This window comes from Ciconia boyciana, chromosome 5, assembly GCF_034638445.1.
Source record: "Ciconia boyciana chromosome 5, ASM3463844v1, whole genome shotgun sequence".
In the NCBI taxonomy this organism is placed as follows: Eukaryota; Metazoa; Chordata; class Aves; order Ciconiiformes; family Ciconiidae; genus Ciconia; species Ciconia boyciana.
Window position 1 is genome coordinate 26561787 of NC_132938.1, and position 288358 is coordinate 26850144.

Consider the following 288358-nt stretch of genomic DNA (forward strand, 5'->3'; position numbering starts at 1 on the left):
GGCAACCACACAATACTGGAGAGGAAGGTTCCTTCTGTCAAGCGGAGGCAGGAACACTGAACACTTCTATTTTCTTGCCTGTGGGTAAAGCCAAACAGCCTGCTGTTGCTAAAAGGATGGCAAGTGTACTTGGGGCAACTGTTGCAATTGGAAAGAGAGTCTCATAGTGATTGATTCTTGGAGAACCAAATTGGTACAATCCTAGAACTGGAAGGGCAGGACTAAGTGAGCTAGACAGGCAGTCTCAAGATGCCTTGTCAGAAATACTGTGAACCTGCAAAGAGTCTGTAAAGGAGAGGCAGGAGCTGATGGGGATGATGACTGAGTGATCTGCACGAAAGCAGTATGCAATGATGGCACTTACAGCTAAAGCTGTGACGTCTTCCTCTCTTACTTTGAATCAGATGCAGCCTCCTCAAAACTTGGCGCATCACATCTTTCTGGCTCATTTCTCACATTGCCCCATCCAGGAACTCGCATCATGTCTGGTAATCTCTTGAAATTGTCCCTTGACGAGGCGTGCAAGCAGCACTATCTGGCCGGCCAGCCAGCCAGCCCTCTGGGTGAGATGCAAGCACTCACACCAAGCAGCTCCCTCTCCCTACTCCTGTTTCTTCCCCCCATGTTGTTACTGCAAAGTTCTGCGTATCTCTAAATAGTTTTACATAACTTGTCTCAGTAAAAAGCTGAGCTTTTTTTCAGTATTGTATTCTGCATTATTTGTGCTGCCTTTTTGACGGCAAAATATTTTTCTGATTATTTTTCTTTGTTCAACGTATATGTTTCCATTGGCATTCTTGGAAATATGGGAAGCCAATGGGCCTAATGAAGGATGGATTCGTGAAAGGGTGATCCTCGTGGATGAAACTTCAGAGTATGAACTGTCAAGGAAGAGGGGCAGGCAATAGGAGCTACATAAAGTAGAGACCAGAAACAAGAGAAACAACACATAAGCTTATAGCTTTCAAATCAGCAAGTACATATATATATGCAGAAAGTAGCTAGGTATTTTGCATAAAACATTCTGCCAGAGCATCCCTCAGAATTTGGCCCTCCTTGTTCCCACGGGCAAATGAACAAGCCATAGCAGGCACTGATTCTATCTCAGCTTCCCACTCCCAGGCTTCAGCCATCTGCTCCCCCTTATACTCACAAATTTAGTGCACGATACAGCAGTAAAACGAGATCCTGATATGGAGGCTGTTTTCAGACTCACTCTATGAAGTCTCCATTCTGGCAGTCAAACTATGATGAAAACAGTGATGACTTAGGCTACTTTATGAACAAAGGCATGAGATGCATTCAATATCAGCTAGTAACAAGGACAGAATAGTAAATCCGTTGATTTTGGCACACTAAAAAGAATCGTGCTGCCCACTGCCAACTAAGACTATGAAAACAGCTCTGCTTGAAGGGCAGAAGATGGTAATGCTCCTTCCACCAATAACCCTGTACAATGGAGGAGGGTGGGAGTTGAGCAAAACTTACTATGACATTCTCTACATCCGTCATCTGAAAGTAGTGTGGATTGGGCACTTTGTAAAGCAACAGGCAGATGTCACATTCCACATCACAGTGCTAGCTTTCAACTTTTCTACCCTGATAGGCAATGGAAAAGCAGGAGTCACGTTTGTGATCTAACTTGCCAAAGAACGGATGAGCTTGTTTATAGATACCCAAGAACACTACTTTTCCCATTCTGAAGTTCTCTTTCTGCTGATGTTCTTCTCATCTTTGCTGCATAACTCATGCCACTAGGCATTGTATTGCTCGCATCCAGATACTTTGTGGAGTGGAAATTCTTCATCTGCAATTCATGCTGTTTCATCAGATCTGAAAAATTACCTAGAAATGGGGCAAATCCTCTTAATGTAATTCCTTTTCTGTCTGCTCCCTCTTTTCTTGTATGCAGTCCGTAATGAATAGATAATGCTATTCCCAGAAGGAATCTACATGAAATTCTACTGCAAATTTTGATACTGAAGAGCCACTTGGAAGACATCTGCAGCATGGTCTGAAAATGGCATCCAGGAAGTGGAAAGGAAAAGATTATAAAGTATCCTTGCAGTAGCAAGGTAGGAGTGGCCTTTTGGCAGCAACACTGGGTTTTTGGAAAGACGGATCTAATTTTGGAAAAAGAAGCCAAGTCCTTAGAAAAGTTGCTCACAGACATTCCTACAATTCAGCTGGGCTGGCATCTCACAAAGCACTGGAGGACTGCAAAGCACCTTGGGATACTAGGCAGCAAGCCTGTGAATTAGCTGGCACAAAGACTATATTGTGTATTTAGGTTAATTTAACAGAAATTTAGTCATGTGATCACCACTGAAGCAAATTTATACTGCCAGATTTTCTGTCAAGGTACAGATACAAGCTTAATGAACATCCAACCACAACCTAAGCTGTCAGGACTCACAGAAAAATATGGCTCAGTGGAAAGAAGAAACTCCACTGAAACTGTCAGAGCATCTATGGAGGGCTTTTGTGCTCCTGAAGGATCAACACACCAACACAGACTTTGAGACAAATTAGCCACAGTCCAGGGGAGATGATCACAAAGGATTGCTGCAATGCTGCCAGATCACAGCTTCCCAATGAAGTTTTCCAAACTAGGAAATGGAGGAAGGAAATCTGAAGTTGAGGGAATGACAAGGATTATTTTACACTTAACTAGAATATCAACTAGTAACTTACAGTAACTATGAAATGCAAGCAGGCCAACTGGGACACTTACAAGATCAGGCTTGCAAAAACCATTTAAAAATAGAGGATTAAGATCTGAACCACCAAATTGTTAATTATAACACTTGCTGATAAAGATATACTATCTGAACTAGGCTGAAATGGATCTGTAGAATTAGAATAGTAAGTTCTCAGTAACCACACAAGTTAATGAGACAAAGGTCCACTAAATTTCATTGTGATTGATAATTATGCAATCAGCATCAGGAACATATTTTCCAAATACTTTGGGAAATCCCCTCTAAAAATGTGGTCTAAGTGAACCAACATTGGTATAAACTGAAATTGTTTTTCCTCTGGGGTAGAAACCATAATAGCAGCTGCACGACTGTGGTGTCTTTCTTGCAAAGAAAAGATGAGAAACAGTGTGAACTGCTTCTTAAGCAACTGTAGTTCACAGCCATAAGCTATCTGCAGCCATAAACTTACCAGCAGCTAACATTGCTATATTCATCTGAAAATTGCTGCCACTTGGGAAGAACACATCTCACGTGACCCTCTCTCTATGTTCAGAGCCATTTTAGCATTCAGTCTGAAACTGCCTCTGAACATGAGTCAGAGCACTCAACTGTTACAGTTCTCACAGACTTTAAATAAAAATGAATCCCTGTTCATTTTCCAAGTGAACATCTAATAGAAGAAGCCATATCTAATAGACGAACCACAGGCACAAAATGCAAGCCAGTAGATTTGATGAATGTTAGTGCAGAAGAAAATGTGAGATAAGGAAAAGAAAATAAGATCCCAAAGGATTTTTTTGGAAACTACATCTAACTAACATTTACTACATCTAACTAAGAAGCAGCAAAGAGTCAAACTTTTCTGGTCAGGAACTGGGAATTACTCTGATCTGAAATGGATATATGCAGTTTTGCAGTTGGTATTAAGCACTCAGTATATGACTGAAATTTAAGAGTAACCATTCATTAAAAAGCCAAGGCATTATTTACCAAGAAAAAAGAGATAACAAAGAGAGAAGACATTTCACGCATCACTCAAGAGGTGTATCAAAAGGCATAACTCTGCCAGTCAGTCCTTGGAGATCAGTATTCTATCACATAAAACATGGCAGCATCTCTGTATGGACTACAGAGAACTAAATCAAACTGGTGGAAAAGAATCTGATCTGTTATCACTGTAAGTGATACTCTGGCTTCTGTAGCACATTCAACCATGCTTTTCATTTTGGATCTTAGAACATGAGTATCGACAAGTGAACTAGAAATGACTGCTTTCTCAGCTGGCCAAGATCTGTGTGAACATAATGCAAGGGTTTTAGCTTGTGCACATTTGCTGTTTGAGGATATGGTATGATGCAGCTGGATGTTTGCTGCGGAATGTCAAACCTGTTGAACAGGAGCTGTAAACCCTACAAGTGGTTTGGCATAAGAAAGAAAATTAGGATTTACAGAACTTGATAACACTGTCAGGTCAGGAAAAAAAAAGAATTCTGTAGTATTCAGCTCACACTTCACAGTTTACAAATTTTGCAAAAACACTGCAGACATTAAGGGAAACCATTTCAGTGTTCAAGAAAGTGAATTTACATTTTCAGTGTTTAAATGGGTTCTTGTGGTTACTTTGTGTCAAGCTACTAAGGTCAAAATTGGACATAGATGTTGTCTCTAAAACTGGAGATAATTACTGAAAAAAAAAGATGGAAAGATTTGCAGCCAGTGCCATATTATAGCAGAAGTCCAACTCCTCTGTAGAGAAACTACTGAGGGAGCCAGACTCTTCTCAGTGGTGCCCAGTGAGAGGGCAAGAGCACTGGGCACAATCTGAAACACATGACATTCCAGCTGAACATAAGAAAACATTTCTTTACTCTGATGGTGGTTGAACACTGGCAGGGTTTGCCCAGAAAGGCTGTGGTGTCTCCATCCCTAGAGATACTCAAAACCCAAACGGACATGGTCCTGCTGGGCAACCTGCTGTGGCTGACCCCGCTTTAACAGGGGGGGGTGGACTAGATGATCTTGAGAGGTCCCTTCCAACCTCAGCCATGCTGTAGTTCTGTGATACTGTGCCACTGAAGAGGGAACTCAGGAGTAAGTACATCTGCAGAGCACTTTTACCACAATTTCAGTGGGAGTAAAATTATTTAGGATGGATGATATTAAAATACAGGGATAGTAAGACATCTAGAAGTATCTGTGCAGGAAGACACTATATATATATACACTATTCAGTGTTAATATCTTTTATGTCTGCTCTATGTTTGGGGAAGGGACCAACAGCATAACATCACAACATTCCTAGGACTAAGAGTTAAGATCTGCAAAATCCTCAGAGACAATCATACAGCATGACTGAATATCTCCCAGCATGACTAACCTCTAACTGGGGAAAGAAAGATACAGTCTAGAATACTCCCTTTTAAAAGGTGGCAACTTCCAATTTACCATGTGATCTTTTTACACTCTGTCAGGAAGCTGGGAAAGCTGTAACAGGGAATTATATGAGATGGGTTATACTTCACTGAAACTGCTATAATTGCTACCCCTCATTTGAGAAAAATGTACAAGACAAGAAGCTCCTTACATCTAAACTAGATCTTCCACCTAAACAAAGGCATATGCTACTACTGAAAAGACACATAGAATAGTAGGGAATTTCTAGATACTCTTCTGTGAAAGATTATGTGCCTGACAGAGATCCAAAGATCAGAGAAATTGCTTACTTCTGCTGGGTTCAGGGGAATTGTACGTTACTCGATACATTAACAGAACACTATTTGAACCCTGTTTGTTTAGCCTGACTTTATCCTCAATTTTCTCCTCTAATAATTTGCTGGATCCTATGTTCTTGCTAGCCACATGGCCAAACTGGAGACAATCAGATTAGGCAAACAAAATCAACTTGTCTTAATTCGTATTCTTGAATTGGACCTTACCAGTTTCTATGACTTCAAATGCAGTTCAATTAACTTTCTACACAACTGCAGTCTAAACAGTGACTAGTGATTTAGACTTAATGATTTAGCCCTAAATTACTATTCTAATGTAGTAAGATTGATAGAAAAGTTTTTTTTTCCTGATACAAAATTGTTCTAGTCTTAAAAATGCATATATTTTAGGATGGTATCAACAGCAATACAGCTTGATAAATTACCCATCTGTCATGGTTGAGCTCTTTCTGGATGACAAACTTCACTATTTTGTAAATTTTTATTGTAGACACTTACAAAAGACTTCCATCAGTTGTGGATTTTGTGGATTTGCCCGTCATGACAGATTATACTGTAGTTTAGCAAGATGGCCATCATTAGAAATAAGTTCCAATTGTAGTTAGAATTTTCAAAAAGCCTCAGAATCCCAAAATTGCTAGATCAAGCAATAACAGCTGAACTCAAGATTTCCAGATTTATTTTTTTTTTAAAAGGAGTGATATTTTCCTACCTTTCAGGATTCCTAAAAAGTCTTGTGCTTTACAAAACAGAGAGACCATTGAAGGGATTCATAACAATTGACGATGCAAAGTATACTGGAGTATGTTCTCTCTGTGGTTTGGCTTCTAGTAAATTAGTGATTTTACTGCATATATTCTTGTATTATACTGTGGTTATGCATATATCTTTAATTCATATTCTTATAGTTGGAAACCTTTTTGAGTTGGGACCACATGTACTGTATAACACTATTGCCTGCAGGAGTTTGATCCCCATTTTGCATATACCTCTTTGCAGCCTGCATTGATGGCTCTATGTCTCAGGTTACATACATGAAGAGGAAAAGGTGTCCAGTCACATCCTTTTCTCCCAAGAAGACATGGCAGTGATGCAGGAGGACAGTTTGCAACATACACTCCCTGAATAAGTGTTGTCTGTCTCCTCAAAGGAAAAGGCAAGAAGCCAGGTGGAAGCATCCTGGAGACCCAAATTTGATCTACATGCTATCAGTTGCACCACTTTGTACACAATGAGCTTTCCAGCAGTTAGCTTATCTACACTTTCAGGAATATTAAAATATTTTGGCAATTAAAGACCACTACCAATGCTGTGCAATTAGGCTGTGACTGCATTTACTTTTCCTCTAACAGAAAGTGGTTTTATTTTTTATTTATTCTGGATTCCCATATTCATTCAATTGATGCTTCACAATAATTTCCTGTTCCAGTTCTATTTCTAAACTCAGCTCTCCTAATGAGACACCCTAACTCCACCCCCAAGCAATCATTCCAAAATATTAATGCTGTTTTATCTTCTCTGTTACTTACTCGCTGCATTTAGGTACTTTCCTGGCTACCACTGCACTGAACAACAAATTTAAGCTTCCAGCTTCAAGGTCCTATATACTTCAGTCCTGATGACATTTATGAAATGGAGGTTTTCTGAGCATCAGCCTGAATCTTATTTCAGCCCCTATAGTTGTTAAAATAGCAGGAATTGTTGTTCAGTCACAAATCCTAAGGACATGAGGAGAAGATGATGTCCAGCTCGCCAGGAAAAGCTGTCAGCTGCTCTTTTAAGGCAGCTTTAAATCCCTTTTGTACCTATCTATGAAAGGAAGACTGCCATATTTAATTAAATAAAGTTACATAGGTTTGATAATGTACTATAAGTTATTACATTAATAGATGGTAATACAAAATGCTTAAAATGGTACAAATACTTCACTCAGGGTAGAAAATGTTTCTGAATGGAAAACAATATACCAACAATGTAGCATGGTGACTATATGCTTTATATTATTGGCCAAATCCTCTCTAATAACTCTAATACTCATAAAACTAATAATAATAGCTATGTTAAGTTGTGAAATCTATTTCTGTATTCCCAGCTTGCTTTCATTTTGAAAGAACCCTCAAAAAGATTGCTATCTTCTTTTTGTAATAGGAAGAAAGCTTTACACCTTTTCCTTTGTAAGAAATACTTTTAGTTGCCTGTGGTCAACTTGTCAGTCTGCTGATGCCAAATTTCTCAAGGTAGATGCCTGCTCATTAAGAATACTAATAAACTTGGGACCTCCTGCAGAATTACAAGAACTGTCTCACAGCTGAACCTGCTTTTTTTTTTTTCTTCTTTTTTTTGCCTTTCATGAACCCACAAGAAACAGCCTCTAGATCACAAGGTGTATGTACCACCAGTTAAGAATCACTCCTTCACAAAGAAGCAGAAGTTTAAAAAAACAATAATTTTGCTAACAGACTTAAAAGCATTGGGGGTGTTCGTGTCTAGGTTTTCCTACCAAAACCAGCAGGCTCAGATGTAACATCAATTTAGAACATATTGCACCAAATTAATGAAAAGTCCAGGGTATCCTGTCAATTTCTAATATAAGCTCTTAACAAGTGAAGAACAATAGGGTGTTATTATTAAACTACCAAAAATTTCTGCACATGCATTATTTAATGAAAACTTTGCTAAATCTTGTTTAAGCCATGGATTGATTGATGTAAAATCAATAGCTGAATTAATTTCTGATCTAACTCCACTAAGTCAGATGAATTGCATCATATGAATTCAAACTGAATTACTTCAGATGACTCTGATGTTTAGTTAGTATACTTACTGCCTTTTTAAGCATATCTGTTTAAGCTGCTAATGACATGAAAAATATGATTTGGAAAGCGGGGACATCACGAGTGAATTCCGCCTCTCTCTACCAGAAACACCGAACAATTTCTGTTCTACTCTTTTAAGCATTTCTGCCTACAGAACTCCTACAAGTTCTTTCTCAACACCTTTACAGGAAAGACTGGACAAGGCAGTAGCAGTGCCATGGGCCCTTTGCAAGGCAAAGAGCTCTCCAACAGAGGGATCCGCCTCACACGAGCAAGCCCATCTGCCCGGTTCCACCCAGGAGAGGGCACTCTTACACCTGTCCACGCAACCGGACGTGGACATGTATAGGAGGAACAGGAAAGTTAAGATGACAGCTTAAAACTCGGTCAACTTGCACCACCAGTTAGTTATTCTCATGATAAAGCTAATCTTCGGAACGAGTTGAGTCATCCAGACGCTGCCACAACAGGAACACAATATGACAGACAATAAACGTGCAGGCTAAATATATTTTCATAGTCTCTGAAATGTGCTAAATGATATGCAGATAAAAAAGACAACTTCTGGCATGTAGGCCTCTGGTAAGAGCTGGGACGACAGAAAGAGAGCTGTAGGTGTAAGTTTGGTGGAAAATGAGGGTTAAATTTAAAAATAACCTAGTTTTATGAATATTATTTGTTGCTGATTTTTTTAAAATAAAGCATTATTATAAATGAACATATGAACATTTAAATGCAAAGCGCATACCATCTAATACTAATACAGCCTGTAAAGTTAATCCTCATATGGATGCCTCATTAAATAAAATAAGAATTAAAAATATGTTACAGGTTCAACCCCTGTTTCTAAAGTGTTTGAAATCAATATACAGATCTCTTGAGACAGCTCTCCTCTCCAATAAAAAATCCTCCAGCAACAACGAGAGAAGATCAAGTCTGACATTTCTGGTTTTTCTAAACTAAAGAGGCCAAGATGAGGAGGGGGGGAAGTCTTGTTATGCAAGGCACAAAGCGGCAAAAGAGGAACAGAATGTTGCATGCTGGAAAGTTGTAGTTTCAAAAATGGCATTTTCTTCTAATCACAGGGAACAATCTCAATAATTCCAAATTCTCTCTGAGTAACTCTAATAGAAAAATATCCTATTGATACGAACAGAATAAAATTAGGAAAATATGGAAATGAGAAAAAGATCACCAAGGATCTTAACTTGAAGAACAGAAATGTAATCATACTTAGTGCTGTCATAAGCATCTTGGAGTCCCTAGGCAGTATACTGGGGCTGGGGGGCATCCATAGTCTCAGACAGATGAACCATGCACATGGTGACTGTACTGTATATACAGCGAGTCCCACATGCGCAATTTGTGCATGAACAATAGCCGCTTTTCCATGAAAATGTGGGGAACTGTTTCCTATATATAGGTTGTAGGATAGATAATATTTCCCATATTACATGGGAAATTATATAGTGTTTAGGATGTTTGGTTATCCTAGTATCAGCTAATGAATATTGGCAGCCTTTCCATATTGAGAGCTTGGGCTGAGGTCTTATAACCACTGATCTTACTTTATAGGCACTGATCCTATAAACTTTCCTCCTGCAGTAATCTTACATAGTTTGAACTTCATGTAATACACCATATTTCCTGCTCCCACTTCCAGAAGTATTTCAAAGCAATATGCCGCACATACTAAACAATGCATGGATACCCAGAATTGTATCTCACACTCTATTAGTTATGATCAACACCAATGGGCAAAAGTATAGACCAACTTGCAGCCAGTTTGTGAAAGCTGCTATTGAAAGAACTGTTTGGTATAAGGCTAAATTGATGATGGTATCAATGAAAGAACTACCTCCTAAAATCAGATATACGACAAAATTTTGTAATTCAAAAAGTGAGCTGACTATGTTAAATGGACTACAGTTTTACATTTTGTGTATGGATTTTTCTAAGGGTGAAAGACTAATGAGAACTTAATTCAGCGGATAGACACAGGACTATATTATCAACATACTATAAAATATATTATGAAGTCAGACATGGAACTCACTGAAATCACACAAAGAGGCTACGTTCTCATTTTTTCCAAGCATTTTCTTATTTCACAGAAAAAAAACCCCAAACAAACCCTAAACCAAACCAAAACCAAAAAACCTATTCAAAGACTGCTTGTCTATGGTCCTGTTCTAGCCTAAAACTCTGTAGAGTCTTCTGTAAAATAGTAAACTATAGTAAAGCGTAAAACAGTATAGGAGGTATACAACGATAATCCCTGCATGCTGATTACATAAGGTGCTGATTTTTATGCAGTAAAACTCATCACTACCTGGCAAAACTCACCACTACTCTGTTCTACCCCCCAAAAAGCCTTTCTGTATCTATTTTTTACCAAAGAGAAAATTAGCACAGTATATGGCAAATATGAAAAAGCTGTGAGATAAGTGAAAGATGCCTGTTTAAGGATGAGGGAAAGGAGTGGGGTATACTAAGGAAAAGAGATGCAGTAATTCATATTAATTTGATTTGCTTTTTGCAGTAACAGATTCTGACATTTGTAATCCAAATGAGCACATGAAAATGAACCTAGATACAAACCAGGCAAAATCATTGCCCTTTACTGGGGCTGTTATTGGATGTCTACTACCTATAACATACAAGAACACTCACAGGAACACAAAGGATTCTGACACTTGATAAAGGTCATGTTTTCCACTCCATTCAGAGCAAAATCTGAATATTAGAAGCTCAGCTTCTTTCTATGAGCTGTCTGAAAAGACATGAGGCATTTAACCCAGCGATTTTATGTACTACCCTTATAACTTTGTCTGTAGTACTCAATAGGAGCTCAGCACACCATAAACCTAACTTTCATCTATGAGCTCTAAGAGGCAGAGAAAAGTTATTACCCTTATTTTACAGGTGAGAGCCTAAGGCACAGAGAAGCCACAGCCTACCTCCTCAAAAGGAACTTAAGACACATCAGTGGGACTTAGATGTCTAAATTATTCTGAAGATGAAGGCCCATGATCACACTAGAAGTCATGAAAAAGAAATCAGGCCTAATGCAAAATGGTCCTTCTCAAAAAGGTACTGAAAACCTCAGCTGAAAAACTGCATTGTGTATTGCATTAAAAGCAAGTTTTGGCCTGAAGAAGACCTAATTCGATAAAGAGATGCACATGGTACAACATTCTGTCAGGAGAATGGACTTCTTCCAGTCAAACCACAGGGGAAGAGTAAACATACACAGAAAAAGGACTATATGCATCTATATATAGTTGCCAGATTTTTATCAGTTGGGCCTATACTTTCTTTATTATGTATATAATAGTCAAAATGCTGTGTATGCTAATGGAGATAAATAAACAGCACTTGCAGATGACAGCCATACCAGAAGTAGACATTTATCTCATCAAATGTCTATGTTGTACATTGTCCTGCACTGCACCATTAAGAGGAGGCACTATAAAATCTTTCTATAGACCTTAATGTCTTGAAAGCCTCTAGTTCCTGAATAAACAACAGTTGTAAATGAAATCTCATGTTCCCTTCTGAAAACCAACGCTCTTCCATACCATACTGTATTTTGCGCACCTCAGGCTAGCAGGGATGGTTACTGGTATCCTATTTCAGTTTTCTAGACAGAGCAACCTCTGTGGCTTGCCGTGTTTGCTTCTGCAATAAAATATAACAGTCCATTAGACAGGACTGACGTTCACCTTTTACTCTAGTTTTAAAATCTTGTAGCAGAATCCATAAAAATGAACAGTTCCTTACACTGCCTCCTCAGAGTTGCCTGCTCCTGGCTCTGCCCGGCCGGCCCGTAAGTTCCCCCCTGCCCCGTGTGAGAAGGCAGCAGTGTCTCCAAGGGAAGGGCAAGGGTGGGAAAGAGAGCAAGGAGCTGGGCCAGGAGAGAGATGTGTAAGGAACTGCAGTTTTCTCCAGGGGAAAAAAAAAACAGATGGGAACTGCTGTATGGGCAGGTTGAGCAGATTCTCAAGGCTTGTGAAAAACCTCTGGTTATTTTTGCTCAGGGACTTCACCAGGAGACATGTCAGCTGCTCCTTGAGCCAGCTGTTTCCTCAGGGAGACCTCAGACTTCTCCCCTGCTACCTCGGCCCCCCCATCCCCCGGCCCAGCCCAGCTGCCGGCTCAGCCCTCCCAAGGGCACTCCTTCACCCCCTTCCTTCCCCGGCCCGGTGCCTCAGGGCTCCCCCTGCTACGCGTTGCGGGCACAAGGCCGGGCCGGGCAGGCCGGGAAGGCCGCGCTGCCCGCGGCGGGAGCCATGACAACACAACCGCCTTAACTCTGCCCCGGGGCCCGCCAGCGGCGCGGGGCGGCGGCAGGGCTCTGCCTGCAGACGTTTCTCCTCACGCTCTCGCCAGGCGCCGCCGGGAACCCGCCCGGCCCATGACACGGCGAGCGGCGGCAGGCAGGCAGCTGTCTCCCGGGGTGGGCGGCGAGCGGGGCGAAAGCCCCGCGCCTCCTCAGGAGGCGGCGGCATCCTTCCCTCGGGGGCAGCGAAGAGGAGGAGACCGAGAGCGCATGCCGCCGCCACCGCTGCCGCCGGCCAGCACTCGACCCCCACCGTCGGGGAGCCCCGGTGCCCGCTCCGCTCCGCTCCGCGCACACGGCGGCCCCTCCTGAGCGCGGCGGCAGAGCCGGCTGCCCTAGCGCGCATGCTCGGCGCGGGCGCCATTTTGGTGGGGCCGGGAGTTATCCAGCGAGAGCGGCGGCGGAGCTCGCTGGGCCCGGCTCGGAGGCAGCGGCGAGTGGGTACCCGCTGCAGAGATGGCTAACATCGCGGTGCAGAGGATCAAGCGGGAGTTCAAGGAGGTGCTGAAGAGCGAGGAGGTCAGAGCCTCTCCCCCTCCCCCTGGTGTGCTGCCGCCACCCCTCCCCGTGTGTGTGTGTCTGTGAGTGTGGGCAGCGGGGGAAGGCGCGGGCGCCCCGCCGGCCTGCGCGGGGACCCCACTTCCCCCTCGGCCCCACCTCCCCGCGCTGGGGGTGGGCCCGTCCCACGGCCTCGGGGAGGGGAATGGCGATTCCCGGGGAGACGGGACCCGCCAGCCGCCGGGAGGGGGGAGGAGGGGGCCGTGGAGCCCCTCCCCCAGCGGGCAGCGGGAGCCGCCGGCGGCCCGAGGGGGGAGCGGGGCCGGCGGGCCGGGCCCAGGAAGTGTGGCGGCGGTGGGGGGCGCGGCCCGAGGAGGCCGTGCAGGCGCGCCCCCGGTGAGGGTCCCCGCCGCCCGCGGCGGGCGGCCGATGCCCGGCAGCGCGCAGCCAGGCCGGAGGCTGCGGAGCGGGGCGGGGTGGGGCCTGCCCGGCGCGGGGTGCCCCGGCCCGCGCCCTCCCGCGTCCCTCCGCACGAGCGTGAGTGCCGCCGCCCGCGCGCGGCCAGGCCCACGCGCCTCTCTGCCGGGGTAGGCGTCTCCGTGGGGGCTGGGGGTTGATGAAGCGAATTGGTGAGGCTGAGATGGGGGGTACACGATCTCACACTCCTCTGGTCAGCCAGTGCCTGAGGCCGTGGAGTGTGGCTTTAATTTTTGTTTTTTAAAGGGTTGCAAGTAAATCCCTCTTTATTTAGGTTACTTTAATACAGAACTTCCTTTATCCCACTGCGGGCTTACTCACCTTCAGGTGGATGCTTTTAAAGGCTCACTCATTTCAATCACGTTACCTCGTTTCCTGAACAGTATGTTCTGAGGGATGTGGTGGTCAGGAAGAGAAGCTGACTACTTTCAGGGGGACATTAAAGAAGTTCTGATCAGTTTGGGGGAATATATAGCAGTGTTTGCAGGGTTGCATCTATACAGCTTTTGCTGTGTCTGTATCTGAGTTGGTGGATGTCAGCCAGATAGGTTTTAATGGTTGTGTCGTCATTGTCGTCCTACTTGGGATGATGTTGCAGGTTAGATGCTTGTGAAATATTGATGTGAATATGTAATTCTTAAAGCTGGTGTTTTAGAAATCTGGACATATTCACAGAGGAAAAATCGAGAGAATAATTTTTGAAAGATACTAATGACTTAAGGAAAATATGTTTAGGGTAGCAGTGGTTGATGTGCTTTTAAATTAAGTGTGTGCTAACAGCGTTGTTGCTATGCAGCTTGAACTAGCCCCTAGAAAAATGTAAGGGCCTTGTTTTACAGCTGCCTTCAGAGCCCAGGCTGATTTCACTAAGCTATTGCACAGTGAATACAGAATTGCATGTAAACTAAGAGAAATTTCTAGGTGGATACCTTTATACCAAAGCTAGAAAATCTAGACCTTGTACCCCATATAACTAGCTGATATTGTGGGAACAAAGAAGTCTTTATTTGAAAGTGCTGTCTGAAGACTTCAAGACCCTTTCCCTTTGCTTTGTGTAGGAAAAAAGAAACCTTAACTTACATAGATTTTGGGGAAGATTCATGCTAAATTTTCTTACTGTAAAGGTTGGATATAGTGAGCATATTTTTCACTATTCCTGTTTGTTTAATGTATGCATTGAATGGCTCAATACGGAATGTTGGAAATAAATAATATTATGAAATAGTCTTTAAGCTGCCTAAAGCTTCCCAGAAATAAGACCACAATTCTTATGAAACTAAAATTGTGGAATTTTAAAATTACAATACGGAAGAGTGTGATATTTCTTCTTTTTCCTGCCATTAGCAAGCTATATATGAGTGTTACACTGATATAGCAGTATGTATAAAATTGCTGTTTACAGAATACCCTAACTCCCCTGTCTCGAATGCAAAATTTTGGCATTACTCATTGGTTGTATAAGTTGCAAACAAAGTTTTTCTGTGAATGTACATTTGAAGGCGGTCAAACTATGGTGTCGGTACCACTGAACATGAAAACATATGGAGTGAGGTGGTGAATGGAGGACAAACTAAATACTACAAATCACAGAGGAGAGGAGAGGAGAAAAAAATGTTTTTTTTCCCTCTGTGATTTGTGGACTAAAATGATTATTAAACCTTGTTTCTTTAAAAAAAGGAAACTTTTTCATGAATGGTGATGCTAAATTTGTTATTTAGAAGTTTTAAGTCCCTCTCTGAAGGCAAAGTGGCTCACATTATCTGCACTTAAATTATTCTTGATTTGATGCTTAGAGCTACACCTGAACATGAAGAGCAGCCCCCCTGTTTCCTTGCAGATGAGCACAAATGCCTGGGGGAGGGGACAGGCACGCTTGGAAAAAGTACATAGGAAGTCTGTTCTCTGTCGTCTTCTAGTACTCACTTTTGGGCTGAATTAGAGTGGTGGAACCAGAAATGTTTTTAAAAGGCAGCAGCTGGATGGCAATTAATTCCTTCTGCATTTGAACTATGTATTGAAAGAACCAAATTTCACTTCTAAATATCAGTGAAGAAAGTGTTCTGAAAAGTGTGTTTATCCTTGCTATGATTAAGGATCTATGGATCCTTGGACAAGGATGCTATGGATCCTTGCTATTCATATGACTAAATATACTTTTTGTATTATTTGGTGCTTTTTGTTTCCTTGACTTAAATGGCATTTCTGGGAAATCACTAAAATGTGAATTTTAGATTATCTTTCTCTCTGGTTTACAGATAAGAGATGAAGGATTTTTAATTTTAAGTTGAATCTAGGGCTTCTTGTGTATTTTGAAAAAGCATTTAAAGTCTTTTCTTCACACTTGAGCAACAGAAGCATTTTTGCTCTGCTCGCTTTGTCATTTCTGGTTTTATTATAAGCCCTACACATTAACTTAAGAAGTGGGATATTCTGTATTTAAGAGAGATCCTTGTAACTTTGCATCTCTCTAATATTTGAATTAAATAGATAAAGCTAACAACAATTTATTTGTCAGGGGCGCTCTCCAAAGCATGATTTAAATAACTTCCTACTTTGTGGGAAAAGCTTTAAAATTCTAAGGTAGATGAGGTACTGCATCTTTAACAGAGATGAAGCTGTTAAGTTAGTCTAGGTAGTAACTTGACTGGTTAAATATGTGTTAAGGGTACTGTACTATGCTTGTATTAAAATTCTAAAATGAGTAAGCAGTACATTAAATCAGATCATACTCCAAATCCTAGTCTAGGCAAGGCATCAGTTGCTCAACTTTATATCTTTTCTTGTTCTGTCATTTCATTAATCTGGTATCTTGTTGGTTTTATGGGCTGAAATTCTAAAGCTGCAAAACATATTTTGAACAAAAGCATGAGGCTGCAGCATGATGGACAAACCAATAATAGGTGGAGGGAGAATAGTATCCCACTTTTGATAAGTGGGAGAAGGCTTTGGTGAAGGTTAGCTGGTATTATTTCAGTATAGAGTTACTGGAATGCTGCAGTGAGTAGCCAAATCCTTACCTGCTCTCTGTTTATAAGGAGCTATGTTATGAGAGGAAGAATCTGTCTGGCATTTAACAATTAATAGAAACACGTTGAAAAATCTTGCGGTCACTTAAAGATTGATGCTGAGAAGTGGTTGTAGTTCATCAAGTATGTTAAACAATGTGTGACTCGTTTTCATATTTTCATAGAGCATCAGTGTTACGCTTTAAAGAAATTATATTATGCTAGCATTAAAGGGTTCAGTGTTTAATTGGCCATCCAGTTCTTTTATCATGTAGAAATGTAAGGTGTTTTCTGGCCATCTCTAAGTCAGAGGCTGATAGGTACCTTGCAGTGAAACCACTACTCTGGTGCTGAAGGTAACACATTAGGAAACATAGCTTCCTCCTAGCAAGAAGAGAGTTGCTGTTTGTTTGCCTTTGTTTGTTTGTATTTGGCCAGTCTTGGGTGCTAGAAGTTGAATTCACTAAGATGGAAACTTTTAGTAGTAATTGTGCTTTAGTGTTATTAGAAGGGCCTGTTGGAAATTGTGGATGCTAGTTTTTCTTCCCATTTATCATGTAGAACCAATGCAGATATACAAGAATGAGATGTCTTCTTTTATGGCTCTCAAATCAGAAATGGATTTTTTTAAAGAGTGTCCACTTTCTGGTAATACATATGCTTAACTTTTGATTTGTAAGAATAGTCTCGCTGACGTCAGTAGAAGTTTAGTGAGTGCAGTGGGACTGGTTGTATGAATAAAACTAGAGCGTGCCTAGTTAATTAAAAGGCGTAAAGTTAAAAAAGGTGTAAAGATGAGAACTTTTAAACTGACATTATTACATTGGTACCAATCTATGTTCAGCCTCTCGGAAGGCTTGCGTATGATAAAAAAGTGGTGGGGGTGGGGGGTGTCAGTGCATTGGAACGCAGGGCTGCTATGCAAAGGGATCTTAGTAGGCTGGAGAAATTAATGGGCTGACAGGAACCTTTTGAAGTTCAGCAGAGGTAGGTACCAAGTCCTGCATCTGGGAGGAAATAATGCCATGCATCAGTACATACTGACTGGAAACAAAGCAGGCTAGCAGAAAAAGACCTGCATGACCTAGTGGAGAGCAAGTTGAACATGATTCAGCAGTGGTCTTGTGGCAAAGAAGCCCAACTACATACTGGGTTGCATTAGCAAGAATGTAGTCAGTGGGTTGCGACAAGTGATTCTTCACCTCTAGTCCATGCTTGTGAGACCATATCTGGTGTACTGTGTCCAGTTTTGGGCTTTCCAGTGTAGGAGTGACCTACTGGACTGAGCCCAGCGGAACACCATCAAGGTGGTTAAGGGGCTGGAGCACATGATGTGTGAGGAGAGGGTGAGCGAGCTGATGTTGTTGAGAGAACTGTTTAAAGGGACATCTTCCTGTCATCCACAAATACCTAATGAGAGGCTCTGGAGAAGAGCCAGACTTGTCTCAGAAGTGCACGGGGATAGGATGAGAGGCAACAGACACAAGCTGAAGCATGGGAAATTCTGACTAGACCCTGGGGGGGGGGGGAAATTACCATGATAGTAGTCAAACATTTAAACAGATTGACCAGTGAGATTGTGGAATCTCTGTCCTTGAAGATGTTCAAAACTCAACAAGTTCTTGAGCAACCTGCTCTCACTGGACCCACTTTGAGCAGGAGATAGGACTAGAGGCCACCCAGGTGTCTCTTCCTACCTGATTCTATATTTCTACTATAAGTTTGGTTTTGAATTACTGTGGGGTTTTTGTTTGTGAAAGAAAATGTACAAACGTACAAGCAACTCTGTTTCCACACCTAGTAAAACCTTCCCCTTAAACAAATTGAAGAATTTTGAAGTAGGCTTTTTAGTGCAGAAGTTTCCACTATTGTAAGACAATAATGAATCCTCTTCCTCTTCAAATCAGAGGCTCGGTTTTTCTGGTAGATGCAAAGCTGTCACGGTTTTTAGGTTGAACAAGTTCTGGGTCGGAACCCTGAAGGTAGAACAGATATGACATCCCTAATGCTTCTTTAAGCTGCATTTCTCTGAAACGTGAGGATCATCTTAACTTTAAAATAGTTGTTTGCGAGCTCCTTTGTACCTTGCCAAAAAGCGTTTTGTTTACTGTGGATTTCAAGCCATGCCTATGATTTTAGGCAAGACAAGGTTTAGACCTGTTTCCTATAATTATATAAAAAGGATACTGAAATGCCATTACTGTGCATCTTTGGCTTTCTTAATTCTGTCTGGTTATTTCTTCCAGTTTGTTCTGAAAAATAATGCAGAATGCCTCTGTCGATCTTTGCCTTCAGACGAGTTTTTCTGTAAGTCACTTTTTTGGTAACTTGTCCTGGTTTCGGCTGGGATAGAGTTAATTTTCTTTCCAGTAACTGGTATAGTGCTGTGTTTTGGATTTAGCATGAGAATAATGTGATAACACACTGATGTTTTAGTTGTTGCTAGGTAGTGCTTACACAAAGTCAAGGACTTTTCAGCTTCTCACACTGCCCCGCCAGCGAGTAGGCTGGGGGTGCACAAGAAGCTGGGAGGGGACACAGCCAGGACAAGCTGACTCAAACTGGCCAAAGGGATATTCTGTACCATATGATGTCATGCTGAACAAAAAACTGCGGAGTTGGCGGGGAGTGCGGGGCCACTGCTTGGGAACTGGCTGGGCATCAGTCAGTGGGTGGTGAGCAATTGAATTGTGCATCACTTGCTTTGTATATTCTTTTATCATGATTATTATTTTCCCTTCCTTTTCTGTCCTATTAAATTGTCTTTATCTCAACCCACGAGTATTACCTTTTTTTTTTTTCCAATTCTCTCCCCCATCCTGCTGGGAGGGAGTGAGCAAACAGCTGTGTGGTGCTTAGCTACCTGCTGGGTTAAACCACGATGTAGCTAAAGAATAGTTGTCTCAAAACAAAATGCATTTACTAGGAAGTCTTAAGAAAACTGCTTATTATTCTCACTTCTAAGGTGATCTTTCTGAATTATTAGTTTATTTATAGTTTTACGCCTGTTTATCTGAACCATGTAGCTGTTTTTCAAGTTCTGTGAATATAATACCATTACACTTTTAAGATCAGTATCATGTAGATACTAATAAGCACTAGTATTATGAATATTACTTAAATCTGTGATTCAAAATACATAACATATGTATTAGTGATCATTTGACCAGATCTATGAGTTGGCCGAGTATTGGTAGTGGGAATATTTGTGCAGGGAAGGCAGGATCTATTGCTCATTCCTGTGTTCAGTTAGTGGTGTTTTTTCATGTTAGCATGTATCCAGTTGAGTCCAGATTTCTAGTGACTGGTCTACATATCAGTTGGCAGAATCCTAAAGATTTTGGGAGTAAGTGGAAAACAGAAAAAAACTTGGTCTCCATTGGAGTCAGGCTCATTTGGTTGTCTTTGGTAATCTCTTAAAAACCAGAGGAAAGAGAGCAGTCACTGGTTACAGGACTGAGTTAGTCAGTTTAGGATTAGGGGTTAGGCTGCAGCTACCAGATGGTACTCTCTGACCACAAGTCTTCATGGACCTAAGGGATAGTAGGAATTAGCCAATCCTTTAACCTTCCCAGTCTCCCATTCATTCTTCTGTGCTTGTTTCCAGGAGTTTGGCTTTAATAGGAAAGAAGTGTACGAGTCCTCAGGTTAGTTCATTTTACTCAGTATGAAATTTAAATGAAGTTAATATTTTATCATAGTAAATTTGTGTAACTATAAACTGCAAGAAAGTGTTGGTTAAAAGTCCAGTCCTGAGTTGTCTAATGGTCTTTCAGTTGCATTAAACTTGTTAAACTAGTGCAAGTACTTAGTGTAGTTCTTAAATTATTTACCTGCTAAATGGTTTCTAGCTTGTTTCACATTCCTAGTAAGGATTGTTGTCATTACTGTACTTCATCACTTTTACACAAATGGTATTAAATTGAGAAAATGCTTTTGGTTAAACTTTATCATTAATATGCAGACTATCTTTTTGTCTCTGACAAACTAGGTAAAACTTTGCTGCAATTTAGATAAGAAAAATAAGCAATTTAGTTCTTTCATGGCAAAGAGTGTGAATTTTGAGTAGTGTTCTCTAAGGCACTCTAGGGATGTAGTCCACTTTTGCACTCCTGATTTACCTAGCATTTTCCCTTCAGATCGTATCAGTGTTAATACTTGTAATATTTGAATTGGGAGCACTCGAATATGCTTGCTATGAGTATTTCATAAAATAGCATCTGCATAATAAAGTACCTCTGTGAGCAGCAAAAATAATCTTGTTTGAGGACCAGATCTATGTCTGTTATTCTGGTATGTCATAACAGAATTATACTGAGGCTGTGGATTGCTCCTCTCTAGTCTTCAAAGTGTCTGCACAGGAAAGTGATGTTGTGAAGATCCCTGGCTACAGAAGAAGCTTCATTCAGCACTTATGCTTTATTGGACACCATAAAACTCGGTCATATGGTATAACTCCAATTTGGCTATGCTTATGTGTAAGAGAGCTGAGCTCATACTGTGTATTATTCTTCTGTTGGAATGCTAATAGGGGCTGTCCTGTCTACCTTTGTCTGTTGTCACAAGACACGAGGGGACTAATTTGTGTTCATTGTTTCATCATTTCTATTCATTATTAGCCAGTAAGATCAACAGTTCATTGGGAAAGGGAAGACTAATGATTGTATAAGTCTAGTTACTTTAGAAAATCAAGGTTTAAGGTGACATGCCTTCAGATTCTAAAATACATTTATACAGTGTTTTATGAAGGGGGGGACACACACCACACCCACAAATGCATTAGTCCATGTTTTACTTAAATAGGTAGTTTAGTTCAAGCCAAATATATATCACTGTTTATTTTTAGCTGAAAGTGAACTGTGAGAAAGTATTTTTAAGTTTTTGCTATGTTAGGATGTGTTTAAGTACAGGAGGCTATTGTGAAATAAGGTAGCATATACAAATGGAAATCATGGTAGCTGTGTTGTATTTGTTCCCTTTCTGGAAACTCTTAGAGCCTTCATGGTGTTTAGTTAAGCCCTTCCACTTTGAAATAAGGGTGTCCATATGGGAAGCTAGTACAGAAAAACTGTTCTGAGCTATTTCCGCAAGTCTTCAAGCTCTGGGACTGCAAGTGAATTAGCATAATCGATTTAAAATGAGCTGAATCCTGTGATTCCTTTATATGTAGAATTACTAGCAATCTAAGTGGGGTAGACTTACAGAATTGACTGCAGAATCTGTGTCAAATGGTTTTGTGTGTTTATAGAATGGCTAATTCAAAGTATGGTTCAAACTGATTCTTAAAGCATACTTTATCTGCAGGGTTTTTCAGTTGTTTTGCATCGAAGACAGAACTGTGCATACAAAGATAAGGAAAAGGTATCTTGCATTTCTGCAAAATTGCTTGTTCATTTAGGCTTTCCTCAATGGGGTTGTGCAGAACAGGAGTCCCTTGCACTGTGCCCATTCTGATGTAGAGTATCTCAGAGGCACTTGGATTAGGTTCAGGCAACTCCTGCCTGTGAATAATGCTCCTAGGTACTGTAAATATCTTGCATAGTTAAACATAGCCTATGACTGTGTAGGGGCCCTTACACCAGTACGGGAGCGTAAGTATGCTGTTATGTACACGGCTTTCACAGCATAGCTTTACCAGTTTAACCATGCTATCCCTTAGTGAGACAAGCAATGATTGTATAACTGCACTTAGGGCTTACGCCAGCATAGCTGTGTCAGTTACACCTCTGTGTGTCCGTGACTGACGCAATGATTTTGTCAGAAATAGTTTGGACAGACACTAGAGTTGAAGCTTCAAAATTCTTTTAAGTTGTCCTAAGGCATTGCCAAGAAGCAGTGTCACATTCTTTCTGCAGCCTGGTCTCCTCTTCCCACTTTTGTGCTCCTCCTCTTACTTGCAATGTTTGTGGTGAATCAAGTCAGGGAGTTGGGTTAAAATGAAAGACCTTTCTTATTGAGATAGTTTTAATTCAGATGTTTGCACAAAATCCTGCTCCCTCCTTTACGTTAGTTATACCAGGAGGACCTTGGCAGCTGTTAGACTGGCTTAAGTTGCTGTGGAAGTACAGTCTCTTATGTCCTTTAGTAGAGTGATGTTTTAACAGCTGAAGATTAGCAAGAATAGGTATTTAGATACCTTAAATAAAAAAAAATTTACTGAAACTTTTGATGCTCCAGGTCTAACTCTTGCAAAATGAGGATGTTTTTAATATTTGAGATGTTTTGTGTTCTGACAGGAAAAAAAAATCCCCCTCAGTATTGTTCTTGTGTGTAAACACATGTAATAATACAGAATTTTAAGGTTGGCACAGGTTTAGTCTCTTGTTAAGACATTTTATTAAAGAATCTTATCAAGATGCATTTAATCAGTAAAATGGTGATAAATATGAAAATTCTAGTCTGAGTCTATTACCAGTATTGCAGAATTCACAGTGTTCATATATGTAGCTCCTTAGATATATTAAAATACAAGTTATGTATTAGTAATATAGTATATTGATCACTAAATGAAAAAATTAGTATGCAAAAATAATCTCACATATTTTTATTTTAAAAAGCATAACTCTGGAAAATACATGTGAATACAGTGAGATGAAACAATGTGAAATGTGGAAGAACTTCAAGAATGAAATTGATAGTAGGGTCAAAGAACGTGGGAGTGTTTTAAGAAAATGCATTTGTTTGTATTGACCTTTTCTTATCTAGGAAAACTGTGCTTTAGACAGACTTGTTTCCTCTCTTCTCCTTCCCTGCCCCAAACATTTGATTGTTTCGCAGATGAGCATTGCTCTGTGCTTTGAAGGTCAGCAAGAGCTCTCTCTGAGAACGCAAATGTGATCTGCTGATCTCAACTGATAGTGCAGTGCGTATACTTCATAGCTGTGACTGTGGTAATTATGTGACATTTCTGCTTCTCTTCTTAATAACAAGCTCAGGCTCTGGAGATGCACTTGATTCCGGCTTTTAAGCTGGAATGAGTCTGAAGGAATACTTCCAAAGTATTGAACTATTCCCTCCTGCTTTGGTAGCTCTTTGTGACTGGGTGCAGGGGGAATCAACAATTTTACAGACCTCAATATTTTTGAAGTTGAATTTGCCATTTTGCTACAGGACAGTGTCCTGCACCTTGCTTCCTAGTAGAGCGATATATCCTGCCTTTTTTCTGTTTTCCCATTTCTTGCAAAAGAGTGAGCTAAGCAGATGCAATGTACTTATCCTGAGCTACTCTGGGGTAGCAAAGGGTTAAGAAGGTAGAGCGTTGGTTTGAAAAGAATTAAGGCCAGGGAGATGAGAGGAGAGGCTGGTAGTTGACTTAGACAGCAGCCTAAGAAGTGAGCTTTTGTTAGGATCCTTCCTTTCTGGCATACCAGTAAAGTGGAGAGAGCTGAATCATTTGGACTAAGTTGAGAGAGTTAATGGTATTGTAGCAAAAAGAGTATAAGAAAATAATGTGGCAATTTTGGCAAAACAAAATTACTTTGAATATTTATCCACAGCTTTGCAAGGGGTTGGTACATAGGATAAGAATGAACTTGGTTTTGTTTTTTAAGTTATTAATTTAAATAATTGTTTAATGGAGTAAACTGCTACTGAAAGGTTGGAGTTTTCTGCTCAACACTTCCATTGACTCAGAGTACTCATGGCCTTTTGCAAAAATAGTGTTACATGGATTTCATTATGATAGTCAATCAGATGATCTTTTTCTATAACTTTCTTGAGATATGTTCATGCCAGATTTTGGTGTAGAGTAGGACTGTTGTGGTAGAGTGTAAAATGGGGGGGAGGGTAAGAAGAGTTTTATGAGAGACTAGGAACTTTATAGTACCTTATGAGACACTAGTAACTTTATAGTACCATAGATTAATTTTGCTAGCATGGCTTCAGACTAGGGTGAATATTTCTTACTTAATTTGGCTTATTAAATATTGATCCTTATGGTGTCAGTATAAAATGTTTGGATGTTCAAAAGTACCTACTTCACATTTGTAAATCATAGCTGTATTAAGGAAGTAACTTAAATTTTGATTAGATTTTAGGTAGGTTAAAAAGTGTTTATTGTGGACCCTCATAGAGGAATAAAACAATAATTTAAAAATTCTGTCTGAAAGATAAATAAAAAATTTTTTTGTTGGTGTGATTGGGAAATAATTAGTGATAGAAAACATTTTGTTTTAAATGCACACCCTCCCTCGCAAGCTAGTGGACTTTGTCCTTGGTTGAGAAAGTTCTGGAGAAATTTTTCAAATTTATTCTTTAATCTTTGCTGAAATCTTGGCATGTATGTTCTTTAAAAGTTTTGTCACTTCTTAAAACTTTTCCTTAATGTGTAAGTTGCTAGTCTTAAAGCACTAAATAGTTATAGAATCTTAATAGTTAGCTGCTTTTATTGCAACTAGACTTGTTTATCTATACACATCATTTATAATTTATATGTGTGTCTTTTCAGGTTAGGGTTTTTCTGTTGGATTTTGTTTTGTTTTTATATATACACAGGTTTCTAGAGTTTTCTGTGAGTTATTTTCTGTAAAAACAAAGTAAATTAACAGAAAATAGTAGTACTTTATCTGGTATAGAGTATGTTCCCCTTAAGACAGAGGAAAATCATGTTACAGGACCTGTAAAATCACAGACTGCAGATAGTGAATTGCTGTATGGAATAGTGGGATTTTATGTTGTGGTATTGTTGGTTGGTGGTTTTTTTTTTTTAATGTACAGAGTTATTCAGAAGTAACCATTAGGTTTTTAATCCCAAATCTAATTCTGTTTAAAGTAGGGTGGGTTTTTGTTTGTGTGTGTTGTTTTTTGTTTTTATAAATCCTTGTTTACCGTCTCAGCATTTATATGCAAAGATATTTGATACGAATTTTGCACACGGTATCCGAATATGTAAAGTGAGACAGATACACTTAGAACATACAAGTAATAATTCATTTTGACACTACTTTATTCTTTTTAAGAAAGTAACGTGCTGAATTGAAGCTATTAATATTGCTAAAAAAATGTAATTTCTTTTCCTTTTTTGTTCTGACCACAGCAGTTTAAAACATAGTATGTATGCTAATGGATGCATAGCGGAGAATTTGGCCTGTTACATTTCTTTAGAGTAATTTTATTATGCAGGGATCAAAGGTCTAATGTTAAGATAATGCCGGGGGGGGGTGGGTAAGGAGACTTGGTTGGTTCTAGAATAACCTCACTCAAAATTTCTTTTTTGTATGCCATAATCATCCAGTATTAAGTTTAAAAAGTGTTTTGGAGCCATGGCTGACATTGAAGTGTGAGGGATTTTGGGGGGGTTGGGTTGTTTTTTTTTGTTTTGTTTTCCTTCCCCTTGAGAGGGTTCAACATAGATGTCAAAAAACTGCTGGCCATGTAATAAAAAAAAATAATTTAAAAACATCTTATTCCTGCATTTTTTGTAAACCTACCAGTATCTATGCATACATTGCCAGCTCTGATAATAGGCATTTTAATGCTGATTACTTGAGATTAACTTTTTTTCTGATAGCCTACTTATCAAAATAACTGTAGAATTTGGAGGCTTTTTGGAAAGCATAAAAAATTCTGATGCTCTTGTAATTCCTACTTCTAAAAAAAAAAAAAATTCATGTCATCTACCTTCAGTCTTCAGGAAGTAGACTTATCTCAAGATCTAACTTGGAATATATAATTTTTTTTTTGTAAATGTAGTAAATAGTATTTTGTATGTGGGAAAGAAATGTTTAGAAGAACAGTGCAATTTTTATCATCTTCTCTTAACATGCTCCTGTGATGTTGATATGTTACAGTTTTGTCTTGGCTCTCTTTTTGCTTTTAATCTTCTGTGATGGAAAACTTTGATTTTTAAGAGTGGAGGTACTGGACTAATGAAGAAGATAGTAGGCCATGAATAACACATAAATAAAAGAGTTTTTTAAAGGCAGATTGGAGAAGACAGGAGGAGATGGCATGGGAGGCTCAGGAGAAAGGGTGGATTAACTGCAGAAAGAAGGCAGGCCCCTCTAACGAGGGACTCCTTGTTAGGGCCTGAAGACTATGGTGAATAAAAAGAACAGAAGAGCTTGTTGTCTGCTGAGAGTAATATTTACAAGGTCCAGAGATGCTCTTTCAAAGGATTTTAGAAGTGAGGAAGACTTGAGATAAAGTCTTCACAGTGGCAGAACTTACTCTTCAAAGTTTCTGCTGGAGTGGATTGTATCTTCTATACAAGGAAGATACTCGGATACAAAACTAGACAGTGTAATTCTGGATTATTATTTTTTTTTTAAAGAAGAGGCAGGCAAAGACAAGTCAAAATATTATTGATAAATAGCTACTGTGATAAATGTGATTGAGTGCCCAATCTTTGGGAGATGCTCACAGAATGACTCTTCATGAAGGATTGATTCCTTTGGGTTTCTTTTTAGAGATAAGGCTTTTGTAATGGATGAAAGTGCCTTATGAATCTTCCCCAACTTTTCTGCCTCACACTTTTAATTTAATTTCTATGCTTGGGTTTAATCTCCACAAGGCAGAATAAAATTGGGTAAGCATGACTATAGCAATGCATAAAGAGTCTCAGTAGTTGGGATGGTCTAAAAGACAACAAATCTTTTGACTGAGCCCTAGTGTGAAGCAGGGGATGCATTTAGAAAGAAAAACAGGCTATGCATAATCTGACTAGAATATGAAGAAAAAAAGATGGGGGAGTGGTGTAATGCGTTGTATAATATGTTGCATTAACACTCCTTTCTCTTTTTTTCTTGTCAGTCTTGATCAAAATCATTTTCAGGTATGATGATAGGAAGTTCTGCTGGTATAGTGTTGGACTTGTAGATTCCTAGAAAAGGATTTTGGTGTCAGTGGAGTGTTTTCACGTTGGTGAGAAATGCTAGTGGGAATTTTATTGTTACAGAATTTAACTTCGTTGAGATTATGGAAGTAAATGCTGCTAGTGATGGCATGGCTCATATTTCAGGGATTGCTAGCCCAGTGATTTAGTCACCAGATTGTTGCTGAATCAACAGGAGGTGATGCTATTTTAGACTTGGTATGGAAGCGTAATGAGGTCTTTGTAGAACTGCTTCTGGAAAATCAACTTGTCTTGTGAGATCACAAGTCGATTCATAAATTCTGTGATAAGATCATTGGTGTCAGAGACGTGCTTTTGGAGAACTCTGCTGTTGGTAACATTTTAGAGTCAGCTTAGATTACGGTGGAGGCCAGGAATTTATTCTGTTAGAGCTGCTAAAATTAAGTAATTTTATCCTATGTGATCCTCATTAAGGGGAGATATTGTAGGGAAACACTCCAGATTTAATTGGATGAATAATCACTCCAGTACAGTTAAATATTAGTTATTGCTCCAGGGATGAAGGAAGAAGCAAGAATTGGCAAGGTCAGGCTGAGTTGCACCTTGAAAAGGCTATCAGAATAGCATGAAAAAGGTTCTTCAGCTATGTAAATAAAAAAATGCATTTGTTATGTGGAGGGCATGGTAGAATTCAAGCATGAACCTGAAATTAAATTAATCCTTACACTGAAACAGTGTAATATAGCCTGCCATTTTTCCTCAAGGTTCTGTACAAAGGAAATAAGGGTATGGAGATAGCTACAGCTGTAATAATAAAAGCAGTCATCTCAAATGGGAGAACCAGGATTGCTCACTCTTGAGAGAAACTGAGCTTAGCAATAGGGTTTTTGTTTGTTTTTTTTTTTACCAAATTTATGGAGTCAGGAAGGATTTGTTGTGAAAAATTAGTGTGGTACTAATTGACATTGAATATGAAGGTGAATATCCAGGCTGCTACAACAGTGTGCAGGGCACTGAAGAAAAGTGAAATGCTAAGTAAAAAATTAAGCAAGCTGCAGCATGGGTTAACCATTGATTGTATTATTGAAATTCGTCCCTTTTACTATTGCTTCAGTCCTCAAGATGGAAAGTTACGGGTTTACTTGCAAAGAACAAGAACTACTGCTGTCAACTTGGGGCTTACCAGGTGAAGTTGACAACTTACTAGTTGACAGAGGGGGAGCAGGAGAACCTGAATAGACTTTAGAATGACTGACTGCATTGCCTGAGCAGGTAGTGTTGGTGGCTCGTTAACGGTATTGGTTATTTAAAGCAATGTGCTGCTTCGTGAACTAAGAGGTAATGCACAGGGGCAGTACTTCTGAGAAAGCACAATGCAGTCACTGAAGAGGACAAAAACTTCCACAGGAAGCCTTGCTGGACTCTGTCACTTGCTCTGAGCCTCGTGTCGTGCTGCCACAGGAGAAGGCAAAATTGATCTTAGGTTATGCTGGTTGTGATGTATTTTCAGTGAGTGCAACAGAGTGTTTGTGGCACTGATTCTGAGACTTCAGCTAAATTCTTTTACGTAGGGCTAGTTAGGTGATCATGGGATGTAGAGTGGAGAAATTTAAAAAAAATCAGTATGGCGAGATTAAAATTTCAGCTTTTAAAGAGCAAAATTAAGGCTGAAAAGGGAAATCGGTATAAATACCATATATTTTGCGAGGGGAATAGATACTAGAGGTACAAAGAAACTTGTTGAAGCTGGGAAACAATGCTGTCACAGATGGGGTAAATAGAATATAACTTCACCTAAATTGTAGTTTACAAGGCTTTTAACAATTGTGAGGTTGTGGAATGAGCTGCCAGTTGGAACAGCGAGAGCAAAAAACTTAAAGGGAGGGTTGGAAGGCTTTCAAGTTTTTGTTGTTTCAATGTGTTGCCTATGATTGAGTTTGGATTCAGAGAGGGAGTTTCTTACAGTGCCTGGCTGTTGGGGAGGGCTGTCTCACTGGGACAGTCTGTTCTGCTGCTGCTCAGTATTATGGAAACAGAGCTTTGAAAGAAAACTGTTTTGGTTGCTCCCTGGTCCGGCAACTTACATGAACAGTAGCAGGAAAGAAAATAAATCTAAAATATGTTTAAAAACATAATTTTATCGGTTCTGTTAATAAGCTTCCTTTCTCTGATGTCTTAGCTAAGGTCATGAAAGACAATGCAAGATCTGATGCTGAGCTTAAAACAAAAAGGTAGTTTATAGATATAAACTAGTAAAACAGAACCATTACATTTAGTATTTAACTGGCTTTTGATTTTGGAGGTCCAAGGTGTGTTCTTAATTTGTAGCGTGGTTGAATCTTTGTTTTTTTGAAGTGCAGTACTTGGCCTCAACTATGCAGTTGCAGGTGCTGCCTTATTTGTGTAGGTTGAAGAGTTTTTACCCAAGTTTTAAAGACAAATGTATGTAACTATAGATCTGAAAAGCTCCCAAATCACCATTGGATTAATTTAGTGAAACTTTTAATTGGGGTCTTTTACATGGTGAAACTTTTACTTAAACTTTGATTTTTCTTTATACCTGTGAGCATCTCTGGTCAGAAGAGCACCCTCTTTGGTGGGGGGGACTGAATCTACAGAACATTTACCAGAAAGAAATAGAGGTAATCACCCAGCTGTTGTTCAGTGAATTCTCCATCCTTAATGGTTCACATCATTGGTAGATCGAAGAACCAGTTGATGGCAACCATTCAGCTTTATCTGACTTAACTCTTATAGCTGTCAGCAACCCGGTTTACTCTGAGGGAGAAGAGAAACACAGCTGCACAGGGCTTTTTGGCATAGACCTAGTTGGAACAGTTTTAAAGGATCTGGGAAGATGATATGAGTTCTTAAAAAAAAAAACAAAAAAAAACAAAAAAAAAAAAAAACCAAAACAAAACCACCACATAGGATTCAGGAAATCTGTATTGCAGTCAGTGAGCATGCTTTACAGAAGTAGCAGAATGGACAAACCTGTAATTACTTACCTCTAAAAACTTCATGGTATGTCTTTCTAAAAGGAGATTCTGCTTTGCATCCACCCCAAAAAGTTACTGTCTGGAAGATGTGTATGAATTTCACTGCTGTCTCGACTTGGAAGGCAAATTCAATGGAAGGAGTAGCTCTGGCTAAACACTTCTGAGAATCAGTTTCTGGAAAACATATGGTTTTTTCACTATCAAAATACAGTGGTTTTATTTTGTAGGCAAGTTGATATGGGGTGTGAAAATGTTGAGGAGGTGACAATGAAATTCAAGTGTATAAATAAATTGTACCTTACGCCTAAATATTAAAGATAAACATGATCTTAAGCAAGACTACAGGATTCTGTTTAGATCATTGTATTGTTTAAAAATAGTGAGCGCTGCATTTGGGGAAGTCTTTCTGTATTCCAGTGAAAGTGACATTCATGTCTTATTAACTAAATTGCTCTAAACAAGGAAAAAACCAATGTTTAACTTGGTCAGTTTAATTTTATAGTTTAAGATATGTAGAATTAATAGCTGATTTGAAAGATCACGGTCTTTTAAAAATGTAATCAACTTAAAAATATAACTTTAGATATTATATTGCTGGGTTGCTTTGCTTATTTTAGTAATAGTGTAAACTGTATTATTGAGATTTCTAATGCTTCACAAATAGTCTATTTTTAATGAAGTAAAATTCCAACTGGAAGATAGCTATTCACTTTAGCTTACTATATTTTAAATTTTTTTTTAAACTACTATTCTGAAAATTTAAAATACCATATTTTGGTGAAATCTGTATGTCAAATGCTTACTTATGATTCTTTGTTTCTCTGTTTATTTTTAAGACGAGCAAAAATCAAATTAAAGTAGATCTTGTAGATGAGAATTTTACAGAATTAAGAGGAGAAATAGCAGGACCTCCGGACACACCATATGAAGGCAAGTAATGTTTTTGTGTATACAATAACTGTACACTTCAATTCATGTGTCTTGATGCTTTGATTGTAAAATTAATTTACAGCATAAAAATGTAGAGCTATGTATTTTAAAATAGTCTGATTTTTTTAAAAAAACACAAACTTTAAACTTGAAAAATATTTCAATTCAACTTTTGTGTTGCTTGAAGACAGGTCTGTTCTACAGTAGGATAGACTATCCCATATCAAAGGTTAATTTACAGGTATAAGCTGTGCAGTGGGATTGGTATAATTCTGACTTTTAGTTTGCCTTGACAAACAGTCTTGACAGTTTAAGCTCCTTAGCCATGAAGCATCAAGAAGCTGAGCTTCAGAATCTAATGTAACTGTACATGTATTTCTGTGATCTAATGTGGTGATCATTTAAAAAGGTGTTGCATTTTTCTACCTCAAGGAGAGATGCCATTGCAAGTTAAATTTGGGATTAATCTCGGGCATCCATGGATCCCAATACTTTAATTTATACTGGAGTGGGGGACTCAGTAGTAGAACTTAATGTCTATAGCTCTCTTCAAAAATTACACCTATTGACTTTCTTGTTTATTAAAGCTGGTATCAGTAATCATGCATCTCTTCCGGCTGGAAAAAGCAAGATAACTTATTACATATAGAAGCTTTAACAGAAGCTAATATAGCATACTTCATCAGAAATACCAAATTACTCAATAGTGCTGGTACTTGTAAACTTTCTGTTTGTGTATAATACATATGGAGCTGGCAGACACACCTATTAAAGTTCCTTGATGATAAATGAGGATATTGTGGTGGGTTTGGGTTTTTTTTTTTAATTTTTTTGTTACTTTTAAATGGTGTTTTATTCAAATATTCCATGCCAGGTATCTACTTTGATTTGAATTTGAACTTCCAGTTAAAAAAAAATCTCAAAGAATGTTACAGGAAAATAAATTGTTTTGTTAGAAATTAACACAATTTTCCAAGTTTTCAGTTGCTCTAGTTGCTCTATGCCTTGGAGCTAAGAATGGGACTTGAGTATTGTCCAGAGACCAGACATGTGCCATTTGTCATTATTTTGAAAACTAAATTCTCATAAAGTGGGGAAAATATCTGAAAATTGTTGTGTAGGTATAGGTGTATATGCACTCAAATGCATTAGTGGCTACTGATGAAAATCTGGTGGTTGCATCTTCACTAAGGAGGACAACCCTTGTGATTGCTTCTCTGGGCTGGGAGTTGCTGGTCCAGCAGCATTGGACTTGAGAGCAGGGAGAGTCTCCCCAGTGCCCATCCCCACACACACCCCCTGCTGGGCCCCAGGGCAGATAAAGGATGAGGAAGCAGCCTAACAGACATTGACATTGGAGAATATTGGGCAGGGGTGGAAGGTGTCAGAAGCTGAGGAGAAAGGAAATGAGCCTGGAAGGGAGTGAGTAGAAAAGTAGAAGCATCTGTAATAGTAAGGGTGCTCCCCTCCAGAACCTGAGTCCCAGAGTTCCTCTGCTGTCTGTCTAGCAAATAATGGCCGTTTCCCCCCTCTCTCCCTTCCCCTATATGTCTCTATCCTCATCTCATCAGCCACTAGTGGTTAGTTAACAGAAGATAATGTCTGGAAAGAAGGTGATTTATTCTGGTTATAACATGTGTGTTCAATTTAAAGGGAGAACTGTGCTGTGGACCTGAAATACGTAGTTGTGCTGGTAACCTGTTTGGAAGTGGATCATTCTGTTTAGCGTAATAGTTCTTTTGCAAATATAGTTGGTCTTGTAAATCCATGTCTTATATACATATGTTAAGATGTTGCAAAATTAAGTAATTGGATACTAGGAAACATCTGAATGGTGGGGGGAGGGTGGTGTTTTGGGGGGGGGTGGTGTTTTTTTCCATTCAAACAGAATGAATCCTCCTCGGGTGAGTTGGTTTGTCACAGCTTGCCATTTTTTTCCCTCCAGGTCAGCATTGCCTCGGCTTATAAAATGGACCTTTTTTGGAGAATGTGTTGAGAGTTATTTGAAATAAAAGATGTATTAATGTGTCACAAAAGTTAAAAACTGTATAGCAGTTCACGAAGAGGGTAAAAAAAAATATTTGAATGTCTGTCTGCAGAACTGGGTTCTGTGTGATGCTGGATAGTTCTGCTCGGCCAAAATTTCAAAAGCTGAGCACTGTGTATTCACATATTCAGCATATCCTGCTAATGAAAATCAGCAATATGTGTTTAGTGTGGAATTTGATGTGAAATGCATGCATGCATAGTTACATACATATGAGTACATTTAATGATGAGGATATAGTAAATATCCCTTTTGGAGGGCTAAAACTATTATGTATTCTGATTATGGCAGGGATCTCATGGAAAAGTAATGTGTTTGTATGCTTACTTTAATCTAGAAGGCATATGCACCAAGGAGCAAAATGAAAGTTACCGGCAGCCCCATTTCTGGTGTTTCCTGACACTTGAGTAATTTGCTTTGGAATGTTAATATTTCTGTAACAGTTTTATGCATTTATTCCCTTATGTAATTGTGAAGGGTTTGCCAGTGTGTGTAGTTTACATTTTATGACTAATGCAGTGAGGCACACTGTGTAATTACTGACTGATGTCCTGTCATCTATAGTCTGAACAATGACATGGCAAGAAGTGCTTTATGAAGAAAAGCTAATTAAGGCAGTAGTTCAGGTCAGACCATTCCATGATACAGGAGGGAATTCTAGGACCATTGTGAAGTGAAAGAACAGTAATAATTTATTGTTGACCACAGTTGGTGAGGTATCTGAAAACAAACTGCTGCTGCAACATTCTTTTATAGGTGATTTCAGGACATTGGTTAATGACTGAGAGGAAGAATGCCATCTATTGTTGACAAATTTTACAGCTTTTATTTTTCTGTCAGTAGTGTCAACCCATATTGATCAATTATCAGACTATTGCAAGAGACAACTTCAATTGAAACATGTTTGCATCCCACATCCAAACATGTATGTTTGGAGAGAGGACCTTTGAAGTCTAGATTAATGGCTGCTGGGTTTTACTTGATTCAAGAGCTTTTCAATAGATAGGTTGGTTTTTTGTTGTTGGTTTTGTTTTTTGTTTTTTTTTAAACTCTGTGTAACCATGGTATTAATTTCAAGCCAAGTTTGCATGTGAGCCACGGTAACTGCAAAATTTATAATAGGGTATTTCTTCAAGGAAAATGGTTAAAACTTGCCTTAGCTCTATTGTGAGACACATGCTCCAGTAGGAGTACAGAAGGAATAATCTGCCATTACTGTTTAATTTGATCTCAAGTATTAAATAGCTATGAAAAAGCCATGCATATGCATAATCCTTTTAAAAAAAATTCCACAGAAATATTGGCATGCAGAAGTTAGTATGTTAGGCACTTGCGTTTTAAATGTAGTATTAAGGAAATTAATATCCACACTTATTCAGTTTAAGTCTTCAAGTCTATATTTTTTAACTGTAAACTTCAGTGCACGACAACAATACCATATAAATAATATTACCAACTCATTAGTCCCTGCAGTTTTAAAATCTTTTGGACTTGTACATTCCAGGTGGAAAAAAATTGGTGGCTGAATAGCCTGTTATGCAGAAGGCTGTAATAGTCTGTCTTTTAAAGGCAAGTTTTAATGGTAAGCAGAAGAAATGGTAATACCTAAGGATAGGTTTTATATTACATTACAAAATGGTGTGACAGTAAAATCTTACAGGGACTGATGAATTTTGAGTCCAGGAACAGTGTAATTGTTCTGTTTCTTAGGAAAAATTGCTGCTGAATTATGCTTCAATTCAGACAAAAGGAAAAGCAAACTTACTGAAGGTCTGTTGTTGATGTACATGTCTCCAAAAATATTTTGCCTGTGCTGTCCTGTAAGCAGACAAGCGATCAACTTAAATCCAAAATTATAATAGTTAATGTTTATTGGCCTTTCTTCTATTGTATTTTCTGTTAAATCTTCTCAAGTTACTGTAGTATTAAGTGAGAAAAACCAGCTGTAGAAAGTAGTGTAACATACCAAACTGATATTAACCAGTTTCAGGTGTACTGCATTAGACTGAATTACACTTTAAAAGTGAGAGGTGTTAGTAGCTGCTAAGGTGCATTTTGGCACTGATAAAAAGGTGCCATAGGTTATAACTGTTCAGACTATTCCTTTGAGGTTTCTTTTTCCTGCATGTGAATCTTGCTGCCTGTATTGAGACTACTTGAGAGCTGGTTTTGTATAGAGTGATTTGCAACAGAGTAAATCACTGTTCAAATCCCAAAGGAAATCAATTGCAGATACTTGAACTTTAATTCAAAGAAATTTATAAATTGTAACAAAGTACATTGAGGGAGGGAAAAAGTTTATTTCTGAAAGAACAGCGGTGGGATGAGGAAAAAAATTGCAAGTGATGAGAAATGTTTTCAGTTTCTATAAAAACTAAATGTCTAAATTGGTGTATATGTTTTGTTATACTCTTCTTTTTGCCATTAAACTGCTGTCTGGCAAATGATCTTCGGTGGGCAGGCAGAGATAGTTTGAGATTGCTCCAGAAGATATATGTATTGATAGTAAACTTGAATGTTAACAAAACTATAATTGAAATAGACATAGGTAGTGATACTGTAACAGGGAGAGAAAAATGAGAAATGTTTCGAAAAGGGTGGTAGAAGATGGTTGTCTGCCAAGCTCATACTATCCTTTATTGTGTGCTGTAATCCTGCAACCTGTATTAATAGTACTAGTGTGTCAAAGTGTTTGCAGAGTTGGAATAGAAGTAACTACTTCAGACAGTAATGTAGAACACAGTGGAAGTAACATTGGACCCTCCTTTATTTTTTTTTTTCCCCCAAAGTGTGGGAGCTTTTCTTAAATTACTTAGTTGAACATTCTTGAGTTCCAGAAAGTTTCAACTGAAATACAGTTAATTTCAATTGTGTAATTTGAAGAAAACTTATTGGCATGAGGTATCAGAAAAGAGTCAAAATAATGTAATATCCCATGTTCAGCCTGAACGTTCCTGTGGCCTATTGTTTCATCTGTTTGGGGGATATTTGGTTCATATTTTGGTATATTTTACTAAAGTAAAGCATGGAAATTATAATGTTGGAAACAAGAAACTATAGGAGAATGTACACATTAAATATACCTAAGAAATACAGATTCTGATTTGCATAAGCAAATATTACTTTATTAGATTGACTTTATATGCATTTATTTATAAAATGTATGAAATTTAGAAGTATCTTCTACCTAATACTTCTGAGTACATTTGAATTACTTGAAAACCTGTCCATTTAGAAACGTAAGCTTTATTGTCATGAAAGACTAAGCTTGAGTAATGTTCTTTTGTTTTAATTTCTAACTTGTTCTTGTCTTTTGCAGGTGGAAGGTATCAACTAGAGATAAAAATTCCAGAAACATATCCATTTAATCCTCCTAAGGTACTGTAAACACTTTTTTGATAAAATAATTTGGCTAACAAGTTGGTTTTGAGTATTCTTATTTATTTGCTTGTGTGTGTAGTCTCTTTGTAGTACCCATCTTCCTTTTTTTTTATTATCCTCTAGACAGGCATTGGAGCTGTCATCTTTAGGTAGAAAAAATGCAGGATGTGTAGCTGTATTCAATCAGAAGTACACACTGATTATTCCTTAAAGTACAAACTGGCAAATTCTGGGGAGGAGCTTGTGCCTTATTATTGACCCTCATGGAATTTATTTTTGGCAAGATAAATACAGTTTTCAGATAGTTTTACTTGTTGTAGAGAGTATGGCTATCTTCCCTCCCCCTCAGTATCACTGAAGAAATGCTGTAATAGGGAATTATTGATTCTTTTAATTTCTTGGGCTCTATAAGTTATACTTAGTAGAGTCTTGGGTCTAACCTGCCAAGTTCCTAGTAACAATTAAATAGGGAGGTGTACAGTTGTGTGACTTGAAAAACCAATAGAGAAATATAGTGGTCGTACTGCAGCTCTGTTGAAGGAATGCATAAAACGTGCACATGGATGAGAGACAAGAGAAATGGCTGTGGTAAAGTCACTCATACATTTTTTTACAACTTATTGCCCTTTCACCTTTACTGTATCTTTCTAGCACTTTAAATTTGTGATTCCACTTTCCTCCTAAATGGATCAATCTGAATAGTGTTCTCCCCAGCCATGTGCAGCTGCAACTGTATATTCCTGTGCCCTGATTTAGACCCTTCTTCAGTGGCTTCTGATGAATCAGTAGACTCCTGAGTTGTCTGACTCAGCTTCTTGATTGGTTTTCTGTTTGTCTGAAAGATCTCTTTGAACTAAGAATGTGTCCTACATCCTGATTATTTTCACCCTGGTATGTAATACTGGGAAGGAACTGGGGAAGAGGAGGAAGGGAGAGGTGCCAGTAGCTCCTTGGCTCTTGTCCTTTGAATGACTTCCTTGAGGCTGGAGTGAAAGACACAGAAGGTCTTAATGAAATGTCTGTTGGTTTCAGTTCTTTGGTCTGCATGTGTTCTGGCAGGAGTGAAAATAAGGAGAGCTGAAACAGGTCGTAGATGCTGAAAGACGGGTCTATGGACCATGGTTTAATTGCTGCTGTAGGGCTTGGTGGTTTTCATTTCCAAAGCTTATAGACAGCTGTTAGAAGCTCAGTGCACTGTAGCATAGTACTACTTGTTCTGGAGTCTGTAGTCTTGAACTGGAGGCCTTTTTGCTTGTGTCTAGCCCTGCCTTTGATCTGAATGATTTCTTTATCTTGTTCAGTATGTGCTTTGACAGCCATTGTTAGCCATCATTCACTGTGAGAAATTACCTAGTATTTACATGGCTTTTTACATTTTCAAAGTGATTTAGAGAGTTGAGCTAGTTAATAAGTGCCCCAGCTGACATGATCTCTTATATTCTGTCCTGGAAAGCGGTACTGTTATGGTCTTGCCTATTTATACACCATGATTGCACTGATTTTATTAGAGCCCTGTATGTACAATCTTTTGCTCTAGTGCCTGACAAATAACGTGTTCTCTGCATTGATTTGCTTGCAGATGAGGGGCAAAAGTAGAAAGATCTGCACTATACATAAAATGTTTGTCAGGAGTTTGGGATGAGGAGGTAGAGGTGAGAAACAGAGACAGGTCAAAGTCACTAGAAGACAGCGCAACCTGAAATAAGGGGTTTGAAGAAAATGAAGGAGAAATTTCTAAAGGCATGTATATATTTCTTTCAGAGGACAGCTTTGGGTTTTGAGACTTTTAAAAGAAAATGCTGCTTTTAACTTTCTCAGTGTCTTTAAAAAAACAAACCAAACAAAACTGATTTTATTCATGCTTTGTGAGCATGAATACACTTTATTTTAGTGTAAAAAATATGGACATGATCAATGAATGAATGTTGGGACTAGATCCTTTCAACAGTAAAGAAAAATAATTGTAATCTAGTTGGGTTTTGGTTTGTTGAAGAGCTTTCTGCATACAGGTAATGAGACGGGATGGTTGTGGAAGTAGTAGCATCCACCAAGGAAACCTGTATAATACTTCTGTAGCTACCAACAGTTTAGCTGAACAGTGAGATCCAATGCCTACATTAAGAGTTCAGGGACTTGTTTCACTTTATTAAAAGTGGACTTTCTAGCATTTACAATGTTGGAAGTTTTAAGTCTCTATTTGACCATCTGCTTATGTCAAAACGCTGGTACTGCTGGCAGATATTTCTAAATGGCTTTGTGTGATGCAGGGATGTGCGCACATGACAGTGTATGGGAAAGCAGTTAGAGATGAGTTTGGTGTCCTCAAATGGGTGGTAGTCTGTTTTTGAGTAAAGGAAGGCTCTGTCTAACAAATTGCCTTGCAAACTTGAAGCCTCCTGAAGTAAGTGTTATCACGTCTTAATTCTGTTTTTTAGCCTGATATTTCCTAAATTAGTATTTTTAAAATAATATTATTAGAAATGGTGCATTTAAAATGTTTACTTAATATACTGCATTTAATAACCATTTTTGTTTTTTAAAATTGTCTTGTTTTCTAGGTGCGGTTTATCACCAAAATATGGCATCCTAATATTAGCTCAGTCACTGGGGCCATTTGTTTGGATATTCTGAAAGATCAGTGGTAAGATTCCATATGGATTTAAATGTGCCAAATCAAATATACCAGTGCCCTGGATAGGAGGCAACAGTTCATGTTGCTTTTCACTTTGCATTTGTAATTTGACATGTCCTTAAAGCTTACAATATTTCTGTATAGTATTTTGAATTGAAAAGATGCAAATGAAATGATTGGGTGGTAATTTTGGAAAGTACTAAGTAGATATTATATGCATAGAGAGCTTTTCCAAAAATTTTTACACTAGGGTTAGGGTGAACATTTCATTGTTGTTGATGCTTTGGGTGTTTTTGCAGGAGTTAATTTTTTTATTTATTTCGTTCTTTTCCATTAACAAATGCTACCTATTGCATCCTGAATTTTGTCCTTTCAGCCTCCTGAGGTGTAAGCAGAAAAAACCCAAGTGCTTATCTTCATTCTGATTCTTGACTTCTACTTCCAAATAAAAATCAGTTCTGATAGAGCTAAAACAATGTATGAAGTGAGTCTGGGAGTCTAAAAGGTAACAGGTCAGCAGTAGGAAAGGGAGAAGAAGAGACTGACCATACTGATTCTGTCTCACAGTTATCACTGATAATATTTGTGTTGCACCTCTGTAAACCGTTTGCCTTTTAGTTGCTGGTCAGTTGCTGACTTTTGATTACTTAATGTTACTGAAAAAGTTTTAATAGCCAAAACCTGTGGAATAGACCTGTAAGTGTCCAAACTGGAGGGTGCGTTTAATGGGGATCACTTCACTGGTTTGAACTAGAGCACATAAACCTGCTCTCCTAGGTAGGCTTATTTCACTCACGACAAGGCTTAAGTAGAGAGGATATAGGAAAGCAAAAATTCTTTATTTCTAGCAGCAAAGGTGCTTAACATGGAACTGCATCCCAGTGTCATTAATACTCCCCTGGGAAGAATTTATCCAAAGTTTTTAAGCTCAGAGTGTGTTTTTTTTTCTTCAATCTTTTGGGACTCCTTTATGCACTGTCTAGTTGCTTTACTCATAGTGTCAAAGTCTGTGACTTTTAACAAGTATCTTCAAGGTTAATCTTTCCATACTGAAGCCCCTAAACATCATGTTTCTCAAATGACACTTATTTAGCATTTTCCCCTAGAAACTTTGAGGAAAGACAGTCCCTAGCAGAAGTCATGCTTATTTATCACATTCTGAATTAAAACCAAAGTAATTTAAAAGCTTTTTAAAAACATTTTCTTGTTATCTTCATATTACTTTAATATATTCCCTAATTAGTGTTTTCTGTGGAGAAGGATGGATGATCTTGCTTCTGTAGCAATGGACTGGGATTCAGGAGACCACATTTTGGTTTCCAGCCCTGGAACAGGTCTTCTATTGTCTTTGAGCATTGCCAAACATTGTGACTTGAAACAGTCTCGCAAAATTCAGTCTTATCCCAAAACTGCTGCTTTAAGAGTGAAGCAGTTAATAGCTTTAAGATGAAAGTTTCTGGCCTTTTCAGTGGCTGATCAAGCTAAAAAATATAAAATACCAAAAGGCAACAAAGACCTAAAGAAATCATGAGCTTCAACTTAATTTTCTTTTTTTTGTCAAAACCATTGAGAATTGGAAAGGAAGAACAGGAGAGATTGGACTTGTGCTCTTGTAATCTTTGAAAGTTAGGTCTTGCACAGATAACTTAATCTGTGTCTCAGTTCTGCTTGACAGAAAAAAAAAACCACATTAATACCTTCCTTTGCCAAGATGTATACAAAATAGGATTATTGGAACAAGAACTTGCCTTCTGCGTATTTAGACTAGCTGACACAGGGAGCATCGATATTATGCCACTTATACACTGTTAAACTCTTCCTATGAAACACTGTCTTCATTTGGAAGCACTAAGGAAAGAATTTCACAGAATTTCATGGTGACAGGAGGGAGGCTTCCTATATACTATAATCCCTTTTCAAATTATTCTTAATGTAGTGATCCCTTCATTTTTCCGGTGGTGCTCTTTGTAAGTTTTGTTTGTTTTTTAATCATAGAATGGCAAATGAAAATCACCTGGGCATTGTTGAAGTGCTTGTCAAAGCCTCTGGTCCTTTGGAGAAGAGGAAACTGTTGTGGCTACCTCCATCCTTTCTCTTTTGAAGGATTTCAGTATTGTGATAGATAAGACTTTTTTTCCGAGTAGCTTCCTAAAACTTCCTAAGCCATATGAATGGTTAATATTGTTTGAACAAGTTGTTTATTGTTCTTCGGCATATGCTGTTTTAGCTATTTTAAACTGAGAAATGCCCATGTCACCATGTTTAAGTTTTTTCTGCATGTGTAGGTTGAACAACGGTTTTAATAAAACAATAGCTTCATTAGAAAGCAAGCAAAACAAACCCAAGCAACACCCCCCAACCTTGATAATTTAATATTTAATGGATTTCACTAGGTATTCAAAGGTAAATGGGACAAATGCAGTTCTGAAATATTCTAACAGCTGTGTTCTAGAAAATATATTTAGTTCTGTAGTCTCTCTTGTCAAATCTTTTAGTAACGAGCTCTGTTCCTGAAGTGCCACTTCATTGACTTGTAATGCTCTTAACTGAATAATGCTGCTCTTGTTGCTGTGTTTAAATGTAAGTCTCAAATTCCAATGCATATCTGTGTTTTTCAGTGAGGTCAGTGGGAGTTGAAGGACAGAATTTGGGCCTTTAGGACTTAGCAGGGTTCCTTAAAGAGTTAATAAACTGATAAAATACTCATTTATATATGGTGACTACAGATACAAAGATTTTAATGTGTTTGTATAGTTAAAAAAAGTCTCTTCCCTACTCATCCCATGATAATGATTTTTCTATTCTAATGAGCATAGTTGAGATAGTTCTGCATATTGGCAGGAGGTTTTATCAGTTTGCAAAGTAATGTCTTTAAATGTTTTTTTTAATGAGTTTAATGAAATTCTTTCTCCACAGTATGTGCTTGATGCTGAAATTCTTTGCAGCTGTGGATTTTCATCATGTTTAGATTTGTAAATACCTGTTATGCCAGTTTGTTTGCAAAACAGCTACTGTTTGCTGGTAGAATTACAATAGGGATATGATTTTGTAGAAGGAATACTGTTTATGCTGATCTGATATGACTCTTGTTATGTGGTTTCACTTACTGTAGCCTATATTTGTCTTCCAGGTTAGTATTCTATCTCAAAATTTTATTTTTAACTATAAAATGTATCTAATATTGTTCAATGAAACCTGAGAACTAAATTACTTGAAAGCTGTTCTGCATAAATCCCTTGAGCAGTGATTATCAAGCAAATGTGTTGTGGCTGTGTGTATGGCTACAAAAACTCTTGGCTGTTGTGGTTTTGACAGTCAAAATAAAAATGAATAATAAGAATATTTTTTTCATAGTGGCTGTACTGGAGGATTCACACTTCAGTTTTAGTTGAGATGCAGAAATCATTATTATAAGAGATAATACAATTTTAATAGATACATAAGCAACAGCCAGCTCATAGTAATCGTCGTCTTGGGCATCTAAAACTGATGGGTTTTGTTCAGGGTGCTTGAGGAGCACTGAGCCTCTTTAAAGCTTTGAGAAGAACGCAGAGAATATTAACATTGTTTGAGGGACCTCTTCAGCAAGCAGGCTGTCTTCCCCCCCCCTGCACTATGTCAAAGCTATTCTATTATTCTCTTTTTTTTTTCTTTCCCTAATGGGTGCCCAGTCTTGTATTTCTCCTGTAAATAGTGACTATAGAACAGGCTTCCACTCAAAGGCCTTATTCATTTCCTCCCTCCTTCCAGATTCCATAAGCCGTTGGTACAAGTTCCCAGAGCTTTTCTCTTGGATTAACAAGCTTAGTTATTTCACAAATGGAATAAATATTGCAGACTATTTTTTAAAATAAATAAATTATTCCCGGTAGCCATGTTTGGTTGACAGAGTGGAGCGGCAATCTGCTGGCTGCAGCTGTTCCCATTGTTCTGCTGGGTTACCTCTCAGAATAACTAGAGAGATTGTGTCCAGAGAGGAATGTACAGAACATAAGTAAAAACTTCCTAAATGGAAAATTACTTAGCCTTTAAAAATGAAGAAGAAAAAGAAAAACTGGCAGTGTTTCATAATCCTCTTAGGACTCTTTCAGCTCATCGAAAGGTAAGAGGTTTCTTACCTCAGGCATGCTGGGCACAGCTGGCTTGCTGTGCTTTTTAATATTCTCACTATATTCACACAACCTAGGGGTGCTCTTTTTTTAATGGAAATGCCCCAAGATATTACCAAAAATAAAGTGTAAGTGAATAAAATATATATCAGCTTTCTTTGTTCTGATTCACTCCAGGTTTCCCTTGCTGTTTAACAAATGCAATGCCAATAGAAAGCCTGGGTTTTGGTTAGGATGTCCAGAGTGGACGCTTTTAGTTTGAAGTTCTCAGAGGGACAGTGCTTCCCTGTAGTGAGCTCTCTGCAGCTCACTGGTAGATGTTACTGGCCTTTCCTCCCATTTTATAGATGTCAAACTTGCAAGCCTGCATAGTGGCTAAGCAGTATTTTGGGATGGGGGTGGGAGTCAAGGGTTATTGTAAACTTTAGGAGAAAACAGGATTTTCTCCTAAAGAGATTAGCCATTAATGTCATGGGACAAAGGCACTGTAATGTCATGTGCAAGGTGAATAGGATGTTGGAATGTAGGAAGTTTTACCTGCAAAACTCATGATATAAGCCACCTACTTTTTATTTATGATTGGTCAGGCTTCCATTGGAGTAGTGTACCCACTTTGAGCGTTGTATTCCGAGAAAGATGGGAACCGTAGGAAAAATCCAGAGTAAAGTAACGAGAATGATGGTCTAAGCAAATACAACCTACAATGAAAGATTAGAAAGCCATTTTAGCAAGCAGAATATCAAGCATGATGAAGCATTGAAATAGATTTTCCAAGAAACTTGTGAGGCTCCAGTTAAGAACAGGTTAGACAGAAGTCTTTCAGGAGTGATACAAAACCTTGCCTTTGGCAAGGAGGAGATAAAAAACCTAAAATCCGAGCATGCAGCTAGCTTGAGTTACCAAAGGGAATTGCTTGAACTCCGTGAGATGTTGTGCATAAATCCACAGCTAGAAATAAACTTCAAATATAAGAAGAGTTGGAAATAGATTTTTTTCAGGATTCTATTCTGGAAAAATAAACCCTTGAGGAGCACTGGAAAATGCAGAGGACATGTATCTTTCCACTGGAAGTTCATTTTAAGGAAAACACAACTTTTTTGCAGTATATTCTTCGCTAGCTTGTGGGGATGTCGTGTGGGGTGTTTGTGGTGGGTTTTTAGTTTTGTGCCATTATCAGCATAGATTTTCCTCCAGAACTGATGATGAGAATTGTTTTTGCTCTTTGCTGATGAGGAGCAGGTCCTGCCTTACTAGTGTCTGTAAATGTAGTTCGGGATGGTCATCTCCATTCACTTTATTCTCCCAAAAGAAGGTAACGGGAAAGAAGAAGAGCTTTTTAAGGTACTTGGGTGAAATGAGAATCTATTTTTAGCTGTCCCTCCAGTTTCTTCTGGGAATCTTAATTTATGTCTGAAAAATTAAGACTAAGCTACGTAGAAAATAACAAGACTTTTTTACTTTCTTTGCTCAGGAAAGCTAATTGGTGTCCTAAAGGTAGAAAATGTTACATAGGTATACAATAGTTACATGAAATATGTCAGATTTTCTTTACCATTAATCACAATACAAACTTTAATTTCCTTTTTTTAATACAAACAGCAGCTGAAGCTGTAACAGCTTTTCTTTTGTGATTTAAGGATACTTCTTTAAACGTGTTTGTCCAATGAAGACTTGTCGTCTTATGCATGAGATGTGAAAGCCATTTTGAGAGATGAGACTTGAAAATAAGTTGTAAACTACATTTTTAAACCTTTTTACATATGTAGCTAAACTAGTCTTGTCTATAAACTTATTATTTTAGAGTTTGAGTTCTCTGAGCATATAGCCATCTGTATATCCAAATGCATGAGGTATTTATTTTTATTACTCATTTTGAAATTGGAACGTCAGAACAGAAGTTCAAGTCCCAGTATGCTTTATATAAAAATCTACAAATGTAACAGATGAACAGGGACTGAAAGGGCCTAGCAGTCTTGAAAGCCAGAGATGTCTGGAGCCAGCACAGAACTTGTGTTCTAGGCGTCCATGGCACCTTTGGTCCTAAGTAATGCCTCCTGCTCCCCAAGGTATATTTTCTACTCCTAGAAGGAACAGTGTAAATGGAAGTAAATTACATGTAAAAGTGGCACAAGTGGCCATGACCCCTTTTGTGTCTTCTCTACTTTTAATAATGGCAGTATTTTCAGATGTCTCTAAAGTAGAAGGATTTCTGTAAAGGGAAGTACAAAACAGCTTTATTTGGTGAAAGTAACTACAGTATCAGTTACAGTTGATAGATATTTCATGTTAAGTCTATCTTTAAAACTATACTAATAGCATAATAAAATTACTTAACTGGGAAAAAAGACTTCAGGTTTTATAGCGCATGTGGTGGATGTGGTAGTTCCTGAAATTCACTGCATAAAAATAAAAATTATTAAATCCATTCAAGCCTAGTAAGGCCTGAAAGACTTAGCATTCCGTGACACCTGAATGCCGGAATAGTAAACATGTTGCATTACATTAATTTAATACTAGCAGATACCACAGTGAATTATGTCATCAATGCATACCTTAAATAGATTAATTTCAAGACAGTATAAACCAGCAGAGATCACAAAGAATAGAAAACTATAAGAATAAAATAGCATAGGTACATGTAAAGCAAAAATATTTCTATGTTCTTTCACTGAGGCTTTTGTGTGTGTGATTTAGGTATGGAAAAACAAGATGCTTTGTACTCTTGAGTTTGCTATGTTAGCTAGGCTCTCATCACACAACTGAGGATACGTTTCAGTAACTAGGTGTTCTTTATCTGATTTAATATAATCTTACTAGTTAATCCCCAGCTTTGTTTGTAATTTAAAGACACATTCTTTGGCTTGGAAGAAGCACTCAGGTTGGAACTTGAAATACTTAAATTTAACTGGAAGATAATCTGAAATTCTGAAAAAAAATTAGTTACTCAGGAATGGGTTTGGAAAAGGAGAATTATATGTTGTGAAGGTTTTGTGATTTGTCAGAATTTGGATCTAAAAGCATGAGGGTGTTTTGAAGATTTAAGTCTGCAAAGTTCAGCTTGAGGTACTTCAAGCTGATGTGGCAGTTGGAATGAGACAATATGTGCTAATTAAAATCTCTGTCACTTGGGATGTTTCTCACTTGCGTTTTGATGTAGAACACTGCACTGTGAAAGCTCAGTGATGATTATCAAGCTACAAAAACAAGTAAGTTTCTAGGAAAAATCTTCTAGAATTAGAAACAATTAGAGAAGAATGGCATATTTGAATGGTTAGTGACATAGCAGGAAAACTGTAAATGTAAGCATCTAGAATATAATACTCGGGTGTCACAAACGTACCTCTGACGTTTTACCAGCATCTGTTATCTGTTCATCATTATACTCTGCTAGATTACCTCAATACAGTGCCTTGGTACTGGAAAATACATAAATTTCTGACATCTGAGACTGGAAATAGGTTTGCAGACTGTTTTGTTTGTATCTGGACCATCAGGTCACACTTTTCCCCACCCACTCTAACATACTCTCTGCACTTTCAGTCTTCTGAAAAGAAGAAACTTTTCTGTTGACTGAAAATTGAATGGTTTGTCTGTTAAAAAAAAAAAAGGGGGGGGGGGTGTGCACGTTTTTCACAACTTTCCTCTGGCATTTCATGTGCCATAACCATCTTGCTCAAATCTTAGATGTCACATTTTCCCCGGTTACCTTTCTACTAGTACTTAAGGAGAGTAAGCAGTTTTGTGTATTGGCTTGAACATCTGTCTGTGCCTTTGGCACAACAATTAAGAGTCTACTTATCAAATCAGCTGAAATACTGAACTTTCACAGGTTCTGTGGGGTCCTTATTTCGTTTCCAGTGTGTGTCAGCTGAAACGGTAGATCAGAGATGGTATTCATGATCAAAATCTAATTAAACTGTATATTTAAAATGTTACACTTTCCAGATTTACAGTGTGTAACAATTTCATACTTTTACTTTTCTGAGTGTTTTTTGACTTCTATGAACATACTTGGTGTTCCCTTACTAAATTATTGAAGTCTCTTATTTTAAATATACTTTGAGATCAAGATAAATGATGAGAACTTAGAACCTTAGAAGTTCTGACTCTAGAACTATGCTACCTTCAACAGGGTTCTTTCACAGGGACAAAAGTGACTTTATAGCACCATTATGACTACCGAATGTTTTCCTGCTTCTGACAGTCATGTCAGGTTGAAATGAAAGGAAGCTAAGATAGTATTTTCAATTGCACATTCTGTAATAGCCAAACCTTTTTATTATTATAGTAGTAATTCACTATGTAAACTGTTAAATTTTATTGAAACATGGCATATTAAAACTGATGCAGTGCAAAAGATATCTAATGTATAAAATTCCTTATCTGTTACGAGTATTTAAAATACAGGTCATTATTTCTGTATATGCTATTTCGCTATGAAGAGTGCCAGCAGAGGGAGCACACATGGGCTACTAGTTCAGTACCTGGACCTTACGCAAGGTGCTGTTACCAGTAGTAAGGAAGGATGACAAAAACTTCAAATTGGTGCTGGTTTTTTTCCCCCAGATGAAATGAATTCTGTTAAGGGGTCACAGTCAAATGTGTAGGTCAAGGACTGTTTTCCAAAAGCTTAAGAAAGCATTGTTAATAAGAAAGTCCACATTTACAACCCTATTTAAATATATGTATAGAATGGTATTCTAATACCTATAAGCTGCAGCAGTTTAAAATTACGATTCTTAGACTTACAATCTGTACATGTACTCATATATCTTCTATGACACTAATACAGCAGCAAAGGTGAGTTCAGGCATGGGATTTGGTAAAGTAATTTTCAAATTTTTAACTTTAGGGCAGCAGCAATGACTCTAAGAACAGTGTTGTTATCACTGCAAGCATTGTTGGCAGCTGCAGAACCAGATGATCCACAAGATGCAGTAGTGGCAAACCAGGTAAGATACTCAGTTGACTGTGAATTTGTAACACTTTTGTAACCTTTGCTAACTCAGATTAGGTCCCAAACCTTGGAGGAGATAAAGATTTTAAAGTATTGGAAAATTGCCTTTCAGTAAGTGTGAGTTACTATGGTGTTTTGTGCTCTTTACTCTTTGGATCCCAGAGTAAGTAGCAGTTATTTTACAGTGTCAGGAGGTTTATTTTCTTAGTTTTGTTCCTTATTTAGCTTGTCAGAAATGTTAGGAGGTAACAGCATAGCAAAATGAATTCCAGTATAACTTGCCTTTTAAAATCTAAGGCTTCTAGTATGAGAAAAGCAATGTTGTATTGGTTTAAAATGAGTTTTAACTTGATGGTGTTCATTGAATTTGGCTTGGTATGTAGCTCCTTTTCCAGATTAATAAGAATATTGTTTATTCTATTGTATTTGTTTAATGTCAAAATTTTATGAATAGTGACTTTAGATTAATTACTGTTGCATTTAATCCTGAGGAGCAACTTATCTGAATGAAGTGTCCTATGTATTTTACCTTTGCAAGTACTTGGGATAACTATTTTAGTCACTGGTTGAATTGGTATCAGTAGAATTCTATAATCAACGGAGTTTATTACTTTTCAGACAGCAGCAATAACTTATAAAAAGTGATAATAATAAAATGTCAATTGGATCTTACGCCATACCAGGACTGACATGGTTCCATTTAAAGTGTTGATGAAAGATATGAACAGTCATTCCGTAACTTAATAGTCTGACAGTTTTCAACAAAGTCCCAAGTATGTGCATGCTGTTTTCCTTTTTACTCTGGGGGGGGAGAGAGAGAGAGAAAGCCTGGCTTCCTCACTGACTGGTAGAAAGCGTTTGTTTCAGTAGCAAAAGAACAAACCAAGCAGAAGGTTCTTCCAGTATCAATCTCATCTATATCTCCTGTAAGTCAGGACCCTCGAGGATAGGGTGACAAAGGGTGCGTTCCTTCCCTTTCAAAATCTGTGTAGGATGATAGATTAGCAGTTTATCAAACCTGTCAGGATTTGAAGGGAAACATGGAGATCAGAGGTAGCCCATTGCATCAGTGGGTGGGGGAGAGCTGTGTGCTACTACTACACTCAGTAGTAAGTACAGAAGGCTTGCTTGTGGGATTCTGCAATACCGTAAGTCTGCTCTGAACAAATGTCCCCGAACAGTTCTGTCAGATTGAATTGCTCTATGCAGGGAGAATTATTGCAAAGGCCAGCAAGGCCACCAGGCATGTCCCTGCACCGGTTTTTCTTGCTGGATGCACGCCCTTGCTGTCACACTCTCTCTTTATTAAAACAAAACCACTTTTTCCTTTTTTACAAAGAACAAGAATAGTGTTTCCCATTCTGACCCCGATGGTAGAATTTTGTGTGGGAATCATGACAGTCTCGCAGAAGCACTTGAGCTGGAAAGAGTTTTTTCTCCGGCAAAAAACTTCATGGAACTTCCTAGATTCTGAAGAGCAATTTTGTAGGATGCCTCTCAGGTGCTTGTGGGGATGTGTCCAGTGGGACTGTGGCATGGCTGATGCAGGGAGGATTCAGTTTCTCCTGTTCCCTGCAAATACCTGCATGAAAACTATACTGGGGTCTGGCCTTGACTTACAAGCATGAGTATGTAAGTAGAAAGTGATTATAAAGTCTTTGAGAGATGTGGTGGCACACACCCAGTTCCTTCATGTGTTTTATTTGGTGGTGGGGTCTTTTTTTGTTTGGGGTGGGGGGGTCCAAAACAAAAATTCACAAGGAATTCTTTATCCTCCACACTCATTTTTCATTATGTTAATTTACTAAACTACGTGTTAAACTGCTAAGCTGTCCAGGTAAATGGCAGTGTCCTACAAGTTCTTGAGCTGAATCCCAGGGAGAACTCCTGTTTGAATAATGGCAGTATTTTCAGACACCAGCTGTCTGGTGTCAAAACTACCTCAGCTAGTTGCTGTTTTTTTAAGTACAGCAACATTAATTGCCTCAGATTCCTGATATAGAGACATCAGTAAAAGGTGCCTTTAGACTTTTCTCAATTCAGTGAGAAGCTAGATTATTTACGAATACCTAAGTAAAGGAATTTTATTTATAGAACTCCTATATGAAAGCTAGTTCTGAATAAAATGCAGTTATGCAGTTATGACTAATCCTTTACACTTCAGCTAGTTGCTTTCTAGGCTTGGCAGTGTTCTCAAAAATATAAAAAAATAAATGGGGGAAGATATCTTAAGAGCAGAAGAATATAGTACTTCAGGATGCTACTGATGCTTAACTTAATCCTTCCTCTTTTCTAGTCATTACAACCAAAGAAATTTATTGCAGACCACTGTATTTATAACACAGTGAGTTATTCCCAACAATAGCTTGTCTCCCATGTTTGTTTTAATGCCATTAATAATCACATAGTAAATATATAAATTACTTCATGTGGAGCAGAATTAGCGGGAGGTGTACAAAGCACACAGTGCAGTGTACTTGGTGTGTGTTGCTGTAGGAGAGGTAAAATGAAATGTACAGCAGTAAAAAGTATTATATTCACTTTGACAGTGCTTTATAGATTTAATGATTGTTTTCATGTATGAATAAAATGCTTAGAATGATAATCAGCCATGTTTCTGTCCTTAAAATGCATCTAAATATTTGAATAATATATTTCCCAATATCTTGTCTTATTACTTAGTGCTAAAATTTATTATATATCTAAAGATGGGAATACCTACATTTTTTCTAAACTGTAATGATTAAGGGAAAGAGGTTTTTTTAGATACAAAAAACCTCGAACTTGATATTACATGCAAAAGTTGCTAAAATAGGAAACTCATCTTGCTTTTCTGAGTACAGTTTGACAGATGACCCACTTTCTTGGCTTTTTAGTTCTTGGCGCAGGTTGAAAACTCTGTGATAAGGTCCATTCTGTTGTTTATTAGAAAACTTGTTAGTGACGAGACTGGCGCAAAATAAGCGTGATTTTTTTTTTCTGGTAAATAATAGCTTGCATGAAAAGAGTTGCAGTTTCCTAGCTTTTTGCACATGCTCACCCGTTTTTCAGCCCTTCTTTTGTCACATACGCTATCAATATCCTTACTCTCAGGAGGAAGCCTGGTAGTGAAATGTCAGCCCTGACTGAAAAACTGCAGACCTACTTGCAGTGTATAGAATCAGGCATATTTTTAAGTGATTAGAGAAATACATCAGAGTAGTATGCAGTATGTACACTCAGGAGATGTTAACGTAGGGATAATTTGTGCTCTGCCACACTGAATATAAATTTGCAGTAGCTGTGCTAAATATAGCTACTTTACTTTTGATCAGTGCAATTGAGAGCAGTACCTGATAGTACACATAAAATACCTATAGTGTGTAATTTAACCTAAAGGCAAATGCATTAAATGAAATGCTTGCATAGGTTTACTCTATGTGTAATCCTCACCTCCAAATTTAATTTCAACAATAGCGGTATGATCAGTGTGAAACACTGTTGAAGATACTGTAGAAAGAATGATGGATTGGAATCTGCCATATCATCTTGCTTTTTGGTTGGATTGCTGAGTTGATTTAACTCTCCCCTTCTCCCTCCTCTCTCTTTTGTGTAGTACAAACAAAATCCAGAAATGTTTAAACAGACAGCTCGACTTTGGGCACATGTGTATGCTGGAGCACCGGTTTCTAGTCCAGAATACACCAAAAAAATAGAAAACCTTTGTGCTATGGGCTTTGATAGGGTAAGTATACATAACTTAAATATTTTTCGGTAGGGGCAGGGCAAGTATATTTGTATAAATACAGGGACTCATGAGTATACTAAAGTAGACTCGCTACTTCCATGACCTTTTGTAGGTCTAATCATTCTGTTTTGCTAACTGTTTTTAAGAATCGGAGTTTTAAAATACGTTATTAGTAAATCTTGTGAGCTATCCCTGCATTTTTTGAAACAATTTTTCTATACATTATTAGTTAGGATTTAACAAATGGTAAACTAATGTGTTCTGATTAATCTGTGAACTTTTCATTCCACTTCTTAGAGCTGCAGATTCACACACTGAAAATATTATTGCTTTTGTTTTCTCATTGCAGAATGCAGTAATAGTGGCCTTGTCTTCAAAATCATGGGATGTAGAGACTGCAACAGAATTACTCCTGAGTAACTGAGCCATGTAGAGAGAGCTGCTTCAGTAGTCCAGCTTGCCCCTTCTGGAGGAGCATCACCATCTGTTATTTTTAGGATTCTATATAGATTCTCTTTTAAAACTGGCACTCTTGCCTGATGATGCTATCTAGGCACTATTGGAGACTGAAAAAACCGCTCTGTAAATAAAGCTAATTAAACGTCTGTGTAAATTTAAAAAGGGGAAATACTTTAATTTTTTTTCTTACTAAATATTGTAAAAATTCTTTGAGCTCAGCTAAAATAATGGGGGAAGAACATGCCTACTTTAGTGTTTAGCAGTGTGACGAGGACTAGCAGGAACTTGCTTCAGGATTTTGATTTAGTAATTCAGAAAGCAACATTTTTGAGTGTTAGTCATCAAAATTGTTGGTGCCACTCATCACAGCTATCTTACTGTTTTTAACATGGATCCTATGTGCCTGTGGATTGACCTATATTTGCATGCTTGTACTTAATAGACATATTAGGTAGGGTCGCTGAAGAGAGCACCATTGAAATACTCGAATGTTCTTGTAACTTTTTTCCTGAAAGACTTTCAAGACTCACCCAAAGTTCCAAATGGTGACCTATTCAGAAACGGGGAAACCTGATTCTCCTCTCCCTTACATCACACAGCTGAAAATCCTCACTAGATTATGTTTCATCATCTGTGGGTATTGTGTGCCATTTACAGTAGTCTAGGCTCCCCTTTAAAAATATATATTTTTGAATTATCAGTAATGATTTTCATCCCTCCTGTTTTCTACACAGTCTCTTAAGGAGTATGCCTCTATAGCACAAAAAGATGGAGCTGGTTTTCTTTCCTTTTTTTTGTTTGTCTTAAATAGATGTAAAATGTTCTTCAGTACCTTCTGGATAATATGATTTTACTTGGTTTGAAGGAGGAAAAAAGCTGATTCTCTAGCATACTGAGAATTAAAAGAATTTTTCTTTGAGTACTTGATATGATGCAATCAGCTGTTATTTTGCAGCGGTTTTCTAGCTTTATTTTGGGCTTCAATTTAAGGATTGCTTACCAGGTACTTTAAAATTCATCCTTGCTTGCATTTTTCTCTGGTTGACACATGGAGGCTGTGTTGGTGTGTTTACTGTACATACTTCAAATGCACATAGAAGTAGAAGTGTGTTCTCAATTTAGCTTTCTTTTGGATTGATGTTTCTGATAAACGAGAACTGAAATCTTATCTTGGCTTGTACATACGGTCAGTCTTTTTATTCGTATTAAAATGACATTTCATCTTGAGTGCAAAAGCTTGAAAATTATTAGTTTTCCAACTTCAAACACTAGTACATCTATTTAAAGAGAGCTGTAATGTCTTTGTGAATATGATGCTAACTTTTGAGAATATATCTGACAAGGAAGTTCAGAGAAATCCTGAGACTAGAGAGTGGGGATTGTGGATAATGGAGTACTGTATAAGTCATTTTTTCCATGACTGGTTCTTCTCCTAAACCATGGATTAATGGGATGGGGAAGTATATGTCTGTTTGGGTTTTTTCTGGAGCTATGAAGTACAAGTTGAAATAGTTTCACACTTCATAGACAGTCTGTTTCTAAATCATGCTAGAGGAAATGGGGAACATTGTTGTATCTGTTAAATATCTGGAGCATAGTGGTAGGGGAACAGAACCAGAAAATAGAGCTGTAGAGACCTAGCTAGTTCAGGGATGTTCCCTGTACTGCTGTGTCCGATGTGTCCAAACTTAAAATATTTCAGGGCACAGACAGTAAATACTTTGAACTCATATCAGTGCAATACTAAATGCATTTGCTTAGTCTTTATACTTAACTGCTTTTTAAGGTGTAGTCAGTGATCAGTTTTCTTGGGTTTTCTTGAGTTAGTATAAATCATTTGCAATGATGCCAAAGGAAATGAGTTATTTTGTCTTTCCTTCTATTTATTTATTTTTTTAACAAGAAACTGCTACTGTTCAGCTGGTTTGCTAGGTGAAAACCAGGGATGGTAGGAAACTATGGCAAAATGCCATTTGTGTTAATCTCAAGTTGCTGTCTTTTCTGTTACACAGGCTAAGAACTTCTTGATTACATCAACACTTTTTTTTTTTTACCCTGGTGGTAATTATAAATTGCTGACTACTTTCCCTTGTTCTTCGCTGCTATTTATCAAAAGAAAGAACTTGGAAATAATTGTCGGGGACATAAACTTCTCAGTTACGGGCTTCTGAACATGTCTTTTGATAAGCTTAGTCTCCTAAGAACAGCGGGTTTTTCCAACGGTATGCAAAGGCATAAGGGAAGCCAGGGAAAGGGGGAGGGGGAGAAAAGAGGAAACGGTTCTTAGGTGAGCGTGGTCACCTCTGAAACAGTGCCCTGTTAAGTTTTACTTCTCTCATGAAGTTACCTCATTTTCTTCTCTGCTGCAAAACACTTGTCTTCCCCTTTCCCCTTATGTATAGGTGTCGGATACTGGGTTTTGCCCTCCGTCCATGTGCTTGGTAGCAAATGATGCTAGCTTGCTATCTTGATGCTAGCTCAGGTGCTGGCAGGAGGAAGCTTCTTGAGAAGTGAGCTGGGAAGGAAACGTGACCCAGCATTAAGGAGACATCTGTGGTCTGAAGTCCCTCTGAATTTTGACGTGTGAGTCCTTTATAAGGAATGTTTTTGTATTCTTGGTAACTATCAGAGTTGAATATAGGGATAATGTTGTATGAGGTTAGTTTAACTGCAGCTGGGGCTGAGCCCTAGGAATTCTGCTGTTAGTGTTCAGTTTATCATTGTGAGTTTGTACATACAAAATAGTAGTTCTGTTTTCTGTATGACTGAACATCGCTATATTCAGGGCCCTGTGCATTCACAGATGTGGAGTTGCCATGCAGTCCACTTCAGCTGCGGACTCGGCTGCACATTTACCACTTTCCTACACCAAGAACATAAAGCATGGGTACGGTTGCTTTCTAAGTACAAATAAATCCTGCATTGTCTTCCTCTAGCGTGTAAGACGACGTCTTGAAACAGTAATTTTGAAGTCTAAAATGACCCCATTTTTCTAAACAAGGTATTGGTAATGACGCTAACTGCTTGCCAGACCATCAATCAGATTTCACTGCTGAACGTTTTAACATGCATCCAGCAAAGTGGTTTGTCCCTGGATTGTTTTGTTGGTGGGGAACAAGAAACTCCTATCTTGTCCAGGCTCTCAGAGTGAAGTACAGCTTTGTTCAAAGGTAGAGAAATGCCCTTTCCTGTTGCCAAAAGCCTCTGTTTTCCCATGAGTGCCAAAAGCCCTGACTGTATCCCACCCCCACTCGCCAAATTCACAGCTTCCTCCCGTTGCTTCTGTGAACAAGCTGTGTTCTCAGTATGACAAACTGGTACATTTCGGAGACAAAAACTTAGGAACATATCCTTCTGGAAAGATGCGGCACTTAGTGCTATTCATTCTGCATATTCCAAACTTCAATTTTATTTTTAAAAAAAAAAAAAGCTTGTCTCAGAGTACATGGGGCCTTGACTATAATTGGTTCGGTAGTATTTTTCCAAGCAATTGGGTACTAATGGTGTAGGAATATGTCTTGGGGTTTTTTTAATTATCATTATATTTAACTGTTTTCCAAGTAAATTAGTATTGGAACACTGACGTAAGGAATATAAGATCTTTTTGTTGTTGTTGTCTGAAAGGAGGAATTAAATAGCCAGAAAGAAGCTTACCTTGTAATGCCAAATCTGTGTTATGTGGTGTGGGTAACAGAAACATTTAAACTATGCAAATTTAAGCTTAACAGCTGTGAATCAGACTAGGCACTTCAGAGCATATGGATTGCTTATTTAATTGGGGAAGGGAGAAGGGGGGGGGGATCAAAACACAGTTTCAAGTGAGAGTTCTTGTTTACTGCATTGGTCATATACTGTGAAGGTGAAGTGTTCCATTTTCAGTGCAAGGGGAAACGTAACTGTGCGCGTGTCCCTCGTTTCCTTCCTAAATACCAACAAAAGCTAGCTTAGACTTGGAGGCTTGCCCAAAGGGGGAAATGTTAAATAATTTAGCAGTGAAAGGTAGTTTTACTTAATGGTCTGCTAATGAGCAGACACAACGAGAAGATGAGGTGTCCTCTCCTGCTATGTTTTGTTGGTAGAGTTGATGAGAAGCATCTCGATGAGCGTGGCCACTGATTTGTGATCAGGTGGTTGGTTTTGTATGGTTTCGATGAGCAATTGGCTCAACAATAGATAGCGAAAGCACATTTCATCATACCATCTGTTGCGTCGTGGAACTAAAGCATGAAAGTAAAGATGCTCGTTAGGTGCCTAAAGCTTTTGTTTTCACTGTTACCATCCTCATTTTCCAGGCACAGCTTTCTCCTATGGCTAGGTCAAAGGGGCAATTGCTTCTTTCTTGACAGTTTTCTGATCTATTCCAAACCCATTGGTAAATCATGTAGCTTGCTTTTCCCATTTGCAGTGTTAGTGTCATCAGCTGATTCATCATTAGACTCACAAGACCAACTGTTGTTAACACGTTTTGCTTCTTGCTTGGTTATTCCAGCTGCAGTGCTCTCTAGGTAGCAACTCGACTTCAGATTTGTTCTCACTGGACAAACTCTTGCAAATCATTTGCACTGTACTGTGATGTGATGTTCCTTCTCTGCTGTTACCTGCTTTGTAGGCATCAAAATAGCTAGCCGACCGCTTATGGTGCTGAGCCATTCATCGATAATGTAAGTTAAGATATATGACTCAACAGATGAGGAAATGTACTGTGAAAATGCTGTACTTGTCCATTTTACGATTTGCGGCAACTGCTGGTGCTCTGTTGTGGTGTCTGGAGGAGGCTGCCATCATACGAATGCTGATGTCAACTGTTGAAGAACCCTGCTTTACACTTACCTTTTCCATCCTAAATTCTGACTTTTCTAATTAAAAAAAAAAAATTACCAATAAAAAATATTGCAGGAGGTTGGTTCCTGAGCATCAGACTTCCTGTACAGGAGGAGCGGGTGGGCTGGAATGCAGCATCAGTGTTTTTTGTCTTGAAAATAAAAACTACACAAACACTTTTGTACACAAATGATTTTTTAAATAAACACACATTTTAAAAGATGTTGATTTTCACTGGGAATGCTTAACAATAAATGCATGTTTCCCTGAAAACAGTTTTCATTTTATTTCTGGTAATTCAAATTGTTCTGAAATTACTGGGCATACTGCCTCTGTGGCAGTAACGAGAGGGAAAGGGATGATAATTTCCATGATGCACGTTAAATTTTTGAAGAAGAAAATTGTGTAAATACAAGCTGTGTAATGAAAGTGTGTGTTATTTCAACTAGGACTGCCTCATGTGATAGCCGAAGAAATATATGTACATGTACACCACCTCGTGCCTCCTTTCAAAGGCTGTATCTGAAGAAACAAAGCTGGTAGCTCACAGAGGAAAAAGTTTTATTTGGGTTTTTCAGCACTGCTCACATTCATCTCGTCTTCGCATTTCGAACTATGTATACTTCATATAAGCTACAGTTGGCTCTTACATGGGGAGGCGACAGCCTGTGCACTGCCCTGTTTCTCAGCTGTAGAGGAATCTACTAGAGATGATTATGGGTTTGTTTGCTACCAATACCTACTATTTACTTTTTTGGCATTTGTCAGCATTTGTGGAGTGGAGTAAAGCAGTTTGAAAGATAGCATCTGCCCAGCCGAAGCCATGAGCAGTGAGTTTGCTGTGAAGCTGGCTGTAATACTCTTTCAGCTCTATGTCCCCCTGTCAGGTGGGTGTTTGTCCCTGGGCGGGTTTTGCAGGTTTCCGGGCAGGCTCTCCCAGTGTGACAGTGCTGCATGGTTTTACAGTGTTAAAACAGGGGTGTAAGGGGGATTGTTGTTGTTGTTGTGTAAATTTACTATCATTAGGAGCTATGTTGTATTGTGGTACTGCATTCATTAAGAGGGGTAAGGGAGAGGGAGCACTCCCCAGCTCCTCTGCTGTCGCTGGGGGCTGCTGCTTTTAGCCTGCCCATTAGTTTAGAAAAACTAAAAAAACCCAACCAAACAAAACATATTCCCTTGTTCTTGTACTTAGATGCTACTGTGACATGAGTAACTGAGAGCTGCTTTATACTGAAATACTTGCCAAGCTGTCCAACAGCCTTGCCACTTCTTCCAGCACCCCAAAACTGGAAGTGAGTGCATGGTTGAAATGGACTAACAGTGCTCACTAGCTCAACTCCTCCTGTACTTAATTTTCTGCTTCCATAGCTGTAATACTGACATGCTTAGCTCTCAGGCAGGTAACTGCTACTGCCAATACAGCAAATCCAGGATTTTAAATTGTTTTAAGGTCAAGTCTGGGTCTGGATCTGGAGCACCACTGCCTGGTATAATGTCAAATAAATTACATTGCTTCATTTAGTGGCTGTTTTGTGTTGAAATACGTGAGGTCTTTAGGTGGGTTTGTGACAGCCTGGCGTAAATTAAAGGGTAATCGGATGGTGAGGAAAAAATGAGTGCTGTTGCTGGGGGGAAGGTGGGAGAGAAAGTGTTTTGTGCTGATGTTATCTTGAGCCCCCAGACCCTTTAGCAGCCCCTATCCTCGGCATACTGCTGCCTTTGCTTGCAATGTTGTGCAGGGCAGGGGCTCGCGGCCCCCTGCCCTTACAGCAGGGGGGAAAAGGGACGGTGCACAGTGTGCGCCTTGCTTTCCCTGCCCTGGTCTCTTCCCTTCCTCCGTCTTTCCCAAAATGACTCTTCTCACAGCTGGCAGGTTAAGACCATGATAGACGGTGAGTAGTCAAGGCTCCTGCTGATCCTGTTGGGGAGGTTTGGGAAGTTCCCCGCAGCTGAGCCATGTTACTGGATTGTAGGAGCAGCCCTTGCCTGTCTCAGGGCAAAGCTGGCTGTCCCCATTTTAAACATTGACCCACTGCCTGGGTGCAGAGTCAGTCATGAGGGTGGTTTCCTTGAAGCAGGAACACCTCGCTGGTCACAGCCCAAAAAAAGATGAGCCAGTTATGCTCTGAGGTGGATTTTGGTTCAAACAGTAGACCTAGAACTGTCTCGTCCTGTTTGATGCTGCAGTCAGGGATAGCCTGGCAGATAAGCATTTTCTTTAACAAAGAGCGAGCACTGGAAATTGTGTCATTGCCACAGGTTTGAATTTCCCTGAACGCGAGGCTGAAGAACAACCTCCAGCCCTGGAGTGGGTCCCAGGTGTTCCTGGAAGTGGTGGCCAACATGTCTCCACACCACTGCAAGAAGCTGTGTTGGATGCGACTGGTTTATCTGTGTAGAAAGTGGTTTAAAGGCTCTGAAGCTGTCAGTTCAAATGGAATGAAAACCTCTCACATTTATGGCTTTTGCTGTTAAAGAGGCAACTGTGAGAAACGAATCCTGTGTGTGAACTTCCCAGAGGCGAATGACCTGCGGGGATGGGGGCAAGGGGGAGGGATGTTCTGGCTCTTTTGCTTGGCATGCACATTCCCCATTATAGCATCATTCCACATTCAAGTCCTTCAATGGGCTGAACCACATCAAAAATGCCAGGAGTGAACTGTCTCTAAGGCCATACTTGTCAGAAGAGAGAGCTATTTGGAAGCAGACATGTATGAACAAAGTAGTTACCAAAGGCTCACCGAGTCAGATGATGCTGGGGGGGGAGGGGGAGTTCTTAAGAACAGAGGGGGTAAGAGTTGTTCTTTGTATTGTTTGTGGGCTGTTCTCCTCACCTGTGAATGGTCCTCACCTGGGAGGAGTTCAGTGAGGGGAAGTGCAGAGTCCTGCACCTGGGGAGGAACAGCTCCAGGCACCAGTACCTGCTGGGGCAACTGGAAAGCAGCTGGGCAGAAAAGGACCTGGGGCTGGGGACCTGGACCAAGTTGAACATGAGCCACCAACCTGCCCTTGTGGCAAAGGCAGCAAACAGTGTCCGGGGCTGCGCGAGGGGGAGCGTCACCAGGAGGTGGAGGGAGGTGGTCCTGCCCCTCTGCTCGGTGCTGGTGAGGCCGCACACAGCCGGGGCGCAGGCTGGCCGCCCAGGCCATCGTGGACTCAGAGGGTCTGCGTCTGTCGATGTCTCTGCAAAAGAGGCAAATAAACAGGCAAAAGGGCCACCTCCTGTAGCTGTGAAATGACAAAGCCCTCTTGATGGCAGAAAGGTTAAAAAAAAGAAAAAAAAAAAAGATGTTTTGGCTTAAAGGTATAATGTTTTGGCAAGAAAGCAGCTCAATGATGTCGAGTCAAATGAAAGTCTGATATCATCTTGGCCAACTGCTTTGGGCAGCTTCCAAAACCATCCTCAGGAAAAACGTGTGCAAGGAGAAGCCGCAAGAGCAGGAACCCTCCCTCGGTCCCCTGGCAGAGGCAAGGAGTGTCCTGGGCGTGCGGTGCAGCTCCCTGGACAGAGGGTGGCGGGGGGAAGGGGCTTGGGCACAACAAGGTAAGTGGTCTTTTGGAGGAGGAACACATTATCAGGGCTGTTAAGGGATTTCAAGGCTGAAGAGTGACCAAATAACAGATACACTTGAGCTCTTGAGATCTGAATAAGATGGCAAGTCTGTCCTGCTAAATTTAATAGGACAGCGATTGTAGCTCTGGGGGAGGAGGTGCCCTCAAAATGGCCAAACTATCTAATACCTGATGGTTACATGGGAAAGGGTTGTCCAACATGCTTGGAGAAAGCATATAAGGAGATGGAGCGAGGTGGTGGGGACGAAGTGGTGCCACAGCACTGGTGGTGCCCATCCACCTCCCCGTGGGCACGTGAAAAGCCTCCGGGAGCGGCAGCCTGCAGCCAGCCCGGGGGGATGATGCGTCAAGCAGGTGGATGCAGCGATGAGTGTTTCTCTGTGGCCAGGTCACGTACAAGGGACATGATCTCAGGCTGGTGTTGGTCGGGAATAAGTTTGGCCTGGAAACAGGGAAGTTTTCCCGGGGCCCCTTCCAGCCCTCTGCTCCCACGGAAGGGGCATGTCTTCACATTTCTGCTGTGGGTCAGGTCAGGCTTCTGTCCCCAGCACCAGGTGGAGGTTTGGGACCAGGGTCTCAACCAGGCACCCGGCGATTCAGGTGGCCACAACGCTGAGTGCATGCTAAGAGGATCTGTGGCTTAGGGAATAAGCACTCGCCTCTTTAGGCTCTTAAAAACATGCAGAGGTGCAGGGTGGGAGTTAGGTGCTTCTCTGTCACTTGGGAAGGGGGCACGGGGCTCTTCCTCTGTGCAAGGTGATGAAGCGGGCCACAGGTCCCGTCCAGCACCGCGACCCTGGCCAGCCCCACACCAGGCACTGTGCCAGGCAGCGTTGGACTGTGGGCCCAGACAAGCCCTGAGACCCTGGCAGCCCAGACAGGGGGGCAAGTGCCCACCAAGATGCAGCCGCACGTAGGCTGAGCCTGGGACCTACGCACTATACATCCCTGCAGCGCCGCTCTTGCCGGTCCACAGCAGAGTCCCGCCATCTCCGCTCTGCTACTCCAAAAGCTTCTGCCGTGCACACAACCACTTGAACATGTAGGAAGCTGCTGCCAGCCTGAACTATAATAAAATAAATATATTTTAATTATCTTTTTTTAAGTAGGTCAAAGCTTCCTCCATTATCCTACTTAGAAGGATTTTGGTAACATCTGCTGCGTCAGTGCATTGGCAGGGTCGGTGCCTGAAGGTTGCAGGAGATTATACAAAAAAGCCTTGCGTTGTTACTGGATCTGAGCGCCACTGACATGTTGAACTTGGTGTTATGAACCACTGTTGTGGCAAAAAAACCCAGGATCGGTAGGAAGAGAAAATGAGAGGGGAAAGCTCCTACTGCGAGGTAAAGCTCCTGGCACAACTTCGTATATAGAAGACCAAGCTCTAATGCTCAATGGAAACAATCATCATCATTTTAGAGGACAGAGCCAAATATGCAAATGCATAAATCAACTGCCCATTTCTCTAGGGATGTACCTCCAAGCACAACTTTATGTGTGCTCACTGAGAAGAGCCTGGCTCCATTTGTTTCCCCTCTCCCATTTAGGTATTTATACACATTGATATGCTCTGATGGATGATCTTACCAGGAAGATGTCTTTGAAACTTGGAAAGCCAGAGAGATGACCATGTCTGCCTCATGGTCAACACAACAGGACTGTAAATGCCACCATGATCTGGTATGTACAGTCTGTGAGGGTTTGGTGTTTCATACACCTGTGGAAACCAGAAAGGATTAAAAATACACACTACCTTTGGGTGGGGGAATGCTGGATCACCTGTGATAACTTGTAATGGTCCAGATGACCAGAAAATTTCCCTAAAGCATATGGAGATTTGGCCAGTCAGTGCATGGTGACAGACTCTCAGGCAGCTCCTGAGATGACTATGTGTGGCTCATAGACCAGGTGACGTTACGGTAACATACAGGTTACCAGAGCCAGAATCTGCATGGTGGGTGTGCTGTGAGAAACAACTCCCCACTTGACGAAGGGAGCAAGTAACAGCAGCAACCTGTGCTGAATTAGGGAGGACACCTACTCTGAACTTGGAGAGTCCTTGTGGGAAAAGCAGAGTTTAAAATCTTGTTACTAAAGCAGAGCCTGATAAAGTGAATGCATCCCCCCAGAAGCACCAGAAATGAATCACGGCACGGAGTCCTCTTTCACCCCAAATCCTTTTATGGCAGAAGCTAAGCTCACGTAGAGGAAAGCGAGAAGGTAACGCAGAAGACGCAATGTGCAGGCATGGCTGGATACAGCAAAGAGGGCCTTGAAGAATAGCCAGGAAGCAGTGTACTGCAGCCGGAAGGTTGAGAAAAGGGGATGGGGAAGGGCGCTAAGGAAAGGTACAGAGCTATTGCGGTCACGTCCACTCCCAGGGGCTGAAGAGTGGCTTCCTCATCCATGTCCCAGCCTGAATCCTGTCCTGGTGTAATGGCATGAGGAAGGATTAACAGTGATTGTTGCTACCACCATCCAGAATCATTTATCCAGACTACAGATCGCTCTTGCCTTTCCTGGGAACACTCAGGGATGGAAGCAGCCAAGAGGTGATGGCATCAATTACTTGGGCAGTGACAACCTCTCCTAATTTCGCAGGAAGTGGAGAAGAGCTTATCCATGGGCAGCAGGGAGCAGTGCAGTGTCCATGCAGGGAACCCTGCATGCGCTCTGGAGACGGCACGTAAACCTCCTGAGCGGAGGAGAACGATGGCTCAGACCTCTACCACTAGCGTGAGCCCACCCCATTTCTGGTTTGGGGGCAGTACTGAGATGGATGATGCAGAGGCACCCAATATATAGCAAAGGAAATGGTATTTTGAGTTTTCACTCGTACTGCAGGGCAAAATATTCTGAGCATCCCAGCTTTCCTTGGGGTAGGGTGCCAGACTGTGTGCCTGCTGCCCAGCCAGACACTGGCTGTTGCAACTATGCCATGCCAAGGTAAGAAATCAGATTATCACCTGTGAAGTTCCTAGTGATAGCCGCAGTGATAACCCACCTGCTTTACAGCAATTGGACCCAACACCAAAGCAACTCAGCCATAATCACCCGCCATCTCTTGCTTCAGAAGCTTTGTTGCATCAGGGTCAACATACATCAATCTCCACTTCCAGGGCACTGAGAGGAGAATTAAACGCCTGAACTTAAGGAGCAAAACGTGTATTTCTTGTTCTGAAGCACGCCCGCCTTGCAGCGTTATGAACACACATCTGAGCTCTTGTGGCTGTTGAAATAACAGTCTTGTCGTGGGAGGAGGACGCTCAGTGTACGCAAAGTTATTTGGTTATGCTTCTTGCCTCAGCTGATGTGCTGCTGAGACTACACTGCTGCCAGCATGACTTCAGTGAGTTACGAACTAGCTTGGATAACCTCTGTGCTCCCACTGAAAAGCAGAGGTGTCTCCTGATGGCTGTCCTTCCTCATCGAGTAACACAGGACTCAACTGTGCTGCCCATCTGTGTTGCCCACGGATGTCTCTGCTCCACTGACCGTGGATCTAGCTGCACAGTTGGTGATGAATCCACCAGGTTCAAAGCTGAACAGCTTCTTAGAATCATAGAATCATTTCTTGCCAAAGCTAAAGGGGTCACCATGAGTCCTGACTCTTCCTCCTCTTGGCTTGCAACACCCAGCCGTTGCACAGTCAGACAGTTCCCTGATAAAAGTTTGTGATTACTTTTGCTAGGCAGAAACAGAGAGAAGATGCTCTGTTGCAGGTCAGAAAGGTCTTTCCATCAGGTTAGCAGGAGGACTTCTTCCAGGGCAATGGTACGATGACTGCACGCTGTTGCAGGCAGTAATTCCAGTAACTCTCCATGTGCCGTTTGTGTCAAGCACCCGTGAGTGACACCGAGGCTCCGAGGAACACGCTCACATCGTCTTTAGGCACGTGTGATGCTGGCTGAGTTCAGGTGAAACGCTGCTCCTACCACTGGAGTAAGCGTGGCTGCTCTTTGGCTTTTGTAGCCTGAGTGAGGGGGAGGTTATCTGAACTGGAAGAAGCCTGAACCGACCTTTTCCTGTGGTCCCACTCATTTCTTCACAAGCAGCTGCAAATGCCAGAAACTTGCTCATTTCCTTTCAGACTGCAGAAAGTAAGGCCGGGAACTTGCCTTGAGTGAGAGATGTTCCTACTCTGAATTTAAAGTATTCTAGTGAGTCAGATTTGTGAAAGCAGTCATCCTGTGGGTCACCACAGTGACTTGGTGCTAAGCGATCTCTGATGGGAGCCACGGGACTGGCCACCTTCAGTTAGAAACAGAAGATCACAGAGTGAGATCGAAGGGAGAAACTGGGTCGCTCACTCCCTTTGGTCTCCCATGTGGTAAAACTACAGGGATAAGAAATTTTGGATCCACTCTCCTGACCCAGGCTGTGCAGCAGGGAAGGCAGAGGCTGTCAGCCACTACCTCTGCTTCTGTTCCAGGACTTCAAAGTTCTGCTCCTGAGGAAGTCTGGTCTTGTTTGCTGCCTTCCAGGAACCAAGGCAAAGGGATCCGGGGAATTAAAAACTCTTTAAGGAATGGAAGCTGCTGTTGGTCTTTGAAGTTTAGGAGTACTTCATCTTACTATTTGAGCTTCCCTCTGACCATTTGAGTACCTGGGGTACTCATCAGCAGGATGATTCCCTCCTTGTCAGAAATTTAAGCAGGGGAAGGCTTCAAGGGACATTTCAAGTGCTGCTGTACAGAAGGACTTTGCTAATTGCTGTTCAGCACCTTGCTATTCCCTATGCAAACCTGTTCCTGCACCGAGATACAATTCCGTGGGCTGAGACCAGCTACTCTGTGACTAATGCTTGGTTATCAGCTATGCACACCTGCAGCCTAGCTAGCAAGTAGAATTCACAGTCCAGCTTCTTTAGTTTGGGCTATTTCCTTGAGCACCGATTTGGGACTTGATTTCCGTGCACAAACAAACCTATTACTGCTGCTGAATACAATAATGGAACACACATGCAAGCAAACTAGGATCCACATGGGCGATTTCTTAAAGAAGCAAATTTCCTGTGTATTGCAAATGTTTGGTGATCCCAAATCTTTTCGGATCTTTCGAGGAGACAGTTCAGCTGCGATAGCCCCATCAGTTAACCTGAAACTCAAGAGCCAGTCTGATGTTGAACTTGGTCCCACAACGTGTGCCAAGTATATTTTAGATAAGGATTTGTTATTTATCAGTTCTAAAACTTAAAGGCTTGTCAGCATGTGCAGAAAAGATTTGCAATGCATATTATTTTTCCTGTTTAAGATTGCTCTAGAAAACATTATTATTTTGTCTAAAACAACTATTCGGATTTGATTTTGTTGAGCAGTAGAGGTTTAATTTAGTACGTTACAAAGTATGTTCTCAGAACAGCCTTCCTGTCTTACTGTTATGAAAGCTGTGCAGTCCAGGCATCAGAGGACACAAAGAAACAGAAATAAATGTATGTGCGGTAAGAAACAAAGCCACACTTTTATGAAGATGGGAACTTAAAGATGATGAGAACTTAGCTCTATGTAACTGAACGTGAAACCTCAGCACCTTTAAATCCTACACTGGATAAAAGCCATAAAGACTGGGTTTTATCAGGCTTCCTTTTATTCTTTATCGCACATTAACAAGTGAAAACCTCTGAGCATCAGTTTTCTTATTACAATGAGAGAATCCCCATTCTTATGTAAAATATTTAAAAACTCATATATGGCCAAGTACAAAACCCCCACCTCTTTCTTTGGAATAATTTGCCTTCAATTCCACAGTTTTATACTGATTACTCTTTAGTAGATTTTATTTGCAAAGCATCAGAAGAAGTACTAGCAATGCATAAGTTATGTATGTATAAAAATTATGCCTGTACTTCCCCATATTTGTTATAGAGGCTGATGGTTCAGACTACTTGCTATCACAAGCGAGACTGCTGTAATGACCCCTGGCTGTAGGGGATACGTTTTTACAGAAAGATGTCCATCGCTGTGGCAACTCTGAACTGTACCATGGGTGCTCTCAGGACTTTGGCGAGGGAGTAGCGGGGGGCAGGCAGAAAAATTCTGTACATAGCCTTGCCTGAGGCAAGTTCTGAAAAGAAACCAGCGGGCCACCAGTAGACCTTTCCTACAGTTTGTATGTTGGATTTTTGATCAGCCAGTTAATGCCCAGTGTAATTTGCTGCATGAATGTACCAATTTTCTTTGGCTATACTGATAATCAACATACAGAAGTAACTCAAACATCCCCCTTAAAGAAAACAGAAGAAAGAAGCTCTACATAACTGTGCTTGTGAAAAGACAACTGAAAACCTTGCTCTGAGCCTCCTTCTAACCTAAATTATTCTATGATGATTCCTTGAGTAACTTGACATTTGAACTGATTAAAAACTGATCAAAAAAAAGAAAAACACCTCAACAATTATCCACTTCACAAAAATCAAAGCTTTTGGAAACAATTCTGAATATTTGCAAGATTTGTCAAGTCCAGACTTCAAATCATTGTTAGAGGCACACCACTAGGTACCAGAGCTCATTTCTAAAAGAGAGTTTCTTTTTTAGGTAGCACCTAAAAACTTCTATCAAAAACATTTTAAAATTGGTTTAAACCAAAATACTGTAACTTTTGCATGAGGGAAGTATTTGACCAGAGCGCTAAAAAGAAACTGCGTTATGATCAGTAAATCCATCTTGTGAAATTATTTCAGTTTTAGAAATCAAACCCCTCATGGAGGTGTAATTAAATGCTTTTAAAAATCTCCCTGTCTCCCTCTATCAAATGCATTTCAAATCCTTCAAGTCAAAGCATCGCAGATGGCTTTAGAAAAAGAGTTGCATATACTGCTTTGTGGAGAGAGTCTGATTTTCTCTGTTACCGAGGAAGAATAACTAACACCAGTTAAACACTCGATAAGAGAGACTTAGTCATTGTTTAACAGCACACAACCGCGCCCTATCCATTTTAGGAGAGCAATCTTAACTTAACTAATGTCAACAGTATCCAGCTCTTCTACAATGCATCAAGGGATTTGCAAACAATCTGCAGAAGAGAAATGGGGAACTGAGCCACAGGTAAACAAAGTGAACTGTTCACTGTCACTCTGCAGATCAACCCCCTTCTTCCCATACAACTTGACAAGATAAAGCACCATAACTTCACCTGAAAATCTATCTTTTTAACTATGTAACTGTCTGCATTACAACTTCTTTGCTCAATACGATATTTCTATGAACATCCAAGACCATGCACAGATAGAGCAAGTAGTTTTCTGTGAAAGAAAATTAAAAAAATTAAAAAAGGACTGCCACGTGACACCTAGAAGCGTTTATTTTATGCAACAAACTTAAATATGATCATGTGTACATAAAAGTGTACACTGTATCTATGCTGAACAATGCCAGGAAACATAATATTGATGCAACAATCGTCTAAAATAAACATTAAAAAATGAGCCTGGACAGGAAGACAAAATGCAAAACAGACTTACTTCCAATCAGCACAATGCTTAAAATTGAGAGCAATCCTAAACATTTCCAACTTTCCTTACAAAGCTGCCAAAGTCCAACTATTTTTAAAAATTGATTTTTTTTTTTCTTTACATCAATAATAAAAATCTGGTGACAAACATTATAAAATCAAATGCTGGACTGTCTTTACTCCTTTAAAATTTAGAATATTCCAACAGAACCGCAGGAGTAAAAACACTTAAAAGTGATATATGTTTTTATAAAACAAACATCAATATGTACATTTATTGCAAATTATATTAAACTAAAATGGAGGGAAAATTAAAAAATGAAATGTCTACTTGCGAATTAATAATAATTTTAAGTGATTACTTTCCCACTCTGATAAAAATCAGAAAGCAACATTTATAAAATTGCCACCACATGACTTTTCATAGCAGGGAACTGAAATCTGTACATCTTATTTTTGCAGAAAAGTAGGCAGGCAGAAAGAATTATACATAAAACAGTCTCCAAAAGTAAAGCAAAAAAATTTTTTTGTGGTTTTTTTTTTTCCTCTAGTCTTGTTTAAAATCCATTCAGTAGACTTCTACTTTTTCTGTGAAACATGGGAATACCTGGCTCTAGGATCATGAATTTTCAATGTCAGTGTAAGGACCTCCTCTGACTTTCTTTAAAAAAAAAAAAAAAATGCAGCATGAAAATTAATGGTGTAAATACACTTTTAAACTCCAGAATGCAGGAACTGGAACCAAGTGTTAAGCAATTTGCTTAATTATTGACTTTTCATAAAAAAAGTCTCTGGGGAAATAAGTACAGATGCTTTTAGCCTCTTTCTCGAGAGTTTCTGCTTTACATTTCCATTGAGAAGGATTAATTTCATGTGAAAGGGAAGCATAGTTTTCCTTCTGGTTTCAGAGCTGAAAGCTGTGTGTTTTGAAGTAATTTCAGTTCCTGTACAGGAAATTTCTGAATCCTAGTTTTTGCAGAAGCTTGGAGCATGCCTTTATTTGGCCTTCATTTCCTCCCTTTTCGAGCGAGTTTTCTTTTTACCTTTTTGGGGGGAGAAAAGGAAATAGAAGTTAATCGTAAGGACATGGAAATTACAATTGATTCTGAATCAAAATCCTACCTATATCATTTACATTTTAGCTTTTACACTCTTTATACTGTGATTCTTCCAAGTCCATCTTTTATCTTCTCAACAATTGCATAATTAATTGAATATAACTGAATTTCCTTATTGTATTGCACAACTTCCTGATAAACTTGGAAATACACAAGTTGAATAATAATAATTCCATAACTGAGTAATGTTTTTTCAGCATAAACAGAAATACATTTATCCATAGCTTTCACTGGAATCAGAGAATAAGAATGGTGACTTGTTCTAATTAACTGTATTTAATTACCCAGGTTTATAAAAATAACCTGTCTTACTTAAGAACAAGCACTACTTCAAATGTTTTTCAAATATTTACAGTAACATGTACATCTCTACTTGAAAGCAAAAACCCTATCAGACAGCTATTTTTACATACATTTTTTTAGAAGACAGAAAAATTTCTTTGATTCCCTATTGTATAAGCTACAATAAAAACACACAATTGTCCTATATAAGATGCCTGCTACACCTTAAGGAAGCCTCCCTCTGCTATCTCTGTATCCTCAGTATCTTCCTGGCTGCTCCCACAGGCCTTAAAAAGATCCATTGCATTTTGGGAATATTCTGGACTTGAGTCTATCTCCAACAGTGAATCTCCATCACTTCCAAGCACCTGGCTTCTGAAAAATGTTAACAATGTTTTGGTATTTCTTCCAAGAAACACTGAGGTGTTACATATTTCAAAGAAGCTATCTGATACAGGTGGCTTATTTAAGGCATGGATAGTGCAGTTTGTTATGAAGACTTAAAGAAATGTGATGTATAAAACAAGCATTGCAAGGCAGTACACAAATACTACTCTCTTGAAAGACTGAACAATTTACTAGTACACAAACCTTGCTGTGAGAGGAAAAGGTAATTCTTTTTGATCAAGGTTCTCTGCAAGATCTTCAATTTACAAAATCTCTAGAAAGAAACCATTCCAATGATTCTTTCTTCTTTTAGATTAAATTATGATTTCTTCCAACACACTGGTTTGCTGACCTTATCTTATTGCTCTGCAACTTTGGACACTTTTGCATTAAAATTATTATTGTATCAGATTCAGCTAAACACATTTCTCAGTGTTTATGTGCATTTGGGGTTTGCTTATATTGGAAATCAAATCACCACATTTAAACACTGGAGTATAGAAAAATAAATTATCATCCAAGAGCTGTTTTGTAGTTTACACAGTTCCAAATTCTGCTTTTGATTTACTTAAAATATATATTAAAAATTTGTTAATATTAACAGTAAACAAGCACAGACCCAAAATATCAACAAAGAATTACAGTTAGAATTACAACTTGTTCTGTTCATTAAAGATGGTCAATTTTCAAGCCTTTGTTATCAATGAACTGAAGCAGAGCAGAGCACCTGAATTCTCATGTACCTGGCATTACTGAATGCGTTTGAAATACCCTCAACTCGTAGTTCTTTTATATAGCAATGCTAGTAAGGGGAATCAGGATGCAAGAGACAAAAAATAGAATTTGGTGAAAACAGGTTAGATTATCCTGTTCTGACCAAACAAATTCAGTTCTCCAATTCCAGCTGCGCTGGTACTTAAATTTGAAAACCAGAACACAACCCAACATATATTGGGCCACGATGTTTTATAAATCATTGTGGTTTAGTTGTGCCCTTTAACATATGCCAGATCTGTTATAATTGCAATTCCAGGGTCTATCTTGAGACAGGAAAGGCCCACCCCACCCAGGCATGTTTTATTTATTTATTTATTTTTACCTTTGTAGATCAATTTGCCTCTGTGCTGCTGCTGGCTTTTTTGCTGTGTCTTGCTGTTTTGGTGCTTTGGCGTTACCTGCCTCTAAACTCCCTGGACTTTCTTGACTGACTGCTGCCCTTTTCCTTCCCCTGACAGGTGGCTTATTTGTTTCCTCATTTTTTGCAGTGGTACCCTGAGGTTCAGGTTTGGGTGGACGCCCTCTCCTGGTTTTTGCTGCGAGTGATGGTCCTGTTTCATCTACATTTTTTTCTTCCGGTTTTTGATGAATATTCTCAGTTCCAGATGCTGTTGCTGTTCTTTTTTTCCCACGTTCAGTGCTGTTTCCTTGTGTAGCCTGATCAGAATTAATCTCCTAGAAAATAAAAGTAATGAATGTGAAGAAAAAAAAAAGATTCCCAACAGCAAACTCAAATTGTTACCTCCCTCCGACAGAAACATGAGTTCATAAAACAGAAAGTAAGTGTTCTTATAAAAACACATCACATGGGCTTAGACCTAGTAAAAAGTTTTACTAAATGGGATTTCAGATAGTAACCTTGCAAAAAGATTTTCTACTCTATGTGTAATGTTAACATCTGCACCCAATGTATCTTTTAGTTGCTTGAAAGTGAGATTACAGTAAGACTAATAATCTCAGCTCCTCTCATGATGGTTCATCTGGACAAGCTCCTTTTACTGCCTCTTTGCCACTGACAGGAGAGAACTGAGGAGCAAGAGTAATGATTCCAGTACAGTACATGACATTTACTTCAATATATGCAAATTTTGAGACCAACCTTCAGTAAAAGTGCAGATTACTAAAACCCTAAATACCAGTAAAAGGAAAAAAACAAGGCTTGCAGGGAATAAAAGGGAGTAAGACCTAGTCACAAATGAAACTTGCAGTCTTTGTTAATTCTTTGTCACATCTGAATAGGTATGGCCTACATGCATGTTTTTCTCATTATGCTGAACAAGTTAATGGAAGTGATTAAATTTCATGAAGCAGTGTCCGTATACGTGAAACAGAAAGGGTGGTGGCAATGTAGGTCTCTACACAGAAAAGTATTCATATGGAAACAAAGAGGAAGCAACTGGAGGCTAGACCTTCATTTGAACACTGGCTTCCGAAACAGCCAGGAGGAGGGGCAGAGAAAAGGGTACTGAAGAAGTATGGCTGGGATGACTTAGCAATTTCAAACACACCAATTAAGGCCACTCACTATTATAAGTGCTGTGTCTGAACCAAGGACTTTTTTGTTAAATATTCTACCATTATTTCTTAAATGTATAAATAAGTCAGGCAGTCTCTAATCTTTATGACTGTTCTAGCAGCTTCATAGCAGACATTTACAACTTCTATTCATAAGAAGTTTACAGATAACCACTCTGAAAATGTCAACTAAAGTCAGGTTTCAAGAACCTAGAAAGCATTTTTGAAGATTTATTTCATAAATGCTTTGCCTAACTTCTCTAACTTTTCAGAAGAACCCTATTTTGGGGAAAAAGAAGAAAAAAAGGAACCATACTTTGAAATTTAGGAGATTTTTTCTTCTTCATTAGCTCACGGGTGTGAATATCACATGGATGTTACTTTAAAAGATTAAGAAAAAACTAACTTTTCTTTGTGATGATACAAATCCAAAACACCTGCTTATTACTCTGGTTTCATCTAATCAAAACCAACTGAGTAGATATATAACTTCTTAAAATGCATACAGCATGAACAATCTATGTATCCCTCCATTATTACAGAAGTCTATTTTGATTTTAGAATCACAGAATCATCTAGGTTAGAAGTGACCTCTGGAAATCATCTGGTCAAACCTTCTGTTGAAACCAGGGCCTCAGGGTTTATCCAAGGCCCTTGACAAGCCAAGCTGTGAACAGCAACATTCCACCACTTTTCTGGGCAACCTATTCCAGTGTTTAATTTTCCTCACAATGTAGGGTGGTTTGTTTTTTTTTTTGCTTATATCCAGATGGAATTTCCCTTGAAGCAACTTCTGCCTGTAGCCTTTTGTCCTGTCACCATGCAGCCTTGAGAAGAGAGTACTTCCATCTTCTCCATTGAAAGACTGATTAGATCCCCCCAAGGCTTCTCTCCCCTAGGCTGAACAAGCCCAACACTTTCAACCTTTCTTCATACGACCACTTCTCCAAGCCTTTATCATCTTGGTGGCCTTCTGCAAAGCGCTCTCCAGTTTTTCAATATCTGTGTTAAACTGGGGAGGGCAGAGTATTCTGGATACAGTATTCCAGGTGTGGCCTAATGAATGCCAAATAGGGGGGAATAATCACACCCCTCAGTCTGCTGGCTATACTCTCGATGATGCAGCCCAGGACCCAGCCTGCCCTCACTGCTGCCAAGGGATGGTGCCAACTCATGCTCCACTGGTTACCCACTGGGATGGTCCCCCAGGTCCTTCTCAGCCAACCTACATCCCAGCCAGGCAGACCCCAGTGTGTTGTACTACTGCTTGAGTTTAATCTATCCTAGGTGCAGAACTTCAGATTTACCTTTGTTAAACTGCATGCAACTGTATGTTTTATAAGTTAAAAAAAGTAATTATGATTTAGTCATGATCATCTCTCTCTAATGGAAGGGGGGAAAAGCATTAAAAATCCTCAAAGTACAAATAATATATTAGTTGTGACACAATCCAAAAGTTAGATGTTTATTTCATGCTAGAGGACCACTTGAAATTTTCCTGGCAATATCTTCAGTTAAAGCTACAGATATCAACCTTCACTCTGAATCACAGTCGCACTGTTATTTATACTGGAAAACACAGAATAAAGGTGGGAATCTTTTGGAATTTTAGAAAAAAGAAAGAAGTCCCTTCTGATTTGCCTGTGCTATTTTTGAGCACGTGAGCTCTATTAATTACTCTGGATAAAATAAATAGTAGTTTTGAAAATAAGGGGTCTTCTATTGGGCTAGGAAAGTGATAAAGTACATGAAATGAAGTCGGACATTACCAGTTCCTCAGAGATCACCTGCAGTGACATGTACTGAATAAACCCCCAATGCCAAGCTTATTATAGAGATACAGTCCATAAAATCCCCAGACATACCTTGTTTTTCACAGGTTCTGTCTTTGCTGGTGTGACTGAAATAATCCTCACGGGATTTTCATCATTTTCACTGACCCCAGTTTCTGATATATCTGAACTTTGTTCCCTGGTAGCATAATTGAAGGCAAAATAAACCCAAAATATCCAGAACAAAAGAAGAAAAATGTTTGCAATTATTTTAAAAAAAAAAAAAAATCAATGCAGGCAGGCTAAATTAGTTAAAAAATAGTCAGATTTGCCTGAGTCCACACTTACATTTTCCTTCCCAGAACTGGCAAAGGTCTGAAAGGGACTGGCTAGTCACTGAACCAAATCCCTTATCACAGACACAATGCCATATAATTCTTTTTGCAAACTTAAGACCAATGCTCTAAACAAGGCTGTGTTCTTTTTCCAGACAGAAAAAGCTGATACTGGCAAAGGTAGTGAAGAAAAATAGAGACCAGCAATGCTCAGACTTCAAGTTAATTTACACAAACATACAATAGTTTTAAAAACACAATAGTTAAAAAAAAATAAATCAAGATTATTACAGCATATATCATGCAAAATTATACAACAAATTCTGAACCGAGTTATACTTCCCTTTGGCCTTATGAAATGTAGCAACTAGAGTTGACTTTCTCTACTTTCTTTAACTCTCTATCTTAGACAGTTAATCAATTCCAAAACAAATTAAACACTCTTAGAATTTGAAAGTGTAAACTGTTTCTCCAGATTTATGATAAATTTAAAAACTCTGGATCCACATAAAAATAACACTTACTAGCAGAAAGAGTGAATATTACAATCATATGTTGAAGAGATCCTGGTCCTCTTCAGTAAGCTCTTTTAATTGTTCTTAATCTTAAATACGTCAGAATATTTCATCTACATCAAAAATGTTTCTTGTTACCAATCAGGTTTAATCCTAATTTATACATCAAAAAATATGTGAGTTGCAAAATCTGTTTAGTATTAATTATGGCTGGTCTCTTCAATTAATATATATTCTGATGTAAAAATATTATTAATATTAACCACCAAAATTTCAGACAGTATAGTGTCTCTTCTATTGTATTATATGTAGTTTCAGGCAGGCCACACCTAAACACTGTACTGAATTTTTGTCTACTAAAAAACACCAAAAACAAAAAGCAAAGATAGTGATTTTACCTATAGAGAACTATGACATTTTTTAAAAATGGACAAAATAAAGACACTCTTCAAACACACAGGCACACACACCAAATCATCTCCTGTCCTAAAACATGCAAGCACAGTGGAGAACATGAAGTAAACAGTTGATGAAAGAAATTTCAAACTCCTGTACCTTGATCTGTTTCCTGCAGAAGAGCTCAGCTCAGAGTTCACACTGATATTGCTTCCAGTCTCTGATCCTGTAGTTCTAATATACGGTCTCCTTCCAGTTGCAGATAATGGTTTGTTTACTGTACCTAATACACCAGTCGGTTTTGGCTAGAAGAAAATGTTTAAATCTTAAAAAATGGGAACTTCAGATACATATTTAATTTAAAAAATATTTTCTGGAGTATTTTAAAATACTTTTTCTGGATTAACAGTCTCAATCACAATGCCATCAGTTTAGAGCTACAGACCTCATCTTTACTTAAAAACCGCTGTCTATCCTACTTTTATTTCTTATAATTTAACAGCATTTCATCAAAATGCCTTGCTCTCTCTCATGCTTTGAAGGGATAGCAGCTGGAGAAGTCTCAACAAAAGCCAGAATGTTAGGCAGTATTAGAAGGAAATAATATTAATCTAATATTAAATTAGAATCAGTTGAGAGCCTCTGGGTAAGGATGAAGGGGAAAGCAAATAAAGCGGATGTTGTTGTGGGAGTCTACTATTGACCACCCAGCCAGGACGACAACACTGATGAATTATTCTACAAGGAATTAAGGGATATCTCTAGATGAACTGTCCTTGTCCTTTTGGGTAATTTTCACTTCCCAGACATCAACTGGGAATATCATACAGCAGAGACAAACAGGTCCAGGAAATTTCTGAAGCATGTTGAAGATAGCTTCTTGGTGCAGGTACTAAGGGAGCCAACTAGGAAAGGTTCCCTCCTAGATCTGTTGTTTGTAAACAGAGAGGGACTTGTGGGCGAAGTGGTGATTGGTGGCTGTCTTGGTCACAGTGACCATGAAGTAGCTGAGTTTCAAATTGTTGGCGATAGGAGAAAAACTGCCAGCAAAACTTTGACCTTGGATATGGGGAGAGAAGACTTCGGGCTGCTGAAGGAGCTACTTAGTAAGGTCCCCTGGGAACCTGCTTTTGAAGGTACTGGGGTCCAGGAATGCTGGTCACTTTTTAAGAGCCATCTCTTAAAAGCACAGGACCAGGCAATTCCAAAATGTCGGAAGTCAAGCAAGTGAGGGAGAAGGCTAGCTTGGCTGAGCAGTGATCTTCTTCTAGAACTTGTACGGAAGTGTACGGACTTTGGAAGCAACGACAGGCAACACGGGAGGACTACAGAGATGCCATTCACCACTACAGGGAGAAAATTTGTGTGGCCAAAGCTTGATTAGAGTTCAAGCTGGCCAGAACTGTGAAGGACAACAAAAAGGGCTTTTTCAAATATGTTAATAGCAAAAGGACGATCAGAGATAACATTGGGCCATTGCTTGACGAGGTTGGTCATCTCACAAATAGGGATATAGACAAAGCAGAGACATTTAATGCCTCCCTCGCCTCTCTTCAACACCCATGATGGGCCCTGGGACCCCCAGAGCCCTGTGTTGGAAGACCATGACTGGGGGGATGATAAACTCCCAGCCAACCCTGCACTCATTCAAGACTTGCTGCTCCAACTGGATGAGCATAAATCTATTGGGCCCAATGGAATTCATCCCAGGGTACTGAAAAGAGCTGGCCGATGTCATTGCAGGACCTCTCTCCATTGTTTTTCAATGGTCTTGGGAGTCTGAAGAGGTCCCAGTCAACTGGAAGCTGGCAAACGTTGTCCCAATTTTCAAGAAGGGTAAGAAGTCAAACTGTAGTAATTACAAGCCTGTCAGTCTCACTTCAGTGACTGGTAAAATTATGGAGAAGGTTATTCAGACTTATTGAAAAACACTTGAGAGAGAATGCAGTTATGGGTCACAGCCAGCACGGGTTCACAAGGGGAAAGTCCTGCTTAACCAACTTAATTTCTTTTTACAACAAGGTCACCCATCTAGCTGACCAAGGGAAGCCAGTAGATGTGGTGGGTTTAGATTTTAGCAAAGCTTTCAATATTGTCTCCCACAGTATCCTTCTGGATAAACTGTCCAGCACACAGCTAGACAAGTCCATAATACGTTGGGGGAGCAATTGGCTGATGGGTCGGGCTTGCAGAGTTATAGCAAATAGGGTTACATCAGGCTGGCAGCCAGTCACCAGTGAGGTTCCCCAAGGCTCAGTTTTAGGGCCAGTGCTCTTTAATGTCTTTATAAATGATCTAGACACAGGAGTTGAATGTACATTAAATAAATGTTGATGATACTAAACTAGGAGCAGCTGTGGACTCCCTCGAGGGTAGAGAGGCCTTACAGAGAGAGATCTGGAAAGATTAGAGAGCTGGACAATCACCAACTGTATTAAATTTAACAAGAGAAAGTGCCTGATTCTCCACCTGGGGTGGGGTAATCCTGGTTATACATACAAACTGGGGGACGAGAGGCTGGAGAGCAGCCCCGCCGAAAGAGATCTGGGGGTTTGGTTTGATGGCAAGTTGAATATGAGTCAAGTGTGCCCTGGTAGCCAAAAGGGCCAACTGTGTCCTGGGGTGCCTCAAGCACAGCACAGCTAGCTGGTCGAGGGAGGCAATTGTCACACTCTACACTGCACTGGTGCAGTCCCACCTTGAATACTGTGTGCAGTTTTGGGCGCCTCAATATAAGAAGGACATCAAACTATTAGTGTGTCCAGAGGAGGGCGACCAAGATGGTGTAAGGCCTCAAGGGCAAGACTTATGAGGAGCAGCTGAAGTCACTTGGTTTGTTCAGCTTGGAGAAGAGAAGGCTGAAGGGCGACCTCATCACAGCGTCTACAGCTTCCTCACGGGGGGCAGCGGAGGGGGAGGTGCTGATCTCCTCTCTCTGGTGACCAGCAATAGGACACGAGGAATGTTATGAAGCTGCGTCAGGGGAAGTTCAGACTGGACATTAGGAAAAGGTTCTTAACTTAGAGGGTGATTGCTCACTGGAACAGGCTCCCCAGGGAAGCGGTCATGGCACCAAGCTTGTCAGAGTTCAAGAAGCGTCTGGATGACGCTCTTAGTCATATGGTTTCATTTTAGGTAGTCCTGTGAGGAGCAGGGAGTTGGACTTGATGACCCTTATGAGTCCTTTCCAATTTGAGATATTCTACGATTCTAACATCCTGTATTTGCAAAGCAAGGCACCTCTGGGAAAGGCTTTCCAAAATGTAATGCAGAATTAGGTTCACTACAACAGTAAGAAATGTGTACACTTTTATTATACAGAAAACCAGTGTAAAAATACTTAACACCATCTATCTATTCTGGGGTTCTCCGATACAGTGATGGTATTTTAGATCTTGCTATGGCTGTGTCTGCTGACCGATTTGGTCAGGCTGGGTAGGCAGCAGGAAGGTTTTTATTTTGTCTCTGGAGAGGAGTCAAGGAAGTTTTCATAACTGGCATGTCACATTCTTCATGTAATTTTACATTTCCTCAGAGACAAGTTAATTTATTAAGACATTCCCACAAGAAAAAATAATTCCCGTGTGTGGAAGTTATGAGGGAGCAGGCAGGAGAGAGATACCACAGATGACGGAAAACATTTGGCTAGCAAAAAAAAGCAACAATCCCTGCAGAAATGGCCTGTTACTGAGCACATGTTCAATAGCTGCATCATCCTAGTGCTAATACTGCACAACATTTACTTAAACATACCATTCTTATAATATTTTATTTGCTCAATTTACTGAGTATTTTATAAAAAGTAGGAAGCATTTAGCACAGCTAATAGGAGAGAGAAAAATGTTTAAGAGAGAAAAGAAAGTGCTTCTGCAGAACCAGCAGGTTGCCGATTTCTGGCACCTACTGCCATAAGAGGTTGTGAAGGCAGAGCATCAGGAGGTTCAAAACCAGAGCAGATAAATTTGGGAACAAGTCCATAAGCAGATATCAAAACCAACAGGCACAGATGCAGAGTCTATCATCCCATTATAAAAATTATGAATGCTGGGGGAGTAAGAAGGGGAATATACTGCGGAAAGTGGCTAGACTTGCATGTTCTCCCTAATCATGTTGTATTGGTCCCTCTGGAAAAACAATACCAGGCCAAAAAGGACCATTGGTCTGAGTCAGTGGGGTATCCTTACACATCTGTGTTTCCTGAAATGGAAGTAGACAGAAAAAGAAGCACATGTTTGTGTATTGTATTACAGCATGGAATAAATGCTTGTTTTCCCAGAACACTGAAAATACCCTCAATAATACTAGCTTGGTATGGGACATCCCCCCCCCCCCCCAGTCTAACTCTGTTTTAACAGCATGCAGGAGAGAAGCCTGTCTTATACCAGTAAGATTTTTTTAGTTAAGACACAGCTTTAGTCTACATTGCTGAATGCCTTAAAAGATAAATGTAGTAAGTTTACACAGCCAACTAAACTTGCTTCAAATGCTTCATTCCTTATATTTGAATGTTGTCAAAGGTGAAACAATTACAGCAGTAGACAGATACCTTCTTCCGAGGATATTTAAAGCACCAGTCTGGTACTGGCTGCTGCTAAAGAAGGTGGTCTTCTGTCTGCTGCCTCCCTTCCTAACATAACTCCAGCCCAGCTCACTGAGTAGCATTCAGGCTGATGTCACAGGGTGAACATGAAGCAAGGAGAGGCAGGATTCTGCCAACTGAGCAAACCTCACCCACATGAACTGCTCTGATAGCGGAAACTTTTTGTATAAATGAAAAAATCAGTGTGAGAAGAAGCAATTTTAAATGATATGGCTATTTACGGAGTGATCATTTGTCTCTACTCTTACAATGAAAAATTACACAAAGTTCTGCTCTAACTGAAGACTTTAGAAACTAATGCAGTAACAGTTCATGGAATGCATAACATGAAAATTAATAAATGCACATGAAATTTATATTAAAACCATGATTTATACTGTTCTCAGGATTTTTATATTTTACGGGTCAGCCAGCATTCTTTCACTAAGCTCAAGGAAAAAAAAAAAAAAACACTGCTCATTTTTTGAGTTAGACTAAAAAGCATTCCAATGTAATTTACCTAGGAAGGACAGTTTCAGAATCCCAAGAAAGGACAGCTGATGGTAAAAGGTATCAAAATAGGTTCTGGTTTTTATGTTGTTTGTTTTTTTTTTTGTTGTGCATCCCCACCCCTGCCAAAAGACTTGGTCTTTTCTCTCCCCTGTAAAGGTATCAGCCAAATTATGTCTGAAATAAAATGAAATGTTCAAAAGGGTGTAGACATTTGCAGTTGAATTTAACAGCCTTAACAGCTATATTAAAAATATTAAGATTGAAAATTTAAGACCTCCAATGCTAGTGGTGTCACAATTCAGTATCTGCATCATAACTTTATGCCACGCTTATTTCAATAATGGAAAAACCTGTAGTTATGTGAAAAACTGTTAATCAAGAACCCTCAGTGCACAGGTAACAATCTTGGTGTTGTGTACTCACCAGGTAGTATGTTAAAGGCATTAATTATGCCATCAAATAAAAGAATCACAAATTATTGCACACAAACTCTTAATACAATTTTTAAACTACAGCAGTCTGGGACATTTAAAAAAATCATGAGTAATATTCAAAGAATTGTAACTTGTCAAAATACAGTACCTTTCCTGTCAAAAGAAGAACCCTTGTCTCTTCTGAAATGTAATTCCTGTCATTGCAGAAATCCTGTATAAAAAAATAAAATAAAAATCAGTTTGTGTTTGATCTCTCAATCTTGCTGTTGTTTTTTTATATATACACGATTGACTTCTCAAATTAGATGCTACTATCAAGTGCTACAGATATTTCACACCATGCCACTTGCTGACAAATGAATCAATCTAACAAAGATAGGTCAAACTAGTATTTTGGAGGAGATTTGTAGCAAGCATTACTGAATGACAGTATGCCATACCTGAAGTTGGGATTAACATTTTTTCTTCTTGAATGCCATGAATCATTTGAAGTGAAGCAAAAATTCCCTCCCTATTTTTTCACTTGCATCTTTTTAATGGGAAGTCCAGAGAGAGGAAAAGAGGTGCTGTTTTCTCTAAACAAGTTGAAAGTTGCTACCTTTGTCACTCTGAGTACAGTTTACACAGACCAAAACACTAAATCTGCATGCAGGTAGCTATCATAGACACCAGCTCCCTGTTACTATGGTATCTGCCATTTCACAATTAAATAAGCAAACTAAATTTTGCTTAAACAGACTCTGGAAAGGCTGTTAATTAACAGTCTAAGACACTTAAAAATGTGAAGTGTATTCTTCAGTACAACCAAAACATCAAATCTGGTCCAGAGAATTACTTTGGTTCCACTTATACTTTTTAGAAGTATGCCTCAAAGAACAGTAGTGCTGTTGCTGACAGTAGAGCTATACTCACCTATTACTGGGCAATAAGAGGACCAACTTGTATAGCAAGCAAAATAGCCAGACAGCTACTGACAGATAAAAATGTACCACGGAAAACATCAGAAGTGTTCCCTTTTTCTTTTTAGTCTGCTTTGCATTTTAATTCAGATATACAGTCAGAATATACATATATTCTCATATATTCAGATGCACTTTAGCCTGGAGAAAAGGAGACTCAGGGGAGACCTTATTGCTCTCTACAACTACCTGAAAGGAAGTTGTAGAGAGATGGGGATCAGTCTGTTCTCCCAGGTAACTAGTGATAGGACAAGAGGAAATGGCCTCAAGTTGCGCAAGGGGAGGTTTAGACTGGATATTAGGAAATTTTACTTCACTGAAAGGGTTATCAAGCATTGGAAAAGGCTGCCCAGGGAAGTGGTTGAGTCACCATCCCTGGAGGTATTTAAAAGACGTTTGGATGAGGTGCTTAGGGACATGCTGTAGTGGTGGACTTGGTAGTGTTAGGTTTACGGTTGGACTCGATGATCTTAAAGGTCTTTTCCAACCTATACGATTCTGTGATTCTGTGACTTGTAAAACACTAATGAAATTATCTAGCAATACATGCTAACATAATGATATTTATTCTAATTAGCTCTCACCTGGTTACAAACATTTCTGGCACACGTGCATAAAACATAGATAGCACAGCATACAGCTAATGTTAAAAAATGTAATTGCTGAGGATAAAATATATGTATTTTCCCACTCAGGATATTATGTTACGGAGATAACCAGCTCTCAGTTATAAAAATCAAAGTATTTCCCCTTATTACTTTGGAAATTAAATTAACAAATTTACCTTTTCAGGTTGTGTAAAAAATTTGGTTGGCAATACAGGGTCCTTCGGTGAATCTGCATTGCACAAAGCACTTTTGCTGTTGATTACACATAGTGCTACATCACATACTGTATAAAGTTTCTGAAGAAAAAAAGAAAAGTATGCTTTAGGAATTATTTACTGTTTTCTCGGTGTACAGAGAATGTAGTTCTTTAAAAAGTTTAATCTAGGTGTTAAAATAACCACCACACTAAGGACATATTTTGCAATTACATCATTAACCATACAGTTGGCTCTTCAAACACATACAGAAGTTCCCATTTTTCATATCCTATTTAACAAAAACTAGTAACACTTTACATGCCTATGCTGTACAATAGACGCTCTTGCTCAATCAAATCACCATAAATGGTTTCTCATCTCTGCTAGGAACTAACAGGTTTAACAGTAGCCATATAATACTGTATTTCCTCCCCCAACAGCAGAAGATACTTATGTCAAGAAACTAGGCAGCAGGAGTTAAAATAAGGCAGGCAGGCAGTAACAGGAATATTTAACAAATTTTGTTTATTAACTTCATTGTGTGCTGGATAAGGTCAGCAAGGTTCTGAAAGATTGGCAACATACAGACAATGCTCGCGATTAACGCTCTCTCTAAAAGACCATAAAAATGTCTGAGCTAGTGCTTTCAGATTTCCTGCAAATCCTGTTCATCAACTGCTTGTGAAACCCTCATCCCATCACCCAACACTTATCTGAATCGCATTTCTTACTTCATTGGCCTTTGGCTCATCAGGAGACTGAGCATCTCGGGTAAGCTTGATGTTTTCTGCCATCTTTTTCATGAAGGCATGGCTATTGTTCTCATTCTTTGTCATTAGAACTTCAAGCATGAACCACAGGCACCTAAAAAGCCATAAAACCACAAGCAATTACATTCCAGCTTTTATACTGCAGCTCCCACATATAGCAATGTCTTAAAAATTTTTGTCAGCTGTACTAGCTTTTTCTTAAGAAACCACAATCAAATTGAATATATCATAAATGGATAACATCATCTGAAGGTATAAATAGAGTCTAGACCTTTAACACAGAGTCTTAATTGTACTCCTCAGAATAAATCTGCCAAATTAGTGTGCTTCTCTATTGTATCTGTAAACACTGCCCAATCAATCAACTTTATCTCCCAGATATGAATAGAAGCAAGAATTCATCATGTAGATGAAATTCTGTAATCACTACCTTGGGCTATGTCTATGTTCCTATCAACAATGTACCATGACCACACTCAAAACAGGCTTAAACAAATCATACTGCTGCTAGATAGTTACCCACATTATGTGGTTTACTCCTGGAATTCAGACAGGAGAGGAGATCCAAAACTGAGCAGGTCAGATTCTTGCTGATGCTCCATATGGGAGGAAAAGAAATCCTTACAGATAGACATAATGGAACTAGCTTTCCCAGTTTTCTTTCTTTAGATCTAGTTTATTCATAGGGAGAACCCATTATATTTTGACTAAAAGTTTGTTTTAAGAATTTTTCAATTATGATATAAAGCACAACTGGTCCGTCCACACTATCATTTGCTATCAAGCTTCAGAGCTGCACGTGGCTAGAGGGTCAACAACAGTCATAATATGGTAAAATAATACTTAGTTGGGAAAGACATATGGGTGGGTCTGAGAAATGCAGAGTTTGCCAGTAGCTAATTTAATTCTGAAGCTCTGGAAGAGAGATTACCTTGTAGAAAGAGGCTAATAAAAAAGTAGAAAAACAGGATGACTGAACATTAGAATTCTGCATCCACAAAACCCCCAATCTTCTTAACTGATACAAATTAAAGATTGTAACACAAGAGATGAAGGAACATTTCTCGCAAAAACTCAAAACAAAAGAGGGTTGTGCTCCATCAAAACAGTTAAATAGTTATCTGGTGTTCAAATAAAATAAGACATCTATATTCTGACTTGCATCCAAGAGCTACAAAGGCTATAAGTAAATAAATGTGTTAGATACCTTTACATCCATCTATTCACTATTCTCAAGAACTTAAATGGGACAAATACAGGACCAATAACATACCACACTGACCCAGCTTCTCCAAAACCCTGTGTCGTCCAAAGATTACTATTGAGGACAAATTTTACGCTGGTAATTCCAGTTAACATGTCAACTTCAATAGCTTGATTTCCTCACTAAGTCAACAAATTAAATAAATCATTATCAACCCTGAACAAGACCTTTCCAGAACAACAGTGGGATTTCATATAGAAAAATATGACCTAGAAGAACACAGTCACATGAAGTAAGTTCATTCTCTGTATCCATTTCAGTATTTTTGGAATATGAATTCGGAAGAAAAAGACACTGTCTCAAGACAAAAAAGAAACCCAAACCCAAACACACCTCTGTAGGATAAGCTGAAAAAACTTCGTAAGAATAACTATCACGGATTATGGTTAAGGAACTTGTTAAGCATGTATTTACTTTATATGACTGTATTTAGGCCATGTAAAACCAAGACAAACAAGGGAGACAACTACAAAACACACTGCCAGTCTGCTTTTCCAAGTTTGCAAGCATCTATGTTAACACTTTAAAGTGAACAGTATGACTCTCAGAACTCTTGAAAGAAACACTGTATTACATTATATGAGAAAAATGTTTTGCATTTATCTCAGGAGACTCTTCAGAGAAGTATTCCTGCCAAAATTCCTGTACAGAGTATTTCTTTGTTTGGAGCAGTCCTCTCTGGCTAGTTCAGCCAGCCTGTGACAAACATGAGGGAGGAAATTTGACAACAAAGGAGTCTTGGGTGTCCAACAAGGGGTGTCCAGAAAAGCTCTGTGCACTAGAAAGCACTTCTCAGAGAAAGTATTAACTCAACAACTGTGAATCAGAACTTGTTCCATGCATTTTGGATAAAGTACATGCTGGAGAGTGCTTTCAGATGTTGCCAGGAACAGGGAGTCCTGGGACAAAACATAGACTTGATTATGAGGTAAGAAATCTTCACTGACTTCAGGTTCTGACCAGGTGTGAGTCAAGTAACTCAGAAATCAGAACAAATTAAGTTTTTCATGTAAAGAAAGAATCAGACTTGGACTCTCACAGGTGAAGGTGCAAAAAGAATTAAGATTTCAACTGGTCTATTCGTGCCAAGAATGAACTGCTTTTCTGACGATGTATATTGGACTATGTGGTTATACATGCCTTTGTAATACCAAAACGACACAGCTCACAGTTCCACCAAAAATAAATACAAGAAAAAAACAAAACAACAAAACCAAAGCTGGGGGGGGGGGGGCGCGGGCCTGGACAGGAGGTGGACACACACGACGACATGGACGGACACACGCTTTAACAATTTTTTAAAAGTGTTAAAATTTTTAACTATTTTTTAAAATTCATTGCAAGACACAAAGGAATACAAAAGTTATGCTTAAGGTATGAAAGATTATTCAAGGCATACAAGAAGGTCTCAAACTGGAAACGGTACAGAACAAGCTTCTGTATGACAGGCTTGTGTACAATAATCTGTGCTGAATACATTAAGAGGCAATAAGCTTGCACTGCAGATATACAGTGCAAGTGATAAGTCAGCAACAAACTTAGCATGAATTCTAGTGGGTTTGCATAGGAAAAAAGAAAAAAAAAGTTTCCAGTGAAGCAGGACTCTGACGACGCATCAGTGGCATTACATTTTCAAGTCTTGGAGAAGCTCTGTGTTTTATAAGTTCCAAAATATTTGAACTGACATTACTTGGCATCTCTTAAGTGTGTTGGGAAATTATACAGATATTCCTAGGCACAAATACAAGAATCTAAAACCTTTACTTCACTTTAAAAGAAGCCTAGACAACTCACTAATTTGGTACCCTTTGGTGTGACCTACAGGCTACCATTTGGGCTTTCAGAATATACTGCTAAGCAGTTGTTGATGCCTTCTTCCCTTGGTGAAAGTGTTACACATTTCCAAAATTACTGTTTTGCAAAATAAAACAAGAGTTCCTCTGTTTTTCCCAAGCACAGGAAAATTCTCAGCATAACAATTCTAGAATCACTTGACACTTACTCTTTGACATCACGAAGCTGATCAACATCCTGAGGTTTTGTGAAATCTGGGTCATGTGCCAGTAAGTGAATCATATATGGTACCACATATTCAGGCAGCAAGGATAGCAATTTTTCTACAGTAACAAAAAATCATAAATAACCTTGGTATTACACACACATATGTATCACAAGAAACACTTTTTCAAAGTATTAATTTTCAATTATGGAATGTAAAATTTGGACTTGCATTTTCTTCCTGCAAATTTTAATTTTAATGAAGCATTGAAAATAAATGAACGAGTTTTACTACTACAAAACTACTTGGTCTTACTTCAGGAAGAAGGTCATAAAGCCTAAAATATCAGAAAACAGAATTTTATTTTTTGAGCAAAACAACTACCACAATAACAGCATTGTATCTTACATGTATAATTCTCAGCAATGTACTGAGAAGTATTTTATGGTTTACGCTAATGTTAAACTAAGTAAATTTAGATTTGAATGTGTCCAATATAAAGATGATGAAACAAATTAAACTTATCCAGTGTTGCTTTACAAAAGCAATTTGCTTAAATTTTAATGATTACACCTTCCAGTTTAGTATTTGACTGTTGTATTCTTAACAATTTTACTGAAATACTAACCGTTAGCCATAGGATTCTGCTTAATATATTCTCTTCGTATACTGATGTTTTTGAGCAAGCACTGTCTGGCATGTGCTCTTCTCTCTTTCACAGGGTCTTTGGCACACAAAGCAAAGATTGCCATATATTCCAACGGGAGCAGTAATTTCACAAGTGCCTTATGCAGTTTCTGGGCAAATATCTGCCTCACTTGGTAGCACTCATCCTATAGCAACATAAAACATAAGAGTGCAACCATAAAAATTTTGGTCTTAAAAAAAAAGCAGTAAAGGTGGAATTATGAGACATTTTAAAAATATCAACAGGTGCAGCACAATAAAAAATAGAAGTTTCAAGAACCCTTTTGAAGCTGCAGTGAGGAATAGAAAATACTCAATGTAGCAGCAACAAAAGCTCAGATGTAAGCACTCTGAACTAAATTAATTAAGAATCACTTCAATTCAAATGCAGTTACTTACATTAATGACAAGTGCACAGAGCTGGAACTGTTCTGGGGTAATTATTTCATGGTAACAGGGTTCCTGTGCAAGCTTCATTATTGCACTACCAGCAGCTAATCGCAGTCGAGACATATCCGATTTACTATACAAACATGAGAGAAAAAAAACCAAAACACAACTCTCCACAACTATCCTTAAATTACTTGCATGTCACGATTTCTTCTTTTTACAAGATCAATGAGCAATTAAGGTTTTTCTCCGTCAGATCAGATCACATTCTATAGCTTCAGATCAAGCTAAATTAACCCAACCAAATTTGTGAAAATAAGGGGCTCTGCTTTCCCCACAAAAAACTTAATTCCAGTAAAATAGCTAAATGAGAAGAGTCAAGTTTCTTGTTTTCGTATCACTATCTAAATGAAAGCAACACTTTTGCCACAGATTTTCTCTTTCCTTCCTTCACCCTCAGAATGAAGATGAGGTGCCATCTTCACAAGTTACCTCACTGTTGGAATGAAGAAGCTCCACCCAAGAGCTCACCCAACTGTGTGTTTAACACCCCAAGTGTGTTAAATCTCATCACTCAATTATTTTCAAAGATACTCCTGCAGGTCTTTTACTCTCTAGAATATCTTTTACTAAAGATATCTACAGGGTTCTGAGTTAGATTATTAGTAAACTACAAGAAATTCTAAAAAAAGCTCCAAAAGAATTAATATTATTTTAAATTCTACAACAAAATTGATGGAAGCCTGAAAAGAACAAAATCTGACCTGATTCGCTTCTGTTCTGTCAAGTCTCCTTCACTGACGAGCATAGCTGATAATAACCGGAGTGTGGAATTTGCAGATTTCGACTGGTTGTTTTTCATACCCAACAGCCAGCGTACCAAAAGTTTAATTGCTTGCACCTATCAAACACGAACAAATAAACAATGAACTTACTTCCTAAAGCTGATAAGGCACTAAGACCTACTGCTGTCAAATTGAAATTTCCATAGACCCCTATTTATTAGAGCTGATACATTTTTAAAGGAACAGAATGAAGCAGTAAATATTTACAGAGTGAAGAAGGCAGTAGCAGTCTTTGTGACATCAGGACATTTCAACTACGGTTCAGTCTCTTCTCACAAATGCATCTAGAGGATGCAGGAGACTTGCTACATGATTAAAAATAAGAGCAACTGGATAAACATTTCTAGAAATGGCCATAATTAGATTCACAGTAAATAGCCTATAGAGATGAATAAGTAAAATTCATCGAGGTCTCAATTTATTTCAAATCTGTTTACAGTCAGTAAAGTCAAATTACCTTTCTTGTAAAGAAAAACTAAAACTTTTCAATCTCTTCATTTTCTCAACATTCAGCATAATTAATCAGTAAGTAAAGACACCAAAATGCACAGTTTCTACCTGTGTGTATAATCCACATAAACTAGAATGCTGCATATTCTAAGGAGACTAATACAAAAGTACTCAAAGGGATTTATTCTAATATTCTACATTGCACAACTTGGAAAAAGTAAATTTTTACTCTCAAATATACACATTATTCCTGACAGCAGATCATTCACCTTTGCTAGTACTTCTGGAGAAACTTCTTCATCTGGAGACCACAACTTTCCATTTTTCTCACCTGTTGACTACAGACATTCATGTAAGTTTAAGAACTGGTTCAATCCATACAGAAAACATAGAGGTTAAAATGGAAAAGTCGTCATGAACTAAGCTTTCTTTCACACAAAGATCTTTTATAATGCACTATCACTGTACTAGCCATTTATAGAGCATTCCTTTATTGACCCATTTAACAAAAAAAGCTCTATTCCCCACAGAGTTAATAACAGGCAAACAGAATAGTAAGGAGTTACCAAAAAAAGAAAATCTTACCCTGTCATTCATTAGGAGATCTTTCACAATGAAATTTGCAACAACAGATTTCATTGGAGAAGCAAACTGGTCTGGAGCCAACATAGAAATATGACCCAATGAGACTAATGGAGTTATAAGTTGTTCTGGTACATCAGCATTCAAACTTCTACTAAGAGGCTGAAAAAGGAAGAAAAAAAAAAAAAGAAAATTTCAAAATGCAACTACAGGTAAGTAAGCTAGTGTGCCTAAAAATCATTTATTTTACTGCTGGATTGCTGATGAGTTTCACAGTTTTTCCATAAGAATTAATAAAGTTAGCAAATCAAAATGGAGAAAGAATGTGATTTCCTAATTAACAAGAGTAACCAAAAATCTCACATGAGATAAGGGCAAAACAAATTTTGTATTCTCTTCCTGTTTTAATGGTGAAACACATTCAAACCTGGGAGATATGGGAAAAACTCTGACTCAATTCCATTCAGGAGTTGTGAAAACCTGAATCCTAACTGCAAATGGCAGAAAATAATAGGTAATAGCAGGTAAAAAAAACCTTGGAAACCACCAGGGACATTTTTATCAAGCAACCAGTATTTTCCTTCCAGGTTGCAGTCACCAGGATAATTCTGTGCTGCTGTATCACTGAGCACCCTCACGTTGTATCCTGGTATTAGCGAGGGAACACGCACTCTGACAGAAGTCCAAGCAGAGATCAAACTCTGTAAGCTTAATTCAAAGCTTTTCACACTTCTGAATTATGCATAGGGTCAAAGACAGTCAAGATTAAGAACCTAAGATATTTTACAAGTGCATATTAATAATGTTATTATTTAAGAGATTATAGTGAAAAGTAATAACCTCTCTGCTCTGTATAAGGTGACTTTTTGCTTTACAACTTGTCTAAGCAAGCAGTGAGCAGTAAGCTAATGTCTGAGCTTATAGTCAAGTAGTTATTCTTCACTAATGTCCTCAGTGAGAAAGTGCTATATGTGCAAAGACCTCAAAGCATGGTAATTTAATACAGTTTGAAAGTAGAGGATGTTATCTCTCATTTAGTATCTGCTAATGGGATTTAGTGTGGATCATTCCAGCATATTTAGGTTCTTTCCCCTAACTTTACTGTGTAGACAAAAAGGAGTACCTTATCTATCAGACATCAGAATATTACAAAATCATGACTGTAAGACACAAACATTAATAATTTACTATTGTAAAATTAATGACTTATCTCGACTACCATGCACCTGTAGGCTTCCCGACCTCATAAATTGTTATCTGTTAATAAACAGTATGAATTAAATTAATGGTAATTACTAGTGTCAACAAAGAAGAACAGAAACAAATCTTAAAAACAAAAAAGCAAGACATACCTCAAAGATCTGTGCAAGTTGCACTTCTTTATTTGAAAATATGGCATGTATACAGTGAACAGCTTGTTTTGCCTGATGAGGAGTGCCTCTTTTTGCTTTCTGATGCAAAATCGGAATTAGTGTTCTGTGAACGTTAAACAAAATACTTCAAAATGCAATTTGCAATCTATAAAAAATAAAGCTCTTCACCTATACAAATCTATCCTCACAATCTTATAAATCAAGCATTCCTTTGAAGTCTGTTCAGGAAAGATCATAATCATAAAGTGAAAAGCAGGATGGAATTGTATTTAGTAATACTTGTTGAACATCTGACTGTACACAGTTAAGCAGAAAAAAGCCCACAGGGAAAAATCAAACATGAAAGACAATAATGATCAAAATAAGGCTGTTTAGGAAGCCAAATATAAGGTGGGGGGAACCTGACAGGTTCAGCTAGGGTAAACTCCTGGGCTTGTTATCCAAGCTTGGAAGTGACAGAGCTGAAGAAAATTTATGAAATAACCATTAAACATTACTGTGCTTATAGGCCTTTACTACTTCAACTTTGGTCTTTAATTGCAATGTATACTGAAGTGAACAACTGCTTTGGTTCTGAGCTTTTGCATTTGAGTCCCCTGAAATCCATCTGCTGATCAGAGGCCACCGAAGGAAAGAACAGGGCAGCAGCCACTCCAGAGACCAGGTCAAGGTTGCTCAGGCTGTTTGGTTCCACTCCTGAGAGAGTGCTGGAAGGCAGGCCCATCCCCTGAAAGGTCATTGTCTGAGACACTAACTCATGAAGTTTACCATGCAACTCACCCAGCAACTGACACAAGAAAACAAAATTGCCTAGAAAGTGCCTGACACACAAACATCTAAAAAAATCCTGCTTTCTTGAAAGGCTCAGTAACAATACAGCATTCAGTACATGGATTATTTAGCCCCCAGCCTTCACTGACACATTCTACATAATCAAAATCAGCAACAAGAGGTGGAAGAAGAGCTTGCAGTGTTGAAAGAATGAAGTCTCAAACATTTTCCTCAAAAAACGCATTAAACCCAAAACTAAACAGAAGAGCCCTAGAAAAATGTTAACAGTATCCTGAAGTAGGAGAATGTCTCTTCTCAAACCTGCTAAGATTCCACAAGTTGGCTTAAATATGAACCAAAATAGCAGAGAATTCAGTAAAACCTACAGTTATAGTAAGCTTCAATGCCTAACCTACTGTTTTCATAGCGTAAGTACACGCACATTAAAGGGCCTTTGCCAAGCGTCCGTGCATCAGTTACAAACCATACCTCATCACACCCCAACTGACGTAAATCTGCAAAAGGTGAAAACTGACATGTTTACATGCACCTTTACATGTTCATATCTACAAGTTTACACGTGGTCCATAAGCTGTCTTTGAGCATGGCCAATGCTTCCATCAGACTTGAGAGTCACGTAGCAGTCCTTGCGCCCATGAACTGGTGCACAAACCTACTCATTTCCCATACGAGGAAGAACTTGGGCTACTGCTGAACGCTACATCAAAGGACAGCAGGCAGCCTCTTCACACAAGTGGTTTTAAAAAAAACAGGTCACTTGAAACAAACTATCTTGCTGATTGTATCAAACATTTATTTTATGATAAAGATTTCTGAATATATGAAATCTGGAACTACATGTCCTCAGACTTCTTTTTCTGTGTGTCAGTGTAAACACTGACCTGGTTTTGGCTTTCAGAATGTTAGCCCGACTTGCTTGCAAACCATGCCAACGGCTAGACCTCCATTTTGACTGTTATATTTTTAAGTTATTCGAGACTGCCCAGAGTATACTTCAGCAATACCCGGCTAAGGCATGAAGCCAAAAGAAATGTCAGCAATACCAGCTCCTTTGACAGAAGATTACATACGCCAGCAATGCACAGTCTTAACTAAATTCCAGTAGGGAACTATAGACAATTGGGACTATACTGGGAACTATGCTGACAACGGGGATGGCTGGGCTTTTCTTTCTCTTCATCCCTACAAATGTCTTAAAAGGTGTCTCATATGTGAACTTGTAACATTTTTCTTTTGCCCAAAATCTGATTCAAAATCCATAAGAATCACTGAGGTTACATCTTCAATTCACTGAGAATTTAAAGGTGCACATTGCTATGCGTTTTAGCATGGTAATACCCAAGATGCTCTTTCAATATATCAGAACTCAAAACCTGTGCTTTATAATCTGGATTAGTTAGTTACTAACAGGCTAATTTTAAGGTTTTAGATGTTACCCACAAGGTTTTAAATAGTCTGTGAATACCTAGTAGATTATGCAGCTTTAATCAGCAGTTAAAGCATAAATTGCATAATGACGACTTATAGACAGCCAATTATTCTTTGTTAGAAATTCATGCCTGCTTTTGGATCTTGTTTCCCAACTTGTTTCATAACAAAGAGAGCTGTTAACCATCAGAGATTACATTTTCGTTCCTTACAAAGATAGAAAAATTGTGTGAAGGACAGATATGAGTAGAAATGACGCCAAGGAATTACATCTGCGCCATATTTTTGCTGTTGCTTATTTTGTAACCTGGGAAACATGCTACATGCTGTTTTTAATGTGTCTATTACAAGAAGATTTTTAAGTACCACCTAACATCTTCAATAAATACACAAAAATTGCGAGAACACAGAATTTAAAAATGAAGAGACAGAGACAAAAAGGTAGTGAAGGAATACAAAATGATGAAAGAGAAGCTGTTCATATTTACAAGACTATAAAGTAATTTTAGGGGTAACATATTTAATAAACTGTCAAGAGGCAGGATTCCAGATATGAAAAGCAGCATGTAAAGAAATACACTCACGATCTTATCTGTGGCAGGTCTGTTTCTATTTTGTGTCCTGTGTTTCTAAAAATCTGTATGGCTGCCTCAGCTACCTTATCATCTTCCATCCTGAGGCACTGCAGCAGAGACTCATAGGTCTCTGCAGAGTGGAACGAGGTAGGATGTGTAAAGGACAGAACCTGTAGATACACATTAAAACAAAGGTATATTTATTCATGGTAAATGAATCATCAGAAGAACAAAATTATGGCTGTTTATGAGCATTACTATCAACATAAATAGCTATTACATGCTCATATGAGATTATTACATTCAATAACTGCATGTTGGAGAAGGTGATATAAGCATTTTCAAATAAATTCATCTATGCTTTCTTCTTCAGGTCCTCCCCTCCTCCAAATATTTTATAAGATACTACATTCTTTGAATATGTCAACATATTTATTAAAATTAACACTTATTGAAGAGTATTCATTTATATTCCAATCTACCTAAGAACACTTTTTTTCAACTTAACTGAACTGAAATCTTAATTTCTCCAGAATCTATAGTCCCTGGGCAGAAAAGAAATCAACAAGGTTAAGATATCTACAAACAAAACAGAGATTACTATCCTTTTAATCTAAAACTAATGAAATATAACACATTCTGTTAAATAGGAGAAACATCAAATAAGAAACTAAGCATGCAGACATTCAAGGCAGGACAAAAGAGAACAAAAGGTTATCCCAAAGCAAAACTATATTAAGTATAGTAAAGTTCAGACAACAGAAGGTAGGGAGAACAATGAAAAGCTGCATGTATTTTGTGTATCCTTTGGATTTATCTTATCTTGGTTTCTTTGATCAGAGTTGCCTACTTGCATGAGTATCAACGTGTGAAATAACATTCTCAAAGCATGAGAATAACATGTCACGGCAACAAAAATCTTCAACCATGGCACATTTCTCTTCTGAGCTACATTAGCAAGCAGACATTACTTTGTTGCATACTTCTGTATAACTATTTCTACCACAGTTGCCATTACCAAACTTGGTGTGATATGTCTCCATAAACTCCACTTCGTTCATTCACACTTCCGAAAAGTCTCACTTTAATTATATAACCTTCCCCTCCATTCCCTCCTAGATTTTATACCGTCCTTTGTAACATATTGAAAATACAGTCTCATTAGTGAACTGCCAAATCCACCACAGATGTTTTCCAGATATTTCAAATCCTTCTTTCTACCCCAGTCATTTCTCATCACCACTGAGAACACAAGTTCCCCCATTCCCTTTTTTCTCTCTACAGAACTTGGCTCTTGAGTTTATTGCTTGCTTTCCTTCCAGTATCATACAGGCCTCAAACACCGCGCCTCTCCTAATTTCCCCATTTCTCTTCCTCTCACGTTATCTCTGCACCTTCTTCTATATGACTTCCCTAAGCAGAAACCAATTTCTGCTTTAATGTGCGTATTTCAACTCTTGGCACCCTTTTCAAAACATATTTCTTCCAAAAAAACCCTTCTCTTTCATTATTCTTTTCTCAAGTTAGTATTAATAACCAAACACTTTCATACATTAAAAAAGTAATTATCTAAATAATAACTATTAAAAGCTAACATTAGCTACAAAGCTACAAGCTTTGTAGCTAACAAAGCTATTAGCTAACAAAGCTACAAGCTAACATTAATTCATTAGTCACACCAATTTTGTCCCTTCCATTTCAAACTACAGCTGCATTAACGTAGATTACCTTGAGAAGTTCAAGTCCTGCACGAATAGCAGTATCAGGACTTACACCCTCCTCTTCATCATCAGCTGTCCCCTCTATGGATTTATTCATTAGTTTTACTAGTGCACTGAAATAAGAGATACAAAAAGAAAAAGGCAAATGAATATGACAATGTACAATGTTAAAGTCTGGAGATATCAGCAAGATTACTTGTTTTTGACAAAAAATAAAGGGAAGGCAATAGTCCATTGCAGGGGAGGTGTTGTGGTGTTTGGTTTTTGTTTTTAGTTTTTGCTTGGGTTTTTTGTTGGTTTTTTTGTTTGTTTGTTTTTTAAATCAAACTATTCCATTATTCCTTTTCCTTCTGACTTTCTGCAAAATTAATTCTTTAGGAAAAAACAAAAAACCAAAACAAACAAGCACCCCCCCACCACCACCATGTTGGCAGCATTCAGATCAACACATAGTTGCATGAGTTTCAGAAAGTAACTAGGTTGCCAGACAAGTCTCAAAAGAAATCCAAACATTCTCTTATACAATCCCACAAAAGCTAATTAATTCAACTGCTATATGGAAGACTGTGTTGCAGTTAACTATGTGAAAATTATGATCATCATTTTCACCTTAAGCCCCACAAATAGCAGTTTCACTGGGAACAACTACTATATTTTTAAATCATTTGCAGACAGCACTGCAAAGAAGTACAAGAAAGAAAAAAAAGAAATCAAATTGCATTCTCTAGGCTGCTGGAAATGAAGACATCTACATAAAATGTTTTTTTAAAAAAAAGAATATTTACTGCTAGGACAGACTAATCTAAATCCCAAAACCACTTTTTTGTGTGTGTGTCATTTAAATCATCTTTATAATAATTCATGAGTTAGTATGATCTTTCAAACTTACCTAATGGCTTCTGAGTCAATATGTACAGGGGCAATTCTTTCCAAAAGAAATTTGACCATTTCCAGAAAAGGATTTGTTGGCTGCTTAGGATTTGCAAGTTTCCGGGCTATCTCTCTCTACAAGAATGTTAAATACAGGAAGAATTATACTCATTTTACTTACTTCTTAAGCATGTTGAATAAGCTAAATATAGCCACTTCTTTTAACCACAGAGACTGTCCGTATGATCAGTGAAACATATTTTAAGGGGAGCTGTTATGTCCAAATCTTTCTTTATCACATTATATTGAAAGCAGACATACTTTATCAAAATATTTAAATGTAAGATGCATTTAAGTTTCCAGTGAGAGTTCTTCAGAGTTTCTTAAGGAATTGCAGGCCAGATCCAAAACAGTATCAAGGGAGAGCTAAGTACAATGTAGACAGAATTTAAATACCTATGTTGACAAAAGTAGCCCTGTTGTATGTGTGAGATTTCATAAGCAGCAATGAAAAAAATCGCACTAAAAGCTACACTACTACAGATGTGCAGAAGCACTACACTACCTTGGCTACAACAGGCGTTCAGACCCTATGTACTTGCCTATGAATGTTTTGGATCCAAAAATCTGTTTTTCCCCTCTGAACGCCCCAAATGTCAAGAACATTAATTCAGCTGCAAACCCAGCAGAAGGTGGATATGAAGATGTTTTTTGTTTTGAACAGAAGTCTAAAAATCTCTCAAAGAAATGACTTCTTGACCTTCCTTCTCCTAAAGGGTTGGATGCTGCAGACCCTACAAACTAGGAAATTGTTCTAACTGTTATGCTAAAATATCTTCAGGAAGCAGGAAGAAACCTTCCTCTTGAAATTGCATCACTGCATTCCCAAAGTGCAAAATTTACTAGTTTAGAAGGAGACATACTCCGTTCCCTTCCCTGGACAATTTCAGAGCCATTAGACAAAACCTAAGAAGCCTATGTTTGTTTGTTGACGCTCTCTATTGTGATTTCTGTCAACAAAATGGCTTACTTTATTTTGGGACCATAATGGAAAAAAAAAAATCTGTGATTGTTGGCACAATCTGCAAACCCCTGGAAAAGTCCAATTTAATATTAAGCTGTATATTTTCATCAAAGAGGTTAAATAGATGACAGAGAGGGAAAGACTGATCTCAAAATAATGTTCTAGGAAGAAAAATAAATGAATAATATGCAGATGGTATAATATTTGGCTTGCTGGTACTCAAAATAAGTTTCATCAGTGTCAGAAGACAGTTTAGGAACCTTACCATAAAAGAGACACTTGAAATAAAAGATTAACAAAAATTAAACTTGTCTTTTAGTCTTTGTGCTTGGTGCTCATAATCCCAGGAAGGAATAAAGCTAATGTTTTCTTAGGAAGCAAGATGATGATCATAATTATATTTTCCATAATCTCTACAGGTTAACCAAAAACTTATTTTATGAAAATCGGAAATACGTTAAAATCATGTTAAGGTACCAAAGGAGACCATTAACTCCAAATAACTGTTTTAAGCACAAATATTTAAGGCATAAAAGTTTGCTTTTCCATTTCCTTACCACACAGACATCTGCCTGTTTACAAGAACATGTAGGGCTAATTAACAGTTCAAGCTGGGACCGAAGTTTCTCATCATCACCCAGAACCTGATTGAATTTCTTCACAAAATCTTGTGCTTTTCCAGGATCTGGAAGGTTTTCTGTACGATTAAACACAATTTAACGTAAGATAAGTTTGCCACGTCAGTATGCCAAGATTCACAGAAATACCATTTCCAGGAATGCTGTAATAACCATTTATAGAACTTATTAACACTTACTTGCTATGGTCATCAGCTTTCCAAACATGGCAGCACTGTTTGCTTCTGACTGAGGACAACAGCAAAAACAAACAAACAAATCAGCAATATCTCCTTTATAAAATATACCTTTAAGCTGATCTGTTAGTTCTTCTGCAGCACTTCATTGTACTCTGGAATCTTATGTTTTATGGTTTTGTTTTAAGAATAAATACTAGAATAGTATAACAATATCATTAACAGCTACTACACACAGAAAAAGGGCAAAAATCTTGCAATATCAAATAATTGCAAAAATTCACTAATTCACATAACAGATCAAAATCAATTGTTGGAAAAAGACCTCAAAAAACCCCCCAAACAAACAATTTCCTCAAGCCCACCCCCACACCAAAACCCCAAAGCAATGCCCTTCTATTTAATGTTTCTGCTAGTTTGAAGATCTGCTTGTAAGTAAAATTCAAATAAGAACACTTAAAAACTTTTGTTTTCAAACAAACAAATCATTGCTTTATGTTACAACATATTCCACTCTCAAAATATGTTATAAAATGAGAAACAAAAAAAGTATGTCAGATGCAAACAAAAAACTTGGAAAAATTTTTTTAACTTTTTCCAAAGTTATTGACCAGTAATATAAAATAATGGTAAACTTAAGGAGCCCATATACCTTTAAGCATTACTGAAAGTAACTTTACTTAATGAGAGTGGAACATTGTCTATAGATGGAAATCAACAGAATAATAAAGTAATACTGAACAAATAATATAGTATTTTAAAAACCCAGTAAATTAGTCTAACAAGTCCACTGGATAAAGTATTAATATTTTCAAAACCGTACAGTGGGCTGCTTATGCAAGTCTAGTAATTCTCGTACGTGACTCCTTAGCATGTTCTGGCACTTCCACATCTCATTCAGTGCTCTGCAAAAGTGCAAAAGCAGAAAAGAAAAGCTTACCAATTTGTTCATGACAAGAACGTGCTGGGTGTATTAGTAAACAAGATTGTTTGTTTATTTATTTATCTTACAAGTGCAACATCTGCTAGGTACAATCAAAACATACCAAGTATTAAAAATAAGCCTTCCAAACAAGGTGGAACTGATTTTCTCTTTTTATAGAACATTACCTCTCTTCTTATTCTACGTGGAACAATTTCACATATGCAGGACAGCCACAGTATGTCTTACAACTGCCCAGATTATCTTGAAAATAACATTTTCAACATAAAAAACAGGCCACTATCAACCAGAATTCAGTTATAGATATCTTCATCATGGACCCTAATATAGAGCAAATCTAGAAGTCATTACTTGCACATTTTTAACTTTGCATTGTCTTCACTGAATGAAAACGAATGTATAAAACCACTCTTCTCAAATATCAAGGTATCTTTTTGTCTAAAGGACACGTACAGTTCGTATGTAAAAGGGAATTGTTTTGAAATACTACTTGCAAATAATGCTAAGCATCAATTACTTATATTTTTATTTAAATCTTGATAATACAAGTAAGATTATATAGATGTAGGAAAAGCCTGAGAAAGCAAGTATTTGCTGAATACAAACTATACTCACTTGACAGCATTTGGATCCAAGCTAGCATACAAATAGTACAAGCACTTCATTCGCTCTTCTGTTTCCAAATTGTGTGGAACCAGATACTGAGCAAAGATTTTCTCTACCAGTAATCTGCGGGAAAAGAAGAGATAAAACCTGTACATTTCCAAAAGTGGTGATACCTTTCAGACAAGCTGAAAGAACAAGAAATATTGGAAGTCATTGAAACTAGATTTTTCAACAGAGAAGGAAAAAAAAGTGATGGTCTTTTTCTCATCTGTAAAGATCCCTTCCACTGTTGACAGAAAGATTAGCAAGAACTGCTTCTTGAGAGCTTTTCCATGCTCTTTCTTTTTCACCTCTAAGGGGGAGTAATTGCTTTATTTGTCACCACCTAAATTCTCCTTTTTCTTTAGGCTTTGAGAATCTCCCTTTGTTCATTCTCATACATAAGAGAAAGGGATACAGACAATAAAAAGCCCAAATAAAGGGGAAAGAATACAAGAATATAACTTGAGGGGGAGGAAAAGTAAAAATCTGAAGTATCCTCGAGGGAAAGGTTAAGATAAAACTGTAGTATTTGAAAAAAAGCAAAACATTTGAAACTACTTGTTATTCTAATATAGCAGCTAAAAATCAGCATTGAAAAGGTGGAGACAAAGGAACACCAAAAAATATATAACAAAAGGAGCAAAAGGGAAACTAAGTGAGAGCAAACAAAACCAGCAAAAACATTCTCCAATTATCTCTTTTTTTAAATAGAGTAATACATATTTAAGGTTTTACTTAAAATACAAAACTTGAACTACTAAATATGACTGTATAGTTCATCTAATTATAGTCCCCCAAATGAAAGAACATTCAGACATTAATTTAATCCATAGCAATGAGAGCTGTGCACAGTGTTCAGCTATACAATTTTATATTTATGGACAAATATTTTGTGTTTGAATTTACAAACTTTTTCACTATGATTCCTAGTAAGTATTCTGGAAGTGCCTTGTACAAAGAGCATAGAAGGCAGCACAGGTCAAACACACCTTATTTCTGCTCAAAGAAAATTCCAAGAGACGTGATGTCAAGGCAGAGGAATAAACGGATGATCATGAGTATGGATATAACTATCTCAAGGCATCCCATTAATATTAAAGAAAACTTGGCTTTCTCCCTTTAAACATACATTTTACTACCGATGACTCCAAGAACTAAGTTACTTGGGGAACAGGATCTTCAGATCTCAGGAGAGTCATCTCTGTTTAATGTACTAGGAGACTGGAGGCATCAGAATTATCTTACTAATTTATGAACATTGCTCTAGCCCATTTCTCTACAGATACATGTTCTAGAAAAGCTGTCAATACAAACGGTGAGACTGTATCATGCCTTCCCTGGTCCATGTTGGTTAGGGGAAAGATTTACAACTTTTCTACTGTGAAGAAACTCATTGGCTAGCATATCAAGAGCAGGTAACAGGGCAGTGTTTGAAATGTGGTTATTTTACTCCATTCCCTATGTATTTGCTGTAAAACAAAGACGCTCAGAGCACACAGGTGATAAGCAGTTCTTACGGTTGGAAGTTCTCAGTCTTGAGTAGACATGCACATCAACGGTCAAGTAACATCAAAAGCATTATCAAGTGACTGAGTCGAGGATGAGTGGAGAAAATTTGTTCTATTCCACTTCATGCCTGAATACTGTGTGATACTGCGCTATTATCTTTTGAAAGAACTAGTGTTATCCCATGCACACAATGGAAAATACTCCAAGGCTCAGGCAGCTGTTCACTGTTACTTTTTATCCTCCTCCCTCATTATGGAAGGAAAACAGGCCAGAGTTGGCTAATTTTGACCTATGCTTGTGTGTTTAAAAGGATTGGATGGACTCTGTCTTAAAGATCACAGCATTTCTACAGCTCTTCAGGAGCTAAAAGTACTAACTTTCTAATTCTGACAATGATAACATTGAAATGCGTTTATTCCTCCACTCTGAGATAGGGAAACCAACCCAATGGTGCCACTGAGCAAGAACTTCATTGTCAGCCTTAAAAACTAGTAGATTTTGGATTAAAATTCAGGGTACCAAACTGACCTAGAGGAACACTGAAAATCAAGCCACCAGTCTTTCAGTGTGGATACCCAGAAAACAAACAGCATTATGCCTATTCATGCAAAGACCAGTTTCAATGGCTTAATCAGACTTTCAGAAGAAATCATATCAAAGAAACTCAGCTTTGATGACACAGTCTTTCCTTAAAATTCCTTGCCTCGTTTCCCTGACAGTGTTCTGCATTTCCTGTGAGCAGGAATATTGAAAACATCTGCCCCATTCACTATGGAACTTTGATTCACTCCCTGCTCACTATCAAACCTGTGTACTGACAGTGAGACCTGAACATGCTAGAAAAAACATGAACGAACCTCTCAATGCAAATTAAAGCATATTTGATGCACATACACATGCGGAATTAGCTTTGTATAAACTATGTGGAGATTTCCTAATTTTTCCCTATTTGATACTTCTACCTCAGCAGACTTTCAGTGTAATTTCTGTGTGAACAGTCTTATAACCATATCTTTTCTTCTTTTTCAAAAAAAAGGCAACTAATCAAATACGTAACTCTGGTCCACTTATGATCAGCCAGATGAACAAAGTGAGAGCCTTCACCATTGCAGCAGTAAGAATTCAGTATGATAATAGGCAACTGAAGGAGGCTATTAGCCCATTCAGACTAGTCACTAAGATCATGAAACATACTGAGCTAACAGACTGTATAAGCAAGATGCTAAGAAACACTATAAAGAAATGGCTGATTTCCGAGTCTGCTGTATTAAAAATCTAGGCTGAAATTTTATCTTTGTGTGATCTCATAGTTTGGCTTTCCTTGTGAAAGACAAAGACTTAACAGTGAGAGTTGAAAACTATCTTCCAAAACCTTGGCCAAAATACTTTTCTCTAAGCCAAAATGGTATTTCAAAAATTAAAGGGACTGAGTGACAAAACAGGGAAGACTAGACAACAGGGAAGCACCCCTGATATTTCTTCAGCTTTTGTTCTACCTAAAAGGTTCATTTCTACATAGCATACCAAAAGGAGATGTCTGTGCACGTACTGTGGTGCGTACATGCATGATGCTCACAGATCATGGATTTTAACATGCTAGCCCCTGGAAAGTAGTAAGGCAAACAAGAACTGGGTATAGTAAATGCAAAATTTGACAATTTTTTTCTACGCAGTAGTTAATGACAATCTACTATCACCACAGATCTAGTTCCATCAGTAAATAGAATGAATACATGAACAGATAATGCAACCATTCTGAAGATCTTAGTACATGTCTTAATGGTTATTAATTAAACATATCATACTTAAAACCACAAATACAGAATGTGATATAACAGCTTTCTCAGGATAAGCACGTATTTTCAGAGTATCTCTTATCACTATACAATTAAAATTAGGAAGGCTTAGGTTGACTCACTTGTCATCAATGCTATTTTGATAATATATGTGCAAAAGTTTATCCTTTATCCAGCTCACTTTCTCTGCAGCATCTTTTCCAGCCTCGGCATGAAGACAATACTTCTTGTACAGCTGGGCAAGACCCATCATAGCTTCTTTTCTTACTCGCCACTTGAGGGGGAAGAAATGAAAAGGAGGTGGGGAAGTGGTTTTGGTAAATAAATATCAAACATATACAAAATACAGTAAAGATGTAGAATTGTGAAAGACAAAACGGCCACATTCTGACCTCCTACATTTATACACTTCGAAAGCTGAAAAATGCTGTTTAGAGCCTCTAAATGAGAATTTGTAAAGCCTACATAAGGGGTTTCTTCCCTGTACTATGCAGATTAAGTATTACCTCTACAGAGGAATCCAGTACTCCTCTGTGCTGAGCAAAGAAAATCTAGGAGCTAGTCAGTATAAAAAAGTTAAGTACAGCTTAACACGTATGCCTGAATAAGTGCCTTCTAGAGCCAGGATTTAGAAGACTTATCTATCTATTCAGAGACAGGCACCAATCAATCAGAGGTGGCAGCCTTCTTTCGCCCCACAGCCTTACACTGTGTTACAGCACATTTGTCTAGAAATGGGAGATCCAGAGCTTAGGCCTAGCTAAACTTCCTAGGGCTTGAACTCTTAGGCCACTTTTCAGGATAGTGGGAGGAGGCCCTTTTTGCTGAAGCCTCAAAGTAATCACTGTAACACTCCAGAAAAAGCCAGACTGCAGCATCCACAGATGGAGTTCCTGGGTTCTCATCCTTGCTTTTCATGGTCATTACATTATCCCCTCATGTAAACAGGAAACGTCCCGTTATTAAACACTTTAACAGATACGATCCGTAAGCTCTCCTATGCTGACTTGTGGAAGGAATCACACCAGAACAGACTGAGGATTAATTTAGAGAGAATAGTGTCTCCCACTGAATGATTTACACAGAAAGCCTCAGAAGAAACTTGTTTTCCCTCACCATTTAAAAGAAATGCATGAAATTCAGACTGAAAGAGATAATTTCTTCCAGAACACACTAGATATCAATTTTGGCCTTGAATTCCAAGGACTAACAATGCTCAAATCATTTCACCCTATGAAGCATAAATGTAGATACTATTATTCACACTGTGCATAACTTCTACAGTCTTGTTAAACTGAGAGCTTGTTTTAATAACACCAAGTGAGATATCGCACATTTAACTTCTTAATAGTTTTACTGAGTGAATTCCTTTTCTTGAAGGGCAAAACCTTGAAGATAATATGGCTTATGTCAGCACAACAGCCTTTGACATCACTCATTGTTGGAGTAAGTTATATCAAGAAGATGGAAAAATAAAATTGTATTTTGTTACATATTTCTTAAATATTAAAAACACAAGTAACAGGTCAAGATAGTAATGACTTTGACAGTATATAGTATAATACTTTGTTTTCACAAAAGAAAAAAATTTTAGATATAAATAGACATTGTTGTTTAACTTCTCTGCAGGAATTTGTTCACACACATTGTGATCTAAAGCACATTTTAAAGAAAATAAAGGTCTGAAAGAGAAACATTTTCAGAAAAGTATTAATACTTTTCTGCATTCAGATATACCCTTCCAACGCAAGTGATAGCTTCATCAGATCTCCTATATGAGACAGGAAGGACAGCAAAACTATTGTCAGAAGACAATGGAGAAAGATTGCAAGAAATTATTCCAGAAAATTTAAGCCTAAAATGAAAGCAGAGTACTTAATGAGGGGTTATAAGGAAAGGAAATTCGGATTGTCAATAGATTTCTGATCATTGAAATTGCTGTAGAGACTAGAAGAGCATGCAGAAAGGCAGTTTCAGGCAGAAGATGGGAGACACTGGACCGAATCTCTTAGAGAATGCTTTGAGACACCATGGAAGCAAGCCACCAAACCGGGGCGGGGGGGAAGAGTAAGGTGCTACTGAGAATTAAAGCTGAAACAGCATACAGTAGGGTAAAAGATGAAGGCAAATGAAAATAAAAAGGGGAACATAATAATCAAAGGATTTTGACAGTCTTAGCTTCCTTGGCTAACCAGCATAATTAAACTTCACTGAAGTCTGCTGGGCTGAGTTAAAAAAACCTGTTATTGAAAGTTCAAGACAATCCCCTACCTGCTGGAATAGCTAACCTATTCCCTCCATAGAGTTAAGAATATTAAAATCTTTAAAATCTTTCTCCTTCATCCAGAAAATGCCACAATGGTTTTTAGTATACACAGAGAAGGAGGAGTTAAAACTAAATACATGCAAAAAAATGCGTAAAGAGAAATAAAAAATGGGAGTCTGTTCCTATGGCTCCTCATTCTATAGCTTCTGACTTCAAGCTGATGATGTGAAAGTCTGTTCTCACAAAGGGACTAAGTCTCTAGACCACAAAGGCTGTTGGGAGAAATGGGAAGTCAGCTGTCAAAACTCTCCTCTAAAACTTTTCAGGTTCTTAAGGTTACTCCATTATAAAGGAAAAGTATCTGAACCATTTTTAGAAGCTTTAAAAAAAAAAGAAAAAAGAAAAGAAAAAGAAAAAGAAAAGAAAAAAGTCTCCTAAAACTAATTATTCTGAAAAGTGAAGACACTGGAAAGACCCTAGAGATGGTGCTCCAAGGGAAAATTCCTCAGAACAATTCTTACCAAAGACTGGATTCCAGTTTTTGGGAAGCATCTGTTCCCAGAGTTACTTTTCCAATTGGACTAATAAAAATTGATTTGAAAACTGGGGAGGGGGGGTGTGGGGTGTAGGGTTGTTTGGGGGATTTTTGTTGTTGTTTTTTAATAAGTGTAATAATTGTGCAAATGCCCATACAGATCGAGTTAGCTAAGGACTTTTTTAAAAAAATTAAGTATTGTCTTTTAGCCAAAACCTTTTACTCTTTTTTTACCTAAAGTCACTAGGCTATCTTTACTAATCCTGTGCCAATTAGAATATGGTCAGGAGAAAAAGCAGATCACACAAATGGCATAACAGCTAGCAAGCTTTAAATTTAAATTTTCTAGATTCCACATTGTTTTATAAAGAAAAAAGGCAGAATTGAAATGACAGATTAGTGTGTTTAAACAATCAGCATTTTACTTCAGCCTGTTGGACAAGTGTTCCTTCTATTTTAATATCTATACTCATTTGATAGATGATTGCAGGCCCAAAAAGAACTAGATGAAGTCAAATTGATGAATGATCACTTAGGAGTTTGCAGTAGATTTGTCCAACAGAAACCTGGGCACAAGGGGTAAATGCAGTCAGCAGATGATACTCAAGTTCTTTAAAGCAAAAGAATAAATAAAGTATAATTAAAGTATAATGCACTATGTCTGAAACTGAAAAAATCCTACACAGATAATATAAAGACAGTTACATGGACATATCAATGCCCCTCTCCCAAACTGGATAAAAATCCTTAAAAAAAAATGCTGAAAGTTTACAAGTCCTTAATATTCACTTTATAACACTAATTATATTTACGAAGACATGCTATATTGTTATGGTCTACTTCAAATGCTAAGTATTTGTTGTAGTAATTTCCAGTCAATCCTCAATTTTTATTTCTCCACAGGATGTATTTTCATTAAAGCTCTCTCCAGAGATTTTTAGAAGAGAAACATCATCTAGAGGTGAAGTTATTCTTCGCTGATGATTGCCTGAAAAGGCACCTAACCTTGAAATGTAATATATCATCAAACCCATGACTGGTGTGAAATCACCGAGTCAAACATATTAGGAACATTAAGTACCACTACACTGGGTTTAAGGCTATATGAACTGAAAACCCCTAGCTCCGTAGAAATGAGTATTACAGCTGTACAACTGACTGCCTCTTACTGATGGCAACATGCTAAAGGAGAACAGAGACACTATGTAGAAGACATAACAACAATCATCCCATTCTGACTGTGTGGAAGTCCCAGTGGAAAGTGGTGGTTACACTAGAAGTTTTTCAATCTCATAAATGAGTTTTTGGACATGATTGTTTAATGGCTGAAAAAGAAGGAAGGTGGTCGTAATCACTCCTGAGAAATGGGCAAGGTCAAGCTGCAGGTAACAACTAATTGAAGAGCTGCTTTATAATAGTGAACATACTCAAAATCAGTATTTCTCTTCATGCAAAGATGACATCCTTTTCTCAAAATCCACTACAGTAACATTTTCATTTAAAAAGGAGAACATAAAAAAAAGAGAAAATTATTTTTAAAGAATTAAAGTAACTAGCTAGAATGACATAGGTTATAGAAAGGACGCCCCTATCAAAAAGGAACAACAACAACAAAAAATCAACATGGCTACACAGCACATTGAACTCTGACATTAAGACATCATCCTCCAAAGAGCATAGAGCCACATCCTGTAAACAGGAAAGTGTGTACACTCTGGCAAGTTGAAGGTAAAACCTTGATGAAGCACAGCAAAAGTTTCAGAAACAAATTATGAAAAGCATACTAATTAAACATCTTCACCAAAGCCTCCAGAAGCAGGAAGCCTTCCAGACCCTTTTGTAGGGCTGCAAGACAAACAAGATTTATTCCAGGAGAGAGGTCTGAAGAGGTTTCTTAAGGTGTCATCAGAAGACATTTTAAAACAAATTAATAAAACGAGCAGTAACAAAATCATTAAGACCAGGTGGTATCCCTTCCATGACTTCTACAGGAATTTAGAAATTATACACCAAATATTCTGTTATTGCAATGTGTCAATGAACACACTGAACACAGCAAATGTGAAAGAAACCAAAGGGTCCCAAAAGAGGAACTGAGTGCCACTCACCAGAACATCTAATTTTGAATGAGCAAACAGGTTGAAACAAAACAGTAACAACAAAGACTAGACACTGCTGAAAAACGATGTTATGGGAATGAGTCATTAAACTTTACATAATGGGATGCTTTGTCTAAGGAAAAATAAATTTTAGCAGACCCACAAGTATATGAGTAAAATGCATTAGGATCCCAAAAAACTTCCAACAAAGTCTCACACCAGAGGATCTTAAAATAAAAATCCTGTTGTGAATTAATTATTAACTAAAACATAGGAGACAACGGGTGGAAATAAATGACTGCTTTTCACAATGAAGGGAACAAAGGGAAAGTATTGATGGGAGTCAGAAGGGAATCTGTGACACAACATATGAAAAATTATTAGAAGATGAACTGAACAATTTATATAAAATTTACTGAGGTAGTCAGATCTAACATTATAATGAAGAACTATGCAAAAATGTCACGCTCCTGAATGGTTACAATCTGAAATGAAAGAAATTCAGATTAAGGCCAGGTTTTCCCACCTGCATTAACTCTGCATGTATAGTATTAGGCAATGTATCATCCAAAATTATTCAGGAAAGATACTGAAGTCAACATGGATGTTTTCCAAAATTGTCAGCTCAGTGCTCAGAAATAGCGTAAAAGACAAACAGAATGTTAAAGAATAAGAAAAAAAAAATAATCATAAAGTATGTACACAACATGGTGCACACCCTGAATGCCACAGCCGAGTCTGGTCACCCTGGTTCCAATAGGATACAGAACAACCAAACAAGAATAACCAGACATATGCAATAATCAGTTTGTGTGGAAGTTAATCAGGTGATTCTTTACCTTGGAAAGTAAAGGAGTGGAGAAGATACGGTAAACATATTTATTAATCAGAAGTGGGTCAAAGAATATTTATTATTTTACATATTGCAAGAACTATGAGATAGCCAGTGAAATTATCAGACAAGTTTAAAACAAACAAGTGAAGCTACTTTTTCCATACATGCATTAAACTTGAATTTACTGATGCAGATGCCATGGGTGCTTATAAAGCACAAATAAGTTCAGGAAAGAACTTGATACATTCATGGAATAAAGTTCCACTGAAAGCTGTGATGAACATGATCAAGCAGATTTAAGAAATCCTTAAATCACAAATTGCTGGAAGCCAAAACTGACTACTATGAGAATTATACTGAGCTATAGGGACCTTTGGTCTAAACATATGTGGCAATTCTTACGTTCTTATAGTACGATTGTGTTCCGCACAAGTCAGTGATCTTATTTGCTTGACAGCACTTGATTGGTGCCTCCATAATATGGAATCTACATTAAGACGTTCTGGTAAGAAAATTAGTTTTTTCCTGTGGCATTCTAGTTAATAGCCAACTCTAAGATTCTCTGTTTCTGTGGCTTCGTTTTTTTCATTTTACTTTTACCAAATCATTATTAGAAGTAGATATTCCTGAAAGTAAAATATTAACACTTACCCGTTTATCGAGCGTTCTTTCCCTTACAAAGCCAAGCAGCTGGTCATTGACTAAAGAAAGATCTCTCTTGCCCGCAGTAATAATTGTAACAATAACATCATGTCGAATGGCTTCTTCTGGGTCATGTGATCTAACCTTCAAATATTCTGTTACAATCATAAACAATGAAAAGCTTGGCTTTTTTATGTAGATATGATATATATTCTGATTTATTAATAATGTTAAAACCATTAAATGTCAGTCAAATATCACAACCATATAATCTATTAAACATATAACTGCCTACAGGAAACATCTGTTCCAGTATTTTCTATGTTAAATATAAAACAATTATATAACTGTAAAGATCAGAAGAATATAAAAGTGAATAGCTTTTACAATAACCTCATTTGCAACAAGCAATGAAGTGAAATAAAGCCAATTAGAATATACTGAAAATAAAGGGAGGTGGGGGACTGAGAAGAAATAAAAAGAACAGAGACTCTCATTCCCAAAGAGCTAAGAAGGTAAATAATAAATGAAAAATACTGACAACTGATGTAGGTTAGCTTGCATCAAAAAAGAACAGTATTTTCAGTTAAGTCTGAAATTCTGCTCATACTTCAAATGATGGTGAAGTGAAGGAAGAAACAAGCTTCACAGTTTAGATCAGCACAATGGCATTTTCTAAACTCAGTGGAAGAGAGTACTGGGGAACATACTGACTGTTTCTGAAAGTAAATCAAGATGTTGCACCAATATTTGCTTTGACTTGCCAAAAGTTTCATTAGAATCTGAAATTACTTTAAAACTCATTCTGCAACAGGTAGCTTCTTAAAGAGTCATTCTGACAAAGTCCACACAATGTCACACACTCCTCTCCTTCTAATAACTAGTGCTTGTCTTCAGCAGAAAGCAATTACTCAGTAGTTAGCTCTTCCATCCAGCATCAAGCATTGGACTTGATACATTTTAGAACTATACTGCTATGTACAGAAATAATTACATTCTTCCTTGCTCATTTCTTAAATTATTCTAAACCCCTGTATGAGCATCTCACCAGTGAGGTCTTTTGCTAAGTCTGGATGGTTCATTAAACAATGACTGGCGAATTTCACACTCTCTAATCTCACAGGGACATGGATATCATTGAACCTAGAGGAATAGAAGATTATGAATGTTAATTTTTAATTAGCCTTGCAAATCAAGATTATTCTCTATGTAGTAACATGTGTTGATAGTATGTTTCATTAACTATTAGAATACTTTTATATGGCAAAATAATACAACAGAAATGTTTTGAATTTCTCTCCATAATGTACCTCACACAAATTTTTATGTTATTTCTTGTGAAATTAAGTCAGGACTAAAATTAAAGGATGAATACGCTATATGTGGATGAAATGTTGACCCAGTGGATTTTTTCCATTGACTTTTGAACATAATTCTCCGTACACTGTCAATTGTGTGTGTTCATAATGAAATGATAAAAATATAAATTGCCATATAACATGTACAATTTGAAAACATTCACTTTTTAAAAAATGATAACTTTCTACATTTACTTAAAAGGAAATATCTCTTCACTCAAAAAGGTAAATGCCAAATAGAACAGATATAGTTGCAGATATAGCTGAACAGTAAGAAATTTCAGACAATGCTGGCATATCTATTGTGTAATTTCTGCTATGTATGTAATGTACTATCTATTTAACCTATATTCCCATAGCTGACAGCAATATAGCAGCAGTCCTTCAGGCTTCTTCGTTCTAAAATATAACTGTATGCAATTCTCTGCTTCATAGAGTTAACAAAAGAACTTGTTCAAATACAAACAAACAATACAAAAAATTACATCCTCTAAAAACACAATGAAAAATGCAATACTATCAGAAAATCCAGAACAAAAAGAATAGAAATTCAGAATTCTATCCCTGTTTCTCTTACCGCCCAAGAAAGCACTGCCAAAGAGGACGATTTTGTGTGGCCAGATCAGAATCTTTGGAGCCAAAGAGTTTAGCCAGAAGTCGAACAACAGCCAAGCGTTCTTCTCCATCATTGCTCTAAAAATCAAAACATAAAAAAGGAACAGTAAATCAGTATCTGTAATATCTTAATAACAATTTCTGGCTTCCTTTTCTTTCTGCTTTTATAAGTTAGATTAAAAACTGAGTTTGAAATAATTTCTGATAAAACTCAGTCTCCCTAATTAGATTATTAGATGAATATGAGTAAAAGTATACAAATACGTATTAAGTGAACATATTACAGCCATTGAATAGGTGGCTGTGCTTTGAAAATTCCTTCTCTTTCAGAAATAAAGACCCATGCACAGTAGTTTGAATAATATATATCCCTAACAATTTCAACAATGAATGATCTTATTTTTGTTTTAAAACATACTTTAAGACTATTTTATGTGTGTGGAAAAGACATCAATTAAGATGTTATAAATAGATGTGCACTAATAAAAGATATATGTAATTTCACCAAATAGCTATTTCTTGGTTATTTTTCTTTGTTGCCACCATACCCCAATATGTACATGCACACACAAAATTATTTCTCTTGTCCACTTACAATCTTGTGGAAAAACAAACAGCTTTTTAATTAAAAAAACCTAAACCCCCAAATCAGGACAAATTAACTATTTCCAAGGATTCAAAAGAAGTCAGCTGACTTATTAGCTGATTCTGACATATCTGGGAAAATATTTGGAAATACTTCCTCTATTATTAAAACATTACTTCACAAAAGAAAATTCTGCAAATCAATACTGAAGCTGACACACTTGCATTTCATGAGATAAGCCAACCACAGCCTAATTACTTTATAAATCTCAGGTGAAATCCAAAGATTAAGTACATACAACTTCTGCATTAGATCATATGAATTTATCATTACAATGATTATATATTTTGTGTGCATAATACACATTTGCAGGCACAGAAAGCACACAATTGTATACAACTTTCCAGTGTCCTTCCTTTGATATTTATCACTTTAAAGTAAAGATAAATGTAATACAAAATTTGTCTCCCTCCAGTAGAACACTTACTAAATCTACAGCTCTGCACTCTTTAATATCCACACAAATTTTATTACTTGTGCAAAGCTACGTTGTAACCTACCTTCAGCTTGAATTCAAGCTGTGGCATGACAGACAGCAGTAAGTGAGGATCTATGGCAAAAAGCTCTTGTATCAAGTCAAACACATGTTCTGATAGGTCACTTACTGAAGACTTTCCCAGTACCAGAACCTGGTTAAAAAACTGGAATACAAACAATATTATTTATTTTCCTTCATTAATGGAAACACTATTCTTAGAAATTATTTTAACGTAGTATCATTAAGACTTTAATTCTAATGGAAGGTACTCGATGCACATTTTTTCCATGACATCAAACCAGTTCACCCTTACAGTTTTGGCTCAAACAAATTACAAATAAACAACCTTCATAATTCAGTTCTATTACTTCCATCAGGATCAATTAATTAACGGTAATTTGATAATTTAAAATATCAATAACTATCTCCCCAGCAAAATTAACAGGTAATAAAAGAATTGTTGATTTAAAATGCATATAAATGCATATTCATCCAGTAGAAGTTGAGAAAAAAAATTAGTATCTTATTTTTAATTTTCTTATAATTTAAAACCAATCCAAATTGAAGATGACCAAATGTTGAAAAAGAAGCTTCTCTACTTCTAATCTATTTTAAAGAATGTCAGATGACTTTACAGTATGTGATATTTGACAGTAATGTATCAAGGTTGTTAGTTATCTAACAGAAAAAACAAAGTAGCCTAAAATATGAATTATTTCTTTTGGATTTGTTAAATTTTAATATGCTCAATATACTTCCTATTAGATACTGTGGGTTAATATTAATATTATTTAAGCAGTGCAAATCCTACAAAGCTATGACACACTTGAATAAGAAAGTAAGAATAATATTAAATCAACTCAAAGGTCACTCTATGCACTGTCCTGTTTCCAGCTATGACTAATTACAAAAGCTTAAAGAAACAGGGGAATTGGAAAGTGCTACTTGTTAGTGAGACTCCTTGAGCTTTTAAATACTTCCTGATTAATCTTTTATGAATTTGCCTAATTCCCTTTTTAAACTACTCTGACTTTTAAGAATTCTATTGGCTTCAGCCCCAAGGAAAAGCAACAGAATGGACCAGACTACACACCCCACAAGACTGTAGTAGCTATTTTAATAGGTAGAACATACAACATTGACATTCAACAACAGGAATTATAGTAAAAGGAAGCCTTGTAAAAAATTCAATTCTTCTAGTCTTTATAGCTAAACCAAGTTTAGGATGGAAAAAAAAAAATCTAGTAAAGAGCTGGTAGTTTGAAATGCTTCATGCTAAAGCTTGGTATGAAATGAGGCTGTCTGGTTGCTGGACATATGAAGTACTAACAATTCCTTTTGTTGCAACAGGATTTTTTGGTGGTCACCTATGGTGGTCACAGCCTAGATTTAGGCTTAACTTTAGACTGAAATGGGTAAAATTAATTTCCTCTTCACTTATTTGAAACACATCACACAGTTCTTTAACAACCAAGCTAATACCCTATTTGGAAAATTGTATTCTTGTAGCTGCTACAAAATGTGACTTTTATAAACAATATTTTTAAACAAACAAACAAATCTCCAATAAATTCAGAGAATAACAAGAACACTTGTTACTTGTAGGTAACATGGATTAATTAATTTACATACATTGGCAATACATGGCTCAATGGTCTGGACGGTCCTTTTCAACAGGACTTTTGCAAGATCAAATGCTTGTTTATTAAGGTTCTGAAATAAAGAAAAAAATAATAAAATTTTAAAGAGACAAACTATTTCAGATGACTTTACTTTTCTCTCCCAACGTTAAAAGACCATGACTTTAGAAAGGTACGTTTTACCACCAATCTATTTATTTTCAAAGCTATCTAAGTTCAGTTATGTTAATTCCACAACTACAGACTTAGAAAAATCTTAAAACTAGTTTTTCACACACTTAAAAGAAATCTAACCCCAAACCATCACTTCCTGCACATTCCTCTAAGACTTTATCACTCCAGTTGCTACCTGTAGCATTGTATTCGTATCTATAAAAAGTTTTCACATGCAGTAGCATTAAAAATTTTGAAGAAACGTTACCACACCTCCATACTTTGATAAATAACATGCACCAAATTTTGCCACTGAAAAATGAACTACTCTAACTTACTATTTAAATGTGGTTTTGTTTCCCCCTCACATACTCATTAAAGGTACACCCTGTAGCAAAGTTCAGCCTTGTCCAGACAGTAACTGTGCACTGACTTCTCCATGGACTGTACTGTATGCTCCGAGATAGCCCACAGAAAGCACCTACGCCTGCGCAGTTAGCTGCAAACTTTCCAAGTAAACGTTTGATTGCAACGTAACAAATCTGAACATTGTTTTTATTACTCTTGAGCAAGATAAGGAACGTAACTGCACATCTGAAAAATGTGACTGTCCAAATCTGCACAAAATCCAATATGCAGTATCTCATCTCATCTAGGGATTAATGCAGCTGGGGGGGCGGGGCGGGGGGAGAAAGGTGGATTAGCTGATTGGCCTGAAAATTACAAATGACTGCAGAAAAATACAGGTAAAGCCTAAGGATGACTGATTCTTGAAAAGACAGTATTTGGCAAGTCTACATTCAGAATGACTTCCTCATGTTCTTTTAGCTGATGAGATGACAAACCGAAAGACAGTTGATCAACTGATAGTAAATGGCCAAAGGCTCAAACAAATACCTTCTCAGTCACCATAGCACTAAACTGATGTCTCATTATAGAAGACAGAGAGATATGTATAAACTCTTCTCAAATTCAAAACAAAACAGTTTCTCTCCAAACCAGACCATGATTAAAATCTTGTTGGCAGGTATGTCTGTATTAAACTAAAGGACTTGCAAACCTCATACAGAAAATATATTTTATTTGGATCTTCAATACAGCTTCAAAGATTTCTTGCAATAAAGTTGTGTTGGTTTGTTGGTTTTTTTTCCTCCAGACAGGCTCACCAGAGCTAAAAAGAAACCCCACAAAACAAACAAAAAACAAACCAACAACCACCCAAACACAAAAAAAAACCCCAAAATCCCCCAAAGAACCAAACACCAAAACAGCCTAGAAAAGAAATATATATTGATAAAATAAATAACTATTAATAAATAATAAATGAATAATCAATCTGTTAGGAAGAAAAAAAAACCCTTGAAGGTCTGGATTGGCCATGCTGTAGGGGATGCAGAAAAAAAAAATACTGATTTTAAATATATGAAATACATGTTTTTAAGGAATAATCTTGACAGTAGAAGTGTGAAGAAAAATATTCACTAAATAGCACTGGTTTTAAAGTTAATAAAAAGAACTACAGTTTGATGCCATAGGTGGTCTGAGCAAAATGTGACATACCGTACTGCTGTCGAAAACCTGGATTTACTAGAGGAGAGTCACATTAGCACACACAGAGAGAACAATGTACAGTAAAGCCACTTTACTGATCATGGAGCTACAAATAAATATAATTTAGATGCTAAGGTAGACTCTACTTCATATCTAGGTACTGATATATTTTTATTTTTTTACTGCAGTACTGTCTTACACAATCTAAGAAAGTTTTTTAAAAAAAACAAAACCAAAAAACAAAACAAAAAACCCCCAAACACACAAAAAAAACCCCCAAACGCCCGAAAAGGAATAAAATACATTATCCAAAACACATCTTTCAACTCCTTTACAAAGACGAACTTCCATTAAGCGTAACAGTCTAGCCACACTGATACTTTTATTATGTCATAGCAGAGAATGACTAGTATTCAATTGCTTTGCACAGATATAAAAGTATTGTTATTATATGTTCTCTACAAGAAAACAAACTGTGCTTTTCAAGGTATGGTGCTTCTGATTTACATACCTAAGGACAAACAATTAATATAATCACAGAATTTCCTAAGAGATCTGTTCATGAAAGGAGAACATAATTACTGCAGTCAAACGTTGCTAGGCAGAGCAGAGTAGACAAAAGAACTTTCTGTTTTTTTGTGGTGGTTTTTTGTTGGGGGTTTTTTTTGTTTGGTTTGGGTTTTAGGTTGTTTTTTTTTTTTAAACTACCATGGTATAGCAGTAGTTTATGTTCTGTTGTTACAGGAAACAAACAAGTTAAAATAGACCAAAATAGTGACCAAAGTATGATACTGAGCACTGACTACAGCATTTTATTTGCTCAGTCATGATGGCCAAGAGCCAGTAAGGACTGGCCACCAGTCCTCTAAGAGATACTAAATATGCAGTACAACCCAATATTTACACCAAGTTTACCTCCCTCTTTATCAGAGCCTTGCTCGAGAATTTCCTTCATTAGGCAAAATTATATGATTAAGCTAACAATGTTAATGCTAAAGGATCATATTCACTTTTACTTTGCCTACACCAACTAGTCACAACACGCTGTTCAGTTGTACAAGGTCTACCATCTTTGCATCCTCAGAGCAATGCCCACCATTGTTAACAGCATCACCCAGCACCTGACATGCACAACTCCACTCCTTTATTTCCACTCCTGATCTCTACTGCCTATAATTGATTAGAAACAACTTACAAAGAACAGCGTATTTTCAAAAGGACTCTTTTTCTACTGTTATGAATAAGAGGACTCCCTTCCTGTTACCAGTTTTAATAAGACATCATCTCGTTGCTGTCAATAAAAATCAGTTGATAGAATGATATTCCCATCTCATGGTCACGACAGAAGGAGTGCAAACCGACCTCAGATGATAGATACTTTTATATACCCATTGCTGAGATTTCACAGGTAAGTGACAATGGCCACAGCTTAGTCACTCCTGTGCTATACATTTCCATGAATTCTCCCTCTTTAGGTAACCAAAGGAATAATCCCTGCTTTTATGTGCTAATTTAACTTTAATTATGTAGTCATGGATGTAGCTGCCTTAATTTTGTCATTATTTTAAATTAATAAATGAACAAACAGAAACACATACTTGGTAATCAGAGTACAGTTCATTTACTGTAGCTCATAATTGAAACTTACTGTTCTCCATACAATTTTCAGTAAGAAGCACAAGTGTTTTAGCAAGGGAATTTTCTTGGTCAATGCAAGGCAACACCAGCCTGCATCTCACTTTCCCTGATTTCCTGGCTAAAGGAGTTGTGTTTATTCTCCTTTCAACTTTATTTAGCCATAGGTAAAGGTACTTCAAAAGCTCAACCGCACACCTAGTGACTAGATAATAAATCACAGAATGAAACCAGAACAGCAGCATCAGTGACAGTTCATGAAGCTGACTGTAAAGGGGGCATCTCTGAAAAACCTGTCGAAGAAGCTGTGTAGATGGGCTAAGACAACATCTGCATGACAGCAGCCATCTGCTAGGAGGGGCTCACATAAGACTCCTCTAGGAAGACAGGGGGTCACTTATAAGTGAGTTAAAGGGATGCTGAACTCTGGAAAGGGCAGAAAGATTATAGAACTCTTATAAAAGAATATGAAGCACTAAAAGCAACCAACCAACTAACTTAAAAAAAAAAAAGAGAGAGAGAGAGAAGTACTACTCTTCAGGTAACAATTAGGTTTTATTAAATGAAAAGTTTAAGGGGAAAAGACACTGGGGGGGGGGGGGGGGGGCGGGGGGGGAGGAACTAGGGAGGTGGAGGGGAGTCTGACTGGCAAGCAGAGGCAAGCAGCAAGTCACCACAGAAGTCTTGGGGAAGTCTTCCCCCCCAGCCTTCCTTTTTTTTTTTAATTAAAAAAAAAATTCTTCACATCTTTTCAATCAAAAAAACCCCAACAAGCCCGAAAACCAAAACAACCAACAACCCACAACCCTTAAGATATAATGTTTTCCTATTACATATTACATTTGCTTGAAAATACTGTATTTGTTTCAGTACAGAGTTCCTGAGGTGTCAAGCAGGCAGAATCTCTTGATACTGAATAATCTAGACGCAGCTAATGAACAGCACCAAATAATTCCCAAAGGAAATTTTCAATCCACTGTTACCAAGGCTGGGGGGAAAAAAAAAAAAAAAAAAAAGGCAGTCGTGATGGCTAAAGTGTGTGGAGAGATAAACAACAAGCAAAAGGCAATAAAAGTTATTATTATAATGGTATACTACTATAATATTTTACTTTGCAGACCTTGTGTGCAGGAATGAGGTTAATCAAAATGGAGTCCAACAGCTCCTGAGTTACTCCATCGCCTTCCATGATGATAGAACTCATCAAATCCAGCATATGCATTTGTACCTTCTGGTTGTGGCTATTACTAAGATGATAAAGAATATTATCAATACTAAATTTTCAGTTCCTGACAAATATTAACAGTACTGTTAAGAAACAATGTCTAACGCTGTCCAGTTTGCCCTCCCTTACATTCCCCACATCTCAAAACTCAAACTATTTTACGTGCCTTTCCTCTCTTACAGAAAGCTTCAAAAAGCTAGAACACCGTAGCTCTGCTTTAAGAAGTGAAACAAAATAAAAAAGAAAACAACAACCATGGAAATACAAACGTAGATAAATGAGTCAGAATGAAGTATACTGTTGTAACATGGACAAGAAATTTTAAAACATGTCTACTTTTAGACACACACCCCTCCATATTGTCAGTAATTCGCACTCATTTGCTTTCCCTGTATCTCCTCATTTGGAGGAATAAAGACTTGTTCTATTCAAATGTATTTATTTGTAGACTATGCAAGGATTCAGTCTACCCCCGAAACTGATATTTTGACAGTCTAGTATAACTGAAGCAATTCAACTTACTTGATAACTGAAAAAAGAGTCCTAAAAAGCTGAATAAAAATTTCATTGCAATCTTCCAACTCAAAGCAGATGTTGTAAGATTTAACCCAAGCTAAATTCTAAAACAAAAATAGGAAATGCAGGATATTACAACTTTCACATTAAGTCACATAAACATAATCATGTTAGTAACATTTTTTCTATTTAAGGAAAAATATCATATAATAGATTGCAAACCCTTTGGGGAAAGAGACTGGATATTTGCTTTGCATATAAAGAGCTCTTAACACAAAGGGGCTTTGCAATATACATCCAGAAAAAAATTAAATATAGAATAACCTGATTGCTTATGCATAAAAGAAGATTGACAGAAATTGTTAATAAGTCCATGTTTCTAGACTTTCTTCTTCATGCTATGAAACAATACAGTTGTAAACATTAATAAAAGGTTTACAAACAAGATACTGTTTTCTAAATGTACCCTGATAAAACCCCCACACTTCTTATCAAGAGTAGGTTTTTCTAATGTTTTTAAACCAAAATCTTATATTCCTCCTCCCATCATCAATATAAGCAGATTTGCATTTTAATCAACATTTGAAATTCTCTCTTGATGAGATAATATAACCTTAAGGGTGCATGATATGAAAAACAATGTATAGAATTGTAGGACAAAGGCTAAATGTTAATACATAACAATCGTTTTAACATGTCCTCAACTATAGGCTGCATGAACTTATTAAATGCAAACAGAATTACAACTGCTAAAAGAAGCAACTCATTGAACTTTAATGAGTCTGGTGCAATTTACAGAATAAAAGAAACTTCCCAGGCGTACTGGCACATCTGAGAAAGACTGATTACATTTCTTAGGCTTACAGAGCAAATACCATCTACTGAAAGTTACAATTATTGTGTTACCTCTAACAAGTAAAAGTATCTGTTAAATTGAGGGCTCTTCGTGTCCTCCAAGCCTTTTAATTGTCTTGTAATAAACAAGAATATGTCCTGTCGAAAAATGATAAAGTGTTTACAAACTTGATTCAGCAGAGTAAAAATACAACCCTTTAGTAGTGACATCTACCCACATTTACAAACTCATGATATGAGAACATTAAATTGTCTTTTTTAGGCACTGACAGAAAGCTATCACCAACACAGATACTGGTTATCTAGTGTTCCTTTACACATCTCTGGCCCTTGAAGTACTACACTGACTCACAGAACCAAAGCATCATCTCTTTAATAAAACTGAATATCAGTATAAATGCGAGTGAAAAGATTTTCTTACTTGGTTTTTTTGTTTGTTTGTGTTTGGGTTTTTTTTTGGGGGTGGTGGTGGTGGTTTTTTTTTCCTCAGCAAGAGAATGAGGTAGGAAGAAGGCCTTTATTTTATAAAGCATTTTTACCTTAAGTTTGTCATGGGAAGTGTATGGAGCTTCAGGAGCATAGATACGAAAGATATCAGCCAAGCAACATGCTACAAGGAGGCGCACATCTTTATTGGGATTCCTGAGGAAGAATTCAGATGCAAGGTGCAAGGCTAATGGGAGATACTGCTGCTTCTCATCCTCCGAGTCCTGGTCCATATCCATGAAGGTTTTTACCACCATCTGGAAAACACAGAAAAAAAAACCCCATTCGAGTGCTTTCTGCTTTTATTCGTAATTACTAAACAATACTTTCTAAAAGGATGCGATGCTATCAGTATGTGTCCCACTGCATAATCACAGTACTGCAATTTTTTTGTTAGGACAAACATCAGAAAAAGAGAAGTGTTAATCTGATACTTAAAGGCTTATTGAACTTGGTATTTTAAAGTAAGACACTGAAAAATGCCTTGCAGCTCTGCTTATTTTGCCAATGTTAACCTGAGGTGCAGCACAGAAACTGCTGCACACTGACGAGGTTGGAGATGGCAGCACCTCTTCATCAAAGCAGTCCCAGACCGCTTCAAAGTGAGGACTTGCCTCAGTATGGACAGTACGAGGGGCTGCAAGCCATCTGGCCTAACGCACAGGCCACAGTATAATGCAGCTGCTTTAAGAGCAATGCCACGACTTGAGAGGAGCCTAAGAGGCCAGTCTCACGCTCTGCCTGTATCAAAGCACAGAGCTCAAGAACTACTTTACATATGCACAATCCTTGCATATTCCTTCATGTAAAATACGGCTAATGCTGCAGATCTATTCTTTCTGCATATTCAAAACTGCATCTATAGCCTTATCTACATAATGAAAAAAATAAACTACATGGTTTCCTTGTTTCTTCTAGCATAGCTAAGAACTACTAATTCCTATGAAATGCCACCAAAATTGTTTGCTTTTAATTATTATACAACCCCATTTAATTGAAACGTCTCAACATAATAATTTGGCAAAACTGAAAGTGAAAATTTAGTTTGAAGAAATAAAAACTTGCAGGTTAAACTTTCAGAATAGGGTTTGTTAAAGGATAAGGATGACTTCTAGGATGTCAGCACAGAACCAGGAGATGTGCCACAGATTCTTAGTACGACCTTAGTCAAATCAGTCTTTGTGTCCCATTCCTCCATGTCACTTGAGCATCCTTTGAGTTAAAATTGTGAAGGACAGTCATACTGCATACCAGTAGGATTTAGTATACCCATTACACACACAATACACACATTAAAGAGATATAAGAGAAAACACAGAATGATAAATCTTGACAGGTCAAATTCACCTCTAGAATATTAACAGTAAAACACAAGAGACTGAGCTCACACAACTAACAAACACATCCCTTACTCTTACCACAATTCTTTTGTTATCATGTCATTCAAATTATACTGAGGTTGTTGCTCCATTACTAAGCATGCCCCTGCTTCCAACATGAAAACACTGTCTTTCAGCTTTACCTCCTCCTTGAGTTTTGGAACTCAGTTTTAAACTCAGTAGATCTTATAAATTAAAATAGATGTTTGACAGCAACCTTTCCTACCATATGTTACTTAAAACTCCTCAATTTCTATAAATGTACAAGTACATTCCTTCGTGAAGCAACTTATAGCAAAACCGAAAATCAAGAAAGAAACGGGGCGGGGGGGGAAACCCCAACAGAATAAAAGACAACTTTACAGCCACAGCCCATAAAAATCCAAATTCTACCTGCATTGCCCTGTTTCCCTAAAAATATTCAGCTAATGCTTCAAAATATAGCTTAAGAAAGGACAAAACCATCCTTCTATTAACAGTACAGGTCTGTCTGTTACAGCGTTACACATCACTGGTCCTTCCTAGATATTGGAGTTACAAAAATAGATAACAGTCTTCAAAACCTACCAGATTCTTTCAATAAGGAAGGTTTAAAAACAAAACAAAACACACAAACAAAAAAACCCACCACCAAACCAAAACCCAACACAACGCAAAGCCAAAAAAAACCGCAGCACACTCTCTGCTGGTGGCAGGACAAGGAATAATGGCCCTGACTTGTAGCATGGGATTCAGATAACTATTACTGAAGGCTTTAAGAACAGGGTAGAAAGGACTAAAAGATCTGTGGATCCTACCCTGGAGACTGATGATAAACTGTATCTGTACCATATAAACTTGTCCCACTAAAGTTCTTTACAGTCCTTTTACTAATTTTATAGATAACCTATGTAAGCGATCTTTTGATCTTTCTCATAAGCCCCATCTCCTTTCTCCCTATGTGTATCATAACCTTCATAACCAGAATACCCTCCTATACTCAGATCTTTCTTTGGGTTCTCATATTCATATGACAATATGCATAAATCTTGCATATAACCCTTCCCTGATATGTCAAAAACAGACAAGGTAAGGCAGCATGGTGCTGTGAAAACTCACACAACTTTCCCATTCGGTAACAAGACATTAGGATATTCTGGGATTAAAGTAACCAAACTAGGCTTTGGCACCGTCTTGCCTGTTTGAAAACACATCAGTCTTACAGATTTTCCTGCTTTGCTCTTGTATTCAGAAGAAACTGCCAGCAAATATCCATAAAACCTCTTTCTATTTCCCTGCAAAGCACTCCTTGATATTTCTTTTCTATTACAAAACAACACTTGGACAGTAATTGGGCCATTGGCAAGCTGCAACTGCTATTTAACGTACTGATCTATGTTTCCTCCACTGTTTCTTTATAGTCCCATATCTGCTTGTATTCGTGTGTTGTCTTTTGTGTTATAATAAAGTCTTCGGTGCATGATGTTCTGTTTATAGCACGCACAAAAAATGAACAGAATACGACCTTGGCCTTTATCTAGGATCCCAGATACCAAAGCAATATAAATAACAAATAACATGTATGGGGTACACAAAATATAGTATAACGCAAATAATGAAAGTAATTTATAAACAAACTACACAGGGCTATACCATGGTTAAAAGCATGATGTAAATGCTTGCTAGTGGCAGGACACATAAAAGATTTGGGGAAAAGTGAATTAATAAAGACTTGCAGTTAAGTACAATCCGTAAATGTGTTGGACTCTGCCATCATAGTTCAACAAAATAATTCCACACATTTGTTGAATATATGCAATTAACTATATCTAAAATCCTACACCCTGAGAGTAGTCTCTATAGCCAAGCAACTACTGGTACTGAGTAAGGTATCACACACAATAGAATTATTTCCAAATGCCTGCTAATCTACATATGAGATTAATTGTTAAAATAGTAAAAAAAGAAAAGAAAAAGTCCAGACATTAAATACAATATATGCTTGGCTCTTCACACTTGCTAGAAAGCCAAGAACTTGCTCAAAATTTCACCAGTTACAGGACTGGTACTCTTGCCCTCTAGCACAACTGAAAAATTAGTTATCAAGCAACAATCATGAGAGCAACTTAAGTCTTCAGAAGTACAAGATCTTTTATGTTTGATGAAACCACTTATTCGTAATAGAACCGCATATCCTCAAGTACAACACACTGATCAACAAGTGTTCCATGATTTCCTGGGATACTCCTGTCTCTCCCTCCACAGCCATCCATTGTCTTGTTTCCTCTAAGACAGGAACTACCTTCCCTTCCTTCCCTCATGTTTATACCATGTCTAATGCAAAGTCTTGGTCTAGGACTATAGTTCACAAATACATCCATAATACAAAGAAATGAAATGACAACATACTGCAAGCTCTTTTCTGTGTTAAGGTCTGACAAAGAAGTTACTTCTAATCACCTGGGATTGGTATTACTTGGGATAGAATCAACAGAAATATTAACATGTAAAGTTAAGCATACTTATCCACCGCTTCCCAAAAATCTTTCTTAAACTGTATTGTAGTCATAGTTCCCGCTCTTTGTACATTTCCTATAACTCCATTACATTTCCTGTTACAAATTATGTGCTCTCAGAGGAATGGGGGTGAGGGGGAAGCAGTATGCAAGTTGCATGATGCCTAATAAATATTGGTAACATCTTATGAAGAACTGCTCATAATTGGTTCAGAAAGATTTTCATAGTTAAAATTTTTTAGTCATACCACTGCAATACCAGTATTAATTGTGACAGCTAGAATCTGATCTATTAAAAGAATCTGCTACTAAAACTGAAAACCTGAAATAAACTCTACATATACAAAAGACTAAAGGTCCAAATAATTTGAAGCTTTAAATTATTTTTAAACCCAAATGGGAAACCACTTATGTAACTAGTGATACACATAAATGCAATGATGAGGGAATATGACAAAGCAAGTAAGCCCAACAAAATTCAAGGCTGTGGTTAATATTTCATTGAACCAGAGGGAAGAATAAATACGATTGCAGGGAGACGACATGAATTGCTACTCCCAGATGGATTTTAGTACAATTATTTTTTCCAAGAATCTGCACGTTAAGAAAATCTTCTTTACTAAAATTATTCATATTATAGGTACTCTATTGAAGCAAATTACATTCAAAGTGTCATCTGATCCATCCTAACTTCCCTTGCTTTAATTGCAAAAAAAGCCCAAAACAAACAAAACCCCACTCCAATTCCTCTTTGTATTAAGGTTTTCATTTCAGGCCTAAAAGGAGTCTCAATTTCCCAAAGTTTTGATTCAACCATTACATAAATATTTCTCTAGCAGAATGCAGGAGTTATTTCAGAGTTAGGTATTAACTATTATCATGGTAAGCCAGTTCTTCTTCCAGGAAAAAGTGATTAAACCGCAACAGTAACTCACTATTTTTTCAAATTACAGTACTATCATCTAACTGAAGTCTTGCTGTACAGGCAAAACAACCCTAGCTAGAGCACTAATATTCCATTATATAAAACTCTACAGACTTAGTAGCTTCCACCACAGAAAATTGTTACTGTCCTCTGCGCAAAAAGCCGGAGAAAGAACAGTATTACTTAAACATATTAATGTAACATCATTCATTCTTTTCCAAACAATTAAGCACTCAATTTAAACACTAATTGCTAGCAAATGTAAACAAAATACAGCTATTCACATTTACAATTAAATTAATTCTGCATCGCTTTTGATTTAATGCATCTCCATTAAGTTATCACATAGTGGTACTTTAGTTACCTTGCAAAAATAAAAGTATTAAAACTATTCTAGAAATGGTCATTATTGCCATTTTTACCATAGTACCTTGAAATTCTAATTATCAGACCAAGATTTTACTCTCCCAGGCTCTGCAAACATGTAAGTGGTATGCTCTGATTATAACACTGGAGATGGTACAGAAATGCAAATACCTTTGTTCAAACTAGTGAGAACAACAGTTAAATTAAGACTGCTAAGTCACTCTTAGCACATTACGAACGTATTGAAAATTAAAGAATTTAAAGCTTTCAGGGAGGTGTCCATCTGACTGCATAAAAACACGCATTGTGCAAGCCAGTCACTCTGGGCTGCCCTTTCATCTGTTGCAGAGAAATGCACAGACCAGGACTGAATTCAACCACAGATGCCTACGATGACAGGTACAGACATCAGGTCAGTTTTGCCCTGGAAGTGCCTAATTCTCTGCACTGACCATGAAAGCAGCTCAGTGTGACCAGATGCCTGAAATAAGGCGAGATGAACTCTACCTGCAGCTTCTTCTGAGACTGTCAGCCTTTCAATTGCATTTAAACATACACCAGAGGTTGCCAAAGTGTTGTTCACAGTCTGCCCACACCTCATATGCAGTTTACGTGCAGCCTGTTTTCAAAGACAGTAAATCAGCATAGTAACTTGCCCTTACGTGACTCAGCTGCACGTGAATCTTGTGCAAGACCTATGCCTTAGACGGGAATACTAACTTTTGCTGTTCGGATCCTGGTTTGTGTTTATTGACCGTGCAGATTTAGGTGCATGGTTTGTTGGATCAGGAAGCTCAGCTACTGCTGAAACATATTGATGATTCCAGCATTATAAGGAGGAGAGCTATATAAACACAAAGAGAGGACAGGGTAATCGGTGTAGATAGAGAAAAGACTCAAAATAGTGCTTGCAGAGAGGAAGAAGCAGGCACATGTAGGAAAGCCTTGCTGCAGTTGGCAGGACAAACACAAACCTCCAAGTTCGTCATAGCATGGGGGAAGGTGTGTGCAGGTTGCATTTGTTTTACTGTTCTTACAACAGCTTATTCATAGTATTTCAAAGAATTAACATTTAACCACCCTTGGCTTGAAAAAGGACCAAGGAAATATACTCATTATTTAAATATTCACCTTGCAATCATCAAAAGAAGAAATTTAACAACTGAGAGAATTTGATACCATTTACCTTTATAGGAATAACATTAGAAGTTAACTCCAGCATTAAGATTAAATACAAAAGATATCTGGAAATAAAACTTCCCCAAATTGACGTGAGCTCAGCTGACCCTTCCAGAGCTTGGACAGCTCAGGGAAAGATGTCAAGGCTGAAATCAAAGTACACCCAAATGATGCAATTTTCGACTGTGCCATCAGAGTGTCTTTACTTTTTTTTCCCCTCACATGGTTTAAGCAGTATTATGGGTGACCCTTGCCATTAGCTATTAACAATAAATTATGTTCTTTGACTAAGACCTAATTGTAAAACATCGCAAAATCCACAGACATGCGTATCTGGAAAACAATACTTCTAAATGGTGCACATTTAGAATGAGAAGTCTTGGTCTCCCTCAGATATAGTCCTGTCTATCAGCCAGAACCACCAAACAAACATGGAAAAATGGAAATTATTGTGTGGACAGAAACAAAAGTAAAAGATCTCAAAATATTCAAATCAGGAGGACCAGATGATTATTATTTCAGAATCTTTAAATACCTAACAAATGAAATCACAAAACTTAGCAACACAGGTTTTGTTCGCTTTTCTTTAAATAACAAAAGAAAATTAAAAAATCCCCCAAAACGCCCAACAACAAAAAAACCCACACAAAAACTAACACCCAAACAAGAAGGATACCAACTGGCCAGAAATTAGCAACTGTTAACCTAATAATCAAGAAAGAAGATCCTGCCAACACATCCAACAGGCTGACATCAACAGAATTTTATAATACAAACCTAATTTGGAAAGGCTAAACAAACACAGAAGTTAAGAAAAACAGGGTAACACATAAAAAGGGAATTACTTTGCTAACCCGATAAACTTCCTTTGATAAGATAATCAACTTTCTAGACAAGAAGAACAAGACAAGCAATTTGTCTGAGCATCAAGGACAGCATCACACTGAGCCACATGGAAATTGAGGACATTGGAAGAGACTAAGCTTAGCCCAACATTACCTCCTTAGCTCCTTCCTAAAGTGTTAAACTGAGAGGGCCTTTTGGACCCAAACGAATTTATTGGTGGAGAATGGTGTTATAATTGACCCTATTCGCTATTTCCATAAACAGCTGTGGTACAAGAACTAGGAATGGAGCGTAATGACAACAGTTAGGGACTGGCAGTAGAGGATAGGATATTATTATACAAGAAGAACAGAAATACAAAAAATTAATAATTGCTCAATAGTCATATGCTTAGTGCTTAAAACCAAGACTTGTGCTACTAAGAGCCTATCAGCTGGAAACAACAGGACAACAGCAAGATGGACATTTATTAAGAAACTGTAAAGGGATTATGAGCCAACAACAGGCTATGTGCATGAAAACAAGGAAAACGCAATTGCAGGGTATGACAGAAGTAGTATTTCCAGTCAACGAAAGGAAAAAACAGCAATACAAAATGGGAAAGGTACAGAAAGTGGCTACCAAAGAAGTCTCAAAAGCCTTTTCTTCTAAGGGGACATTACAAGACTGTGGTTTGCTTAATCTACCAAAACAACCATCGAAGGTGTCTCTCTTAATGTGCCTTCAATACAGGAGTGCCAGATATGAACTGGAAAAAGACTGCAAGTAGAAGTGGGTAGAAATGGGCCAGCAGCATCTCCAGCCTGAGAACAGTGCTGCTTTCTGAATGCAGAAGCATGTGCTCTGGAGCACCATCCTCTCGCAGGGTTTCACTACATGGCAAACAATTCCTTTCCAGGGTCCACATTTATCAGAGTCATAGCTAGACAGAAGTAGATGCACAAATTAAGCAAGGGGCATATGTGAATCATAGAAACAATGAACTGGAAAGGAGCCGATGGATTTTTGCAAAGTTTTGCTGTTGTCACTCGTAAAACAAAAAGTAGCACTCCCTTCCTGGTACTGTTAGTAACTGCTGGAAAATAAATTTTATTGCCTGATTTCCACTATAAATTCTATCTCTAATCTATACTCTCTGACAGGACACTTAACTGGCTCTGAGTAACTCAGAAAAAACCAAAAAGTTGAACAAAAGATTATACAAAGCATATCATACGCTCTTCGGGGCAAAGACTATTTGCTTCCTTCTTTATACTCTGCTCACCAAGCGCAGCCAATGATCAGGGTTTCTAGATGTGACTGCAGATGTATCATAAGAGATGTAAAGCTTATACAGGAACAGCAATGGCAGCCTATACGGTAATATCCTTGTGACTAGGCAAACAGTTTAACTGGCTATCCTTCCCCTGGGGACTAACCTACACTGGGCTTTTCTTTGGAGGTTTGGCCAACTGCCAGATCACGAGCAAAGAAGTCTTAGACTTGTAATTTACCACTATCTTCACATTGGTAAAACAACATATTCTGTATTATTTTACTTACATCGAGCAACTCTGAGAATATTTTCCAGGAGCCCAGATGTTAAATTAATCTGACATATGAAAAAGCAGAGAGACTGACTACTACTTATAATAAAAACAGTATACTGAGTAGTTAATGAATTATTTGAAGTAGCTTTCTTAATACACGCGTTTTTAAGTAACTACATAATGAATATAAACATCACACACATACAGCATCATAAGCAAAACACGACAAGTATTGTTACCAATTTGGGAGAGAGGTTGTACAATTACCCACATGTTGTATCTCCATAATTAACACACAGCAGAATTCCAGTTCTGCTATAAATCTGGAAGATTCCTCAAGTAACATAAATGCAACAGACGGGGAGAAAAAGACAAATAAAATGAGAAAAATCAGATACTTTAATATAAAATGTCTTTCACAGCACAAATTAGAATATGCTATTTAAATAGTGGTGGAATATTTTGCCCTGCAAAATCAGTCATGTAACATTGACATCTTGATTACAATTAACTTGTACGGACTGCTGTTGCAAAAAAAGTATGCTTCCCAAGATTACAACAGCACAAAAGGAAGTAAAACAGTGTCCTTCCTGCTCAGCAGAAGATAATCCTAATACTGTTATCACTGCGTGTAATAAATCTTGTACTCTTTGGCCATAAACAAGCCCATGGGAAAAACCAGATTCATGATGTGCAAAGAAAATACTACAAGCCTGTCCTTATCACTCAAATGTTTGCAAAATACAACATCTTATTCAGAACTGAGTATTTTAGACAGTATCATTGACTTCAAATTTTTATTGTAGTAAGATCTGGAAGATTCAAAACCATTTTTATACAACCCCAGTTCCTTCACTACTATATGTAATAGTGAGGTCCTTTTTCCTCCAAGCCAAATGATACTTTACAGCGAAGTCCATTTCTTTTGTCTTTAAGCAGGTACCACTATGCTTCATGTAAGAACATCCTGTAAGTTCATTTATATCCACTGTTGTAATATGAGATCTTTCTGTCCTCTCCTTTGAAATGGGGACTATTTTAAGCTGTTAAAATAAAATAAAAAAAAAAAACAAACAACCAACAAAACACTCCCATCAAAACAGGCTGTGCTTTTGTTTGTTCTGAAGACATTAAAATTTGTCATTAAGGAGAAAGTAGATCATAATCAGCTTTAATGGCCAGGAATTTAACAGAACTTCCCTTGTAACTGCCTGGCTAGAGTACTATCTTTCTTACAGTTCCATACACACCGACAGGGTGAAAAATACCAAAGGAAGATGAAGCATAGACAGAAATTCAGACCTTTTTATCAACCAGGAGTCACAACAATACACAGTTCAAACTCCCCTCCCAGTAGCTATGGTTTTGGTTCCATGTGACATTGAGATCCAGTTTAACCACTTGCTGCCACCATCTCCTTCCTTTCCCATTACTCACCCTGTCCTGCTTCTGGCCTTGCAGTGCCACCGCATATTTTGCACTGGCCCCAACACTTGTTGGATAACTCTATGAGTCAATTTAACTTACTACTCGGGCTGAAAACCTCCTCAGAAAAAGTCCCAGATAGTTTTCTGACAGGCATAGTTAGCTCATGGACAGATCTGATATGTTCCAGAGCCAGCAGAAGGGAAGGCAGATAGAATTCAACAGCCAAGACCAGGGAGGGAAGAAGAATTTAATCTTCTGGTACATAAACTCTTGACATCCAACCTAATAGTGGCACAAATTCTTAACCTTAATAGCGGCAAGCACATGAAGCCTGAAATAGGCAGCTATATCCAAATCCTACCTAGTCCCCCAGAAAATTTACCTTTGCCTCTATTCTGTAGAAACTGGCATAAGCATAAGATGTGATCACTGACAATTTTAAATTCAAGGTCTCAGAAACATGTTACAGTAATTTCCAAAACTTGTATCCAATATATCAATTCATTTATTCATTCTAATTTATTTATGTATTTCCTGGTTTTGTATCACGACCTGAGACAGCAGAGGTTCCCCATTTACCTTTGTAGACCATCACTTTTATTTTACCTTCCAGGTTCTTCTTATTCTCATCACATCTTCATCTCGTAACTTTGGAGGCAAAGGTTCACTAGAACTGCAGTATGCACAGAGCACATTCACACAGTATTCAAACGAGCACACATGCCTAATTTATGTAAGGGAAGCATAATATCCATAGTGGTTACCATTTGGCTCTTTACCCAGTGTTAAGTTCTATTAGATTTTTGGACAGAAGCTGTTCAGTGAAAGGTTTCACTGAGTGTCCTAGACTGATGCATCAGCCTTCCCTGACTTAGTCCTTTACAACTTCATGAAGTCAGCAAATAGTTTTGCGTTCTCTCACTAGTCCTCACCTTGCTTTTGACATTAAGCCTAAAAGCTTCCACTGGATTCACACCACTCACTTAAATTATTTGACTTAATAGGAATCCTGTGATATCCTCCTTGGTGTGATCAACCAAACCAACTCACCTCATCATGTTTCCTGTTTCCCAAACAGCTAAAAGGTTTTCAAGCTTGCAAAGTACTATCTAACTGAGGTCACTGTATGGTTCATCATTAACAAAAATTATTTATTTAAATCTACTTTTTGTTTACAGTCAGCTTTTGATGCACGACAATACTTGGCTACTCAACCCAAGACCTTTCAAAAGTAATTTTAATGTAAGAAATGTTGAGAAATATTGCTAGTTTGGCCTTACCATATTGAAATACTTTAAGTATTTTGTTATCCTAGTTTTAAACTGTTTCACACAATTTTCTATGACACAAGCTATAATACCGTGGATCAAATCACACATTTTGACAATGTATGTATATCTCTTCTCAAATAATAAGAAGTAAGAAGAGGCAGTGCACATATTTATCAGCACATTATCTCTTCATACTCATGCTACTCACCACCTCCTACAAATCCATGATTTGAGTGTGGTGCCACAGCACCAATTTTTATTTTATTTTTTTAAAGCAATCCAGCCTTCGGCAGTATCTAGTCTTTATTACTGGAAAGATTTGCAACAGGATTCTTTCCAATTTTCCTGCCAAAGTCTAACAATTGTTTAAGTACTCTAAAGAAGGTTCATAAATTAAAACACTGAAAGTCTTCTAAGTTCTCAGAAACTTTGCTTCCACATATATAGACACATAACAAAAGAGTATTTGCAGAGGGACTAAAAAGAGCCTATTCTTTAAACATTCTAATGATAATTCAAGACATCATCAGTTAGAAGCATTTCATTAAATAGTCCTTTTCCCCTAGGTATACTAGCAAGTGTTATATATGTCTGGGGCAAACCCAAAAAATTCTTAAAAGCATATTCCCCACGGTGAAGGAGTTTTATTTCCATATGAAGTTTCCCCAAGTACTTTGATAATAGCCTCCAGATGTGAGAGAGAGGATTCTTTATAACCAGCTCACTGCTGTGTGATAATTCATTTCCTCTTCCAAAGAGAAGGTGGTGCTGGACAAGAACAACAATGGCATTTTCATTTCTACTGTGAATTGACTATAAGGATTAATTTTGAAGTGAATATTTAGGCTCAGTTCTCAGAACAAAATCACATGTTAGAGTTTCACATTAAAACACAACTAGAGGGCTACGCTTCCAGTAATACTGATGTTTTAAAGACTATATCCATGTCTATTTCTACACCATGGTGCAGGTGCATCCCATGGTACATCATACAGTCTTCCTGACCCAGTCATCCAGAAGGGAGGTGTGTATAAAGCCCATCATCCTCTCTTTCCTGCTTGTGTTCCAACACAACCAATAAATGAGACCCAAAAAAGGTATTTTTTTCTAAGATAATACAGTTTTTCTATTTCAGCAATCCTGTAAATTGTGGTGAGTTGAAAACTTGCTATACCTACTGAAGCAGAAAATTATGCAAAATGTTTGTACCTTGATCTTTAGCTCTGATTGCACAGTCTGTGACAGTAAGAGAAGAAAGAAATTAAAATTTATTTCATGGAACTCGTTCAATGACTGGCAATTACACATAATACCATTGTACTCAGTAGCACAAGAAGGTATCAAGGTGAACAAGAAAATACTCTTCAGCCATGGCATTCATTTTCTGGTTTCTTTAGGAGCCAGATTCCACTGAGCCTTAGGACTGAACATTAGGAGGCAAATCATGTGAAACCCTAGTGCAAACCCATATCTAGTGATAAAACTGCACTGAAGAATTTTGTCTGTGTGCCTGTCATCTACTGGAGACTTAATACAGGACTGTCCTATTAACGATGATTATCTAGAATGCAGAAGACATGGGTTTCCATTCCCACATGAAAGGCTGGACAAAAATCAGAACTGTCAAACTGTAAAAAGTTTTGATATTTTACAATCAAAACTAATACTACCAGCCAGCAACAACAACAAAACCCCCCTAACCAACAGCACATCAAACCAGAACCCGCTCCCCAGAAGCCACTGGCTGACATGGACATTCCTGTTCATCTCACTGCAGAAAACTTCAGCCAGCAGCTGGTGGCGTACCAGCTACTGCACCTACCAAATCAGACACACTTCTGCAAAGAATTTCTATTCAGACAAATTAGCTTTCTCCAGTGAAGCACTATTTTACCAGAAAATTTTGCTTCCTGTTGAGCACTATTATCTATATTATTAACAAAAAAGTTTTCTCCTTAGGCAGCTACCAAGCTCAAAGATAGGGCACTCTAGAATGGACTGAAGGCAAAATGCAGAAATTTGCTTACTCTGTGTGTGGCTGGTGGTTTCATTTTAAGTAAGCCCATTAAAAACAGAGTTTCTGGAAATTCTTAAAGCACAGGAAAAAACTGGTGCAGTGGTTTCCTGGCTATAAGTCTTATTTAATTCTTTAATAAGGAGGAAGAAAATTATGTATAATTAGTGCATGGAAAGTATTGTATTGGTAGAATTAATTTCATAAGTTTAAATTATTTTACTCTGAATAATGACAAGTATTCCTAGTAATGAAGACTGATTTCTGATACATGTTAAAATAATAAAAAAATATTTTAAAGAAATTTTACATTTTTAAAATTTTCTTTAAAATGGAGTGGGAGACCAATGGAAAAATAAAAGGCACCAATATTGCTGATATAAGGATATGAAAGTAAAATCCACAGTGCTCAGCAATAGGATGATGCTAAAGACATGATGATTATACGTAGGATACTCAGTTTCTGAGAAATAAGCCTGGAAAATTAATATGACAAGCCTATGTATTTTATTATAATGTAGGTAGCAAAGAATAATATGAGAAGTCTTCAATAAATTTAACTTGCAATATTACTATCATAATTGCCAATATTTAATATTAAAAGTGTGGAAATATTTCAAATTTAATATATTATTTACCGAAAGCATTTTGGAGGACTTTACGTGACAGTATTTAAAATGTTATTTTTAATGATTTTACTGTTCATTTTATGACACAGTATTTCACACAAGAATGTAGACTTTTCCATTTCGGGTATGGGAGTGAGGTGCCTTTGTATGTCCAAGGAAAAAGTAAAAATGAAAAAGGAAAAGGCAAAGGCAGGAGACTGAGGAAAAGAAAGGAAGATAGAAAAAAAACCAGAGTTTTTCCCATTCATGTCTCTAACTCATATCTGTTTTTATTTGTTGGATCTTGATGTTTATGCCAAATCACCAGTCACAGAACTATGTTTTCCCTTGGTTCTAACTTTGCTAAACATTTTAATATTTTCAAGCCATATAGCTACGTTGAGCTCATTGAAAATTATCCCACATCCAAAATATGTATTCTATTTCCAAAACCAAGACTTTTTTTTTTGCCTAATTAAAGAAAGAAAATAAAATTACTGCTTTTACAGAGCTCTACTACACCTTTCTAGATTAGCAATACTATTTTAGAGAATAATATGCCACCTCCCAGAGTTGTGGTGGTTTTGTTGACTTTCTGCAGTGATTTTAATTTTAAGCTAATAAAGTCTTGTCTGGGAATTCTTCTCTAATGTTTTGAGAACTTCAAGTAACTCCTGATTTCCTCCACAAGAGTTCTGCAACTATTTTGCCTATCAGTTCCATCAAATTCTTGCCTTGTGGATAGCTAGAATATGCCCCGTAACTGCTGTACCTGTCCCTCAGCATTCCTCATATGTAATCACACAGTTTTATAGCTACTGATTTTGCTAAGATAAGAAGCAGGCAATATATCAGATATAAAGTGTTATTGCAAAGATGATTTTTTTTTTTTTTTAAGAATGTTTCCAAACATGTCTGACTTTTTTAAGAAGTTCCAATAAGGAGTCTTCTTGTACTAAAATTTTCTTAGTGAAATACATAAAGATCACCGATGTCCCAAAAATCACAGACAGAACTGAAATTTCCTTTCTTTGCTAAAAACAGACTTCAGATGAAGACTTCATGGTATAACCATTCCCACTGCAGACGTCAAGCACCCACCATTAGACAGATTCCCCAGACCATTCTTGGGGAATCTACTGACATGACCTGCATTGTGCACCATTTTCCCATTTTAACCTCTACATTCACTTCTGCTTTATTTTGAAGCTCTCCAATTAGTAGAACAATTTCATTATCTAAGAAAAAAATAAAAATATTATATAACTATGCAAGGAAGAACACAAATCAGGCAGACTTCTCAAAGTTAAAGGCTGAAAAGTCATTGTATACAAGTTTTATTTAAAAATACACTATTTATATATTTAATATATTTAATTTATATATTTAAATACACTATTTAAGTTCAGTGTCAGAATTAACCATGCTGAATTTAGATTAAAGTAAAATTTCACTAAACTACGTTGCTGAAATCGCCAACCTGCAAGTACTAAATATCACATTTAAATAGCTGCCAGCAACATTCTCATAAAGAATGCCTAAAACAGGAATCAGAAAATTTTTAAAGGTCTGACATACTTAAAAAAGCACTTGAGGCATAGTAGTTCTGTATTTGCAAAACACTTTGTCATGTTCACCCAGAAAAATCATTTCTCTCTCCATGACAAAATTTGAGAAATTTCAACCCCAAAAGGACAAAACAACGTAAGAGTCAATCCACTTCTTGAGGTTATGCCCCTAAAATTACTTTATTTCTAACAAAGTATTAAACTAGGTGTTGAAGTATTTTGTTTCCTACTAAATTTTACAGTTTCTAAGAGTCTCATAGTACAGTTATTTAAACTTACTCAATAAATTCTACCAGTACAACAGTACCACTGTCTCAAGACAGTGCATACACTGCAGCAGTGAATAACTTTTGCCTTCACTTAAAATAGCTGGAAGATGCGGCTGATTCCCTTTATAAGATCAGACACCTGAAACAATACTAACCTGCACCCCAAGCATGAACATAAATTTGGTACCCATTGGCAGAGGATTTGGTAATTTCACAAATGTCTGCATCTGTGACAAAGAGACAGTGCCAAAGAGAAATCTGAGAAGCTCACAGAGAAGGCAGCAAGCCTCAGCGTAAAAAATTATGATTGCCCAGAACACGTAAGAAAGCACACACTTCTTCAAGAGTACTGGATTGAGGTGGCCTGAAGCCACAAGCAAAAATAATGCCTAATTGTTTAAAAATAATCTTTGTTTTTGTTTCTCTGACTCAAAAGTTGAACAGAGACTCAACTTCACTTGCTCAGCTGCAGTGACCTCAGAACAGTAGTCCACATGCATGTGCTGGAGATTTAAAAAGCAGCTAAAACATAAAAAAAAATTATAAAAATCATTGATTGGGAAAATTGAAAAAAGGAAGGGAAATATTACCTAGACAAGGACACAACAGATCTCTCTCACATACAAACTCTGTAGAAGAATGACAACTAGCTGACCAGATGATTGTCAAAATAAACCACTTCATCTTTCTTAAGCATACATGAGAGATTATATAAGCACAAAATTTAACTTTTCTTATCTAAAAACATTCTAGACTGTATAGTTATTGCCTTCAGGTCCTGAATCCCATAGAAAGTTCTTATGTTTGTCTTAAGCTTGCATATACAAGACTTAAAAAACATGAAGTTCCATTGCTTTTACTCTTCAAAAGCCAAAACAGGATGAAACTCAGTTTCATTCATGTTCTGTGGGTTGTTTTTCTGGTTTTTTGTGTGTTTTAATTTTTTTTTTTTAGATCACCCTCATGATCATAGCACGCAAGCCAGTAGCATACTGAAAAGGTTTACCAAAAACCACTGTGGAATGTATCTTGCTACATTTGTTTTCTCACCTTTCCATCCTAAAAAGAAAAATGTAACAGTGTATTTTATTCTGATTGAATCGGTAGGGGTTTTTTGGTTGGTTGGTTTTTGTTTGTTTGGGGTTTTTTTAATTTGAAATCAAAACATTCTGCAATGCATCTTCATAGCAAGAAAGGAAGACTTCAGAAGTGCACTTTGGCCTCCAGATTCTGGAGGTTTGCAGCAGCCTTCAATAGCTGCAGGAGTTCACTGAACATCCTAAAAATGCTGTTGGCTAAGATTTATGATTGGGAAACAAAAGCTGACAACTATAGTTGTCTTTAGTGCCTAAAACTCAGGCATTAAGCTGAAGCCATTTAGCACCTTAAAGAAAAGGGCTGAGACCTAATATTTGACTATGAATTTTATGGGAAATTAGCATAGGAGGAGACAACAAGTTGCTGCCCAAGTAAATTATCCTGAGGAAAACGCTTCAGTATTTATATTAGATAGTCCCAAAATACTGATACATTCATGATGCAATTAATCACAGAATTCTGTTCCAGATGTTGAGAGTAAATAACTGTAACCTGGAGAGGGCTGAAACTCCTAGCCAAGTAGAGAGGCCAGAAGGTGTTACTCCCAGATGCTATTATTGGTAGTTTCCTCACTAGTGGTAAGTATGGCCCTGTACTAAGGGCCAAAAAGAAGTAAGTACTAAAGGGAAACATCCAGCAAAGGAAACTGAAGGATGCAGAAAAATGCTTCCTGCTGCCCACTTGAAACCACTGCCTTGTTCAGCTTCAAATTTAAGCATCTGTCTTTTGCCAGAGCTCTGACTGCTCACACACAGGGTTATCTTGATAGCGATAAAATCATGGGATAGCATACAAATCAGGTAGTGGCCATCTGCATATGGCTCACACTACGTCTACAACATTTGTTTTGAATTTGCTGAGGAGCTGCTTTCAGATGTCAAAAGGAGGACTTCAGAAGACAGCTGATTCTTGTGAGAGTCGGGTATTGAGAGGCCAAGTGGTAGAAAAGTAGTTTTCCATCACTGAATATACTCTTCCAACTTAAGCATTTTGTATCCTGTATGCTTATCACTCCTCTTGGGTGAGAAAGCAGTATCTCCTAGTAAGCAATCTCAGAGAAGCCCAGAAACAACAGAGCATCTTCCCCCTTCATTTTCAGTATGACAGTTTTGCATGCATTCTGGTCTGAATTAAGACAGTGCAAAGTCAGTTTATAGTAAAATTGATATTAGCCTCCATCTAGCTTCCCTTTGCAACATGATTATTATCTAGAATCAACATACCCGTTTCTTTGTGCTGGTCAAGCCTCTGAACATTTGATCCATTGGTCAAAAAAAATTGCAATTTTTTACATATATCATCAAAGATTTGAAAGGTCATTAGAGATTTTGAATCAAGACTCACTTAAGGTCTCCAGAATTTATTTACAAACAAAAAGACTGAACCACAGGAATCCCAATATACTACTGACCAGTGAATACATGCAAAGCATATCCACACATTCATTTCTTATGCATTGTTTTGAAGCTTTCTGAATTGAAGATTACTAATAAAGATTTGCTTTAATAATAATACAAAATGAAACCACTAAAAACAACAAGCCATAGAGCCACTCAATAACACAAGATTAAAGCAAATTATTTCAAAGTGAGGATTTGTGTAATCAAAATTATCTATACAACTTCATCTAACAGTTTCTGGCAACATTCCGATGCAGCTATCTTCATAGAAGTTTCCATATACAACCAAATTACTACTAGGAAAATGGGCAAAATTCAGTTCTAAGGCTGGCTAAAGTTTGGCAACTACAGAATTTCAATGCATACACCACCATGAAAGTGCAAGCTCTTTGTAAACACTGTCTCTTCAAAGAATAAACAAAATTATGTCCAAACATTTTTCAACAGACAACGGATTCTTGGTCTATCAAGGAGTCCTTAATATATTCTGCACAACTCAGGCCCTGAAGTGTAAGAAATACGAGTTAAATGAGTAACATTTAAAGAAGAAAAGTTTTCACTTTCTATGAATAATTCTGGAAGAGCTTCATGTGCAACAGTAAACTCGTGGTTTGTCCCTGCTATGAGCCCTGTGGAGTGTTAATAATGCTGGCTTTGGGATGACACAAAAAAAGACTCTACTACTTGCATTTTATCAGTTCATGCTTGGGGGGGGAGAGAAAGCTATTTATGGTGCCTATCTGCTGGTGAGTTCAATTTTTTTATTGTGTGATTATCTGGAAATAAAAGATTCATTTCTGTACATGTGTATGTATGCACACACATATTCCCCTACAGACAGATACACATCCTGTAAATTAGTGCAAGTCTTTGTTTAAAGAACAATCAACTACAGCAGGCATTAGGAGAGGGGGGAAAAAAATAAGAATGAGAGCTGGCATGAAGACAAATCTGTATGCAAGCACTGGCCTGTACCGCCTACTCTAGTTCAAGTCACAGCACAAGACTCAGTAGTTTGGACTGCAGAACAGGAAAAGACCAGTCTAAACATCAAAGACTACATCTCATAATCATAATAGTGGTACAGAACTGTGAGCCATCGGGCTTAGGGAGGCCTGAAAAACACCGAAACCTCAAATTCTTTCCCATTTGTACAAAAGAAAGACAATGAGGGGAAAAAAAAGGAAACCAAACATTCCTAGAGAAAGGAGAACTATATCAAAGTACGTCTCACTAAATATTACCACACCAATTCTGAATTCCAATATAAAATAAATTTATTTTGAAAGCAATCATATATTAGTATGAATGGTATGATCTATTACAGCAGCCAGTCAGCTGAAACATTAGAAAATTCATTGTGGTTTCCACAACATTCACGTTAGTTCAAAATTACTGGCACCAGCACAATCCACACATTTGCTTATAAACGCAGCATTGATTTCAATTGTTTCTAACCAGAGAACATTCTCTTCTGTATCTTAGTTTCTTTTTCAGACGTGGCAGGGTAGTGCATCAGTCACTGCACTTACATTTGCAGCTCTCCGAAACAAGGGACACACTTCATTTTGTGTACAGATACTGCATCACCAAATTGGGGGGTGGGGGATGTTTGTAGAATTTGTTAGGGTGCAGTTTTACAGCAGTGTGAGTCAACCCAAAACTGTCAGACCTGTCCCTCCATTACTCCAGCATGTATGTGACTGATGAGTGACACTACTGAAAAATCCCTTTTCTGGCCAGGTTACTTTTCAGACAGATCTGCTTCTTGAACCAGCTCACTACATGGCTGTAAAAACGCACAGGGGTGGGTGGGACTGCTTCAGCCCAATCTTAGGGGGCAGTGTAATGAATCTTTGAGTTGATTTAATAAGGTCAAACCCAATGAACACCAAATTAAGTGTTCCAAATTAAGCTGTCACTGCAAGTAACAGTTCTGCCACCCCAAGATTGTCATACAGCTTCTGCTAGCACAAGGAGGGGGTAGTAGGTGACTGCTTAAGTCACACTGATCCAAATGAAAACTAACCTGGAAAAAAACTATGGGTTTTTTTAACAGAATCACTTCCACAATCTAGTATCCTGCAGGCCACAGACACACCTGGGTTGGCGTGTGGAAAAGGATGGCCCACAAGCAAGCAAAAGTACTTCACTGGCTCAAAGTGCTGGCTTTGGTGTTTGTGCTTTCACACATTCCAGTAGAGTGAAGCACACCAGGGTTTGATTCAGGGCAATCCTCCAGCTACTGGTGTAGCAACTCCATCCTTTTCAACTATACTACCTTCCCCCTCCTTGCCTACAGTCAGTATGTGCTTCTATTTTTTACTTTTCTCCTCTTACTCTTCACAAACTTGATTTGTTTCTACAACTTTGAGAGTGCTGCTGACTCAAATAAGGCAAACTACTTTGAATCATTATTCTCCCTGAACAGCAATGGCAGCAGTGGTGAAGATGAGTAACTGTTTCCTTCAGTAGCAGCGTCAATTTAAGAGTACTCAAAAGTAGTCAGGTACAACAGTGTCAGGATGACAAGCTTCCAAAACACAATTCAATTCTGGCACTCTGCAAAGAGGACTTGCAATTATTTTTTTTTTTAGATAAACTAACTTGCTTTTGACTATGTTAAAATACCCGCTATGCAGGTCAGCTCAGATTACTAAGCTGATTCGCAATACTCTGGAGAACTAACCTGTCGTTACTTACCCCTCCACCTTTTCACCTTCCTGACAAAATTATTTTTGCCCATAGTTTTGTTTTAGAGCAGAAGATTGATAAAGATGATGAAAAGCAGTGGGAAAACCCTCAACAAATCCTCTAAAAATGCTAGCAATTAATATTTTCCTCATCTATAAAATTCCGAGGTGATCGGCTCATTTTAAAATTAATTTTATGGGGATGTTCCATGATGCCAGGCTTTTAACCAAAGTGTTGACAGGCATTAAATCCAATAGTACACAGAAATTTAAACTCATCACAGCCCATATACACACTGAAGTCGGAGTCACTCTGAAGAGTCTCAAGACAGTGTGAATTAGGGCACAGCTCCACAGTACGATTTCTCAGGAGGCAGAGCCAGTGTAAGAGAGTCCCTGAAGATGTCTCTTGAACCAACTTCACTGCTAGATAAAATGTAGTGGAGAACTCCATCCTCACAGATGTACATGGGTATCAGAAACCAATTTTAGCATCAGAAATGGAGTGGCCACAGAGCTGCAGCTCCAGGATAAGTATGCTTTAATCTACATAACAAATCCAACTCAGTCAGAATGCTCCAATTTGCACAAGAACCTAAACTAAGAACAATAGGAAAAGATGTCAAAATGAAACAAAATTAAATGGCAGCCTTTTTACTTTGTAATCTGACTGAAGGTGTTTTGACCTTTAAAGGGAAAAAAAGGCTAGGACTGAAACAGCATAACTTGGAAAACTTTACACGCCACCCCTGCTTTCCCAGCTGAGGTTTAGAAACATATCCTTTAACTTGGTTTTCACTCCCAGTTCAAAGAGATTTTTTTAACAACTTACTAGGTTTTCTACTGACCTACTTCCTAGTTGTACCAATGAGCATATATTCTACAAAGATATAGTTCCAGTACTTGGTGAACCCTCCCGTTTCCTAAAGCAAAATTCTTATGATTTTACAGCAGTCTAAACTACCAGTTCCAACTGGGACAAAGCTGAAATCTTATTTCCAGATTTCCCAATTTCCCTTAGGCTGCAGAGTTATACCCACTTTCATATTCTACATACATTTTCTAAGAAAAAATGTCACTAATAGCTCACAAATGCAACTCCTAGACCTTCATTTACTGACTTCACACAAGCAAAAACAGTACTTCCTTTTCTCACCACTGGAATTTTACTGGCGATAGCAGAAGCGGGGGCTTTAGAGAAGAGATGGATTATAAGTTTTTCAGAAATACTGACACATGCCAACTACATTTACAAAGGATGACTGAATAAGGTATTTAAATAAACATGTATTTTCAGCAAAAAGCTTTAAAGTTGCCTTGCATTTCCTTGTTTTGCTTTGTAAGTGAATGAATGTTAACTCTACAGCAATTCAGGGCTGAGAAAGAACCACCTGTCAAAAACCAAACATATAGGGTAACCTTTTCCACCTCCCCCCAGAATGCCACGTTCTGTTTCTACCATCAAAAGTAAGGATTGAGGTTACTTTATTTCATTCTTATTACTGCAACAGCTTAAGAATTAAACTTCCCTTCACTTATCCTACAATACATTGCATCATTGTGCAAACAAAGGGGCATAATTTCTGAATGATTCCTCTTCACTGTTTCACGTAAACAAAGTTTTTAAAGAAAAATACTATCCTTTCTAACTGACTAGGACATCAGGACTGAAGCCCACAGAAAGGCACTGCAGTCAGTGAGAGTTAAGTGACTGAGTATCAGGTTTCACTCTTTTAAATCACAAGAAAATAACAATTTTTATATTCCTCAAAATCTAGTTTCAAATAATTCCCTGCTAATTTATGACTATGGTTTGAATAAATTTCAATAATGAGTTTATTATGGAGAACTATTACTGCATTTTGGATAATTAAGTACATGCATATATTTTCAAATAGTAACAGAACACCACAGTTAAAACACAAAATGATGTTAAAATAACAGGATTTACCCTACCTTGACTACTCTATCTAGCTGAAGGTAGAGTAAAAATTTTAAGGAGAAATATCCAACAGCATTTTCCTTTAATTAAATTGGTAACACAAGTAAAGTCAATCAGTTTATTTTTTTCAAGGAAAAACTAACAAACTTCTTTTCACATCCACACTATGGCATCATCATAAGGCTCAAACTACAAATTTTCTTTATATTAAGCACTTCCTAAGTTGAACTCTACTTTCACTGCACACATTTTGCTTCAGCATTTGCACCACCATCATGATTCTAAGCAGCCAAAATAAACAGAAAAAACAAATTATGTAAGAAAAATACTACAGAAAACATCAACTAAAGAACTTAGTAATCATCCTTTGAGATTTTTAGCTACTTTTGAGTGGTGCCCCCCCCCCCCCTTTCTGCTTTACCCTTTCTGTAATAGCATATCACATAAGCAATTTTCATCAAGACAATCAAGGAATGCAGGTATCATTTTTAGCTGTTAAAAACCACCACTTTAAGTTAAAAAATTAGTAATATTTTCAAATACCAGTCTGTGGGTTATGAGAGTATCAAAAAGTTTTTGTGCTTTATCTTAGCTGTTTATCTCCTTTACTGCTGCTATATGAAATGAATTTTATCATAAGCAGCAAAATTAACGAAGGTTGGTTTCCAACAGATCTGTTCCCCATCACTCTCCTCTGAGAAGGCTACCAACTCACTCCCTTCTGCATCCCTCACTCTCATCCTCCTGCACTACCTGCACACTCCCCTCTGGGTGCTATGCCTGCAGAGCTGGGGAGGGGGTGGCACATCCCCTACAACATTTGAGACACCCGTGTGGGAATTAGTTGAACTAATTCCAGCTAGCACACGGGCTGCTGCCTTTTGAAACATTTAACAGTGCTGGCCCATTTTCCCTTGTATAAACAGAATTCGGATGTCTCTATTCTGCTCAGCACCAATTAGACAAATCTTGCACCTCTGAAACCTCTGCCCAACCGCCAGCAAGTTTGAACTAATGTAACTTCAGGGAAGATCAGTAACAAAGAAATTAGACTGGCTGATCAGATAAAAACCTTATTTCATTAGAAAAGCAAGATAAAAATATTTGTTCAGACAAAGCACTATCACATGTATAAAGTAAACTGAAAAACACAAACATGTTTTCTTTCAATTTTTGAGAGACTAATTCTCAGGCACTTAAAACTACAGTAATAAGATTTTCATAATAAGTACAAGTTTGAAGTTGGTCTTTCAATGGTCTCTCATGTTAGATGCAGTGATAAAAATAGTTTAAAGATCAGTAGTTAAACAATATTTTAAAAATATTGTAAACCTGCAGATCTCCTGCAGATCTCAAGCTACTCCCTGATGGTCAATCAGGTTATTTCCATAGAAAGCCATAAGAACGACAGAGACTACAACTGCAGGGGAAAGGGAATTCTTTAATGACTGTAAGCAAATGCTAATACTACTGAACACTAACATAACTACTTTTTTTTTAAGCGTGTGCATTTTTCAGGTGCTGTAACCAGCAAAGAAGGGGGTGGGGGAAGACTGAAATATTTGATTTCTCCAAACTCCTTTTAAAATGTTCTTTCTCCTTCTCTCTTCTTCAGTGTCTGTATCAGTTCAAAAAGTTACTTGTAAATAGGAAAGACATATGTCTCTTTAATGCTTATGAATATATTTTGCCAGTACAAGACTGTTTTCTCCACTTCAACAGTTTGGAAAGTTTTGATAAATCTCCTGGAGATAGATATCATCATTTCTACCATAAGGTATTAAAATACAATACTAAAAACATAATATAAGGCCTAAAATTGCTAATGACTACACCAAATAGTGTTTCAGCAAGAGGTGACAGGCTCTATTCATGGAAGACAATAGAGTACCATTAAGATTAGGTAATATTACTGAACAACTAGAAAGACATAGGAACTCACTTGAGAATAACTGACATTAAAAATGCTGACCAGTCCTCACAGTAAATTTGAATGGATTTTTCCCCCACTGTGGCTGCAAAACTGACCCTAACACTGCAAGCTCTGACATCTCCATCAGATAAGTACGTATCATCTGTCTCACATAAATAAAACATACGTTTAGGATATCCCATGCTATCTAGGTACCATGAATTTTTCAACCTTCCTTTCTAAGCAGGAACATACTTTGTGCCAATTTTATCTTTGTTTACCTTTAACAGTACTTCATCATGCTTAAGACATCTTTGCAACAGCCAAATTCTGATGTCAGCACAGCAGTGGGAATACAGTTCATTAGTTTACTGCAGCTGCAGAGCCAGCAAACACACATTGCTTTGAGTGACACCAATAATAAGCATGTGTTTTAGATTTCTAGGTAACAATGGTGATTAAGAAGCTATTGCGGTCTGGAAAAATTTCATATATGAAGAACGTTTAACATAGATTGGGGACTACACAAAAGTTTGGTTTCTTTAACTACCAAAACGGGTATAATATGTACTGTGAATGAATGATCTGCTAATTATTTTGTCTGTTGTTTTTCTTTTTGGTAGCAAAAGATGCACATAGGCATTAAGCAGACAAAATAATATTAATTGATTCAAGTAGACAAGACAGAAAAGTAACCTCAGATGATGTTTGATTTCCCTTCCTATCAATCATCTCCATATTACTGTCTGCAAACCAAGGGATAATTTTTCTTTCACTTCATAGCACTGTTGTGAGATTAACACTTCGTTTATGAGTCTGAGCATAGCTAAGGCTCCTGCTGTTTTGCAAACTTATGCATACAAACTCCTCCTAAGAATGCAGTGATATGTCAAGGATTTTATATCCAAACTTTATTTAAAATATTTGAATACACAAGAAGTCTCCCACATTACACCATAAAAATACACACCGACAGGCACACCCACCTAAAGTCAGTGATTTATATGATTAAAGCATGTCACTTATACTAAATACAACATCAGTTCAGCTCTGCTCTGCCACAACCTTCCAGTATGACCCTGAGAAATATTTACCCTTCAACAATTTTTTAAGTTTCAATTTCAATGAATGCTCTTTCTTCAGGAGAGGGGGGCAAACCCAGAAATTCCTAATTTACTACCTGTAATTCATTATTTTGTATGCTTTTATCACAACAACTCTTATTCATCTCTTTTCCAAGGTAAATAATCCCATACTTCTCAAACCTCTAGTCAGTCTCCTCAATCCTAATGTTAATACGGTATTTGGTAAGTAATTACATACCTTTTTTTTTTTTTTTTCTTAAAACAAACAAACAAACCAACCTCAACCAACCAAAAACTTGAAGCCATTACTTCATTCAGTTCACAGAAAGGACTTGCTCTGGAGTTAATCAAGGTTGTTTGGTAGAGGAGCATATTGCCCGAAGGCCACCCTTCTTATTTATTGAAGCTGGAAGACTATAACTGAAGGAAAATATTGCAGGAAAGGAATATTCTATGCCATGTTTGAAAACAGTTAGGCCTGAAGGCTTGCATGCTAGCCTCCCACCTATTACAAAGTTTCTATACAATGCCTGTTAAACAGCCTATCACACAGTTTTCACAGAAAACGTTTGTCATTTTCTGGGTTCTGAGGCCTGGTTTACAGAAGTGCTAGGCACTCAGAAATATAACTGAAATCAAAGGAACTTGTGGTCTGAATATGTAAAGTGCAACAGAATGCACAGTCACTTCAGAACTCACATTTAGAAATGCAAAATCAGGCATATGAAGCCAGCTTGTCTTTCTTGTGTTTGGGGTTTTTTTCCCCTTTCAGTAGCTCTTCAGTTCCACATCTTTTAAACTGTGATTAACATCATGTCCTCACCTCAAAAAAACCCATTAGCACAAGAATAAGATTAATAATTCTTCAAGGTTTATAATAGAATAAATGAGGGCATAAGGACTTATCAACTAGTCTGTCCATTTTGGTGGTCAATCATCAGAAGTTATCATTCCTAATTCGGCAACCTCTATTTTTCCCCCTTTCAAATTGGGGCTTCTTTTCTTTCACAATACATTTATCTTCTTGTTGCCAGGAAACCATTAGAATAATATTGTACATGTGAAATTGCCATTAATTACTGATGCACTTGTAACAAGAGAAAATTATCAGATACAAAAAAAAAAGGGTCTCATCATCAATCAGTCTGAAATTAAGTAACATCTGGGTGAACTGGGTGAGCCTACGTGGTCTATTTCTCTAAGGATTGATTAAATTGGGACATATACAAAGCAAACAGCTAATATTCCATTGGAAAAAAAAAAAAAGAACAAGATCTCTTCTTCTCTGACTAGTGGCCTGTCCTAGTTAATGAAAAACTTGATTGTTACAAGAGTCAAACTAATTAAAAAGATTAAACTATGAGCAAAATCAAATTAGAAATTTGGCTTTAGGCTTACGTGGCCAGCAATAGCTCAAGAACATTGCAAACTGCAGTCTGCTGTTAAATACAATTAATGGAAGTTTTTAAACTGTTAGAATAATTAACTGCAGATCATTTCTGTAACCTGGCTATATGACGTCCACAAAACTACTTATAATTCTTAAATGTAAGCATGTAAGTACATGCAAGTCAGAGGTCTAAGCCATGAAAATACCCATGACATCTAAGTCTTGCCAGCAAATAGTATTTATTAACTAATACAGTCCAACATACTTAATATGTATACCTTTTCTCCTCAAACATACCAAATTCTAGTGTATGACACAATATAAAATAGATTTTCTTCTCCCAGATGATACTCTATTTTTTTGTTTCCTTCAAAAACTTTCCTAAGAACAAAGGTCCATCTAACTACACAATCTCAGAGAGTGGCCATTAACTTATGCAGAAATATCAGGGTGAGTAAAGAGCAACTTTTTTTTTTCCTCTTGTAGTCTAACACACCTCCAGCCTACTCCAAAACATTTAAGTAGCAAAAAAGCAACCCTTTTCAATTTTAACATTATGTAACAGATGCCTAAAAAACACCTGTGCATAAAATGATAAATTAGCATTAACTATTTCTAGTGATATGAGGATAATCTTCCAAAGATAAAGACACATCAGGCCCAACTACAAAGAGGCCAACATCTAATAACCAGAGGAACATGCAGAAAGACAATGGGAAGAAGGAGAGGGAGTGTTTGTTTCACTCTGGCACAAATACATATCAGATAACTAAGAAATGCCATGGGACAAGATAAGGAAGACTTCAAGGCAGACTAGGAGTGCTAACTTCTCCAGATGATCACAAGCTAGGCCTTGGGGTAGGGTGGCAGGGGGAGAATTGGGGAGAGGGTGGAAGGGTAGGGGTCTGTGTGTGGAAATCAAAAGAAACTTTCACAGAAAATGCCTTGCCAGACTGTCACCATGGGAAAAGCAACAAGACTACTGGACTGATTGAAAAACAAAAAGAAAAATCACTCCCCAAAACAAACAAACAAAAAAACCCAAAACACACAGAAAACAGAAGACTAACCCCAGCTATCATAAAGAACTACTATATCACCCTCAATAAACTGTAGCCTACAAAACTCTTAATTTCACAAAGACAGGTTTGTACACTGCCTTAAACGTTTTTTAAAAATCTCTATGCTGAAACTAATTTATCACTCTTCTTCCTTTGGAAGTTTCAGAAACTTTTTTTTTTTTTGGTACTTTTGTATCTTCAGTGTCTGATTAAATGTGCGTTTTACAGATTTTATGAATTAGTGTTGCTTACATTGGTATCTATAGGTAAAATAAAACACTGCACTATAAATGTTTTCCTTTTTTCTACAGACTTGTCATACACTTTACCAAACTATATAGTTGTTGGTACAAAGCTATATCTGAACTCATCATCGTGCATTATTTCTTTTACTTAAAAAATCTAGCAGGCATGATAGAGATGGGGACTTTTGCATTGTTTCTGCAAAACTATCTTCAAAAGATAACATTTGTAAACTTTCACATTCAAATCGACTCTGAAGTTCCTTCAACACTCTAAGGCAGGACTGCCACAGAAAGAAGTTGCTTTTTCCCCTATGCCACCACGAGCATTTGTGAGCTTTCACGATAAATCAGGCAAGAAAATGATTCAGGCTAAAATTAACACAGATTTGGGTTGGGTTTTTTTCCCTCCTGAGTTTTAACCCAGATCTGTTCATCCATCCGTTTTGGCATGCGGCAAAACAAAATGCTTGTAGAGAGGGTACAGAACAGAGGTTGGGACAAGCAGCAGAGCGCGCCACTTCTTGCAGTGGCAGTTCTGGCTTTGCGTATAAAGCCTGTTTAAGTCAGTCTCTGAGAAACTCTATGCATCTTGGATTGATGGGGCTATTTTTAGTATATCTGACTATTAAGTACACTACTATTATTCATAACGATGACAAGGTTATATATAAATGACACCAAAATATTCTCTTGTGACCAAAGAAAGTTATATCTGAGATTTAATAGTTTACTGAGAACAATATACAAGTCTGGAGTTTGACAAGGCAGTAAAATACAGCCAATTTTGAAAAAATGTCAATAATCAGAGAAGCTTTGCAGAAAAGCAGATGCTGAGTTTCTAAAACTTCTTTCAACCTTCAACTATCTTTTGGGAAGAAATATAATATTGCTAGCACAACTGTTCTCAACTTGTGTTTATTTGCTGGCTCGATTTTGGAACTGAAGAAGGACTATTTGGGTGCCTTAGAATTATTTGTTTTCCACTTCTATTGCTTGGTTAAATAGAAGTTATCACCTCTCCCCACAAGCCTTACTACATTGACAAGCATTTGACTTACAGCCCTGAAACCAATCACTATATAACTTGAACAGCTACACTGTAAAGAGGAACATGAGCCCCCCCAACCCCCAATCATTTTGTAGTCAAAGTACAGTAAGCCTCAACTCCCTGCTACATGTTAGCTGCCTGGTTTGGTTAAACTTAATTGGATCTATTAAATGGACACTTGTCCCCAGCCATAGCACACCACAGTTAAAATCACTTCTTCAATAGCTGAAATTATACATCACATACTGCCCCATTCCAAGAAGGCACCGACCCATCAATGTAATCTAAGATACCAGAAACCACCTTTGACTCCATTAAGCACCTGAACTGGTGTTTCATTCATCATACATATGCAATCCAGAGGCCTTTCCTTTCTACATTGCTCAGAAGGTACACGTTGATTTTAAAATTCTCAATACTTCCATTTTCAGGACAGTGCTAATGTTATCATACAGATATATCAAAATACTGTAAATTAATCTGGCCTACATTTTATTACCCACAACCCCAAGCAGAAGGAGGGAAAGGATAGAAACACATTCTTTTTAGAAGTCCTTGGCACAAAAGCTGCTGCTCAGGCACTCTGGGACAGGTGCCCAGAACGTCTCAAGTTCCAATAATAAGAAAAGACTTCATTATGAGAAGAGGTCTGAACACAAAAACACAGATGTGATATCAGAAAAAAGTTGCTAGTAAAGACACAAACTTGTAACCAATTAAGTTGACCACGACTTCAATAAGCTAAAAGAAAAAAATTTGCAGAAACTGACCCAAAGCCTGGTGGCCAACACACCAAGTTATACAAGCATCTTCTGTAAGAGACACAAAAAGCATCTTTAGATCATGCATGGCCAAGAAGAAGGCAAAACACCTATGGTTTCAAGGACTGATTCATGCCTGAATTTGTACATTCTGCTAAAACTGGCTTTTAATATTGTCATATTTGAAGTGGTGGAAAGTTATCTTTTAATTGAACAAAACTTTTTCAAGCATTTCCATCCCAAGCACTGCATCATCATAATATTCCACATGCCAAAGTGAATTTGTTTCTCTAAATCAAGTTGATATAAAGATTTGGACTTAATAAATAAAGATTATATATGTCTATACAAAAACAAAAGGAAAAAAAATACTTGTTGGTTTAGTTCTAAAGTGTACAGTACTTCAGATTTTCTTGATGCTTCAGTAAAGCCAATATCTGACCAAAAAAATTCCTCAAACTCAGATTAAGCAGTACCACTAAGAAAAATCTTCCTTTGTTGTTTCAGTGTTGGTAGGTCCACTAGCAAAGTATTTGTTCCCATTTAAAGTTAGTCTATAGTCTTCAGGTCATCTGAATTCCTTAACAGTAGTTCATAAAAAAAATACAGAAAAAAACTCTGCTCTTAGCCTGAAAATTATGTCCAACACACACAAATGAATTCAGCAAAACACGTATGCATGACTTTGAAATTCTATTATTCCTATTATCTAGGAATGGCAAGCTCACCATTGCAAGTTCTCCAACAGGGACAAAATAAAATAGCCACTTCAATGAGCACCCCAAAACTGCACTCCTCCCCATTCCACACAGACTTTGATTCAAGGTCTCTGTCCGAACAATCAAAACTCTAGGATCTTCTCCTGTAACTGGCAATATTCCACTGGAGTTTTGAAAATACTAGGCTGGACTTGTCCATTCAATAATTTTCAAAACTGTAACTGGACAACAAGGCTCTTTTTCAAAGAAACAACTGATATGTGCCTTGCTGCTTTGAAAGCAAAGCACAAAGCCTACATTCTCTTCACATTTATAGGTAACACATTTTTCGAGGTACTGACTAGCCAAGACCATGATTTCTATTTTTCAGTCTTTGCGGGGTCACTGTTGTGACGGGAAGCAGATCATCAGATGAGAGAATACTTCTCATCTCTAAAAAATTATTACTACATCTCCACCCTGGGCATAGGACCAAATCCCAGGTTACGACAACTTTCTGGTCCAAAGACCATGGCATTAACAAACGAGCTGTGCCAATATTTGATCAATGCTCAACTTTATTCTCTATTTTCAGCATAGAGTTAAGAAATAATAGCACTGTATCACAGTATTATTTCATGTTTCCAGTGGAAAAAGGGATTAAAAAATAAAAAATAGACATAAGCCTCACAGTCCCCCAGGATGCTGTCAAGCAAGCAGAGAAGATGCTTTTGTAACAGTCCCTTTTGCTTATGAAAATTTAGCAAGTTTGCCAAGTGCCAGTTATACTGAATAGCACAGAAACGATATGTATTGTATCAAATTGCAAGATCTCAGACAGGTTTTACATATGAAATAATTTCAAAATTCCATCTACAACCTCCAGAAAGTCATCTTTGCCATTTGTGAACAGTGCTATCTTTTCAGTGAAGAATACCCTTAACTAGATCTACTTGTTTCCCCTGCTCAACTACGCTTGCTCAAAAGTGCTGGAACCCACAAAAACCTTCTAGCTCACCAACAAAAATTTTCGGTAACATATCCTGCAATTATTACTTATGATTCCACTTCAGACCTCTCCCCAAAACTGTGGATGTATTTCACGTACAAATTAACAGTTTAATGTATCAACTCTAGCTTTGAGAGAACTCGCAAGAGTACAGTCGTGAGTTACAAAAATGATTCCTCCTCTTTTAAGGAAAAGCAAGGAAGTAGTATTCCCATAAAGGTCTGCAGGCAAGAAGGAGACATTTCAACTATGACAAGGAAACAGTTCTCTGGCAGTTCTCCTTTCTTGTGTTGAAATGTTTACCTTAAGAAGCAAAAGTTGCAGGGAAAGGGACAGTGGTCAGGATTGCTCACCTTTAACCGTTTAACCACCTCATCGTTGGTAATTTTGTCCGTAATCTCCTTCACTCCAGGAGGATAGTAGATTATTTTACCGTCGGCAGCAGGTTTTGGTTGGGTAGCAGGGAAGTCCATCCTGGTGCTGCTGGTTATAAACTTTCCTTCTCCACAGTCCTCTACCGGCCTCTATCGGTCAGAAAACAAAAGTTCAGCAGAATAGAAACGACTTTCTAACCCTCTTTTTCCATTTCTCACCCTCAATTCGCAGAAGGCCCCGGTTATCACCCCGCCGGCTGCGCCCCCCGCCGCTGCCCCCGCCGCATCCCCCCGCCCCGGGCGGCGCTGGAGCGAGGCCCGGCCCGCCGCCGCCGCCGCTCCCCACAACTCCGGCCCCTCCATTCCCCTCCGGCGCCTCCTTTCATTGCGAGGCTGCTCCAGCCCAACACTGTTAGTTCGGAGCCGACGATTTTACAATGAAATTTCGGGCGCGATCGAAGGATGCCCCGGGGCCGAGGGCCCGTTACGGCCCGAGGGGGGGACCGGGGGTTGCAATTCCCGGCCCCGGGGGGGGGCTTCGGAGCCGGCACACCGGCCCCGGAGCCGGGAGACGAGGCCTAAACAGTTAGGCCTCAAAACTATCAGGAGGCAGAGAAACCAACAGGAGAGGGGGAGGGAGGGAGGGAGGCGGCGGCGAGCACAAACAAAACACCCCCGCCGGCCCCCCCGCCCGGCGCCGAGCCCCCCGCCCGCCCCCCCCGCGGCGGCGGGAGCCCCCCCGGGGAGGGGACCAGGCCACTCTCCACTTTCCATTTGTTCCCGCAACTTCATGTCCCCTCAGCCCCTCGCCCCGCAGCCCCTCCTCGCCCGCCGCCCCGCACCCGGCCGGGCCCACAAAGAGCCCCCACCCCCCCCAGCTCCGCGCACACACCCCCGCCGGCCGCGGGCGACGGGGAGGAGGGAAGCGGGGGGGAAGCAGGGACGGAGGGAAGCGGGACCCGGAGCTGCCTTTACCTCATGCAGCTCCGGAAGGTGCAGCATTGAGTAGCCTCCGTGCCGGGTGGTCCTCGCCTCTCCGCCGCCACCCCTGCCGGCCGCTGCCCTGGCTGCTCCCGCCGCCTCCCTGCTCCGCGGTGCGGCGGCGGCTCCTGCTCGGGAAGGGGTGGGGGGAGGGGGAGGCTGCTCGGTGGCGGCAGCGGCGGCGGCGGCTGGGGAGAGGGGGAGGCTCCGGCGGAGCGTGCGCCGCGGGGACACACTGCCGCTCTCTGTCCGGCCGGGGAAGAACAGCCCAGGAGGAGGCTCCGCGCCGCCCCCCTCCCCCTGCCCGCCCGCCCTCGGGCCTGGGGCCGGGCCCGCAGCGCCGCCCAGCCAGGATCCCCCAGCTCCGGGGCAGGGGCGAGGCCGGCCAGTAAGTCTCGTACCCCGCCGAGCCCCGCGCAGGGCGGCGGTGGCGGGTAGTACCGGGCGCGGCCGCCGCAGCGCTGCCTCCCGCTTGGCGCCAAAACCCCCGGAGCGGCCGGGCCGGGCGGGCCGCGGCCTGAGGGCCGCTCTCCGGCCGGGCCTCGACCCCACGGGGCTCTCCTCCTGCGCGGCGGGGGGCAACGGCCGGCTCCGAGGGCGAGGCCTGGGGCGGCGTGGGGCCGGCTGCCGGGATTGCCGGGGCGGGGGCCGGCGGGTTCCCGGCTGCAGGGCGGCAGCGCCGTGTGCGGAAGGGGGAGAGACATGTTTGTGCTTCCTCACGGAGCTGGGCTGCTCATGGCTGCGCGGTCTCGTCTGGCCGGTCCCTCCGGCAGCTGGTGACGGTGGTGAGGCCTGGTCGGCGTGATAAATAAGAAAATGGGGGGAAACGGTGTGTGGGGTGGCACGGAGAGTGCTGTGGCAGGTAGGAGTAAATAGCCCTTCTTCAGACAGAGGGGAGGAAGAGCAGCATCCGCGCATCGACGTCCAAATTTTTCTTCCTCGTTGGCAGATGAGTTTCTCAAACGTTAACTTAGTTATAAATCTTCAGGAGAAACTTGAATATGTAGACTGAAGGAGCCCTTGCCAGCCAACTCAGGAAATCCTTCCATGCAAAATGTCTTTGTAATTTAATAGTCTTTCATATTTCCAAGAGATGGGGTATGTCTGGAAAGTCAGTAGCAAAGTGGGATATATCTGTCTGTTTTGAATCTGCATTATGGTGCACTGCATGTCTGAAGTATAGGTGGCTAGAAAGTGTTTTCCAGATGCTTGCCCTGCTCAGAGAAGGTGCGTGACAACTGAAAGATGACTTTTAATGGATCAAGACTAATTTAGGGTCTTCAGATGATTATTCTTGGTTACTCGAACCAGCTAAAAGTATCATTCTTCTCAGTTTTGAAAATCTCTAATGAATTTTCTATAGAGCGAATTAAAAGCAGGCAGCTGGGACCAGTCTGCGTGGAGGAACAGGTTTCTCCGCAAGGGCTGCGCATGTGTGACAGGGGCCTTGCTGGGCACAGCAGAGGGGCTGGCATGGCCTGCCAGGAAGGATGCAGGAGCGTGAGGGGATGGGAAAGGGGTAAGTAAGATTATGGTGAAAGTATGCCACATTCCAGATTTACAAGGTGTGGGAGGAAAATGTACAAAGACTGAGGAGCTCTCAAGTACTTCTGGTGTAATAGCATGTGGGTAGGAAATGTCTCTCCTATACCTGTGTTCCTTGTCTCCCTGCAGTGTTGTCCTATGGGAGCTGAAGCCTTGAATGTCCATAGCCTCTATGAAACCAGCTCAGAAAGGATTACAGTGAAAATGACTAAGAGTTGCAAGGAGCACTTAGGAGATCTCAGGCACTGATTTGGAAATCTAGAAGGGCGCTGCCAGACAAGGTGTTTAAATCTGGCTGCGAGTCCAGGCTTAGATAAAATTATTCTCTCCAGGCATAAGGATCGATGGATTGGGGCATTCACAATGGACAGGTGACCATAAGAATGAGATACATGATTCAGTTTTAACAAGGTTGTACTGATTTAATAAACAAATAAAGGCAATGCCAAGCATTTCATCTTTTTCCTAAGCCAAACTTCAGTGGCCGTTTAGATTTGCCTTAGAGCTGAAGTACTCAGACTAGCTATCAGCTCTTACTTGTTGTCAGTAAAATAATATGTACTGTCAGAACTATTATACTTTTAACAAATTTGGTTTTTTTAGCTTTACATTTGTTACGTTAGGTACTTTGCTTCCCAAATCAAATTACTAATATAAGCAATTAATTTGGTGTTGATTTCTTATTTTTAATACACTTGTATTAACACAATAAATCAGAAACAAATCCTAGAAGATTATTCTGTAAATAAAAAAGAAAGTATGTATAAAAAACCTATATGAGCTGTCTTCAATTTAAGTAGAAAAAGAGAGAATGTAAGTTAGTAAAAATGATGCAAAAAATACATTTGAAGTGACCTTTGCTGAGGTTTTTTTATGACGCAAGCATAAAGCTAGGAAGATGTTAGGCAGGCTTCTCTTTGGGCAGAATTGAAATATTATGGGTGTCATATTCTAGAAATTTCACCTAAGTCTCTGACCTTCCTGTTTTTTAATGTTTATTTTCAGGTATTATTTTCTTGTTATTGAAAAGTGGTATTTTATGTATGTCATTAATGTGACCTACAGTGTCATAACGTTTTCTTGTAATATTGTGGTTACAGGTTTTTTCCACAAAGTGACACCATCTTTACCTATAAATCTTTATACAATAGGTCATGAAGTAGGAATAGGAATGAAAAGGTAGGGGTACGCTCCCACAACTTGTTTTTAGTCTAAGTGTAGGACAAACACAATGCAGAGCCTCTAGTATGCACTTCCAGTTTTATTTTCCACTGAAGAATAAGATGAAGTCTTGCTTTCTAAGGCATATGTACACTGTAACTAGTTAGATGTAGCAGTTCAAAGATTCCACTTGAAAGTGCCAGGTGAAGTTTGCTCATTTAATTAAAATCTTTCTTCATCTTGAGCAAGTTGTTTGTGAAGCCCTACACTGGAGTACTCTTGGTTGTGGACCAAGATCTATCTTCTTGCAGATTTCAGATAAATAGTGAAGTTAGCAATTACTGTGGAGTAACGTTTGAAGATTTTTAATTCTCAGAATTTCATATCTGTAATATAACAGAAAAAGTAATGAAAAACATCAGTAGAAAGCTGAGTATCTAGGAGAGGTTCACACTAGATTTCTGCTTTCACAGGTAATGATTAGTCAGCAGTGTGAAAATGTTGAGCACCCCTCAGCATCAATGTTGTTGGAGTCCTAAGCCATTAAGTGCAGGTGCAGTTTCTACTGGTAGACTGTTCCATTCCTGGTATAATTTCCTGTCTGACTGTAGGTTCTTGTATCAACACAACCTTGCTGACATCCCCTAGGTCCACAGCACGAGTATTTTGCCAGCATACTAGTGTAAAACTGTCAGAGCGCTCTTAGGATAGCCATTAATTTAGATGCTGTTAGTCAGATATATGGTGTTTTGAATGAGTCTTAGACAAATCATGATCCGCAAAGTGGTTGAGAGAGGAGTAGGTGCAATTCTGTAATGGGATGATTAGGCAATGGTCCATCTTTTCTCAGAAGAGAAGCAGCAGGATTTGTACTTCTGTACCATTTGAAATTCTAAAAGACTAAAACAAAGCGTGTGGTTCTGATATCACACCCAATTAAGGGAGGTATGAATGAACACTTAACTGCCAATTAGCTTGAATATATGCATGGCATTTTCAGAATGTGCAAACATAAAAGCTTCAGATAATCTGACCTGTGGTACTCTTAATCTGAATAGTCCTGAAATCTGCTTGCAGATATGATTACAGCTGCTAGTGTCTGGTTTGTTGCCTTTGCTTGTTTGACCTTCACCCTTCTAATTTCAGCAGGCAGCTGAGATCTGACTTGGACTCTGCTTCTTGTACAGCTGTAGCCAGGTTCACATGATCCCTTGGGTTTTAATGGATGGCTCTGTCTAATAATAAGACCCAGTCCTTTAGTCTTTACCCAGAATTTTTTTAGTCCCTACCTGGACAAATTTATGTTGGAATTTATTTACTTTTACTCCCAGTATTTTTATTGGAATGTATTTACTCCAATCTGTTTGTAGTTTGTTATTAATATATTTTAGACTACCATTGCAAGTGTAAGCAATACTGAAGCAGACTGAAATAAAGGGTGCTGAACGCTCTTGTGAGGCAGTCTTGTGGGGTGCTTCTTTCTCTGTATCATGTCAGGAGAGGTTAGAGGCAAGTACCAAGAAAAGAGGAATGTCATGTTTTTACTGGTAGGTGAAATAATGCAGCACAAAATTTTCAGAACAAAATGGCTTTCAGGTGAAACAGAAGAGAGTGTGGAGTGATTACTTTAAGCACAGAAAATCCCTTAATTCAATGTTGATTAAATTAAGCTATGCGCACATCTTTCCAGGAACAGCTTAGCGGTTGTCCTCAGGTCTTTGTTAGTACAGTAAGCATGGATAGTAATAACGATCAAGAACTAAATAGTTGTATCAAGACACAACAGTGTGTGACACAACTGCAGAATAAGTCATATCTGTCAATCAGCTGGGCAGACAAGTAAGAAATCCTATCTGGTGGGTTAGCAAAGCACTTGTCTTCCTAATAATAGCTATGCTCTTGAAAGCTCCTGCTTTGCAGAACCAGGTGGTGGAGTGTGGTCCTTCACTATTAAATCTTTTAAGTCACAGTCAAATAGGTCAAGAGGGGGGGAAAAAAAGTGTAATTACTTGTTTTCAGCTCTAGCATTTAGCCAGTTTTTGATATCTAGCAGGTTGCTTTCTGCCAGGTTGCTTCCTAATCATGAAGGCACTCCCTGCCACCCCCCCCAACATGAAAGCCTATTTCTTTTTTCAGTGATACACACTTTTCCTGCAATACACCAGTTCCTCTGAACTCAGTAAAAATCAAACCCTGGAAAATAATTTTTTGTCCTCAGTTTTGCACAGAAGCTTTCTCTTAGCTTTTTGACTTTGGTATTAGTCCTTGTTTCCTTTCCTCTTTTGTCTGTCTGTTGATTCTCTCACGAATGCAATTGCACACAGCTCTTCCAGTTAAAATTATAGCCTCTAAGTTTGCTGCACTGGATCTTCAGAGATATCCCTGAGGTTTCTAATTAAACTTTGTAGTGTAATGTATCTTTGATAACAGCACCTAATTGTTTTAACTACCTATTTTTATAAAAGAATTGATGTTTTTTTACATCTGCTGTAAATTGAGAACAGTGGTTACACTCACCTGAGTCAAAGGTGAGTTTCTTCACAATGTGGGTTGCCATAATGAAAGAGCTCCAAAAGGTATGCCATTCCAGCAGGTATTTGCAGTGAAATTACTCCCATCTAAGAATAGACCAAGAAGTGTGTTTTGTCCTTAAAACAGGGACTTACGTGTGTCTCCCATGACATACACTGACAAAGCAAATCTGTCAAAGGGTGGAGGAGGACTTGTGTGTATTATCTCATGAAGACAATCAGCTGGAGACACAAAGGGCTTCCTTGGAAAAGAGAAGAGTCCCATGACTCGCTGACTTTTCATGGAGTACCACCAGTTCTGAATAAAGGAAAGGACCAAATACTGTATGGATGATATACTCCTTTGAAACTGATCCCTAGCCATAATCTGTCTAAAAGTTATTTTGCTTTGGTTTTCATAAGGAGGGCTTTCTCCTGTGCTGTCTGAAAATGTCCTTATTCTGAGTCATACTTGGAGATAGGGTACTTATACTTGCCACTGGACTTTTGTGGTATCAAGGCATGTTCAGAAATAACAAGGATTGTCATTGTCAATATATTTAAGCCATTGTGAAAAAGTGTATACTTGTGAATACACTTGTAATTTATGAAATACTGTATTGACAGAACAATTGTACTTGTTTCCTTTGCTTGCAAGTGAAGTAAAATCAATTTATTGGCACCTGCATATTGGTAATTTCATAAGAGAATTTTTAGAAGCCTCCTTGATCCATTGCTAGTTTTGAGCATTCAGAAACTGAAGTCACAGCAGCCTACTGCGTGCCATCTATCCACCTCCTTTCTGGTTGCTCTCTATTGTGATGACTTGTCACCATTCACTCCATAATTACATTCTCAAGGTTATTTCCATCTCTATTCCTGATGTGTCCAAAGCACATACATTCATTTCTGACAACCAAGTCTACCTTTCTCCAATAATATATTTAATATGAGCATTTATCATCTTTTCTGCCCAGGAGATATGCAAGGGTCTTTGCTTGCACCACATCTCAAAAGCTTCAGTTGTCTTCCTGTCGGTATCAATAATTTCTCAGAATTCATGTTCATAAGTTGCTACAGCAAAAGATTAAGCATTTCACCAGTCAAATCTTTCTACTTTTCTAGGTGAAATGTTTTTTTCAGGCTTTTATAAGGGAAGCTGTGGGTGGATCAACTATTCTTCAAATTTTTCCAGTTTCTCTTGGACAGATTCTGATTGGATAAATTTGATCCCAGATAACTGAATTTATGAACAGTCTCTGTAGCTAGACCATTAAGCATGAAGATAGCTTATATTCTATTTTTATTAATTAAGTAAAGTTATTTTATTTATGGCACATTCAAGAATAGCCTGTATTTTTCATTAGCCTTTTATTGGCTCTGTAATACCTGCTGCACAGCAGAAGCAGTTGTGACAAAGAGCGTTATGTCGTCAGCTGAAGGTCACTTAAAAGGAGTCCATTTCAAATTCAGCTTTTCCGTTCTGTAAAGTCCTTTCTGGATTCTTTTTTTTTTTTCCCAGCCAGGCTGCAAGGAAATCTGCAGTTACCTGCAGTTGTAATAGTAGCATATGGCTCTTTATGTTTGCTTGATATTTTTTCAAATAACAAGGCAGATTTGGGGAATTTCTGAGTGTATGGGACTACTTAGAGGAAATACCACTGAGGAAACTGGGAAAGTTTGGTAATACATTTAGCCCATGGTGGCTACCTACTGAAGGGAAGGCAGTATGAGCAGAGTCTCTACCTCTGCCCCATTAGATGAGAACTGTCCTATGCTCTTAAAAAACGAGAAGATGCGTGTTACTAACAAATTCTGATTAAGAGACTCCTTTGTGAAAGGTATCTATTGTATTTATGATGCTGCTGTTCCTACTTCTTTCACAAATATAATGTCCACTGCTCGCAGTAAAGAAAAGAATGATATGAAACTTTACAAATTAACGTGAACTTGGAATTTACCACTGTGGTCAAAGAAAGATGTTTGATGAATGGATGTGCAGTCTCAGAGCTGTACTGTAATGATGGGGTCATTTCACGATGATGGATAGGTATGTGGTGTGCTATTCAGAGGCTTAAAAAGGGGTTGCATTTATCAAACTCAGGGAAGCATCAAAGTGTTTGGGTATGACTGTGAGCAATAGAATCATTACAATTTGCCTTTGAACAAAGTCAGGAAATATATTGATCATATAGGTTTATGCTGCTAGGAAAGCAACTAATGATGATTCAATCAATGTGTTTTGTGAATGGCTTGAGGGGATAATCATTAAAACCTTACACCACTACACCATTTTGGAACTTGAATATGAAAGTTGGAATTTCAAACCCTTGTAAAGAACAATTTGCATTTGAATATACAAAATAAAATTACTTATTTGGATTGTGCAGCTCTGGTCACTTCATCCTTACGATTCTACTTCAGTAAACGCACTGGATGTTTGCATCTGTGCAGGTTATCAGCCAGTGTGACAGAGGATCACACTGACAACATAGTGATCCAGCAGCAGGGAATACTGAGTATCAGTGGAAGAAGATTTTCCTAAATTCAGGATATGTAGCAGCAGAGAAAGTAACTAAGGTTATTTGAGCCAGTACTTGAATGTGTTTTTAACAAAGCGGACAATGAATTGGTGTCTGAAGAGAGGACAGAATATCAGGTATTGAGTAGACAAAGCCAGAAGTAGGCTAGACAAGGCAAGAGCAAATTCAGAAATGAGAAAAGCATAGTCTTGACAAACATGAATGCTTAGTAATACAAAAGCTGTGTTCACAATAGTCAGATTTCTAACCAAAAATTCTCCATGATGGCATATAAAAAAGTCCATGATGGCTGAAGGTGATGATATTAAATGCCAGCAGAGGGATTACTGCTTGTAAAGTAGACTGATACGTATCCACTTACAATTTCACCAACATCTAATACCACTATTTATATCCTATCTGAATTTGGCAAGGCAGCTCATGTGTACCCTGTGTAATATACTATAACTACACTGTATCAAGCACATAAACACTTGCTTTCTTAAGTATATCTCTGTACTGTTCTTTTTATCTTCCAGACACTGCATACTTATTCCTAATCATTTATATTTTCAGGGAAGTGCATGCTAAAATTGTAAACTTCCTTTATCTGAGACCATTAAAAAGACAGACAAAGGCTTTTAGCCAGCACGTGAACATTTAAGTCACTACTTTAGATGTACTTCAGATTTGCTTATGGAATGTTGTTGATCTATATTTAATCAATATTTTTTAAACTTCAAGATCTGCTCAGCAGCCACCTCTAATCCAGCACATGGGGAAGAAAACTTGAGTGAACCAGTTTTTTAATCCATTTTCAGTATCTAGCTTGACACTGCCTGGATGCACTGTTAGGCTTGTATCCTTGCTTCAAAAACTGTAACAATATGTTCTCTCACACAGCTTCATAGTAAAAAAGATGTAAATGAAAAAATATGTTGACAAGTCTATCAGATTCTGAATATAGTAAGAGAGAACAGAACAATGTTACTTCTAGGGGAGAAAAACTATCTAGCAATAGGTCCTTAAATCCCTTAAGGAACTAGCTTCATATAGCAAGTAAGAAATAACACTGAAGGAAGTACACAAATGCTGACATAATCTATGAATTAAAAAACCCAAGGGCTTTATAGTTTCCTGAATTTAAGCAAATTTGCAGTAATATTTAGTCTGTCTTACCAACCCCTTATTTCGGTGTTTGTCTCTGTGTTCCTTTCTAAAAGGTCTGTCCCTTGGCCCGTTGCTGGATATGAGAAATAGGAACACAAGAAAAGGTATGAATGAACAGGAGAAATGGGAAGGAGCAAAGATGAACACATAGAGTAGAGAATCTGCAGCTGGCCGAGCATTAGGGAATTTCATGTGAGCAAACAAAAAATGCAGAGATAGAAGGTGAAATAAATAGCCCTGAGTGAATTGCAAGTATATTTTAAATATCATTATTTGTGATCAGTAAGTACAATTTTGCCAAATTCAAGCTGAACTGGAGAAGCCAAATTCTGAGAACAATATGATTATATGTTCTGTTATATATCTTAAAACTAGTTACACCTACAGTTCATATTTACTTAATATAAAGGCTCCTTTCAAATTTGATTTTGGCTTTGCATATTTGGAAGCTACATAAATAATCTTTTCTAAAACTAGCTGAACAAACTTGCAAGAAGATTTTTTAAAAACAGCATACTATTAAAATTCAAAGTTAAAAAGGAGATTGTTGTGGATTTATTTTGCCCCCTGTTTATATATGAAGGGGAGTTCCAGGTCAACTAGAGAGCTACATCAAAATATATTGGGAGCTTTTCTTTCTCCGTGCATATGTCCTGCCTGCTGTTTTAATGCTGCCATGGGTAGTAAATGTCTTCTTGCTGAGCCTGGGGAAGAACATATATGTGACAGTGGCTGCAGTTGCACTTGGGAGTGACACAACCTGCCATCCACAAAAGGGTGAACCTGACAGTGTAGAGTGTTGACAGGTAAATGAAACAAGCTTAAATTATGGAAGTGTTTGTTTTCTATTTCAATCCTAATAATAGGTTTAAACATAATCCAGATAGGGATTTACTTGAATGTGCCTTTGACCACTGCTGAATTTGAAAAGTAGATATATAACCAGCAACAATTGGGAGAGTCCTAAAACACTTGCCTTGAACAGTCATCAGAGTCACAAACCGCATAATGCTGCCGAGGAAAATAATTACCAACGCGTATGGGTGAGGGGAAAATTGCCAATTTGTTCTTCTGCTGAGTATTTAACCTTTTCGCTTTCTACTCTTCAGTACTGTGTAGTATATACAGTTTATTTTTTGTATGTGGAAAATAGGCAAGTTCGTAACAAACACTGATGTAAAGATAAAATTCTTACTTGGTTTTGAGGTACGCATTGTTCTCTCCTAACCATCACCACTGCACAGAAGAAGAAATCATAGCTCAGAAACTGAAGAGCTACATAGAAAATATGAACTACTCGCGTTTCAATGTTCTTTTAAGTTAATGTGTTATTTCTTCCAGGTTTTGGGGAATGTAAACAGAGGAATAAAGTAATTGAAAGAGTTCAGTGTTTGATCATCTATTTGAAGAAAGCTTAAACATGTTTTCATGCTGGTTGTATCAACTGGTTTTGGTTTTGTTTTTGTTTTTAGTAAGTTGTCTATTACAGATGGGCCCACGTCCAAATTACACCACCTCTCCTCCATCCTGAATTGTGTGTGTGAGCTAAACCTGGTTACAGATACCAATCTGAATATCATGAGCTAGGGCAGGGTGGAGTGGAGCTTGTCTTAAGATCTGACTCCCTCGTTCTCTGGACTTGGAATTGGCATGAATTTGGCAGGTCCAAGCTAACTAATTTTTACCTAGTCCTCAAATAAATCAGAAACTGTAGACTGTCCTGTTAGAAGGAGTGACTGTCATTTTATGTCTCTGAAACCCTAAGGTGGTCCTTAGCTGCCTATGGCTTTCTAAATTTGAGTTTCTTTTGTTGCTGGTGTTACTCAGTGGGAAAGAATGTGGCCCCATTTCCAGTGACAGAGGGTGTGAAATGTTAAAAAGTAGAAGTGATAGGTGGATTTTAAAGGGACCAAAAAAAAAAGAGGTCAGAATTTACAGGAAAGCAAAAGAAGGCCCGGTTCTCCATTCAGCAGGGACCAAACAGCCAAGGAGTCGATTTCCTATCTAAATAATTAGGTTCTATCATGTGACAGTTGCAAAGAATTACATACTGAACAAAGGATTTCCTTAAAAAAAAAAAGTAGTCTATACAGCTGTTTTTAAATGCACATCACTCCCTGCTCCCTTCCCCCATCTTCTTGGCTTCTTGTTTCAGCGTAAGACATGCAGCATACAAGTTATTCAAGTTTAGAAACTAGTTAGTGAAATTTAATTCATAAATGAGTGCTAGTGGGTTTAGACCATAACAAGCTCCCTAATTTATTTTTATAAGCAGTTGGAGTAACTTGCAGACGTTCGCGACAGAGGTCAAGTGCAAGGGTTGCTGTAGCTAGCCAGCTTTTGTGTAAGAAATGGTGAGTGATGAAAATTGACACTAAGCAGGATACCTGCAAGATACTTATAGAATTTTGAAGCCATTTAGTTGTGGTATCAGAAAATTTTGTAAAATACACAGGTCTGGATAGGATCTGTACTTGGAAATAAGGCCTCTATGAAACTCTTTGGGGAAAGAAATAAAATAGATTTTTATATATTTTTAATCTTCTATTAATTGAAGGTCAGTCACTGTGAAGTAAACGGATTCGTAAATCACTTATGATTGGCAAGCAATTAACTTCTGGTAAATGAATTGTACAGACAATGGAGTAGAGTCTGTCTTGACAGGTAAAAGCATTTGTTCATTCAAGTGACATTAATAGATTATTGAAACTTGCCTAAAATTCAGGCTCGTACTTAACATGAGATCTACTTGGAAATTCCATTCTGCAGCAAGGTCCAATGTTTTAACATTTAAAAATTTCTGAATTGGAGCAAACAATAGACATCCCAAAACTTCCAGTAGAATGAAAATACTGGGTTTTATTTAGAATCACTGAAAAGTTTAATGATTTTTTTCCCCAGTATTTTAGTAAGGTGAAATGGACTGATAACCTTTAACATCACAAAACCCCATATAAACTAAAAGAAGCCAAAATTTTATTTGAAATAGTATTACATAGTCAAAAGAAAACAACAACTGATAGCTTTTTTTGCTTCTCTTTATAATGTCAAATTGACTTTTTCAATAAATGGTTTGTTTTCAAGTGTTTAATTCTGCATCTCGGCATGACTTGGTCACATTAAGTAAACTTGGGCATTAATATATTTGAGGAAATGCATCTGTTTTGCTCTCAGGAAAACAGTTACTTTAGGTGATACAGAATACCTTAATGTGATAAAATCCTAATACGAGCAAGGTAGTTTGTAGTTTTTACATGCTATCGTGGTGAAGGTAAACAGGTAGGAACATAAGATTATTTTAACCCTCTAATACATATAATATGATATTGTTCCAACCAAAAGAAACAAACTTCTTTCCTTTTCTGCTTCTGCCCCTTTTTTTCCTTAGTGAAGACAAAGTCCAACGTGAGGATGATTTGGATTCAGTAGCTATCACTTATGTTAGGGACTTGAGTCTGGATAAGATATCCCAGGAGAAGCTCAGCTGCCCAAGGAAATAAAATGCTAAGTCTCACTGCAAATTCTTGAATTATGTTAGTTCTGTCTTAACCTGGAAGATTTTAGCCCAGTTCAAAACCAGTGCAATTTCTTCTGCAGCTGTGGCTGTCCTCTTAACAACTGCCTGAAGGCAATTACCTTGCAGATGGGAAACCTGGAGATTTTCTGTCCTGGGGCAGTTTTGTTCTTACAGCTCTGACAGCTCTGGCTTTACCAATGAATGGAGGCCATTAATGATACTGTTCCTTGGAAACATCCTCTTTCTTGATCAGCATACAACGATTGTTTTGCAAAAACCAGTAAGTAAACTTTCACATCCTGGTCAAATTCCAGTTCAGATAACAGCACCTTGCTTAGAGAGTTCAACTGGATAGTATATCGATGTCTGTTAACCTGCTCTGTGGGTATTGCATGGTGTAGTTAAACAGCTGTTGCATTTTGTTTGAGAGGTGGGCTCAGCTAACTGATGTATAAAGTGGATCCCCCATGGTTTTTCTTTTTTTTTTTACAAGACATTTTGGGGATGGTAAAAGTTACAGAAGTGTCAAATATTATTAATTTTTTTTTTCTGTTAAGTTTGGTCTAATTACTGTAGTGATATAAATGAAATCTGATTTTTAAAAATAATACAGATATGCAGTTTTACTGCTAGCCTTGTTCTTAGACCATGTCTTAAATACACTGACCTCTAAGATCTCTGATATTAAATTTGCTGTGGGATGGGATCAATGCAGTTTTTAAAAATAAAGGCAGTGACATTCTACAAATAAGAACATGACAGTTACAATGAAAGTCAGCTTATTACTTCTTATCATGTGCCAAGGAGACATATTAAGCATTGTTTGTTTTTCCTTTCTGCAGTTTAAACAGATCAGGATGAATTTTTGATATCCATGAAATTTGACATATCAGATTGATAAAAACAACATAGCAGAGAACATCCAATACAGGAATGAGATTGACCACAAATGAAAACTGAAGTGTGAGCTTATTCCAAATTCAGAAGGTCCTCGTAGCAGTGAGGCTTCTGTCAGCTATATAAGCATGACCTCACTCTTTGCCTGCCGAGAAGATACAATTAAGAATAATTCTTCACTTCTTGGATTACAGCATTTGTTGCAATCATGTTCCTGCATCTCCCCTCCAAAAACCAAAGCATCTTTGTAGTTCATATATTCTGTAGTTCATATATACTTGATATACTAAACAAATTTTATTTCTGTTGTGCAATATATCTGCAGTATATAATTAAAGTACAAGTACTTTAAATGGAGACTAGTAACATGCTGCTTTAGAATGCCTTTAAACAAGAATTTGAAAATTTACAACTATTAACTTTCAGCAGTAACCTTATAAACTCCTTTGATAGTTTACTGATGGGTAGGTGAATCAAAGTACTGATTTGTTAAGTAACTTGTCAATTCATTAGGGGTAATGCTGGAATTAGCGTGACCTGCTCACCTAAAAACGTGATCCTTTTGAAACCAGCAGAATGTTTGCTATTGTCTTCAGTGGGGCAAAAATTGCCTCATGATCTAGATTTTTGCTGCTTCTAAATACTATTTTTCCCCATTTAAAATAATGCTGAAATAGAACCCTGTGTAAAGGGAATTAAGGCATTATTTTAATATAGGTGTAGTAAAAATGTACTGTTTCGAATGAAAAAATGTGTATGTGAATTAACTAACATTACTGCAGTGATACTGACCTGACAGTTTCTACAGTTAACTATGGAATCGATAGCTACATGGAACAGAAGATCAATATACTTCAAGTATAGAAGCAAGATGTGGAGTTCCTTTATGGAGATAAACCACCACAATTCACTATGCATTCGACTTAAATCTGGATAGGGGTGGAGGAGAAGACATAGTTATGATGTGACTTGCTCTGCAAAAATTTATTTTTATAGAGCTTCTATCCTTCCCCACCCCCCCCTTTTTTTTTTTTACTTAAAGAATTAAGTAAATTTCTACTTCAGAAATCAAATTGTGGCTGAGGGAAGAGTTATCTTTTGTAGGAACACACACTCCAGGATCACGGACAAAGTAATATTAACTGGAGACACAGACATTCCAAGAAGCCAAGTTAAACATCTTAAATCAGCATTAAGGTAAATCCATTAGGAAAAAAAAAAAGGGGAAAAGCGAACGCTTTTTATTTCCCCCAATGGTAAAAGAAACCTAAAGCTGGCAACAGAATGTGGAAGGCTCCGTAGGAAGAGGAAGGGTTATAGCATGGAGGGACTGAATCAACTTTTATGAAAATGTTTTCTGCAGGAACTAGATGAGGGCTCTTTTCATCTCTCCTTTCTGAAGGATGGAAAAACCCACAATAATTTGGGGCTTTGATTGTATATATTAATGGTCCAAAGTAAAATTCTGAATAATGATAAAAACTATACCTGAAGTTCCTGGAAAGATAACTTATTTCAGATTTACTGCAGGCAGGCATGAATTTTTAATACACTGTCATTTCTCAGGCATTTTCCTACAGTATTTATTATTGTATATTCAACATGTTACTGTAAGTAAAAATGTCTTTAAAACTGACAAAGTTAAACATGTCTTTCTTGCCACACCAGAATGTTCTTCAAACCAAAAATTTAGCTGCAATTTGTTGTTTCAAATCAAAATCTAATCTTTTTAAACTATAGATCCTCAAAGATAATTTGAGCATAGAAGAAAGGAAATCATAATTTGCCGAGTAGACTTAGGCTGTATATAATCAGAAACATTAAAAGGGACCGACATTTTCTTGGTTTTATGGCCCAACTCTGGTAATAATACTATTTTAATGTGAGTTATAACATAAGTAAGAATATAGTGAAGTATTTTTACTTTGAGAAGGCAACATTGTAGAAACCAAAATGGAAAATCTGTTGTTACAGCATTCAGTGAAGACTAGACTAAACATTTGAGCCAAACAGCAGAGATTACATGCTGCATGTTCAAGCCACTCCAAGTAAAAACAAGCCAACTGTAGACATAAGGAGAGACAAAGGAATGAAAAAAACCCCAAAACAATAGCAGATAATAGGTGATTAGTGTGTTATGTTTGAAAAAGTTGTGTGAAAACTCAAAAAAAGGATACACATACTTAAAAGAACCTCTATTACAGTGATTATAATTAGCTAGATACCAAAATCCCTCCTATTTGAAGTGTTAACTGTGATAGCGAGAAATCTGCCAGTACCCAGCTTAGTCTGGCATTTTCACGGTGTCAAATACTGTAATATGTACAACTGGCAAAGAACAACATAGTTTCATGCATCAAGTGCCAGCAGCAACACCCCACTAGCAATGCAGTTGAATGGAGGCTATCAGACCTGAGCATACTGAAAACCTCTCTCTTCCTCTTTTTTGGCAACCTTAAAAATATACAGACACAGTCATTAGACTGGAATTTACATGACCTATTTTTCCAAACGTATGATTAACACATTACCAGCATCACACCCTTACAGAAAAATGATTTTGTTTCTGATACTTGTCCAGGCACTGAATACATGAAGTAAGGAAGCAGTTCCCGGTACATGCATGAAACCATCACTTGACACCACAAGCACACCCAAATTCTGATCAAGGCTTTTCCTCCAGATCCTGGGATATGTACCATATTAGCGTATTGAATAATTATTTATTTTCCTTTTTGTGAGTCATGGCAAGAGACAGCTTTTTTGAAACTTAACAGCATGTCCTGTGGATGAGTATGTATATGCTTTACATATTGTATTAGAAATGTAACGTTTGTCCTTGTTTATTTAAATATTGCACACCATATAACTACAAGATAAGCACTGAAATAGCAAAGTGACAGGCAAATTAGCAATGCGTAAATCAATTTAATTCCTAAACCATTAAATGCTTTGAATACTAATTTCAAAATTTCTAACATTACTTTTATTGTGAAATATACACAATCCTACACATAAAAACTATTTACTTTTCATTTGCTGTGCTACCAAACAGGCAGCACTTTGGGACTGTGATCTCCACAAGCTCTAGAGAAATTACTCTGAGTACCCTTCTGCAGTTTTCACAGAACTGTAGTGAGCTACCTATGCATAATTAGTTCACCTTAAAACTAGCTATTATTTTTGCACTTGCTTATTCTTTATCGTCATTAAAACTAAAGTTACATCTCTAATGCAAACAGGTCGGTCCTGGTGGCAGAAGGAAAGAGTCTTCAGACCCCAAAAGGAAGCAGCAGTGGGAGTAAGAGTGACTGTGGCCGTGACTTCTTGGTCTTTCTTGCAAAGCACGTAAGATTAGGTGCTAAATAGCTTTAGTAGTCTGCTAAAGGCCATGTCTTGTTTCTCTTTTTGAAGGAAAACGAAGGACAAATGAGGCTGGGGGATGCCACCTCATCCTTGAATGGGGTGAATCACAATGTGAGGGACCTTGGGGCTGGGAGACAACCTTACTCTCCTCGGGGGGAAATGCTTCTCCGCTTTCACAGGAGTGTCCTTGCTTCTGTTCCCTAGGAATATCACAGTGGGACACCTCCAGCCAATGTCCTCCTGAGGCATTGTGCCTCGATGGGAGGCAGTTGAGTACAGATGGCAGGGAGGTATCTCAAGACAATGGGGCGTGGGAGGGCACCCATCTCCTTCTGCGAATCAGATGAACAAGCAGGAAGAAGTGGAGACCCTGCCTATTGTCTTGCTCGGGCAGGCAGGGAGACAGAGCTGACGAGGATGCCTATGGCTATGTAATGAAGCCCTACTCTTCGAAATCAGTAATGGGTAAACTTCAGCAGTAATTTTCCAATTATAGTTTAATGCCCATTTGTTGACCGTGAAGTTTCTCGGATCAACAAACTTCTACAAAATTACAGAAAAGTTTCCCAGTAGAACCTCCTCATCTTGAGTGCTGGGGTTTTCTTTTTATTTTAAGACCTTTGCCCCTCTTCTTGCGTTGATAAATTCAAAACCCTTGCTCAGGTGCCTAGTTCCCTTCATGGTGGCTTCACAGCAGTTCTAACTGAAGAGCTGCTTATCATCATCTCAGTCTGTCAGAAGCATGTCTCTCTTCCCTTTCATCTTCCCATGATATTCCATTGTCCGTCTCCATCAAATGTCCGTTGTTGTCTGCAGATAATGAAGCCATCTCCTCATCAGTTGCTGCTCTATTCTCCTATTGCAGCTCATAACCTCCACTGCAGTCACTGATGCCAGATCCCACCAGCCTCTCTTCAGCTTCCTTAAAAGCTCCTGGATCTCTTGTCTGCCGCTTCCATACCATTTCTCCTCCAGCATCCACCCTCACATCCACTGCGTCATTCTAGGCTGCAGGAGCTTTCTCTTCTGCTGCGACGTTAGAAATTGCTTAGTAAAACGGGGCGGAGGCACCAGAAATTAAACATTCATCCTTTTTGTTACAAATTTGAAACCTGTCACTACATGGCTCATAGATTTCACTATACTCTTCTCGACCTCTGTATCTCCACTGTTTGCTGAACGTCCTGTAGCCAGCAATATGCTCTCTACAGGCAAGGTCTGTCTTTTCACACTGGTTTTCCCGTACCGGTAGAGAATATAGTTACCCTTTCGAAGGTGAACACCTGAACCCGTATCGGCGGTCAGGTTTTACCGGTAACCACTGGAAAAGGTGGCGAGGGCCGCCTCCCGGGGAGGAGAGCTGCCCTCAGCCGGCGCACAGCCCGGCCGGACCGGCCCTTAGCTGGCAGAAGGCGGCACCCCCCACGCTCCCGAGCTTCTTCTTTTCCTTCTGAAACGACCCCTTGGCGCGGGGGGCAGGTGCCGGCGAGCCCGCGGAGGACGCCAGAGGCAGGGCGCCGCCGCCAGCCAGCCCCAGCTGCCCGGGGCACCCGAGGCCGGGAGCGGCCGGTACCCCCGCCCACTGCGAGCCCGGCCTCCGCCGCAGCCCCTCGGGACGCGCCGGCGGATGCGGCCGGGCGAGGAGCGCCGGGGCGGGAGCCGGCCGGGGCGGCGCTGCGGGCCCCGGGCGGGCAGGGGGAGGGGGCCGGCGTGGCGCGGAGCCTCCTCCCGGGCTGTTCTTCCCCGGCCGGACGGAGAGCGGCAGTGTGTCCCCGCGGCGCACGCTCCGCCGGAGCCTGTCCTTCTCCCCGGCCGCCACCGAGCAGCTCTCCAGTCCCTGCGTCCGCCGCCGGCGGAAGCAAGCGAACCGAGCGGCGGGAGGTAAAGGCCGGCGGGGTCTGGCGCGAAGCGGCGGGACCGGGGAGGAGTCTCGCCCTCCCCCTGCTCCCGATAGGGCGCGGGGTCCGAGCTGCTCGCTGCGGCCTCCGCCATCTCGGGGGCGGGGAGGCGGCCAGCCCCCCGGCGGTTGCGGGCACCTTCCCCCCGCCGGCGGGCGTGCGGGGGCCCCCCTCGCCGCGTCCCCGCATCGCGGCGGGACCGGTGGCGCTGAGGGGCCCGTCTCCAGCCGTCACTGGAGAGGAGTTGCCTGTGGGTGGGAGCGGGGCGGGTGCTGCGCGGCGGGCCCGCCCGCCAGCCGGGGGCTCGGCCGTGGGTCACGGGCCCCCGCTAGCGGTTCCCCTGCGCGGGGAAGGGGCCGGGGCCGGGGGTGCGGCGTCGCGAGCGGCGGGTGGGCCCCTCCGCCGCCGGCCTGAGGCCGCCGCTCGGGCCCTCCCCAGGGGTCTTCCTGTGGGCCTCGCGGCTGGAGCTGCCGCTGGGTCGTGGCTCCCCGCCGTTGTGGTGAGCACTACGGGCGCTCCTCAGCGTGAGGTGCCGGCTGCCCGCCCTGCACCCAGTGGTGGCTTTTCCTCGCCCGTCACCGCGTAAGCGCGCTCGGCGGCGGCCGAGGTGCCTGGCCTTCCTCTCAGAAACGCCGACTCCTGCTCCCGGTAGTCCCGGGGAGGGCCGCGGCCGCGGCCCCGGCCCCGGCCTGCCCTGCCAGCAGCTGCGGCCTGTGTAGCGGCCGCTGGAGGAAGGGTTAGGGCTGGCAAGTCGGTGGAAATGCTTCGCCCGTTTGTCCCGGGCAAACGATGTGGAGTGCCCGTGAACTTTAAAAGCATCTCCCGAAGAGTAGGGCCCAGCAAGATAAATCCACCCCGTGCAAAATGAAATCAAAAGATTTTTAGTACTTTAAAGGGTTATTCGTTAACAGTCAAGAACCGCTGAAACGTGTTTATCACGTCGTTGGCGTTGTTTGTGTCCTTCGTAGCATAGTATTCCCACGTGCTTTGGACATGGTCTGCAGTTTTGCTGACCAAGTGCCATAAGGTCACTGGAGCTCCTGAGGAGTCTGACTTCAAAGGAGAGGAAAACAAATACATATTTACTATTACTTTTCTAAACTCTTGTTCTAAATGACTAAGAACAGTTTGACTCTTAAGAGACACTTAAAATGTTTTTATACAGCATCTTGACAAAGTTTAGTATGCATCTCAAGTCTTTCAGTAGGACCTTGCAGTGAAAAGATGAGAATAGTTCATATAGTACTTAAGCAAAAAACCTCCAAAAGTGTTTTGGATATTGCAAAACAACCTCCAAAAGTATTTTGGATATTTCAGGTAAAGCAAAAGAACAGAGAAGTTAATCAGGTTGCTCTTCATCCATTTCACCTTCACTGGAATAAAAGCTTTAGTTAATATGTCTTGGCATGTGATTGGAGAGCCAAAGGTTGAGAGATAAACCTGAAGCAAATTACAGAAGGGTGGAAAAATTTAAGTATGGTATATGTTTGTAAGCAAGAGAGTTTTAGTTCTGATTCATCCGCGTACAGTCACCATGACTAGGGCAGGGCTTGCTTGTGTCATGTGTTTGCAGCACTTTCAAGTTGCAATAGTTTGTGTTCCTATAGATTACGTGAAGAGCTCGCGAAGGAAATTTAACAGCATCAAAGCACTTCTTAAAAATCCTTTAATTTCCTCTTTATAGGCTTTCTCCTGTTGTGTTTTTTTTGTTTGTTTGTTTTAACTGTGGAATTGCCCTGTGTTTTTTTGTGGTCTCATTTACACTTGTTTTTTTTGGTAAGAACTTTCCCTCTATTTTATTAACATTAGAGCATTTCAGCGGGGGGAAGGCCTGATATTAGAGGGAAGCGAGATTCTTGGTGTTACCAATGTGAAAGCGCAATAGTACCCGACAAAAATGTTAGCCTAGGCATGGTTTTAGGGAAGATCCATGATATACTTACAGCTGTTTCACTTTATGGTGCAGGTGGATTGTTACCTGTTACCTTGTCCATTTTACAAAAGAGAATTATGTTGTCTTGAATTAGTGTATAAATATGTTGTAATAGGGACTTCGGAGGGCTATAGTTCTGAGGTGTTGCATGGTCTCTTGTCTTTCACTCCTACCTGTGTGCTGATTTATAGTCTGTGCTAAATGGCTGACATAATCAGTCTAATTATTATTTTCAGTAGAGTTCTGCATGTGAATTTAGCTCTGGTAAAAGTTCCTGAATTATTAATCCTTGAGTTTTAGGAAGTTGCTGCCTTTGTTTTTTTTACAGAGGCTCTGCTACTATAAAAATGTCAGTAGGGTGTTAATGAGCTGTCAGTTACACTGCCTCTCAGAATTAAGTAAGGCTGTACATTGATACTTTCTTCTGAATCCAGCCATGGTTATGGAAGAGGTTAAGTTTTCCAGCTGTTTTTTCTCATGACTCCACTGGGGATTTTTGATCTACCAGTGGGTTGGTTTATGTAACTGGTCTGTGTTCCGTCTCAAAAATTGCCTGTATTAACTCAAGCCACCATTTAAAACTATTTAAATTGACCTGGCTGATGTTTTTTACAGTCATATAAGGTGGACTCATGTGAACTACTTTCTGAAGGTAAATGACAGGTTTAAGTCTCTATCAAGTAAGTAATGACAGTCATTTGGAGGCTGTAAGCTTTTTGTTGATGTACCTAGATCAGGATGAGGTCATCTATACGTGGTTTACATTAAGCTGAAAATAGTTTTTATCTTTTTAATAGCTGTGTATGTGCTATGTTCAGCTGGCCTAGCGGCTTCAGCAATGGAAGTGCCTTTGAACATGTGAAATAGATATAATGGCCATTTCTAATGGCCCTGATAGGTCTGTGTAATGTAGTTTCCAGCCTAGGACCTGAGATGTGATTTTAATTTTTTTTTCTTCAAGGAAATATTTAGGATGTCTACATGAATAAGCTATTCTCATTCCTATCTTGCTTGCTTTATGTGATCTGGTTAATTGCTTCCTTTTTTAAGTTGTAATTGTATGGTGCAGCTTGAATCGGTGTGAATTGGCTAAGTGTATTATGTGTCACTATAGTATGTTCCTGTTCGGGAAGTTTGGAGTGGTTCTCATGTTGCTGTTGTACGTGGACCACCAGCAAAGTTCACAAACTGCTTTATGTCTCTTTCCAACCTGACTCCTCAGCTTCCTGATGTGGCCACTACTGTTCTGAGGTCACTGGTTAATAGATGACACTTTGGTGAAAAATCTGGCTTATGTTCCAGCACACCGTGTGCTCTGATGTTTTGGCAGTCATGATCTTCTCATCAGTCTCCTGTTCCTGCAAGTGCTTTCTGCAAACCTGAATGCATCTTCATTTTGTTTCAGTATTTGAGCCCCACGCTGAAGTCCAAAAATGCCTTGTGCTTCAGCTTTGTCCCAGTGTGCAACAAACCTTCATTTAGAGTCACAGAACTGAAAACTGTATTAGGCTGTTAGGAGGGAAGTGGCAGCTGGGGATCACCAGAGTGCAGCACTGTATGCATCATGGACTTGAAGGTCTTAAGCAGACCTTCAGGTAGGAAGAGATTTTACTGCAGAAAGTTGGCCAGACAGCGATGCCTTTGAGTAGTTCTGTGTATCAGACACAAGGGAAAGGAGTGGAGCTGAGAAGCCTTTGTACATGGAAGCACCAGAACCATTGCAGAAGCCCTGTTAGGTGCCTACAGAGGTCTGAAGATTCATGCTCTGGAGTCTGAGTCTTTGACATCCACTTCCCTTTGTTCCCAGCCGCGTTAAGAGTTGCAGCATCATCTATAAGAAGAAAGTAAAGCTGTCTTCATTTGCATCAACAGCTAAAGCAAGCCAAGATTTGGGGAAGTAGCATTTGCATTTATTGCCAGCCTTGACTGCTGCCAGTGCAGAAAACTCTAAGTGTTCTTTAAATGTTCCACTTTTCCTTCCTCCATAATGCCACCTGCATGTGTGTGCCCATAATAAGCATCACTTGTAATCTTCAGTAATATTCCTCTTTCACAGTATCTTCTCATCTTGATGGAACGAGTCCTCACCCTTGCTGCTGCCCTTTTGCTGACTTTCCAAACGCTAAAATAAGTGCTCACCCTTTGGCCAGGTCTCAGTCACAGAAAAAAAAACAACTAAAAATCCTTATGAAACAGGAAACACTAATATAGCAGAATATAGCCATATTAAAATTAACCTCATTAGGAGAGTCTTGCTCAGCTTTATAATGTTATATTTTCCTTTTTTTATCAGCCTCAAATATTTTGTGCATTAGATTATATTGTAGCTTCTTAGCTAGATCTTCCTGGAGTTGCAATTTATAAAAGATTGCAAGCTATTTCCAGCAATTCAGAGAAGCACCAAGTCTTGAATTACAAGATCCAGGCACTGCTGTCAGTATGAAGGCTTTTCAGAGACAGGTATGAAAGTTCATCTGGAGACATGTGAAAGGAAATTCTGTTGTGCTGGGGAACTGCCATTTTGCAGAGACGTGTTACTTCTATTCACTGCCCTTCAGCCTGGCTTTCGGACAGAATCTCTGGAAACGTGTTGTGGGCAAGTCACAGTTCCACCTGGCAGGAGTTATCTTTTCTCTTTCCAAATACCTCTCTCTGTCTTGCTGTTTTATAATGTGGAGCAGGAATACAATCTTAGGCAGTAGTACTGATGGCAGGTGTGAAACTGCAGAAGCACCACCATAATCACAAGTCTGGTCTCCTTTGTTGCAGTGTGTTATGTTGCTCTGGGGGCCGGGCATAGGTCACAGCAAAGCAGCTGAGCTATGTGGAGTTTGCACTGGGGACAGCCCAGGTAGCCTGAGAGCTGTGCCTCCTGGAAGATCTCCCCTCAAAGCTGAGTTTGGCACAGGCATGGGTAACCCTTACTTCAGCATGCTTGAGCAGGGCTGTGAGCTGTGTGGGAGGCTACCAAAGAATGTAGAAGGGAAGCTATAAAAGGATGGGATATATCAACGCTCTCCTAGGGCTGGAAAGACATTTTGCAGATACTTTTATTATTTTTTTGGGGGGGGAACCAAAAACCCAAAAAACCCAAGCAACAGCCCTCTCCACCTAAACAAGGAAAACAACTGCTTGTTGATTTTTCTAGCTTGTCAGGCTGCATATTTGCACCCTCCATAATCCCAAGGCCACTTGTTTTTTTTTGCCATGTCCCAAGCTTTGGCCTTCAGCACACAGCAAAAAGAAGGCGAGTACAAAAGTAGTTCTTACCAAGCAGACCTGGTGCTGGAGGATGTGCTTGCTGGTGGCTTTCTTCCTCCTACCTCACTGCTTTAATCATGTGCACCCAGCAGGAGATCTGCCTGTGTTTGAGGGAGCGCCTTTCTGGGAGCTAGTCCTCGCCTGTATGGAGGGCCTCTAGCAAGAGCAGCTTCCCGGCTTAAAAGGAAACCGGCTGATGTGGATTCTGTCACCTGTCAAACACCAGCTGACTACCACTGCAGGTTGACTTCTTGTGATGTGGCATGTGGAGAAGAGCCTTTGAGTCCTTCCTAATGAACAGGGCTCTGCTCTTCCTGCAAGTTGTATTTACTTCCTAAGCATCCACTTCAGATGAGTTTGTGCTGGTTTTGTACTCTTGAGCTGTGTGTGTACTTGATGGACAAAGTTTTTGTTTTGTACTCAAAGCAAAATTTATTTTCTGCTGCTGCTTCAAAAGAATCTGTCTCTGGTCCAGGCCATACACAAAGCTTAAAAATCACAGAAGTGGAAAAACCCCCTAGCAGAGCAGATTGCATAAAACAAGTGTATTGAGACATATGTGTCAGTGTCTTGTACTTTGGCAGAAGTTGATGTGAAAAAGAGGACCTTAGGTAAAACTGTTGAAATAGCCAAAGCCCTTGGAACAACCAGTAGGAATAACACTGAGTGGGAGAAGGAAAAGAGCAGAAAAGATGCTCGAAGTATTTTTAAAAGCACTTTGTCTCTAGCTGGGTATAGATTTTCACATTAAATAACAAAGTGTTTAGGTGGCCTGTTCTGTTGCTGACTGCTGGCAGAAATGGAAGAACACAAAAGGCTCCCAGACTGTCTCCTTTGCTACTCTCAAGCTTATTGAGAAACATCTACTGGAAGGCATTTGCTTTTTTTCTTCCCTTTTTTACCTTGTGTTTTTAGAGAGAGGACTCGAACATTGTCAAAAAAGAAAAGCTGCTTGTTGTATAAATACAACTAGAGAGTACAATGATTGGGTCTCAGTTTGATTTCATTGGCTGCTTTTTTCTCTTGTGCTTGTGTTTAAATACTTACTTGGTTCGTTCCATTTATGAGACTTCAAAGTGCAAGTGAACAAATGTGGAAATAACCTTTGTATTTTAATGCATGTGTTAGTAGAGCCTGATTCAGAAAGCAGAAATCTGAGTAGTGGAAATAATGTAGGGTTACACTGCTATCAGGTACGCTTCAGCCTTTTCATTCTGTTCTAGGCTGAATTTATATTCAGAGATTAAATGTTCTGTAAAATTCAGCCTTTCCTGGCATGTTTTTTGTGAAGCCACATGTTCGACAGTGGGGTGAATAGTGTTCTTTGCCTGCAACCTGTCCTTTACTTTGTAAATTTGGATCCTCATCATCAAATTCTTGCTTATGTGAAGTGCTGTGTATGTTTTGATGACAATTCTTAATGCTTTGGAGCAGTGGAATGAGGTTAGATGCAAAATGGGACAACGGTTTCTTGATCTCTTGTGAAGACTGTTATAAGATAGTTGAGTCCTCAACCTGCCATGTTAGGAGTGCGACAGAATATTTGTTCCAAATTCTTTACCTGATTTAGGTGCTTATGCTCGTAGGGTTTTTTGTTTGTGTTTTGGTTTTTTTTTTATTTATTTTAATTTGATTGAAAGCACAAGACTGTTGCCAGGAAAGTGAGCTTTAGGCTAATATGTATACTGGAATTAAGTCAGGCTTTGAGTAGATCTAACATCTTTGGTGTGTACACAGTGGGTTGGGAGTTTGCAGCCTCTTCAATGAACAGAAGTGCAGTTTTTTACTATTGGTAGGGCATTGCAAATTAGTGGTATATCTGTAAGTAACATATTCTTATTTTGATGTACCAGGTTTTCTTTGCCTAATTCCCCACATGATGGAACAAATCTTTTATTGACCAGCATGGATATGTAAACCTTTTCAAGATGGTTAAGAACTGTGGTGAAGAACCAAGTGGAATGACAAGTGAGGAAAATTACTTTTATTCCTAAGTAATTCTGCTGCCATTATGTTATTTCTTTATGTGATGTAAGTCAGCATTTTTAGATGAGAAGTCAGTAGCTGAAATCAAGTAGGTATTCTTATCCTTAGGAAAACTTACATTTGAGCTCAACTTGGCACATTGGGTACTTTGTCAGTAAAATGTTAGCTGTGCTTAATCTGCTAAAAACAATTATGTGTGTTGCTCAGTGTTAAAACTTTGCTTAAAGTTGTATCGTCTGTGAGCAAAATATCAATTTTAATTTGTGTTCTGATCATTCCTTTGTCAGGAGGGAGCATCCACTTCTGCTGACATCTAATTTGTATGTTTGAAAGTATGGTTTCCTGATAGAAGAGTGCATTATATTTTTTAACAGCAGATCTTTATTAAATGTGCCATCAATGGTGGTTTTGGAAAGATGAGAAGGGACCTACTGCGGGGCAACTCAGTGAAGCTGAAAATGTAAGTTCTATTTTATTTGAATTACAAATACAGATTTTTTTTTTTCAGTCTCCAGCATGTCAGTATATATATGTGTGTGTTTTTTAAAAGCCAGAAGACTGAAATGAACAGTACATGATAAATATTTTGTGTAGTTTGAAATAAAAAAAATTGTTTAAAACCCCCCAAAACCAAAAGCAAGCCAAAACAAAAAAAAAACAACCCCCAAACCAACCTCTCTTATATGTATGGAGTTAACTTCCTTAAATTAATCGGCAAAATTTAAAAATGTATACAAGTCAGGCAGCTTTGGTCATATTGGTTGAATGTTACACTGTATCAAGGTTGGAGGCTTCCTTTGTCTTTAAAAAAGGAAGAGAAGTAATATTGATAACTTATTTGTCAGTTGAACTTGACCACAGTTAAACCAGGAATGTCCCATGCTGCTGAATGCTTTTAGTAAACCTTGAGTAGTGGTTAGAATATTTTTCTGGTCTGTTTGCGTAAAAAAATAAGTTCTCCTAATGACTTTGAAAAAAATATATTTACTGCTGATTGTTTCCCAATGCAGTATCTCTGATTTAAAGAGCTTTGTGAATACTTTGCTATCAACTATCTAACTCACTTAAAAAGTAATTTAGTATATTTCTTCCTTTATGTGCCTTCTGTCTCTTCTTGAATACTACCTGTTTCCTTCTCTTCCTATACTTGAGATTATATGTGTAATAGAGCTTGCAGTCAGTCCACTCTACTTGAGAATTTTGACACATCTTGAAAATGCAAGCTACCATGTGTGGTTTCTAAGAAGACATCCCAGTGTAAAAGACATGAGGTGTGTCAGGCCTTAATCAGATCTTTATTCAGCAACTGCATATACATTTTCATATTACTCTGAAAATGAAACAATAATGCACGTCTCAAGCCTGAGACTTATATTGCTTTTCCAGAAATTTTAGAAGAGTCAGATGGTGCCTAATATTGTTTTATAGTAGCTTTTGTTTGATTTTGTAAAAATACAGTTCTTCAACAATATATAGCAGTTCTTAGAAAGCAGGGGGGAATTTCCAGCTTTTTCTATGGAAAACAAAAGTAGTTTAGCTGGACAAATTTAATGTAGCCTCAATATAAACATGACTTGTGCCTTTTAGCTTAATTTTAGAAAATGCATTTGTAGCCTGATTTTTTTTTTTTTAGTTTCTTCAAAGTTCTAGGAGAATTCTTCACAGCGGGTTTGCTGATATAACAGTACTGGTTAGCAATGTGATGGCTTGTGTATGACAAGTCTATGTTAGCAATTATTTCCTAACATAAAATAAATCTTAGATCTTTCAAAAATAACAGATTTGGTTTTGGAGGGTCTTGGGGATTTTTTTCCCCCCTTAGGTTTTTGTTTGGATTGTTTAAATGTTTTGAATTTGTTAGATTATGTGTCATAAGAAAGAGTACACTTTGAATTTTTCTAAGGACACCTTACAATTAAGTTAAAGTTACAATTTGCTTTACTTATGTTGGAGCCTGGAAGGTTTTTGGGTTTTGGTTTTTTTTACTTTTTTTTTCCCCTTAATGGAAAAAAGGGGAGTCTGACCAGGATGACTATTACACTCCTGCTATTTTGGATTAATTTCTTCTATGGACAATTGTATTAATGAAAATAAAATGGAACCTTTTGGAACATGTGTCTGCAGGGGAATTCCTTGATTTAAATTCAGTCCATGCTTTATGGAATAATTTTCTTATATATTTTCCTAAGACTGTAATGCTTCATGAATTAGTATATCAATTTAGTAATGAGAGTGCAAAAAATGGAGGGGGGGCAGAACTTGCATATTTTTCCTCTTCTGTATAACTAACAGACACTTTGTATTTATTGGAAACATTGATCATCTTTCTTTCTTTCCCCTAGGCAATTATAAACACATTCTTAGAACTAGTTTATGAAATGATTGATTTTCCTTTCACTGGAAAGGAAAGTTGAATGTTGTTAGTAAGATGCTGGGATTGAAACTTGAGATCTTGGTCCATCCTTGCTGTGCCAGGTACACTTCTGTACACCTCATTGTTCTGTCTGTCAAACAGAAAAGAAAAATGTGCTGTGTTAGGTTGATTACGTTGGTGCCTGCCTGTCTCTGTAGTGACTGGCTTTCCTGTAATGGATGCTGATCTCTGGCTACGTGTGTCTGTGCCTACAGAATGTCTGTGATGCATCCATCTAGCTCCTTAGGGGTAGCAGTACTGGAACAGGCAACACCTGAGGCTCATAATCTACCATAGGAAATAAACTCTGGCCATCTAGAAAGACGATGAAGTTAAAGTGCCCTGACCTGACAAGTCTATTTTTTCTCTTCTAGGTTGGTAGGGTTTGAAAATTACCTTATTTTGTAGAGAATGCCGGTATCTTAATATCTCTTTTATTTGTAAGATTGCTTAATTTGGAAGGTAATTTTCATATGGGCAGATTTTTGTACATATGCTTGTTTGTGGGAGTTGAATTAAATTGGGAGGAGATCCTTACTGTCAGGAGATGTGTATTTCTGAAGAATGAGTGAAGAGGTGCTCATGGATTTTGTTTTGCTTTGTTTTTAAAGGTGAAGTTGAGACTGCCACAGGAGTATAGTTTTTCATCAGTGCTGAAATGAAACAGCTGTTGTTCTAATTGGATGTATGTCTTAACAGTACCGAGAACTGACTAGTGAACCTCTGAGTATATTGCAGCCTCTGGCTAATTGTCTAGAATTCCCTTTCAGTGTGTTCAGAGCAGTCCTGCTCTTCTAAATCATTATGTTATTACAACTCCATTTTCATCTTGAGGGGAAAAAAACCCTCATCCACAGCAAACTACAGACTGATTCACATTATGTTATCCAAAACCACTGAATACAGCTGACCTGCAAGTCTGGCTATTGGGTTATTCAAAATTATTTCCTCTTTCATAGACAACTAATTTTCAAAAAGAGAAACTTTAATATCTGAAAAGGCAAGTCCCTAGAAAAAATAATCTGTAAATTTCAGGGAACGCTCTTAAAAGCAAGTGAAAATTATTCCTTTCAGTTGAGCGTGTTAATGTTATTTCTTATGTAGTATAGTACAGTGTGCTTTGTATGTGTGCAGGCATCTATTTTTATGTACTTTTATTGTGCTTGGTAATATCAACAGAAGATATCGCCCAGGAATCGGTCCAGGAATTTCGTTGAAAATATTGTGGTAAACAAAGGAGATTCTGTCAAAATATCTGTCTGCGATACTGGCCATGGTAAATACCTTATTTAAATGAAATCCTGGGCAATGCTGATCTATCTTTTTGATAGGTTTAACAATTTCTACAATTTTACTAAGACTTTAAATGGAGACATGGGACAAAATGTGGATCTGTGCATTGCCTTAGCGTATATGGATGTGTAGTGGGAGTCACCAATGTTTTGACCTGGGTGTAAGTTCTGAGGTAACCAGTGTTGTTTTCCCTTCTGCCTCCTTTTCCCTTCTGCCTCCTTTTCCCTTCTGCCTCCTTTTCCCTTCTGCCTCCTTTTCCCTTCTGCCTCCTTTTCCCTTCTGCCTCCTTTTCCCTTCTGCCTCCTTTTCCCTTCTGCCTCCTTTTCCCTTCTTTGATTAATTGTGATGAACAGTTTAGGCCTCAATAATCCTGAAGCAACGCAGTGTAAATTTGCTGATTTGAGATTCACATAGACTGAAGTGTGTGGCTTCCTAAGGTCATTAGAGTAAGGCATCCTAACACATAGCAGGATATACAGCCTAATGCAGGAAATACATTGGGAAGGGAATATCCTATAGTGAAGTAAGGCAATCGATTGTTAAAAGTCCTAGCTACAGAGCATGTTTTTCAAGCAGCAGATCCTTACAGGGTTGATCATTATAAGAGTCGGATTAAAACATTGACCACACTTGGAGTGTTCTGCTTAAAGTCTCTTGGTGCTCAGTAAGGTCAAGGTGCATGAATACCTTTCTCCCTTGCAGGGTCTTTTCTTTGTCACTGAACCTGTTTTAGTGAGGAACAATCACATTTTTTAACACTGACACATTGTGTGAAGTTAGGTCTCAACCTGTTTTACTGGCTGGAGAATGAATCAATTAGAAATATGAGTCTGAAAAACATGACTTGCTGTAACTTTTTAAAATTGTTCTGCTTGAATACTTTTTTGTGACAGTAAAGAATGGTGTAAGGATGGCTAATCAGAGAGGTGAACCAAAAAAAGTGTAATGAAAGAACCAGCTGCAATTGTCCCAGCTCAGTCTGGCTAACTAGCATCTTCCACTGTCGTTTCTCCTTTATTTTTGGAAGTCTGCCTCTTCTTTTTCCTGTGTATTGTTTTCCTTGTTGTGCATTTCAGACTTCCTTGACCCTCTTCATTGTTTCAGACATCAGTCTCGTTTGTCTGTCTAAGGTCCATATACATATGGTAGAAACTCCTGGGATCCTGGAGTTGTTCATTTTTCTTACATAAATTTCTATGACTTGGGAGGGAATGTAACAGTCCACGCTCTTCTAAATTATACTTCCCTTGGTTGCTGGAAGAGATGGCTAGAGAATAATGGAGAAGTGCTGTCCAAATCTGGCACTGATCTGACATTGTCATTTGTGTGCTAATGATCCAGGGAGGGAAGGACTAAGTGAAGTTGGAAGTGCTGCCATTGATTTATCTGCACATGTTGAATTGGTCATCACTGGCAAAATAATCTTTATGTAGACACAGGTATTTTATGGCCTACTCAGTAACTGTTATCACTAAATAGTGACTTCTTGCTGTAATTAACTTCAGATTCTCAGCCTTACCAAGATTTGCTAGTCTTCTGAATAATTATTTGTAAAAATTATAAATTAGTTTATTATGAGCATCACTAGAACACAACAGAGCTTTGATGTTATTTTGATATAAAGAAAAAAGTGAGATCATGCCATACTCTGTGCTTTTACTTCAATTAATGATCACTTTCCTTTTCTAAACAAGGTTAATGCAGTAACTGCAGTTATTATAGATGCCATAATGTTTTAACTAGATGTAGTCAAAGGCTTTATGGCAGAAGTGGGGGGGTTGGGGGTGGACAAAAGCCTCTTCTTGCTTTATGGCTTATAAAGTTTTAAAATGTTTTTAACAATTAAAAAAAACCCACATAGGCTGAGGTTGGAAGGCACTTCTGGATGTCATCTGGTTCAACCCACCTGCTCAAGCAGGGTTACCTGCAGCAGGTTGCTCAGGGCCATGTTCGGTCAGGTTTTGAGAATCTGTATGGTTGGAGACTCCACAACCTCTCTGGGCAACCTATGCCAGTGTTTGAACATTGAAGAACCCCAACTGTTTACTCTTTAAAAATTGGGGGCTGGGAGTGGGGGAAGTCATGAAGGACTGCTGGAAGATTTTGAGATGTCTGTTATGTTTTCCAGTACTTTTGTAAGAGGAGCAAAATTTCTGAATTTTAACACAATATAAGCATTCCATAATGTTAACTGGTCATCAGTAGGTGTTAGCAGACGAATATTTGTGAACTGGCTGCCTTGCATTGCTTCCTTTTACTTTTCTGGATTTTTCTTTTAAAATCCATTTTATTCGTTCTCTCTTCCAGATGCAGATTCAGTATCTAGTTAGTTGGAAAATAAGGCTGCTATTTAGCTGTCAGCCATTTGAAAAGAAGAAAGGCAGCCTTATAGAAAATGCTTTCCTGGATGCTTATGGTGGTTTTTTTTTTTTTGATCTTTTAGCTACCTATATAGGAGACATGGACATGTGACTGTGTATTTTCTTAAAATTTCTCTGTTCTTTTTTTTTTCCCAGGTCTGCTATTTCTGTTATGCGTATCCCAGTTATGAGAGGTTTTTTTGTGATTTCCGGGCTTGGTGCTGTCAGCCTCATGTGAACAAACTAAAACGAAAAGCAAGCTGATTCTTAGAAAACAAAATGCCGCGGAGAAGGAAAGCTGGTGGGAGTCCTTCTCGGAAGAATGGCAATTCTGACAGAACTGCTGTTGCTGTATCCCAAGGGGACCCAAGCTGCTCCGTGTCACCAGCAATGCATAGTGTCAATAAAGAAGAGCTCTTCAACAGTATGTCAGAAATGTTTTCTGACCTAGATCCTAGTGTGGTTTATATGGTCCTGTCTGAATGTGATTTTAAAGGTAAATAATGTACAGTTGTCATTACAAGTTTTGTTCCATATGCAGACAGCTCTTAACTAGGGCGACACCAGAAAAGTTGGTGTGGGTGTTGCAAGCATATTTGTGAGTTTAGCTTTTAATGAGTAGGTGAGTCATAATATTTTGAAATTTTGTAGCTCTTTCCATGCAAGATTCTCCAAGTTTGACAATGCTTCTGTGAGGCTGGTAATTTGCAGTAGCAGTGTGCTCCATAAATGGAGGTACAGTTTAAGTGGCTTGTTCTGTGACAGAGAGCAGGCGGTGGTAGAGTTGTGAGGAGAATCTGTTTCTTCCAATTAGTTTCTGTGCCCTATCTCCTAGATGCATAAACTGTTTCTGCAGGAGGGGTATTTTATGTTCTAGATCACAATTTTTTAAGACAATGGTACACCATATGTGGTCCTGGCAGCATTTGCTTTTCCTTAAATACTTGATTTGAGCTTTTGTTTTACTTTCTATTTTGCACTGTCATCTTGTCATCTCCACTGAGGATTAGTTTTTGCAGGATAAATTCTCTTTGTCATGTTGAATTCTCTGCAGCCTCACTTGGACTGTGTTTCTCCCCCTGTATTCTGCCAAGCTACATACCCACCTCTCCTGACAGACTATTTTCATGTCTGTGCCCAGTCCTTCCCATGCTTTTGTGGTTTTGAAATTCTTCTATATACAAGTTCATTTGCTTATAATCAAAGTAACAGATGAGATGCTGGATAGCAACATCTGAGGAGTTATTTGGCAGGGGAATAAGTCATACATGGAGCATTTTAATCAATCTGTATTCATATGATCAGATGTGATTAGCTGAGATTTTTCCAAGACTATTTGCAAAGAAAGCAGACTTTGGCCTGGTTTTATATGTATGAAACCTAGATAGCCATTAAAAGGACTGCTTTTATTGCCATTTTTACCTTACCTAAATTGTTTAGGTTTATAACTTAATAGCTCACTCATGTTTGTTGCTATGATTGTTATTCCTTTTAAAATTCAAATTGATGGAATTACTGATTCATGCTTTGAACTCTTAGTAAGATTTATCAAAATAACAGATTTATCTAGAAGCTTATTGGAGAATTCAGTAAACACGCTGAGTTCATTATTGTGTTGTACTATTAACAATAGTTTAAAAATTGAAAGATTAGCATCTTTTCATATGAGTAATAATAAGTTGCTCTCATATAGTAGAGAGGATGGAAGGACAAGGAAGATATTATTTAACATGTGTGCAGGAAGAGTTGCACTTCCATGGACTTAGACTTTTTGCTACACTGTCTTTCAGGAAAACAGGAGCTTAGCTTTAGAGCTCAGATGATACTTGTGCCCGGTTTTCATTTTGTTCATGTTGATCACAGGCAACCTATACTCCGTTTAGTGGCTTTACAAAGAATTAATGCAGATACTGGATTTTTCAGGCTATATTAGGTATGACATTTTGCATTGGGCCTAGCCATAATGAACATATTTTGCATACTTCTATCTCTTTAGTCCTCAGTAGTGTTTTTCGGTTCATTTTATGCTATTTCGCCTATATGGGATAGGTTAGAAATAAGTATCCATTTAAACACCCAGTTTTGATTTTTTTTCCCCCCAGTTAATAATTTTTAGACACTATTTCCTTAGTAATTTTTATGCTTATTAGGTTATTATTTTGCAATATGTCTGTATTGAGTTCTGCCTTTACCTCTAATGAGAAACAGACCAAGGGAGTTGCAGAAGGTGTGTTAAAAGATGAATTGGTGAACTGTCTTTTGGCTGTCTCCTTAGTTGTGATAAATACTCCTTCAAGTAAAAAAACCACATTCACATCAGCTTGTGTATGTTCAGTTGACTATGCTTTATTCTCTTTACCTTATTCAACAGTAGAAAACGCTATGGATTATCTGCTAGAGCTGTCTACCCACGCCAAAGGAGTAGCATCTTCAAAAACCTTGGGTTTTGATTCAGTAGAATCATCACTAGTTCTTGTTAATCAGCAAAGATCTGTTGCAAATGAAAGAATGGGGGAAAGTACTGCAGAACAAAGTAATTCTGAAGAAGGAAAAGAAAAGGTCCTATCACCTGATGTGCAGCTGACTGAAGAACTGGATTCTTTAATAGAAAATGCCTTTCAGAGATACAGCTTGAGTGATGAATTGCCTCATTCTGCAAATGACCAAATAGTACATAAGCACTCTGTGGAACACGATGGCTTTAATGAATTTCCTGGGTGGGAAAAATCTGATTCAGGTTGCAATGTCCTACTTTTTCCACAGCAAATAGGGACAAATAATGAGGTTTTAGAAAACTTCTGCTCTTCTCAGCCACCAGTGAGTCAGCTGAGCATCCAGACAAGCTCACCAGCTGCATCAGACACTTTTGCACAGACATTGGAAGATTCTGATTTGTCAGAAATAAGTGTTCAACATGATTTAGCTTCAGAAGTCTATAAACAATTGAATGGAGAAATATCATGTGGAAATTCTGAACAGACACAAGATACTGTTATGGATCAAGAAAGTATGACTGCTGCTTCTGGTGGGTCTTCCCAAAGACCTCTGGAACTTGGAGTAGCTGTCACTGGAAATCCTAATTCAGGGTGCCTGGACCAACACGAAGAGGTAGTGACTGCCTTTAACAGCCACCAGAGCACTTCTCTTCCAGAGGCCTGTGTCTCTCTTGAAACATCCAGTTTCAAAGCATCCAAACCTGCAGATTTTCAGCAAACTCAGCAGGGTTATAACTTAAATTTTTCTACACCGTCATGTCAGCCTCAACAACACTGGAATCTCATGGCTCCCGTGTTTTATCCATGCAGTGGAAGTCACAGCTTTGTAACTCCTGTGGCTGTCAGTCCAGGGCAGTGGAGACCCGTTTCAGACTATAGGACTTTGGAAAAAGGACTTTTTTTTTCCTCTCCAGTGGTTTCAAATGCCTGGGATAGCAACCCTTCTCTGAAGGTATGGGGAAATCAAGATAGAAACTCAAAATTGAACCTCTCGCAAGCACAGCAGCCACCTGTTTGTCACATGATGAGAAAAAAGATGCACCTTATAGGTCAAGTACTTGTTCTTCTCAGAGGTGTTCCAGGATCAGGAAAATCATATTTGGCAAGGTAGAACATCTATATGTGAGCTTCTAAAAGAAATTGCTTAATTGTGTACAGGATTTAGTGCAGGCAGAGACACTTTTCTGACATTTGTAAATATGCTTATACCCTAACTGCCAGCTACGTGGTACATGCAGCATGATGAGTAGTAATAATTGCAGAGAGCTGAGTTGCTTGCAGCTCCTTGACCTCTAGTGGAAATTGAAATAGGAGGGGTTAGCTTTAACTTCTGTCTGTCACTGGCCAAAGGAGTTTATGTCAGCAGAGGATCATTACAGTAGTATTAGGTCTGCTGTGTTCTTCCAGTCCCTGTTCATTTTGGGTGTTTCCTTCCAATAACATGGATGGAAATATGCCAGCTCTTTATAGGCAAAAATTCCCCTTCCACTGCTGGAATTCTTTTGTGTAAGTAGTACATGTGCAGCTTCTTGGGTTGAATTCTTGATTTCTTTTCTGACTCTCCAAAAGCCTAGATTGAGCGCAGACTCCTTTGGCTGGCACCTGAAATATTTGGCGCAATTAAGACTGTATGTGTATTTGTCACTGTGAAAGTATGTCACTAGATGTAGATGGAAAAATACCTCCCTTGTTGTTTTGAAATGAGACTTGTAGGGAACCTCTGTCAACTCTTTCCCCTAGATATCCTCAGCCTTTGGAAACAGGGCGAAATTGTTATAGATCATTTCTGCCTGGAGGATGATTTTATTCCCTTACCTAAATTTGCTGCTTCCATTCCAAATAATCTTGGTTTTGTGCAAGAGACTAAATACATGTGTGTATGGTAGCAGATATCAGGGCTGGGGAGGAGAAGGGGGAAAAGCTATTTACTTCTTGATCTTTCACAGGACTTTGCTTGAGGATAACCCAGGTGGAATCATTCTTAGTACTGATGATTACTTTTATAAACATGGACAATACCATTATGATCCCGATTGCTTAGAGGAGGCACATGACTGGAACAGGAAACGAGGTGAGAAATAAATAAGGGATTAGCTTGCTTGTTTACAGTTCGATGCTTGTGTGCTGTTTAAAAAGCTGCCTGTCTTGTAATGCCTGTGTCACAGGACAAGCATTTATCCCATCATAGAAGTATTTTTTAATATATGTGTGGAAAAAGAATATGAGCACAAACTCCAAAGTCATCTGTCCATTGTGTGTTTTGCAATTAAAAATGCCAGTGTCTTTGTCAAAAGATTGTTTTGTCCTCAGATTTCGCCATGGTATGTATTTTGGGTTGTGTGTCCCATTTCTGGAATGGTGATCTGTACCATCTCCTGGAAATATTTCTTCTGAGATGAGCCATTATATATGCATATGCAATAAGTAATGAGGATGTTGATACAAATAACACTTACACAGATATTTTCCTGCTCTTGATTATTTTTTTATCTTGAGCACTAAATTGTTGGCAAATTTAAAACAAAATTATAAGAGCAAAACAGAATAAATGTGGGTTTTTTTCCCCCATAATCAGTGTGTTTTTTGATAGTGGCTCCCACTAAGCTCACCACAGAACAACTCTCTTTAAGCTTTTATTTGCTAAATTTGAACCATGATCACTTTTCTACTGTCAAATTTCTAACTAGTGGAGAAATGGGTTAATAAGAAATGTGTGATTCAGTTATAACTTTGATTGTTCAGACGCATTGTAACATAGCTACAAAAACATGGTGCTGTTTCTCAAAGCTAGTGATTCTAAACATTTCATTATTGTGTATTTAAATTACAATAATTCTTTTGATTTTTCATATTTTATACAGTTTACAGAGTGGACTAATCTTAAGACTGTTATAAAGCCAAGAATTTTGTATGCAACAAAGAAGTCCACTTTAAGGTGATCATGTAGTTTTTTTTAGTTTAATTTAATGATTGATTTGTCATCTTGGTGCATTTTACATCTGCATTTTCATTCCTTGATTATCATACATACGCTAATTCAAAAGAATAATGCCATATCTCAGTAGCTTTACATGTGAGGGGGGGATTTCTAAAATAAAAGAGGGCCTTGAAACAGATGACGCTGTGGCAAGAGTTCTTTACACAGTGGTTAATCATCATGGATTATCTACTTTAAAATATTACAAATTTAGATAATTACTATAAATATTATGTGTCCACCCTATTATAATGGAATTAACTATATCACATTCTTTTGTACACATGTGTCTTTCAGCCAAAGAAGCATTTGAAATGAGAATCTCTCCTATAATAATAGACAACACAAACATACAAGCATGGGAGATGAAGCCTTATGTTACGTTGGTTAGTATTACAATTTGATCCGTGTGAAAAGGGATTATTGACCAACATGGCAACAACATATGTTTTAAAATGAGATTGTCTTTCTCAGTCTAGCTGTTATTCCACAAGGAAGTCTGGAGTGAAAATAAAGTGTTACATGGAATCATATTACCCAGTGTCATATTCTGTGCACGTCTGAGTATTGACCTGGCCTAGTTTCCAAGTGACAAAGCCAACTGCTTTGCACTTGGGAGCAAAAATAAATATTGTTGAGGAATCTGAATTCTGTTCCTCTTTTATATGATCAGTAAAATTATAAGCTACTTTTAAAATATAATCAGCACTAATTAATAAGAGTGATGCTTGATGCTCCATGAAACTTGAAAACTCAATCTTAGTTTTGTCCTAAATATGACATAGAGGGAGATACCAGCTGACCAGTTGGACGGCTAGAGTTATCAAATGTTGCTAGCTTGCTTGAAGTTATGCAGATTTACTTAATAATTTTTATTGAAGTGATGTAATCAAAATAATGCACCTGCACTATTTTATGTTAGTAGTGTAGTGCTTTTTATTTAGTGACTAAAAGTGACCAGCTTTTATTTAGTACTAAGTAAATACAATCTACATTTAACTTCCAAAGTTATGTTTAATGATTTAAATAACTTGGTGAACTCTGTTATAGGTTTCTCATACTCCAGTTTTCTGGAGCTTCTCACCTTTTCACTTAATTGTTTCTAAATGGGCATCAGCACTTTTAGACTCTAGCTCTTATTTTGCTGTTGATCATTTGTCATTTTGGTTGGTAGTTTGAAGAATTTTTTTACGCTTACAGAACTGCATTATTTTATAAAATTGGTTCTGATTAACAGGAATAATATACTGGAAGATATATTATAAAGTAGGTCTGGGATTTCTCCTACCATGGTATAGAAACTACATACTACAGTCTCTGATATGAACTGACAGCTTTTGAGCAGATACTCTACATATGCTGCATGTGGTAATGGATTAGTGAACAGTGGGACTTACAGATCGTTTTTATTAATAATTTTTTTATTTTATTATCCTTACATTTATTAACAATTGTCAGATTAACAGTTCTTTCATAAATTAAGTCCTTGATTTTGCTGTATACTGAAATAAAGAGACAACTAAAGTTCTTCCAGGAAGTGCAGGGTTTGGTAAGGTGATAAGAATTTTTTCTGAAAACAGGAACAGGGAGAAATGGCACAGTACTCACAGTGTTTCTCCTGATTAGACTTTGGGCTCCTTTTCTGTCATGATGAGACTAGACCATATAAGGACCATTTACTTGCAGCCCACTCAAGTTTCCCATATGGCAGGAAGGCTGTCCACAATAGCTGTGTTAATGTAACTGAATTGCTTGTTTTGGAACTGGCTTGCATGTGGTCAGCTCTGAATGTAAGCAGTGAGCTTGTCTCCATCTTGGAGAGGCAGTGTAGACATGTGCATACTATACCTGGAAAGAGGAGATGTTCTGCAGTCTTAACTCTACCTCCTCTAAAGAGGAGGTAGAACATTTAAAGGGATGATATAAAATAGTGATTTTTTTTTTTTTTTCCTGTGATCATGGCACACATTTAATTTTACAGTAAGAGATGCATATTACATGTTTTTAAAAATCTCCATTTATATAATCAGAAGTGAAACACTGAACAAAAGTATGTTATTCCAAATGTTTAATTGGTTTTTCGAAAAATACAAAAAACATCTTTAAAGCAGGCTATACATGTTGTGTGCTTTTTCATAGAAATAAGAAATAGGTGATGTGCCTTGTTCTGTTTTATATCTGTTTTATTCAGGCTCAGCAGTTCAAATACAAAGTCATGTTCCGAGAACCAGACACTTGGTGGAAGTTTAAACCAAAAGAACTTGAAAGGTAAGAATGTAAAGGAAAATTTCATATTAGATAGTGTATCTGTCACAGTGTATGAACTATGATTTTTAAAAAGGTATTGCTTAGTACAGTGGCTGGTGAGGTAGCAAGATATCAGTCAAGATTTTTGCAATAATAAGTAGTTTTAAAATTTTTTTTTCCTACAATATTAACTTTTGTGGGATTTTATATGTATTATGAGAATTTTTTCTGTCACTTTATTCTAATTACATACAAAATATACTATTAGCAATAGATATTATGTAATGTTTTAATGATTGCAATTCTTTTGCATTTAAGGTACAGTGACTGATCCTTTGGGTTCCTGAGGTTGCAAAAATGATGTCAGGTTGGGGCTGGTTTTGCATCCAGTGGGTCTGTTGTCTTACTTGAAATGTTTCTGCTGTCACTGAGTTTAAGGCAATCAGCACCTCATGGCCTGAGAGGAACAAACCCCTGTGCATCACCACTGTTGTTTACCTCTTCTTTAGCAGGACCTTCTACACAATTATAGAGCCAAAATAGGCAAGATGTAAACCCTATGTAAGTGAATAATAAGGTAGCTAGAAAATTGGCTGGATGCCAGGTTCCAAGGGTATGACCAGTGGTTCAAAGTCCAAGAGGAGGCTGATGTATTCATCCTGGAGGGACTAGAGCCACTACTAACTATTTAATGTCCTTTTTATGACTTGGATGTTGGGACAGAGTGCACTCTCAGCAGATTTGCAGATGATACTGAATTAAGCAAGAGTAGTTTGTTCAGCCTTAAGAAGAGAATGTTAAGGAAGAATTGTATTGTTGTCTTCAGCTACCTTTTGGGAGGTTATAAAGAAGACTAAAAAGATCTCTTTTGAGAATTGTGCAGGGATAGGACAAAACAAACATAAAGTTGGAGCATGGGAAATTTTGATTACATAAAAGAAAAAAAGCCCAAAACTTACTTTGAAAGGGTGGTCAGGCACTGAAAGAGGTTGCCCAGAGAGTTTGTAGACTTTCAGTCATTAGGGATATTCGGAATTTGACAAGACAAAGCTCTGTGCAACCTGATCTAACTGTACCTCCTCTGAGTAGGAGGTTGAACTATGTGACCTCCAGAGGTCCCTTTCAATGTAAATTATTTTGTGATTTCATAATATCTGTTGTCATCTGAATTTGCACGCTTAGCTTAAGGTTGGCTACTTTTCAAGTGAGGTAAGGAAGATTATTTTCTTTCCTAAAATAGAACTTAAACATTTTCTCCTGTACCTCCAATTTCTGTTTTGCCATCCTTGGCGGGATTCACATATTCTAGGTGGAACTGCTGCAAAGCATGTTGCTAGTTGGTGTTTAAGAGAGTCAGTGAAAATTCCTAGCCAAAGGGTGTCCAGAATAATAGGTGAATAGGTTTTCCTCAAGGCTCAAAGAGTTCTTAGTTTAGTAAAACCAGAGAAGGAAGACTGAATTCAGAAATTTTCCGTACCCAGTTTGATATCCTGCATCACTGTCAGGATCTGATATGGTGTGTTTCTGATACTTATTTGAAGAAGATGCATTATTAGTACAGTTTTAGTATTAAGCAAAACATCCTGTTGCAGAACAGGGCCACTGGGTGGGGTGGAGAAGTCAAGTGGAGCCATGATTTATCTGAGATTCCCTGTTTGGAATGCCTTAGTGCACTGATACAGAAAGAATTGCTGTTACACAGCTTTTGCCGTGGCCACCTGAATTCCCTGGTTAGTCTTGCTGTAAACTTATTATCATTAAATTATTATTAAATTATGCTATTCTGTCATTGTAATATACAAATCTGAAATGTTTCTTTTTCAAATTTTTTTTTTTAATTCATAGGCGAAACATTCATGGTGTATCTAAAGAAAAGATCAAAAGAATGTTGGAACAGTACGAACACTGCCTTACTGTTAGTTCAATATTGGATTCTTCAGTCCCAGACAAATCAGAAGCTGCTGGCTGGAGTGAAGATCCTTGTCAGGAGGAAAGCCATAGGTTAGATTCTTTTACTAGCTTTGTAGTTTCAAATAAAAGGCTAAAAATTCAAACTTCTTAGCAATGGAACTTGGATAAGGCTTTAATGCAGTGAGTGCATTAAAAAAATCAGTTAAATAATAAAAAGAACTACACCACATAGTTTTCTTAATTTTTAAGAATTTCAGGATTTCTAGAGATGAGCAGCCAAGGGATCTAGTCAACTTTCCAATGCTTTTTGAAAACTTCCCAGCATGGCTGTTACTTTTCAATAAGCCCATCTTGATTGACTTTCTCTTGTCTTAGAAATGTGCTGTTGCATGTATGTTGTAGATACAAAACACTTAAAATCTATAAAATGCTTTTCAGAAGAATGTAGTCCCAGATACAAGCAAATCACTATTTCTGAGTCTGTGTGTTGGTAGTAGATGATGTCTTTGTGGTAGAAGGTGGATTCTTCGTGCAGTAGTAACAAGTTATCTACTTGCTCTTGAGTATATTTACTTTAGACGTGTCTAGGTTTATGTTGGTTGTACACACAACTATTTTGTAGTGGTTAATCTGAATAATGCTGTATATGCATTATAACAATGCATAGGAAATCAGATTTTATTGTAGTTATTATTTCATTTGGTTTTTGCATGCTTAATGTATTTGAAATGAAGTGGGCACTGATAATTAATGGAATGTAGTTGATTGTGAAAAATGGTATGACAAGAAATGGCACGTCCTCTCCTAGGTAACTTCTAGACTTTCTTTAGCATTGAGCCATCAGGAGAGAGCAACAGTCATTAAATAAAAGCATTATTTACCAGGTTTGCTGATCTGAAAGAGGAAATGTCTGGCAGCAGAGTGCTTCAGAATAACTGAATGCTGGGAATGGGGGAAAACAGACTCCTGAGAAAGTATTCTTAGCCTCATGGTGAGAGTAAAAAAGGGATACTTACCAAGGAAAGTTCTGCTTTGCTTAGCTCCTTCTTTTTTATAAAGGAGTGTTGAGGTTAGGGCTAAGTCATCTTAAATTTGTTTTCCTCTCACTAGAGTTCTCCAGCTGGATTATTAGTGTCCTAAAAGGTGGTTTCTGGTCTGTAATTTGAAAATATTAAATATTTAGACAAAATTAAAAATGTGGACAAGTGCTTAAAGAAGGTTTGAAATGGGTTTATCTTTCATTCCAATTTGTCTTTCAGAAAGAGAGAGGCACATTCTCATGTAAAGGAAGAAAAACCTTTTGCTTCTGATATGGAGCCTCTTGAATTAGCTGAAGATGAGAAAACTTTTCCCAGTACTTCTCTAACGTTAGAAAGTAACTGTGATCCTGAACATTTTCAGAAAGAGGAAAAAGAAATGGAAAATAACTCAGTGGAACACAATTCTGAGAACAGCACTGTTCAAGATGACTTGGATGTTTATTTACCAGGTTGTGTAGAAAAAGAACTGCCCTTGGAGAAGAAAGAAGAAAAGGGAGAAAAAATTGAAGAAAATACTGAAACAGAAATGGAGGAGGTTGATGTGACCACGACTGAAGAGACTGTGTGCTTGCATACAGGAGGAGTTGAGGAACACAGTGATAACACAATTCTTGAAGTTCAAACTGAAGTTGAACAATCTGGTGAAATATGTATGGAACCAAAATCAACACAAAGTAGTAACATAGTGGAGCGAAGCAGTTCAGCTTTTGACACGTCGGGAAAACCAGAACTACTAAACTTTCTGGGTGACTGGCCTGTAGAACAAACAATGGGACAGAGAGTCAAAAGAGCTAGAAGACTAGAAAAATCTTCTTTGAAGAGTGATACGGAAGGTAAAACTCCCAGTCAGCAGCATCCTGAGTTAGGTAAAGAGCAAGCAGGCCTGCCTGGGACCTGTACTGTTGAAAAAGGACATGAGGAAGAAAATCTAGCCTCTAGCTGTTCCTCTGTTAGTTCAGATAAAGCCACACTGGAACTGCAAATGATAGGACATTGGCCTGTCTCAGGCTCATTAGAACAGAGACAACAAAGGTCAAGGAGAATGAGAAAGACAAGTCTAAATCGGTCTGATGAGGGTAAAAATACTGAAGGTGACATTAATAGAAATGCTCTTGAGACTGTAGATGTGCTTTGTGGGACACCTGTGAACACTGCAGAGCAACTGGATACAAAGAGCTTGCGTATACACCAACCTGAAACAGTAGCTAGTGAAACGGTAGCTGAGAAAAAAACACAACAAAATAAGAGAATGAGGAAACATCACAAATTAGCCCTCACTTTTACAAACAACAATTTGCCCCATCCCAAAGAAGAGGAACACTTGTCTATGCTTAACGCAGCAGAAGAGAAACATGACGCATGCTCATGTAGACAAAAAAGTAGCCATACACAGACTGAATCACAGGACTTTGCTCTCTTGTGGAGATTAGAAAAGAAAATGCTTTTTCCTGAGACTACCAAAGTATTGCATGGCAGACTAGATGGCTTCAAACCCAAAGATGTAGATAATGCCTCAGATTCTCAAGAAAAAATACCCTATCGAGTTACGTATGATAAAAGTACATTTGTGGAAGAAAGTGAACTTACCAATATTGATGAGTCTGAAAAGCTAAATATGCTATGTAAGCTCTTTGAGTCTGTTTCATTTGAAGCTCTGAAAGATCTGTATGAAAGATGTAACAAAGACATAGACTGGGCCACAGGTCTGCTGTTAGACTCTGATGAAAAGTTATGCGAAGATGTTGATAGTGAATGCTTTCAAGTAAGAGAAGCTGAACCAGTTGTTGCAGACCTTGATTTCAAGGCAAGTACAAACTATGGTGAGAATCTCAAAGACTGCGAACAAATGTCACAGTTAATTGGGGCTGGTGATATCTCTGAGCTTTCAGAAGACAAGAACTCATTACTCAGCATTGCAGAAAGTAGGGCTACCAAGGCAACTGTGACAGATGCTGATGTGTCTGACTTGTTGACTGCTACCTCACTGAATGATTTGGCAGAACTGAAAAATTCTGGAGATGCAGCCCCTAGAACTGATGCAGGCAGCTCAGCAGCAGGTATCATTGAGCCATCCGTTTCAGGAAAGCAGAAGATAGAGTCTGAAAGCCCTGTTGAAGAAACTATAAGCAAGCCATCAGTCTCACAACTTGATGCAGGTTTATGTATACCCATGACTTTGCCTCATGGTCCTAACACAACTTCTACCAATTTGAAATTTGAATTAAATAACAAAAGTGACAGTAACCTTTCAGAAAGCAATGCAGAGAGTTCCGAGGTGCCTGCTTCGTTACTGGAAATGGATCATGCACCTCTGGTGGGTCCTAGGAATGATAAAGAACTGAAGACAGATAAAGAAACCCAGGGGAGTTCCAGGGAGATATGTGGTAAAGAAGAAATTGAAACTCCAAGCTGGGATGAAACTAAAGCGAAGATACAAAGCCCTATACCAGCATCACGTGCAGCCTTCAATATAGATTGCCTAGAACTAACATTACCTCCTGAACTGGCACTCCAATTGAAAGAAATATTTGGGCCTGTTGGCATTGATGCAGGTATGGGCATAATTATATCCATATTTTTATGAAAAAACTCAGTTTGGGTAAGAAAACCTTTCTTCCTTTGCCTGTGTTTTTTTTTCCCTTCATGCTTGATTTTTAGGGAACAGATTTGCACAATTCCTTGTGATACTGTTGTTTGCTTTTGTTAATCCAAAAATGGAACTGAACTAAACGTGGCAAAAAATATAAATGCAGTAGTGCTACCTTCTGCCTTTGTCTTTTTGTATATGCACGTACTTTAAAAGCATAAGAAAAATATATTGGCTTATTTGCTTTTTGAACAACAGGCCTTTGAGCCTATATTCAAACTCTGAAGGGATATTAAGATGATGAGGAAGATGCAAATTATGACTTGTTAGGAAAAAAGAAAGAAAAAAGAAAGCTTTTAGGCATCAGTGAAATTGGGGAAGGAGAAGATGAATGGTTTAGAGAGAAGATAAAGTGCAGCTATACTTAAAAGATGAAAACAGACTAGTCTGCTGAGAGACTATGATGAAGGAAGCCATAAGCAGCTTAAACATGCATCACAAGTTAGACTGATGCAAAAAGGAAGAAAAGAAAACACAAGGAATATATAGCTTGCTTGTTTTCTCTCTTTTTTTCTTTTTTCTTTTTTTCTCTCTTCTCTTGAAGATTACTTGATATGAAACCCTGGATACCTGATTTATTGGTGGGTTTGACTGCTGGCCTCTTTGCCTTCCATGCCTACTTCCTCCAAAAAAAAAATTGTTTTTGATAGCAGAAAGGTGTTTTATTGTGTCTGAATTTTTATTGCCCTGCCTTTTAATTTCATATGTATGTTCTTCTTGCCCTTTTATTTTTGAAAGGGTTGAGAAACAATATCAGAAAGACCTTTTAGGGAAAAGATGTATCATTATGATACCATGATAATTCCTGCCATTTCCCTTAGAGTTAGAGGGGATACTTGGAGTTTGCTTCTCTGAGTTTGTGTGTTTGAAAGGAGGGATGTGACTGCTGTTGGGCAGTGGCGGGTATGTTGTGTTACATAAAAGCAGTTGCCTGTGGATTGCAATAAAATAAGGGGAATCACAGTTTCACAAATGAAACTGTGGTTGTAAATTAACAGTGGCTTTGTAGAAGAAGGTTCTGCTAGAAAAATGGAAAAAAGGAGTTGTTCAAGTAGCCATATTTCAACAAGATACAATTAATGTTAACTTGTTTTTTCCTACCCTGAGTTTTTGAACACCAGATAATGAATTCTGTGTGGAATGCCTTTTTTTTTTTTTTTTTTTTTTAGCTTGGCAGTTGCTCAAGTTTTTTTCAGGAATGACAGTTTGTGCAGAATCTCCAGAATTCAAATTAATAAGTCTAGGCTACTGTACTTTAATTGCTTAGATAAGTTTTTATAAAATGCTTTAATGAATATATTTTCTTTCTTCCATAAGGATCACTAACTGTTGAGGATTGTGTGGTTCATATTGATCTGAATTTGGCAAGAGTGATTCATGAAAAATGGAAAGAATCTATTCTGGTTAGTAGATTTCTTGCTTATGATATAGTATGGCATGCTTGCACTTTGTCAGACCATTTGTCTCCTTATGTGTTGGTCTGTATCTGTAAGATATAAGTATCTTTGTGAGAACAGTGATAAAATACAATAGTAGTTTGTAAAATATGTGGAGTATATCAGCATATCATAATCATCAGAGCTGTTGAAAGATGGTTTAAGAGATGAAGAAACTGCGTGTAATGAGTGCCCCATCACAAAACCAAGATTCTTAAAAAAGAAGGATCATAATGCACAGTTTCACTACAAGATTGATCAAAAATTCCACTGGCCAAAAATCATTACTGGCTTTTTGACATGTAAGAAGAGTTCTTTCATGCGTAATTATGTATACAAAACATCTCCATGTACATTAATTGAAAAAAGTATCTAATCTCCGTTCCTTCATAGCCTTATGAAACTTGGAATGCTTTCTGGCAAATTTTTTGTTTGGTTTATTTAGTTAAGGTTATGAAATCTTAGCAGTGGGGCATGTTCCTCTAGTTTGATGTGTTTTTGGAAAGATAGTTCTATCTTTTAAACTTCATGTTGTAATTATTTTTCTTAAATGTATTTCTTTTAAGATACCTTTTGAGAAATACTGTGAGACATTATTTTGAAGCTGGTTTACTTAGAAGCTAACACTTGCGAAGTTTCACTGCAAAATTTATAGCTAACTTATAGCATTCATGGTTTTACTATTTTTATTTAGAAGCGTCAGAGGAGAGATGAATCATGTATGTTGTCTGCAGAAGGTATGCTATGTATTTCTCCTAATTGTAAAAATACTTAATTCTCATTATAAAAATATTTAATTCTTTGAAACTTCAGTAAGGTTGCAAATATTCTGTCTTTTGAAAAATGATGGATTCATTTATTAAGCTAAGTTTTTATTTATTGCTCTTGGTTCCATTTACCATTTTCTTACAGGGGTGTGGGGGGAAAGTAGTAGTTCATTATAAGCAGAACCACTAGTCCTAGGTAGATGCAAGCAAAAAGCATATAATTTTGTGTACCTCAGCGAACTTAAAGAGAAGCTCTGGCTGGATCAAACAGCTGTTTGGTAGGACTTCTGTAATCTCTGTGGTAAGAAAAGGTGCAGCCAGAGAATTACTAGCAGAGTAAGATTTCTGCAGGTGAGGGAAGGAGGTCAGGAATACAACATTCACATGTTGTTGTCCTTGTCAGAAGAACTGATTGTAGCAGGAGGATGTATGTCCTCGTTCAAAAAGTGTTACAATCTCTAGCAATCTAGTTTTCATTCAGCTCCCAGAAGAAATGTCCCTCTACAGCAGAACCCCACTGCTCTTGCATGGGACCTGGGTGAAGACTTGGATTGCAGTGTGGGTGCAAAGTCTCCACTGGAATGACCAAACAGTGCTGTTAGCATTAACTCATAGAAGTGTAAAACCAGATTGTTAAACATCTGTCCTTAAGTTGTAGAGGAAAGGCAGATAAACATGTAAACACATGAGTCAATAATTCTTCTACAAAAGCAAACAAACCTCCCCATGTAACGTATGTGCAAGGTAGTTTACAGGTGTAAGATATGCTTTGGCACTTGAAAATTTGGTGAGGGAGTCTGATGGTTTGCTTTTGTTTTACAAAATAGATAAAGATGATCAGACAGTCTTGGAAAATAGAAGTGAGGAAGGTGAAAACAATGTGTTGTTTTCTGTTTTAGTATTAATGATACTGTTTTAACAAAATCCAAACCATCTAGGTTGAAAAACCTAGCTTAATTATTTTGGCTTTGCTTGTATAAATAAGCTAATAATTGTTTTATTTGTCACCTCATTTTTATTGCTTTTGAAGGTCCTACTGTGATTCAGCAGATAGATACAGATGACTCAGGAATGCTGTTATCTCTGAATGCAGACAGTAAAATACAGAAGAAAAAAATGAGCTGGGTTTCAGGCTCGTCTAATGAGATACAGACTAAAAAACCAACAACATCAGACGTTTTTCCTTTTATGGATCACTGGAATGCTCAGATTCAGAAAGTTTCTCTCAGACAAATAATTTCTGAAGAAATAGCTATGCAGGAGAAACAGGACCTGGTATGGATAGCACCAGTTTTTTAAGCAGTTTAAATACGTTACTATTAATGAAGCAGAATATCTGGTGACTCATCTTTGTGCTGCTGATTACAGCCTGAATTTGTCAGACAAATGCATGCCAATTAGTATTGTTGATTACTGTGATACAGGAGTTTGCTTGTGGTAGATGTTTCTGTTTTAGAAATATAAATCTCATTTTAAAATGTAATATTTTGATTGTTCCACAAACAGATCATGGTGCATTTCACTATACAGGTTAGCATTTGTGTTTGGTTGAATTTTTTTTGATTGCTCACCTAAAACCAAAGATCAGTGTGATTTCCCACACTTTTTTTATTGGGAAAGCAGTACAGAAAAAGTTCTTAATTAGCTCCATGCCTTGTCTGTTTAGAAGTGGATTGAATTTATTTTAATATTTTTTGTAAGGAGAACCCACAACGTTCCTAACAGATGAGACATTACAAGAAGTACTTGAGGTTAATCTCAAACAGGTTGCTGTACCCACTTGTCAGAAAATAGTAATTTTTAAAAAGATTTTTATTAATTCTGTACCTTCCACGCAGTTCCCATGCCGTGTCTGGCTGGCGTGTGCTTAATACTGCCCTCTACTGCCCACCAGTTGTGCAGAACGGGCATGTTTATTTGTAATCGTCTCTGATAAGTAGCTGTCCTAAAAAAGAGGAGCTTTGTTTCTACTGGTATAGCAAGTTCGATGGATTAGCCTGTACTTTGAAAGAATGGCTCGTGGATTTTTTCTTTGAACTGCATGTATGTGGCTTACTGATGATAAGAACGGTGATGCCCGCAGCTTTATTTTCAATTTGGATTCATGAAGCTTGGCTTTGTTTTGACCACTTTTTTTTTTAAAATCTGAGTATTGGAATGATCAGTCCGATTTATTCTGGGCTCTAATTATGTTTTCTTCTCAGCATGTCTTCACAAATATGAATATTTATTACAGTGCAGCTTCAGATACACCAAAACAAAATTGTTTATGCTGTTTAATAATAAAATGTTGTTTCAACCCCATGCCCTCAATATAGAGTATAGAGAGGTGAACTTTGCACAAGCTTAGCATTGGACTAGGTAGACTAGCAGGCAATGTATTCCAAAACTTAAATTCCTCCTAAAAAATCCTCGTTTTGCTTTGTCCAAGTTGTGAGGGAGCTCCAGCTGAGTCACTTCAAATGACTGCAGAGTACTGCAGTGGTGTATAATACAAGTCACCTGCCCCTTCTTTATTCTCATCAAATCAGGGTGGCAGGCTGATATTGGCATGTTGTCATTGCTGTGGGTGCATAACTACTGAGTATATATTTTTTAAAATCTTAACAAATAACAGAAAAGTTGGATTGGCTCCACTGTTACTATATTTTGTATAATCAAGAACTTGTAATATTTTTCCTTTGTCTTCTGGGTAGAATCGTGTTCCTTCTATGGCTAGAAAAGACTGTGCCGCTAAACTAAAGGAGAAGCAACTTTTTGAGATGTTTCCAACTATTAATCAAAATTTCTTAATGGATGTCTTCAAGGACAACAAGTAAGAAATCTTTAAAGTTCTTTGTAAAGATGGTACTCAGTAACACACTCTAGTGCACAGTTACTGTCTTAAATATTAAGAGTTAAGATACTGCTAAAGAATGGCTTTTTCCAGATTAGTACACTTTTTGTAGATCTAAATAAAGGCAAAACTAGCTGGTCTTGAAAGCAAAAAGGGCATTAAAAACTCTATGTGTAGACTTGTTTCTCTCATTGTCTCTCATCTGGCTATTGACATCTGACTGACTGTCAGTGGAACTGTGTATTTCCTCTAGAGCTGAGGTTTAAATCAAGTGGGAGAAATTAGTGGGGGTGGTAACAGCGGGTTCACAGAAAATGGCATCTGCCCAAGAGGAAAACTACCATTACCTGATGTTAGCTGTGAGTACTTTCCTGGTTACTACAGTAGCTCTGAAGGAATGAGCAATCTCTCCATCTCTTCCTGCTGACATTCTCTTTCTCTTTTCTGCATTATATTTCTGGGGAATGTGGCTACCTTCTTAAATCCAAGTTCCTGAGAACTGAACTTTTTTTCCAGAGAAACTTCTTTTTTCATCCTTGGCCAACTGAATATCTGTCTCTACATATGGGTTTGCATGCCTACTTGTCAGTCTTTCCGCTTGTCCAGCTTGTTACCAAAGCCTTTCCTTGTGGGATGTTTAAAATACGTCCTTCATCCATCTCTACAGCTCAAACATTTTGCCATCTCTTGTTTTTCACGTTCTAAATTCTCTTCATAGTGTTGCCTTTCCCAAAATCTATCTTTACTTTTGATCAGTCTTCCTCTTGTCTGCTTACTGAACAGCAAGAAGAATAAAGAAGAAAGAGAGCTTATTAGAAATCTGATGGCAACTGATGTCCTATTCTTATTTCATTAAATTTAATAACAAAGCTTGACTGGAAATACAAGGATTTTCCTGCATAATGGTTTCAGAAAACTGAGCTAGTTTTAAACTAGTTTGTACTATCTAACCCTGACCAGAGAAGATTTAAGATGAAGTAACTTTTCCAGCCCAAAAAGCAGTATTTACTTCTAAACTAATGCCTGTTTGATTAAGGTAGGATGCAATTTACTTTAGTATTTCATTGTCCTTTTAATATTCAAGTGCCCTTCAGTTATATTTCAATCAACCAAGACTGCATGTGTGTTGATGCCAGTAATGCAGTACAGTGAGTCTGCAAGCCTTTTTGTAATAAGGTGGAAAATTCCATTCCAGTGCTTTATTTCCATTGTCATCTATTTCTGTAACAATATCAAGGTTTGTAATACGCGTTTTAATAAATGTAGCAGTTATTAATGTATTTGTAAAGTCACAGATTTTACTTATCCTTTACAGCTACTCTTTAGAACAAACTGAACAGTTTCTGAACTGTGTTCTGGAGGCAGATCCTGTAAAAACAGTTATAGCTCAAGAAAGTATTCAGCAAAATGAAATTGTTTCTTCCTACAGTGCTGCAAAGAACCGGGAGAAGAAGGTATTTTTATTTTCTTTTAAATAGTAGTTACAAACACATCCAAAGCTATGTTAATGAAAACACCCTACAATGCATACTTAGCTTCAACGTTGCAAATTCCTACAGGCAAAAAAAAATAAGGAAGAGGATGATCCTTTGAGTGAAATATTTCAAGAATTTGAGTATCCACAATATGATGATTTAAGAGCAGAAGCTTTTTGTCACCAGCAAAAGAGACAGGAGTGTTTGAAAAAGGCTGGGGAGGCCTATCGCATGGGTATGAAGCCTGTGGCAGCATTTTATGCACATCAGGTAAATGTAAACATTGTACTTTTTGCCTGAATTTAGTGAGGTACTTAAATACTGAATTGGAAGTGATAAGAAAAACACTGTGCCTACTAGAGTTGATAAATTCGCTCAATTACTGTTCCCTGTGTAAGTGTTATATTGAGAATCACCTTACAAGTAAACTCCCTTTCACTAGTAATGATACTAATACAGGACACTAACGTAATCAAATTCAGTGCGAGACCTCATGAAAGATAATATTTGGTGCTTAATCACACATGCTTATTTTCTCATAGATCTCACTCTTGCATCCACATACTTGTAAGCACCAAGATTTGTGTCTTTGTGGTCTGGCCAGGTTCACTCATGGACTGCAACAAACATCAGTTTTCAAATCCTCTGTATGTCCCTTGGGTTCATCTTAATTGGTGATGAACTGTGTTTAGACACATCTTTAGTACTTTTTAGGAGTCAGACAAGTATTCAGATGTGATCTTTTGCCTCAGAATCTTGCTTGCTTCACCCTCCATAAATCTTGGGCAAGATTGCTGCCTGCTGTCTTTGCTTCCTCGTTCTGACTATCTTTATGGCTACAGTCTGTCTTGGGTTGGGATAAACATGGTGTGGTATGCCATGATTTTTTGCCATCCGACTGATTTTGGAGTGTAGATCTGCTGATGAGTCTTTTGTGCTCTGGCCTTGGAGCACAGGCTCTCTGGTCTTGATTCAAGCACATTTCTTGGCATATATCAGTTTGATTACTGTTGATCATTGCTGTTGATCATATTATTGATTATAAGTATCAACTGTTCTTGTAACCGTTCCTGTATGCTGGTTTCTCAGTGCCTTCACACAAGACCCTTCCATTCACACTTCATTCAGACCACTCTTTAAGAATTCTGTTACAAATATCTTCAAAGGCTGTAGCTTTTCCCTGATCTAACCGCATATAAAAATTCAGTAAGAATTCACATTATAGAAGCATTTAGTTCTAAACTGTGAATTACATTATGACAGAACAAAAATGTAATAATGAATCACCTGAATTTGCTTATTATCTTAAAAAAGCTTTCATGCAATTATTATAATGTATGACTCAAAATGTTTAGATGGTTACTATGCATGTAGGAAATATTGATTATTGGTCTTTATAATGAACTCTTTATGTTCTTTGTTTGTGTATTCTTGAAGTTTGGAGAGATTCTAAACAAAGGTCTGCATGATTTTAAATAGAAATATAATTTCACGTCCTGTCTTACTTTCGTTCTTAGCCATAACGACAAGTACAATCTGGAAATTTATTATATATTTTATTTTAGGTAATAAAAAGGCAAACTAAAGCTACCTTTATTCATGAAAAATACTTTATGCTTGGTGGCCTTAGCCTGTCTTGGGAATCCTCTGCAAGTGAGAGTTACGGGGCTGGTGTCTCTGGTCTGATACTAATACAGTTCAGATGATCAATTTTAAGAAAGCGTAAGACAGACTGTCACTTCTGTTCTCTTGAGCCCTTGTCAGTCCAATACCTGGAGTTAAGTCTTCCATTCCTTTTCAGACTGTGCCTACAGATCTTCGAAGACATAATTTGTTGCTTCAGTCTCTCAGATACTATCACTTCAAGGTTCATGAGAAATAGTTGGTACTTGTTCACTGTGTAATGTGAATAACCCTGTACTGCTCCTTGCCCCTAATTCCAGTAGGGACTGTATTGATCTTGTCAGTCATAAAAGATCTGTCAAAAATATTAGGAGAGCTAATAGGCAACTATTTAAAAAAAAAAAAAAAAAAAAAAAAAGTGTTTGCCCTTGGCCTGTCTGATTTTTCAGGATTGCGTTCAGAAGAATTAACCTCAACTATAATGCTCAGCAGGTTTTTCCTGGGCTGTTGGGCAGTTTCTCTGACATTGTTTAATTAAATTTTTAGCAAAATACTTTCAGAAAGTAAAATTCTATTGTTAGGATAATAAATCTGAAAATCAGCATGGAGCGTAACTTTTTAGCTTGCATAAAGACCTTATGGTTTTGTGCCTTTCTGGCTTTTTTTCCTTCTTGTAAGGCTTTTGTTATAATTTCTTCTTTGTGCCAGCTTTGAGTAGTTGCTTAAGAACAGATTTCATGAAATCTCCTTGTGAGTAGATCTTGCTGAGCCTCTTCCAGAAGTTCTGTTGCGATTATAAATTTTACTGCTTCAAACTGTGAGCTAAAAGCACCCTGCCAGTGCTGTCATTTTGAACTCAACGACCAGTGTGGAGCTTAGATTATGTCTCGGCGTGTAATAGTTGCTGTGCTTATGAATAAAGGGTCGCCTTCATGAGCAGAAGATGAAAGAAGCCAACCATGCTGCTGCTGTGCAAATCTTTGAGAAAGTAAATACTTCCTTGCTGCCTATGAATGTGTTGGATCTGCATGGTCTCCATGTGGATGAAGCTGTGAATCAGTTGTCCAGAGTGCTGCAGGAAAAAAGTGAAGGTAGGAATAAGCTAGTAATTCCTGTCCCCTAAAAGTTATTCTCCTCATTTTCTACTAAGAAAAAACGATATATGGCAATATCAGAGGCAATGTATGTAATTTAATAACATGTAAAAACAACTGGCTTTTGTGTTGTTTTATTTTCAGAGTTCGCCCATGGAATTGTTTTTCTTTGACATGGCAAGGATTCTTTTTGCTCTCTGTCTTGCCCCCCCCCCCCCCCCCCCCCCCCAATCTTCCTTTTCCTTCTGTTTTATCCTTTACTTTTCTTTTTTCATTGAAGACTTGATCTATCCTTCCTGGCATTTTTAACAGAGGTGGTAATGCAAACATTTGTGTCATCTTTGCATTGCTTTGTCAGAACTATGTTGCTTTTTTAAAGAAAAATCATTATGTTGTAATACTAACCACAGTGATTATATTGTCTTCAACTTTTACATGAAAGTGTGTGATTTGAGCTATCTTTCAGTAACTTCCATATCTATTTGTCAGCAGGATCTCTTGAGATCAGAATACTGCTGCTTCCATAAATGTCGTTTTGCACAGTTTTGCTTGAGGGCTTGATTTTTCTCCCAATAGAGTGTTCAAGTACTTCATGAGTGTTCTTGCTGTAAAAAGATACATTTTCCGCATTGTTAGTTTACCCTATAAATTTAAGCACACTGGGAATGCTTTTCTAAGAAATATTTCTTACGCAAGGTACCACTGCACAAACCTAATTTTTTGAAACAGCTACTCCACCCAGTAGAAACAAAAGTGTTCAGTGGGGCCTTAGATAATCCTTTTCTTTCAATATACATCAAAGATAATTAAATTGCATTATCTTCTGCTATTCCTAAAATGACATTTGTATACTTTAAGCTGTAACATAATGCTTTTTAGAGCTAAATTTCCTGAGCTGCACTTACATCAGGAGTCCTGGAATGATGGTAGGAGCTCTCTGTTCAGTCCATTAACCTAAATCTAAAAAAAAGTTCATTTCAGTGTGCATACATGCTAAAGGGATCAATACCTGCCACTTACTGCTGGCAGAATTAACAGTAAACTAATATAAAACCCATAATATAAAGTTAAGCAACAGAGAGAGAGAGAGGGTCGTTGAGGAAAGATGTAATGTGAACTGATAATCCAAACTGGCAAATCTTGGCTTCTTGTGAGAATCCAGTTTAATTTGTATTTTTTTCCTCTTTTTCAAACTCTTCATCAATTTAGGTTGCTGTGATCTCTGGGAGAAGAGCAATTTCTTTTGTCATCAGGGCTAGATGCCCTAATAAAGCTCATATGATGTGTTGATCTGTTGATTCATGTACTCCAGTGTAGCAGAAGTTAGTCCAAATAAGCGTGACTTAAATGTCAAAAACTGTGTAGATTTATATTTTCCTTCTTCTTCCTTTCTTTACCCAATAAAATGTTATTTCTTTATTCATGTTAATTTAAGATAAAACGTGAAACAATAGAGAGAAGTGTCACTTAAAAAGTAACTAAATTACACCCACGTCTTTTAATTTTGCAATTTTAATTTACATCACAGGATGTAAATTCTAAGTGAAGATTAGATATAGAAACAGTAAAGCTGCTATGAAATGAGAAGGATTTTGTGATGATCACAACATGCATATTGTAAGCAATCTAGGTTTAAAAAGCTTGACTATATTTTTTCAGAATATCTTTTTCAGAAGAGGGGAAAAATGGCTATGTTTATGTAAAAGATGCATAGCCAGCATGGGAAAGCAAAGTTCTAAATCACTAGTGAGAGTTTTCAGAAGAATGGATGGCGAGGTTATACTGAATGCCAATTCTCTACTGAGAGAAAGTTTTAACCGTTACAATCCCTGCTGTTACAGAGTACCACCAGAGTGGTGGTAAACCGTATCTCTCTGTTATCACGGGAAGAGGAAGCCATAGTCAGGGAGGAGTTGCTCGCATCAGACCAGCAGCTATCAGATACCTCACAAGCCACAACTTCAGGTGAGTTTAGATTTTTGTTACTGATACATTTTTTTCTTAACCCACATTTAACTAACTGAAAATTGAAGTTAGCTTTAGAATACTGTTAAACTACTAAACAGATTAAGGCAGGTCTGCTCTTTCAGATTAAAGTAGGTCTGCTGTTTCATAAATCCAATTGTGTGACACAAAACCATTTTATACGGGGCACTTATTAAATGTTAGATCCTTTCCTCTGAGATAGATTAAAACACTATAAATGAAATTTGTCTAACATAGTTTAATTACATGTTTCCATTCAAGGTTGCTAGCTTTACTGTGAAAAGTTGTTAATCCTGCTTTTTATTGGTCTCCAATACCTGCTTTAGCTCTCAGCTTCTTATCTGGGACAGCAATTTAGGAAGTCTGGGCTGGCATCAGTGTGTTTGCTGCTTTTTCTCTACAGGAGTGTATGACGGTGACTGTGAAAGTGGGACTCAGAAATAGCAAAGACTTCCCTTCCCATTTCCTTCTTACTTTCTACAGAAGACAAAGGAGAAAATCTGTTTTGAAAGAAGAGGGAATGAAAGGGGAGCAGGAAAGAGGAGCAGAATGAATATAACCAAGAATACTGGGCAGGCTGCTTTTTTTTTAAAAAAAAAACCCTCTTCCTCTTAGTTCCTGCTGTTTCCAGCTCTTCACCTTTCCAGACCCTGTAAAATCCTCCTTCACTGTCACATCCAGAGGACATGATGCTGATTTCTGGACTCTCACATGCACACATACTTGACTGAGAACCTTATCACTTTCCATATGTTTGATGAGGGCTGAAGGAGATGGCATTGCACATAGCTTTCATGTTGAAGCTTCATCTTTTCTCGTTTCACAGGTTCACAGAAATAAAACCAGGCTGCCTGAAAGTCATGCTGAATTGAAGGATTGTCAAGAAGAGAAGAGGAATATAGAAATTGAGGTGTCAGATGACAGCTAAAAACTTTTTGAACAACTGCAATAGTATTTTGTAATCTGTTTTAAAGGACGATATTTTATTAGAAGTGGTCTCAATTTACAGCAAGTAATTTTGTCAGTATGTTTTCAAGAAAATTTTTGTGAGGAATGGATCCTTTTTTGAACCTGCAAAAAGACGACACTTACAGGATTTGAAGTCTCAGAAAGGCAGATTAAGAATTCTGCTGAGCAGTATATGATGTTTTAAAGGGAAGTTAAGGTACATTTTTAAAATATAACTGTCTTCTCAGCATACCCAGTCTATGTCTTTTGACCATCACACATTTTAATTGCTGTGGATTCTGTGCTTTTAAAACATAGTATCTTGTACAAAGTCATTTTGTGATTCAGAACTTTGTGCTAAACCCTTCAGAAGAGCACAGGGGAGGTGGGAACTTGGCAGCTACTGATATTTCAAATCCAGTTACAGCTGACTGCTAAATATTTCCAGGTTTCTTCAAAAGTCTGATGTCTTTTTAGTGGTTATTTTGTGATGGGTTGACCAGTTCTATTGTCCTTATTCCATTCTAAACTTCCTCCGGTATTGATGGAAGTTGCATATAAAGGACGGTGCATTAAGACCAGCTGTGCATTTGGTAATTTTGCAGACTTACTGTGATCTATTAAAGGGAAAAATACAATGCTGTAGTTCAATGTCTGCTTACACATAGCTAATACTGTAATTTTGCAGGAAATGCCCTTACTTTTTTCAGCATCTACTGGATTAAAAGTGTTTCTTCCTTTATGGCTTCTTAAATGGAGCAAATTGAGTACTGTTTCACTTTACAGGTGTCTAATAGTGACGTGTCTTCATACTGTATGTATTAAATCTGGTGATTTCCTTGTAGAAAATATGATTGTCTGTGAGACATTTTAAATGTATTTTTAACATAAAAGTGAATGCTAATACTACAGTAGTAATTGCCTAACTGGAAAGTCTGGGAGTACAAAAGTTATTCTGTGTTGGTGGTGTTGCATCAGCATCTAGCAATACCTGTGTAAAAACCCAAAACCAAAACAACAACAAAAAAAGCCCCAAACAAAAACCCCCCAAATTAAATAGAAACATCTGTACTTTGGCAAGTGTTTCCAGTAAGCAATCAGAACGTTTTTTAAATAGAAATGTCTTCTAGAATGCATTACTACTTTTAATTACATCTTTGCCTCTTGAAAGGCATACGAGTTTTTTAGTATAAACCATTTAATTTTTGTTGTAAGGCTTTTTCAGAACAGGTATGAGTTTTGTATTAGGGATAATATTAATAGGTTAAGGATTAATGGGAGGGTTTTTTCATTTTAAACCACTTTTGCAGTAAATTTTATCCAGGAACTACATGCACATAGAATTTGTGTGTGAATACATGTGTGTGTGCAAGTTCTGCCATTTATGTGCATGGGTAGTAATAAGCAAGGAACTTCTGTGAGAAAAGCTGTGCACAGAAATAGATTTCACTTGAAAATGTGTCTGCATAAGTTGCTGACAAACTGAAAGACATGATGTTTCCTGAATATCCATATTTAGTGTAATATATACACAGTGAATGCAATGTATGGTAGACTTAAAAATGAGTTTGTTATGCTTCAACAGATGCAATAATCTTTTCATGGTGATTTCAAGTGGAAGAATAGCTTGAATAATATTTAATCAAAAGGACTCTTACTGGAATAATAGACTGTCACAATAAGTTTTATATTTTTGTGGGTACTTAGTTCACCTGAATTGTGTCCCTTCTCTTTTTCTTTCTCTGGGCTGCTCTGGTAACCAGTGGGTGAAATACAAAAGATCTGTGCTCCCCAAACAGCACTAGCAGAGCTGTTTCTGCCACCGCACCATGCCCTGTGTGGTGAAGCCCATGCTCCGTCCTCTGTGACAGTGCCTAAAAGGGACTGAGATGTCATTTAGGCACTTGGACTCGAGACAGCAGTTCAGACTATCAGCTGTCCAGGGTTGCAGATGCTAGAATTGCCTCAGTGGAGCTAGGATCTTTTTTTGGACTAAGGAACTTCCTTCTGCTCCTGAACAGGTTTTCCTTAGTGCTACAGTTTATAACAAATGAAGGGGCAGCTCTTTAAAGCGTAGTCCCAGTTGATTAGCCCGGATGGCTGAGTTGCCCAGCAAAGGTCCCAGTGTATGCTCAGAAGTGTTGCGTGTTGAGCTGTTGGGTGTCCGAGCCCTACAGCGATGTGCTTGTAAACAGGGAAGTGCCAACACGTCTGGTTGTTTTGGGAGGGGGCCTGATTCACTCAGCTTGTTCACACCATTCCAACATGGACAAAGACAGCTTAGATTTCAGTTCAGAAGATGAGCAGAAAAAGTTGTTGTCTTGCCCATCTGTTCATCATAATCTAGTCGTTGACAAGTTTACCCTGGAGATGAGAAACATAGCTTTTTACCTTCTTCTGGCCTAGCAAGGGGACGACAGTTGTGCTTGACTCTCACTTCCCCAGAAAGTGCTCTAACCAGTGTGCTCAGGAGTATTCTTGAAATCGCTGCTTCCTGAGCCTCTTTCAAAATCACCACTGCAAGCTAAAAATGCAAGATCAAGGGGACAAAAGAGATTAAAGGCTAAAAATTGCATAAACAGTCTCTGGAAGAGGGCTAGGACTCTTCAGAAAATAAGCTGTTCCCACTGATTTTCAATGTCCTTCCATATTATTCTTTTGTCTCTTGGACCTATTTGGATAAATGCATAAAAAATGTTCAGGGCAAAACCTCAGCTCCACCCCATACTAGGGGAGTTTGTTTTCTCCAGTCTGTCAAAGTCAGCAGAGGAGTACATAGCTTAAGAGCAATTTGGAGTACTTCTCTCTCTCCCCCCCGCTTCTCCCCCCTCCCTTGCCCCTTTGAGTACAGGTTGAGGTTGACTAAGGTACTCCGAATACCCCATCTGGTTATAGGTTGATCATTCGCCTAGTATAAATTGTTTGATCACAGGCTGAACTTCGATGGAAGACAATGGTTTAAAATCATAACATGCGTAGAACCAGTCTTGCCTTTACTGAAATTAGTGACAGAGCCTCCATCAGCTTCAGCAGCTCGGGGTGAGGCATTGCAGTTCCAACTCAGAGAAAATATGATGAGCTTAGCTGTAGGAGCTTAAGCATGTGCTTAGAAGCTGTGCTGAGCTGGATACAGAATGGAGCAGATCAGTGCACAGAGAGAAGAAAGTAGACTTTTATTAGTAAGGATCTCCATGCCTTCAGCTACTTGCCAAACTGTCCAGAAAAAAAACACTGGACTTCTTGTATTTCTTGGACTGTTTTGGTAATGTATAGTGGGATGAATTATATAAAATATAATTGTTTCAAAATGGTATTTCAAAGTAGGTTACATTTTAGAACTTCCAGCTTTTCTGATGTCTTTTGCAGTTACATCAGTGAGAATCCTGAGGTATTGTGTAAATTCTGTACCATCTTATACTTTTGATTAAAGTAGCACTTAGCAGTATTGCCACCAGCACTCTGTAATAATGTGCGACTGTTAAAATACCTATTTTGTGTACCACTTTTTATTCTATTCTTCAACAGCATGTGGTTGTGATGACTGGTAGTCTTTAATATGTAACTTTTGGTTTCTTTTTTACAAAACATTTTAACATTTATCCCAATTTTTAATTTAGGAAAATTCTTTTTTTTAATACAAAATTTAATGCTTGTGCTAGCATTGATGAGTAATCTTACAGTAAAGGAAAAAAAAGACCCAGAGATGCAATGAAGAAAGTTGTTCTCCTAAGTAATGTGAGTGTTTAAAAATATATTTCAGTTGATTGTGAAAGTAGTAGGGCAAAAGTGATTTTTTTAAAAAATATTTCAAGATACCTTGATAACACTTTACTGACTTTGGCTTTTGCTTTTAATAGTATGTGGTACAATTCTCTTTAAACTTAATGTTTTTATAGGCCTACTGAAGGACACCTCAGGCAAAGTTTAACTGGCATTTTTTGTGGCTGTTAGAAGCCATTGTGACTTGGGAATCCCCATTTAAACAATGTCCAGATGCTCTAGTCATAACCTAGAACATCACTAGAACTAGAACATCCGGAACATCACTGTTGTGAATATGTACAATGTCAGGAAAGATCTTTACATGCTTAGCAGAACATGTATTCTAGAAGGTTTTACTTGAGGAGGTGAAATGTAACCAATTTGTTATTTAATCTTGCCACAAAATATGGTGGGTAGACGAGAATAATTTCATTGTTGGTAATGGCAAAGAAGGATCATCATAAATGTAATATGAGAAATTATACATAGACTTTACATTACTGATGCTTATGTCTTCAAATGCAATTCACATTTCCAGAATAATATTGCCCTCTTTGCAGAGCTGAGAGTATGAACACTGTAACAAACAAGAGTTCATTGACTTACCACAATTCCCAAGTATCATGCTCTCTTAAAAAAACCCCAAACATACAAAACCAAACCAAAGCCCAACTGTTCATGCTATTTCAGCTCAATAAACTGTGCAGAGGATTAAATGGCTTATATGTGAATATGCATGTGAAAAGACCTAGTATTGCAGCTACCAGGTGTAAAAGCTGTTAGGACCAGTACATTGGAAGGTATCAATGTCTATTTTAAAATTAAAATAAAAAATTGGTTTTTTATTTGTATAAAGTTGTAATTTTGCTGTTAACTATAACTTTCATTTTTTACTGAAATACAATTTTGTAATTTGCATTTAGAATTTCTAATGTGAAAAGGAATTTACAAAATCTAGTTTAATAAAGGATTTTTGCCACAAGTATAGCCTTCTGTCTTTCTTTGGAAGACTACATTTCAGCTTGTATCAAATTTTGTCAAATAGTAGTCTTGGAGTTCTGCATGAAAGCCACTTGCCTTGACTTCAGGATACCATCTGTAGGGAGATGAAGCAACCATCTGCAGGCGTAAAAAGGAACAGATTTGTGGCCTGATTTTAAGTGTTGCGAGTGGGAGCTGAATGCTCACATTACTGAAAATGAAGATCATGGTTTCAGATTTTTTTTGGCCTGAGTAGCTGAAGAAATGCTGTTCAGGCCTAGCTTATTTTGTGGGAGAATGAGGGCCGTGGTGTATGTCAAGGGGAGGGGCAGGTATGACCACTGTAAAGATGAGAGTTTGGGGGATGGAAGTGTTCTGGATAGATCTCATTTAGCAAGACCCCTTAGGTCAGAGGCAGTGACAGGTTGGATCCTGAGGAAGCACAATTGCTGTATCATTGTGGATTCAGAGCTAGTAAGCCTGGCTTTTCCCAGCCTGCTCTGTGCAGACTGAGTGCAGATATTCCTGTGTCATGTTTCTGGAAGTGTGGAAAGACACCTGAGAGCAAAGTGCTGGCTAGAGTCCAGCCTATTTTATTAGCTCAGGTTGACGACAACTGGCTTCGACCCGAGCGAACTCCTGCAGAGTCATTCCTATGACTTCATGGCCTTGTAGCTTGGGTAGACTGCAGAAACAAGCCAGGTTTGTGCACTTGCACAGCAAAGCCCTAACTAATAAGCTGTTCAAGAGAGCAGGGAAAACAGGTTTTGGGAACACATGAAAGCTTGGCAGATGGCTGGCTTAGATCTGACATGGCTGATTCTCAGCCACAGCTACTAGACCACAGAATCAGTGAGTGTCTGGTTGCGTGTGTGCTCCTTACTTACAGGACTCCCTGCTCTGGCAGTGTGGCGCAAGGTCCAGCTTGGGGATTAGTCTCTCAAACTGTGTTTTAAAGTGGAGGTACTGCTACTAGACTTGCCTTCTCTTTGGAGGCAGGACAGCAGTTCAACGTGGAGAGACAGCTTGACTCCTACCCTTGCTAAAACAGTCCATCCTGATTCACCAGCTTCTGTTTCAGTTCATGCCCGTATTTCCTCTGTGTGCTGGGCTAGCTCTGAGCTCCTCTCTGCTTGCAGCTGGGAGTTTTCTTCTCGACAGCACTCTGGGGGGTTTCTGAGAGTCCTTCTCCCCTGTTTAAATATGAGAAGTGGAATATTTTAGTCTGTCCTTACTTATGGAAATGATTTGAACTTTGAGGCTGAAAACTGAAGTGTGGTAAAATAAAAATACTGCTTGAGGCAACAGAAATTTTCAGCCCAAATCATTAAAGTACAATTAAAGGTTTTGTCTGCTAGTGGAATGCACTGGGTAGCTCGACAATAGGTGGTGCCCTTGCCAATGGCATAGAGTGATGGTGGCAGCAGCTTTTACTGTGTCCTTACCAGAGCTCTTGTTTCTCTGTATCACATGCACTAAAGGATGTTATTACAAATCACGTGCTGTTCTTTTCTTCCTCAGAGGGAAAATACTGTATTCGGCGTATTGTTTTGGTGACTGTTTTTTCTTCTTTACAGATGGGTGGGGTAGAATTTGTTTTCAAAACATACTTGCTGCTCTGTGCTAAAGATGGGCAAGACAAGTTCATTTTGCACTCAAGATTTGAAGATGATAATGTTGGGGTTTCTCCCTTAGCTACCCTTTGTTGGTTTTTTGTAGGTTAGTTGTCTGGATGCTTGGACAAATCAGTCTGTTCAGAAGCTGACACAAAGACATTGTGCTGCTCGGTGAAGTCTTGTGCCACTGTGGGTGTTGCTGGTGGCAGCGTCTTCTTGAAAACCCTCGTGGGGAAGGATCCTCTTGATGTTCCTTGACTTTCTGCATCACGGGGCCTGGCTGGGCTTGGCTAGCAATGGCTTCTCATTAGTTGCCATCATTAATTGTGCGGGATAGGTCAGGAGATAAAGTTCCCTTTTTCCTATAGCCTGAGTGGTTTCTACATGGCATGAAGCTGGGAGGTGCTGTCTTTTGAGGATTAGCTGAGAGCTTTTCCCATAAACAGGGCCTGTGTTTGTCCTGAATGACAGTTAGGAGCTTTGGCTTTTAGCGTGGCATTTAGCAGCTGTCTCTTGGTAAGGAAGGCCCTTCCTTATCAAACTCATGGTGCCCCTTTCCCCTCCCCACACTTCTGCTAGATCCAGGAGTCTTTACCACCCCGTGGGCTGGTCTGCCCTGTGTCCCTGAGTGCTGGAGAGCCCTTGGGACGCTGAATCAGGTCTGCAGCCTTTCTCTCCCACACCTCAATGGAAAATACATCAGGGAGATGGTGAAGGAAACTATGGGGCACACAGATACCCTGTAAGCTGTAAGAATCTTTTGGGGAAGATCTGTGGAGGCATGTGGATGGGGCCACGTCTGAGGGGGCATGTAGCCAGGTGCAGGCACAGGCCCTGAAAGAGCTGTGGAGAAGGTTGGCTACTGGATCCAGAGATCAGCCAGTACCAAAAGACTGCTGTGATGAAGAAGAGAGGCCTGTTATAGCATGAGGGGCTTTATGCCGGAGGATGGATGGTGGCACGGAGTAGGGGCATGCCAGTGAATTGAGAGGATGGCAAGTGCTAGAAGGGATCTTCAAAAGCTGATAGGGAAAGGTGTGGTCTGGCAGGTGGGCAGTGCAGAGGTGTCCGGGAGACCTTGAGGCGCTGCAGGACCAAGCAGTGAGGTACCACGCACGGATGGGGCACTACTGCTGGGGCAGCCCGTTTCCCTCAGCTCCAGCAAAGCAGTGCTGGGGTATCCAAACCAGCATCTCAAAGCAGACTGTCGATGGGATGCACCATTCGGAGGTCTTGCTGAACTAAATGTAGTAGATAGGGCTCAACATCCTGTGAGCGACTTGTTTTGTACCGTGTTCAGGTTTTGGGTTTTCTTTTAGCTTTATTTATGTAGCTTTCATATTTTAAGAATGCTACAGATCTTTGTCTTGACTGAGACAAAAACCGTGTTGCAGGCTTTGGCGGTGGGGTGGGGGAGGACTTGCAGTTTTGGTAGCTTTTTGGCAAGCAAATGGGGCTTTTGGCATCCATTCCACGACGAACATTTAGGCAATCCCTGCCACTTCAGGGTTTGAAAAAGGCAGCCATGTACCCCCAGTGCCACCAGAGGTCCCCATGGCCTGAGACCCTTGTGCCGTCAGGCTATGCGATCTTTAACTCAAGTGGCGAAAACAGAAAGGACTGAAGGGAAGCACAGGATAAAAGCCACCATCTTGCTTTCCTCCCTATTGTCCTAAGCTGTTTTTTGTTCTCTGTCATGGCATTGAGTCTAAAACTAGATGTGTGTATTCCTTGTGAGTAGGGAACTTTTTTCATATGGCTCAGGAGACATCTTACATGACTTGGGGAGCGCTAAAATAATAGTAAAAATACTAAATGCTGATGCACTTCCTCAGTGCGATCAGGATGTGATATCTGCAACTTTCTTTGGGAGTAGGTCACTTCAGTGTGGTAGTGCTGCTATGACAATTGCTCTTTCTACAAGCTTGGTAAGCAACTGTATGGATCATTATTATTTTTGTGTTATCTTGAGAAACAGGAGCCTCCTCCATGGCTGGTCGTACACACTGGACAGGGGAGCAAGCAATGGAAATCCTCTGCCTGTGCCACAGATTTAATAAATTTGGTCTGTAAATGGAGGAATGGTAGTCCTGTCAGGTCGGGCTGTGGGAGCTCTGCATAATGGTGTTTGCTCTGCGTCGGCTAACTCACAAGGCATTGCCTCAGATTCCCACCTCTAAGGGTAAAAGTAGTCTTCATCACCTGTGTGGCCTTCTTGCCTTTCCAGGTTATCCCCTTTTACTGTCTGTGCGGTGCCATATAGGCGAGCCATGGGTGACTGGGAGCTTCAGCTTTTCGGCATTTATCAAGATAGCCCTGTAAAGTGGCTATCCTGATATACTGCGGAGAGAACAGAACATCCCTGGAGGGATGATGCACCCTGGCTGGCAGGGGGGCTTCCCCCAGAGAGTGCTTTGGGAGCAATTCAGGGCACCTACGTCAGGCTCCTGGTCTGAGCCTTCCTCTCGGGAAACGTCTCCAGGTTCATAGAGTAGAAATGAGAAGCTGGCTGGCGAAGTGGGGAGCCTGAAACTGCACCGTATGACTATCCCCATCTCCTTCTTCAAAACAGGAGGAAGTGGGAAAAGCACATTCAAAATAAACACAGCTGCCCCCTTCATCTTGCTGATTTTCCCAGGGGAACTCCAATGTCTTTTGACTTTGCTGGGGCAAGAGGCCTAGTTTGTGCTGACATTTCTTTTCCTGACAAGAATAATGTTCAGATTGCAGAAATAACGAGGCAGGGCAGCGCTGCAGGGCGGGAAGGTGCACAAGAGGAGCGGGGCCAGGGCAGGAGCCGGGGAGAAGGCAGAGAGCAGCACCTAGTCCCACTCGCCGCAGGTGGGTGCCCGGTGGAGCTGTGTCCTCGGCGTTACCGTTGCTGGCGGCTCCCCCGGCCCGGGAGCTGAGCTGCCCTGAGCTGCGGTTTCCTGGGGCGTGGTGGGGCCGCTGCGGCACTGGGGGAACTGCTGGGCAGGCAGGGAAGGGGGAGCCCCGGGGTAGGGGGGCCGCAGGGCCCGGCCTGGGGCCGCCTCGCAGCAGGGCTGGTGGGAAAAGCTGCTTCCTCCGGCACTTCCCTGCTGTGACAGAGCTCAGCTCTTCGCCCTCCTAGGCAGAACGAAAGGAGGAACCAGCATTTCCTCAGCGCTTCTGGCCTCCGTCTGCGTTTTCTCCCCGGCAGCAGTGCTGGGGAGCACCTCAGCTGCTCTGGCCCTTGGGCAAGGCCAGGAGGTGAGTGCAAGAAGCTGACCTGGCCCTGAAGCCATGGAGTAGCCTCAGGTTGGGTGCAATTTCGCAGAGAAAACCACTGGAGCCTCCTCCATGGTTTCAGCAAAGCCACGGGGATTATTTTTGCATTAAAACCAGATGGGGAAAGGAAGTGTGAATGTCCCTGGGGAGAGAGAAAATTGCAAAAGTCAGACAATTTACAGAAGCAGATGTGGGCTTGCACGCTATGTGTGTGGAAGTGTTTGCCAGCAGGAGCGGGCTGCCCCTCAGACCCGGGGGCTGCCGAGTGGGGCCTGCCCATCCTGCCGGCTCCTGCCCGGGTCTCCTCTGCGTGCCCCGCAGCCCTGGCCACTGCCTCCCCACCACAGGCAGCCTGCCCGCCTGGCCACTTTGCCCTCTCCCTGCCCGCTCCGGGGCTGCGCAGCCACTCTGTGCCCCTCGGGGCTGCAAATACCTCCTAAGAGCCCCAGCAAACAAAGCAAAAAAAACCAACAGTGGGCAAATGCAGAATGAATCTTGTTCCCTGAATAGGGTAGATGGGTATTTTGGGAATTAGTACCTGATTTTGGGGAAGAAGATTGGATTTCTTCTCAGTGGTGTGACTGCTTTTATGCTAGACTGTCTCAGAGCAAGAGACGGGAGAGTTAAGTAACCCTCAGCACAGTTCCTGAGCACGCTTCCCTTTCAAGAAAGGGGAAGTAGGTTTTCATATTGCCCTGGAGGAAAGCACTTCCCATACATTGTCCTGACCGCCCGTTCTGCACTGGCGTCATGGGAGGAATTGTGCTAGGAAGTTAGCACACCAGTTTCTGCTTATCAGATACCAAGAAAAAAAAAAGGTGTGTAAATGTTAGTTTTGTCACACCGCATATGTCACTGACAACGCAATCTCAAGAGGAATATCCCAGAGAAACAGCTAATCAATAACCCATACACTGGGGGAAAAGATGTAAAAGTAGTAAAGAGTAGTTCTGTGGTTAAGACTGCAGAAGGCTGTGGTCTCAGAAAGTGAAGAAATCTCTGCCTGCCTTGGCTGCACAAGCGTATGGGTTTAATATATGGAATAGAGCTGTATCAGTCTTGAAAAGAGGCTGGATAAATGTAGATGCCCACACCCAAATGTTAGTGCCAAACCCAAATTTCATCATCATTTGCACAACTTGGGGTTCTCTGTTTTGGGCTCGAGAGGTCTGTGCTCCTCAGGTGTGCCCAGGTCTGAGTCGTTCAGTGCCTTGTGCCCATCTCAGCACTGTTTGCACCCAGAAACTGTGTGGCCTGGGGCCAAATCCGCTGGACCAGGGGTAGCTAGAGGGCTGCTCTGCGGCCACCTGAAGCATAGGACGAGGCTGTCACTGAAGGCAGCTCCATTTTCGTGTTACAGGGGGGACAGATCTGCTTTTGCAGGGCAGATGGAGACACTCCTTAGCCAGCTCTACCCGCTGGCAGTGCCTGTGCTGGTGGTGCCCGTGCTGTGGCCGCCCCACGCTGCCCCTCTGCCTCCTGACAGCCCTCGCATGGCCCTGCCAGGTGCAGGATGGCAACCAGCAGAGGAGGTGGCCGGAGGTGGTACCTAGCTGGTGTGGAGCCCGTGCCCACAACAGTGGGGCCCTGCAGCTGTGGCCCTGGCTCCCTGCTAGCAGCACAACGCCTCTCCCTCTGTGCCAGAGCTGTGTCGGCTCCTTTGGCATGTCTCAGGGAAGAGGCAATGCCTCGGGAAGGGGCTCAAGAGTTGAGGGTTGAACTGGCTCTGTAACTCAGGAGGGAGGCAGGAGGGTCCACGGGGAGGGGGTGGCATTTCAGGCATGCTCCTGCATTTAGGCTTCTCTGTCAGGCACGCTCCAGCCTCAGTATGCTGGAGGGCTTTGACTAACCCTCTGAAGACCTTTAGTCCTCCCGGCATGATGTATCAGGAACCCGCCTCACGCTAGGCTTTGGATTCTGTTTTTTCACCACATGCTTCAGTTTGTGCCACTGCAATACCAAAACCAAGGGTGTCTTAGTGTTAGCTTGCTGAGGAACCAGACCCTAAATTCATCCAGGCAAAGTAATTAATAGTATGAGAGTTTGTCCAAAATCCATGTAGGAACTGCTTGTGAAACCGCATTTTCATTTCCCCTTTCAGATTTAGTTCTCTGACAATGAGTAAAGCTGTAGACGTTGCTGTGCCCGGTCTACTTCAGAGACTTTAGCAATGCTCTCCGCCATGCTGCGAGGAAGCCTCCCTTTCTCTGAGGTGTCTGTTCCTGGGAAGGGAGTGCTTTCCCCCCCAGGTTGAAATGGGTCAGGGCAACCTACCTGATATCCTCTGTACTGCCCAGGAACCCAAGGGAAAGCAATAGCCACATCCCAGTTTTCCCAACTCACAGCTGGCATCTTGACCACATACATTTTTCCTGCCTCCCTTTGAAAATGTTAACAAAAAAAAATTAGACTCTTTTTTAACCAAATAAGCACACTTCTTGTGTGTTGTTTATATCTCTGATGCAGTGCCTAGATATAAGCAACAATTAGCTTTATTTTGTGTAATATAATGACGATCTAGGACAGAAGAAAGGCTTGTAGGGCTAAATACAATGGGTATGAAGAATGTCATGGTTTAATTCCTGAGCATTGCACATACCATACTATTTGAGGCAGACCAAAATCAGAGCTAAGAGAATCTGAGAACAAAAAGGAAATCGGGCAGGGGGGACAGGAAGAGCTTCCTTCCTTGATCTCAAACCCTTTCCTAACATCAGCAGCCTGCTGGTTTCTCCAAGTGAGACAGAAATCAGTGAATTAAGAACAAATGTGACTTTTCATTGTAAACTGTCCATGGCCCATGTCTTTACATGACAAAATCCTGGATAATGTTATTTTACATAATTGGTCATAAACCCTCAGTTACTTGAAGTTTAAGACTTTATTTTTTGCTGTCAACTTCCTTTTCAATGCAAAAATAATTTCCAACCCTCCACTCCACCCCCATAAATATTTTCCACAACAAAATGTTTGTTTCTGAAAGTCCCAGATAATGACTCATACTGAGTTTAAAAAAAAGGAGAAGCAACGTATTTTTGCATGTATTAACAATATTCTCTCACAGCCAGATGTTCCCCTTCATTGCACAGCATGAAGAGGTGAAAAGGAGCAGAAAAACTGCAGTAAGAAAGAAAAAAAAAAAAAGGGGCAAGGATCAAGAGAAACATGTCAGGCTGCAATATTATACCTAACTTTGGAATTGCCTATGTGTTGTGCAGAGAGCATGGAGTTGAGGGTCTCTTCGTGGAGTTCCAGGTCAGTAGGAAGTGAAGTCATGGAGCAAGTGCATGAAACGTGCATCCCTAAGAAAGGTCTCCAATTTTTTATTCAAAAAACCCCAGAAGAATGGAAGAAGCAAAAATAAATCTGGCATTCAACTATTTTTAGGAAGTTATTGGGTCAAGATGCTCCAGAAAGCACAGTGGAGGGAAATGGGTGGAAATCAACATGTTAGAACATGTTTCTTATTCTACAGTCTTGGTTTTTCGCTGAGCTCACTTGATTCAAAAGTTGTTTATGAAGTATTTTACAGATGGATGCGCTCTTTATCCAAAATGCAAACTGCTTAGCCAGATGGCCTCACATCTGGATTAGTCTGCAGCACAAAACAGAAAAGAATAGTTGCATTTTTAAGCAGCTGCTATCTGTAGCAGACCTAAAATGGGTGATGATCACTGAATACATTTATATCAATATAATTTGCGAATGGTATTTATTTCTCTACTTCTGACAAGCCGCAGCGTTCTGGTGGAAAAATTTCAGAATGTTTGGGTGTCTGATTTTCTTTATCACGATCGCAATGGAAACTTATTGCCTGATTGCATGCACTGGTATTGGGAAACCCAAACCCGGTTAAAACCAGAAGAATAGGTGTTTAATGTGAAAATTAAGTAACACAAGTTCTCACATAAACTGATAATGCGCTGAAGCCCCTTATCCAAAATCTTGTCTCAAACTAAAAGGAAGATTGAAGCTTTTAAGAAGACAGTGTTCCAAAAATGCCTTCTGTGAGCCAGCCTTCCTTACTTTCATCCCTGTTGATAATTAATTGAATTAATTTCATTTCATAGGGAAAAGAAACAAATTGATTCCCCAGTCTAACTGTGCAGTACTGTTCTGCAAGCTTCATATCAGCAGGTTTACAGCGTGTTTATACAGGTTATATTCTTTCAGCAGCTATTTATATTTTTGGCACAAACTGCCTTTCATCTACACATAAATTATCTTTTTGTTTCCTCTTTGCTTTATCTTGTAATTTATTCTGTTGTTTTCTAATCATTCTTGGAAGCGGTATGACTTTATCTTGGGATGCATTGTACTGTCATAATGTTAATGTGGACAAATTGGTTAGCTGTCTTCAGAGAGTTTCCATCCTGCAAGGAACACAAAATGCATGGCTTTAGATCTGGATCAGGCAGCCTGTTCCTACTGCTTCATGGCTAGAGATGGTCTGAAATGGCTTCACTGAACCCAAAATATTTTCTGAAAAGGACTTGGTTTCCATTTCTCTGCCTCTGGGGCCGGTTTTGAGGCTGCTGGGGAACCCACTGCTCATGCCTCTGACTGAGGAGCAGACAGCCCACTGCGCTGGTCATCAGAGCCCCTCGCGTTCAGCTCTGGGGCAGCTCTCCTGCTGTGCCAGGGCTCTTGGGCTGCTTCAGGAGTATGGGACAGGAATGCCCTCCCTGCAGTCTGATTGCCTGATCATCCAAAGTGGACAACCTCTTGTGCTCACAGCTCCTGGAGTATAGACCATAGACCTGGCACTTGAAATCCTGAAACTATTGTCAGAGCTTTGCTTCCAGTGTTGTAGTAGGAAAGCTGGAAGTGATGAGAGTCTGACTAGCTCAAGTTGTGCTGGGAAAGGTGGGAGTCTCCATGCCTGTGATCCCTTCTCCTGCTCAGCCTCCTTGTGCTGGTCAATCTTAACCAATGCTACTGGGGAATCCTCACTGAATTAAGACAAACCCAAGATCGAAGCAGCCCAAAAGTGCCTGCCTTGGGTTTTGCACAAGGTCAACTAAACATGTAAACTCTCTTTTTTTTGAAGGCAGGGCCATATTCCAGCTTGCATAAAAATATTCCATGTCTTGTTCATGCTACTGGAATGTGAATCGCATGTAGCACTGGCGGGCTGTTGTCGATCTGCTCCTTTTCTCCTAGCACGTATAGGAGCTGCTGGGCTCCGCTGTGCCGTTAGCCGCTGTAGCAGAGAGGAGGCGGCTGTAGGAGCAGCAGACTGCAAAGAGAAAGCTTTCTGCAGCCTGGAGGTTTTGCCCCCCTCCCCCATCTTCAAGGTTTTACATCTGCTCCCATAGTCACCGAAGACAGAAAGACATATACACTCATATACCAACCCACAACAAAACCCACACAGGCAGAGCTGAGGAGCTCTCACCAGGAAGCTGACTTACCCTAAACCACTCCGCTGTTTCTCGTCACACTACATTTGGGTCTGCTGTCACTGCTGCCTCCGGATGAGCTAGACCCAGTTGCGAGGGTCTGTAATTTGACCTGTATGGGCAGTGGTCTCTGGTTACCTGTTGAGTTGGTTTTCTTTCCTCTCTCAATGATATAATTGTTCTAATCTGCTAAAGTCCATCTGAAAAAGCCAAGAGCACAGAACGACACTCTTCTTTTTTTCTTCCCCTATCTCGTCTAGAGTAATTGACTTCCGTAACGTTTATTTCTAACAGCCGTGTTCAGCTTCCTGCATGTGGTGAGTTCTTTGCATTTTCTTTTTTTTCTAAATGTCTTAATGTGAATTGATATTCTGAATCAAATTCAGTATCTTTAGTTTTACTTTTATTAAGTTTGTGAAATTGATTCACATAATTGGTTTTACTTTTAATACCATCTGTTAAATACTCAGTATTGTGATATCCTGTTAAACAATGGTCTAATCCTGCCCCAGGTCGTGTATCTTCTGGATTTTAATTTGTTCCAGAGTTTGTTTCCACTTCAACGTAAAAAGGCCTCGTATAAAAGTAGAAGGAGGGGTGTAATGGGCTGTGCCATGCCAGTATTTTCCACATTAACTGATGTAAGAAAACAGAGAGAAAATGGGAATTACTCTAAAAATGGTGGGTCTGATTCTGATCCCCTTTGCTGTTGTATGAACTATGAACCCAGGAGAGAGAGGCATGTGTAAACCTGCAACACCTCAAAGGATGGCTTTCTTCCCCATTTGTGAAGTACATCATGGTTATGAGAAAACTCTTCTGCTTCATCTTAAATGTTCCCAAGCAAATTTAGGTGGAGATTTTATTGTGAGAATTTGAGAAAGGTGAAATTTAGGTTCTTAGGACTGAAGTGAGATTCAAAGTGTTTTTAATTTGCCAACATATCTGTCACTGGCTCTGGTTCCAGTGGCTGCCTGGCCCGGCTGGGTCTAACAAGTGCCTCTGCTGCCTTCTGAGATGGAAGGGCTTCGTTTGCCATCTAAATGGCTGTGGCTGTAACTCTTTGCTTTCGTCTCACCCCCATGGCTTCTTCTCCTCTGCTTTCTGAGCCAACCGTGGCATGCTTATGGTGTGGGATTCCCTTAGAGAGCAGTATGTGTGTGTGTGCATGTGTGCACATCTGTGCACACCCGTTTCTAGATTCTGCTTACAAAACCTGCATCTTACCATGCTCTAGTGGTGGTGGGATGGTCTTGTCACATTGCCAATGAGAGGCAGTTAATCTAAAAGGTGAATGAGGAGGAAGCACACAGAGGCCGGAACCATCCCTCTGACGCAGGTCCCCGCAAAAAACCTGAATGTGGCTTTAAGATTTTCTAACTTCTTTCAGCCGTGTTTCCACTTGTGGATGGGATGGGAGTGGGGCTGTGGCATCTGGAGGAGGCCCACTTTAACACGGGATTTGTCCTGAAGAAGATACTTGCAGAGGAAAAAGGTAGGACGAATGAGATTAGATAGTTGTTAGCAAGCAGATCTGTCGGCATTTTTTTGGTGTCAGTACATGCCCATCTGCTGCTGTTGTCAGAATAAGGTGCGATTGTACATTGCATTGTCCTACTTTGTATTTCACATTTCCAAAACCCACCATTTAGAATCAGTGGATGTTTACAAATGTTCCAGTAGAAAAGACCATACATGTATACTTACTTGACTTTAGAATGGGATTTAATCTCATTTTTCAAAGACAGCTCTGAAGATGTTATCACGCAAGTGAAGTCCAATTTACCAGAGAAAGTATGTACGGACTTGATGTGAATACCATGTTTGAGACTTGGGCAGGAACCGCAGGGTAGAAAAGCCCCACATGCACTTGCTTTATGTTAAATTGAGAGAGTAGGCCTTGGTGGGGCATAATGCCAAGCTTTATATTCACTAGATTCGGTGTTACAAACTAGGAAAAATAGTAGGTTTGTATTTATAGAGAATCTGTGTTTTCATAAGTAATCTGTACTTGCTATCTAAGTTCCAGAGCAAAGAATTAAAATTTTAAAAATTGACTTGATTCTCATGTGTAGCAAGACAAATTCATAATCCATTAGCAGGGCAAAGTGGCTGTAAACTACTGTCATTTAATCCCATTTTAAGGGAATTTTACCGTGCCAAAGCAGTGTGAGATGGCCTCATGGCAGAAGAGCATCAGGCCTTGCATGATTGCCTATAATCAGAAGACAGTCCCTATAGCTACATGCAGCACAGTAAAACCATGAAGTTGGAGCTATACTTCCAGAAAGTTACTAGAAATACTCTTCCAGCCTGGTGACCAGCTTTCTCAAGAAAATGTTTATATTTAGAAGTTTAACAGATTCTGGCTCAGCTGCTCCATTGGGAGCATGAATTTGGGGATGAAATGAAAGCACTCTCCCTGCTGCATAAACCCAGCAACCGAGAGACTGATGCTGAAGACGCCATCAGCTGGTAACAGCTGCCAGTGCCAGTGATATCAGGGAGGCAATCTCTTGTACAGCGAGGGGCAAGCCATATAAATCCTTAAAGATGTAAGTGGACGCTTTGCAGTATACCCAGAGCACGCAGCGAACGAGCAGAAATCGCAGTAGCGGTCTTGCAGGCTGTGCCTCTGGCCTGTCTTGTAGAGCAGCAGGGCTGCACCTGCGGAAGCTCCCGAGGAGCTTTTCTTGGTGATGCTTTCTGATAACCAGCTGGGAGGACACCCAGGCTGAGAGATTAAATTCTGCTGTTTCCCCTCTTGCTTTTGCTGTGCAGATCTAGATGCATAGCAGCAGCTGTGTTAGGAGCTTTAAATGAAAAATATTTTCAATGAAAAATACCTCTTCTCTCTAAAGCAAACACCCTCGTTTTCTCTGTAAAATGTTGGTGCTGTGATTTTGTAGTTTTCATTAAGAAATGGTTGAATATTACTGTTCAAGTCATTAATTCAATTTGGCATTGACCATACAACGAAAAATTGAAGATTTTTTTATAATGCTTTTGATTATGGTTTGAAAAGAAGTAAAAGAAGTAACTGTGAAACTTGCCTTTTTCAAAGTCTTAATGTGACATTTCGGGCATCATGCGACACAGCTTAACATCATTTCCAAATTAGGTTCTCACTTTTTGGCCAGCGGTGTGTGGTTTTATTAAATCAGCAGTTTTCAAATGTTTCCATGCTATGAGCACTACTTACAGCTGAAAAATGTCTTGGGATAATCCCAGCATAGTAATTAAGAAAGGAAGTTGGCTGCAGCTGTCTCAAGCCCACTATTAAAGCATTACGGCTTTAAAATACTGGACAGGATCGCACAAATACAACAAAGTGATGTAACAACAAAATTTGGGGGCTGTAGCCTACCATTAGCTCTTCTCCACAAAACCAAATACAGCTTCATATGCGCTTAGCAGAATTTAGTTGTGCTTCAATTCTTATGTCAGTGATGAACTGGAAAACCTTCCTAATCCACCAAAAGTGTCGGTCGGCAGTGGAAGGGGAGACATTTGGAGCCAGCAAAACCTCTGTAATGCAGCAGTGAGCGTGAGCACTTGAAGTCACGAGTACAAAACCTTGGTGTATCAGGTCTAAAATGAGCAGCTGCCAAAGTAGCAGGGAGCAATAGTCCCAGCAGTCACGTTCTGCTGAAGGCTGTGCTGGAGGATCGCCGTCATTGCTGGCACAGCAGCTGGAGGATAGCTGGGAACACAGTCTGAACACTTACTGCGTGCGCATGTTCCTCGCAGAGCGGGTACGGGAGTGTTTGCTTGTGCCTAGCCCTGCTCGTGTCTGTGCCCTGTGTTTCTTGCAGATTCTTTGATCTTTCCCACCCTGCACAGTCACTTGCCGCTGTGTCTGCGTCGTGTTTCTTTTGCGCAAGGAATCGCATTTGGTCTTTGGTTACAGAAGCCAAGCAGAAGTGTAAATTCCTAAGGATGAGGGTGGCGCTGAACTTGGCATGCTTGTCTTTACCTGACAAAATGTATGAACCCTCTGGAAACCACACGTGGATTCTGCTATGGTCTGGGGGTTTCCCCAACGGGGGGCTGTGGTGATCTATCACATAGGAAAGACCAGCATGTTCCGGAAAGGGAACGAACACCTCTCCTGGCAGAAGCCAGCACGAAGGGCTGTGGTTACATACCACGCACGATGCCGCTTGTCACACGCGAGTGTGAGCGTGGAGTACCAGTCTCAATAACTCACACTTGCCCGGTTTGAGGTTGTACCATCTGGTGATATCTCTTTTCCTCATGAGTGACACTGAGTTGCTTTTGAAGGTTATCCTGGTTTATGGCAAACTACAGATAAGACTGGCTCTCCTAATACGAAAGTGTGAGACCAAGACCCCTTCGTAGTTAGGGGTCTCTTTTGGTCATCTCCTGTGCACGTGGTCATTGAAAGAATATGAAACCTCTCACTCTAGCAAGAAAACCGTTCTTTCCTTTTGTTGATAGACATGCCAGTGGACACACAGTTTGCAACTTGCCTTTTATTCATTAAATGACTGTGCTTAAAAACTGGTAAAGTCTTTAGAGTTCAAAGTTATTGAATTAATGACATACTGAGTTATCTATTAACTTCCTCTCATCATCTGTGTGCTTGTGTTCTTCTCATTACAAAAATACATTATAAAACATCTGTCTTAAAAATCCCTCATAATTTCTTTTGTTTCCATCAATTTAAATGCAGGTTTTAAAATTAATGTATATTTCAGTGGAATTTTAATTCCGGACGCAAAGCCATTGGGTAAAATATCTCTTAGTTTGAATCAAGCCTGCCAGGATTCAAAAATAAAGCATGGGAAGTGTTCTCATAATGTTCAAACGTAGCTCTCCTAAAATAGCTCTCTTTTCATATGGGTGATCATTTTCATGCAAAATATGTAAAAATCAAGAAAATCAAGGAAAACTTTCTATGCTTCCCACTGAAAAACAGAAACTCTGCATTAAGATTTACTGTAGTGTGGGGATTTGCATGATCTTTAAACCAACTGAAAGCCAAATAGATGTCAGCTTTAAGTATCTGAAATGGCTTCTCAAAATACTGAACTGAAGAATGAGTAAGAAGGTTTTATATATTACTTTTGGTGGTAAAGAGTAGAGGCTTTTCTCCTCTTAACCTATTCCATATGACCCAGTGCTGTCTGCAGTATTATATGTTTTATATAAAAGTGACAAGAGATTAAGGTTATACCGGAATCGGAGCAAAGTGAAGGAAAACAGGCCTTGAAATAAATGTTCTGCTCTGGCATATGGTTGGTGTAAGATATAAATCAATGTAAAAACTGAACTACCAGGTATAACTTGTGCTAATTCCAGAAAAAAAAGAAGAAATCTTGAAAGCATATTCACTTGAAATGGGGCTCTAATCGTAACTGAGCATAGGACATAGGCAATTCCATGTAGGCAAGTAGGCATGCCCACTTATTTTGTTTAATTTAATTTACTATAATTAAGGAATCCTAGGGAGGCTACATAGTGAGAAAAAATATTTTCCTACCTGTCCTGTAAATACATATTAACTCTTATTTTATCTTTGTGCTGGGTACAGTGCATGAATACTGAGTTGTGGGATAGATTGTGGAAGGCAAGTCCTTTTTTAGTTTATAAAACAAATTAAAAGGACAAAGACCTTAAATCGACAACTGCAGGAAAAGTTATGGTAATTGTATGTTTTGTATTGCACCTTCTACTTGAAAAGTGATTGAAATTATTTCCAAGCAAGCCCTCCAAATTTTTAACATTTTAATGTACATGCGTGCACGCACAAAGTTTAAGAATGAACTTAAAAAGATGGCAGTTTCCCTCTGGCTGAAATCTAAACTACGATTTTAAACAGCCTAATATATACAGAGACAAGAAAAAGCTTTTTGTTGCTGGCAATTCTAAGGGGAAAAGCTAAAATTGTCAGCCAGTTTCTCAGTGTAATAAAATAAATAACCACCCAAGTTATTGCTGCTTACTTTACTAGCTTTGCTCATTAACTTGAGAAGTTTAACATTCATCACAGCAAAACTGAACAGTGACAGGCAGTAAATACGCTTCTTCCCAAATAAAAAAAAATCAATATGTTTTAGCAAGAAGTCATTATTCTGAATTGTTTGATCAACAGAAGCATCATTATTTGCTGCTCAAAACACCTATACATTCATCACATTTTATTCTTATCACAAAATATGCAAAAATAATCTTCCATCAAACATTGGATAATTCTGTTCTAACTAATATTTTCCTCCTCCACCTTTACCTCCCACTGAAATCAAACTTCTGCAAATACATAACTTAATGAACATGGAGAACCTCCTTCTCCTCACCCTGATGTTAGGGGGAGAAGATCTGGGCTTGAGAGTCTCCTTGTTTTGTGGTAGGCCTTTTATAAAACCAGAGCAAAGTTAAACCTGAATAGGCCTCTGAAAGTAACCTTGGAGATCTTGCAAGGGATCTGTGGAGGGCAGTGGAGAAATGGTAGGACAATTTTTTAAAGACTTCTTAACATTGGGGAGGATGTTACATCACCTGCATCCTTCCTATATTAGCTGTACTGTTAATATTGATTACTTGTTAGGGTTTAAGGGACCCAGTCAAGAAGATCACATACTGTGCAAACCAGGGAGAGGAGCGCAGTCCTACCCCACGTTAGAGCCGGAACACCCTGCAGTCAGCCCTCTCCACTACAGTGGGCTCGACGCAGGCTCCAAAACAGAGGAAGCCCTTTTGCCAGTAAATGCAAGTGTGTATGTGGAGTTGCCAGGTTGTTAGTTTTAACATTTTACCGAGTTACACATCTGCATGATTTAATATAAATCTACACATCTCCTTAAAAACAAATCATTGTAGTATATTGTAAAGATGTGCCTAAAAAATGTAACGGCCGCATACGGAGTAGAAATGTAATTGTTTACAATGTGTGACTATGTAATTCCTGTGTGTGTGTAAGACTATTATCTGTCAGTTATATACCTATGTTACTGGAAATCCAGATTTAGCACAGCGGCCGTTTCTGCTCATGTGTATACAAATACACATGTGTACCTATATGTAGAAATAAAGTAATTCAAAGACCATGGTCATTTCAATAATGCATCCATTCTTTGGTGCACAGTATGTATGCAGGTTTTCAAATGATGGTAAGATCTCTTACACTGAATATGCATCTGTTTTGTATAGCAATCTGTAGCAAAGTCTTCTGCAAATGTATCAGTATATGTATATATCAGTGTATAGTGTATATATCATGTGTAGTATATATGTATACATACTATATATACATACGTAGTATAGAGATATATGTAGTATATACATATGTATATATGTATATGTATATATACATATGTAGTATATACTATACATGTATAGTATATATGTGTATATCAGTGTATGTATAGTATCAGTGTATGTGTATATATAGTACCAGTGTATGTATATATACATGTCTATACATGTATATAGACATACAAACACATGTACATATGGATGTCATATTTTTTGTACAGGATGTATAGATTCATTATTGCAATAGTTATGTTTTGAAATGTACACTGATTTATTTTTGATGTTTTTGCATGTGTATATATATATATATATATATATGCATATACACTTCTATGCATCCAGTCTAGCAAATAATGCATAATTCTGCAAGAAATTATAAATGCTTATTTAAAGCTAACAAATATTAGTTGTGTATGAAAGGGAAATGGATACTTCATGATGATTATGCCCGTATCTGCAGATGGTCAAAAAATCCCCAAACAGAAACAGGGAAAGGGCTAGGCTTTCTGGAAAGAGAACACAATCATTGTTGCAGGTTGCAAATAAAAGAGGACTTCACATTTTGTGGGCCAAAAAAATTTGAGGAGATTTTGAAGAGTTAAACCTGTAAAAAAAATCTACAAAAATATGTTGTAAGTGCCTTTTTGATTCGTCTTAAACTTCAAGAAAGGTGAACTGTGTTAAAAGAGGATGTGGCATGAAAAATTTGAAGTGGTTTGGGGCCCAAAGCTGCAAATATTTCCACATGTGAATAATTCTACACACACAGTAGTCTCATTGAAGTCAATTACTTCAATATCAAGCATTTTATAGTATCAGTCCTTCAGTTTGGCTCCAATGCAGTTAGACTTGGGTGGAAATTTACTTTTGAACTGGGAGTCCATTCTGATAGACAGAGTGACTTTTCATATACATGTGATAGTGCTATAGTCAGCGCGTAGCGCTTTATCCATGTTCATCTGCAAGCGTATCTGTATCCCCATCTGGACCCAAAAGTAGTTCTGTGTCAGTGGTGAATATATATATACATATATATATGTATGTGTGTGTGTACAAAAACAGAGACTATGACGGAACGCAGACGGACAGATGGTTGGCGAACTTCTGTGCTCGAACATACACGTGTGACATTTGCACACCAGCTGCTCCATGTATGGCTGTATCTGCAGTGCGACTTAAGAAGAATTTCTTCTCTGTTTAAGAGCAGAGAAGACAAATTATCACAGGGAAGGGTGGGAAAGGAAGGTGACATACCCAGTATCTTGCAGAAGGGAAACGCTCGGTAAGTGCAAGGGCATGTGCCACGCTCCGGGCACGACATGCCACTCCATTTCTTCTGACTTTGGAGGATATTGGATCAGACTGAGAACAGCACATGAGCTGGTCCTCTGTGACAGGGCTACTTTCCTACACTCAATTTACCCAGATTTTATTTTGGAGAGGATGCAATGTTTATACTGAAAATGGGTCACTTTTGAAAATGCCCTATAGTGCCATGAATGCCACATAGTCCGTAATTTACAATGTCATGCCATAAATGTGGAGAAAAATTACTTCAGACCATTGGCTTGAATTTTGAAGTGGGTACTTAGCACTGCCAGATCTCATTGACTTCTACTGAATTTAGGATCTCGGACCAATACATGAGAGTCTTACAGACTTTTTGTTAATTTTTGGAGTGGTTCTAATCATTTGTGTTCATGTTTAGTTTGTAAGTAGTTGAATCAAGGTGTGATTAGTCACAGCTACAGGGTTCTTGAAGAGAAATATTTCTTTTGTCTAACTGGGTAATTAAAATGAGAGTTAAATAGTTTTTCTCAGTGACTGTAGTAAATTGAATAGATCTTTAGACACGTCATTATCCATTGCTTATATATATTAATTATAGATACTATTACTAAAGTAATGAACTAGCAATTTTTAATTTATCTAATTGTACAGCTTTATATGTATGTGCAGTGTGTAAGCATGTGTGTAAATATGTACATTTTCTTATATGGAAAGCTTTCATCCCTGTACTAGGACTTAATGTCTAATTTCATCTTCTAAACAACATTGGTCTGTATTTGTCATTATTTTATAGCAAGATCCCCCAGCCTCAATATGAGCGCATTTCCTTTAAATCTGATGACTTGAGTTCCCTTGCTAATAATAAAGTTGGCAAGATGACTGAATATTTGATCATAAATCCTTTTCTTCCATTTCAGTTGTTAAAATTGCCAAAGAAAGAAACTGAGGTTTAAATTTTCAGTTGTTGTCTTGATCCAGAAGTGATTTTTTCCAAAGGCTCCTAAGAAAGTGGTTGTCCATTTTCTTTAAATTTCATAAATTAGAAATTAAAAAAAAAAAAATTAGTTTTGTATTTTTTCAAACCAAAGCACTGAAATTTGAAAACAGGAACAGGATTTCAGTTTTGTGAATAAGGGAGTAAAAGAAAAATTTCGAAGTTGTTATGTCTGCAATTTTTTTTAATGCTGGAAGAAGGTTGTTTTTGAGATGGCAAGACATCCTGGCTTTGAAAATATGGGTTCATTGCATGTTGCTTGCTCTTCTAACTTTAGGAACCCATTGCAGGTATGATTGTACTTAAGGATAAAATGTCTATATAAAAGCTCTCATCCAAGCTTCTAGGCATCCTCTCAATTCTTTAAAATACAAAAACACATTGAGAGGTAGCCTGGCAAGTAATCCGTCGGTATCATAAACATACCAGAGAGCCGAAGCATTCTGCCAATGGAATAACCTGCCATCTTGCTCTTGGGCCAGAGAATGAAGATGGACCCTGTGGTAGGCTCCTTGGAAAGTGAATGAGTTGAACGCAGATTCTTTGGTGGAGTAGTTCTGGGAGAAGATGCAGCACCTTGCAAAGGTTCAGGCTGTGAGCCAGTTGTCCTTCATGGCAGCGGTACCACCACTGAATGCCGCTATGGGCTGAAACGCGGACACTGCCAGCGTCTGGGGCACTGTCTGAGGCGGAGGGAGGCTGTTTCCCAGACTGGCAAGACCAGGGCCACTTAGTGCTATAGATCAAAATCATCTTAAAGTGCATTTACGAACCAGGAGGCAGCTAACACAAATGTCAGAGCACCAGCTTAATGAATGCACGACAGGAAACTTTGCAGCACGGGGCCATTTTCTTGCAGACCAGCTGCAGTCTCCAGATGGCCGACAGCTGATGTACTAGTTTTCAGTAGCCCTGTGCTGTAGCAGCAAAGGCCTGTGCAGCAGTCTGGGGGTTTGTATCTGAATGGAGGAAGTACAACTCACCCACAGAGTTAAAAACAAGGTAGCATGACCTTGGCAACCTGGTGACCTAGCTGAGCATCCAGACTGAATCCACAGCGGCCGCGGCGTCTCTGTCACGGGGGCCAGTCGTCTCCCTGCTGCACCTTCTGGGTGCTGCCCCTAAGCAGGCAATGGCATCTCTGCCCTATCTTGATTTCCTGTCAGCCCTCCTCCTCCTCCCTCTCCTTCTGCTCGCAGGAGCTGTTCTCAGGCCCCGACTGCCGTGCAGCACCCACTGCACCCATGGAGGCGAAGGTGTAAAGCTGTGCGCTGTTCTGGTCAGTAAGGGTAGTCTCCATGTCTCCTTCCTCTCCTCAAGAGCCTCTACTAAGAGATGCAAGGAGAGTTTTTGTGTATCTGCAGTGCAGTTAGAAGGAGCAGTGTTTATAATCAACATGATAGAGAAGAAAAATTAGCCTGCTCTTATCCTCGTATCAACAGGAACTGCGCTGAGATGTAATTGTGGTAGGGACCGGATAATGGCAATAATAGTTAGTGTGTTAATTGCTTTAACTCTCTGAAGCTTTTTGTGACTGCCTGATCTAAAAAGCCTGTTGTCTTGCCTGCGTGCTTTGTTTACGTATGAGCTAATTCCTTCCAAATCCCAGCCTACCCGAGGGTGCACAATCAATATCCAGGATAGGTTTTGAAATTAGGAGTTCCTGACTCTTTTTATTTTCCCCTACGATAAGACACTGTCCATCTCCTGCAGATGTTTAGCCATAGTGAGCCATGCTCACAATGATCTTATAGTAGATGCCAGAGGCATTCCTGGCATAAATGAAAATCCCATTTGGTTCAGTTGATAAACTTACCCCTTCTGACACACACAGTCCTGCTTTCCTTTGTTGGTAGAATTGTTTCAACAAATATTAGATTAGTTTTTCATGGGATTGAATCCTCCACCTGCAAAGAGCTTAGTGCTGTTGTGCTCCTCTTCCCATCCCATCGCGTTACAGGTTGCTAACACCGCTCACCCTCTCCGTATCATATTCATTTGTGATCAAGTGCGAGGCATTTACTTGCGTGAGATTCCTGAGGTGCAGGATGGGCAGTGCCCGGAGAGCGGCTGTTGTACGGCTTATTGTGCTCATGTCGTCAGTGAAGTCCGAGGGCTCTGGAACCACACACCAGTGCCAAGGCTCTGTATTCCAAAGACAGAAGGAACAAAAATAGGAAAGCAAAGAAAATAACTGTTGCATTAGTTACAGAGACAATATGATACAGTTGAAAAAACAGTCCTCTATCTAAAACTGTGCAAGAATTTTATTTGAGGTTAATCCCAAAGTTTATTAAAGGTCACTATTCAGAATGACTGCATCAGAATTAGACATCTATTCTTATACTTAATAGTACTATAAAAGCTCTCACCTAATTATTCAAATAAAATTTTCTCGTTACGCGTGATGAAAGCACAAACCAAAGTAATGTAAAAGAAGATACAGGTTTATATCTGGAATTCCAGATCCAAAATGGATGTGATAAAGTTAGTAAAATTTAGAAAACCACATTGTTGGGGGAAAAAAAAATCCATCAGCAGCTTAGACTCTACTACCTGTGATCAGAAGATTCTGTGCAGTCTTTTAATGGCTGTAGCATGCTGTACTGTCAGACCAAGACCGTAGTATATAATATGAGAGAAAGGAACCAAAGCTTTTGCAAATATTTACACAACTGGTTGTATACTGATGTGTAGAATTGCCCAGTACTGGCCTGTCCTTTAAAGGACATTGTCTTCTGTTGACATTTAATCTAAAGAGTTTTCCATTAATTGAGGTGAACTTGCATAATTAGTTTAATACACTAATACTGCTCTTACCCTGAGGCTGTGTCAAGGACAGGCTATGTGCATAATTAAAAATATATCTTCAGCATGCACATATGTAGTTCCAACTATATATGGAGGCACATGAACTCCAAATGGCTGTGAACAAAAGCAAGATCAGGACCACTGATGGCAATCTGTCCACAGGACCAGAATATGGACCTTGTTATATACTGTTCATTTTTATTCATCAATGGATTGTAGAACAATATCATTTGCTTTGAAAACAATTCCACAGTGTTGTGGTGGAATATTTCAGCTTTTGTTATTGTGTGTGTCGACCAGCCATATTCACTAGGCCTTAAGATCTTTTTTAGTCTTTAATAATTTACGTACGTACTTTCAAAATAGCCAACGTAATCAGACCTGGTAATCAACAAGCTGAATAGGAGAACAATCCTTTTATCGGTCTTTCTCTGTTCTGGCATTTATGAAATAGCAAAAGTCATGCTTCAGACATCCTTATTTTCCCCAACATTCAAATACACAGAAAATAATGAGCCTGAAGGCATTAGGGACTACTTGTGCCAAATAAATGTTTGTTCTGAAAAGGAGACTTGGTACATGCTAACTTTCTCCTGGGAGCACACAGTTTTGTCTGAATCATACGCTACCGGCTTGTGGTGAATTGTGGTGTTTTAAAACTGTACTGCTGACACAATTTTGAAGTAGAACACCCTGAAGGAAAGATGATGATGCATTTAAGTAATTGGGCTGTCTATCCTGCATATACTTTTCCAGTTTTTCATAGGTGTATTTTGTTTATTCTCTTGAGAGCTTGTTTGGGGAATGCAGAAGGTGAGGCAGTGGAGTTAGACCTACCGAACCTTTAAAAGCAAATTTCCAGCTGCTGCCAACAAAACTTAAATTCACGGAGCAGCTTGTTTCCCGGCAGACAAGGAATGCCGTGAAGCGGCCTTGGCCTTGGCCTCCATCCCACTTCCTAGAAACGAGCTGAGGTGGCGAGAGCACGGTCGTGCTGGCAGACCAGGAAGCGCCGTCTGTTGCAACGACTCCTCTAGATACCGGTAACTCAAGTACGCACGAGGACTGCCCCGCAGGCTTGGCGCCGCCTCTATAAAACAGCATGCTCCGGCCAAGCCAAGCCGTTGACACATCTTCTTTCGGCTGGTGCGTCGGGTGGGAGAGATGCAGGTGTGCTGGCAGCACGAGAGGAGGTAGGGCACTGCCCCGCTGCAAAATGAAAGCAGGGGAGTTGCCAGTAGCAGCTGTCAGTGCCTGTAAAATGTTCTCTCTAAGCTCATCTAGCGCTTTTCTCTTCTTTTCCTTTGTTTTTCCCCTTTGTGGAGTAAGCCAAAGCTTTGAGTGTACTAGAAATTGCGAGGTGGGGTGGTGGTGGTAGGGGGGGCTAGGGTAATGACATTGGAGAGCATTACAGTAATGTAGAGTATATGCTTTTTGTGGCCATCATTCATTTCTGTGCAAATAACCTTAAGCTGTGACTTCTCTCTTCATACATGAAGGAGACAGAAACATATTATTTGTGTAACATACACAGGACATTTTGAAATTATGCAGTGATACTTTTTATAATTACTTTTGTTGAGCAGAACTAATTTGCCTTCAGTTTTGCAGTTAGTGATTTTCACAGCATCTTGTGTGTCGCCCTGCGTGAGCAATGAATCTTGCATACAGCTAGCGGGGAAGAGGCAAACGCTTTCAAAATAGGAAAATTTGACTGAATGCTGGCAGGAGCTCAAAAGCAATTACACACTCTGAAGAGTTCAGTTTTACAACAGAGTAAATGTCAGGGCAGCTGTATCCCCTTCAAACTAAATTGTTTGACTGGGGCAAGCACTGGTGGTGTGGCTTTCTTTGGCTTGTGCTTCTTGCTTGCTGAAAGTGATTTGTAAGAAAAAAATTGAACTTTTTGGTATTTTTGCTGTGAATCCTTCATTGCTTTTAAAAACCGTTAAAGTTCATGTTGCTCAAGATTCACACCTGAAGTCTTTGCTTCCTCATTGTCATAAGTGGCTTTGTGTTACTGTTCATTGTAGGATTGCTTAAATAGTCAAACCAGTTAGTGGAGGGCTTTTTTTCTCTTGACGACCTCTAGAGAGCATGGGCACTTTTTCAAGGGAATTGGAACTGATCGGTTAAGAGGGATTCAGGAGTTTGGCAGTCTTGGTGAAAGTCAGAGGTAGGAAATGTCCCACTAAAAGCAGGTTAACAGCAGTTATACCAAAGTTAAATTGATTTGATTAGGTTTTTAGACAATTGGAGGGAAAAAATAGTTGGTGTCAGTGGAGAATGGCAGAGGTGTTGGGACTGTTAGCCCCCATGGAGCAGCAGGAAGGTTATTTACGTGAATGGCTGCTACACACACAGCTGGCTGGGAGGGAATGGCAAGGTTCAGCATCCTTGATGTGGGGTACTCGCCATGGCTGTCCGAAGACATGTCCAGGTGGCTTTATCTTGATGAAGAATGGTCTGTTCTCTGTGGGTTATAAATGTTATATTTCATTTTTACTCTTCCAGAAACGTCATTTGACGCACTGAAGAATTAAAACCAACAGCACCACAGAGCCGTGTGGGAGAAAAGGGGATTTTAGACTCAAGTGATACAATCAAGCCTTAAGAAGTAAAGAGATCTGAATGGTTTCTCACCAAATGGAAGTTATCTAGAGAGTGCCCGAGACCACTGCATCTCTCCATCCCACTCCTGCTGTGCTGAGACGGCGGTCTTGGCCCTGGACGTTAATAAAATGCTGGATTCAGTCAAGTGTGTCCTGGTGGGAGACTCTGCGGTGGGGAAAACATCTCTCTTGGTACGTTTCACCTCTGAGACTTTTCCAGATGACTACAGACCCACCGTATATGAAAATACCGGAGTGGACGTCTTCATGGATGGTGTACAGATTAGCCTAGGTCTTTGGGACACATCTGGCAGCGATGCCTTCAAAAGTATTCGCCCCCTCTCATACCAACAGGCAGATGTGGTATTAATGTGCTACTCGGTGGCAAACCACAATTCCTTTCTGAACCTGAGGAACAAATGGATCGGTGAGATCCGCAGCCATTTGCCCCGCATCCCCGTTTTGGTAGTGGCTACTCAGACTGACCAGCGCGACACAGGGCCCTACCGCTCGTCCTGCATCAGCCCGATAGACGGGAAGCGGCTCGCCCAGGACGTGCGAGCCAAAGGCTATTTGGAGTGCTCTGCCCTCAACAACCGAGGGGTGCAGCAGGTGTTTGAGTACGCCGTGCGGACAGCAGTCAATCAAGCCAAAAGGCAGAACAGGAGGAAACTCTTCTCCATTAATGAGTGCAAGATCTTTTGAGGACTGTCAGCAGTGGTTTTGCCCGCGTTCGTTCTTTCTGTCTTTGCGCAAAGATACTGCAGCAGAGAGAATGGGAGGTTAATCAAAGGAGGACTCCTGGCAGGACCACAGTGCAGGTGCCCCTAGTGAGACAGATGTGCATCCTATCTGATCGGCTCCCCCCCAGCACACGTGGGCGCTGTCTTGAAAAACGAGAGGTGCAGGTTCATGCCCTTATTCACAAGCCTGTCTTTGGACTTTGCTAGCCTGGACTGGAGCGGGCCTAGCCTGGAGATGTGCACATAATAGCTGTACTGATTTTGTTGTTGTTGTTGTTGATGTTCCTCAGTTGTTGGTTTGTCTGCATTTATTTAATGACAAACTTCTGCCTGGATCAACCCCCACCTCTCGACATGTCTGTCCATGTGGAGATTTTTTTTTACTTTAAAAACTTTGTGTATAAAATGTGACCACTGTGTATTCTATTTAAAAGACTCTTGTATATGTTGTTGTAAAATCCTGACAGTTTGTTTTCATATTTTGGACGTTCTTCCTCTAGCGAACCGCAGAAGCGAATAGTCCTATCCATATAATAAATGGCCTGCAGGCAAGCCTAGCACTTCTTAGACATGCCCGAGTCACTGCATAACAGTAATCAAATCCAGTACGTCCAGCATAGGAGTGATCAAAACTTAGTGACATTTGACAGCCATCCTGTGGCTTTGTGAGATTTGTTATCTTAGTCTTGTTCCTCAGCAATATGGTCAAAGATGGGATGAACCAGGAGGGAACTAACCTGATTCTTCCTAGACCTCACCTAGTTACAACTCCAGAAAGTCTGGCTTGCAGTCAGGGCTGGTTTAGACATACGGTTGGGGTGGCAGAGACGAGCCTGTGCTGTCATGACCTCTGTTGTCCCTGCCATAATTCTGGAGGCAAAAGATTTCAGTTTCCAGGGACGAAAGGTATTTTTTCATGAGCACTAAAATTCTCGAAGTATTTTTAGTACACTTTTCTAAACAGCGGTTTTAGTGAAACCAGTCACCTACTATAGTAAAAAATTAAGTACATGGCAATGTTGAATGTGCATGTTTAGAATGGCTAAATAACTTTTTTTTTTACTTTGCATACTAAGTATAACTGCCTGGGTTGTATCAAAATAAGACTGAAACAGGCTTTCCATCCTGGGGAGCCTGGCAAGTCTAAGAGTCAAATCTTGATGTATCTACCTAGGCCAAGCTACCCTCCTGCACAGAAAGCCAGGCTAAGGAGGTGGAAACTCCAGGTGTGTAAGAGAACTCTGCCGGAAGATGGAGTGGGGTCAACACACGCTGCTGTATGTTCCTCCTGAGTTGTAGTGTTCTCCTCCTCCTCAAGTTATCTGTCCCCTCTGCCCGCACCATCTCAGGTCTTGCAGATCTGTCTCATTCCAAGGTTTCTGCTGCCCACAGAAGGAATCCCCTGGGGGATTTCTTAGTGCAGTCAGATTTTTATTCTCCCTTTCCCTGTCCTTCAGCTAGCTCAGAACTGACCTTTTGAGGGGCTTATAGCATGGTGCCATAAAAGATGGCACACAGCACAGTAGGATGATTCTCTCTCCGCTGGATCCCAAGAGAATGACCTGTGTCTGTTTTGACGGAGCCCTGACTCATGTGTTTCAACAGGAATGGATGCAGTGGCTTGTCTGGTTCAAATCCAAGGTGGGACTTCAGGAGTTACCCAACTAAGCAAATAAACTATAGCTCAGATCTTATCTGTCTATAGTTTGTCCCTGAAAAACTGGTTGGGTGCTGTTCTCCATACGCTGTTCTACCTCTGAGTTCTCTACAAAGAGAAATTCCAAATTAAATCATTCCCCTCCTATGAATCCCAGAGATTATCTCACTTGTGATGTAGGTGAGCAGGTATTTGCACTGAGAGCAGTGGTGCACAGGACACTTGATGTTGTGATCGTCCCGCCAGCTCCAAGGCTGGTGCATATTTACCGCTCATCGACCTGATTGTAAGGGAGGCTTCTGGTCATTAAACCAGACTGGTCTCATGTGAGGTTTTCATATCTGCTTTAAATCTTTACAAGCTTCTGCATGCGAGCACAGGAGACAAGGGCTCCCATCACCGCCCATCTTTTCTGTACTCTTCTCTTTCCTACTTCTCTTTCTTTTCACATGTTGATTGCAAGTCCTTTGCCCCCTGAAACACTAAAACTGACATGTTTGTAAAAGAACCTGAGCGGTGTGATACTTATGCAGAGTTACACAAGCAGCTAGGTATTTGCAGTCCTCGGTTAAAAACCTTTTGGCTTTTGGAAGAAATATGTTTCCACATCTCAACTCTTGCAATGCCTCTTCACTGAAGGTTTTGGTTTTTGTAACCCTAATTTAAAATTAACCATTGTTACTGTTTGAACATTAAAGATCACATGCAAAATGTCACATTGTGCATCTTCAAATCTGTTACAATCATGGACATTTTTGTTATGGTCCCCACTCCACTAACAGATTTAATACCTGGTTTCAACTTTTTTTGAGACATATTTTTGCCAGCATGTTCTATTAAATGGTCTTTTTTTCTGTGGGTTAAGCTTTGTTTACAACAGTTCATGCTGCTGTTTTTATGTGTTGAAGAACAGTAACCGCGAGGCTAGGATGCTGTGTTGTGGTATCTGCCACGGGATGCCGGTATTCAGGGACCAGAAGGCTCCAGAGAGCTGTTGTATCAGACAAAGCCAGATGAAGATGCACTCCAGAATCACACCATGTCTGAAAATCCCATCTCATCCGTATTTGCGTCACAGGGCTTGTTACGATGTATTGCAAACTGAAGAATTCAAGGTTTGCTTGCAATTCAGTGAAGCAAAGTGGATAGGCTTCCCTGAGACGCCTGAGCTGACGATACAGGATGCACAGGGAATTTTGGGGTGGCTTGACATACTCTTGATTGTGCATCCTAGAGCCAGTGCAAAGGGTGAGGCCACCAAAAGCTGGCTGCTTTTTAAAATCAAATTGGAGAGAGGATAAAGTAACAGGGGGATTTTGGTTTGGTGCTACGTGAAAAAAACAGTTCCAATTTTCACAGCCTGGTTATTTTCAGACTCTCAAAGCTAAAAGGCACTTTTCACTGGGAACAAACTGTGAAGCACATTATTTTAGTGTCTGTAATTATGCAGCTTTCCCTGAGCTATAGAACTGATGTGCTCCAAAAGCGTGGCAGCTCAAATGCAGAGAGTGAAATCTGGACATAGCAGAACTCAGCAGAAGACTCAGCCAAACGCCTTATTGGGGTGGGGCTCGCACAACTGCAGCCGTGCTGCCCGTGGTGGGAACGGCGAGGGACCGCCGAGAGCTCCCGTGAAACCCCGCCAGGGTGGTTTTGCTAGTGTTACTTGGGCAACAGGATCCCTGGGCACGGCTCGGTGGTAAAAATCTGGCTCTAATATTCAAAATACATTCAAACGACAGCTGGGCACACTTGTTAACTTTCAACTTCTTTTGCTCTGAGAAACGGCAGGTTGGGGGAGACCGAAACAATGTGCAGTCTCGCCTCAGTGGGGTCGAGCTGTTCAGCTAAGGGAAGAGACCTTGCCCAAAAGTTCCCTTTCTGTCTTCTCAAACAGATCCCTTTCAGTTTGTTGCTCCGTTGCTAATTTTACTTTCACTTGCTATAAAAATAGGTTAAAAGTTAAAAAAAAAAAAGATAAAATACTTGGAACTTAAAATGAGAACAGCAATACCGCTGTTATTTTCATCAGTGTCTGACTTCTCATTTTGACAGAAAAAGTCATTTTGGATCACTAGTTGTTTTACCGAATTCTGCAAGTTGGATAAAAAGTTTAATAGATATGCAATTGTGATTTAAATCAGAAACTATTCTTTTAGCAGAAAAAAAGAAGTCTTTTCCTTTAGTAATTCGCAAAATGTGGTGAGTACATATTACATTATTTTAAATACAGATTTCCCAGCCTTTTTATACTTACTTGGTCTGTAGCATAAAATATATTTTCTAAGAATAAATAATAAAAATACGTTTCAGATCTTCCCTTCCCCCCAGTTTTTCATATGCGAAATTATTCAAGCTTGTTAGATATAACTGATACTGTTTTGCCTGATATTTGCAATTAAGAGTTTGCAAATATTGGTGTAATTTTTGTGGGTACTCTGTGATTGCTAAGGTGCCTGAACGCATACTAGCTAATGCTTGTATTGATAAAGAAAATGCATTTAAAGCAGTCTTTTTATACATGACACCACAATGAAATCAATCACCACAGGGATCAGACACGAAGAAAAAAGAAATGTTGGCACATTGACATCTCAGCCTTTCCTGTATTACTATTGCATTTGAGTGAATACAGCCATTAAAATAATTTCAAATAAATGGGGCAATTCATATCTCTTAGCACTTTCTCCTAACGCCTCTGCTACACAGGGCTCAGGTTAATATACAAAGAATAAAAAGCTTCATTTCAGAACATCAGAACAGCTTGTCTGCTCTTGCCTTTGTGAGCAAGTTAACTACCTTGACTTAATTAAAAGTCAGCTCAGCCTCTGAAAAAAGCCGGGTATGAGCACAATCGGGTTAGCCAAACTCCCTCGTTAGAAAGCGCTCTGAAACGACAGTAATGAACTTGTGTATCTGGATGTGAGGCAGCATATTTTATGTCTTGGAGATTTCCTTCACAGCTGTAAGTGCAAAAAATCCTGACCGGTTATCACTGCATACCTGTCCTAGCTGACGTGCGCGCCCTTCTGAGCGGCCAGCTTGTAAACAAAATTCAGGGAGAAAATAGCCTTTGTGCCTATCTAGATGTTCATATTGCTGTAACTGCTCAACGATAGATATGGTGGCCTCTCCCCTGTCCTGGACCTCTCGCTCCGTCGCGGCGCGACCACGCAGCTGCTGTGTGCCAGCGTGGTCCGTGCAGCTCGGGAGGCAGGAGGAGAGCATCGCCAGCAGGCAGCCCTGCCCGCGCAGCCCGAGGGAGACGGGTTTTAAGCAGGACAGAAGCGATGCTCCTCAGGGCTCCCCCTTACCAGGCATCACAGGCAATCGCCCTACTCCGCAAACAGAGCTGGCCCTGCCTCAGTCCGACTGCTGTCACCTGCAGGTGCCCTTGCAGTAACAGATTTATTTTGTGTGCCATTTCTAAAATCAGGGTCTCTCTAAGTCATTTCCCTGGTTTCTGCAGGCGCTGTCGTGCTGGTAGCATGGGCCAGAGGGTGCGTCTCAGCTTTGCTGGGCTCCAGCCACTGCGTTTTGGGTGGGGATCTCAAAGCACTGAGCCAAACCCTGTGGCACATCCCTTCCTGAGCGCAGGGAGCTGGCCTCCAGCCTCACATGCGCCATGAATTAGTTATTAGCAAACAAAATAATAGCTATGATCTTAGAGGTCTTTTCCAACCTTAATGATTCCATCTATGCTTCTATTGCTGCCTTTCTGGTTATGAAGAAGTGAATGAGCGACACGCCTGTCTCAGGTCTTTTGCAACCACCCTACATAGGGCTGGCTGGGGGGATTTCTGTCATTACTCCTCTCACCTTGGGCAGCCCTCGGTATGATTCATGCAGGGGTGGAGTAGAAGGGCACAGGCTGTGTGTGGTGGTGGTTGTTTCTGTCTCTGGAAAAGAGGAAGGAAACGACGACCAATGCCTCTGCACGGTGTGAGGTACTCGCTCGCCTGCGTCTGCAGCGTTTCCAAGAAGCCTCTGGTGAGTGCCGGCTCCCACGGGCGCCCCAGCAGCTCCTGGCCGTGCCTCGGAGGACACGAGCCGACCCTGGGTGGCTCTCGCTCCAAGACCCGGGCGTCTCCCCCCACCCCCGGGCTGCCTTCCCAAAATGCTCCATCGCTGTTCAGGTACCACAAAAGGGTGAGATTTTCGAAAGAGCAGGCTTTGCTTTGAAAATCAAGATGCCTTGCAAATGCCGACTGCCCCGGAGGTGACTGTGTCTGCTAGCCACAGGCAGGGCCATGGTGGCCGAAGGTGGGCGGCCAGCCCCAGGGTGCGAGGGGAGAGGCCCAAGACTAATACTCCTCAACCTGGTAGAAAATTAATTATGTAGAAGCAACTGGAGGGAGACTTATGTGTCTTATATGCCAAATCTCTTGTAACACATAAGCAACTGCTGAATTTTCTCTTTCTCAGAAAACTCTGTTTTTTTAATATATAAAATGCTAAGTGACTTTCTGGCTGTTACCTTGACTAAATGCTTGCATTTATCTGCCACCGTGACACCAGATCTGCTGCTTAAAAGCCAGTGTCAGCCCCATCCGGCTGTGAACGACGCAGTGTTCAACACAGCACGCACCCGAATAAGGGTTAAAGGTCACAGGATTTCATAAGAGACTGGTTTAGGACTTCTAATGGATCTTGGGCATTAAAATATATACATATATTTTAAATTATTATGTACTATGTGGAATTTGTGCTGGTATCTGCTCTGTCATAGAATTATTGACCAACTAAATCAGAGCTGCAGCCTTGGCTCACGATTAGGGCATTGGCTTAGACAACGAACGTTGCTGTTTAATCCCTCTCCCATCACGCAGAGCTTGGCCAAAACCAGGTCAGGTCAATGGGGAGCTTTGAAATTTAACCAGGCTCTGGACCAGGCCTGTGTAAGCCTGCACAGGTAACTTTTAGATACACAACTCCAAACTGACTGCTGGTGTAACCGACCTGTTCAGGATCAGCTTGACCCAAATTGATGCACCTTGCCTGAGCCTGCTCTCCGTGGCTGGCTGGTGAACAGCGGGAGGATGAACTGCCGACATGAAACGCTACTGCACAAACACCCCAGCCGTCCCCGGCCCCGTTGCCGCAGCTGTGACACCGGGCGAGCCACGGCTCCGCCTGCCCCCCACGTGAAATGGGGAGATGGCAGTGACCTCTTTTTAAACTACTGTCGGATCGGTCATGAAAGATCTTGGTGCTTGCTGGTGGGTACTTTTGAGTTTGCCAGGTCCTAGCTCCCCTTCTGAGAAATGTTTCTGCTGATGGGTTTGACCTGCAGAATTTGCTCTGAATGGATTTGTAACACAACTTCATGGGATTAGGGCTTTCTAGCGTTTCAATTCACTGAAGGCATAGGGAGTAGGTAAGCATAAGGGACAGAAAGAGAAGGGGCAATATATAAGGATGCATTAATTACTGTACTATTTTAACAGATCGTAATCACGACTATCAACATAATGCACTTTTTAATTGTACAAAACATGGGTATAGGCTGAGCTAACATCTCCTCCATCAGTGACATGTTTAGAAATTGAATTCTCCCTGAGGGAGTTATGCTGAGTGCTGGGAGGATAAAGCAGAGGGGAGGTCCCTCCATACTTACCCCTACCCACTCTTTCTGGAGCATGTTCTTGCCTTCCCTGTAGTGACTGGACTCTGGGCTGGACTGATCTCAATGTGTGCAATAGGGACATTCTTACAGTAAGGATTTAGTGCCCAATTGACAGGTCTCACTGAAATGTCATCACCTTGAAAGCATTCCTGTTTCCTTTACGGGTGAACAGAAGAGACTGAACACAACCTGAGCAAGAATTTATGTTTAGCACGACCAAGGAGAGTAGCCGCGAGGTGAGCAACTATGGTCTTTTCACCCTTAGAATTTCACCCTTCCATGAAAAATACTGGGGAGAAATTATCAATGCTCCCCAAATTGTTCCTTTGTGATGGGAAAGATCTTTTTTCTGCAGTGGGAACTGTCAGGGGTACCCATACGGAGTCTCAGGCTCCCGATGCAGTACGAGACATAACTCAAGGAGATTAACTCAAGGAGAGGAGCTTCTGACTCTGCTCCACATCTTCCACAACTTTCCACCTGGCTGTCAAGAAAACTGATGAGCTGCCCTTGCTCTGGAGCATCCTCAAGATTTTGGGTCTCTAATGTGCAAGGCCATAGCTTTGCTGTTTTTCCCTGACTATCCAGAGGCATTTAAAGAAAATGAGGCATCTTTACTAAGAAATTCCCCTCCTGCTTTCATAGCTGACACATGCTTATGATTTCCACTGCTGAGATGGCACGATTTAACTTCTAATTTACAGATGAAAGAAATCCTATGAGCCTTGCCTAGCAAAAAGAAGATTAGTTGGGAAGTTGCTTTCCCCCCCTGAGAATAGCTAGTTCTGGTGGACTTGATCTTTGCAATAGGTGTCAGCCAACGCTGGTGGAGTTAACTCTCTGTGAAACTGCACAGCAGAGACTGGAGGGATATCACTGCGTTGCGTATTAAATACATGAGTGATACGGCTTTAAGCAGAGACTACAAATAGCATATGAAAACAGAGATGGGTTCTGGAAAGATCTAAGGCAGAAGGGGCTGGTTAACTGGGTGCCTGAAAAGAGACTGACTTCTGATGGGATCTGGGACAAATGACTCAGGGATGCTATGGAACTATGCAGAATTAACAGGGCATTCACCGAGCAGAGGAGCTTAGATGTCTGCAGGGTAGTGCTCTGACATTGTGCATATAACAGAAGAACCAAAACAGTGGGAAAACTGAAACCTGAGACAGGGTGGCTTGAAAAAAACCCACCTTTAACTCCACAAAATCAGTTTGCCGAGCTATGTGTGCTGTGACAAACAAGAGAACCTACGAGTGTGCCAGGCATGAGGAGTGAGATGCAGAAGCAGCAGCGGACCACATCATGTCACAGGAGTCTGCAAGCACTGGGGGAAGACTCCCAGGGCAGGAAGAGAACACAAAAGCCTGGGAGCTCAGAGGTGCTCTTCACAAGAGCAATGGACAGAGCTACAGCAGGAGATGGGCAGAGTCAGCATGAATGTGAATGGAAATTACATTCATTTCTGTACAGGGCAGGGGTATGTAAACAACTGCGGTGCTAAAGATAATTATGTAACACTTACTTAAAAAAATCCCTGGGCTGTGGAAAAAAAGCTGTGCCAGGGTCTCTGAGGACTTGCAGGTATACGAAAAGACAGGGAAATAAAAGCTTTGATTGAACCTGGGCCTCCCAAAGCTGCTACCGCTTTGTGAAGGTGATGTTGTGCTTCTCTGGTGGGAAACACGGACAACAGGGACTCTGAAGCGTGGCCCCATGCTGGTGTTGCCCTGGCAGGTACATATTACAGAGAAAGGAGCCACGCTGTCTCTGAAGCCCAAAGGGAAGGAGGTGATGAATCAGCCATTTTGCTGAAAAGGTCTTCGAGAGGCAGCAGCCTGAGAAGGCTGAGCCACAACCAAAATAAAAGAGAGGAGGCATGTAGATATCTGGGGTGACAGCGGTGGGTCCACAAGGCCACGCGGACATCCCAGGGGCTGTGGCAGGACCATGTCTGACAACAAGGCTGAGTCTAACTCCTACCATTCCCTGGCTTGGCTAGGATGGGGATGAGAGACATAGGAGACTGGCCTCTGAGGGCCATCCGTAGCCCACGTGGGCAGCAGCATGCAGAGGTGCCTAAGCTAAAGCCACTAGTCCCCAGAGTGGGAAGTGTGTGCCTGCCTTGATGTGGCACTAAGAGACAGTTTCACCACAACACCAGGTCCCACTTTGACCTGGGTTTAACAGGATGCCGTGGGCTTCAGGACTGGGCTGCAAGACACTGGGAGTGGTTGGAGCACCAGAATTTGCAAGAGAAGCTTGCCAGGATAATACAGGAATTGGGAACAAGAGATGCAAACAAAAATTAAAGTAAAATAATGACAAGTTCATTGTGTGCCTCCAGTGCGTGTACAGCTTTACATGACAGCAAGCAGCTGTGAGGGACTTTGCATCCCTGCAAGCATCTTGTGATTTGGTGCTCCCAGGGGGATGTGAGTGAAGGAGCCACATCTGGAGCAGGCAGTGACCGTGGTGGAGCGAGGTCTGCTCCTCCTTGATCTCACAAATATTGCGCAGGACAGAGGGCAAACAGAAGACAGAATCAGAGTCAAGAAGGGCAGGTTTGTGTCTACCTTGACTCAAGTCTGCAAAAGTAGGTTTTCTGTCGGTACTTCTTATGGACACTCCCTGGCCATATAGAAGTAATTGAAGGGATCTGGTAATGGCTTCAAAACATCAACTAGGTAGGTAGGACTGCCACTTATGGAGGGTGGTACAGGGACTCAATTTTTCTCCGTGAACTGAGGATCAGGGGTTGAGGCCGGGGCCAAGGCCAGGTCCAGACCAGTTTAAACTCATCAAAGAGGCAGGAGATGTGGGAAGTACAGTTGTCATGTGCCTCATGAGACCAACTGGAGGTGTAAATCATCCATGGTATTTGACAATGCAGTCATATTTCTGCTTCCTTATGAGGAACTGAGCTTGGCCAAGGGAGCCAGCCTGTAGGAGCATGCTTCCTGTTGACCATGCCAAGTGCTTGGGGAGCAAAACTCCCTTGTGAATTCTTCTGCATCCATCTTCTGAAGGTTGTTTGGGACAAGACCTGCAGGAACGGAAATGTGACCTCCTGATGTGGTGACCGCATTCTCAGGTTTGAACCCATTTGCAACACAGTGAAGGAATTAGGGGCTGCCAGCTGCCAGATGTCAAAAGAGCGATGTGTCTCTCTTGTTGCTCCCTATCTGTCCAGTTCAGCACAGCAGATTCCCACCTTTTTCAGTCCAGAGGCCTCCACTGTTGATCTTCCCACATGTACAGTACAACCCTTGCAAAACCATTTTCTTTTCACAGGCTGAGTGCATACGTGTAACAGGTCATTGAGAAGCGCGTCTGCATCTTGTGCCTGCTCCCAGCGTGGTCCTCGGTCAATGAGAAAGCTCTCTCTCGATGTAGCAAATGTTGATCAAGCTGCAAAACCCCTTGAATGACTGTGACAGAGATGCTGCTTGGACATAGCAAGGCAAATTCCCTAAGACAACTATAAAACCAAACATTTCTACAGTGCAAAGGGGGTTGGGGTCACAGAATGAAAAATGTTGGCAAGCCGAGGGATGGAGATGATGCAGTCTGCAAGAGCTGGCACCAGCTGGATTTTGTGATCACTGCTCCATGCTCTTTGAGGGTAAGCGCAAACGCTGCCAGGGCTGCAATGAGAATTCAGTCACATACCTGTGCTTCAGTTAGCTCAAGTCTGAGTCAATCACTGAATGATCCAACAATGCACAGATTTAGCATTAATGGTCACAAAATTAAGCCCATGGTAAATGGCACAAACAGGAATAATCTTTTTTCTTTCTTTCTCTGAAGTGTTCAGAGTCCATTTGTTTAGCAAACTATTTTTACAGGACCACAAACCTGTCCTGAGTTTCAAATTCACGGAGAGCTTGCACTTCTTGCAAGGAATAATTTACAGTTTTGAGGCCTATATGGGGTAGTCAAGGGGAACTTAGTTCAAACGTGTAAAATATAGCTTACTGGGATGGTTTGCACACCTGCAGATGGGAACATCTGAAGAGCAGTTTAGGTTCAGAGCTGTGCTAGACCACTTGATCTAAAAGGAGTGAAGAGCCGTAACAGCAGCAGTGGTGAAGGCTCTAACAATGAGAGGAACGTAAGGATGTGGTTTGCTCTCAAGAAGGTCTTGAAAGAAGGTAGGAGGGGGAAGGAGGAGAGAGGTGGGCTGCTGTAAGCAGAATGGTAGGAGCTAAAGCGTAGTGAAAGGAAATAGCTGAGGCTGTAAAAAGTGAAAAAGGTTACTGAGAACTGAAGAAATCGGAGAAGAGACAATGTGGCTGAAGAGAGATGTTTCTCAGCTCTGCACTCCTGTTTTCAAAAGCTGTTCACTTGGTTTGGTTTGCAGCACAAGAGGGTATTTGGACAATTTACTCTGATTCTCCTGGCGGCAGAAGAGCAACAAATGTGGCATCCCAAACTAGGAATTCATTGATCAAAGGGCAACATAAAGAATGACCTGAATTTGCTGGTCAAATTGAAGGGCTCTCCTGCGAGGTCAGCCTCTGCCACGCAGGAAAGCGTGGAAGGGTGGCTAAGGCCACCCCCAACCCAGCGCTCTCGGGCAGAGTTAGAGGCAAAGCCTAATACACTCCCTTAAAAAAGCAAATTCGCTTTGTACCTGCACTTCAGCAGGCTGTGACACTCGTGTGTGGCTCCACACTTGCCTCCCCAGCGCCTGCTCCTCTCCCAGACCTTGGCTGGAGCTCAGGGCTCAGGTGACTGCATGTCCCGGGCTCAGGTGACTGCAGCACAGGGGACAGGAAGGCTGTCCCTCGGCCAGCGCAGCTCTGCCCAGGGCCAGGAGCTTGGTCCTGCACCCATGGGAAGACATCTGAGCTCAGGAGCGAGTGGGGTGGCTATTTTGGAGGTGCTGGGGCCAGGGGGACCATGGAAAGAGGACAGAGCATCTGTGAATGCCCTGGGGTGCAGGGAGGCACCAGATCTGTGACACTCAGTGACACCAAGTGGTAGCAGCCAGGGTGCAATAGTGTTTGTTGCTCTGAAACTGATATTTTCCTTGTTGCTCAGTGCCTGCATACTTCTACAAACATCATGAAACTTGTAGGGAAACCCAAAGCTTGGTGACCTTGGGTTGCTAAAGAAAAGGTTTCCAAGATACGGCCTCACCCTATACAACTTTTGCATCTGACTTAGGAGCTTTTCACTCTGCTGGGACTCAAGATGTGGCACTGATCCTGCCTGGGTTTGCTGCAGACCGCCGGGGAGCAGCCTGCCAAGCATGCAGCAGTTCGCACCAACAGTCTCGTTTGCCAGCCGACTGATCAGGGTAAAAAAATCACCTTGCACCTAAGATGAAGTGACACAGGAAGCCTTCAGAGCTGTGGGACTGGTGCTCTGCTGCGAAGTCCTGCAGATGCTTGAGAGACCAGGTGGCTTGTGATGATGCATGCTCCTCTTGGGATATGAGCTCTACATACCGGTGGGTTTTGTCAGGGTTTGCTTCTGGAACAACGTAACTACTCTGAGCGTAGCTTAGAGCAGAGCTGCTGGCCCAACAGCTGGTATTTCAAAGTGTTTCAGATCCACGTGCCCATCTGCATGGCGCTTCAGAAGAATTGTCAGGAAAGGAGCATTCACAGAATTGAACAGAGATGAAAGATTAGTAATCAGCAAGCTGTAGGTAATGCGGTTGTGGGCTGTATTCTTCTCTCCTCGCCTTGCAAGAGCTTGCTCACAGGCTCCATCGGTGCCAGCCGTTTGCAGATGTGCAATGGTGTGGGCAGGAGTCTGCTTCTGCCTCCCGCCCGCTCTCCCAAAAAACAAGCCTGGAAGGGTAGCGGAGATAAATAGGTACTTCTGACATACAATTCGTTTTGTCTGTTCCAGACATTGGTAAGGTGAACCGTGCCCCAGAAAAGCATGTTTCTCTCTCTCAGCTGTAAAAGGAGTCTAGACAACTCACTCTGCCATAGGTGTCTATGCGGTGACATCTGAAGGTGCAGGGACTCATTCCGCCCTTGCCTACAGACACGGTGCACAGACCACAGTTAGCACAGCTCCTGGGACCCTTCTGTGCCCTTTCTGATACTGGTCTGGTGAGTCCTGCCGCAGCTATCACCACTGTGGTGCCCGTACGTCGCAGCAGAATGGGTGAAGCTGTCTTTCCCAGGGATGTGTGTCTCAAAGGTGGATGAGTTCAGCTCAGATCACAGCATTTTCACTTCAGTTGTTTGCATATTTCCATGACATTTTTAAGAACTGAGTATCTCAGTTTTTTGCTCCTCCATTGAATTTAATTGAAATTTGCCAATGCATTAACAAGTTGTTGGAGAGGAGAGAGTCAAGCAGACAGCAATCACATAATCCTTGTTTTCTTAGGAATTCAGGCGACTGGAGTGATGACCTTATTTCTGTGGTTAGTCTGAGCCCTAGGGAAAAATTTTTCCAAACAAACGGCATATTCAGCTACATAATGCACATGATTGAGACACTGCTGTTGAAACTGTGGGCAGAGATATAACAAAACACATTTCTACTTGCATTTAAACCTTATTTTATATTACAACGCCATTGAGAGGGATGGAGGCACTTGTCACAGCTATTGTTTGTCTTTCTGAAGTTAATTGCATTTTAAAGGTATTTTTTCCCCACCTGTCACACCAGAGGCAGAACTAGAAACTGCCAGGAACGACTTTGTGCAACAAAGCGGCATAAAGGTACGATCGTCTATATTTGATGAAGAATCGAATAAAAATCAGAGGAATTAGAGACAAAGGTAAGCTTACAGGCCCAAATGTTTGAAGTTCAACTTACGCATCAAGATCAAGACAGGCTTATTCTACCCTGTAGAGCTGAGGCATTTAATCTCACGGCAGCCACTTCAGAGGTGGACAGGGTATAAAGTCAGCTGTGACGAGTTGATGTCAGACTTAGGATTTATTGAGACAGGGATGGACACCGATGGGGTGTGAGGGATGTGCAGCGTGAACGCATGGCCTGATGCTAATGCGACGGGTAGAGCCCTCCCTTTTTAGCCATCTTCACTCATAAAACAGTCCCCGTCCACTTTGCAGCTGGAATTAAATCTAGAGGGGAAACCAGAGTTCATTTTGATGCTGGATTAACAGTGAAACTTGTCTGTTCTTGGCTTTTTAGCCACGAGGTTTTCTGCCAAAGCAGATGTGTGTTAAATCTAACAATTTAAATGAAGTATTGTTCATCCATTACACATTAAGGCTAAGACCTTAGAAGCTTTCACTACGTGGTGGAGAGTGTTTGGGCGATCACCCACCATGAACGTGGCCCTCGCTCCTGAAGGGAATGGAAATTATTAAACTCGGCACAGGTTTAGCAAGCTGCAGCATGGAAAGAGACAGGCTCTGACTCATCTACTCTGCAAACAACCGCATGAGACTGCAGTTTCACTTTTTGATGTGGTCTCGTTACAGAAGTGTATGCCAGCTGAATTATCACGATGAAATACTATTCCTTCCACCTGGCTAAGCACTTGGTAATTTTACTTGAGGTTCTGGGGGAGGAGAGCTGAAGCTGCTTCAGGGAGCGTCGTACCCACAGTTCAAGCAATAATTCAGTCCTTAGTGCCTTCAGGGAGGAGCTGAGCTCTCCCACCCACTCTCTTTATCCCCTTCATGGAGGAGAAAAGGGAGGTGCATGCAGAAAGGACTAGGTCTTGTCCTCTGAGATCCACAGACATAAGAAACCGTTCAAGGATACTGCAGTGAAATAAGGAGGCCTCTGCTGTCTGCACGCCAGACAATGTTTGTTATATAAAATGTTTGGTGAGATTAGGGCACACTCCTGTGTTTTATCAGAACGATGTAATGACAGAAGAGGGAGAAGCTCTCAGATGCATACTCCCTCCTTCGGTATCAGACGGACCTCCCTCTCCCTTCCTGCGTGCATCTGTAGATCCCTGTGCTGCGCCGCCGCTATGATTTGGGAATGCTTTTAATTATAAAGTATGTTCAGTATGCACTTACAAATGATATTAATTTTGGCATCTTCATTAGCTATACCAAGAAGCAACTAATGACAGTCACTGGGCTCTGCCTACTGGACACTTCCCCTGTTCTGTGGTCTCCAGCGCTGTCGGGAGGGGATGCAGCATATCCTCATACAGCAAACAGTATTTTCTCCCTTTAACATTAACTAGTCCTTAGGTAAAACTTCACCTGGAGTATTCCTTGGATGGAGATTTCAGGACAAAAAATATTTCACTGAAAAGTTTGTCATTGGCATTCCCAGCTTTTGTCACCTCCCTTCACAAATAAATGCCACTGGGAAGCTGGTGAGATATCATTGGGCTCAAGGTGACCAATAATTGGCTATTTCACGTAAATTAAAGTGACCGGGAAGTTTTTGACGCAGACAGCCTGATCTATTGCAAGTGTGCAACTCCAAGTCTGAAGACAAGACGAGTGCTCTTGGCCATGTAATCTCACTCCTCTCCTGAATTTTAAATGCTGGTTCCTACCTGCGATGAGGAGAAACACCACCATATAAATAAAACCACTAGATAACTCTGTGAAAGTCTGTGGCTCTCTGTGGCTGTCTGTGAAGGTCAACTAACAAGCATTTAGCTACTGGGTCCTTTTATCTCCCACTTAATGGGAGGTAACAGGCCCTGTTCAATGGCAGCCTGACCATGCTCCCATTTAAAAGGAGTGAAGGTCTTCTCTGTCCTATACCGCAGAACACAAATACGACACTCCAAAATAGGGACAGATCATTTCATTAAAGGACACATGAAAGCTTCATCTTTGCCAGGGAGCTAATTGCCTGAAACGAAGAGATGCACTCCTTGACTGGATTAGGTCAGAAGTAAGGCAAAGCTTACGGTGGAGTAAGCTGCTTGGTTAAAATACCTCTGGGTGAATGCTCCTGCTCTTTGGTGAAGCGTGAAGGCATCAACACCTTTTTACCTTGCGTTTTGCTGAGTAGGAGTGTGTATGCATGGGCAGTTACCACGGAATAAATTACATGCTGTAAATTCACACCGTCAATTAATTTCTTCATGTGCCCATGCTCTTAGACAGAGGAATACCCTGCTTCTGGATGGTGGGTGAGGAGAGGTGTGAGGAAGATACGATGTCAAAACAAAACTGCCTCTGTGCATATGTAGCAGGAAAATCAAGTGGCTGGGAAACCTTACGGCCACAAACGGTGTGCCGGCAGTCTTCCCCGTGGTCCTGGCTGTCTCAGGCTGACTCAAAGGCAGCACACCAGGTCTGCCCTGGAGAACTGCAAGGGGAAGGGACCACTGGCAGAAATGGGAGCTGGAGTGTTCAAGGTGACTTCTTCAACGCAGGTGCCAACACCCCAATTAAAATCGGTAGGCACCCAAACCCCTTCTTCAGGGTTTTGTAGCCACAAAAAGAAAAAACAAGAAAAAAGATCACTGCTTGCTTCTGCAGGACCAGGTGGGGAAATTTTGTGGAAGAAGAAAAAAGCTGAACTTGCTTCAGTGCTGATTGTATGGTTGGAGGTGTAGAGATAGGCATGCCCCTGAATCTTTGGCCCAGGACGCCTTTCTTTGCTTCCTGAACTCACGTCGGCCTTGGCTGTGCTCTGCCCGTGGGAGTATTACCACATATTCCATCAATGGATTTTTCAGCTTAATTTTGCTCCGGAGCCTTCAGAGGTCTTTATTTCTCCTCAGTCTCCCTGGTGGAAAGGAGGCAGGTAGCCACACTTCCACTCAGGTTGGGATGAGCAAATCCAGTGATGGGCATGTGCGCAAGGGGCCAGGGGAGGCTGGGAAGCTTCTCCTGGGCATGGGTGCTGGCAGCACCCACCGCACCGCTGCCCTAGCCCAGCTTTTGCAGCCACTGTCACAGAAAACCAAGTAAATTGTTTGGGTTTTTTTTTAAGTTACCTTCTTTGGGTAGCTTTAAGTAATGAGGTTAGTGCTGGGTGTTAAAATACTCTCCTGGTTCTGGAGATTTTTCACAGGGGCTCAGATAAGGTGGGGGAGCCGCTTGTGCTTGGCGCTGATTGGCAAGCAAGCTGAAGTAAACTACGTGACTTAACCACAGGGGCCTGTTTTCTTTCTGTGCCGGAAACACCTGCCAAAAAGGCTGCGTTCACTCGGGCTATACGAAGAAAAGCGCCAAATGAAACCTCCAGCCATAGAGCAACAGGTCAGGAGGTGATATTTGGTACACCGGTTTAAATTCAAGGCAGCTCACTGTCGTTTCACCAGGTGCATGGCAAAGATAGGGGCGTGGGGCGGCAGGCTTCTGTGAAATGCATTTTCCGCAATGGGCTGCGCGCTGCCAGCTCACCGGGAGGGGCATTTTGCCTACTGGCTGAAAAGAATTTATGTGGAAAAAATAAATTGCAACAGAACGACTGTGTGTGATTCATACCCCATAGCACAAGGTGCTGGCCATGGAGCCGCTGGCCCTGGTGTGGAGGCATGATGCTGTGGTCCAACTGGCCCGTGACACGATGTGGCAAGCAGCTCTTCCCCGAGCACCAGCCACCATGGAGGGGGGTCCACACCCACCCTGTTCCTCCAGCAACAGAGATGCTGCAGCCCTGCCCCGGAGTGGCCTGGATGCTCTGTGCCCCAAAAAGTGTTACTGCATCCTTGGCTGAAACGGTGACCTTGCATTTCTGTAATTTGAAGGGATAGCTTGGTGGTGCTTCATGAGGAGGAGCAGTTGGCTGCTTTTGTACCCACTGCACTCTTTGACATGCGGTTTGCATGACAAAAGCCCAGGGCAGGTCAAAGCCCCAGCGCAGGAACATGCAAGCCCTGCACCCATGCCCAGCGAAGTGCAGCCTGCAGAGGAGGGGCAGCCCATAATGCCTGATCGGACAAGCAGTTAAACGTTTTAGCCTCCCCCTCCTTTTGGCAGTTACCCACTGCGCACGATTCACTGCCTATGCCCCGCTCATCAGCTCTTCCCCTCCAACAAAATGGAGGCTTGCCAAGCTGGGGCACATTTAAATGTCAAGATCTGGGAAAAAGTCATCCTGCCTCTTTTAAACCTTACTAAAATGGGCCAGTAAAAGCACAGGCAGCTTTTGGCAAGCTGCCTACATCTGGTACATTTTCCATGCATACTGTTTGCCCAATAAGCAGGTCTAAGTCCTAGCACTGGGGACCCTGGTGGGTACAATACCTGTGGCCCATGAAAGCCATCCCTTCAGTCTTGCAAGCCCAGCTGGGTCTGACAGCTCTTAACCCGCCAAATATCGTCTCCTACCCACACCTCTGGATGGGTGCATGGATACATAGATGAATGAATGCATGGATGAACACGTGTGAATGCACGTATGGATGCACAGATGGGCATTGGTCTGCAGTGCACCGAGCCCACCGGTTCCTTCCTGACCATGAAAGCAGCTGGTGACCGCGTGGCTGCAGCAGGGTCTGAAGTGCTACGTGCTATCACTTGGTCTCATCCCTAGTTCCCTGCAGGTGTCTGTAGGGGTGACTGCAGTTAGCAAGTCTTGCAGAAAGTGATGGCTCTGAGGGCTGAGTGCAGAGCACCTCTCAGGACACAGTGGATGTGTCTCCTAAACGTCTTTTAGCATTTCGGTTTGTAGTAGGTGGGCTTTTGGGAAGTATGTCAAAGGCTGCAGTCTGGGCACTTGCAGAACCCACTTTGTGAAGTACGTGGTGAAGGCCAGAAACACTTGTGGAAAAACTAGCCTTTGGCAATCATCCCATGTCCAGGCATGAAAAGACTAGGGATCAGCTGAGGGTTAAAACTTAAATATCCATTGAATAAAGAATATCATTATTAAAAAAAAAAAAAAGAAAAAAAGCCAACAGAAAATGCCCTGACACTAATGTGACCTCAGTGGCAGAAAGATAGCCACGTCCATATATTCAGAGTTGGAGATTCAGAGTTCCTGTGAAAGGAACAAGATGCTCGAATGGGCTGCTGGAGCTCTACAGGCGACATGCATTGCCTCTGTTCCTCCCATGCTTGTGGAAGTTCACCTTATTGTTAAACTTCCCTCAGACATTGCACATGGGGTACACCTGTCACTAATACTACATGTGCTGGTTTATTCTATTGCATGACCAACCACAGTGCATTTTCAGAAAAATCCTCTATGATTTTTGCTGTTTAACCCTCTAAAGGCTTTCATTTCAAAGGTTAGTAGCAAACAAACTGTATGACATGCCTGTAGTGTGAGGACGTGAGAGCTCATGCTGCTGAGCAACTGGGGGTAAGAGGATGAGGTGTGCCATGAAGTGACCGGGCAGGTAATGCCACAGTGTGCTGTCATGAAAGCCAAGCTGAGATGCAAGACTTGGTTCCAAATTGACCTAGTCTTAAAGTAAATCTGAGTTTCTGAAGGAATAAGGGGAACGTGCCAGGAAGTAGAGCTGAGTAGAACTGAGTAAATCTAAGTAAATCTACAGCTGAGTGGCTTGTACTGGATATTGGGGTCCAGGCTACATAACACTGTTGGAACTTGTAGCTAAAGAGTATTAGGTATCTTTATAAATACTCAATGCAAAATGCATGTGTGAAATAACACAAAAGGCTTTAATAATTTTAAGGTCTGAGCTCTCCAAGTCCAAACTTGTAGGATATGGTGTCTAAGGCTTGATCTCCATAAGGAGTTTGTGTGTTACCTCTAGTCTTTACATTAGTTTACCTTGACTTCCTGAGGATCACGTTTACATGTAATTTTGCCCCACTCTGCTACAGACTGAGCCTCGCAAGAAGAAACAAGTATCTATCAGTAAAGTGTCTATCTGCATCTATCTGGTCACATTGCTAGGGTAAAACAAGGTTAAATTTGTCTAAGTTGTCAATTGATTCCCCTTCATTAGGAAGTGTCTGCATTTCAGTGCTGTTGTGCCCAATGGATTACAGAATTTTTTACACTGTTGATGCAAAGCTTCACCCCTGTGATGTGCACAATGCTTGGCAACCCAGCAGGGAAAGCTCCTTGGAAGTTTTAACAATACATCAGTTAAACTGATGTAATTTCCTTTCCCTTGCCTGGCTTTGTTACCCAGGAGTTGTTGCTGCAGTAACTTAGCCTCAGGATACACAGCAGTTAAAACTATGGATGGTTGTACAGCAGGAAGACAGTGCCCCAAGAAGACTACTTCACAGAAGTGTTCTTAGGATGTAATTTGATGAAAACTTTTTGGCAGGAGAACCAACCTATGCCATTTTCTTACATGGCCTCAGCTGGGTCAGTACAGCTTTTTGTAGATCTACACAATAAAGTTAATATGATTATTTTTAATCTATGTTTGTTTCTATATTTGCTTCAGGTTTAGCCAAGCAAAGTGTACTACCTGAGAGAGATAGCACAGGAAGGGAATCAACAGCGGTGGATGAGAAAGCGCTTATGGTAACCTGGTATTGCTGCTGAGAAAACACTTGTGAACCTGTAGGTGCAGCACAGCCTTAACCATTTGTTCAGGAGCTCTTTTCCCTGTTGGGAGAAAAGTAACCGTTGCCATTTGGAACTGCTTACAGAGCTGATGAGGAACCATTGTGGGACAGCTGCTCTGCACAGTGGCATTCAGCCGATTTTTGTGAGTTCCTCCTGCACACCATTCTTGCCTTGCTTGCTTGGCATCATGGAGATCATCACTGTGGACACCCAGAGAGGCTTTCCTGACTTTGAGTTGGCTATAGTGAGCTCTATGTCCTTTCTCAGCCCATCTCTTCGGTGAACTGTAATTACATCCATATGGAGAGACAGCACGTTTCTATCTTTTTGATTTGTAGTGTGAAGCAGTCACTGTTACTACCATGAATGCTGTGGTTTCTATCTGAGACAGGCCAGCATCCCCTTCCCTCTCAGAAAATTAAAGAACAGTAGAATGAGAGCATTTACCATCATTGCAGCTGAAAGCACTCTTCTCACAGCCTTGAAAAGATTCTCCATTCACACTTGGATTTTAAGAGAGACCTGCTCAGTAGGGATGGAATGGACTTTCAACTGCACACCTGAGGGCAGCCTCAAGGTTGCTGTTCCCCATGCTATCTTGGTTACTGCAGCCTGCTACATTTCTGATGTAATTAGTGCTTTTCTGGTAGCACAAGAGACAGTAAAACAGGTCTTCCAGCCACTTTCCTCCAACCTGCCATTGCCACATGCCAACACCCGAGTTTCAGGGTGAAAGAGCAGTCCAGGACTCCATGTGTCATCACACAGCATAAGGCTGAACAGTCATGCCCACAAACACTTCAGCCAGTGCAGTCAGTTCCATCCCCACCATCATGCACAAAGCAGAATCCTGCTTCTTCTTCCCTAACAAATCCCATTTCTCTCTTGAGTAAAGCATTTAACAGTGACCTAGGAGACCCTCTGTGTTCTCACAGTAAACCAAAGACTTCATGAAGCAAGCTTTCTCCCTGGCTTCCCTCAATAACCAAGGTTGGTGCACCAAACTCTACCTTCGCTCTCTCATCACCCAGCCTAAGACCTCTGCTTCCTCTGGCACACTTCACATGTGGGTATTCTAACTAATTACCTTGCGGTCACAGAGGGAGTTCTAGCCACTCTGACATACCAATTCACATGAATATGAGCAAGATGACTGGGATTCAGCGTCAGCATCACAGTGTGCTATGCTAATTCTGCAACAGCTTGTAGTAAAGCTGTAGAAGGGCAGATACCAAATGTATGCCAGGGAATTAACAGATTGTCATCTACTATCGCAGCTCCATCTTTGCAGCATGCTCTGCATGGAGAGCAGAGCAAGCACTTTCTGTAACTAAAGATCCTCTTGGAAACTAGATTGGGTATTGAAAAGTGCAGTACGATGTTGCCTGTTTTCTGTATACTTAGTTGTCACCTTGGTAACTCCTAAACATGCAGATGTGATGCACTACATGGGATGCCATTACTTCAAACACCCTCGTTACAAAAGGTGACAGTCAACCTTCTTATGATCCTGCTTCTCAGATACTAGTTATTTAATCTGTATTAAGATTCTTTCTTTAACAAGTGCTCCAATTACAGAATTTGTGTTAGCTATCTCAACTTATGTTCTCTGCTACAAAGGATTCTTTGATGCATTAGCCACATTTCAATTAAAAGCCTACTTTTGGTCAGTATCCAGGTTTGATACATCCTTTGAAGAGGGATCCACAAAGGATCCTAGAATCATCAAGGGGAAGGCTTCTATAGGTAAGAAGACCAACTGCAGCAGCAACAGCTGAGGTTGGATGCAGCTGCTATGGAACTGCAACTTGGACAACAGCATCAACTTCCTGCTGGTGTCACATTCAGTTAGCAGTTAAATTCCCTCCACACTCACAGCTTCCAATTACGGACCACCAGCTAGCTTTACTACTTATTCCATTAGACAATAAAAAGGATGCATGCTTGTATCAAGTTATCTTGTCAGCACTGTGATGAATAGCCTTTGACCACAGCTTAACAGAAAGACTAGAGAAGTTCTTGAAAGAAAATGCAGTTTAATGTAAGATTATACAAGGTCAAAATACAATTAGAACCAACATGCTGACTAACATGCAAACTGAGCCACAAGCCACAGCAGTTTTAAAACCATGACACTCCATTCTCAAAACCATCCCAGGTGGGAAAAATCACCTTGTACTAGTTACTCCCTTTCTCTGTAACTTTACTGAGCACTAAAACATCTGCATAAAATTTCTGCATTGCAGAAGATACCCCTTACTATGGAAGCCCAACAGACAGACAGAACTATGTCTTCTTCAGGATCTTCACCACCATCTTGCTATTCTGTTAATAGCATCATCAGAATACCCATGAGATACTGCTGTTACAACACTCCCCAACCAGAAGGAGTGCACACCATACCGGTTTGGAGGAAGCCCAGCAAGCCCAAGAGCATGGCGGAAGACAGTTAGGAACTCCCTCTTTGTCACAGCCACACCGTCTGAGTGCATGAAGAGCGGGCCCTCTCCTTTTGGCCGTGCTGCCACATAGCTACGGAGAGCTTCAACAGGACATACCCACATCTCATTAGATAATCTCAGTTGGGTCAAAAACCTCTCCTGGCCCATATGAGATTTATGCAAACAAACGTTTGCACCCCCTTCAGTCAGCTGAAGGTCACTCAAGTACAGGAGTTCTGGCTGTGCTGTATTTTGGTGATTTGCCACCATCTCTTCTATATGGAGTGCCCCAAAAAAAGCTACAGTAAACATGGCACGGAACAATACACACTCATAAGGAGAGCTACACACAGATTCCAGAGTCCCCAGGAGAGATCGTAACACTTCAATAGTTACGGGAAAGAATTTATCATTTGAAGGACCAGTCCTACACTTCAACCTTGATATCACGTGACAGATAACAGGATCTTGAAGAGGATCAGGATGATCTACCATTCTGGAGATGAAGGACAGTCCTTCCATATACGTTATTATTTTTGTGGGAGGCAGATCCTGAGACTCCATGACAACCAAGAACTTTCTCACATGATCCACTGGAATCGGCCAGACTGCAGATAGAGCCATGCCTTCTCTAAAGGCAAGGAAATTCTTCAGGCCCTCATGGTAGACCTGCCATAAGTGGCTATCTCCTGAGTCTTCCAGTAAGAGCAGAGTCTTCAGGGGCCAAGGGCCCAAGGGATGCTTCTCAGGAAGCTGGCTGAGTACATCTGCTGAAAGAAAACCACATTAGCAACAGCAAACAAGGTAGTCTTACAGACAGTAAGCAGACAGAAGTTTCCTCCTTCCAACATGCTTCAGCTTTTGTTTGAACTCTGAAAAAAGCCTGTCCCTTGCATTCTTACAATTCTCATGTGCATAGCTTCCAACAGTCAGAGCACAGGAAAAGAATTAAATTCTCAAAAAACATAGAAACCCCAGTGATTTTTTTTCTTTAAAGCAACACCTCAAGCCTAGTGACAGACCCAGCACACTACAGAAATGTTTCTGCAACCCCAGACCTCCATCAAAAACCACAAGGGGTTGAGATTAACAAAGCTGCACAATAGCAATAGATTCAGCAGTACACACAGGTCCCAAAAGTCTTCCAGCACAGAAGTAAGATCCCACAGAAGAACCTACTAAGCATCTGCCAACCTTCCCCACCATGCAACCGACTCCCCATGGCCACACTCACCAGCTCCTCCCCTGCTGACAGCCTCCACTCCACTAGGACCCCACAGCAGCCACCCCATACCTGGCTGCTGCTGCACTAGCGCCAGCAGCGCCCAGAAGGGTGAAGGGGTAGCAGACAGATCGACCCCACCACTCTGCATCGCCAACAAAATGGCACCCACACAAGCAGAAACGCGAAGCACCAACTCCTCAACGATGCCGCCGTGCTGCCCTTTTATAGCCTGGCCCTTACTTCTACCCAATCGGAGCGTCCCCCGCCGCCCTCGCCCCTCTCTTACCCAATCACGGGATGAGCCGCGTGGCTCTGCGCCCCGCCCCGCCCGGCGGCGCAGCCTGTTCCTGAGGGATGGAGCGGGGCCGGCGGGGCCGCCTCAGCGGGGACCACCCTGGTCTGCCTCGTCCGCTGGGGCCGCCCGCGGGCCTGGGCGCGAATCGCCCGGAAGGTGGGATTTCACTGCTTGGAGTTAAACGGCCCGTTATCGCCTTCATTGTGCTGCCATTGGGGACTAAGGAAGGACCCGGTGGTGACAGAGGGTGTGCCTGCGGGTGTGCCTCCGCTGTGTGACTTGACCTCCTGGGCCCTGGTCGCGTTCTTTCTCCCCCGCCTCAAACCTGCACCATTTTGTTACTAAAATGAGACAACGTGCAGCAGTCAGAGGTACAAACACAGTGTCGGACCGGATGAGGGCCAGGAGTAACGGTCAAATCCTGAGGGAGAGGAAGCTCCCGGGAAGGCGGTTGCCGGGGTCCCTGCACAGCTGTGTTCAAAGGGAGACCAGACCGGGTCTCAAGAGTGCCAGCGAGCGGAGGCAGCTGGTGCCCTGTGCGGCCAGGAGCCCTCAGGGTAGCGGGCTACCCACAGAGCAAGTGGGCTCTGTGAAAGCACCCTAAAGGAGATGAGAGCACACAGGAAAATACCATGCTAAAAGCTCAAGTTGTCGGCTGTGGAGCCTGCTTGCTTTGTCGTGGGATTCAACAGAGGTAGCTGCTATGAAAGGGTGGCTATCTCATTAAACTGTGCATAAAACATCTAGGTGCATTATCTGTAATTAACAGTGAAGGATGACTGATGAGTAATTCAGAATAGGCCCAGCTGCCTTGAGCTATTCTCTATAGGAAGCTTTCTGGAAACCACATCTTGGCAAGCCCAGGAGAACAATGGGTAGGTAACACGTGTGCTTCTCTCTCCTTTTAACCTTATCAGTAAATTCATTTGTATTTCAGGCTATAGTAGAAGACGGTGCAAGAAACACCTGTTTCACGCCCTTCAGTTTGTGAGCCAGGCCCGGCCCCTCGCTAACGGCCGCTTCACACCCGCCGCCTCTCGTTAACGGCCGCTTCACGCCCGCCGCCGCCCGTCGCTGACGGCCGCTTCACACCCGCTGCCGCTCCCCGCCGGCCGCCGCGCTGGGAGGGGCCCGGCCCGGGCGGGGCGAGCGCGGGACCGCGTCGGGCGGGCAGCCAATGGCAGCGCTCCGGATCGCCGGGGCTGCTCCGAGTACCCAATCGGCGCAGGGCGCTGCGAGCGGCTCCGCGGCTATAAAAGGGCCGGCGGGGGGTATCAGAGCCCTCGGGCCGGGCTGACTGAGCGTTGTCTTCGTCCTCTCGCCATGTCCTGCCGTGCCCGCGCTCCGGCTGGGCCTGCCGCCGCGCCCTTTTGGGAGATGCTGGCGCTGCTGGCCCGGGAGCCAGACATGGAGTGGCTGGAGCTGGGCCTTGCTGGGCAAGCAGCCACCCTCTCGTATCGCAGCCGAGGAGCAGTGCGTAGGACCGAGGCGGTGACGCGCCCCGGCGGCTCCCGGCAGTACGGGGAGCGCGACGCGGCGGTGGCTGGTAAGTGCGGACCGTGTTCTGTGGCCGGGCTGTCACCACGTGCAGCGGTGGCGTCTCAGTGCTTGCCTGCCCCGTGGCCGGGGGCTGGTCTCTGGCTCTGGCTGGGGGCGAGCGGGTCCCACCGGGCAGCGTCTCCTCGGTTTTGCTTGAGTTCTTGTGTGAGGCTGGAGCGTTTGGAGGGAGGCCTCGAGCGAGTTCCCCTTCCTGGGCTGGGGAATACGCTGACTTCTGGTGGGAATGTGCTGTGTGCCCTTTGCAGTTGTAATTTCTGTAAGCCATACCAGGAAGGCTTGGTTTTAAAATTGCTTTTTCCTTGTCTTCTCTGTTACTACTCCACAAACTTGTAAATTCCTAGGGTGTTACCAGATCTGGTACTTGAAATGGGCCTGGTATGATGTTTGCAGTTTCTCATTTGAAAAATATCTCAGCTCTTTAACAGCTCTGAGTGTAGCTGTGTGTGAATTGTCCTTAATCAGATAAACTAGCACGGCGTTGTCTAGGGGTGTATTGCACTGAGGAACACTATCTTTATTGTTGCTTAAGTGGTATGCTTGGGCCTGTTGTCAGCGTGTGCTAACATGGATTCTCTCTTGTAGGAAGAGAGTATAGTTGCCCTCGGAAACATTCCTTGGGACCTTGGCCTCTGAAGACTTTGTCGTTGTTGGAGTGCTCAGGGGATAATAGGCTTTGGCAAGCCTACCTTGAAGGACTGAAGAAATTCCTTGTGTTCAGGAGAAGCATGGGAATGCCTGCAGCCTGGCCAATTCCAGAGGAGCAAGTTAGAGGGTTTTTGGCTGTGGAATCTCTGTATTCATCGTCAAAGACACTGATGTATGTGGCGGCACTGTCTTATTTATCAAAACTGACTGGTAACCCTGATCCTCTGGAAGATCCTATAACCCATTGGATGGTGATAGGGTTGAAACGTCGAGCGGGCATCCTGAGGGATAAATACTTGCCTGTAACAATTGAGGTGTTGCGATCTCTCTTGGGAGCTTTGGAGTCTGTGTGCATAACTCATTATGAATGCTTACTCTTTCGTGCATTATTTACTGTAGCTTTTTTTGGGGCACTTCGGATAGGAGAGATGGTGGCAAAGCACCGTGATGTACTGCAGCCTGAGCTGCTGTACCTGAGTGACCTCCAGCTGATGGAGAGGAGAGTGGTGTTTTATCTGCATAACTCTACTGTGGGTCAGGAGAGACATGTAATCAGCCTTGGGCTGTCTGGAGAGCCATGGGTGTGCCCTGTTCTGGCTCTCCGGAGCTATGTGACAGTTCGTTCACAGCTGGAAGGGCCACTCTTTATGCACTCGGATCATAGGACTGTAACGAAGAGGGAGTTCCTGACTGTTCTCCGATGGGCCCTGCAGCTGCTGGGGCTGTGCCCAGAGCAGTATGGTGTGCATTCCTTCTGGCTGGGGACTGCTGTCACTGCTGTGCGCTGCGGGTATCCTGTGGAAGACATCACTCGCCTGGCAAGATGGCCCTGTATGATCCCAGGGAGATCATAGCCATGGAGACCAATGGGAAAATAGAAGCTAATGAATTTACCTTCTTTCTGTAGAGTCGGCTTTTAACTGTATAGTTTCTAGTCTTTGGCAGTAATTCAGTATTAACACCTTTAATTAATTTTCTGCCTCAAGGTGGGGTGATCTCTGAAGCTCACTCACAGTTGCTGCTTGTGCTGTCTGTAGTGTTGAGGGTGTGGGAGTATCAAACCTGCTGTGTGTGGACCTTGCCTGTCTGTCTTGACAGAGCAAGTCTGCAGACAGTTTTATCTTGTACAATGTGAGTTAATAAATGTTTCCTTTTTAAAAACAGCCTCTGCCTACTAGTAATATTGTTGCTCTTTACCCAGAAGAAATTGTAGTCTTCTCTTTGAGAGCAATGAATGACAAGCAGACTCTGAAGTTTTGAAGGAAAACTCTTGAGACTTTAAGGTAATCATTGTAAAACAGGAGGTAGTTAAACTGTAATATCTTTTGGTGTAGCTGTACACTTTTTAACACTAACGTATGTTACTAAGGTCAAAAGGGAAATACAAGCTACACTATTAGCCCCATGACAGACACCAAAGGATGAGCTTTTTAAAACATTGATATTCATAAGATGTTCAAAGTGGTATCTTGTACTGTTTAAACAGGGGATGGCAGGTTTTCTATTCAGCAAACTCTGCCTCTGAAAATATTTCATTTAATCCTCTAGACCTAATTCCCTCTGAGCATAATTAGCCTAATCAGTATTTTAAATGATAAAAATAGCACATAGTTCACTTAACAGTTAATGATTTCCTTAGGATGTGATACTTGCTGTCCTTAATTCAACCTGCTCTTTTTTTGCCTGAATTTTAAGTTACTCTTTAAAATTGAGGAGTTTCAACCATAATCATAAAGTACAATGGCTCGAGTACTTCTAATTTTGTAATTATAGCATTCATAGTACTTTGATAGCATGTGGTGGAATATATTTTTCACCATATGGCTGGACTGGGGAGGGAGGTGGTGAGTCACAGTTCCCTGGCCGAGAACTGTGGTGGGCAAGCGTTTTGATCACCCTTATTACTATCACTGCTCCAAAACCTGGACCATGATTATTGCTAAACAGGCTAGTTTTGTGTCTTACTCTGCCCTATGTCCTTTTCTAACAAAACTGCGGGTTACAGAAGTGTGGGAGCTAGCTGAAACTTAATGCTGGCTTGATCTCCATGTGGATAATTAACCATGATTTCTGAGACTTTTGATTAGTTAAAAATTAACACTGTCTATGTAGAGCAGCACCAACCCACTACTCTTTGCTACGAGAGTGGCATTGTGTTCACTGTAGGAATTAACTACAGTGCAGCAAGAACTTCTGTGGTTATAACCATATCTGAGACCTTTGTTTTAACTGCAGTTCAGCTAAAAGCTGCCTTTTTCATTGTGTGACTCTGTTCACTAGAAATGCTTGTTTGTATAGTAACTTCTGTTTCTGTGCATGAAATGTAAGTGTTAATAAAGCTAAGGTGATGCAAATGTAGCATCTGCCCAGGAACTTATCCTGTGGTGCCCACCAGCAGCTGCTGCGGGTTAGGCTGAGCAGATACTTGGAACATACCTGCATAAGGAATTGCTTTGTGCTCTGTGATGGCTTTGATGGATTTTTGCTGTCCCCTGTGTATGTGATGTGTCTGCTTACTGGCTTGTGCTGTACCCAAGCGTGCCAGCTTCTAGTACTGTCTGTTGCCCTGCTGTGAAAGGTGTATGTATTGGCTATATGTGGCATGGTTTGGGGACTATAGGGGTGGCCTCTGTAGGAAGAGGTAAGGGGCTGCCCAGTTCATATTTTTTGTTTCCCAGTACCCAAATATTTTAATTGGCAATAAATTCATTTTTCCTAAGTTGAGTCTGTTTTACCTGTGACAGTAATTAAGTGATCTCACCATCTTTAGCCCTCTATACAATTAGATCAAAATAGCTGCACCAGTGTTACAGACCTGGGAGGTATCAAAATGAATGCAGTACAAAACCAGCTCAGTGGATGTGCCTGACCATTTAACTCCCTGCTAGGACTCTCCCATTTAATTGATTTCAGCAATAAATTGTGCTTCCCAAATGGGGAGACAGGAAAGCCTTACAAATATTTTTAGAGTGTAAATGGATGTTCTAGTAAGACAGGAATGGGTGTATTAATGCTAGCACCTTTAATATACATGCTGTTTTTAAAGCTTAGAGGTAAGTCTGTCTTCTGGGGAACCGGGTATTTGGCAGCTAAATGCCATGATGATTGCAGTACAATACTGGGAAAATAGATGTCTGTCTTATCTGTAATTTCTATGTCTGTGTGATACATGAAGCAGAAGAGAGAATTACCTTTGTTCTTATTTCTACCCACATTCTGTAGCTGTAGCCAGTGATTTTGGTCTTGTACCCCCCTAAGTGGAAGTAAACTCTAGGAAGTAGCTGGAGAGATGAAGAATAATCATTTACAATTATCACCTTCACTGAGTTCTGATCCCAGCATTGAGAATAAGAGAAATGTTTTTAAGGAACAGCCATCACAGAGGTAATTAGCTTTTTAAAAAACCCTGTTTTGATAGGCTGGCATATTTTCAGATAACAGGGTTATAAATGCAGTGCTTGATCTATAATTACTTGTTGGAGCTATAGGTCTCCTTTTATGTGGCAAATAAAACTGAGACAGTTGGTAAGTAAATGAGACCCGTTTCCTCCTGAATGTTACAAGTTTCACATCTCATCAGCTCAGAATCCTAAAATGGTTATCTCTATAACAAATTAATATTTGCAAGGTTTTTCCATTTAGCTGTTTTAAAGATACTGAATAGAAGCAGAAGGGGATATAAGAAGGGTATTTAAGAAGGAAAATGGGGAATTATTTCAACTCACAATTCTTTCTTACAATGTTAATTAATAATTTCACACATTTTTATCATGTTAAGGGTGAAAGGCTAAGCATACTGACTCCAGAAAGAGCTAAATTACTCTTGTACTACTGATCACTGTCTGCTGTGGGAATTCACTGTATTACGTGGAGATACTGGTGAATCATTATTCATGTAGAAGCTTGAACTCTTAAAATTTCTACAATTTATAATTGTTGAATTTAAGTAATTAGACCCTTTTCAAGAATAAAGGGGAAGTGATTAGCTGTATTTTTTATTTAAAAAAACCCCAAAACTTTCTTTGTACACCTGGTTGGTATGCATTTGATACTATTATGATGCTTATATCAAATACATATTCCTTAGAATGAAAGAAATAACATTACCCATTAATTACTACAGTACTAATTAATCAAGTATAAAGTGTATGTCCCTGCACAGCTGAAGTTTTCATTGTTGACATTGTACCTCAGAGTTCATGTTCCTGAAATGGATGAAATTTGCAAGAAATGGCTTCTTTCCATATCTACTGAAAATGAAGTAGGTAACTAAATCAGATATTTGTCAGGTTTCACACCAGGATCCATGAGTGCTTATTGCTTGTAGAATGAAAGCATCCCCTGCTAGTCTGACTAAGGAGCATTCAGTGTCCTTTGATAGCAAAGACCCAAGTCCAGAAAGCTAAGGATAAAATAGGCAAATGCCTTTAAATCTCTTAGGGTTTTCTTTTCAGTGGTTATATAGAGAATTGTTCGTGCTATAAAAAGTGCTGAGGAGACTTTTTGAGACAATCTGCAAATGTAAGCAATTGCATCTCCCATACTTTTTTCTTGTTTGCAACCAGCACCTGGCTGGGAAGTAGCTAGCAAAAGAATATCTTAAAGATTGAGGGGTTCCACTGATTGTTACTTGAAACATCCCCAAAGTGCCTTTTGGGTACCTAGAAGTCTTTTTTGTCACCTTGACTTCTTCCTTCTTCTTACTTTTAAGATATGTATATCCATCAGTTGTGACGTTTACTTGTACATTGAAGAGACTTGATTGTTCTACTCCATAGCAAGGAGGACACTGACATTCTGCAGGAGCTCTAATAGCAGCACACTGGGCACAACATGCCAGCACTCTGTTTACCCTGCTCTGGCTTTCTGTTGAAGATGTTTCATTTCATATTCTTGTCATACCTCCTGTGCTGGTTTTGGCTGGGATAGAGTTAATTTTCTTCATGGTAGCTAGTTATAGGGGCTGTGTTTTGGATTTGTGCTGAAAACAGTGTTGATAATACAGGGATGTTTTCCTTGTTGCTGAGCAGTGCTTACACACAGTCAAGGCCTTTTCTGCTTTGTACACCACCCCACCAGTGCGTAGGCTGGGGGTGCACAAGAAGTTGGGAGGGGACACAGCTGGGACAGCTGAGCTCAGCTGACCAAAGGGCTGTTCCATACCATATGATGTCATGCTCAGTATATAAACTGGGGGAAGAAGAAGGAGGGGGAGATGTTCGGAGTGATGGCCTTTGTCTTCCCAAGTAAGCATTACGTGTGATGGAGCCCTGCTTTCCTGGAGATGGCTGAACACCTGCCTGCCCATGGGAAGTAGTGAATGAATTCCTTACTTGGCTTTGCTCGGGTGTGCGGCTTTTGCTTTACCTATTAAACTGTCTTTATCTCAACCCACGAGTTTTCTCACTTTTACTCTTCCAATTCTCTCTCCCATCCCACCCGGGGGGGGAGTGAGAGTGGCTGCGTGATGCTTAGTTGCCGGCTGGGGTTAAACCATGACACCTCCTCAGGTTTGTAATTGCTAATGTTGCAAACTTGGAAGCTGTATAGGCATTAAAAGTACATTTATTTTAAGATATCTAAAGGAAAAGCAATGCCTTTCAATCATGATAGGTGAAGAAAGCTCTATTCTACGTGTTGTGATGCAAGTTTGGCTAGAAGCATTAATACAGTGCCGAATGCACCGATAGCTATTGGCTCATTGAATCATCTCTTCCAATGAGATGTCATAATGTGTTGCCATCTCATTCTCTGAGGCTGGCTGTGTATTCACTGCAACATGTTGCTTAACCATACCAGTGTCTTATTTGCTGCTTATATTGCCTTGAAGTACTGGCAGAAGGTAAAGAGTTAGAGAACACGTACCACAAATCCCATGCTTTTTTCCTTATGTATAGCTTCAAGAACAAATCAATTACCCATCAGAGTCCAGACCTGACCGTACCTCAGTCACTAATACCATTGTATTAGGAGCAGTGCTCTGAAATGGCAATGTAATATGTTGCTTTTGCTAGAGCCCAGGAGTAAAGCCAATATGGAATTTGTTGCTAAAATTGTTCCAAGTTCTAGCAATGTTCTTATACTAGCTCTTTTATACTACTTTGAGTAACTGGCTTTTGCACTTTTATATACATTTGCAGGATGATTGTAGGATAGTCTGTCTTCTCATAGCTCTGCTACAGCTATAAGCTGTGCAGTAATCCATCTTGCCTTTTCCCCAACATCTTGGTTCTGTTTCAGAATAAAATGCCTTTCCTTAAGCTAAAGGCAGCTGAGCAATTAGCAAAGATACTTCACAGCCCTCTTCCAATGTTGGCAGGCAAGCAGCAAATGTTTTCCAAAGCACACAAACCAACCAGGTATAATATGTGGCATTTTAATGTTGGAGCACAATTTTTTTTGGCCTTAACAGCTTTTATAAGTCGTATCACCTTCCGCAGAACTTGAAAAATAGCAGTTAAGCCTGTAAGATTCAGATCAGTGTTGTAGGCTGACACTTATAGATGGCAAATCCTTTGTCTTTATCGGCAAAAAAGTTTTGTTTTTTTTTTTTTCAGCCCAGTTAATCAAAGAAAAGGAGGTTCCTTGGTGGTGACTTGACACCACTTGAACTTTTATATTAACTTTAGATTAATGTATTTATTAATATATTAACTATATTATACAACTATATTATATTAACTATAATTACTTAATATATTAACTATATTAACTTCATATTAACACTTGAACTTTTTTCCCTTGGAAGTACTAAGCCTTCATTTCAATGCATTTGTTGTGGGTTGAAAAGAAGGAACCAATATCTTGGCATTGGACAAGTGCTTAGAATTTTGCAGATGAAAACCAATGGTATGAATACAGCCTCTCTTAAGTGATCTGCAGCCGCTGTGCTCAGAGGTGCTTAAGACAAGGGATGCTGTCTTCAGCTGAGGTGGTGGTGCTTTGTCCCCAAGATCTAAATGATTCTGTTGTGCCAGAATGAGTGTAGTTGCAGAGTTTGAATGAAACTGCAGGTTTACTACCATAGTTTGCTCAAGAGGAAATTTTTTTGCTCAGTCCATAGCATAATATAGCTGTGTTCATGCTAGGACATTCTAAAGAATGTCAATACCCATGTACCATAAGATGTTTTGGTAGCTAAAACCATGATTTATCAAAGTTCTTTTACACTCAGAGATGAGTAGTTGCTGCTTGCCTGATCCTACAGGGAGGTTTGTTCAGGCATAACTGCATTGTGATAATTGAGTTGTGTCCTCCTCCATGTAGTTGGTCTGATATTTTTAAAGTGGACAACTCTGCAATATTTGCAAGCTTGGAAACTAGTTTTTGATTTAGAAAAAACTTGTTCTTGGAGTGGTTTGCCAGGGTGGGTATTTTGCACTCTGAGTAAAGCAGTATTTTTGTTTTCTTCCTCTAAATTCTGGGAACATGGAGAAATCACCTGGGTAGATTGTGTGTGATTAGATGGAGCAGGAACAATTAAATAGTGCCAAATTTTGCAATATAAATGTTTGCCTAGTGTCTTTTTCAGAGATTTGTATTACAATGTAAGTAAAATTGTATACGACACTGGTGACACGCATGTACAAATACTGTTTTAGCAGTCATCTTGCAATTGGAGTTCTGTGAATTCCTTGAAAACACAGTTCAAATTTAGGTTGATACATTATGGTCTGCATCTTTTTTTCTTGTCTTCATCATCTTTTGGCATCCTGCCTTTTCAGTCAGCTGCACTGTATTAGTGTACAGCATTAGTCTTAGCTCTTTGTAGGGAACTCTTAAACTCTGAGGAACTCAGATAAGAACACACAAAAAACACAACAATTCTGTGTTGCAAGGTAGATGTGAGCTTATCAGGAAAGCAGATATTTTCAGGGGATGCTAGACCTGCTATGCGGATACCCTTGTGAACATGATGAGTTTTGCTAATGTTTTAAAGGGATGTTCCCACCCCACTTTGAAGTTTGGAGAGAATGAAACTTTAGTTTTGAGTTAGTATCTAAACTTGCCCTTCAGTCTTGCTTCTTCAGTATTGGTTTAATCTCAGTTATTTGTGATGTGCACACAAGCTGAAGGAATTGCTTTCTGGGGAACCTAGAGTTGTCTCCAGCCTGCAGTGGTAGCTCAGGGGCTTTCCTCTGCTTCCAAAAGCTGAGGTAGTCTGCTGTCTTCCATGGCTCAAGAGTGATCACAAAGAGGAAGATGCTTGAGTTTGTCTGCACCCTTGTAACAGGGTAGAAATACTTCTCTAATCTGGTTTGTTTTGGAGCATCAGGCTGCTTGTCAGAGCAAACCTGTGATCTGGAACAGTGTCTAGGCTCTGAGGTCTGTGTAGAGCACAGATCCTGCGATCAGCCATTCAAAGGCATGGTACAAAGCTGGAAATGATCCCAATGAGAGAGCTCCATATAAAATAGCTTTCTGATAGCTGAAATGATAAAATAGCTTTGTTCTTAACCCTGCTAGACACTGAATGCTTCTCAAGGATAGACAAAATACTAGTCAGCTTTCAAGCATCCTGGTGAAAAAGGATGAACATACTGCATTTTAGATCACATTAAATAATACAAGGCTTCTACGGGCAAAAGGTTTTCCTGCTTCAGGTGCTGGGAGGTGGTCAGCAGAGCTGCCTGAGTAAGCAGACCTAAATAAAATTTATATTCAGAAAAACTCACAACTAACATGTAAATTAGGATTTCCCATCTCTGGAAAATGTGGCTAATATTCTACATTATCTCATGACCTGACATTGTGAATGCTTCCTAATGTATTTCCTATCTTCCATGTGCACAACAGGGTGGAAGAAAATATGAATGAGTGTGCTGGTTTCAGGTGGTAGGGGATTTTTAGAGAGAAGGAAGGAGGAGGCAGTAGGTGGGTGAGAAAAAATGGGGCGGAGAGAAACATGCTGTCTCTAAATGAAGTGCGGTATTCTCCTTCTCCAGAGCAGGCACAGTGAGGCTATTCTACTAGCAAGAAGAGCTGTTGTTACCCGTGGTGTTAAGACTTCAGTTAGTCTAAGGAGAGAAGTCTGACTCTGAAGAGTTAGTGTGCTGCTTGACCCCATCACAAGATAATATTCTGTAGCAAATGCTGCGAAGAATGTGAACGCAACAGCTTCTGGGGAGAAAAATTGGCAGGAAGGCAAGTGGAAGCAGACTGTGAGACACTTCTTACAAACTGTGCTTAGAAACCAATCTGTTCTTCTTTATTGTTCTCTGATGAAGGGATGGATTATAAATGGTACAGACGGTCTTGAGGCCTGTGATAATACAGTATCTGTAGCTTTTCCAGTTGGAGGCTTAAAAACTCTTAATGCTTTCTATGCAAAAAAGGGTAAGAATCCATTTTAAAAAAATTCTGAAAATGTACACGTCAAAACCTCAGTCTCAGGAGCAAATTATTGTTTTAGGCAGGAGAGGAAAGATTTGTTTAATTGAAAGAACAAAATTTTAAATAAATGTTTTTACACTTCTTTCCTGCTTTGCTTATAGTTTGGCTAAGATAAATATCTAAAGTTGGAAGTTTTAATATGACAGAGATCCCTCCCATGTCATCTCCACTTCAGTCTGTCCTTAAAGTGCATGCAAAGTCAAACTTGCCTTACATGGCAGTACAGTGAATTCAGATTTTTTTTTTTGTTGTCTTGATAACAGTATGTGTGTTTGTCTCGAACCATAAGAAGTTACATGTGTCCTGTGAGTGTCATACAAGCTCAGTGCTCCGATGAATGGTACACTCTTATCCCGCTGAACGTAAGCACGAACACAATGTTCTGCTCCATTAATAGCCCATACGCATTCTCATAAAGTCAAATGTTTGAACAAAATATGTGGATGCTGTGTTGGCTATTGTGCCATGGGCCTTAACTGCTCTCTACATCAGCAGAAGCGGCCTGTGCTCTAAATATGGTTTCGTATCGTGCAGTTGTTGACAATGATATATATTTGTTCTCCCTGAAACCCTCTCGTGACTGGTCTCGTCTATGGTAGGCAGATCCAAGAACTGGATTCAGCCACTAAGCAGTTTTGTTCCTTCTGCTTATCTCTTTTCTTTAAAAGAACATCTTGTTTCTGCTTGTCTTATCAGATGTGATGCAAATAATCAGAAAAATTAATCGAAGTAGATTAAAATGCGATGTGATTTTTGTGTGATAAACAAAAATCATCTTGACTGGGTAGATCAGTAGGCTGGCTAACAGGGCCATCTGCTGGCAGACGTACTCTGACTCCGATTCTCAGTTTCGCTGGGAACGAGTCTAGTTCTGGGAGAGGTTAATAGCTTGATTCTAACTTCCAAACACCCGTGATTCTTCTTAAATTATCTTTTTAAGCTGCTTTATACTTTATATTAATTCCTGACTTCATAGCAGAACTTCTTACTGTAAAAATAGAGAACTGCTTAACTATAAATTTAAGCTCCATTTAAATGTTAAATGGGATGTTTGACCTGGGAGTAGTATTGCCATAGATTACGCCACAATTTAAAACTATATTCCGAGGAAGCATGGGTTTGTAGATGAATCTCTCAGATCAGTGAACAGCGATTAATGTTAATACTTGCTCTTCACACAAAATGTCTACATTAGAGACATTTTGATTAAAATTACGGATCAGAATTCTTGTGAACAAACGTAAAGAAGCCAAATGGTCTGGCATACTAACACTGTTAAATTTCTTGTATCTTTAATATTGAAAAGGCTTTTGGAGGTATTTTACAAGCACTGTGTAATCAATGCAGCATCTCAAATGTCGTAAGTATGTTCTTGTATATGCGTGCTCATGTTTGCCTGTCTGTATGTCCGATATGTGGCAACTATTGGGTATATTTGATGACTGGAAGTATGATAGATCATAACTGAGAAGTTATGATAAAGCCCTTTGCAAGTTTATAATGAATAACATATGGAATATATGTGTGTATAACAATAAATTGAGTAAACAACACATGTAAGCATGCTTCTTGTTTTTGTCTTTTGAGAACCTGCAGTTTCCCTTCAAGAAGATGTCATTACAATAAAGGTGCAGGGTTCTTTAATATACGTGATCTTAGGCAAATTAAAGTACATCAGTCTGCACTACTTCGCAGATACGTATTGCTGGTGTAACACGTCACAAGATTGTTTCACGCCTGTGGCAAAGCAAGCTCAGTCTTGGTTCCAGCAGTGTTTATAGCAGCACACTTAAAGCAGTACCCCTGGTCACTCTTGTAATTACAGTAAGAGAAGCAAAGCAGTAGCTACTTGCTGATGTAATGGCAATGTGCCGTAGACTAGAGGTGAATGCACTGATCTGACTGTATCCAAAAATCTTTCATTTTTGTCTCTAATTTTTGTTGTCTCTAGCAGCATATACCTTCTTCCCACAGAAAAAGCAGGTTATTACATACTGCTTATGGGCTGCTCTGACCTTTTTGACTTCTAAACAGTTTTCCACTTTTTTCCCCTTTGACAAGTAAGCAAATGAAGTGCTGGAGATGGATTTCATTACAGGTGCTTTGACTGAAATTATTTATTGCATACCTATTAAACCTGGCCATAAATGTCATTGATTTATAGACCCCACGAAAGCACAAACATTAGCCAGTGAGTGTCAGGAGTGCTATGTGTATGGAGGGATCAGCTTCCTTCTAGCCAAAAGACTACACAAGAGTAAAGCAACAGTATTTTATATTTTGTGTGCATCAGAACTATTCTGGACCAATTCTTTTTGCTGGTAGTTCATGCTGTATTTTCAGCTTTCTATTTTAGTGACTGTTTTCTGTTACCTGTTCTAAAAGGATGGCAAAATGGACTGCAGTATATCAGGAAGGATGGATTGGACTATGGAAAGGAGGAAGTAATCTCCTCAACTGTGAGAAACTTGCAAGAAAATGCCTGCAGTACTAGGAAACTAACTTGGCAATGTGAGTAATATAGACAGAGCTAATGAAGTTCTGACCATTGGGTCAGATGGGAGGCCAGGTGTGGTATTGTTTCATATTCATATTTCTCTCCTGTAAGTCTTCTGGCTAAATGAAGAGCTATCCAGTAACTCTGTAATTATTTGTAAAGTCTTGTCAAGTTCACCTGGGAAAAATGGTACTGTATTGGGAAATGGCATTTTATCTGCACAGTCCAATTGTGCTCCTGATGTACTGTGCTGAGTACTGGTCTCAGAGTTGTCTACACCAGTGGAAGTTCTTGTTTGCACAGTGATATTGGGCTACTGCAAATGTTGCCTGTGTTGTCCGACTTTGTAACTGCATCTCTTCCATGTGGCACCACTTTGGTAGGTGAAAACATTGTTTTGTCAGCATGGGAGTAGGTAGGCTGTGTTGTTTGTTTTTTTTTTTTTTGCTGTGTGACATATTGAATGTGTGATGTACAGTGTGACTATACCAATTAAAGTACTGAGGCAGATCACTTTTTTTGTGAGGGTCCACAGGTTCCACAGAACTAGTTCTCAGCAAGCTATTGCTGAACGACACAGTAAAATGTGGCCCACCAAAGAAATGTGAAAGGGTTCTTCATAAATTGGTCAAAATCTTATATTTGTAGTAAAAAATGCAATGGAATATAGTTTTCCTACTGATATCCCATCCGTTTGTCTTCTCCCTCAGCATTAGGTTCAGAGCAGGCAGCTCTCAGGTTACAGAGAGAGGGAGGGTTCGTCAGAGCCCCAGGCGGTGGCAGGGACAAAGACCATCGTCGCTCCAGGACTCTGACAGCTGCTGAGGGAGGACTGTGTTGCTTCTAGCAGCTCATCAGTGCCTCAGCATCTTTATGTTGTTGTGCAACTTGATTTTTTTTTTTTTTTCGTTTTGGATGGTGATAAACGTTTCCGTGCCCTTGAGTGAACAGTTTTATTTAAGGTCCAGAAATGAAGAGAAATAGCCTGTCCTCCTTTTCCATCTCTCTCTGGTTGCTGTTTACAGCAGTGATGCCTCAAGGTGAGAATATTGTTTGATAGCTAAATGTTGCATTGAGGTTTATTTTACTCAGATAGGAGCTGGTGTCCTGTTGTCTTACACGGTTGAGCTCCAGGAGTCTTTCATCTGTTTTGCTTTACTTTGTCTCACTGATGCATAGACAAAATGAATGATCACGTACAGCCAGAACTTAAATGCTTTTTGTGAAACTTTGACGTATTAGGATTTCTTTTTAATCAGGAAGGTTTGCTTTGAACTCTTATCAGTCCGGGAAGTCACTGTGAGTCACCAGAGAGTGATGTACTCCAAAGCACTTGCTTCCTACATAGTGCCAGCTGGCATTTGTGCAAGTCTTGTGAGTGTTACTGTCCTTGCCCTTTGCTTGCAGAAATGTGTGAATCTATCTAAAGGTAATACAGAGACTGCCTACAGAAACTGTGATGAACAAAACTGTGTGGAACAGCAAAAGTGTCATTTAAAACCTGAAGTTTCAGTGAATTATCCTTAGTGACTAAGTCTGGAAAGCATCTCCAAATACATGGTTTGGAAAAGGTGTTAGTGCAAGGATGTGTTCATACATCACGCAATTGCCAATTTGTGAAGAAAAGCAGCTCAGACTTCTTCCAGGTGGTAGTTAAAAAAGAAAAAGAGTGAATTCTGAAAGTAGCATGAATCTATCAGTGCTCCACTTAGGGAGATATCACAAGTCATTAGCCTGGGAGCAGGTTTGACTTCAAACTTTGCTTCTAATCTTAGCTTGGCAGATGCGTCACTGTAAGTCAATAATCTCTATGCCTATTAAAGACATCAGTAAAATAAAGGTAATGATATTTACCTTCAAAAAAGGCAGGAATCTCTGGATGCAGAGGTTTTTTTCTGTGAGTGTGAAAAGCTAGAGTTAGCTATTCATTCACTACAGGTGAATGCTGTACTTATTTGAATAGCTTCATCAGGCATACTTCTGTTTCTGCACTAAATTATATTCTACAGTATATGAATGATAAATATAGTTATAGCAAATACTACTTGAAGCTATAGAGAGAGGATATCTTCTGATACTGCTCAGTGCTTAATCTGATGTACTGAATAAATCTGTTATCTAGCTGTAGAATCAGCCAAAGGAAAATATGCTCACATGCTGTTTAATGAACTGTTTGAAGACTACTCAAATGCTTTAAGACCAGTGGAAGACACAGATAAAGTACTGAATGTCACCCTTCAGATCACATTGTCCCAAATTAAAGACATGGTGAGTAAGTGTACAGTTCTATTTTTCTAAAGATGTGCAGAAATGTACTAGCTGTAAACCTTATGCTTGGAGTAGGAAAAGCAACTTGCATTTTGTTGTGACAACTTCAGTAATGCTTCCTCACAAGGGTCATGTTCTCCAGTTCTTCATATATTCTTATCTGATTGCAACACTGAGACTTCCATTATAAGTCTGCAAACTTAGAGCTGCTGAATTGTTAAGACTTCTTTTGTAGTTAGGTGTTGGTCTTGCACCCTCCAGGCAATTTTTGCTGAGTTTTAAATAGAAAGAGCAAATGCTTTTTCTAATATGCAGTTAATTTCTACATAAACTCCCTGTTTTAGCCTCCAGTAACTTTTAAATAAATTTGGTTCAGCCAGATATACTTTTAAGGCAAAAGAAAATGTGTCTGGAAGGAGAATGGAAAAATCACTTTTGTGACTTCTGAATTACAACTTCAAGGCTTCACCAAGCTTTCAGATAATTTGTTAGGCTGAATCTGTTAGCTGTTTGGTATTCTGAAGCTTGCAAAAGGAAATTCTTAAGATACTGGGAGCCTTAGACAACTATGACTAAAGCTAGGGAGGGTGCAGGGGGAAGAAGGTTTGGACAAGCAGAAGTCCAAATAAATAAGCTCCCTGTACAGTGTGTGGGCATAGGTACCTGTCTGAAGTACTCCTGTGGCCTGTCAGCATTCTGGCCTGTTTTGGGCACTGCTTTAAAGCTATACAACAAATGCTGTCTGCATCTAAGATGTGATTTTGTCACCTTCAGCGAGAAATATTTCTACATGTTTTACGCAGGATGAAAGGAACCAAATTTTGTCAGCTTACTTATGGATTCGACAAAGCTGGTATGATGCATACCTCAAATGGGACAAAGATAAATATGATGGGCTGGATTCAATCAGGATTCCAAGCAATTTGGTTTGGAGACCAGACATTGTCCTATATAACAAGTGAGTGTGGCTGGAGAAAATCAGCTTGAATATTTGTCTGAGGGAGGGAGGGGTTTGAAGGAGGAATTGACCCACAGAGTCTGAACTTTCACCATTTCACCTTAGCCAGGGGTTGGTTTGTTTGTCTTAACATTTGTTGTTGATCATCTAAATATTTTGCATTAAAGCCATAGACAGGATTTGGCAATTGATTATGCTGCACTGCAAAGCTGTTCTGAATTTCTCTGCACTGGGAATTGAATACCCTGGTAGTCTGAAGTGCTTTCTGCTGAGGCTGCTGAAGAGCTCTGGAAGATTGTGTGTCAACAAAAAGGCAGTACACAAAGGCTGCACTCCTTGTCTGCTCTCCCAGGCCAGTAGTGACCAGCAGATTATCTTAATCTTTGAATAGATTCTTATCCTACTGTATCCTGTTTGAGGTCAAGTTTGAAGAAGCTGTGGCCAACAAATACAACCTAATTTAGCAGCACTGATGTTTGGCATTAATGGGCACTAGTACCTGTAAATAATAGTTAATAGTAAGTTCCTAATGAAATTCGGTATGTATAAATAATATGATTTCAGAAGCATGCTTTTAATTGTGTGAAGCGAGGGTCTTCCCTCCTCCCCCTTCCCTGGCCCACACATTAAGTTGTTGCCTGTTGATCTTGACTGTCACTTTTCTGTCTTTTAGGGCCGATGATGATTTTTCAGAACCAGTGAATACTAATGTTGTGTTGAGATATGATGGAAAAATCACTTGGGATGCACCTGCTATCACAAAGAGTTCATGTGTAGTGGATGTATCTTATTTTCCTTTTGACAGTCAGCAGTGCAATCTTACATTTGGGTCCTGGACCTATAATGGTAATCAGGTAGACATCATCAATTCTCTTGATAGTGGTGACCTCTCTGACTTTGTAGAAGATGTGGAATGGGAGATTCATGGTATGCCAGCGGTTAAGAACATCATCACTTATGGCTGCTGCTCTGAGCCTTATCCAGATGTGACCTTCACACTGATTTTGAAAAGGAAGTCTTCATTCTACATATTTAATCTGTTGCTGCCTTGCATTTTGATCTCTTTCCTGGCCCCACTGGGATTCTATCTCCCTGCAGACTCTGGGGAAAAAGTGTCTCTTGGTGTTACGGTTCTTCTTGCTCTGACCGTGTTCCAGCTGATGGTTGCAGAGATCATGCCTCCCTCTGAAAATGTACCTTTGATAGGTGAGCTTTACACGCTTTGTCTTTAAACGTGGCTTATTAATAGTAGGGCTTTATGTCAGGGAGGCCATATGCAATCTGTGGCTTCTGGGAAGATAAAGGTGTTGCATTCTTAAAACATAGTGAAATACATAAAATGTGCGTGGAATTTGTACAGGTATGCTGAAGCTCTTCAAAGTTATTTTGTGTTTATTTTAAATTATATATTAGCTAGCTATTTTGTATTTATTAAATATGATTAGACATTTAGAATTATTTTATCACATATTGTAATAAAGCTAGTAATGGAAAACAATTTTAGAACCAGTGTACAAAGTGTAAGCAAGGGCTGTACACACAAGGTCAGACTTTCAAGATATGTTTCTGTCAGATCCAGATGGTTGGATGGCCTGGCTGGGACACTCAGGGTTGACTTAATATCTGACAATTGTTACATTGAATTGTAATGCCTGGCAATCCATTATGCTGAATTTTAATCTACGTCTGAGAGTTCAGAAGAGCTGATGTGTAGTGAGAAGGGTTGTGTTCAGCACTGTCCCATCTGCCTTCTGCCAGGACCTGCCTGCCCCTGGCTGATCTTCCCCCTGGGACAGGAGGCTGCACGGCTGCCCTTTTGGGTTTTCTGGAGGACTAGGACACAGTTGCCTCCACACTGGCTTCTAGCTTCATTAAGATAATTCAGATCTCATTATTTTAATTCTCATTATTACTGTGTATATGAAAAACTGTATGGCTTAACTGAGACAAAACACTGGTCAATGAATAGGAAAGTTGAATGCATTTCCCACACCAGCAGCAACTATTCCTGCCCAGAATATGGGCTTGCTGTACTGGAGTACCTTCCCTACCCTCCTATCACACTGTTTAAATTAAGGAGCCAGGACCTAACCTCAGTCTGCTTTCTCTATTCTCATTCTCCCTCACAGTCCTTTCCAACCCCTTTGAAAACTGGGATCACATCACGCTTGTCTGTGGCGCATCCTGTGCCATCGATGCCAGCCCTTGCTTTTCCTGCAGAGGCTGCACAGCAGGGCTGGGAGCTGCCTCTTTGCATAGGCACAAGCCACACTAGGTTAGCGGGCCAGCTGCGTACTTCAGTTGTGAAAAGCAGTGGCTGAGGGGCACAGCTTGCATTCACTGTATTTGCTGTCTGCTCCTGGCCAGAATGAGCTTTGTCCCTGTTTGGACTAACTATGCTAAAATTTGTACAGTCTGAAGAAAATCCAGACAGCAAATCTCAACAGGCAACGGAGCCACCCTTCAGCTCTGTGCCTGGCCTCTTAGCTGTCAGCACGCTACTTGTGGACACCAGCAAGGTCTGGATATTCACTGGCCTGTGTGAATGCGAAGGCATCCGTCTGCTGGTGTGGGGTGCGTCAATAGCTCCCACAAAACATTATCATTATCACTTTTGTTAATACATCAGGAAGTGGGGTTTCTAATGTGCCATGTGAAGCCATCAACACTGGGATTTTACAGACACCAGGAAGAAAACAAGGCTCCTGATAAACATTTTTAAGCTGTTTTCTGAATGGGTGCATTTCGAGAAATTGGAGGTTTGGGCTTGCAAATATTTACCATGCTAATACAATAGTCACTTACTCATCTGACAAAGGCATGCCAGTAACAAGTATGAGGTTTTACTTTATGGCTTTAATCTTTGTTTTTAAATGGTAGATTAAGTGTGAGCAAAGTATAGAGAATCAGGGTGATTAAAAACGGGTTTCACTTGCGCTTATGGTTAGCACTATGTTGTCACATTGTTATTTCTGCATTGAAATTTTTTATTAGGGTACCATCTTTAATATGATTTTGTTTTGTGTTCCAGGAAAGTATTACATAGCAACTATGACCATGATCACAGCTTCCACTGCACTGACGATTATTATAATGAATCTCCATCACTGTGGCTCAGAAGCAAAGCCTGTTCCACAATGGGCCAGGGTGGTTATTTTGGACTACATGTCAAAAATCTTTTTTGTTTATGATGTGGGTGAAAATTGCAGAAGTCCAAAAAGAGAGAAGGAAGAAGAACGTAAGTTAGAGGGAGATGATGGGTGTCAGAGGAGGCACAAAGAGCTAAGGAGTCACCTTTCCAATAGGAATGATGACTGTCATCTCAAGGAGAAGCTCAATGGAAATTTGAATAAAAGCTATGGAGTTCATGGTGAAAATGTTAGGGAGACTGTTAACTGCTGTTCCTGTTACAAAATGCTGATTAAAAATATCGACTATATTGCTAATTGTATTCGAGACCATAAAGCAAACCGGGCCAAAGGAATTGAGTGGAAAAAAGTTGCAAAAGTGATGGACAGGTTTTTCATGTGGATTTTCTTTATCATGGTGTTTTTTATGAGCGTGCTGATCATTGGGAAAGCAGCTTAACTGAAGATGAACACATTCCCTTTGTAAATCTGAGTATACTGGGTTAGCTTGTTTTGGTGGAGCTCTGGGACAGGGGTGCTTTTGAGATCTGTCTTGCATTCTGTAACAATAAACAAATTGATTCTGTAGGCTGTGACAGTGTGTTGAGACATTGCTCAGCTGAGGGCTTTGTTAGTGACTGTTCTTGCCTTTTCGTGCGGGAGTGCAGTCCTGATGAGGTTGCTGGGTAAGTGCTCTGTGCTCCATCTTGATGTGGTGGCCACGGTGGTGGCCATGAGTGCAGGCTGAATGGGGTGGAGCATTGCAGCGATGGAGCAGACAGCCTGGCAATGAGCACCATATCCAC

General features: G+C 39.7%; 5 protein-coding genes across 12 annotated transcripts; 4 read left to right on the plus strand and 1 right to left on the minus strand.

The window, feature by feature from the left end:
* Positions 1-12479: 12479 nt before the first annotated feature.
* On the plus strand, positions 12480-53829 carry UBE2K (ubiquitin conjugating enzyme E2 K). Of its 3 annotated transcripts, XM_072863430.1 has the most exons (9): positions 12480-13108; positions 18816-18876; positions 20177-20216; positions 31197-31290; positions 36657-36715; positions 39277-39359; positions 48312-48411; positions 52012-52140; positions 52493-53829. In XM_072863430.1, exons 2-9 carry the CDS (start codon positions 18839-18841, stop codon positions 52565-52567), a joined length of 618 nt encoding a protein of 205 aa, XP_072719531.1. In that variant the 5' UTR covers positions 12480-13108; positions 18816-18838; the 3' UTR covers positions 52568-53829. The 3 variants fall into 3 exon arrangements, with proteins under 3 accessions (XP_072719531.1, XP_072719532.1, XP_072719530.1); XM_072863429.1 differs by lacking the exons at positions 12480-13108; positions 18816-18876 and adding an exon at positions 13397-13674; XM_072863431.1 differs by lacking the exons at positions 18816-18876; positions 20177-20216 and having other exon boundaries at positions 12485-13108.
* A 14451-nt stretch (positions 53830-68280) lies between these two features.
* On the minus strand, positions 68281-154686 carry PDS5A (PDS5 cohesin associated factor A). Of its 2 annotated transcripts, XM_072863112.1 has the most exons (34): positions 154419-154686; positions 153423-153593; positions 120904-121107; positions 120416-120502; positions 119516-119613; positions 118889-119015; positions 114422-114502; positions 112812-112952; positions 111628-111743; positions 110741-110835; positions 109702-109847; positions 103438-103589; positions 99978-100091; positions 99243-99324; positions 98423-98471; positions 98163-98302; positions 96601-96716; positions 95719-95824; positions 94000-94160; positions 91175-91298; positions 89826-89984; positions 89510-89578; positions 88710-88846; positions 87955-88078; positions 87497-87701; positions 86872-86986; positions 83567-83699; positions 82815-82934; positions 81220-81282; positions 75705-75850; positions 74393-74498; positions 71335-71687; positions 70073-70223; positions 68281-69491 (listed from the first exon to the last, which is right to left on the minus strand). In XM_072863112.1, exons 1-34 carry the CDS (start codon positions 154443-154445, stop codon positions 69456-69458), a joined length of 4254 nt encoding a protein of 1417 aa, XP_072719213.1. In that variant the 5' UTR covers positions 154446-154686; the 3' UTR covers positions 68281-69455. The 2 variants fall into 2 exon arrangements, with proteins under 2 accessions (XP_072719213.1, XP_072719214.1); XM_072863113.1 differs by lacking the exon at positions 70073-70223 and having other exon boundaries at positions 154419-154685.
* On the plus strand, positions 154666-216436 carry N4BP2 (NEDD4 binding protein 2). 4 transcript variants are annotated; one of them, XM_072863109.1, is made up of 19 exons: positions 154666-154812; positions 180058-180172; positions 180478-180650; positions 186413-186752; positions 188628-189858; positions 190698-190822; positions 192026-192114; positions 193920-193996; positions 195821-195976; positions 197146-199478; positions 200891-200976; positions 201704-201746; positions 202807-203051; positions 204473-204591; positions 205928-206066; positions 206148-206357; positions 208633-208801; positions 210646-210769; positions 211617-216436. In XM_072863109.1, exons 4-19 carry the CDS (start codon positions 186536-186538, stop codon positions 211660-211662), a joined length of 5409 nt encoding a protein of 1802 aa, XP_072719210.1. In that variant the 5' UTR covers positions 154666-154812; positions 180058-180172; positions 180478-180650; positions 186413-186535; the 3' UTR covers positions 211663-216436. The 4 variants fall into 4 exon arrangements, with proteins under 4 accessions (XP_072719210.1, XP_072719209.1, XP_072719212.1 ...); XM_072863108.1 differs by lacking the exon at positions 154666-154812 and adding an exon at positions 172861-172993; XM_072863111.1 differs by lacking the exon at positions 154666-154812 and adding an exon at positions 172861-172993 and having other exon boundaries at positions 206172-206357.
* Positions 216437-226846: 10410 nt separating this feature from the next.
* On the plus strand, positions 226847-242438 carry RHOH (ras homolog family member H). Of its 2 annotated transcripts, none has more exons than XM_072862445.1 (2): positions 226847-227065; positions 241636-242438. In XM_072862445.1, the coding sequence occupies exon 2, from the start codon at positions 241863-241865 to the stop codon at positions 242436-242438; it is 576 nt and encodes a 191-aa protein (XP_072718546.1). In that variant the 5' UTR covers positions 226847-227065; positions 241636-241862. The 2 variants fall into 2 exon arrangements, with proteins under 2 accessions (XP_072718546.1, XP_072718547.1); XM_072862446.1 differs by lacking the exon at positions 226847-227065 and adding an exon at positions 228187-228243.
* Positions 242439-282074: 39636 nt separating this feature from the next.
* Positions 282075-288048, plus strand: CHRNA9 (cholinergic receptor nicotinic alpha 9 subunit). The gene is made up of 5 exons (XM_072862243.1): positions 282075-282238; positions 283321-283466; positions 284270-284424; positions 285098-285630; positions 287456-288048. Exons 1-5 carry the CDS (start codon positions 282169-282171, stop codon positions 288010-288012), a joined length of 1461 nt encoding a protein of 486 aa, XP_072718344.1. The 5' UTR covers positions 282075-282168; the 3' UTR covers positions 288013-288048.
* The last annotated feature ends 310 nt before the right edge of the window (positions 288049-288358 follow it).

Coding starts and splice junctions, on each gene's coding strand:
- UBE2K (XM_072863429.1), top strand. CDS start 13,517: ATGCCCGGCAGCGCGCAGCCAGGCCGGAGGCTGCGGAGCGGGGCGGGG. Junction 36,716..39,276: donor ATCCATTTAATCCTCCTAAG/GTACTGTAAACA, acceptor CTTGTTTTCTAG/GTGCGGTTTATCACCAAAAT. Junction 39,360..48,311: donor GATATTCTGAAAGATCAGTG/GTAAGATTCCAT, acceptor TTTTAACTTTAG/GGCAGCAGCAATGACTCTAA.
- CHRNA9 (XM_072862243.1), top strand. CDS start 282,169: ATGAAGAGAAATAGCCTGTCCTCCTTTTCCATCTCTCTCTGGTTGCTG. Junction 282,239..283,320: donor TACAGCAGTGATGCCTCAAG/GTGAGAATATTG, acceptor TCTGTTATCTAG/CTGTAGAATCAGCCAAAGGA. Junction 284,425..285,097: donor GACATTGTCCTATATAACAA/GTGAGTGTGGCT, acceptor TCTGTCTTTTAG/GGCCGATGATGATTTTTCAG.
- N4BP2 (XM_072863109.1), top strand. CDS start 186,536: ATGCCGCGGAGAAGGAAAGCTGGTGGGAGTCCTTCTCGGAAGAATGGC. Junction 190,823..192,025: donor TGACTGGAACAGGAAACGAG/GTGAGAAATAAA, acceptor TGTGTCTTTCAG/CCAAAGAAGCATTTGAAATG. Junction 195,977..197,145: donor TGTCAGGAGGAAAGCCATAG/GTTAGATTCTTT, acceptor TTTGTCTTTCAG/AAAGAGAGAGGCACATTCTC.
- PDS5A (XM_072863112.1), bottom strand. CDS start 154,445: ATGCTGCACCTTCCGGAGCTGCATGAG. Junction 109,848..110,740: donor CTTAGCAAAAGACCTCACTG/GTGAGATGCTCA, acceptor TGATTGTAACAG/AATATTTGAAGGTTAGATCA. Junction 70,224..71,334: donor AGGCAAATTGATCTACAAAG/GTAAAAATAAAT, acceptor AACATTTTTCAG/AAGCCAGGTGCTTGGAAGTG.
- RHOH (XM_072862445.1), top strand. CDS start 241,863: ATGCTGGATTCAGTCAAGTGTGTCCTGGTGGGAGACTCTGCGGTGGGG.